The sequence below is a fragment of the Myotis daubentonii genome, chromosome 19, assembly GCF_963259705.1.
Source record: "Myotis daubentonii chromosome 19, mMyoDau2.1, whole genome shotgun sequence".
NCBI classification, from domain to species: domain Eukaryota; kingdom Metazoa; phylum Chordata; class Mammalia; order Chiroptera; family Vespertilionidae; genus Myotis; species Myotis daubentonii.
In genome coordinates, this window is record NC_081858.1 from 4,833,497 (window position 1) to 5,102,321 (window position 268,825).

At 48.5% G+C, this 268,825-nt stretch overlaps 5 protein-coding genes and 1 non-coding gene across 12 annotated transcripts; 1 reads left to right on the plus strand and 5 right to left on the minus strand.

Moving 5' to 3' along the window:
* Positions 1-13,733: 13,733 nt before the first annotated feature.
* SPPL3 (signal peptide peptidase like 3) lies at positions 13,734-122,646 on the plus strand. Of its 3 annotated transcripts, XM_059676562.1 has the most exons (12): positions 13,734-14,277; positions 84,472-84,549; positions 86,899-86,976; positions 95,200-95,288; positions 102,465-102,584; positions 103,316-103,394; positions 104,657-104,769; positions 111,459-111,565; positions 112,135-112,298; positions 113,000-113,199; positions 114,120-114,229; positions 120,946-122,646. In XM_059676562.1, exons 1-12 carry the CDS (start codon positions 14,255-14,257, stop codon positions 121,015-121,017), a joined length of 1,233 nt encoding a protein of 410 aa, XP_059532545.1. In that variant the 5' UTR covers positions 13,734-14,254; the 3' UTR covers positions 121,018-122,646. The 3 variants fall into 3 exon arrangements, with proteins under 3 accessions (XP_059532545.1, XP_059532546.1, XP_059532547.1); XM_059676563.1 differs by lacking the exon at positions 86,899-86,976 and having other exon boundaries at positions 13,737-14,277; XM_059676564.1 differs by lacking the exons at positions 13,734-14,277; positions 84,472-84,549; positions 86,899-86,976 and adding an exon at positions 91,444-91,739.
* Positions 115,214-115,319, minus strand: LOC132222322 (U6 spliceosomal RNA). Its single transcript, XR_009450191.1, has one exon. It is a non-coding gene; the product is annotated as a U6 spliceosomal RNA (small nuclear RNA).
* A 30,555-nt stretch (positions 122,647-153,201) lies between the features above and the next one.
* ACADS (acyl-CoA dehydrogenase short chain) lies at positions 153,202-160,491 on the minus strand. Its single transcript, XM_059677104.1, has 11 exons — positions 160,387-160,491; positions 159,535-159,784; positions 157,499-157,650; positions 156,321-156,470; positions 156,031-156,142; positions 155,431-155,582; positions 154,998-155,168; positions 154,742-154,879; positions 154,257-154,352; positions 154,072-154,128; positions 153,202-153,935 (listed from the first exon to the last, which is right to left on the minus strand). The coding sequence occupies exons 1-11, from the start codon at positions 160,489-160,491 to the stop codon at positions 153,783-153,785; spliced, it is 1,536 nt and encodes a 511-aa protein (XP_059533087.1). The 3' UTR covers positions 153,202-153,782.
* Positions 160,492-162,724: 2,233 nt separating this feature from the next.
* On the minus strand, positions 162,725-176,887 carry UNC119B (unc-119 lipid binding chaperone B). Its single transcript, XM_059676817.1, has 5 exons — positions 176,602-176,887; positions 171,852-171,965; positions 169,147-169,255; positions 168,852-169,024; positions 162,725-167,090 (listed from the first exon to the last, which is right to left on the minus strand). The coding sequence occupies exons 1-5, from the start codon at positions 176,843-176,845 to the stop codon at positions 166,978-166,980; spliced, it is 753 nt and encodes a 250-aa protein (XP_059532800.1). The 5' UTR covers positions 176,846-176,887; the 3' UTR covers positions 162,725-166,977.
* Positions 176,888-186,759: 9,872 nt separating this feature from the next.
* MLEC (malectin) lies at positions 186,760-201,305 on the minus strand. Of its 2 annotated transcripts, none has more exons than XM_059676620.1 (5): positions 201,171-201,305; positions 194,634-194,812; positions 193,849-194,025; positions 193,686-193,743; positions 186,760-192,236 (listed from the first exon to the last, which is right to left on the minus strand). In XM_059676620.1, exons 2-5 carry the CDS (start codon positions 194,796-194,798, stop codon positions 192,007-192,009), a joined length of 630 nt encoding a protein of 209 aa, XP_059532603.1. In that variant the 5' UTR covers positions 194,799-194,812; positions 201,171-201,305; the 3' UTR covers positions 186,760-192,006. The 2 variants fall into 2 exon arrangements, with proteins under 2 accessions (XP_059532603.1, XP_059532602.1); XM_059676619.1 differs by lacking the exon at positions 201,171-201,305 and adding an exon at positions 200,710-201,078.
* Positions 201,306-217,135: 15,830 nt separating this feature from the next.
* On the minus strand, positions 217,136-239,196 carry CABP1 (calcium binding protein 1). Of its 4 annotated transcripts, none has more exons than XM_059675885.1 (7): positions 238,411-239,196; positions 225,213-225,392; positions 222,314-222,344; positions 221,915-222,058; positions 220,824-220,933; positions 220,456-220,603; positions 217,136-217,592 (listed from the first exon to the last, which is right to left on the minus strand). In XM_059675885.1, exons 1-7 carry the CDS (start codon positions 239,059-239,061, stop codon positions 217,567-217,569), a joined length of 1,290 nt encoding a protein of 429 aa, XP_059531868.1. In that variant the 5' UTR covers positions 239,062-239,196; the 3' UTR covers positions 217,136-217,566. The 4 variants fall into 4 exon arrangements, with proteins under 4 accessions (XP_059531868.1, XP_059531866.1, XP_059531865.1 ...); XM_059675883.1 differs by lacking the exon at positions 238,411-239,196 and adding an exon at positions 230,194-230,375; XM_059675882.1 differs by lacking the exon at positions 225,213-225,392 and having other exon boundaries at positions 238,411-239,192.
* Between the last annotated feature and the right edge of the window lie 29,629 nt (positions 239,197-268,825).

The window sequence follows — 268,825 nt, forward strand, 5'->3', positions numbered from 1 at the left end:
TAGGAAGTAGCAACGAGAATAATTTTATGGTTGGGGGTCACAACATGAGGAACTGTATTTAAAGGGCCAGAAGGTTGAGAACCACTGCCCTAGCTGATTTGTTGCAGTGGATGGAGCATTGGCCTGCAGACTGAAGGGTCCAGGGTTCGATTCCGGTCAAGGGCACTTGCCTGGGTGGCAGCTTGATCCCCAGTAGGGGGCGTGCAGGAGGCAGCCAATCAATGATTCTCTTTCATCATTGATGCTTTTCTCTCTCCCTCTCCCTTCCTGTCTGAAATCAATAAAAATATATTTTTGCAAAAAAAGAGAGAAGCAGGATCGGGCAGGTCAGGGGCTGGTAAATCCAGCTGTGGCCTGACCCTCCAGGGCAGGGCAGGGGCAGGGGCCACGGTGCTCTGGAGACTAAATTGTACCATAGAATTGTCCCACTTTGAGGTGGGAGGGCCAACCTTTGGTGTCCCTGTATCAGTCATCAACCATCAACGGCAGGCTCTTGGGTAGGGGGGCAGCAGGGGGGGTCACAACCTCCTGCCCCCTGAATAAGGGCAGTTCTCCGGAGCAAGAGCAGCCAGCAGGAGCAGCCGCTGAGGAATGGATGCCTTGCTGGGGCAGGGATCCGGGCGGGGCAGCACGCAGTGGCTCACTGACTGCGTGTCCCTCTGCAGTAGCTTGCCCTCTCTGGGCCTCGGGTGGACTGGGGTGTGAGTCTGTGAGGCGTTGAGTTGCTGTCTCTGCACTTTTCAGTGCATCGTAAGCTGCGTGCATCATGACAAGCCCACATGCCTCAGCATGCAGCCTGCTCCGCGTGGCTTCAGAGTCCCCAGGGAACCTGGCCCGCTCGCCAGCCCCAGCTCTTCACAGCTCGGCCCTGTTTTGGCACAGCGTCTCCCCTCCATGACCTCACTTCAGCCCACTGCTTCTTTCTTCTTCTTTATGTTTAACTGGACTCTAAGAGCGACGTTTTGTTTTTTATTGATACGTATATATTTTTTAAAATATGTTTTTATTGATTTCATTCAGGAAGGGAGAGAGAGAGAGAAACATCAATGATGATAATTACTGATGGGCTGCCTTCTGCACACCCCCTACTGGGGATGGAGCTCCTGACCCGGGCACGTGCCCTTGACCGGAATCGAACCCAGGACTCTTCAGTCCACCGGCCGACACTCTATCCACTGAGCCAAACCAGCGAGGGCTGGCCCCACTGCTTCCTGAGCCCAACTTTGTCCCCAGTTCACTTCCAGGTTATTCCAGCTCATGTCTTTGCTAAGCTCCCATCCTGCTTCTGCTGCATCTTAGCTATGACCCGGACATGTGACGTGCTCTCTGAGTCTGTTTCCTCACCTGTGTAATGAGGATTTGTGAGGATTCAATGAGATCTTATGGCACATAAAGTGTTCAGCTAGGACTTGGCACAGCGCAACCTCCAGTAATTGTTAGGTATGTTTTTTGTGTTTTGTTTTGTTTTTTTAAAATCCTCACCTGAGGATATTTTTCCATTGATTTATAGAGAGAGTAGGAGAGAGAGGGAAAGACAGAGAGAAACATCGATATGAGAGAAACACGCTGATTGGTTGCCTCCTGCATGAGCCCCAACAAGGGCCTGGGCCAGGGAGGAGCCTACAACCAAGGTACGTGCCCTTGGCTGGAATCGAACCTGGGACCCTTCAGTCCGCAGGCCAACACTCTATCCACTGAGCCAAACCGGCTAAGACTTGTTTTTAATTTTAAAAGTGATTTTTTTTTTTTTTTGCCCTGGATGGTGTGGCTCAGTTGGTTGGGCATTGTCCATGCACCAAAAGGCTGCTGGCTCAGTCCCCAACAGTGAGCTGGTTGATGTTTGGCTCTCACATTAATGTCTCTCTCTCTCTCCCTCCCTTCTTCTCACTCTAAAAAATCAATAAAAATAGTCAAAGTCGTTTTTATGTAATATTTGATATGTACCATGTAACATATCCATTCCGAAAATATTTATTAAGGGCCTACTGGCCACCAGGCCTTGTTGTAGATGCCGCAGTTATCCACAGTCTCCACTCATCCCTGTTGTGTTACACCTGGACGGCTTCACTCACTGAAATGATCTATTTGGGTCCAGGACACACTGGAGTCTGCACCCTTGTTTCGGTGAGTAGCATGTTGCAGTTCCTGTCTGCTTCCCTGGAGCATGTGTCATTGCGGTCACACTGGGGGCAGAAGGTGGCCGGGTGGGACGAGCACAGAATTTGAAGTCATTTCCCAGCTGCATAGCCCGGGGAGGCCCTTCACCTCCTGGCCTCAGTCTCCTGAGCTCTGAAATGGAAATAGCAGTTCACAAGAACGCTGTCAAAAGGAAGGGTCAGTAAAGCACCACACGTGCCCTGGCCGGTTTGGCTCAGTGGATAGAGCATCGGCCTGCGGACTGAAGGATCCCAGGTTCGATTCCGGTCACGGGCACATGCCTGGGTTGCGGGCTCGGTCCAACGTGCAGGAGGCAGCCGATCAATGATTCCCTCTCATCATTGATGTTTCTGTCTCTCTCTTCCTCTCCCTTCCTCTCTGAAATCAATAAAAATATATCAAATAAAAAGAAAAGCACGACACAGGGTAGGTGTTCACTAAGAGTTTATGAAAGATTTGGGGCCTAAATCTTTAGTGGTTCTCAACCTTCTGGCCCTTTACATACAGTTCCTCATGCTGTGACCCAACCATGAAATTATTTTCGTTGCTACTTCATCACTGTCATGTTGCTACTGTTATGAATCGTCATGTAAATATCTGATATGCAGGATGGTCTTAGGTGACCCCTGTGAAAGGGTCGTTCGACCGCCAAAGGGGCCGCGACCCACAGTTGAGAACCGCTGAAGGCGGTTCTGAGACCTTAAATTCGGAAGGGCGCAGCGGGATGCCTGGCTCTCGCTGGGGCTTAGAGAATGTGCATCGTGCCCCCAGCTGCCTGATTGCGGGCAGAGCCCTGGGTGAGGAAGTTTTGGCTGAGCCCGGGCTGAGCACTCAGGCCAGGGGCCCGCCAGAGGGCTCATGGACAGCAGAGAGACTGGTCCTCAAATACCAGAGCGTCAGGTGCGAGGGGTGGGCATGGCGCCAGGGCGTGTGTACGGCCACACCCCCTGACTCGCATGAGAGGCGTGGGCTTCTTGGGAAAGACCTACACCCTGTCCCAGTGCCTGAACTGGGAACTGGGACAGGCTCAACCAGCCCAAACCAGCTTGGCCGGCCAGCAGACGCCGGTTAAAGGGAGCAAAGGGGCCGCAGAGCGGGCCACAGAAGGAAGACACATGGCAGGGGGCCTGACAGGGCCTGGGAGTGGCGAGAACGGCTGCGCCAGGAGCCGCCTGAGCCTGTTTGCCCTTCTTCATCCCCCACATACCCCTTGTTCGCTCTGGGGCGGAGGAGGCTGCGGTGTGAAGACAAGAAGGGGCTCACGTGGGGCCCCCACAGCTCTCCAAGGGGCCCCCCTTCTGAAAGAGCTCAGCGGGAAACACTGTGAGGGCTGGCCAGAGGGAGGGGTCAGCAAAAGGCCTCCTGGACAGGAGGGCCGGGGGGAGGTTGGCAGGGGCCAGGGCCTCAGAGAGAGCCACCGCCGGGTAGAGCCCAGCGCCCACTGACCACCTGGCGAAGGGACCCGCGTCCAGGACAGATCTGCTGGCCCAGCGGCAGGGACTGGGCACCCAGGCGCAGCACCGCGGCCCGTCGTGCTCATGGCTCACCGCACCTCCGCGGCACCTGCTCCGTGCCAAGCTCTGTGCCAGGTGCACAGCGAGGAGAGATAACACGCAGGTGATGGGAGGATCGCGGTAAACTGGGAGAGCTGCGTGTGGTGGCAGAGCCGCTGAGGGGGCGGGGCTGAGGGACAGGGTGGACTTGGTCATTCGTGTCCTGGGGCGGAGGCGGCACAGCTGTTCCTGTCCTTGGGCCCCTGTCCCACCTGGGGGTCAGGCCCACCCAGTGGGCTGCCAGGAGGGGACGTCAGCTCCACACGCCAGCTCCAGGGTCTCACCCTGGAAAGGGGCTGAGTGCGTGGGTCTGGGATGTGCCCCTACCTGCCCAGGAGGCCCAGACTCCAGGAGGCCGCGTCACCTCTGACTCAGTGACTGCGGGCTGCACTGGGAGCCGCCTGCCACACACACACACACACACACACACACACACACACACACACGCACACACACACACGTGCGCGCGTGCACACACACACACACAGCCCCACACCAGGCCTCCGGAGGGATCCAGCCAGAAATGCTCATGGGAATTGGGCTTGTGGTGACTGAGGCAGCAGCCATCCCCCGCAAACCTGCACACACACCCCTCCTTGGCTGTGGTGAAATCTCAGGTTCATTTTGCTTCTCCCTGTGGGGAGGGGCAGGGCCCTTGAGGACCGATGTCAGCATTTCTCTGGGGAGCGGCCGGGACTGTCCTGCAGCATTTGGAACACTTGCTCTAAGAGCCCGGCACCAGCCTTGTCCTGCCTCCTCCGAAGTGCCTCCTTCAAAGTCCCCTGATTCCTTCCTTTGTACCCCCCTCATTCACGCCAGCCAGACCCTCCCTTCCACTTCTGGGCGTCACATTTCCCTGGATCCAAAGCCTGGCCCCCTGGCCCTGTCTGCCCTCCGACTGTCTCTTTCCCTTCACTGCGTTTCAGGTTCCTCTTCTGTAAAATAGGAATAAAGAGTCAAGCCTCAGAGCGGTATCTGACGTTTAAATCCAGCAATTGTTGCGTGAGTTAAGAAACAGAAAGCACTCTGAGCAGTGCCTGGCGCATAATAAGCACTCCATACAGGGCAGCTATTTTACTATGGTCACGATGAAATATTTAGTAAGAGTCTTTCGTGCTAGGCATGGGGAGTCAGTGTGGAGGAGGTAAGATACAGAAAGTGCGGCACCGGGCCCACAGAGGGTCCCCAGTAGGTAGGGGTCCTCCTCCCTTCCTTCCCAGGGGCGCGTCCCAGCTCTGAGAACTGTGGTGGCCCTCCGTGTTCACTGACACCCAGAGACGGGACGTCAGCTGGAGGCTGAGTGACACGCTGGCTGGCAGAAGAGCCCAGAAGTGCCTACTCACCTTGGGGTGTGCCATGCCCCAAGGAATGCTTCCCTGGGGAGGAATCCTGAAGAGAATCTGCCAGACAGGGGGCCAAGCTTCCCACACTGCTCACCAGAATCTGGAAATGGGTTGTTAGGCCCGGCCAGTATGGCTCAGTGGTTGAGCGTCGACCCATGAACCAGGAGGTCACGGTTCGATCCCTGGTCCGGACACATGCCCGGGTTGCGGGCTCTGTCCCCAGTGTGGGGCGTGCAGTGGGCAGCCGATCCATGATTCTCATCATTAATGTTTCCATCGCTCTCTCCCCCTTCCCCTCTCTAAAAGCAATAGAAACGTTTTTAGAAAGAAAAGAAACGGGTCGTTCGGAGCTTGCCTTTCTTGGGTCCTCCTGGTCAGGCCTGGGCTTCCCGAGGCCACACAGCTCACTGGACGCAGAGCCGAGATGTGCTGCGGGGAGGGACTCCGGAGCCCGGGCTGACGCGCCGATGTCACCGCGGGCGATGCGCACTGGGAAGTGAGAATCTAGCTGCGGGATCTCCGGTGCTTCTCAACCTGACGGGGCGTTAGAATCCTCAGGAAACAGTGGATTCCGAGTCCTCACACCAGAAACACTAGTCCAGTAGCTGGGGCCTAGCATCCCTGTTTTCATCGTTTCTCAAACGGCTCTGCTGCTGTGGGCTGAATAAGGTTGGAGGGCTCTCACCTCTCCCCGGCCTTCCCTGTTTTCCAGGGGCTCCCGCTGCAGGCCAGCCACCCCCCCCCCCCCCGCAGGGGGTTAGGAATGGTTGTCAGGTAGAGCAAGGGTAGGGCCGTGTCATCCGGCTGGTTTCAAGTCCTGACAGGCCTTGCACTAGGGGTGTGACTTTGGACAAATGGCTTCACTTTTCTTTTCTTTTTAAAAAAATTAAATGTATTTTTACTGATTTCAGAGAGGAAGAGAGAGGGAGAAAGAGACAGCAATGCTGAGAATCATTGATCCATAGGCTGCCTCCCACACGCCCCCTGCTGGGGATCGAGCCCACAACCTGGGCATGTGCCCTGACTGGGAATGGAACTGTGACCTCCTGGTTCATAGGTCAACACTCAACCACTGAGCCACACCAGCCAGGCGGCTGCACTTTTCTAAGCCTCAGTTTCCTCAGCTTAAAAATAGGGGCTAATTATATGGTGACTTTAAGGGGTGCTGTAAGGAATGAAAGGATTAAAGGCCAGAAGAGGAAGTAACAGCAGAGCAGCTTGGTAAGAATAACACTCCCTCAGGTTAGAATTACACAATCTGAACAAAAAAATTGCAAACAAACAAACAAACAAACAAAACCCTTCATTTGACAGCACTGGGAGAGCATCGATTTGACGGGGCGGCAGAGCTGTGAGGGAAGCCCGCCCTGGAGACAGGATGGGGCTTACATTTTTGTCTTCCTGCCTGAGGCGCTCTCTCATCTGTGTGGGAGGTGGAGGGGTGCAGAAAACGCTGGTTTTACTGGTGTGACGTGTCAAGAGTTCGGGATTGCAAGCACACTTCTGGAACTTTAAGGTGATCCCAGAAAGAAATGAGCTGAGATGAGTTCCACATTTTGCACATAAACTATGTCCAAATCCTGGGCTGTCCACTGAATGACATGCATGCACAGGGGCCCCAGTGAAGTCAGCAGCTGGAAGTGGAAGACCTGAGTGACAATGTCAAGGGCTGCCCCTCATAAGAGAAACGAAGGTTAGCGCTTGAGTCCAGCCAAGTTAATTGCCTGCTAGAACCAGACCAACACCCTTGAGAGGGACATAATGGAATCCAGGGTGGACCCAACGTGTCACTGACAAAGTCTAGCACAGGAAGCAACAATGGAGAGAATTCAAGGGAGAAGCACAATCGTAATTAGGAATTTTAATATCTCTCTCAGTGATCGATACCAAAAGATCTGCACATTGTAAACCCTTGACTTAATTGCTGTTTATAGAACATGACAACCTAAAATAATAGGATACAAATTCTTTTCTAGTACACGTAGAATAGTCGCTGGGCGAAAACATGTTTAACAGATTTTAGAAGAATGAAATTAGAAGTCATAACAGTAAGATATCTGGGAAAGCCCCAAATTGTTGGAAATTAAACAAAATACTTCTGAAAAGCCCATGGTATACTTAAATAAGTTGAAAACTTACGTCCAGCCCAACCAGAGTGGCTCGGTTGGTTGAGCGTCATACTGTGCACCAAAAGGTTGCCAGTTTGATTCCCTGTCAGGGCACATGTGAAAGGCAACTGATCAATGTTTCTCTCTCCCATCGATGTTTCTCTATCTCTCTTCTTCTCCCTTTAAAAATAAATAAAAAATATTTTTTAAAAGAAAAGAAAACTTGTGTCCACACAAAAATCTGCACATAAATATTTATAGCCATTTTATTCATATTTGCTAAACCTTGGAAGCACCCACAGTGTCCTTCGGTAGCTGAATGGATAAACAAATCCTGGTACATTCATACAAGGGAATATTAATCAGTGATAAAAAGAAACAAGCTATCAAGCCGTGAAAAGACAATGAGAAACCTTAGAAGCATATCGCTAAGTGAAAAAAGCCAATCTGAAAAGGCTACACACGGTATAGGATTTCAACTACTGTGTGTGACATTCTGGAAAAGGCAAAACTGTGGAGACAGTGCAAAGATCAATGATTACCAGGAGCTGAGGGAGACAGGGATGAGCAGGTGGAGCCCAGGGGATGTTTAGAGCACTGACACTATTCTGTATGACACCGTAATGGTGGGTACGTGTCATTATATGTTTGTCAAAACTCACAGACCTGTATGACACAAAGTAAAATCTAATGTGCATTATGGGTTTTTTAATAATAATGTGCCATCGTTGACTCATCAGTTATAACAAATGTACCACAGGAATACAAGATGTCAGTAATAAGGTAAACTGTGTGTTGTGGGAGAGGAAGTATGTGGGAATTTGTACTTTCCCATCAATTTTCTCGGTAAACCTAAAGTTGCTCTGAAAAATAAAGTATATATATATTTTTTAATTAAATCTTTATTGTTCAGATTATTACATTTGTTCCTCTTTTTTCCCCCCCATAACTCCCCTCCTCCCAGTTCCCGCCCCACCCTCCGCCCTCACTCCCCACCCACTGTCCTCATCCATAGGTGCACGATTTTTGTCCAGTCTCTTCCCACATCTCCCACACCCCTTTCCCCCCCAAGAATAGTCAGTCCATTCCCTTTCTATGTCCCTGATTCTATTATAATCACCAGTTCATTCTGTTCATCAGATTCTTTATTCACTTGATTCTTAGATTCACTTGTTGATAGATGCATATTTGTTGTTCATAATTTGTATCTTTACCTTTTTCTTCCTCTTCCTCTTCTTAAAGGATACCTTTCAGCATTTCATATAATCCTGGTTTGGTGGTGATGAACTCCTTTAGCTTTTCCTTATCTGTGAAGCTCTTTATCTGACCTTCAATTCTGAATGATAGCTTTGCTGGATAAAGTAATCTTGGTTGTAGGTTCTTGGCATTCATCACTTTGAATATTTCTTGCCACTCCCTTCTGGCCTGCAAAGTTTCTGTTGAGAAATCAGCTGACAGTCGTATGGGTATTCCCTTGTAGGTAACTGAGTTACTTTCTCTTGCTGTTTTTAAGATTCTCTCTTTATCTTTTGCTCTTGGCATTTTAATGATGATGTGTCTTGGTGTGGTCCTCTTTGGATTCCTTTTGTTTGGGGTTCTCCGCGCTTCTTGGACCTGTAAGTCCATTTCTTTCACCAGGTGGGGGAAGTTTTCTGTCATTATTTCTTCCAATAGGTTTTCAATATCTTGCTCTCTCTCATCTTCTGGCACCCCTATAATTCTGATGTTGGTACGCTTGAAGCTGTCCCAGAGGCTCCTTACACTATCTTCGTATTTTTGGATTCTTTTTTCATTTTGCTTTTCCGGTTGGATGTTTTTTGCTTCCTCGCATTTCAAATCATTGACTTGATTCTTGCGCTCCTCTGGTCTGCTGTCGGGTGTCTGTATAATATTCGTTATTTCAGTCCGTGTGTGCTTAATTTCTAGTTGGTTCCGCAATATAAGATCGAGGGTCTTATTAGTTTTCGTGTAGATCTCATTAAGTTTATCGGCAGCTTCTAAACAGTTCTTGAGAGACCTTAAAAGTGTGGTTCTGAACTCTATTTCTTCCATTGACAATTTTGTCCTGTTTCTTTGTCTCCGCATTTTGTTATGCTTCCTTGGTGCACCCCCTAGTGGTCTTTGTTCGCAGTCTTATAGTTAAATCTTGATTGTTGTAGCTAATCCCAGGGAGGGTTTGACCTCCAGGCCAAGTGGCTATGAGAATCAGCTGTGTCAGCAGTGAGAGAACTTCTGTCCTCTAGGGAGGTGCTAATCTAGCCTTTGCCTGAGGCTATCCGGCAAATGCCTCTGTGCAGGGCTTGGGCAGGGCGGGTCGCACAGGATCAACAGGGTGGGCCGGAGAGAGCAGTTATGGCGGCTCTCAGTCCTGTCTCCAGGGGCTCTGCCTCTCTGAGTCCCAGCACCCGCTGCAAAGCTCGGAGAGAAAGCTGCACTCGCTCTGACTGAAGCCAGACAGTCCCGCTTCTCCCGTTTGAGTCTGGGTCCCTAAAGACTCGCCCGGATCTGGAGCTCAGAGTCCTCGACTCCCTCCCGATTGAAAACGCCAACCGAGCCCTCCGCCGCCAGCCCGCTCTGAGCACTCCGCACCTCAGAATTTGACTTCAGCACTGCACCTCCTCTGAGTGTCCGTGTGCGTTTCTCTTTCCTCCTAGTTGTAGGACTTCCACTCAGCCAGCGTTCCTGTGGTTCTGGGTGATGTCCCTTCCGTTTTTTGGTTTCACTTTTGAAGTAGTTGTTCAAAGCAGCAAACTCCGGCGTTAACCTATGCCGCCATCTTGGTTCTCTCTAAAATATACTTTAATATATGTCGAAAAATAAAGTATATTTTTAAAAAACCCATGATCAAAGACTATAAGTGACCTGATGAGTACTACGCTCAGCATATGTCCTGGCCCAGCAGTTCAGTTGGTTAGAGCTTCGTCCTGAAACGCCAAGGTTGCGGGTTTGATCCCCTGTCAGGGCACATTTAACAATCAACCAATGAATGCATGAGTGGAACAACAAACCCATGATTCTCTCTTTCTCTCTCTCTCTCTCTCTCTCTCTCTCTCTCTCAAATCTATACATTAAAATTAAGGACAGAAAGCTCACCATATACCTGACTTCCAATATTCTGTCTTCCCATAATGTGGAGATGTCTCTGCCCTTAAGGATTTTCTCTTTCTCAATCGGGCAGGGAGTTGCAAGGGGATGGGAGAGGAAGCTGGATATGAGATGAGGGAGGTAATCATGGGAATATCAGGCGAGACCAGTTGTTCTGGAACCTGACTGGCCTTCTCACTCACTCAAGCATTCATTCTACAATCTTTGAGCTTCTGCTCTGCACGAAGTTCTGCACTGGGCACTGAAGATGTAATTGGCAACAAGTCACATCCCTTCCCCCGAGGCATTCACAATCCAGTGGGAGGGAATGACAAGTAAACAGGTAGTGCCAGTTCATTGTGCTCAGTGTCACTGTAGAGGTAAGTGCAGGGGTCCGTGGGAGTAAGGGGAGGAGTGTCTAACCAGCCTCGGTTTGGTCAAGGGAGACTTCCTGGAGGCCAGGCCTCAAAATTATGAGCAGCAGTTAAAGGCAATGGAATGCCTCCTGGGCTTGGTCAAGGTCTGGAAGCAAAAACAAGAACATGAGCCCATTGGGAAACTGTAAGCAGTTCACCATGGAATGCGTGTGTGTGTGTGTGTGTGTGTGTGTGTGTGTGTGTGTGTGTGTGGCGGGGGGGGGGCGAGTGGAGGATAGAGGTGAGAGAAGGAGGGACAGGTGAGGACCTGTCACACCTGAGCCGTTGACCCTCAGGAGCAGTGTCTAGGCAGCTGGGCCAGATCTGGCAATGCCTGCTCCCCCAAGTCTGTGCCTAAGGCAGATGACGCGGGGAGACGCACCAAGTCTCTTGTACACACTTGGTAGAAGGCGAGATCCTATAATTATCTTGGTGATAATTAGAGGAACTTCCATGGCCTCTTTCAACAAACATTGCACAAGCTGCGGCCCTCTCACCTGTGGGGCTGGGGGAGCCAATGCCCTCATCGCCTGCCAAGCACACCTGACGCCAGGCTGAGGCCCCGCGGTGCCATGGATACGCCTGGGGACCGCTCGGCTTGGAGCCAGTGCTGCTGGCAGAGGACCTGAGAGTCACTCCCCGAGTGCCCCGGCTGGCAGCCTCCAGGCAACCCTCAGGCTTCAGATCGGTTTCAGCCCGGCCTTTGGGGGGACTTCAGAGGCCGGCAGAGACCCTGACTGGGACCTGGAGGTGCCTCTACACGTGGGCAACCTTAGCCGAGAGACGCGAGCCACCAGGCTTTGGGCGCACACTCGTCTTCCTGGGACCATGGACACAGGATTTCCATGGCTGGACACTCCCCAGCCCTGACAAAGGCTGTCGGGCTTCTTCTAGGGTCGGTACTCACATGTTTTCCCAAGAGACGCTTGGAGAGCCTATGGTTCAGATGAAGAGAAGAAACCCTTTCTTCTCATTTCTGATTCCATCCCTTCCCCCAGACCCTTCTCCCTCCTTCTTTCACCAGATGGTTTTTTCAGCGCAAAGAGTGGCTCCTCTGCTCCTGGGAGGGCCTTGACTTCCCTCGGCATCTCCCGTTCCATCACCTAATACCAGCTTCTCACTTGGTTTGCCTTCCGTGACCCACTGGGAAGTGAGGCCCAGGTGAATCGCCCAGGGGCTCAGTGTGCCTTTTGGTTCCATTAGCGCCCTGTCTGATGTTTGTTCTTAGCTCTTCAGAGACTCGATTCAGCATCTCCCAAGCCACCGGTGCCAATGGCTTATGGCTTTTCCCATGGGGTCGGAAGCCTTACTCAGGCCCCTTTGAGACTCAGAATGACTGTGTCTCATGTTCAAGGTACAGCTGGGATTCTGTAAAAGCACCTGGCAAAGTTGTAAGAACTAAGTTAACGTCAAAAATGTAGGCTCCTTGCACTGGCCGCGTAGGTCAGTTGGTTAGAGCATCATTCCAATACACCAAGGGTGCAGGTTTGATCCCTGGTCAGGGTATATAGAAGAATCAACCAATGAATACATAAATAAATGGACCAACAAATTAGTGTTTCTCTCTCTCTTGCCCTCCCTCCCTCCCTCTCTCTCTAAAATCAATTTTAAAAAGTGTTAGCATTAAGAAAAAGAATGTAAGCTCCTTGCCTTCCCGTTTCCTCACGACAGCCCCACATCCAGTGCCGTGTATGCTGGGCAGATATTTGCAGGCTGGTGTCTTCCTGTTAATGGTCAGAGGAAGGTCTCTGGTGCTTTGGCGATTTGGGGGGCCCTACTTCAACCCTCTCCGGGACCTTGATTGTATCAGCTGGTGCCTCCCAGGGCTCTCCGGTGGAGCTGCAGGAAAATGGAGAACCTGACTGGCCCTGGCACCTGGCAGTGGGGGAAGGAGGAAGGAGAGGTTGCTTCTGAAGGAAAAGTGTACTTGGCTCTCTCATCAAAGGGCTCCCCTAGGGGAACGGGCAAGCAGCAGCTGTATGGGCAATGGCCAGCTGATCCATTTGGAGATAGATTCAGGGTGTGGTGCTCCCCGGGACATGGGGCGAGCTGCAGAGGAGCGGGGCATGCTGCTTTCAGGCGTGGGGCTCCGCTCCCCCTGGAGCCTGAGGTCTAGGGGGCTAGCGTGTCTGTTGCCAAGTGTGCTTCTGAAACCTGGAGCTGCACTGATCATTTTCATTCATTCTCTTCCTAGAATGCCTTCTCTCCAGGCAAGCCTTGGCCTCAGTCATTCCTGGAGAACCACTCACTCCCCAATGCCCTGGGGTGCAATTCATCCCTCCCTCCTCTGCCCCTAGGCTCCAGATTCACCCTGCTGGTCTGTGGTCTAGCTCATTCTTCGGGTGACAGCTCAAATGTCACCTCCTCAGCGAGAGGCCTTTCTTGACCAACCGATCAAAAGTAGCCCTCACCCCGACACATCCTCTGTCCTATTACCCGTTCTTATCATCTTCATAAAACTTAGCCGCATCTGAAACGATCTTCACTAGTTTTGTTTGTCAGCTTAGACTGTCCGTGTCTCTGCCTCCAGAACGTAAGCGTTCAGAGGGCAGAGATCTAGCAGAATGAGTTGATAGTTGGCTCTCAATACATATCTGTTGATGGATTACATGAAGGCAAGCATGGGGTATTCAACTTGGCCCCTAGACGATGTGGCGCAGAACCCGGGCGCAATAAAGGTTGGTTGCTTAGAACATTTGCTAAACGCATGAGTGGGACCAAGGAACAGACGAAATACGGGATGCGGGATGCGGCGCTTTGCCTGCGGACTGACAGCTTGACTGACAGTTGAGGACCCTCCGCGCACAGGTTGTTGATTGACAGCTGACAGCTGAGTGGCAGCCGACCGACGCGCATCGGGGCTCCTGATTGGCTGGCTGCGGCAGCCCCCGGGAAGGGAAGGGAAGGGGAGGGAGGGCCGGAGGCGACCGCTCCGCGTGGAGAGGCCGCCCCACCTCCCGGAGCCGGGCGAGCCACAGTCGCCTGGAACCGAGGAACCGACGTCTCCGCGCAGGGGCCCGGCGCGAGAGGCGGGGCGCGCGCGTCACGTGAGCGTGTTTTGGGCACGTGACCCACGCGGAGCCAGGCTGGCCCCCGCCCTCCTCTCCTCTCCTCTCCTCTCCTCCGCGGTGCGAGCCGAGCGGCCTCGCCTCACCGCCTGGCGCCCCCGCCGCCGCCGCCGCCTCCGCGCCCGCCATGTCCCCCGGCCGCCGCCGCCGCCGCCCGAGCACGGCGCTCCCGCGGCCCAGCGCGCAGTGAGCGCGGGCCCACTGGTCCGCCCGCCCGGGGCCCCTTGTTCTCAGCGCCGCCGCCGCCATGTTGAGTTTAGAGCCGCAGCGGAGCCGCCGCCGCCGCCGCCGGTGAGGGAGGCCCCCCGAGAGCGGAGCCCGCCCCGCCCCGGGCCCAGGGAGCGGGCGCCTCGGAGCCCGGCCTCCGCGCCCGCCGCCTTCCCGGCCCGCCGCCCGCCGTGCGAGCGGGGAGCCAGCGCCGGGCCGCGGCCGCGCCTTCCGCTCGCGGCCCGAGCGAGCCCGTCGCCCGTTCGTCCCCCGCCGCCGGCTCGGCCGCAGCCTGCAGCGGCCCCGGGAGCCAGCGCCATGGCGGAGCAGACCTACTCGTGGTGAGTGCGGGGTCGGGGGAGGCCGGGCGCGGCCGGGGGGGGGCGGTGGGTCGGGGCGCCGGCGCGGCCGGCCGGGGGGGGGCGGGGAGAGGAGGAGGAGGAACAGGTGCGTGTTGGGGTGCACGCCCCCCTTGTTCCCACCGGAGGGGGTGGGTCGTGCCCGGGGAGGGCGGGCCGGCCGGGACCCGGAGTCCGAGAAGCGGGATGGAGGCGGCGGCGGGGGCGCGGCGGAGTCTTCTGGTCCCGGGCGGAGCAGGTGATGGAGAAGGGGCGCCTGCCCCAGGGGTGGGGAGCCTGCCCCCCGGGGTGGGGAGCCCGCGGGCGCCCAGAACTAGCTGGAGGGCAAGGCTCGGAGCAGCGGCGGGTGGAGCGGGCCGGGCCGGGCCGGAGGTGGCCCCGGGCTGGGTGAGGACAGGCGATCAGGGGCCGAACTTGGAAGTTGTGGGCGCGGAGCCGCCCCTCCTGGGGCTGCGGGTGAGGGGGTCGGGGGGCGGAGCGGCCCGGTGCGCGGCGGGGAGAACCGCGGAGGGAGCCCCTGGCAGAGCCAACTTCTGGGAAGGAAGTCGGCGACGGGGGCCTCCCCGCAGGCTGCTCTTCAGAACTCGGAGCGGCCTGCTCCCGGTCGGGGCGGAGATGGAGGCGCTGCGAGTCGTCTTTATGGGGCTTTGAAGTTCCTGAGCAGCTGGCGGGGACTGAGGCGTCGGTGGCCTCGGAGCGGAGCGACCTGCCCCGGCAGCGCGCGGAGGTCCGGGAGCGGGAGGCCCGGCTGTCCGCGGCGGTCTGTGCTCCGGGCTGGGGATGGCGGGGGGCGGATCCGAGAGGAGTGCGCGGTGCAGGTGATCGCTGGAGGCGAGGCCGCAGGAGGAGGGGTGACGAGGGCTGGGGATGGGGTTGCAGCCTGAGAGCTGGTCGGCAGGTGTGGCTCCCAAGCAGATGTGGTGTGGGACCCGCAGGCCCGCTTCCTTCGGGCAGAGCATCGTGGGTCCGAGTGCCTGGCGCGGGGACCGGGAAGACTTGGGCTGGAGGTCTGCTCACCACTCCCTTGCTGTAATTTACAACTAAAGTTCCCCGTTTCTTTTTCATTATGGATAAAATAGGGAATTCCCTTTATCATAGGCTTAAGGATTAAATGAATACCAAGCACACACAGACTGTTCAGTGCTGTATTTTATTACATTATAATTATCTTAGGGAAACAGCAGAGAAATGGGCCCTATCTGAAAACGAAGAATGGTTTGAGCCCGCCCAGCGAAGCTCCGTGGTTGAGTGTAGATCTAGGAACCAGGAGGGCACATGCCCAGGTTGTGGGCTCGATCCCCAGTAGGGGGCGTGCAGGAGGCAGCCCATCCATGATTCTCTTTCATCATGGATGTTTCTCTCTCTCTCCTTCTCCCTCTCCCTTCATCTCTGAAATTAATAAAATTATATTTAAAAAAAGAGAATGGTTTGGGGTAGAAGGTTTTCATTGAGTGGATGATTTGGGGGAGGAGGGGTTAGTGATAAGTTAAGAACTACTGTCTTCACACAGGGAAAGAGGATTGGTGATTGAAGGGAACTTCAGCAGTGTGTATACAAATTTCAAGAAGATAGCTGAGAGATTGGAAGAAAGTAATGCTAAAAGTAGAATTAAAATCTTAGTGAACAGTTGTGACTGCATATGTATTAAAAAAAAAACGTGTAAAATAAGTCCTGCTGGCATGGCTTAGTGGTTGAGCGTCGACCTATAAATCAGGAGGTCAAGGTTCGATTCCCAGTCCTGGCATATGCCTTGTTTGTGGGCTTGATGCCCGAGGCAGCCGATCCATGATTCTCTCTCATCATTGATGTTTCTGTCTCTCTCTCCCTCTCCCTTCCTCTCTGAAATCAATAAAAACATGTTTTTTAAAAGTGTAAATTAATTTGATAGTTGTGAGCAATAGTGAACTGCCTCTCAGGTGATATGGAACACAAGATTACAATTCCAGCTTTTTTTATTTTTTGAGAGTATGTTTGTTTATTAAAAAGCTGGGGACAGTGACACAAAGGAAGGGCTTAGGATAGGAGAAGCAACAGGAGAGAGCCTAGGTCAGTGATGGCGAACCTTTTGAGCTCGGCGTGTCAGCATTTTGAAAAACCCTAACTTAACTCTGGTGCCGTGTCACATATAGAAATTTTTTGATATTTGCAACCATAGTAAAACAAAGATTTATATTTTTGATATTTATTTTATATATTTAAATGCCGTTTAACAAAGAAAAATCAACCAAAAAATGAGTTCGCGTGTCACCTCTGACATGCGTGTCATAGGTTCGCCATCACTGGCCTAGGCAGTGCTGCTTTGACCCTCTAGAAATGTTATAGGAGGGAAGCGAGCCATGCGGGGCTGGGTGGACTCCCCGAGATGGAAACGTCACAGTGGCAGAGTGGGCCAAGGCAGGGCTGCTGTTGCTCACTGAAAAGTCAGAGCAAGCGAGGCCTTGGAGGCTGGTTCGGGGTGAGCCCGGGAGGAGCTGCCACTGCCCACTGCTCCCCTGGCTGCAAGTCTTGTGGGGACCCTTAGAGTTTAGGAGAAAGAGAGCAGAGATACAGGCCCAAGAAAAGGGGTCCAGGCGTGCTCCAAGGACAGGGTGCCTACAGTTGGAGCTTTCTTGTGGACAGAGAGAACTGGTAAGTCATTCTGAGCTCCTTAGCACTGGGCACGCTGACGGTGGTGTGGCTGCCCTCCTGTGTTCACTGCTGTGCAGAGGCGTGGGTGCTTGAGAGAGTAATCAAAGAAATGGGGAAAATGAGAATGTTTTACTGGGTGGGTTGGCCACAAGCTACCTCTGTGTGATGCTCGACGGCTCCAGTAGTTAGGGGGTTATTTTGTGAAGTTTGGCAGTTTACAAGAATTGTCCTACTAAAATACTTTCTTCAGTCTCAGCTCGCTTTATTTGTTTCACAAAGTTCCTTGAAACCATAATGCTTAGCCTCTCAGGTTTAGCATGTTTTGGGATAAAAGTTCTTGAATCATTTTGAGAAGGTGGTGTGAGGAAACCAGCCTGCTTTGTGGCGCTTTCTGTCATCTGGGTAATCCCCAAGGGAACTACCGTGTGGCATGTAGTACATCCCAGGTCCTCAAGTAATGTCCTTGTACTCAGTGTCGTTTTGGGATAACCATGCCACGCCATAGGAACTTAGCTCTCATTTGTATCCGTTAGCCTATGGTACAATAGGTTTGTTGTACATCATTTAGCTCAAAGGTGTAGAACCTGTGTACAATGTTACGTAAGGACTTACTGTAGACTCACTCAATTCTTACAAGTCCCTGAGGTAGGTGATCTTTTTCTGTTTTATAGATGAGGAAACTTAGGCTCAGGAGACCAAGTGATTTGTCCAAGATATTTCACCTGTGATGATTTATTTTGTTTGACATGAATTCTCCCATTTTATTTATTTTTACTGAAATATAAGTATGGAAAAGGTATTTCAAAATTACATGTAAACTGAGTTTTGGATTATCTATCATTTTGCAGTATCTTTGTTACTGTTCCCTTGGTTTTTGCAAGTAATCAAGAGTTGATTGTTTTGTTTAAAAATAGACTCTCCCACCTTATTTGTTATATGGCCTTTAGTAAAGGCAACTTTTTTTTTTTTTGGTTAATCTTCACCATTGGTTTTTTTAGAGAGTAAAAAGGAGGGAGGGAGACACACAGAGAGAAAAACATTGATATGAGAGACACATATTGATTGGTTGTCTCCCACATGCATCCCAAAACAGACCCTTCAATCTGTGGGCCAATGTTCCAACCATTGAGCACACGGGCTAGGGCAGGAAAAGCAACCTTTTTGAGAGTAGTTTGGCAGTATAGATTTATCTGAGATGGAGTCAGTGAAGAATGTAGAAGCATATGAAAATGCTTCTTTAGGATTTTTGTGTAATAAGACATGCAAATTATAAAGTAAGATTGGCCATGAGTTGATAATTATTGAAGCTCAGGATGAGTACATGTAGGTTTATGATTTTATTAGAGGCCTGGCGCCCGAAATTTGTGCGCTGGCCTGTGATCAGGGCCATCTTCCTCCATTGCCGGCAGCCAGCCCCGCCTCTTGCTGCTACCCACTCCAGGTTCCCTGTTCACCATCGGGCGATCGGAGCCTGCCGGCCCGGGGGAGGGACCAAGAGGTGGTCAGTGTGCCTCATAGCTACTGGCCGAGTGGTTGTTCTAGTCGTTCTGCTGTTCGGTAGATTTGCATATTACTCTTTGATATATATAGATTCTATACTAGAGGCCCAATGCACGAAATTTGTGCAAGAGTAGGCCTTCCTTCCCCTGGCTGCCGGCACCGGCTTCCCGCTGGCACCCGGGACCTGGGCTTCCTTCACAGCTCTGGCTTTGTCAAGAAGGATGTCTGGTCTAATTAGCATATTACCCTTTTATTATTATAATTTTACAGGTTTAAATTTTTCATTTAAAAAAAGCCTCTATACATAAATTCATGCTGTTTTTTTTATTAATTAAATCTTTATTGTTCAGATTATTACATTTGTTCTTCTTTTTCCCCCCATAACTCCCCTCCACCCAGTTCCCACCCCACCCTCTGCCCTCACTCCCCACCCACTGTCCTCATTCATAGGTGCACGATTTTTGTCCAGTCTCTTCCCGCATCCCCCTCACCCCTTTCCCCCCCAAAAATAGCCAGTCCACTCCCTTTTTATGCCCCTGATTCTATTATAATCACCAGTTCATTCTGTTCATCAGATTATTCACTTGATTTTCAGGTTCACTTGTTGATAGATGTGTATTTGTTGTTCATAATTTGTATCTTTACCTTTTTCTTCGTCTTCCTCTTCTTAAAGGATACCTTTCAGCATTTCATATAATACTGGTTTGGTGGTGATGAACTCCTTTAGCTTTTTCTAATCTGTGAAGCTCTTTATCTGACCTTCAATTCTGAATTGCGTTACTGGATAAAATAATCTTGGTTGTAGGTTCTTGACATTCATCACTTTGAATATTTCTTGCCACTTCCTTCTGGCCTGCAAAGTTTCTGTTGAGAAATCAGCTGACAATCTTATGGGTACTCCCTTGTAGGTAACTAACTGTTTTTCTCTTGCTGCTTTTAAGATTCTCTCTTTGTCTTTTGCTCTTGGCATTTTAATTATGATGTGTCTTGGTGTGGTCCTCTTTGGATTCCTTTTGTTTGGGGTTCTCTGCGCTTCCTGGACTTGTAAGTCTCTTTCTTTCACCAGGTAGGGGAGGTTTTCTGTCATTATTTCTTCCAATAGGTTTTCAGTATCTTGCTCTCTCTCTTCTTCTGGCACCGCTACAATTCGGATGTTGGTACTCTTGAAGCTGTCCCAGAGGCTCCTTACACTATCTTCGTATTTTTGGATTCTTTTTTCATTTTGCTTTTCCAGTTGGGTGTTTTTTGCTACTTCATATTTCAAATCGTTGACTTGATTCTTGCAATCCTCTAGTCTGCTGTTGGGAGTCTGCATAATATTCTTTATTTCAGTCTGTGTATGCTTAATTTCTAGTTGGTCCTTTATCACAACATCGAGGGTCTCATTAGATTTCTTGTAGATCTCATTAAGTTTATCGGCAGTTTCTAGAAAATTCTTGAAAAACCTTAAAAGTGTGGTTTCGAATTCTATATCCAGTCGTTTGCTTTCTTCCATTTCTGTCATTTGTGTCCTTTTTCTTTGTCTCCGCATTTGTTATGCTTCCCTGTGTTGATAAAGTGGTTTTCTGTGCTAAGTGTCCTCTAGGGCCCAGTGGTTCAGCCTCCCCAATTACCTGAGGAGGACACTCTTGGTGCATCCCCTTGTGGTCTTTGTGCACAGTCTTGTTGTAGTTAAGCCTTGATTGTTGTAGGTATCACTGGGAGGAAGTGACCTCCAGGCCATTTGGCTGTGAGAATCATCTGTGTCTGCAGTGGGAGACCTTCTGTGCTGGAGACACCCCTCTGGGGCAAGACTTGCTTCAATGGGGCTTTGGTGCTCACTGAGTCTGCCCCCTGAGTGTGTCCTTTATGGTTCCACGGAGCCGCAAACTGGATGGTCCCACTCTGACCTCTGGGTTTCCTGGCTCCTGAATCTCTAGGGAGGTGCTAATCTAGCCTCTGCCTTAGGCTATCCAGCAAAAGCCTCCCTGCAGGGCTGGGCGGGGCGGGTCCCACGGGATCAACAGGGCGGGGCTAGCAGTTATGGCTGCTCTCAGAGGCCCAGCTTCTCAGTGTCTCAGCAATCGCTGCAAGCCCCTCTGAGAGAAAGCTGCCCTTGAGTTCTGACCGATGCCAGACAGTCCCGCTTCTCCCGTATGAGTCTGGGTCCCCAGAGACTCGCCCGGAACTGGAGCTCAGAGCCTGAGACTCCCTCCCAATTGAAAACGACAACTGCGCCCTCAGCCTCCAGCCGGCTCCGCATGCACCTCCGCACCTTAGTATTTTACTTTCGCGCCTCCTCTGAGTCTCGGTATGCTTTTCTCTTTCCTTCTAGTTGTAGAATTTCCACTCAGCCAGCCTTCCTGTGGTTCTGGATGATGTCTGTTCGTCTTTTAGTTGTATTTTTGAAGTGGTTGTTCGAGGCAGCAAACTCAGGTGTTTACCTATGCCGCCATCTTGGTTTCTCCCTGTTTTCTTGTTTTTGTGCTTGCTTCCTTCCTAGCAAATTCTGTCAAAGTCCTGTTACCTAAGGGTCTGGCTCAAAGTCCACCTAGCTGTGAAGCATTTTCTGACCACCCAACAGAAAGTGATGTCTCTATTTTTAATCCTTGTAGTTCTGTCTGCATCACTTCTTCCTTTTCACCTGTGAGTACCTCATCTCCTCACTGGTTCGTAAACTCGTTGAGGATAAGGATGTTATCACAGTGATCTTTGTCCTCTCATAGTGCCCAGCACATTGTCTTGCCCATAGCTCCTGCTTAGTACATACTGAGTCACTGAATACGACAGGAGACTTTAGGGTGGTTCATCGTTTGTTGAATGAATAATTAAGCATAAGGAAGCTACAGGTAGATGTTTACAGCCCATATACTTATAAAAGAGAGCTTTTGGTAACTTAGTTTTCTGGTGTCCTCAGTACTGTAAGAATAAGAAATGCCCTTAATAAAGTGATACATAAAAGCTCTTAACAGAAGAAATGAAAATAATTGGTAGTAACACCACAAGCTTTATCATGATTTAACCACAATATTCTGCTTGTATTCTTTTTACTCTTAAATACTGAGGAAATGAAAGAAGGCACGTGAAAACACAAATTGAAGGTGCAAACTAGACTTTTTTTCAATATATATTTTATTGATTTTTTACAGTGAGGAAGGGAGAGAGATAGAGAGAAACATCCATGAGAGAGAAACATCGATCAGCTGCCTCCTGCACATCTCCTACTGGGGATGTGCCCGCAACCCAGGTACATGCCCTTGACTGGAATTGAACCTGGGACCTTTCAGTCCGCAGGCCGACGCTCTATCCACTGAGCCAAACCGGTTTCGGCTAGACTTTTATTAATTTGAGAAAAACACCTTGCTCAATGTAAACTTATGACCGGTTGTGTTAGTGTAATTTCTGTGAGAAACAGGAGTTTGCCTCTTGATGGAGTCAGTGTAATACTTAAGATAACTGAACTTGAACTTTGGTAAAAATTACTGATGTTAGGCTTGGTTTAGGACAGTGATGGCGAACCTATGAACTCATTTTTTTGGTTGATTTTTCTTTGTTAAATGGCATTTAAATATATAAAATAAATATCAAAAATATAAGTCTTTGTTTTACTATGGTTGCAAATATCAAAAAACTTCTATATGTGACATGGCACCAGAGTTAAGTTAGGGTTTTTCAAAATGCTGACACGCCGAGCTCAAAAGGTTTGCCATCACTGGTTTAGGAGGATAAAGGAAGTCAGGACATGTGAATTTCCTGCAAATGAATTTTGTTACCAAAGTAGAATAATAGTTTATTGTGTTTTCTGTGTGCTAAGGCTTTGCAAACATTGCTAAGTAAGGAAACTGAGGCTCAAAAAGTTTAAGTAACTTATCCAAGGATGTAAATGGTAAAAGGGTGCAGAGTCAAGACTGTTTGACAATAAAACTCTGGCATTGAATCCGTCTCCTTCCATTTCCACAATCACTACTTTGCCTTCTTTTACTTGAGTTCCCTATTAACCTCGTCATTGGGCTCCTGCCATTCTCCACACAGCGGCCATTCTCCTCTGTGGCCTCCTCACAACCTAAGTCAGATCATGTCAGTTCTCTGCTTAAAACTCTTCAGTGGCCTTTGGCTACTCTTTAGAGTAAAATCCAAAATCCTTGGTAAGGCTCTTCGTGGTCTGAGCTCTGTGTATCTGAGGGGATGACAGACAGTAAACAAACTAAAAGTTACACAAGAATAAGATTCTTTATATTTTAGAACTCTTTCCATTTCCTGGGATAGAAAAACAGATGAACGAGAATGCTTCCTCCAGGCCTACATAAGATCTAACCTAAGGATTGCGTTATATGGAGGCGATATGTTGTGATAACTGATACTGTCCTGTCAGGTATTTGCAAATAGTGCTAAACCTGAAATAAAAATAACACATATTTCTAGAACTAATGGAAGTCACTTCTACTCTCAGATTATTGTAGTATATCATTGCACTCTGTCTGTTATAATCATATCTGATTGTATGATCATTGCATCTGATCAAAGTTTTTCAGAGAAAAACTAGTGGAAAATGTGTGTCTAGTGAAAAATGCTCATTTAAAAAAACACACCATGTTTTGCCTGTAGTTAAAATGCTATGATAATGTTTTGGTGATGTGTGATCCCAACTAAAATTAGCCAAAGCTAAGAGCATGAATTTGTATTGAAGTAATTTCCCTCAATGTTTCCTATAAAGCCTTTAGGGGGAAATAGCTGGAGTGCTTGTAACCATATCAGCCTGTAATTTATTAAGTAGTACTACGAATGAAAACGCCCAGTGCTTGTACGTTTTTACATTATTTATTTGTAAACTCCTCACTTGAGGATATGTTTGTTGATTTTATGTTAATTATTTTTAATTTTTTTAATACATTTTATTGATTTCAGAGAGGAAGGGAGAGGGAGAGAGAGAGATCCTATCTAATAATAGACAAACATGGTAATAGACCGTACCTTCGCTACGCCTCCCATTGGCTAATCAGCATGATTTGCAAATTAACTGCCAACAAAGATGGCCGTTAATTTGCATACATAGGCTCCACGCGGTGAAGCAAAGCCTGACGGCTTAGGGCCAGTGGAGCAGTGAGGCCTCACGGCTCCGGGGCTGGTGGAGCAAGGAAGCCTGACGTTTCTGGGGCCGGCTCTGGCCAGAACTCTGCCAGAGCGAAGGCCTGGGCCCCGGTGCCGGAGGCAAACCGGTGCCAGCAGCCAGGGGAAAGGAAGGCCTATTGCACGAATCTCTTCGTTCAACAGGCCTCTAGTAGAAACATCAATGATGAGAGAAAATCATTGATCGGCTCGCCTCATACTGGGTATCGAGCTAGAAACCCAGACTGGGAATGGAAACATGACCTCCTGGTCCATAGGTGGACACTCAACCACTGAGCCACGCCAGTCAGGCTGGCATCTGAAACTTTATGTGATTGATATATCCCCAGCAGTAGAGCCATCAGGATAATTTGATTTTTAAGATTATGTAATTAGTGTCTGAAGAAGTTTCATGGTCTCTTCTTAGGAGTTAAAGGATAATATTGGTTTTATTTGTTGTATGTATAAATCAAGAAACTTTTGCAACTTTGAGTTGTAGCATAAATTCTAATCCTCACTTAAAGAGAGGCAAACTGCTGCTCTTCTGGACTCTTTTTTTTTTTTAAAATAAGAGAAAGTTTATTTATGGGCTCAGTTGATTGGACTGTCATCCTGGACACCAAAAAAGGTTACAGGTTGGATTCCTGGTCAGGGCGCATAACTTAGGCTGCTGGTTCTTTCAGGGGGAGCACGGGAGGCAACCGATCCATGTTTCTCTTTCAGATATTTCTCTCTCACATTGATGTCTCTGTCTCTGTCTGTCTCTCTCTCAAAAAACCAATAAACATATCCTCGGTGAGGATTTTTTAATAAAGGACCCTTGGAGCCTGGCTGGTGTAGCTCAGCAGTTGAGCATTAACCCAGGAACCGAGGCCACCAATTCGATTTCCCTGTCAGGGCACATGCCTGGGTTGCAGGCTCAATCCCCTGTGGGGGGCATGCAGGAGGCAGCCGATCAATGTTTCTCTTCTCATTGATGTCTCTCTCTATCCCTCTCCCTTCCGCTCTCTCTAAAAAAGTCAATAGAAACATTAGGGGGGGCGGCTTGAAGCTTAGGAGAGAAAGGACAAAGGTAATGACGAGGTGGGTTGGGGGAGGGGTGTGCGGGGCTCCCAGGAGCTCATTTGCTCTTTAACCTTTTAGTTGTCTAGAGGGGCTCTGGGTGACCAAATTCAATGTTATAGGGGAAATCTATACAATTAGTTCCTGTGATCCTTGCAGTGAATTGTTACCTCTCAGATTTTGTTAATAGGTCTCACTAAGGCCATAGCTTAAAAGTAACACAGACCCATTATTTGCTGTGGTAAGACTAGATTGAGTTGCTATGAAAAAGTTAGGTTTGAAAATATTTTTAAGGTATTAGACCAATGACTATGCATTAGCCTAATAAAGACCTAGTAGAAAATCCCATTTCTTGGTTTGTGGGGTTCATCCTAACCTGGTAGGAAAACCTGATACTCTCTTTCTTGGAGTTCTGGTATTGATAGTGAAGAAAAAGGTGTGCTCTGGTTGTTGTTTTTTACACATTTATGAATTCTATGGATAATAAGTGATCACTCAAAAACTATTAAATTTTTATTTGAAATTCTAAGATATGAGGCTCTAATTCTGTTCTGGTTTCTTGGGATATCTTTACTTTTAGGGTGATTGTCATCTCTGATTGTGACCTAGTCTTGTCTTAGTCCTGGTGTTGTCTTTTGTACAGTGGTTATGCCTGCCTTACGCAGCGGTTCTCAACCTGTGGGTCGCAAACAATGAAAATACATCCTGCATATCAGATATTTACATTACGATTCATAACAGTAGCAAAATTACAGTTACGAAGTAGCCACGAAAATAATGTTATGGTTGGGGTCACACAGCATGAGGCACTGTATGAAAGGGTCGCGGTGTTAGGAAGGTTGAGAACCACTGCTCCACAGGGTGGTTGTGAGGACTCAGTGGATAACGTATGGAAAATGTTCTGTAAATTGCTAAGTGCAATATAAAAGCAAGTTATTTGTTCTCTACGTTGTTATCCAGATAGGTCCTAGATAGAGTGCCTTGCTACAGAAATGATATTTCTTGTTTCACAATTTAACCAGCATTTAAACCTGACATATCCATTCTAGTGAGAATTCTATTAACATGTTCAAATAATGACATGTAAAAGAAATACGAGTATTTTTGCAAATTGTCATTGAGTTATAGTGTACTTTGTGAAATGTGTCTAAGTCATCTTTTAGTCACAAGTTTCATTGTCCATTGCTACATTCCGTAAAATGAAATATTGTGAATTAAATAAAGGCTAATTTTTTTCAGAATATACTTTTGATCTTTTGAAGGCAATTCCCCTCAAAATTTATTCAAATGAGGAAAGAGCATTGGTGTATATAATCCTGATCTTTCTCTTGGTTTTCTTTGGAATATACAGGAAATTTTCCTCCCTCAGAGGCCTGAGGAGGAGCTGTTGGCAGTTTCTTATCTGTTTTCTTACTCAACGGCCAAATCTGCCCGGCACACCCGCTTGCCTTCATCTCAGAGCTTCAGGCGTGGATTTGCACCTGGTTATCTAGACCTTTTGACCTAAGTAATTGCTTAACTTGTATTGTAGTTTCCTTGTCTTAATTTTTGCCCAGAGTTGTCTAGTTTGACCTTCTAGATTTGACTAAATCTTCAGGATTTGCCTGACAGCCTTAACTTTTAAACCTTTGATTATATGCTTTGACTTTATAAACTTCTAGAAATTTACATTCATTTCTCAAAAATGCTTGCAAAAGAGTACTGTTAGAAGTAAAAGTTAATTTTAGAGAACAAAGTCTCTTATCAAAGCCATTGATTATTACAAGCACTGATACCTTAAAATATTTCATACATAGCTTTTTCATAGGTGCTGAATCTAGTCTTATTACAGAAATGCCACGTGGGGCCACAGCTAGAGTAAGTGAAGCAGTTCAGGATTGAGATATGTCAGTTCACCAAGAGGGAGTGCATAGAGCCGAGGGAATGGAGACCAGAAGGTGAGGCGTGGGAAACTAACAATTGAGAAATGGGAGGAAGAGGAGTCAAAGGAAGCTCCGTCAGAGGCAGGATAATCAGGCAAGTGCCCTGGTGACGAGAGAAAAGCCACCGAGAACTTTAGGGACAGGAGTGTAAAAAGCTGCAGGTTCAAATAAAAGGAAGAACAGGCTATTGAACTTAAAAGGAAGCCATTATTGTGAGGGTGAAAGCCAAATTAGGAATGGGTGATGAAGAAATAAAGGCATCCTTTGGGTATTGGCCATTTGTTTGAGAAGTTAGGTAGAAAGACGAACGGAAAGGATGGTTGTTAGAGACAACAGGTCATAAGGGTCCTTTGTTTTCTTTCCCAACGAGGGAGGGAATTGTGTATTTGAAGCCAGAGAGGAGGAGACATTAATCTTGGAAAGAGATATTTTTAAACTGAAGTTTGTTTAGAGATTTCTTTTTTTAAATGATGGATTTTTCATGAGTTGTAAGGAGAACTTCATAGGGAATGAATGTTTGATATGTATACAGTATTTAGTCTGTTTCTTTTGGTCTTTACAGTGTTACTAGTTTGGATTGTATTGCATTTGGATGTTCTAGGTCAGTGATGGCAAACCTTTTGAGCTCGGCGTGTCAGCATTTTGAAAAACCCTAACTTAACTCTGGTGCCGTGTCACATATAGAAATTTTTTGATATTTGCAACCATAGTAAAACAAACATTTATATTTTTGATATTTATTTTATATATTTAAATGCCATTTAACAAAGAAAAATCAACCAAAAAAATGAGTTCGTGTGTCACCTCTGACACGCGTGTCATAGGTTCGCCATCACTGTTCTAGGCTTTTAAAAAATTGCCTACAGTATAAAATCCAACCTCTAAAATCTGACTTTTAAAACAATCTGGCATTATAATCCTATTTGCCTATATTTTCTTTCTTTTTTTTTTTTTAAACTTTATCGCTGAAAGTATTACATAGGTCCTCCTTTTCTCTCCATTAACCTCTTCCAGCCTGCCCCCTCCATATTTCCCCTTTTTTTGTTCTACAACCCCCCCATTTCCTTTAAAATTCTGTTATTTCAGCCAGACTTGGTTACTCACTGTTTCCTGTTTTATTTAAGCTGACTCATGTACCTGGTTAGCCTTTCTTCCAAGTCTCTAAATATGTTGAGTCCTACCCATCTTTCAAGGTTCAGTTGAAATTCTGACCTTTTGTAACAGAGCATTCTGATTGGCCCAAAGGATATATTCTTCTGATGTTGATAGTTCTTTATCTGATCCTGTCACATGGCAGCACTTAAGATTTTCTGACTTTGTATTGAGTTATTTTATGTGGCTGTCTTCCGACCTTGAACTTTGCAAGGATAGAATCCAAGTCATCAATTTCATGGTGCAAGGACCTACACATGGTAGATGCTCAGCTTTTTTTTTTTTTTTTTTTTTTTTTTTTAAAGAATGAATATTTTAGAGGAGAAATTTGCTGGATTTTAGAATAGATTATCTCCCTAAAAATATGCCAGGGCACATAGAAGAGAGGAGAGAATACTTACCTAACATCTCTTTGTTCTTTCAAGAAAATACGAAGTGCCCTAACTGGTTTGCCTCAGTGGATAGAGCGTTAGCCTGCGGACTGAAAGGTCCCGGGTTTGATTCCGGCCAAGGGCATGTACCTTGGTTGCGGGCACATCCCCAGGAGGAGGTGTGCAGGAGGCAGCTGATCGATGTTTCTCTCTCATCGATGTTTCTAACTCTCTATCCCTCTCTCTTCCTCTCTGTAAAAAATCAATAAAATGTAATTTTTTTAAAAAAGAAAGAAAAGAAAATACTAAGTAAAATTGTTACTGTTAAGTTGGACCAAGTGTTATGGTCCGATTTGTCTAACACAGCAAGTTATACAGAATTTAAAGAAGGAATGTGGGTCAGCCTGGCCCTGGCCGATGTGGCTCAGTTGGTTGGGCATTGTCCCGTGCATCAAAAGGTTGCCGGTTCAATTCCCGGTCAGGACACATGCCCGGGTTGGGGTCTCAATTCCTAGTCCCCAGTAAGGAGTGTGCAGGAGGCAGTTGATAGATGTTCCGCTCTCACATCAGTCTCTCTCTCTCTCAAAATCAATAAAAGTAATTTTTTTAAAAAAGAAAAGGAAGTGGTTCATCCTGTAACTGAATGCCTACAACTAGCATATCAAACTCACAACCCATAACTAATATTTTTGTGGCCCAGCCAATATAAAGGTATGTAAGAAACGTTTTGATAAAATTTTGTAACTTAATTTCTACAGTATCCTGTTATACATAATCATTAATAACAAATCCCTAATGACGGATTACTGTCATCGTGTTTTATTCATTTCCCTTACGTGCCTTACGCACAGGCGCACCATTTCCACTAATACTAGGAGCGAATATTTTAGCAGCCAATGGCCACGTCATTAGATTTGGACTGACTTGTTTGTGTGTGCAACAGGGAATATTTCGCTTTTGGAGAACAAGAAAAATAGGTTTATTTGCGTTACATTTATTAATTTGTGCCATTATTCAGTGTCTGATAAGTTAATGTTCAAGAAAAGATACTAATTTTTATTAAAATGTCCTATTATTTTATGTTAACAATGACTCATTTATTTCAGCCCTTTGTATTCAGCATGTCTCTATCGAAATAAACCTACGTTTCTATGAAAATTGAAGCTTTTGTTTTTTTGCGGCCACATACACTTACACCTTGTTTATTTGGCCCGTGTTAGCCTTTGAATTTGACATGCTTGGCCTAAGGCAGTGATGGCGAACCTTTTGAGCTCGGCGTGTCAGCATTTTGAAAAACCCTAACTAAACTCTGGTGCCGTGTCATATATAGTAATTTTTTGATATTTGCAACCATAGTAAAACAAAGACTTACATTTTTGATATTTATTTTATATATTTAAATGCCATTTAACAAAGAAAAATCAACCAAAAAAATGAGTCCGTGTGTCACCTCTGACACGCATGTCATAGGTTCGCCATCACTGGCCTAAGGAAACATTCACAAAGGCCCAGGGGCCCTTTAGAGTAGTCTTCATTTATCTGCAGGCTCCTTCTCCAACTTGACCACAGCCTGACTGCTACCAGTTTACTTACACTTTGTCTCCCAAATAGGCACATGTTAAGTATGTGAAGTATATTATTTTTCTTTAAAGTGGAGAAGCTCTGCCTTTCTTTTTCCCCGATAGCAAAACAGTTTTAGGGGAAACGTTTTATTAACATGCTCAACTGAAAATATTTTGTGGAAAACTTCCTTTGAGGCATGAGCTGTAAGCTATATGGAAACTAGTTTCTGATCAATGTAATGCTTTCTCTTGCTACTATTTCAGAAATTCATATTCTTTGTATTTAAACTTTTGTTTAAAAAGCTAAAACACTTAAAAATAATTCTTTGCCTTCATATTTTTCCTATTTCTTAAAGACTTTTTTAATTTATTTCTTTTTTTTTTAAAAAATATATTTTATTGATTTTTTACAGAGAGGAAGGGAGAGAGATAGAGAGTTAGAAACATCGATGAGAGAGAAACATCGATCAGCTGCCTCCTGCACATCCCCCACTGGGAATGTGCCTGCAACCCAGGTACATGCCCTTGACCGGAATCGAACCCGGGACCTTTCAGTCCACAGGCCGACGCTCTATCCACTGAGCCAAACCGGTTTTGGCAAATTTATTTCTTTTAAAAATAAATATTTATTGATTTCAGAGAGGAAGGAAGAGAGAGAGAGAGAGAGAGAGAGAGAGAGAGAGAGAGAGAGAGAGAAAGAGAAAGGAACATTCATGATGAGAGAGAATCATTGATGGGCTGCCTCCTCCTCTCCCCACACTGGGAATCGAGCCCACACCCCGGGCATATGCCCTGATCGGGAATCGAACCGTGACCTCCTGGTTTATAAGTTGATGCTTAACCACTGAGCCACACCACCTGGGCTTGTTCATGTCTTTATCCTCAGTGGTTTGGCACATAGTTTATTAAAAACAGGTGTTATTCATATCAATAGGTGTTATTCAAATAACCCTAAGAAAAGTGAAATTAGTAAGATGGGAGAGTATGTGATATCTTAAGTTGCTATTAACCCTCAGTGTAAGAGCTTAAAGGGACAAGTAACAAACAACTTTTGGGGCATAATCTATGTACTCCATAGATTACTCTCTTACACTGAGCATATATTACTCTACTATTCAATATGTTGGGCTTGACCTACCTTGATAATCATTGATTTATGCAGCCTCTTTAAAAAATACAGTGGGAGAATCGGTTATTGTATTGGATAGCTATTGTTAAAATACTGCATAACAAATTACTCTAAAAACTGAGTGTTTTAAAACAGTAATCAAGTATTTTCACAGATCTGCAGGTTGCCTGGGGCAGCTTTGCTTCTTTCTTTCGATCTAGAAGTCAGTGGCTGGTGGGGCCTAGGCTGAATGGGCAGCAACTGCTCAGGGTAAGCTCACCTCATGGCAGTAGCTGGGGCACAAGAGGGCAAGTGGAAACGTGTAAGACTTCTTGGGTTCAGGCTCAGACTGGCACACTACCATTCTTTCAGGTGAAGCAGATCATGGTAGAAATAAAAGATAACCACAAAATTAAACCTTTCCTCTTTAGTGGGAGGAGCTGCAAATTTCCATGGCTGAGGAGTAGACTCGGGGGTAAGGAACATGGATTGACCAGTAATGCAATCTATCACAGTTGAAGTTTCCTCTTCCCTTTCAGATGGCTAGTTTCCACTTTTTTTTACAAAAGAACTTTTTAAAAAGGTGTGTTTTTATTGATTTTAGAGAGAAAGGGAGAGGGAGAAAGAGATAGAAACATCATTGCATTAACATCGATTGGCTGCCTCCTGCATGCCTCCCACTGGGGATGGAGCCTGCAACCTGGGCAAATGCCCTGACCGAGAATTGGCGACCTCTTGGTGCATGGGCTGGCACCCAACCACTAACCCACACTGGCCAGGCTGTTTTTCACTTTTTCAGCCTATTCTAAAATGAAGTATAGTCAGGCCCCTTTCTATAGCATTCTGGTTTTCATTCTAATGTTTTATAATTTTAAATAGCTTTTTTGAGATATAATTCATATACTTTATACAATTCACCTACTTAAAGTATACAGTTCAGTGTGGTTTTTACATTCACAGAGTTGTGCAACCATCACCACATCAAGTTGAGAACATTTTTTTTTTCTATCCCAAAAGAAATTCTGTACCCATTAGTAATTATTCCCTTTCCCCCTTTTCTCCAACCCTTGGCAGCCACTGATGTACTTTTGGTTTCTTTGCCTATTTCATATAATGGAATAACAATTTGTGGTCTTCTGACTTTTCACTTGGGTTAATGTCTTCAAGCTTCCCCCTATTGGAGCATGTACTAGTGCCTCCTGGCTTTTTATTGCTGAACTAGGGGCCCAGTGCATGAATTCGTGCACCTTGAAAGGAACTCTGGGCGCAGGGGCAGGTCTCAGCCCATCCTCTGTGCCCCCGCCTAGCCCCTCCCACCGCACCCCTGGTCACCTGTCCACGGGCAGCCCTGCTCCTGCCACTGCCACTCCCATGCACTGACAGTACTGGCCCCACTCGCACCTGTTGAAGGCGCAATTGGGGCCGGCGCCAGCAGTGGGTGCAAGCAGGGCCGATGCTTTCAGCGGATGCGAGCGGCAGCTGCTGCCCTGATGACCCCTCAGGAGAAGGGGAGGTGGAGAAGCCCTCAGGAGCAATTAGGACCGGCAGTGGGTGCGAGCAGTGGCGTCAGCTGCAGGTGTGAGCAGGGTCGACGCTGGCAGTGGGTGTGAGCGGTGGCTCCGGCACTGGCAGTGGGTGCGAGCAGGGCTGTCACCGGCAGTGGGTGCAAGCAGTGGCTGCTGGCCCCAGTCTCTCCCCTCAGGAGCAGGGGGAGGTGGAGAAGCCCTGAAGGGCGATTGGGGCTGGCAACTGCCGCTCACACCTGCTGATGGCGCCGAGTGATTGGGGCCAGCACCAGGTGCTGGCAGTGGGCCTGAGTGGCGGCTCTGGCACCAGCAGCGGGTGCAAGTGCTGGGTGGGACTGCGGCGTGCCGGAGCAAAGAATTTTCAGTAACTGCCAGAGGCTCGCCCCGATGACAGTGACTGGTGCCCCGCCTTGGTCTGGAGACCCCACTCACCTGCTCCACCATCCTGCCACGGCCGACGCCCTCCATGTTCTGCACACATCCCCTAGTGGTCAGTGCACATCAGAGCAACCAGTTGTTTGGTTGTTCTGCCGTTCGGTCTATTTGCATATTAGCCTTTTATTATATAGGATAATATTCCACTGTATGGATAGAACACATTCTATTTTTCCACTCACCAAACATTGATGGATGTTTGGGTTGTTTTTATTTTTTGGCTATTATGACTAATGCTACTGTGAACATACATGTACAAGTTTTTGTGCAGATGTGTGTTTTCATTTCTCTTGGAGTGGAATTACTGGCTCATAGGATTTATCTGTGCTTAACATTTTGAAGAAGAGCCAAACTGTTTTCAAAACAGCTGTACCATTTTATCTCCCCACCAGCAATGTATGAGAGTTCTCATTTTTCCACATCCTTACCAACACTTGCCATTGTGCATTTTTTTTTTTATTAAAGCCATACTAATGTGTGTGAAGTGTTTTTTATTTGTGTAGTGTTTATACTTAAGGGTTTATAGAGAAAAAAAGCATTGGCTTAAAATGATAGATCGGTTTCTTCGTAATGGTGTCGTACCAAAGTGGAACCTCAGTTTTAGTTACCTAAAAATCTGACCTTGCCCTGGCCAGTGTGGCTCTGTCGGGTGGTGTCCATAACCAGGTTGTGGCTGGATCCCTTGCCGGGGACGTGCAGGAGGCAGCCGAGATTGATGTTTCCCTTTCACATTGATCCTTCTCTCTCCCTCTCCCTTCCTCTCTGAAAATCAGTTAACTATTCTTTAAAAAAAAAAATTTTAGCACTGACCCTGGCCAGGTAGCTTAATTGGTTAGAGCATCATCCAATACACCAAGGTTGCAGGTTTTAACCAGGGTCAGGACATATACAAGAATCAACCAATGGAAAAGGAGACATATGTAAAACTTTAGACAATAAAATAAATAAATAAATAAATAAATAAATAAAAATAACCATAAGAAATAAACAATAATACCATTATTTAAAAAAAAGAATCAACCAATGAATGCATAAATAAATGGAACAACAAATTGATGTCTCTCTAAAATCAATATAAAAATTAAAAAAATCTAACATTAAGGGGAAAGTAATCTTTTGGCTCACAGATTTTTCTTGAGGCTAATCATTTCTTTTACCTGCTAGACTTATTAGGAAGAAATTAGCCTCTGATTGTTAAACTAGTTCCTGCTCTTTGGGTAAGTGAACTTGCTGCATCATCCTGAGTCTTGGGACTGGGACTGGTGTAATGGCTGAAGTTTTTGTTTGTTATTTTGGGGCCGGGGGCAGTGGAGGAATGCCTCTATATCACTGATGTTTCTCTCTCTCTCTCTCCCTCTCCCTTCCTCTCTGAAATCAATAAAAATACATATTTTTAAAAAGAAACAAAATTAACTTTAATAATATAGTTTATTTAGCCCAGTATATAAAAAATACTTATTGCCATTGATTGCATGTAATCTATACAAAAAATTGTTAATATTTTCTTTCATTTTAAAAAATATATCTTTATTGATTTCAGAGAGGAAGGGAGAGGGAGAGAGAAACATCAATGATGAGAGAGAATCATTGATTGGCTGCCTCCTACATATCCCCTACTGGGGATCAAGCCCAAAACCCAGGCATATGCCCTGACCGGTTATTGAGCCCATGACTCACTGGTTCATAGGTTAATGCTCAACCACTGAGCAACACTGTCTGGGCTACATTATTTTACATTATTTTTTCAGTGCAAAGTCTTCTCAGAATAGCCACATTTGAAGAGCTCAGTAGTGACATGTGACTAGCTGCTGCCATATCCACCTCTGCTGCAGGCAGGCGGTAAGGAGCGAGAGGGCGCAGGCCAGGCTGAAGGACCTCCCTTTTCTCCCCCAGTGCACTAATTTCATGCACCAGGCCTCTAGTCAATAAATAAAATCCTATATAATAAAAGGATAGTATGCAAATTGTCCCCTCAACTGGGAGGTTGTCTGGGAGTTCAACCAGGGGGCGGGGCCGGCCACGGGAAGGGAGGGAGTATCTGGCCAGCAGCCACTAGGGACCCTACCAGTGCACAAATTTTGTGCACTGGGCCTCTAGTTAAAAATAAAAGAGATAAAGATTTCAGTGAGCCATTGTATAGACTATATGTCCCAATCAATCATTCAATTATTAGAGAGACTGCATTTGGTTAAAAGTGTCTTAATATTTGAGTGCCTTTACTCATAACTTACATTTTGTAATTTGTCTAAGTCCCCACCACTTTCTTTTGCTGTATAACAAATCTCTACATCACCAGTTTATATTATTTACCTAGCCCCTGAAGGCAATGGAATTGTCACCTCTTGGTGTCTAAGATCAGTTCTAGGTCATTGCCTCAAGGTTGGGTTAGGGATAAGGAGAATCCTGATCAGTACTCCAGTGACACTGGATATGGACAGCTGCATATTTATTTTTTATTTTTAAATATATTTTATTCATTTTTTACAGAGAGGAAGGGAGAGAGATAGAGAGTTAGAAACATCGATGAGAGAGAAACATCAATCAGCTGCCTCCTGCACATCTCCCACTGGAGATGTGCCCGCAACCCAGGTACATGCCCTTGACCGGAATCGAACCCGGGACCCTTCAGTCCGCAGGCCGACGCTCTATCCACCGAGCCAAACCGGTTTTGGCAGCTGCATATTTAGACACAAATACTTTCACCAGATTTGACCATTGCATTAAGCATCACTGACTATTGGATGTTTCATCAGCTATTGCTCTGGTTTTCTGAGCACTGACATGCAGTTATTATAAATGGAATTCATGTGCTGTTAGATTCGGAGGAGGGTGTTATAAATGAAATTCTCTGACCAAGAGGACAAGGGTCTCTACTTAATTTATATGACATGTCCTCCAGCATTCATCTTTGAATTCTCGGCATTTATGATAGTGTGGACCCAGGGCCCATTTGTGAGTTCAGGGATTTGAATTTGAAGGCCACGTGAAATCCTTATGTGTTATAGGTCCTCAGTACACAAATATGGAATTAAAGAATACAATGAGTAATACTATATTTTAGGTAAACAACTTGTTTGTTGGCTGTTGAGGTTTTTTTTTAAAAAATATATTTATTGATTTAAGAGAGGAAGGGAGAGGGAGGAAGAGATAGAAACATCAGTGATGAGAGAGAATCATTGATTGGCTGCCTTCTGCACGGCCTGCTACTGGAGATCAAGCCTGCAATCTGGGCATGTGCCCTTGGCCAGAATCGAACCCGGTACCTTTCAGTTCACAGGCCGACGCTCTAACCACTGAGCCAAACCAGCTAGGGCTATGTTGAGTTTTTGATATACATTATGATTTTTATAATTCCCAAATATATTATATTTTGATACTTGTTCATTAACTTCTTCAGTTTTGAAATATGCTTGAAAGCCTTAACCTTACTAAGTAAAACATTGTCTTTTAGTTGTTGAGTTTGAAATGCTTTGAATTTTTGGTATTATAAACTATTAATTTTTAAGGGCTGTTTTACCTGTTCTCGACTGAGAGCACAGTCTGCAGTGACTAAGCTCCAAGTTGGTTGGACCAGTGGGGACAGAATTGGAAGCTTTACCTCTTCTCTGGTCGTGGTGAGATCAAGCCCACAACCCGGGCATGTGCCCTTGACCAGAATCGAACCCAGGACTCTTCAGTTCCCAGGCCGATGCTCTGTCCACTGAGCCAAACCAGCTAGGGCTGTTTTTTTTTTTTTTTTTAAATATGTTTTTATTGACTTTAGAGAGAGAGAGAGGAAAGGGGAGAGAGAGAGAAACATTGATGAGAGAGAAATATCTATCAGCTGCCTCCTGCATGCTCCCTATTGGGGATCCAGCTCGCAACCTGGGCATATGCCCTGATTGGAAATCAAACCAGCAACTTTTTGGTGCATAGGATGATGTCTAACCAAATGAGCCACCCTGACCAAGGCATATAGTTTTAACTCTTACGTTTATGACTCTGATCTATTTTGAGTCAATTTTTGTATATAATAAGCATCAACTTCATTCTTTTGTGTAATCCCTTTTGAATAGAATGATAGGTCCTACTCGGTTTGGCTCACTGGAGTGTTGGCCCGTGGACTGAAGGGTCATGGGTTCTATTCCCAGTTAAGGGCACGGACTTCAGTTGCAGGTTCCTCAGCCCTAACCTTAATCCTAATCCTCTCTCCCCCCTCCCTTCCACTCTCTAGAAATCAATGGAAAAATTATCCCTGGGTGAGGATTAAAAAAAAAAAAATCATAGTTCACTATACGTACTATGATCGTATATCTTGCTTTTTGTCACTTAATGTATCTTGACCCCACTAACTTATTTTCTTTTCATTCTGTCCCAGTATTCAGTTGAAAGATGTGAGCCAGTGTGTAGGAGAGCTTTTTTCTTTTTTTTTAAAATTCTTTATTGTTTAAAGCAGTGGTTCTCAACCTTCCTAATGCTGCGACCCTTTAATACAGTTCCTCATGTTGTGGTGACCCCCAATTTCATTGTTAGAAATTGAACATAATTAAAGCATAGTGATTAATCACAAAAGCAATATGTAATTATATATGTGTTTTCCGATGGTCTTAGCTGACCCCTGTGAAAAGGTCGTTCGGCCCCCAAAGGGGTCGCGACCCACAGGTTGAGAACCGCTGGTTTAAAGTATTACATACGTCTCATTTTTTCTCCATTGGCCACCTGCCTACCCATTGTGTAGGAGAGCTTTTGACTGGCTACCTTAACTAACAGTTCAAGGACAACCAAATAGGAGTATTAATCCAAGGAATGAAAACTGAAAGGAAAAAGCAAAAAGAAGGGAAAAGAAGATGTAGTGTATAGGAATAAATATCAATTTTTGCTCTCAGGAGGACGAATTGCTATTTTGTTTAAAGTTTATCAGGCACGTAGTTAACACTTTGTTTATAATTTATCCTTCAGTCAGTCCTCTGAAATGTGAGTAATAATATTTCCCCCATATTACAGTCGAAAAACTGATTACTTATCCGAAATTATATAGTTAATGAGTGGCAGCATTAGAGTTTGAACACAGGTATTTTTGACTCCAAAACCAGGGCTCTTTGCCATTACTGGTTTTCCAAGAATAAAGGGAACCTTGAATCAAGTAAGCTTGAGAAAGGCTGCATACTAAATTCCTGTCTTGGAAATTCATAGACAGTTAGCATATTATGAACTTTGAGAAATCGGGCAGTAAAAAAGAAACTTGTGTAATTTTCTTTAAATGTTAAGACACTTGCTAAAGGGAAGAGTTTGCTTGGCATCTTAATACCTGGAACATTTCTCTCTTAACACTATTTTGGGAAATGCCACTCAAGGTTGTGTTTTTTCTTGTATCAAATTAGGAAATTAAATCCTAACTTGGTGAAGTAAAGACACAGCCTGTAGAATTACCTAACAGACTAGCCATGTAGCTTTTTGGAAAGTGAGGGTCATCTTACTGCAAGTAAATTCTAAAGGACAGGTAGGTGCTTTTCTGGAGGTGAATTGCATATACACTTTGTTCACAGAACAAGTAAATAGCTTTATTTCAGTGTGTATGATGTAAAATTATACATATAACAGAAAGATTTAAGACATTCATTTAGAGATATTTAAGAAAGAATATTTATTTTTTTATTTTTATTTTTTTTTTATTATTATTTTTTTTATTGCTTAAAGTATTACAAAGGGTATTACATATGTATCCATTTTATCCCCCCGCCCTAGACAGTCCCCTAGCCTCCCCTATCCCCCAGTGTCTTATGTCCATTGGTTATGCTTATATGCATGCATACAAGTCCTTTAGTTGATCTCTTACCCCCCTACCTCCTGCCCCCCAACCCTCCCCGGCCTTCCCGCTGCAGTTTGACAATCTGTTTGAGGAGGAAAGAATATTTAAACCGCAATACTTCTTACATACTAGAGGCCCAGTGCACGAAATTCATGTGGGGGGGTGGGGGTGGGGGAGGTGTCCCCTCAGCCCAGCCTGCACCCTCTCCAGTCCGGGACCCCTTGGGGCATGTCTGACTGCCACTTTAGGCCTGATCCCGGCAGTTGGACATCCCTCTCCCAATCTGGGACTGTTGCTCCTAACTGCTCACCTGCCTGTCTGCTGATTGCCACTAACCTCCCCCCCCACCAGCCTGATCACCCCTAACCGCCTCTGCCTGCTGGCCTAATCGCCCCCAACTGCCCCCCCCCCCCGCTGGCCTGGTCGCCCCCAACTGCCACCCCCCCTCCGCCGGCCTGGTCGCCCCTAACTGTCCCCCCTGCCGGCCTTGTTGCCCCATGCAGCCTGCTGTTTAGTCATCCATCTGGTTGTTTCGGTTGTGATGGCCCCTGGCTTTTTATATATTAGGATGAGCTTGCTGTTACAGGTTCTTAGTCATGAAGTGTTCATTTTAACTGTACCAGAGATAACATAAACTATGATTTAGGAACTGAAAGACTTTCTCTCTCTCATATGTGCCATTTAAAAACTGAACAGAGATGGTCAGCAAATGAATGAATCAGCAGCCTATTTGCTTTTATTTTGTAAGAGGAAGTCATTTATCAGTTTGAGATCCAAGCCTTTGATTAGGTATTGCTTTTAGTATTCTGCAGGGTTAATCCTATCTTTGTCTTTACAGAATGCTGATTTTTAAAACGTTTTTGCCCATTAATGATGCAAGTTCTTAAGTTGTATAAAATATTTTGTTAGTGTTTATCTGGTTAGTGTGTTTTTTAAATTTTTTAATTGATTTCAGAGAGAGGAAGGGTGAGGGAGAGAGAGAGAAATAACAATGATGAGAGAAGCATTAACCGGTTTGGCTCAGTGGATGGAGCGTCGGCCTGCAGACTGAAGGGTCCCAGGTTCGATTCCGGTCAAGGCCATGTACCTTGGTTGCAGGCATATCCCCAGTGGGGGGTGTGCAGGAGGCAGCTGGTCGGTGTGTCTCTCTCATCGATGTTTCTGACTCTCTATCCCTCTCCCTTCCTCTCTGTAAAAAATCAATAAAATATATTTAAAAAAAAAACAATGATGAGAGAAAACCAGCTGCCTCCTGCATGCCTCCTACTGGGGGTTGAGCCCACAACCTGGGATGTGCCCTGACTGGGAATCGATCCATGACCTCCTGGTTCACGGGTCCGCAGCTCAACCACTGAGCTACACCAGCTGGGCTGTGGAACACTATTTTTACGTGAAAGAGTGATTGACAGAAAACCTATGGTTATTCAGATTCGGGTATTTGGCGGACATTTTATCAAAAATGAAAGAACCGATATTATTTGTTGCCAGTTATAAAATTTGAGCTTGACAACTTCCCAGTATTTAAAGACTTCTCTGATGAGGTCAGGGGTAATATTAACAAATACGAATTCCTGATATTGAATAATGAAATATATCAACATTTTGAAGAGCCACATAAATCAGTAAACTAATATTTGCTAAGTAAAGAGCCAAAGTGCAAGATAGACGAGTGGATTTTAATGTACCAGAATACAGAAAGTTCACGAAATCACGTCGTCAAGACTATATACCCAGAGGCAGAAAAATGAACCTTCTCTTCCTGTTTTTGTTGTTGTTATAAATTAAAGGAAACCTTTTCCTACTACCTCTTTGGCCAGAATTGCATCATAAGCCTAAGCCAGTTCACTGCCAAGTGGACAGATTTCCAGGATTTGCCTAGATCTGTGCTGTCCATTAAGGTAGCCATCCGCTACATGTGGCCATTTAAATTTAAATTCATTAAAACTAGATAAAATTATAGATTTCATTTCCTTAGTTGTACTCACCACATTTCAAGTGCTACTTCATTGCACAGTGCAGATACAGAGCATCTTCATTACAGAAAGTTCTCTTGGACAGTGCTGTCTTAAAGTAATCATGATTCACCCTCTGGGCACTCTCAAAGGGAAAGAGATTCTTTTTTATAGCTGCGTAGTATTCCATGGTGTAAATGTACCACAGCTTTTTATCCACTCATCTGCTGATGGACACTTGGGCTGTTTCCAGATCTTAGCTATTGTAAATTGTGCTTTTATGAAAATAGGGGGGCATGCATTCTTTCTAATTGGTGCTTCTGGTTTCATAGGATATTCCTAGAAGTGGGATCACTGGGTCAAATGGCAGTTCCATATTTAATTTTTTGAGGGAACTCCATACTGTTTTCCATAACAGCTACACCAGTCTGCATTCCCACCAGCAGTGCACTAGGGTTTCCTTTTCTCCACATCCTCGCCAGCACTTGCCATTTGTTGATTTGTTGATGGTAGCCATTCAAACAGGTGTGAGATGGTACCTCATTGTCATTTTGATTTGCATCTCTCGGATGATTAGTGACTTTGAGCATTTTTTCATGTCTCTTGGCCATCTGTATGTCCTCTTTGGAGAAATGTCTATTTAGGTCCTTTGCCCATTTTTAAATTGGATTGTTTGTCTTCCTTTTGTTAAGTTGTATGAGTTACTTATATATTTTGGATATTAACCCTTTATCAGATGTTTTATCATTGCTAAATCTGTTCTCCCATAGAGCGGGCTCTCTTTTTGTTTTATTCATGGTTTCTTTTGATGTGCAGAAGCTTTTTATTTTGATGTAGTCCCATTTGTTTATTTTTTTCTTAGTTTCCTTTGCCTTAGGAGGGGTATCTGTAAATATATTGCTACAAGACATGTCTGAGAATTTGCTGCCTATGGATTCTTCTAAGATTTTTATGGGTTTCCATCTCACATTTAAGTTCATCCATTTTGAGTTTATTCTTGTATATGGTATAAGTTGTTGGTCTAGTTTCATTTTTTTGCCTGTATCGGTACAACTTTCCCAACACCATTTATTGAAGAAACTCTTGACTCCATTGTATGCTCTTGCCTCCTTTGTCAAATATTAATTGAGCGTAATGGCTTGGGTTGATTTCTGGGTTTTCTATTCTGTTGCATTGATCTCTGTGCCCGCTCTTGTGCCAGTATCAGGCTGTTTTGATTACGGTGGCTTTGTAGTATAACTTGAAATCTGGTATTGTGATTCCTCCAACTTTATTTTTCTTTCTCAAAATTGTTGCAGCTATTTGGGGTCTTTTTTGATTCCATATAAATTTTTGTACCAGCTCTGTGAAATATGCCATTGGTATTTTAATAGGGACTGCATTGAATCTGCAGATTGCCTTGAGTAGTATGGACATTTTAATGATGCTGATTCTACAAATCCATGAACACGGTGTATTCTTCCACTTGTTTATATTTTCTATCTCTTTTTTCAGTGCCCTGTAGTTTTCCAAGTACAGGTCTTTTGCCTCCTTGGTTAAGTTTATTCCTGAGTATATTAAATTTTTTTGTTGTAATGGTAAATGGGATTGCTGGTTTAGTTTCTCTTTCTTAGAATTCATTATTGGTGTATAAAAAAGCCATAGATTTTGGGGTATTGATTTTGTATCCTGCTACATTGCCAAATTCATTTATTAAATCTAGTAGTTTTTTGGTGGAGTCTTTAGGATTTTCTGTGTATAATATCATTGTCATCTGCAAATAATGAGAGTTTTACTTCTTCCTTTCCAATTTGGATGCCTTTTATTTCTTCTTGTCTGATTGCTGTGGCTAGGACTTCCAGCACTGTGTTGAGTAAGCGTGGTGAAAGCAGACATCCCTGTCTTGTTCCTGTTCTTTGGAGAAATGCTTTTAGTTTTTGCCCATTGAGTATAATGTTGGCTGTAGGTTTGTTATATATGGCCTTTATCATGTGGAGATATGCTCCATTTCCACTTTGCTGAGAGTTTTTATAAAAAATGGGTGTTGGATTTTGTCAAATGCTTTCTCTGCATCTATTGATATGATCATGTGATTTTTACCTTTCAATTTGTTTATGTGATGTATCATGTTTATTGATTTGTAAGTATTGTACCAGCCTTGCTTCCCAGGAATAAATTCATCAGGGATATTGGCCTGTAATTCTCTTTCTTTGTAGAATCTTTATCTGGTTTTGGAATTAGGATAATGCTGGCCTCATAAAAAGAGTTTGGAAGTGTTCCTTCCTCTTGGATTTTCTGAAATAGTTTGAGGAGTAGAGGTGTTAGTTCGTCTTTGAATGTTCGGTAAAACTCCCCTGTGAAGCTGTCTGGACCTGGGCTTTTGTTTGCTGTGAGTTTTTAAAAATTATTGCTTCTATTTCATCAGTTGTTATTGGCCTATGCAGATTTTCTGATTCCTCCTGATTCAGTTTTGGGAGATTATATTTTTCTAGGAGCTTGTCCATTTCTTCCACATTGTCCAGCTTGTTGGCATATAGTTGTTCATAGTATTTTCTTAGTCTCTGTGTTACTTATTTCTGCTCTAATCTTTATTATTTCCTTCCTTTCATTTACTCTAGGCTTTTCTTGTTGTTCTCTTTCTAGTTCTTTAAGTTGTAGGGTTAGTTTATTGCTTATCTTTCTTGTTTTTTTTTGAGGTATTCCTATAGTGCTATGACCTTCCCTCTCAGGACTGCTTTTGCTGTGTCTCAGAGATTTTTGGGTTGTTGTGTGTTCATTTTCATTTGTTTCCAGGAAGTTTTCTTATTTTTTTCTTGATCTTGTTGGTAACCCATTCATCTATAATAATAAAAGCGTAATATGCTAATTAGGCCAGACAGCCGAACAACCTTCTGGACGTCCTTCTGGACGAAGCTGGGGGTGCAAGGGTCGAGGCAAGCTGCTGCGCCTGCGAGGGTGGAGGGAGGCACACGTCCGCAGCTGTGAGGGCTGAGCCCCTTGCAAGAATTTTGTGCATCGGGTCTCTAGGTGTTTAATAACATGCTATTTAGCTTCCATGTGTATGAATCTTTTTGAATGTTTTTACTGTAGTTGATTTCTAATTTCATTCCACTGTGATTTGACAAGATGCTTGATATGATTTCAATCTTCTTGAATTTGTAGAGACTTGTTTTGTCTCCTAACATGTAGTCTATATTTGTGAATGATCCATGTACACTTGAGAAGAATGTATATTCTGCTGCTTTAGGTGTAATGCTCTATAAATGTCAATTAAATCCATCTGATCCAGTGTGTTCTTTAGAGTCACTGTTTCCTTGTTAAGTTTTTGTATTTCTTATTACAGCAGTCCCTTTACCATTTCTTGTAATGCTGGCTTGGTGGTGATGTACTCCTTTAGCCTTTTTTTTTTTTTGTCCAGGAAACTCTTTATTTGACTGTCTATTTTGAATGATAGCCTTGCTGGATAGAATAATCTTGGTTTCAGATCCTTGCTTTCCATTACCTTGAGTACTTCATACCATTCCCTTCTGGACTGTAGAGTTTCTGATGAGAAATCAGGTGTCAGCCTTATGGGAGCTCCTTTGTAGGTAACAGTTTTCTTTTCTCTTACTGCCTTTAAGATTGTCTCATTGTCTTTAATTTTTGGCACTTTAATTATGATGTATCTGGGCGCAGGCCTATTTGGGTTTTTCTTGCTTGGGGTTCTCTGCCTCCTGAACTTGTGTAACTTTTTCTTTTACCAGGTTAGGGCAATTTTCTGCCATTATTTCTTCAGACATGTTCTCTATGCCTTTCTCCCTTTCTGCCTCTTCCAGCACACCTGCTATTCAAATATTGGTACATTTCACGTTGTCCCACAGCTCCCTTAAGCTGTCCTCTTGTTTTTTAATAGTGTTTTCTTTTAGGTTCTCTGATTGAGTGATTTTTTTTCAACCCTGTCTTCTGATTCACTGATTTGATCTTCAGCTTTCCCTAATCTGCTGTGCATTCCTTCCAATGTGTTCTTTATTTGTGCTATGCCATTTTTTTTCTGTTCATCAGATTATTTATTCACTTGATTCTTAGATTCACTTGTTGATAGATGCATATTTGTTGTTCATAATTTGTATCTTTACCTTTTTCCTCCTCTTCCTCTTCTTAAAGGATACCTTTCAGCATTTCATATAATCCTGGTTTGGTGGTGATGAACTCCTTTAGCTTTTCCTTATCTGTGAAGCTCTTTATCTGACCTTCAATTCTGAATGATAGCTTTGCTGGATAAAGTAATCTTGGTTGTAGGTTCTTGGTATTCATCACTTTGAATATTTCTTGCCACTCCCTTCTGGCCTGCAAAGTTTCTGTTGAGAAATCAGCTGACAGTCATATGGGTATTCCCTTGTAGGTAACTGAGTTTCTTTCTCTTGCTGTTTTTAAGATTCTCTCTTTATCTTTTGCTCTTGGCATTTTAATTATGATGTGTCTTGGTGTGGTCCTCTTTGGATTCCTTTTGTTTGGGGTTCTCCGCGCTTCTTGGACCTGTAAGTCCATTTCTTTCACCAGGTGGGGGAAGTTTTCTGTCATTATTTCTTCAAATAGGTTTTCAATATCTTGCTCTCTCTCATCTTCTGGCACCCCTATAATTCTGATGTTGGTACGCTTGAAGCTGTCCCAGAGGCTCCTTACACTATCCTCGCATTTTTGGATTCTTTTTTCATTTTGCTTTTCCCGTTGGATGTTTTTTGCTTCCTCGCATTTCAAATCATTGACTTGATTCTTGCGCTCCTCTGGTCTGCTGTCGGGCGTCTGTATAATATTCGTTATTTCAGTCCGTGTGTGCTTAATTTCTAGTTGGTTCCGCAATATAAGATCGAGGGTCTTATTAGTTTTCGTGTAGATCTCATTAAGTTTATCGGCAGCTTCTAAACAGTTCTTGAGAGACCTTAAAAGTGTGGTTCTGAACTCTATTTCTTCCATTGACAATTTTGTCCTGTTTCTTTGTCTCCGCATTTTGTTATGCTTCCTTGGTGCACCCCCTAGTGGTCTTTGTTCGCAGTCTTATAGTTAAACCTTGATTGTTGTAGCTAATTCCAGGGAGGGTTTGACCTCCAGGCCAAGTGGCTATGAGAATCAGCTGTGTCAGCAGTGAGAGAACTTCTGTCCTCTAGGGAGGTGCTAATCTAGCCTTTGCCTGAGGCTATCCGGCAAATGCCTCTGTGCAGGGCTTGGGCGGGGCGGGTCGCACAGGATCAACAGGGTGGGCCAGAGAGAGCAGTTATGGCGGCTCTCAGTCCTGTCCCAAGGGGCTCTGCCTCTCTGAGTCCCAGCACCCGCTGCAAAGCTCGGAGAGAAAGCTGCACTCGCTCTGACCGAAGCCAGACAGTCCCGCTTCTCCCGTTTGAGTCTGGGTCCCTAAAGACTCGCCCGGATCTGGTGCTCAGAGTCTGCGACTCCCTCCCGATTGAAAACAACAACCGCGCCCTCCGCCGCCAGCCCGCTCCGCGCACTCCGCACCTCAGAATTTGACTTCAGCACTGCACCTCCTCTGAGTGTCCGTATGCGTTTCTCTTTCCTCCTAGTTGTAGGACTTCCACTCAGCCAGCGTTCCTGTGGTTCTGGGTGATGTCCCTTCCGTTTTTTGGTTTCACTTTTGAAGTAGTTGTTCAAAGCAGCAAACTCCGGCGTTAACCTATGCCGCCATCTTCTTGTTTTGTTTTTAAATATATTTTTATTAATTTCAGAGAGGAAGGAATAGGGAGAGAGAGATAGAAACATCAGTGATGAGAGAATCATTGATCAGCTGCCTCCTGCATGCCCCCTACTGGGGATCGAGCCCGCAACCCGGGCATATGCCCTTGATTGGAATTGAACCTGGGACCCTTCAGTCCACAGGCTGATGCTTTATCCACTGAGCCAAACCAGCTAGGGCTGTGCTATGTCATGCTTTATTTCTGTTTTCATAGTTACTATATCTTTTGTCACGTGTTGAACATCTTTACCATCATTATTCTGAACTCTATATCAGAAAAATTTCTTCATTTCATTTATCTCTTCTTCTGGATAATTCTCGTTCTTTCATTTGAAGGTTGTTTCTTTGTCTCCTCATTTTGGCTTCCTCTTTGGGTTTGTGACTTTGTCTCCTCATTTTGGCTTCCTGTTTGGGTTAGACAGATCTGCTACAACTCTCAATCTCTAGTGCAGGACAGTGACAAATGCCGTTTCTGACTAATTAGCTCAGGTAAAGACTCAAAGCCTCCAGAGACTGCCTCTGCCTACAGACTGATAGGATTCCATCTTGAATTGCCCTCAGGCAAGTGTCCACAGGTGTGTCAAGATTTTTTTCAACAGGGTGGGACAATTGCTTCTTTGTAGGGGCTAATTGTTATTCTTTCTTTTTTTAAACCCATTGTATGCTGTGTCTGTAGATGCAAGCAGCGGACCTTTCCCACATGCCACATGCGTCTATAAAAAAGAAAGGTTTTCCCTAAATGCAGGCCTGACCACCTTTAAAATAATTTTTCATGAGAATTTTCAGCTGAAAATATTTAAGAACACCCAAATTGTGACTAATATATTTATTTTTATAATATTCATTGCAAATTGATTTTTAAAATTAAAGTCAAAATATTGTGGTGTATGGGGATGGTTTCATTTTGGACACATGGCAGTTAACTGATATGTATATAAATGTGGCCTAATTTTTAAAAATATATTTTATTGATTTTTTACAGAGAGGAGGGAGAAGGATAGAGAGTTAGAAATATCGATGAGAGAGAAACATTGATCAGCTGCCTCCTGCACACCCCCCACTGGGGATGTGCCTGCAACCAAGGTACATGCCCTTGGCCGGAATTGAATCTGGGACCCTTCAGTCCGCAGGCCGACGCTCTATCCACTGAGCCAAACCGGCCAGGGCTGGTTTATATATTTTTTATTGATTTCAGGGACCTATGATTTACTTGGCAAAATTAGTTTATATATTTGTCAGTTTCTAGTTGGGTAGTTGAAAAATGCCAATAAACTGTGTTATTTATGTTTATTTTTTGTGCTGTCCAGATGATATTGAGGCTCTACTTTGTAAGTTATTACAACTATGAATTTGGATTGAACTATTTTAGTGCTTTTCCATCACCTAAGTATCGTTTTTATTCTGCTGTTGCTCATGGTGGCAGGAAAAGGCTATAATCATTGATAGTCTCCTTGAATTTCTAGTCATTCTTGTACTTCTGGGGTCTTGTGATCACTCCATTCAAAGAGAAGAACAGTAGCTGGAAGGATACTGATTTCCTCTCCCCTTTCCTGCATATTAAAGGTAGGGCCAGAGAAGCTCTGCATTCTTCTCTCTGTCTTGCTTCCCTTTGCTGGGAGAGGGGGCGGGGTGTCATCACCAGTTACATGCATGCACTGAAAGTCCTGACTTGGTAATTGGTCCAGATAAGTAGCATGTAGCATGAATATTGTCAGTATAAGAATGTTATTTTTATTGCACTGTTTCTCTCAATTGAGCATGTTTTGGTTATACCAAAAATATTTTTAAAAGCCTCGCTTTGGAAACATTTGACAATGGCTATTATTTAAAAGGAATAGGCAAAACAGGAAGTTGAGCTTTTCATTGTTCATAACCTTTGCAAAGTTCTGTAATTTAATGAGGCTTAGTCTTTGGGGTATTCAGGCTAACTAATATTTAGATTGACTCAGATAGCAGCCATTTTTGAGTCTTTTAGAATTTTTTTTTGGTAACAATTGTATACTTTTGTGCCTTAATAAAATGTACTGAATACAGTTTAATATTTATTAGACTGTTAAGGCTGTGGTAGGACTTCAAACTCTTGCCTGTCAGTTACTCTTACTGATTTATAGATGTAGTTGCTATAAGAGAGAGATGACCACATAGCACATCACTCCTGATTTTTCTTTTTTATTGTGCTTGCGTACTTCTATTTTATGTCAGCAGGACTAGATTTAGTTATCTAACTGTTAAGTGTGTAATTTGACATGTACTACCCAAACTTACTAGTTTATTCAGTAGTCAAAAGCTCAGTGGATGGGCCATGTTTTTTACAAAATTAATTTAATATTTTCCCACTGAATGTTGACAATTAACCTGGCACTTGATGGTGAACGCTTGGGCTTTTCCAAGCTGTAGTTTCCTCACAGGAGGCTGTTACAAATATTATCACATTTAATCCTAGCAGAGCTGTCAGTGAAGGGTAAATTGGTAACTTGCACAAACCTCAAGGAGCTCAATTTGAGTAGCTGAGTTTTCTTCTGTTTGAGGAAGAATTGAACTGTCACTGTTTTATTTTCTTTTTCTGTTTTGTTGTTGGTGGTGTTGTGTTGTTTCACATGCAAATTTATTCCCTCACCAGCTTTCATAATGCACTCTGTAGCTTTTCTGAATTGCCACGAAAAGGTGAATTTTATCTAAAAACGGTGATTTAAAAGTTTTTAAAAATTAATTTGTTGATTAATTTTATTTATTTTTTTGTCTTTATTTTTATTTTTTATTAATCCTCACTGGAGGATTTCCACTGATATTAGATAGATAGAAGAAAGATAGATCGATCTGCTATTCCTCCCAGCCATGCACCCACTGGTTGACTCCTGTATGCCCTCCGGGGATTGAACTCAAAAATCTGGTGCATTGGGACAACACTCCAGCCAACTGAACCACCCTGCTGGGGTTAAAAACAGTGGTTTTAAAAGTGAGGTTCCTGTACTATCGGCATCTGCACCACTTGAGAACTTTCCAGAAATGTAGATTCTTGGCTCTGCCACAGATCTTCTGAATCAGAAACTTTGGGGTGGACTCAGCCATCTCTATTTTAACAAACCCTTCAGGTGATTCTGCTGCACCCTTGACTTTGAGAATAACTCATCTAGATCCATGAATTTGCAGCATTTGGGACAAATTCTGAAACTGTCTCTCCACGTGCTTTGATTTGTATCATATCTTCTCTCTTTAATCACTCTTAAAACAATATAAAAAGAATCAGGCATGGCTCAGTGGTTGAGCGTCAGCCTATGAACCAGGTGGTCACGGTTCCATCCCCATTCAGGGTATGTGCCTGGGTTGCAGGCTTGATCCCCAGTGTGAGGCGTGCAGGATGTTTCTCATCATTGATGTTTCTGTCTCTCCCTTTCTCTCTGAAATCAATTAAAAAATATATAAAAAGAACCAGGATGACAATTTGTATTACAGTTTTTTATTTTGCTAAATTGTGTACATTTTTAATGTTAGTGAAAATGACTTTTTAAAAATCTTTATTGTTGAAAATACTACATATGTCCCCCCTTTTCGCCCATTGACTCCCTCCAGGCCCCCACCCCTTGTCTCCGCCCAGCCTTCAGCACCTTCTTAATCTGTGTCCATGGGTTATGCATTCAAGGTCGTTGGTTGATTACCACCCACCCACCCTCCCCCATGTTCCCTCTGAGATCCCACACTCTGTTCCATGCTTCCATGTCTCTGGGTCCATTCCGTTCATCAGTTTATTTTGTTACTTAGATTCCACATATGAGTGGGATCCTGTGATACTTGTCTTTCTCTGACTGGCTTATTTCGCTCAGCATGAGACTCTCCTGGTCCCTCCATGCTTTCTCAAAGGGTAAGAGATCCTTCTTTTTTACTGTTGCACAGTATTTCATGGTGTAAATGTACCACAGTTTTTTTTATCCACTTATCTACTGATGGGCACTTGGGCTGTTTCCAGATCTTAGCTATTGTAAATTGTGCTGCTGTGAACATAGGGGTGCATACATTCTTTCTGATTGGTGCTTCAGGTTTCTTAGGATGAAAATAACTATTTTTTTGATGTTTGGTGTCAGGTGCTTGTTTTTGTGACATTTGAATGAGTAAATTAATTCCTTTGGACAGATGAAAATGTCAATGTATTTTATTTGTCTAACACAGGAGCTCTCTGCCTTTAGGTATATTATATTCCTGGAGAGTTATAAATAGAAATCCTTATTATATACAGACATTTTCCTTCATCTGCTCGCCTTTCTCAGGAGAAAACTGGATGAACTGATGCAGTGGTGATAAAGAATATATTTTTAATAGAAAATGTCAAGTTGGTATGCAAAATACTGTATATGTGATAAACCGGAGTTCCCTCCATTGCATGTTTTAGCTCATTATCTGGAGATACAGCTGTGCACTTTGCATACCGAAATGCATAGGCCCCCAGCTCCAAACAGTGGCCCAGGCCCTGTGGGTGCCCCAGCAGACTCACATGGGCATCACATGATATTTTTAATTTTCCAAGGAAACACAGTGACATCTGTCAGACATCACAAACTGCTAGCTTACGAAAGTTCACAATTCAGCATTCAGTCACATTCCTTTTGATCTGATGTCATATTTTTGCAAAGCTGGGATTTTGGCCGTTGTCATGAATAAAGCAAGCACTTTATAAAAGTTAGTGTGAAACAGGAAGGGTGGCAGTATCAAACTTGATTCTAAGAATCAAATTGAGAAGTTGTGAAATACTCATAAGGTGCTAAATTAAGTTGTTAGGACATAAACACTCTTACGAAGTGTGGATCTAACAAAAGTGTTAGGAATTTCTCTTGGGAACTTCTGGTTTGGGCTAAATGTTTTTTGTTTGTTTGTTTTTGGTAAATTTTATTTTGGACTTATTTAGGTATGGTAAAAAGTTGTTCAAGAAAATAAGAGGAGAAAGGCCAGGGAATTATAAACAGTACAGGAGGAGAAGGAAGTATGTGGTAATGGTATGTGGACCTAGGGCCATATGCTTTGGTTTTGAGTCCTAGTTCTTTGCCTAACTATATGACTGGCTGAGGAATTAACTTTTCTAAACCTGATTTATTCATAAATATAAGAATGATAACACCTCATAAGGATTAAATGAGATATTGTAGGTAAGTGTGCTTTACAGAATTAAAAAAAAATTTTATACAGGTGTGTGATGGGCTGACTAGGAGCTGTGAGAGTTATCACATCCTAATTCCTGCTACCATGAGAATGCTAAGAGATGCTGCAGATGTGATCTAGTTAAGGATCTTGAAATGGGAAATTATCTTGGGTAATGAAGGTGGGTTCATTATAATCATAAAGGTCCTTATATAGAGATCAGAGTGAGTAGTAGGAGATTCGATGATGGGAGTAAGAGGTTGGAGTGATGTGATATAAAAAGGGAATGGGAGCCAGCATATAGACAAGCTGCCTCTGGAAGTTGAAAAAGGCAAGGGAACTAATTTTCCCCTCAGACCCCCCGAAGGAGCCAGCCCTGCCAACACGTTGGTTTTTGGTCCATAAGACTCATTGCAGATTTATGACCTCCAGAATGATGAGAGAGTAGATCGGTGTTGTTTTAAGTCCCTAAGTTTGTAGTAATTTGTTACAGTAGCAATAGAAAACTAACTTAGGATGTTATTCAAGTTGAAAGGGAGAAAGTTTCTTTAAGAAACCATTAGTCCAGCCCTGGTCAGTTGCTCAGTGGTTAGTGTCAGCCTGTGGACCAAAGGATCTTGGGTTCGATTCCCTGTCAAGGGTACATACTTCAGTTTCGGGTTCAATCCCATGCGGGAGGCAACCAGTCAATGTGTCTCTCTCATGTCAACCCCTCTCTCTCTCTCTCTCTACCTCTCTACTTCCCTCTTCTCTCCGCCCCCCCTTCTTCCTCCCTTCCACTCTGTCTGAAAATCAATGGAAAAAATATCTTCAGGTGAGGATTAAAAAAAAAAGAAAGAAAAGAAGCCATTAGTCCAGCCCTGCTGGGTGGCTCAGTTGGTTGGAGCATTGTCCTGTATACCAAAAAGATTGTGGGTTTGATTCCCAGTCAGGGCACATATATAACATATATATCTAGGTTGCAGGTTTGATTCCCTGTCTGGGTGTGTATGGGAGGAAACAGATCAATGTTTCTCATATAGATGTTTCTCTCCCTCTTTCTTTAAAAAAATGTTTTTATGGGTTTTTTTTAAATTGAGAGAGAGAGAGAGAGAGAGAAAGAGAAAGAGAAAGAAATATCAATGATGAGAGAGAATCATTGATTGGCTGCCTCCTGCAAGCCCTGTACTGTGGATCGAACCCACAACCCGGGCATGTGCCCTGACTAGGAATCAAACCATGGCCTGCTGGTTCATCTGTTGACCTGCCACTACTGAGCCACACTTGGCTGGCTCTCCCTTTTACTGTCTCCCTTCCTCTCTCTTTGAAGTCAATAAACATACCCTCGGGTGAGGATTTAAAAAAACAAGCATTAGTCCGTGTCAGAGACTCAGGGTTCTTTTTCATAGTGTGGAGTCTGGAATAGCAGTAATTGGCTTTTTAGACTTTCTACACTGTGTCATAAACTTCCATGGTGTGGATATGTTGAGAAGATTTCCTTTGACCTTAACACGCAGATGGCTCTAGAGCAGTGGTTCTCACCCTTCCTAATGCTGCAACCCTTTAGTACAATTCCTCATGTTGTGGTGACCCCCAATTTCATTGTTACAAATTGAACATAATTAAAGCATAGTGATTAATCACAAAAACAGTATGTAATTATATATGTGTTTTCTGATGGTCTTAGGCGACCCCTGTGAAAGGGTTGTTCGACCCCCAAAGGGGTTGTGACCCACAGGTTGAGAACCGCTGCTCTAGAGAATGAGTTGTGGGGAGGACTCATAAACCCCTGCATAAGATAAGAGTGTTCCAGGAACCGAGTTCCCTTGGTAGGCCCTGGAGCTGTCCTTGACTGATCATCCATCATGTTTCTAAACCTAGTGTGGTCTAGCAAGTGACTTTACAACAGTTTCTCCAAGACTTATGAATTTAAATTTGCACACCAAAGGGTAATATTTCAGAACCAATCTGAAATGTAAACTTGTGGTTTTCCGTGGCTGGGTGATTCAGCCAGAGGAAGCATCTGACCAGTTTGCCTGTATACCAGGGGTGGGCAAAATTAGGTTTACAGTGCATATCTGTTTACGTTGTTAGGAATGGTTATTTTTACGGAATCCTTGTCAACATCCTTTCAATTCTAGATTTTCAAATAAAAACATTTCATGCTTGCCTTGGCTGGTATGGCTCAGTGGTTAGAGTGCTGGAAGGGTTGTGACTTTGATTCCCAGTCAGGGGCATGTACCTGGGTTGTGGGTTTGATCCCTGGCCCCAGTTGGGGTGTGTGCAGGAGGCAACTGATCAGTGTGTCTCTCACATGGTCTCTCTCTCTCTCTCCTCCTCCTCCCTCAGTCCTTTCCACTCTCTAAAAATCAATGGAAAAAATACCCTCAGGTGAGGATTAACAACAACAAAAACCACACACACACAAAAGAACAAAAAAACATTTCATACTAGAAGCTGGAGTTATAAAGTAGCTGTCATAAAAAAGTGATAAGGCTGGAGGATATGAAAACTTTCAGGGGAAAGTATGTGTGGGAAGATTTAGAGCCTGTAACCCAGAGTTCTTTTCAAGAATCTCAGTGAAACTGGATTTTTCTAGTCCCAAATGGTATAGACCACATGTATTATTCACTGATTAGACTAGTTCAAAGCTAACTAGGATACCTGGCATGATCCAGACATTATTTTTGGACATATTCTCAGATGCCACATGCATGTATCATACAGAATACGTTGGGCTCTGTTTTTTAGGGCAATTTGGATTTTCTAAGTAAAATTCATTTTACCTCTGTTTGCTATATATTCCAAATCTAACTTCCAAATCTTTTATTTATGATGTTGTTATTGATTTCAGAGAGAGGAAGGGAGAGGGAGAGAGATAGAAACATCAATGATGTAGCCTACTGGGCATAAAGCCCATAACTGGGGCATGTGCCCTGAAACCTCCTGGAGCATGGGATGATTCTTAACCAACTGAGCCCCACTGGCTGGACCCAAATCTTTTTTTTTTTTTTAATGTTTTTATTGATTTCAGAGAGTAACAGAGAAGGAGAGAGAGAGAAACATCAATGATGAGAATCATTGATTGGCTGCCTCCTGCACGCCCCCTACTGGGGATTGAGCCTGCAACCCAGGCATGTGCCCTTGATCCTCAGGCTGATGCTCTATAATGCTGAGCCAAACCGGCTAGACTGGGCCCAAATCTTTTAAGCAGTTGCTGGGTGAACAGATCACCTATTTCAGCTGCTTAACCAATAGCTTGGGAAAGTGTTCTGCCAGTTGGCTAAATTTTGTAGAAGTGGGTAATAATTACACAGATTTTTTTTTCTGTGTACAATCACATATCTTTTATTTCTTTTTTGATTAATTAAATCTTTGTTGTTCAGATTATTACAGTTGTTCCTCTTTTTCCCCCAGTTCTCACCCCACCCTCCTCCCTCACTCCCCACCCACTGTCCTCATCCATAAGTGCATGATTTTTGTCCAGTCTCTTCCAGCATCCCCCACCCCCCCCCCCCCAAGAATAGTCAGTCCACTCCCTTTCTATGACCCTGATTCTATTATAATCACCAGTTCATTCTGTTCATCAGATTATTCACTTGATTTTCAGATTCACTTGTTGATAGATGTGTATTTGTTGTTCATAATTTGTATCTTTACCTTTTTCTTCGTCTTCCTCTTCTTAAAGGATACCTTTCAACATTTCATTTAATACTGGTTTGGTGGTGATGAACTCCTTTAGCTTTTCCTTATCTGTAAAGCTCTTTATCTGACCTTCAATTCTGAATGATAGCTTTGCTGGATAAAGTAATCTTGGTTGTAGGTTCTTGGCATTCATCACTTTGAATATTTCTTGCCACTCCTTTCTGGCCTGCATAGTTTCTGTTGAGAAATCAGCTGACAGTTGTATGGGTATTCCCTTGTAGGTAACTGACTGTTTTTCTCTTGCTGCTTGTAAGATTCTCTCTTTGTCTTTTGCTCTTGGCATTTTAATTATGATGTGTCTCGGTGTGGTCCTCTTTGGATTCCTTTTGTTTGGGGTTCTCCGCGCTTCCTGGACCTGTAAGTCTCTTTCTTTCACCAGGTAGGGGAGGTTTTCTGTCATTATTTCTTCCAATAGGTTTTCAATATCTTGCTCTCTCTCTTCTTCTGGCACCCCTATAATTCTGATGTTGGTACGCTTGAAGCTGTCCCAGAGGCTCCTTACACTATCTTCGTATTTTTGGATTCTTTTTTCATTTTGCTTTTCCAGTTGGGTGTTCTTTGCTTCTTCATATTTCAAATCGTTGACTTGATTCTTGTGATCCTCTAGTCTGCTGTTGGGATTCTGTATAATATTCTTTATTTCAGTCAGTGTATGCTTAATTTCTAGTTGGCCCTTTATCACAACCTCAAGGGTCTCATTAGATTTCTTGTAGATCTCATTAAGTTTATCGGCAGTTTCTAGAAAATTCTTGAAAAACCTTAAAAGTGTGGTTTTGAACTCTATATCCAGTTGTTTGCTTTCCTCCATTTCTGTCATTTGTGTCCTTTTTCTTTGTCTCCGCATTTTTTATGCTTCCCTGTGTTGATACAGTGGTTTTCTGTGCCAAGTGTCCTCTAGGGCCCAGTGGTTCAGCCTCCCCAATTACCTGAGGAGGACACTCTTGGTGCACCCCCTTGTGGGCTTTGTGCACAGTCTTGTTGTAGTTAAGCCTTGATTGTTATAGGTATCACTGGGAGGAAGTGACCTCCAGGCCAATTGGCTGTGAGAATCAGCTGTGTCTACAGTGGGAGGACTTCTCTGCTGGAGACACCCCTCTGGGGTAAGACTTGCTTCAATGGGGCTTTGATGCTCACTGAGTCTGCCCTCTGAGTGTGTCCTTTATGGTTCCACGGAGCTGCAATCTGGATGGTCCCACTCTGACCTCTGGGTATACTGGCTCCTGTATCTCTAGGGAGGTGCTAATCTAGCCTCTGCCTTAGGCTATCCAGCAAAAGCCTCCCTGCAGGGCTTGGGCGGGGCAGGTCCCATGGGATCAACAGGGCGGGGCTCGCAGTTATGGCTGCCCTCAGAGGCTCCACTTCTGAGTGTCTGGGCAATCGCTGCAAGACCCTCCGAGAGAAAGCTGCCCTTGAGTTCCCACCGATACCATACAGTCCCGCTTCTCCCGTATGAGTCTGGGTCCCCAGAGACTCGCCCAGAACTGGAGCTCAGAGCCTGAGACTCCCTCCCAATTGAAAACGACAACCGCGCCCTTAGCCGACAGCCCGCTCTTTGTGCGCCTCTGTACCTTAGTATTTTACTTCCGCACTGCGCCTCCTCTGAGTCTCGGTATGCTTTTCTCTTTCCTTCTAGTTGTAGAATTTCCACTCAGCCAGCCTTCCTGTGGTTCTGGATGATGTCCGTTCGTCTTTTAGGGTAAACTTCTCAGTCATTCAGACCAGACAAGAATTAGCAGTGCTCACCCACCCATCTCCCGGCCCCCCTCCTGTGTTGAGGGATTTATTTGAGTTCTTAGTTCTGTGAGTATGAGAATTATTCTGAACCCGTATGCATCCCCTGTAGTCTTTAGCTCACTCCAGGGCTCCAGGATCCAGTGGCTGTGGTTTGGCTTGTTTTCTCAGACTCTTCCCTTGAGATTTATATCCTGATCCTGGTATATTAGAAAATGGCCATTGGAAAAAAAATGAGATTAGATATGCAAGTACAATTTTGCTTACAGTGCCAACTAGCACAGCCTTGAGATTCTCTGTTAAGTCAATACTAGTGAATCTTCTTTCCCTTTAATAGATTCTAGCTGCTCAGTTCATCGGAGCTGGAGTCTAGGTCAGAATTCATTCTTTCTTGTACACATGGACCACCTTCTCATCCCACTCAGTGTTGATGAACAAAAACAGGGCTAGTTTTATTTTGTCTTGTTTGCATACTGCCCTACTTTTCCTTTTCTGTCACCAGACATTCAACTGCTTACAAAATCACTCTCTACCCAAACCAGAGATTATCCCCATTTATCTCAGCAGTTAAGACAAACACAGTTCATATTCACTGTGGCTAAAAGCAAGGGTACATACTCAAGGTGGTTATGGTATGTAAGGATAGGGGGACAAGAAGACCAGTGCTCTGCTATGGAACATTATGAATATTGGCATTGTTTTTGTTTTTTTAATTTAAATTCTTCATTTTTTAAAGTATTACATATGTCTTCTTTTTCTCCCATTGACCTCTCCCCAGCCGCTCCCACCCCCCCAGCTCATTCCCTCACCCCCCTACTGTGTCCACCATTGGTTATGCTTATATGCATGCATACAAGTCCTTTGGTTGGTCTCTTACTCTCCCCTGCCTTCCCTCTTAGATTGGATGGTCTGTTCGATGCTTCTGGCATTGTGTTTTTTCCCCCATTAGACTAAAAGCGAGTTTAAATGGCTACCTTAAAAATAAACCTAATCTGTATATTCAGCCTCTAGAGAGACTAAATTCATATTTTCCTTTTTCCTCTTTTTTTTTTATTTCTCTCTACTTAGCATTGAAATCAATGTTACATCTTTTATTATTATTTTGGTTTATTTTGTTCATTTGAATCTCCTTTTCTACTTTTTCTTTATGTTTGGTTCTATGCATAGTGAAGCTTGAGGCTATTGGTACAGATATTCACTAACATTAAACTTCATTTATTTGGTTTATAAGCCATAATCTTCTTTTACTTCTTCCTGTGCCTGAGGAGAAATCTTAGAAAAGTCCATTGAGATTCAGGTTATAAACACACTGCTTAATTACTGCACAAGGTTAACCACAGAGTCTGCTGTCACAATAGAAATACTCAGAAGAGGGCCTGAGAGAAGCCTCCATCCTTCACCCCATGAACTCTCTTGCCCTGACCAGGAATCGAACTGTGATCTGGTTCATAGGTTGACGCTTAACCACTGAGCCACACCGGCCAGGCCAGATCTCCTTATCCTTTGAGAACAATTCAAATATTACCTCTTCAGGAGAAGCTAATGTCAGTAACCTCTGCAATTGGAAGTAGTCTCTTCCTCCTCTCCTGTAGTTGTCTGTTCCTTTTATTGAATGTTAGATCTCTTTCTGGTTCATTTAGTCATTTATGTGCATTTTATCTCCCACTTAGATTCTAATCTTGAAGTCAGGAGCTGTAAGTTTTTACTATGTCCCTGCAGTGCTGATGCAGTGCCAAAGTCGTCCCTTATGCTTTGGACGGGCTCAGTAAAACATCGATTTAAAGAGTCTTCCTGGCCCTGGCTGGTTTGCTCGGTGGATAGAGCACTGCCTGTAGACTTAAGGGTCCCAGGCACGCTTCTGGTCAAGGGCACATGCCCGGGTTGCGGGCTCAATCCCCAGTGCAGGAGGCAGCTGATCAATGATTCTCTCTCATCACTGATGTTTCTCTCTCTCTCTCTCTCTCTCTCTCTCTCTCTCTCTCTCCTCCCTCCCCACTTCCTCTCGGAAATCAATAAAAAAATATTTTTTAAAAAAAGTCTTCCTGTGCAGGTCAGATCTGACATTAAATTGCGGTGCGACAGATATTTGTCATTCAAACCAGATTGTAGGTAGTTGGTGCTTCTAAGGTAGGTACACTACTTCCTGTTTTTATGAATGTTTTCTTAAATACTAACTTTATTTTTAATTTTTTGGGAAATTAGTAACTTTACATGTATAAGATAGGAGTAACAATAATAACTTTGTCTAATGGCTATTTTGGGTATTAACTGGGCTCATTTACTCAAAGCACTTAACACAGCACCCTACATGTATTAAATGGTCAATAAACTAAGCAGCTGTCATTACTTTTAAAAATTTACAATTTGAGATTTCAGATTGGTGGTGGTATGAAGGCAAGTGCTGCTGCTGCTGATTTTTATGTTTTGAACTGTGCTGAATAGTTTCCTAGGAATTAAACTAGCCCTGAAATGTTATGTCAACCGAGAATTTTGGTTTCTAGGTGACAGTATTGCAGTAGGAAACAGAACTGGCTCTCCCTTCAGAGGAAAAAGCTTCTGTGGGAATCCATAGTAGCCTTTTTGTTTTGTTACCAGATTCTTTCTTCCCAGCACTCAGATGAAAATGACAGTTCAGCCCTGGCCGGGTGGCTCAGGCTCGGTTGGAGCATCGTCCTGGTGCACCAAAAGGTTGCGAGTTTGATTCCCAGTCAGGGCACATACCTAGGTTGCGAGTTCAGTCCCCCATCAGGATGCATATGGGAGGCAGCCAATCAGTGCTTCTTTCTCACATTGTTGTGTGTGTCCCCTGTCCTCTCTCTCTAAAATCAATAAACATATCCTTGGGTGAGGATAAAAAAAAATTAGTGATAGTGTAAAGTAGAGGATAGAGAGCCTCTGCAGAAAGGCTCAGCAGAGCTTCAGGGAACTGGCTGCCTGGAGAGATGAAAAGTTTTGTTTTGTTTTTGTGTGTGAAGCACACACTTAGTAGAAACGATAAACACCACAATAGGGAGGGAAAGCTATGTCAGATATAGGTGGCTGAGACACGAATTCCCAAAGTATCTAACCTCTCCCTCACATAAACAGGCAAACAGGAGACATAATGAGTGAAACAGACGTGGTGACGTGGAGGAATTTGTTCTCAAGGGGTGTGAGTGGGACCTGATTCAAGGAGCCATCCCCAGTGGGTACATTTCCCCCTTTGTAAAAAAGGAGCAAGCTAACGTGGGGGTGAGGACTGATAGACCCATCGAGCCACAGTGAGCAGAACTGTATGAGGGCTGGGCTTTCCTCTAGGGCCGTGGTCGGCAAACTGCGGCTCGCGAGCCACATGCGGATCTTTGGCCCCTTGAGTGTGGCTCTTCCTAAGCCTTAGGAGTACCCTAATTAAGTTAATAACAGTGTACCTACCTATATAGTTTAAGTTTAAAAAATTTGGCTCCCAAAAGAAATTTCAATCGTACTGTTGATATTTGGCTCTGTTGACTAATGAGTTTGCCGACCAATGCTCAGGGCCACAACAAAGTCTGCATATAACAGGACTTGCAGCTGAAACGGAGGAGTGCAGTGATGCTTACAAAACAAAACAAAACAAACTGACATAAATATTGGCAACATCTTCATTTTATAGTAGATTGGAGCTTAGAACTGAATTCCTGACTTCCCCTTCTGTCCCCAGTACACGCACGCACACATGTTCCCCTGTATGTAGCGTCCCATCTCAGGGTGGTGGCTCCATCTTTCCAGTTGCTTGGACCAAAACCATCGTAGTCATCCTTGGCTCCTCTTTCTGTCATGGCCCATGTTCAGTCTGTCAGAAAATCCTGTCGACCTTATCTTCAAAATATAACTAGAATCAGGTCACTTCTCACCTCTAGCAGGACTTTTACCCTAGTGCCAGCCACCATCAATTGTCCTTGGCCTGGATGACTACAGTAGTCTCGGTTCTCTGCTTCTGCCTTACCCCACTACAATCTGTTCTTGATTCATCAGCAGAGAGTCACCCCTTTTCCCCCTACTTTTAAAAAAGGTATAATTTGCAAACTGTAAAATTCACTCTTTAGGCACACAGGTCTATGAATTTTGATAACACACATAGTCTTGTACCACCCACCATAATCAAGAAATAGAACATTTCCATTGCCCCAGAAAGTTACCTCATGCCCTTTGTATTCAACAAGTCCCCTCCTCCTACTCCTAGCTTCTGCAAAGGGTCTTTACCTTTTTAAAATTTATTGGGGTGACACTGGTGCCTCCCTTTAGTTTACCTTTTCAAGGATGTCATATAAATGAATTCTTTCAGTTAGCATAATTATTTAATTTCCGAGATTGGGCGCATTCAGGTTGGTAGTCCGGAGACTAGCATACTGTATTTAAGATTCATCTACACTGCATCAATCAGTAGTTTGTATCTTTTTATTGCTGAGTAAGTACTCCACTGTATAAAGGTACTGCAATTTATTCACTAGTTGACGGACTTTTGGATTATTTCCAGTTTTTAGCAGCTCTGGATACAGCTGATATAAACATTCACATTCACACTCAGGATTTTGTGTGTACATACATTTTCATTTCTCTTAGGTCTTATGGTAACTTGTTTAACTTTATATGTAACTGCCAAACTATTGCTAAAGTGATTATACCATTTTTCATTCCCGTTGACAATGTTGGAAATTTCTAGTAGCTTAGCTTCTTCATCAGCACTTGTTACAGTCACCTTTAGTTTTTTAATTTGAACATCCTAATAGGTATATAGCTGTATCTCTGTGTACGTTTTAATTTTTCATTTTCTTAAGGACTAATGATGTAAGCATCTCTGTGTATGTATTTACCATCTACACCTCTTCTTTGGTGAAGTGTCTGTTCAGATCTTTTGCTTATTTTTTAATAGTGGGTCATCTGTTTTCTCTTTCATAGTGGTTGTCTGTTTTCTTACTGAGTTGGGATAATCACGTATATTCTGGGTAACGTTCCTTTATCTGATACATATTTGCAGAATTTTCACCAGGCCCATGGCTTATCTTTTTATTTTCTTGACAATGTCTTTCAAAGAGCAGAAGTTTTTATTTTGAAGTTCAATTTACCATTTTTCTTTTATGATTTGTGTGTTTGTCTTAAATCTTTTTTTTAAAAAATATATTTTATTGATTTTTTTACAGAGAGGAAGGGAGAGAGATAGAGAGCCAGAAACACCGATCAGCTGCCTCCTGCACATCCCCCACTGGGGAAGTGCCCGCAACCCAGGTACATGCCCTTGACCGGAATCGAACCTGGGACCTTTCAGTCCGCAGGCCGACGCTCTATCCACTGAGCCAAACCGGTTTCGGCTTAAATCTTTACCTAGCCCAGTGTCACATAGATGTTTCTCCCATTTTCTCCTGGAAGCTTTATGGATTTCAGTTACAAATTGATATTTGTAATCCATTTTGAGTTAATTTTTATATACAGTATAAGGTTTTTTATGTCTTGCATAAGGACGTTGAATTGTTCAAACACCATTGTAAAAACAATTCCATTCCACGTGGCATCTGTGTCAAAAATCAACTGATCATAACTTTGTGGATTTCTGGAATCTCTATTCTTATAAGTACCGCGCGCTAACCGATTGCGCCACTGGAGCTCCTGGAATCTCTATTCTGTTTCATAGAGCAGCATGCATATTCTTCACCAATAGCACACTGTGAATAATGTAGTTGTATAGAAAGTCTAAAGTCAGTTCATGTGAATCCTCCAACTCCTGCCCGACCCCCCCACCCCCAGCCCCCGCCCCCTGGCCGCAATTGGTTTGGTTATTCCAGTTCCTTTGCTGCCATAAAAATTTTAAGACTAGCTTGGTGATTTCTACAGAAATAAATTTTATAGTTTTCTGTTTCATTGATTTCTCCTCTATATTATTTCCTTTCTTCTACTTGCTTTTAGTTTAATTTGCTCTTCTTTTTCTAGTTTCTTATAATGGAAGCTTAGATAATTGATTTTACTTCTTTTCCAGTATAATCTTTAATGCTGTATATTTTCCTCTAAACCAATGGTTCTCAACCTGTGGGTCACAACCCCTTTGGGGGTCGAACGACCCTTTCACAGGGGTCGCCTAAGATCATTGGAAAACACATATATAATTACATATTGTTTTTGTGATTAATCACTATGCTTTAATTATGTTCAATTTGTAACAATGAAAATACATCCCGCATAGCAGATATTTATTTACATTACGATTCATAACAGTAGCAACATTACAGTTATGAAGTAGCAATGAAAATAATTTTATGGTTGGGGGTCACCACAACATGAGGAACTGTATTAAAGGGTTGCGACATTAGGAAGGTTGAGAACCACTGCAGTCTAAACACTGCTTTAGCTGCATTTTACATATTTTGTTATGTTATCTTCATTCAGTTCAAGGTATTTTGAATATCTCATGTGATCTCTTATATTGTCCCAATTATTTCAGGATTACACAGATATTTGTGTATGAGTGATTTCTGATTTAATTTCATTGTAGTTGCAGCACATATTTTGTGTAATTTTTTTTGGTCTTTAATTGTTTTTATGGCCTATTTTGGAAGATGGTCCATGTGTGCTTTGTTCATTGTTAGCTGTGAGAAAGTGCGTTTTAATCCATGATATAACAAGGATCTGGGCTGAGGTTGGAGGGACAGGCAAAGTTGAGGAGGGAGAAGTATTGTGAAATGGTTTAGAGCATGATCTCCGGATCTGGAGCCAGACTGTCTGGGTTGGAATGCTAGCTCTGCCTTCTTCTTGGGCAAATTAGTTCATGTCTCTGTGCTTCAGTATCTTCATCTCTAGAATTGCTAATAATAGAGCTTTCCACAAAGGGATGTTGTGAAGATGAAATGAGTTAACTGTAAACAGTTAGTACAATGTCTAATACTGTGATTTTCAACCTTTTTTCATATCATGGCACACATAAACTAATTATTAAAATTTTGTGACACACCAAAAAATATATTTTTGCTGATGAGACCAAAAAGAAAAGAAAAGAAGAGAAAGAAAGAAAGAAAGAAAGAAAGCAAACATATAATTTTGATTCACACCAAATGGCTATTGTGTTGGCTGTTGTCATTTTTAATTTAACAATCTAAGGGAAAAGAGGTCAGTGCCTCTGACTAAACAGTAAGGTGTGGCATGTTTGAAAATTTTTATGGTTGAAAATTGCTGGTCTAATACATAAGACCAGCTAATACTTTGAGTAAGAGTGCTCACAGTATTAGCTATTACTATTATTGTTATTATTACAGCGGTTTTATGTCTTGGTCTCTTAGACCTTTTGGATAGTTCTTTGTTTGGTTGCTTGCATGTTTTTTTAAAGAATTACTGCCCCTTTAAAGGTTTTTTTGATGTGTATTATTTATGGGAGGCCAGATAACATTTGTTTGAGTGTTTGTTGAACCCACGTGTAGAGGGAAAACTGAGAATTTGGAAAATCTGTATAAGCTTTAAAACACCGTAACTTAAACTCTGGTCAAGAATTTGATTCTTTCTAAATCAAGTTTCCTCCGAAAATATTCTCACAGGTTGCAGAAATTTCCAATTATAGAATAGAATCCGGCACCCCTTATAGCAGCGGTTCTCAACCTGTGGGTCGCGAACAATGAAAATACATCCTGCATATCAGATATTTACATTACGATTCATAACAGTAGCAACATTATAGTTATGAAGTAGCCACGAAAATAATTGTATGGTTGGGGGTCACCACAGCATGAGGAGCTGTATTAAAGGGTCGTGGCATCAGGAAGGTCTAGAACCACTGCTTTGTAGCCACCAAGGAAAAATTGTCTTTTTTTAAGTGTGACTTAAGATTTTTGACATTAATCTTATGAATGTCTCACTTTTTGTCGAGATTAATTAGAAAATTTATAAGTAAAATTACTCATGCCTTCTCATTCTTGTTTCAGTTTCTGTATATTTGTATTGGGTTTTCTTTTCCCCTCCTGAAGTCCTGGATTGTAATTATTTTATCCGAATTTTTTAGAGGAGTTAAACGAAAGGCTTCAGTCATTGATTCTTTGTGTATATCTCTGGAAAAAACAACAACCACAAGGATATTAAATACTCATAATTACTAAGGACAGAAGAGTCCTCTCCAGACAGATAAGTGTCTGCTTTTGGAGATATCTAGCACAAAATGCTTCAGAGCTCTGGGCTCAAACTCTCTGGATATGATCCACTCTGTCACCTACTAGCTTTGTGACATTGAACAAGTCATTGAACACCTCTCTGCTCATCAATTTCATCATTTTAGAGATGATAAAAGGGTGGTAATGAGAATTAAATAATGGAATTAGAGTACCGTATAATGAATACTTGGCACATAATAAATGCTTAACAAATATTGTTTGCTATTATTATGGTTGTTACTATTTATATTTAGTTTCTGAATCAAGAGTTAGCGATCATGTTTTACCCAGTTTGTATTGGAAAAACGATTTAAAAATATTCCTCACCCCCCCCCCTTTTTTTTTTTTTTTAAGATTCCTTCTTTTAGAGCAAAGCTTCCTAAAGAGTGTGCTATGGGGCATAAAACCGTTAGGTGTGCTAAGAAAGAAAGGGGGAGGAGGAGGATAAGTTTTGTGGTAAAATACATTATGAGCTTTAGGAAGTTCTTTACAAAAACAAAACAAAACCCAGCAGTCAAGTTAATTTTGTTTAGCTCGGCATTTACCAAATCTATTTGTCCATCACTGCTTTTAGTCATGCAAATAAAATAAATTGCCTAAGGAATTTTTGTCCCATAGAATCTATTTTGGGAAACACTAAGAGGTGGTTTTTGTTTCTGGGTTTTTTTTGTTTGTTTGTTTGTTTTGAGTGACATTGAAGTTTGCCAATGTGTATAGAGAGTAGGTGTGCCGTTCCCTCATGTTCTTGTAGCATCTCATTCAGGTAAAGTCCATTTGAATCAGTGGGGGCAATAAAGTGGAAACAGAACATGAGCTTGGAAGCGTCCCAGTGAAGGAAGTTGGAGGATGAAGTAGCCCAATGGGAGCACATAGCCCAGCGGAAGGCACAGAAGAGTTTAACCTCAGCAGGAGTTAGCATTTCTCCTCCACCTCCCACCTCCGGCTGCAGGCAGCCCTAAGTCACTGCAGTCACTCACACAGCTTTGGGTCTCTGTGGGGAATGGGGCCCTGGGGCTGGCCGTGGTTTGTCTGCTGGAAAATGACAAATGTCTGCAGCCAGCCTCGACCACTTTCACTAATAGAGGGAAACCTTTACTTGGAAGATCCAAAGTGGCAGCTCTTGAGAGCAAACGAAGAACTTCAGAGCTTCTTATCCAGACTGTCTGGATTTAAATCCAGGCTCCGTCACTCACTAACTTGGTCAAGTTAAACAAGGTATTTCACCTCCCTATCCCTTGGTTTTCTTACATATAAATTAGGGATAATAAAAGTTAACTACTTCCTGGTAGTAATGAAGTTAAAATAACAAAATTATCAGAATAAGCCAAATCTTTAGTAAATGTTAGTTATTACCCCTATAGAGCTATTAAAATAATTTTCCTTATTCTTCTCATTTCATCGTTCCCTAGCTGAAGAATTTATAACAGTAAACTTATGTTATTAACACTCTATTTACCAGATAACTTCATTGAGAGCTTAACTCTGTGAAAAGATGGTATTATCACCCTCATTTTACAAATTGAAAACTAGAAAGGTTAAGTGACTTACACCAGGTCACAGTTGGCAAAGAGAATCAGGTGTTGAACCCAATACATCTGACTGCAGAACTTGTCTTCTTAACTGTACTATACCACCTCTCAAGGCACTCCACATGTTTCATTAACCTGGTTCTCTTTATTTTATTAGGTGTTTATCCTCCTTAAGTCAAGCTAATTTGGTGCATTTTCATCTTATTACTGAAAGGTTTGGAGTGGGCCGGGGTCACGCACCTATGGCATGAGGCCATAATGTATCAAAAGAGATTTTATTCCAGGCACCTGGGTGCAGGTGGGCTGAGACCAAGAAAGGCATCAGCGAAGAGAGCAGGGAAAGAGGTTTTTATTAACTTTTGCTGTCTGCAAGCCAGTCTGCTGACATAAGGGTCCGGTCTGTCCTTGGTTCCTCCCATGCCAGGTGTCTTCTGGTTATCTGAGCTGTGCTATGCTCAAGGCTGCAAGCTTTCTGCAAGATATCTGCTAAGCACAACAAGTCTTTCTCTGCCCCATTTTATTCTCTTTAACCCTTTCAATTACCAGTATATATGCCATCTCTTCTGCTTAAAAATCGCCCTTTCTTCAGCCAGTCTTCTGGGAAACCTTCCACAGCTCACCTCACCCAACTCTTGATACCTTTCTTTGGCATCTTGACCTGGCTGATTTCCATAGCACTTAGACACTCATTATTCTTTGAAGGGAATTCAAGTGTCCCTTTTTATATATTCACTCAATATAAAGAAACTCTAACATACATTTTATAAAAGTAGGTAATTAAGTTATCTTATGAAACCAAGCTTTGAATTTACGGAAATTTCAGCTTGAGATACTTAAAAACTCACTCTTTTCTTTGAACCTGTTGTACCTTCTTCACTTCACTGAATAGCTACCTCTGCATGCCTGCTATTTTATGGATGAGATGGAGACTTTCTAGCACGAGTACGTTTATCAAACCTCATCTCTACTTCAGCCCATTATTTTTTATCTGACCTTTCTGGGCTCAGTAGAAAAGGTGTTATTTCCCCTTCTTTCTTGTTTTCTCTAAAATTTTGCCCACCTAATCATTTCCCTCCTCTGGTTATCCTTAATCTTCTAAGAACTCCTATTTTTCTTGTATTACAAGTGGCATAGGTTTTCCCTAACTGTAAAAAATAGAAATATAGTCACCTGTTTGTTTTCCGCATTGCTGTTCAGTTTCATTTCTGTCTTCTAGTGCTAGACTTCCGTAGTCAGTGATGGGGACGCTCTACTTCCACTTTCCCTCTACTCACCATTCTCCTGAAACTGCTCTAGTAGTCACAGTAATCTCTCCTGACCAAATGGCCTGCTCTCAATCCTCGTGCTCTTCTGCTTATGTTGAGAGGTAATACGGTATAATGGTTAGAAGCATTAGAAGCATATGTACTCGGCATTTAACACTTTTTTGTTGCATCCCCAAATGACCTTTTTCCCTCAGCACTAAGCTCTCCCTGTAGTAACTCCAATTTCCAATGTTCCAGCTGTTCAGGAAAATGAAACGCAAGATTGAAAGCTGAGTGTGGAAACATTTTTTTTTTTTACTGTCAAAAGAGTAAAGTCAGTCCAGCATAGAGTCTTGGTGCTGGGAGGTGAGATTTGGAGGAAGGGGAAGTGGGATAGGGTTTTCAAAGTCAAGTCAGTAGAGCATCTCAGTTCATTTTTCGGAAGGTGCGTGCCTGGATGTGGCTGATGGCTGGTGCTCTGGGGCTTGCTGATTGGGTGAGCATCGGGCTATGTGGAGGCGGCCTGGGCCCTGAGGTTCTGCCGGGGACTGTGACTCTCAGCTGGCTCTGCTGCGTACACGAGGGACCTGAACTGGGGTTCTGTGCTCTTAGGTGCCCGCCATGTTACCAGGCTCAATGGTCAGGTCAGTATTTGTGCTACTCACAGAAGTTTGTTTTGTTTTGTTAATCCTTACCCGAACCCCGCCCCCCCAATTGTTTTATTAGAGAGTGGCAGGGAGGGAGGGGGAGAGAAAGAGAGAGAACGTGGATGTGAGAGAGAGAGAGAGAGAGAGAGAGAGAGAGAGAGAGAGAGAGAGAGAGAACGTGGATGTGTGTGTGTGTGTGAGAGAGAGAGAGAGAGAGAGAGAGAGAGAGAGAGAGAGAGAGAGAACGTGGATGTGAGAGACACATCATTTGTTTGCTCCTGACTCGGGTTGAGGATCAAACCTGCAACCCAGGTATAGGCTGACATTCTAACCACTGAGCCATGCTGGCCAGGACTAAGTCTCATTAATAATAATATATATATATATATATTTTTCATTGATTTCAGAGAGGAAGGGGGGTGAGAGAGAGAGAGAGAGAAAGAGACATCAGTGATGAGAGAGAATCATTGATTGGCTGCCTCCTGCGCGCGCGAGCTTGCACACACACACATACCCCTACCACCCCTTCCCTCCTCCCAGGTATCGAACCTGCAACCCGGGCATGTGTGACCGCCTGGTTCATAAGTCGACCCTCAACCACTGAGCATCACCAACCAGGCAATGCACGTGCTTTTGACATTGCAGTATGAGGGCTTACGTGCGAGAGTCATTCATAGGGAAGAGTTGAAGCATATTGCCATGGAAGCCTGTACTGTGGTGTTTCCTTTCTGTTTTACCAAAGCTCCTTTCTTGTCTACCCTAGGCCCGTGCGCGGCAAACCGTGGCTCGCGAGCCACATGCGGCTCTTTGGTCCCTTGAGTGTGGCTCTTCCACAAAATACCACGTGCGGGCGCGCACGTACAGTGCAATTGAAAGTTCGTGGCCCATGCACAGAAGTTGGTATTTTGTGGAAGAGCCACACTCAAGGGGCCAAAGAGCCGCATGTGGCTTGCGAGCTGCAGTTTGCCGGCCACTGCCCTAGGCAGTAACGTGTCTGAAAACAAAGTGACTCCTTATCCCCTTTGCTGCCTTGGAGACAAATACCTTCCTTTCATAGGAATTTGCTTAATCATCAGATATAGTATCTCTGATGGAAGTCCAATGTAAAATATTAACATACGGTATATCTCATATATGTTCTTTCCGTAAAGCATTTGGTGTTAATGGAGGGATATGAAGAATGAAGATTCTTCCTTTCTAATCCAAAAATATTTTGATATTGGAAATCTACTTCATCTTCATGGTGTGACTCAGAGATGCTCATGATTCATGACTATGGCTAGTCTATACACACACACAAACCCCTTTGTGCAAAATAAGAAATTGTGTCTCCCTGGCCAGGTGGGCTCAGGCTCATAAATCACCTTTGTGAAAGAAAAAGATGTCCTCCCACCAGGTGGATGCATCCACTCACTAGGATACAAACCTTTTCTGCATAGGGCCACATAGTAAATATTTTGGCCTCTGTGAGCCATATATGGTCTCTGTGACAGCTACTCACCTGCCATTGAAGCACTACAGCAGCCATAGACAGTACCTGAATGAATGAGCTTGGCTGTGTTCATTGGAATCCAGCAGGCCATAGTTTGCCCACTCCTGGTATGCAGCAACACATAACACTTCCATAGCACTTTATTTCTTTATTAAAACATTACATTCTGCCACCTTGTATGATGTTTCTTTCTTACTTAGATTGTAATCTTAAGTGACTGTCTCATTCACTTTTTGTATCTTGCACATAAAGATGAAATTTAGTTTATTGTTAAAATTTTACTTAATAACTTATTCCATTTCTAAGCTTACACATTTGTTTTTTCCCTTAAATTATGAAAGAGAAATATTGTGGACATTATATAATAGCACATATTTTAAATAAAAATTCCTATTTCAACGTATTTCATCATGAAGGGAAAATTGTAGCATTTCTTAGACCTGGAATATGTCATTTCCTGTATATTATATTTGAGGCTCAAAGTCTTGCATGGCAAAAAAGTTGTAACTACCTCTTGGTGTTTGTGATGGGATAGGACTGCATGTGAGAAAATGCTAGCCATTTGTATAGCCAGGGCTTATAGGTAAAAGTATAAAAGACAGCAGTTCTCAAAAGTGTGGCCTGTGGATTCCTGGGGGTTCCTCATATTCTTTCAGTGGGTCATGGTCAAATTATTTTCATAATGCTACTGAAGGTATTTGTCTTTTTCATTTTGACACTTTCTTCTTAAGGTGAAAAGCAGTGTTGAGTAAAACCATACTATGCTATACCCTGAATCAAGGCAGTGGCACCAGACTGTACTAGTAATCATTGTATTCTTTACCACCATCCACACACAGTTTTGTGTGTGTGTGTGTGTGTGTGTGTGTGTGTGTGTGTGTGTGTGTGTGTTTGAAGGTGGTTTCACTTAGGGCAAAGCAGTGAAAATACTAGCACTTTTATTAAATCTCAACCTTTGAGCACAATTTTTCATGATAAAATGGAAAGTTCTCTTTAAAGCTTTCTCCTGCTAAAGTACCATTGGTTTTCTTGAGAAAATCACTTGTGCAGTCATTTGAGATGCTAGTTGCACTAGCTACTTTTTTCTTGGAATACCATTTTTACTTGAAGAATAGTGGAGAAACTATAGAGTTATTCACACTTGACAGTTTATCAGAAATGAATAAAGTGAGCCCATCACTTCAATGCAAAAAAACTGTTTTTGCCAATGATAAACTTTGAGCTTTTAAGTGAAAATTAGATTTTGGGAACATTTGGATTTATTATCATAAGCATCAGAAATGATGTATTTTTTTAAATTAAATCTTTATTGTTCAGATTATTACATTTGTTCCTCTTTTTTCCCCCCATAACTCCCCTCCTCCCAGTTCCCGCCCCACCCTCCGTCCTCACTCCCCACCCACTATCCTCATCCATAGGTGCACGATTTTTGTCCAGTCTCTTCCCGCATCTCCCTTTCCCCCCCAAGAATAGTCAGTCCATTCCCTTTCTATGTTTCTGATTCTATTATGATCACCAGATTATTTATTCACTTGATTCTTAGATTCACTTGTTGATAGATGCATGTTTGTTGTTCATAATTTGTATCTTTACCTTTTTCTTCCTCTTCCTCTTCTTAAAGGATACCTTTCAGCATTTCATATAATACTGGTTTGGTGGTGATGAACTCCTTTAGCTTTTCCTTATCTGTGAAGCTCTTTATCTGACCTTCAATTCTGAATGATAGCTTTGCTGGATAAAGTAATCTTGGTTGTAGGTTCTTGGTATTCATCACTTTGAATATTTCTTGCCATTCCCTTCTGGCCTGCAAAGTTTCTGTTGAGAAATCAGCTGACAATCGTATGGGTATTCCCTTGTAGGTAACTGAGTTTCTTTCTCTTGCTGCTTTTAAGATTCTCTCTTTGTCTTTTGCTCTTGGCATTTTAATTATGATGTGTCTTGGTGTGGTCCTCTTTGGATTCCTTTTGTTTGGGGTTCTCTGCGCTTCCTGGACCTGTAAGTCTATTTCTTTCACCAGGTGGGGGAAGTTTTCTGTCATTATTTCTTCCAATAGGTTTTCAATATCTTGCTCTCTCTCTTCTTCTGGCACCCCTATAATTCTGATGTTGGTACGCTTGAAGCTGTCCCAGAGGCTCCTTACACTATCTTTGTATTTTTGGATTCTTTTTTCATTTTGCTTTTCCAGTTGGGTGTTTTTTGCTTCTTCGCATTTCGAATCTTTGACTTGATTCTTGCGCTCCTCTGCTCTGCTGTTGGGCGTCTGTATAGTATTTTTTATTTCAGTCAGTGTATGCTTAATTTCTAGTTGGTTCTTTATCACAACATCGAGGGTCTCATTAGATTTCTTGAGGATCTCACTGCATTTATCGGCGGTCTCACCAGTCTTTTCGAGGGCCTTACTAAGTTTATCGGCAGCTTCTAGACAGTTCTTGAGAGACCTTAAAAGTGTGGTTTTGAGCTCTATATCTTCCATTTCTGACATTTGCATCCTGTTTCTTTGTCTCCGCATTTTTTTATCTTTTCTTGGTGCACCCCCTCGTGGTCTTTGTGCGCACTCTTGTTGTAGTTAAGCCTTGATTGTTGTCGGCAATACCGGGGGTGATTTGACCTCCAGGCTAACTGGCTATGAGAGTCAGCTGTGTCTACAGTGGGAGAGCTTCTGTGCTGGATCTCTAGGGCGGTGCTAATCTAGCGTTTGCCTGAGGCTATCCGGCAAATGGCTCTGCGCAGGGCTTGGGCGGGGCGGGTCCCGGGGGATCTACAGGGCGGGCAAAGCGAGCAGTTATGGCTGCTCTCAGTTCCGTCCCTAGGGGCTCTGCCTCACAGAGTCCCAGCAACCGCTGCAAACCTCGGAGAGAAAGCTGCCTCCGAGTTCCGACTGAAGCCAGACAGTCCCGCTTCTCCCGTTTGAGTCTGGGTCCCTAGAGACTCGCCCAGATCTGGAGCTCAGAGTCTGAAACTCCCTCCCGATCGAAAACAACAACCGCGCCCTCCGCCTCCAGCCCGCTCCGCGTGCACTCCACACCTGAGTATTTCACTTCAGCACTGCGCCTCCTCTGAGTCTGGGTATGATATTCTCTTTCCTCCTAGTTGTAGAATTTCCACTCAGCCAGCCTTCCTGTGGTTCTGGATGATGTCCGTTCCGTCTTTTAGGTGTATTTTTGATTGGTTGTTCGAGGCAGCAATCTCCGGCGTTAACCTATGCCGCCATCTTGGTTTCTCCCGAACTTCGGTTTTCAGAAATGATATTAAGTGGGGGGTTTTCAGATATTGTATAATGAAATATGACAACATCTGGAATAGCTGCATAACTCAGTGAACCAGTATCTTCCAATTGAACAGTGTGTGAGTTCACAAAATCATCCATAGGTACCCATTCCAAGTACAGCACAGTGTATTGAATTTAAATGTAATATAGTTTTTTAAAATCACTGATATGGTTTCAGATTCCATATTATAATTAACCTTTAAAAAATTAACCACTTGTTGAATTTTAGTGGAGTATCAAAGAATATCCTCAGTTATCTGAAATGGTTACTAAAATGCCCCTCCCTTTTCCAACTGCCCATTTTTGTAAGGGTGATTCCCCACCCCTGTCCCAACCAGAGTTCAGCCAAAACAACATATGGCAACAGATTGGATGCAGAAGCAGATGTGAGAATCAGACTATCTTCTATTTAAGACAGATGTTAGAGATGTTTGCAAAAAATGTAAAGGAACACTCCTTATCTCAGAGTATTTCTGTTATTTCTTTGGAAAACAGTTACTTTAAAATTGTTTTTTATGTTCACAGGCAATGGTTTTATTACGTTCTAATGAATTTGTGAATAAATACTTTTATTTCAACCTAGAGGCCTGGTGCACGAAATTTGTGCATTGAGGGCGGCGGTGTTGGTGGTGGTGGTGGTGGTGGTGGTTCCCCCTCAGCCTGGCCTGCACCCTCTCGCAGTCCAGGAGCCCTCAGGGGATGTCCCGGAGGTGGGAGCGCTACTGCGTTTGCCAGCCCAGCTCAGGGCTTCTGGCTGAATGGCGCACCCCCTGTGGGAGCGCACTGACCCCCAGGAAGCAGCCCCTGGTGGTCAGTGCATGTCATAGCGACTGGTTGTTCTGCTGTTCAGTCGATTTGCATATTAGCCTTTTATTATATAGGACTAGAGGCCCGGTGCACAAAAATTTGTGCACTCGGGGGGAGGAGGGGGGTCCCTCAGCCCGGCCTGTGCCCTCTCACAGTCTGGGACCCCTCGGGAAATAATGACCTGCTGGCTTAGGCCTGCTCCCAGGTGGCAGAGGGCAGGCCCAATCCCTAGGTGCAGCCCCTGGTCGGGCTCAGAGCAGGGCTGATTGGGGAGTTGGGGCGCCACCCCCTGTCATGCACAGAGCAGGGCGGATCGGGAGGTTGCGATGCCACCCTCAGTCACGCTCAGTGTAGGGCCGATTGGGGCGTTGGGGCACCGCCCCCTGTCACACTCAAGGCAGGGTCGATGGGGAGGTTGCAGCGCCACCCCCTGTCACGCACAGAGCAGGGCCAATCAGGGGGTTGGGGCGCTGCCCCCTGTCACGCACAGAGCAGGGCCCATCAGGGGGTTGGGGAGCTCCCTCCTGTCACGCACAGAGTAGGGCCGATAGGGGAGTTGGGGCACCGCCCCCTGTCACACACAGAGCAGGGCGGATCAGGGGGTTGGGGCGCTACCCTCTATCACCCACAGAGCAGGGCCGATCAGGGGGTTGGGGTGCCGCCACTGTCACACTCAGGACAGGGCCAATGGGAAGGTTATGGCTCTACACCATCACACACAGAGTAGGGCCCGTGGGGTGGGGGTTGGGGCGCCGCCCTCTATCACCCACAGAGCAGGGCCAGTCAGGGGGTTGGGGCGCCGCCACTGTCACACTCAGGGCAGGGCCGATGGGGAGGTTATGGCTCTATCCCATCACACACAGAGCAGGGCCGATCAGGGGGTTGGGGCGCTGCCCCCTGTCACACACACAGCAGGGCCGATCAGGGGGTTGGGGCGCCGCACCCTGTCACACACAGAGCCGCAGGGCGATCAGGGGGTTGGGGAGCTTCCCCTATCAGGCACAGAGCAGGGCTGATCAGGGGGTTGGGGCGCCTTCCCCTGTCACAAACAGAACAGGGCGGATAGGGAGGTTGTGGTCCCGCCCCCTGTCACACACAGAGCCGCAGGGCGATCAGGGGGTTTGGGCGCTGCCCCCTGTCATTCTGATCCCGGTGCCGGGAGGCATATTACCCTTTTACTATATGGGATAGAGGCCTGGTGCATGGGTGGGTTGGCTGGTTTGCCCTGAAGCGTGTCCTGGATCAGGGTGGGGGTCCCCACTGGGGTGCCTGGCCAGCCTGGATGAGGGGCTGATGGCTATTTGCAGCTGGTCACACACCCTGCAGGGTGGGGGTCCCCACTGGGGTGCCTGGCCAGCCTGGGTGAGGGGATGATGGCTGTTTGCAGCTGGTCACACACCCTTCAGGGTGGGGGTCCCCACTGGGGTGCCTGGCCAGCCTGGGTGAGGGGATGATGGCTGTTTGCAGCTGGTCACACACCTTTCAGGGTGGGGGTCCCCACTGGGGTGCCTGGCCAGTCTGGGTGAGGGGCTGAGGGCTGTTTTCAGGCTGGTGGGTGACTGAAGCTCCCAACCGCTCCTTTTTTCCTTTTCTTTTTTTTATTCTGGGCCAGCTTTAGCTTTGAGGCTTGGCTCCAGCTCTTAGGCCTCCACTGCTGAAAGCAGGTTTCTGGCCTTTGTTTACCTTCTGTATTTGAAACAATGTTGCGATCCTGCTGGCTGAAGCCCGGCGAATAAAGCAGGTTTCTGGGGTTTTGTTTAGCTTCTATATTTGTAACATAGTTGCTTAGAGTTGCAGCTCAGAGGCCGGCAGCAGCAGGCAGGGAACGTTGGAGTCCTCCGTCACTGAAGCAAGCAAGCCTCATGTTCGCTTCCAGCTGCCTGGCTGCCGGCCGCCATCTTGGCTGGCAGTTAATTTGCATATCACCCTGATTAGCCAATGGGAAGGGTAGTGGTCGTACGCTAATTACCATGTTTCTCTTTTATTAGATAGGATAGGATGTAATAAATATCATACCTCTAACCCAAAAGAACAAAAGCTTTTAGGGGGTCTTCTATTTTAAGGGTGTAAATGGTCTCAAGACCAAACATTTTGCAAAGTGCTGATCTAGGGCAGTGTCTGTGCAGAGTTGGAATAGTAGTTGCTTGGTCTGTGGGGTGGACAAGAATGCTTTCATTGTATAGCTGGAAGGCTGACACACAGAACGTTACAGAACAGTACTCTCTCTGTTTCAGTTTGGCATGATTTTTAACAGGATATGTGTTATAAGCACTTGCTGGTACAACAGCTAGAAATACTTAGTTTTCGAGCAGTTACTAAAATCCAGCATGGTTCTAAAAGTCTTCAGGTGTAGAATATAATTTTATATATGTGAGAAATTTCTGGTAGCTCTTTGTGTCTGTTCTACTAAGGGTTGGGGGAATGTAAAGACTTAGTGGTTTTTGTAATGACCACATAAAACTTTCCAGCTGAACAGCTGACCTGTACTAATACATCACTTAGCAAAGTGTTCACGTCTGTGTTAATACATTTGGCTAACCTGATTTTGGCATGTTTAAATGCATGTCTTTAGTTTCTTCTTGCATTTTAGTAAGAATTCCTTTATTTCAGAGTGTAGTGTCGTTCCTGTTTTTGATGTGCATTGGGAGTGTCTGGAAACAAACCTCAGTAGGAGAGCCTGAGAGAAGACATATTGCTGTTGATGCTTTGTGTAGGTAGGGAGAGGCTGTGAAATAAAAAAGATCGCTGGGCTTTGATTTTCTAAAATTGGCCAGACTATCCACCCTTTTTTGTGGGAATACCTTTCCCTTCCTGCTTACCTTCTTCTAATGTTACCCTAGAGCCCAGAACTATTTCCTGTAGTAAAATGCTAGGATCTCTGTTTACTTCTGAAGTGTTGATGAATCTTCAATTTTTTGTCTGGGCAAAGAGAAGAAGAGAGAGAGGTAGAGGCAAGGACCTCTTCCTCACCATCATCATTAGCAATGAAAACCTTTAGACATTTTTTAAATAGCTGTATGCTTGTTTTTATGGGCTTGTGGAGTAGTTACAAAGTGAGCCTACTTCAGGAGACCAAGGGTATAAACAAATATAGGACAAACCAGTTTATTTGGTAAAGAAAAAAAGAGCTGATGGTTTGGACCCTAAGACTGGCCACATTTCAAAAAAAGTTACCCAAGAGAAAAATTTTCCCGGGGTTGATTAAACCAACCAGAGACTCTAACCAAATAATGGCTTAGCTTTATCTGTCTCTGCTGGTATAATGTAGGTTTTACATAAATCACCTTTAAGTCTGTAAATATTGGGTGATTAAAAGAAGAAAATTAATTAGTGTTTTCAGTAGCCTGGGAACAGTGTCGTCTTTGTCAGTGCTAATGACATGCCAGTGATCAGCCAAATGAAAGACAGTTATCTGTGAAAGGATATTTCTGGCAATATCTTTATTTTTGGAAGAAAAACACAATTCAAAAATCTAGAATCTTGAAGATAAAAGCTAGTTGGGCCTCCATGTTCTTCTAGGCCAGTGATGGCGAACCTTTTGAGCTGGGCGTGTCAGCATTTTGAAAAACCCTAACTTAACTCTGGTGCCGTGTCACATATAGAAGTTTTTTGATATTTGCAACCATAGTAAAACAAAGACTTATATTTTTGATATTTATTTTATATATTTAAATGCCATTTAACAAAGAAAAATCAACCAAAAAAATGAGTTCCCGTGTCACAGGTTCGCCATCACTGATCTAGGCCAACAGAGGATTTTCTAGAGACCAGGAAGATAGCAAGACTTGCCCCGGGAAGATCAACTGCCTAGTTATAGTATAATTAAAGATAGAACCAAAGCCCTGGCTGGTGTGGCTCAGTTGGTTGGGCATCGACTAGTGCACTGAAAGGTTGTGGGTTCAATTCCCGGTCAGGGCACAAGCCCAAGTTTTGGGCTCGTTTTCCTCTTCCTCCCTCTCGCTTCGAAGCTCTTTCTCTCTAAAAATGAATAAAAAATATTGAAAAGAAAAATAAGATAAGAATCAGAGCCTCCTGACTCAATTTGTCATCCAGTTTGGGGCAGATGATGAAGTCATTTTGGGAGACTCTGGAATTAGGCTTTCTATGTTCAGAACTGTACCTCGCTCCTCATCTCAAAAATGGTGATAATCACACAAGTCCACAAATCCCCAGACCAACAACTCTGCAAACTCAGTGTTCCTGTCGTTCATTTGGAAGCAAATGTGACATAAACTGATATGAGGCTATTTATAATCTTTATTTATCTTCCTTAGTGTGACTATTCATATGTTTCACTACAGAAATACTATTATTTGATTATAAAGTACCACTCCAGGCCACAATAGGGGTATTTTCTTTGTAAAATCCAAAAAGTTCTGAAACAGTTCTGAAACATCTATGAGCCATGCCAGCACAGCCAAGGGTGAACCTGAGGAGGGGCGGAAGATTGAAGAAAAGACAGACAAGAGAATACAGCTGGGGCTCGGTCATCTCCCGTGCCTGGATGAGGACACAGAAGACCCAGCCTGCAAGCCGATGCTTTATTTTATAGTCTGATTAAAACAAGGGTAGATGAACATGTACACAAATGTTCTTGTTTGGGCAACACTTGCTGCACCTCCCACAGCCCATGAGCTACTTGGGAAGGAATTAAGGGGGGCTACAAGTAAAAGGGCACTAGAAATGTTCCTATCTTCACTAAATCTGTTGTTGCTGCTATGAATCCTCACCCAAAGATGTTTTCCCATTGATTTTTAGAGAGAGTGGAAGGGAAGGGAAGAGACACAGAGAGAAACATTGGTGTGTGAGAGACACATAATTGGTTGCCTCCCGCATGTGCCCTGACCAGGGCCTGAGATTGAGCCTGCAACCTAGGTACGTGCCCTTGACCAGAATTGAACCTGGGACCCTTCAGTCCAAGGGCCGACACTCTATCCACTGAGCCGAATCAGGTAGGACCTAAGTCTTAAATTGACTAAAAAGAGAGGCATGAACACAGGCATCCATTTGTTTCTATTGAGTTTAGGAACCACAGTCTACCCTCCTAATTCAGAAGGGTGAGTTAGATGAAAAAGTGAGAAACATTGGAAGATAGGCTATTAATACAGACTTGAGAATTGCTAGACAATGTTGATGTGGTTAAAAGTTGTGTTCATTGAACCTAGAATATTTCTCTTTATTAAAAAGAAAAAAGAGTGCATTCTATATTAAGTTTTTCATGTTTTAATTTTATAGCAAAAGGCCAGTAACGTAAAGCAGTAGAAAAGAATAGTTCCTGATACACGTTGAGCTTAAAAAAGAGCAAGTTATAGAAGAACAGGTGTGCTTTGTTTTTGTAGTGTGCATGCATTCTGTACACACAGTTTATATGGAAGGATGCATATACCAATTGTAAACAGTGTCTACAACCGGGGAATGGGCGTACAGAGAGAGGAGGGAGGAGGCCCTTGTACCTCCGCTTTGTATATTTACTGGTATTTGAATTTTTTTTTTACAATGAACAATTATTTTTGGAATTTTTTAAAAAGGAAAATTGATAGTATTTTAAAATCAAAATTAATTTTAATTCATGTTCTGTATTTTCTAAGAAGTAACTTTTTTTATACAAAAGCTTTTTTTAAAAAAAATGTTTTATTGATTTTTTTACAGAGAGGAAGGGAGAGGGATAGAGAGTTAGAAACATCGATGAGAGAGAAACATCAATCAGCTGCCTCCTGCACATCCCCAAATGGGGATGTGCCCACAACCAAGGTACATGCCCTTGACTGGAATCGAACCTGGGACCCTTGAGTCCGCAGGCCGACGCTCTATCCACTGAGCCAAACCGGTTAGGGCTAAAAAGCTTTTTATAAAACTTCTGTAAGGGTAGTTAGAATTGAAAACATACGAAATTTCAAATAATACCATGAAATAAGTTGTAACTTCTAATTATGTGCTAGTTGGCACAGTTTACATTAGGAGTCAATTTTAACCAGATTTTCTTGTGTAGATTTATTTGAAAAAGAAAACAAAACCAAAAAACTGTTTCGTCTAGAAGAAGCCATTAAACATGAGAGTGTTTTTTGTTTTTTTTTCTGAAACCATGCGTTTAGTTCTGCAGTGGGCACCATGCTTACCGCCAGCCAGGATATAGAGACCTAACCTGGTGGCCCTTAAGCAGCCTCTTCGTAAGGTGTTTGTACATGGGCAGCCCTCACCTTGAAAAACAGACTGAAGAAAGTCAGTGACTCTAAGATGGTCTGTCATAGACTAGAACACAGCACAGGACTGTGAAGTAGAAGGAGCTGGTTTCAAAAAAATTCAGCTCAGACTTTCAGAAGTCTTAAGCGACGAGTGTCCAGGGTCTCCACTGATTTGAGAGATGTTGCATACGCAATAAACACTAGTATCAGACCTTAAGACACTGAGCTGGGAGGGTATTGACAAATGCTTCAGAATACAAAGGGTACCAAAAAGCCAAGTCATTCAAGTAAAACACCAGCAAAAGTTCCTCAGGGGGAAAAAGCTGCTTATATTTATATAGCTCTGGAGTCTGGAAAAAAATTTTAATTGCTTTTCAAAATGCCTACTAGCCCTTAATCATAAGAATAGCTGCTCAATCTTAAATTAATTTTTAATTACATCAGAAGATTAATTAATGCAAATGAAAACCATACTGAGATACCAATTTTCATCTGTCAGGTTGGTAAAAATTCAAAAGTTAGACGATGCTCACTGTTGAGAAGACAATGAAGAAAGAAAAGAAAAGAAAGAGAAAAAAGGAAAGAAAAGAAAAGAGAAAAGACTCTTATCTATTACTGGTGAGAGTGCAAAATGATTTAACTTCTCTGGAGGGCAGTTGGGTAACATCTGTCAAAGTGCATTTCCTTTTCAATCCAGATCTCAATTTTAGGAACTTTATTCTACACAGATGTGTCATTTCATTGTGTGTGCAGTGCAGGTAAATTTACAAGTCTCTATTAAAGAACTGTTTGTAAAGGAATTTTTGGATACCACAATGCCCATTTAAAAGGGATTTGTTTTAAAAGAAAAGCAATGTAGTGTATCCACGCAACGGAATATAATGGGGATGTATAAAGAAAAAGAAGAAAAAGTTCTCCACATATTGATACAGGAAGGTCTCTAGGCTATACTGTAAAAGACGGGTGGGGGAGTACAAAGCTGTGTATTTAAATATGTGTGTGTGTGTTTTTATTTTTTAGAGAGAGAGGAAAGGAGAAACATCTATCAGTTGCCTTCCATATGCACTCCAACTGGGGACTGAACCCACAACCTGAGCATGTGCCCTGACCAGGAATCGAATTTGCAACCTTTTGGTGCATGGGACAGTGCTCAACCAACTGAGCCACACCGGCCAGGACCAGAGCTGTGTATTTAATATTTTGCTATTTGTATAAGGCATGGTGAGAATGCTCTAAAGCAGCTGTGGGCAAACTACAGCGATCCGACCCGTTTGAAATGAATAAAACTAAAAAAAAAAAAAGACCGTACCCTTTTATGTAATGATGTTTACTTTGAATTTATATTAGTTCACACAAACACTCCATCCATGCTTTTGTTCCAGCCCTCCGGTCCAGTTTAAGAACCCATTGTGGCCCTCAAGTCAAAAAGTTTGCCCACCCCTGCTCTAAAGAAACAAATAAAAGTGATTATTGCCCAGCCAGTGTGGCTCAGTTGAGCATCATCCCATGAAGTAGGAGGTCATGGTTTGATTCCCAGTCAGGGCACATGCCCGGGTTTTGGGCTCAAGCCCCCAGAGGGGGCATGCAGGAGGCAGCCAATTAATGATTCTCTCTCATCATTGATGTTTCTCTCTCTCTCTCTCACTCCCTTCTTCTCTGAAATCAATAAAAACTTTTTTAAAGTGATTATCTAGAGATAATCCAGTCTGACCCTCATCACTTCACTAAGACTATTTTTGCTAAGGTCACCAGTGACATACACATTAAATAAATCCAGTGGACACTGCAGTTTTCATCTTGACCTTTCAGCAGTCTTTGTCACAGGTGACCTCCTTCCTACTACAAACAATGAATGCTGAGTATGTACAGTGTTCAGCTCTTCATATGAATTATTCATTTAATTCTTTAACAGCTCTTTAAAATAGGTTGTTGTCATTATCCCATTGTACAGATGAAGCTGGACCTTAGAGAGGTTAAGTAACTAGTTCCATCTTAATAAGGGATAGATCAAGGGTTTAAATTCAGACACCATCCAATCCTGCTGCCTCTTTGAAACTCTTTCATCATCCTGTGATCCTGGGTTTTCTTCCTCTTTCTCTGTTTCTCTTTGGATTTCTTTGCAGCTCCTTCTTGTGCCTGGTCTTTAGGTTTTGGAGGTTTCTTAGGGTTTTATCTTGGATCCTCTTCTCACTGCTGCTAGGCAGTCTTTCCACACCATGGCTTCAGTTACCCCATAGAAGGTGATGAGCTCCCAATGTATATTTTATAGCTTAGAGCAGCTTCTGGTCTGTAGACCCAATATCCAACCATCGCAACCATCTAAAACCTAATTTTTAACCTGCTCCTCCTATGCTGCCTTTTTTTGCTAAATGGTACAAGCCGTCCACCTGCGGCTCAGCAGAAACCTGGGAACCTTCCTCGTCCCGTTAACCATCACCAAGTCCTGTGTGTGTGTCTCTTTCATCTTCCCTAAGGAGAGCAGCCTCCGCAGTTCTACTCACACTTTCTCGTCGTGTCCTGCACTGTCTTCTCCCTTTCACAACATTTCCCATGATTATATTCACTTGCTTTGTGAACGTTTGGTTTTTTAATTCCTCAGCCTGAAATTTATTTTTTATTCCTTTAGAAAAGACATTCAGGGAGAAACCAAGACAATCTTATTTGTTACTATATCCCCAGTGGCTAGCAGAGTGTCTGTTTGGCACAGAGGCATCATTAAATATTTGCTTAAATGAAAAAGAAACAGAAATTTATTTAGGAAAACCCCTAACAAAACAAGAATGGGTAGTGGGAGGGTGAACTCCTAGAGACAGACTTACAAACAAGGTTTCTGAGAGTCAAGCCATGGAAGGGAGCTAAGGAATTGGCCGTAGGATTGAGAGAAGTAGGGGAGTTGGGGGTGTGGAATTGCAGGACCCAAACTGTTATTACATGTGGGAGGTAAGATCAGGGGTGGCAACAATGCAACAAATTGCCCTAACCGGTTTGGCTCAGTGGATAGAACATAGGCCTGTGGACCAAAAGGTCCTGGGTTCAAATCCAGTCTGGGGCACATAATTCAATTGTAGGCTTCTCCCTGGTCAGGGCATGTGGAGGAGGCAACCAATCAATGTGTTTCTCTCACATCGATATTTCTCTCTGTCTTTCCCTTTCTCTTCCACTCTTTCTAAAAATCAATGGAAAAATATCCTTGGGTGAGGATTAAAAAAAGAATGCAACAGATTTCTAGCTTTGACAGCTGAGGGGATCATGTTACCGTCCCTTGAGGGGACCAGGTATGAAAATAGGAAGAATGACTTTAGTTTTGGACCTGTTGACTTTGAAGAACTTCCCATGGGACTCCGAAATGGAGAGAACCAGTAGGCAGTTATAAAAATGGAAATAGACCCCGGTGAGGCTGGGACGGCCCCGGTGAGGTCGGGACGGCCCCGGTGAGGTCGGGATGGCTCCGGTGAGGTCGAGACAGCCCCGGTGAGGTTGGGATGGCTCCGGTGAGACCGAAACGGCCCTGATGAGGTCGCGACGGCCCCAGTGAGGTTGAAACAGCCCCGGTGAGGTAGCGACGGCCCCGAGGCCGCGACGGCCCTGGTGAGGTATGGCACCGGTGAGGTTGGGATGCCCCGGTGAGGTCGGGACGGCCCCGGTGAGGTCGAGATGGCCCTGGTGAGGCCAAGACGGCCCCGGTGAGGTCGGGACGGCCCCGGTGAGGTTGGGATGCCCCGGTGAGGTCGGGACGGCCCCGGTGAGGTCGGGACGGCCCCGGTGAGGTCGGGACGGCCCTGGTGAGGTCGAGATGGCCCTGGTGAGGCCAAGACGGCCCCGGTGAGGTTGGGACGGCCCTAGTGAGGTTGAAACGGATAATAAAGACCAATATAAACTGATGAACAAAAATAGATGCGGAGGCAGAGCAGCACTGAACAGACTGTCAAACTACAGTGGGAAGCCTGGGGAGGGTTTGGGGCGGGGGGTTAAGAGATCAACCGAAGGACTTATATGCATGCATATAAGAATAACCAATGGACACAAGACACTGGGGGGTAGGGGAGGCCGGGGGAATGTCAAGGGGGGAAAAAAGAAGACACATGTAATACTCTTTGTAATACTGTAAGAAATAAAAATTATTTTTAAAAAAATGGAAATAGAATTTAGGAGAGAGATACAGGCCTTACCTCATCACCAGTAAAATACTATTGGTAATTCAAGTATAAACTGATAAAAGTTTACTCACTGAGACTTCATCATTGGTACAGAATAGGTAGATATTATGGTAATTTTTAAATTGGGTGTGGATAAGATCTACTGTATGTCATACAGAAATGGAATTTTTACATTAATCTTCAATATCCTGTGAATATTAACTAATAATAGCTGTGAAAACTAGCATATCTCATTTTAATGACGTTATTTTGTTCACGCTAATTTATACCTTTTTATATTAAAGATGAAATAACAACTTAGTGAGGTTTGTAGACTGTCAGTTGTGTGAGAACTTGCTGCCATGTGATTTAATTTTTTTCCCATTTTTCTAGGGCCTATTCCCTGGTGGATTCCAGTCAAGTGTCTACATTTCTGATTTCCATTCTCCTGATAGTCTACGGTAGTTTCAGGTAAGATGCTCTCAAAGTGAGACTAATCTCAGTGGGAGGTGAGACTAGCACCAAAACTTACTGCTCTGTGAAGAGAAATATGACTGACAGGAATTGAGTTAGAACGGGATAATTCTGATACTTCTTCTTTAATTTGGCTGCTGTTAAAAGACTTCTTGGTTTTGCTTATATGATTTTGGAATTTTAATGGAAACATGAATTGCTTAAATTCTGGTTCTGAGGATAATGACTCCCATAAACACACTTATTGAGAAGGTTAAGGAGAAAATCCTTGACAGTGATTTTAGAGTCTCAGAGGGAACAAAGTTTTTCTTAATATAGGTTGACAGAGGGTGAGCCATGTGAAATTGCCTATAGTCAACTTTTTGACCTACACAAATAATTTATGGTTCAGCCTAATTATGGACATTAGTATTTACCAAGTATTTTCTCTGTTGACTTTGGGAATGCTGAGACTGGATCCTCTTGAAATTCCTATTCTAGAAGGCAGCCACAGGAATAGGAAGTTAGACATTTACTCTTCTTTATCACTATCCTTTCTTGAAAGGAACTTTAATATAACTCAAATAGTTTTGTGGTTGACACTCTTAACCTTAAAGGTCACATAAGAAATTTTAAATTGAAAACTTAAAAGGGAGTGATGGTGATAAATGAAATAGGCATAAGAATTTTGAACTATTATATCTGGATTTTAATAGAACTTAGCAAAATCACAGGCTTTATCTCAACACTGCTTAGAACAAGTACAATACTGTTGGTAATTCCAGTATCAACTGATACATGTTTTAATCATTGAGACTTCTATTGAGAATCCTACATTCATAATGAGTCTTAGGAAGCACTAGTTAAGCCAGAGTAGCTTAGGACCTTATCACATAATCTTGATATTTTTATATTGCTATCCTTTGTACAAGTTTCTTATTTTTTCTCTTTGTGTATATGTCAGTATTTTCATAGAAGGTAATTTTTAAAAAAATCTTTAGACCTACAACCCTAGTACTACAGTAAGTCTTTTTTTTTTAAAGTCTTTATTTAATGTCAGTAAGTTCTGTGACTTTAAGTGAAATGCCGTATAATGAAGCCAGTTTTACCATAAGCTGATTGATGTAAACAAGGGTTAAGTTCTTATAGCATCTTATCAACGGTATAACTAAACTAGTGGCCCGGTGCACGAAATTTGTGCATGGGGGCGGGGTGTCCCTCAGCCCAGCCTGCACCCTCTCCAATCTGGGACCCCTCAGGCCTAAACCGGCCATCAGACATCCCTCTCGCAATCTGGGACCGCTGGCTCCTAACTGCTCACCTGCCTGCCTGATTGCCCCTAACCACTCTGCCTGCCGGCCTGCTCGCCCCAACTGCCCCCCGCATCCCCCCCATGTCGGCCTTCTCACTCCATACTGCCCCCCCTTGCCGGCCTGATTGCCCTCCCACCCGCTGGCCTGCTCACCCCCAACTGCCCTCCCCTGCCAGCCTCATGGCTCCCAACTGCCCTCCCTGGCTGGCCTGATCACCCCCAACTGCCCCCCACCCCCTGCCGGCCTGGTTGCTCCTCACTGCCCTCTTCTGCCGGCCTGGTTGCCCCTCACTGCCCCTCCCTGCCAGTCTGGTCGCCCCCAACTGTCCCCCCTGCTGGCCTGGTTGCCTCCAACTGTCCCCCCTGCTGGCATGGTCACCCCCAACTCCCCCCCGCCCCGCTGCTGGGTTGGTCGCCCCTCACAACCCCCCCTGCCGGCCTGGTCACCCCCATCTGCCCTCCCCCCGCTGGCCTGGTCGCCCCTCACTGCCCCCCCTGCTGGCCTGGTCTCCCCACACAGCCTGCTGTTCAGTCGTTTGGTCATTCCTCACTAATCCCCCTGCTGGCCTTGTTGCCCCACTCAGCCTGTTCGGTCATCCATTCGGTTGTTTCGGATGTGACGGTCTCTTAGGCTTTTAGTATATAGGTGGCATTATTTGTTCTTTCATTAGTATATGTGACCTTTTGTTTGGCCTATTTTATATACTGGGTACATTTTTATAGTTTAAATCATTTATATTCCGATTATTTTCACCTAACAAAAATATTTTCCACAATCATCTTCATACTAATTTTTAGTACTAGTAATTTGGTATTTCTTTGTGGTACTGTCTTATTCCACTCTTGTTTGACATGTGGGTTGTTAAGGTAACCATCTTTTTATGTTCTTTTGCTTTGGTTGAATTATACAAGTTAAATATTCAAAACTTGAAATACTTCGGCAGAGAATATAAACTGGCTTTTAGTATATAGTGCTGTATTGTTTTACAGGCAGGTTATACCAATTAGGATCATGCATGTTTTAAACAAAATTTATGCTTATAAATGCACCACAGAATTATATCAATGGAAAAGATTTCTCTGGTGAACTTCTTTGTCTTACAAATGAGGAAACTGAAGCTCAACAAGATGAGGTAACTTGATAAAGATTACACAGCTCATTTGGTGACAGAGTCTGGTTTGGGACCCAGTTGTTAGGGTGTTGGTCCCACTACATTATGTCTTTTATACTTCAGTAATATATTTCTGCAAAAAAGTAAATTGTGATGCCTTTAATTATACATTTAAATTGCCCTCATTGAATAAGTTTAGAAGTGTTTTCTGAAAAAAATTATATAAACTTGTATTTCTTCTTTAAATATATGATAGAACTCACCAGTGAAGCCATCTAAAGTCTGGCTTTTTGTGGAAAAATTCTTCATTGTTTTTTTCATGCTTTGTTCACTTTTTAAGTACTGGCAAGGAGCCCTAGCCAGTTTGGCTCAGTGGATAGAGTGTCGGCCTGTGTACTGAAGGGTCCTGGGTTCAGTTCCCGTCATGGGCACGTACCTCAGTTGCAGGCTCCTCTCTGGGTTGCCGGCTCGATCCCCAGTAGGGGTGTGCAGGAGGCAGCCCATCGATGATTCTTTCTCATCATTGATGTTTCTCTCTCTCCTCTCTCTCTCTCTCTCTCTCTCTCTCTCTCTCTCTCGTTCTCCCTTCCTCTCTGAAATCAATAAAAATATATTTTTTAAAAGTACTGGTAAGGATGTTTTTCTTTTTGTGGTAAAATAAACATAAGATGAAATTTACCATTTTATTCGTTTTTAAGAATAAAGTTCAGTAGCAGGTACAAGGTTTTAAAAACACGTTATTGTCTCTCTCTTTATTATAACCATTCTGATACTAGGGTGTGGAATGATTTCTCTGTGGCTTCGATTGCATTTCTCTAATAACTGGGATTAGGATGCTGAAAAGCTATTAAGCATCTTTTCATGTGCTTATTGGCCATGTGATTTTTCCAGTTTGTTTCACCTTTTATCCCCCCTCCCCCAAAGTATTGATAAGGTATGTTTTTTAAAAAACAACAGCAGCACAGGTTTATAGAGGTATAATGTGTCTACCATTAAGTTCTTCCATATAAAGTGTACAATTCAGTGGTTTCACAATATTACTAAATTGTGTAAACATCACCATAATCCAATTTTAGGACATTTTCATCATCCCAAAAGAAATCTTGTACCCATTAGTAGTCATTCCCCTCCCCTCTACCCCTACTCTAGGTAACCATTAATCTTTAGCTTTGTCTCTCAAGATTTGCCTGTCTTCTTTTTTAACATAGGTGTTTAAAGCAGCAAATTTCCCCCTAAGCACTGCTTTAACCGCATCCTCTAAATGTTATATTTTAATTTCATTCAAGTCAAGATGTTTTCTAACTTTCCTGGTGATTTTTTTTCTTTTAACCTATGGTTTTTTAAATTACTTTCCAAATATTTAAGGATATTTCAGAATTCTCTCTGCTGTTGAAAGGAATTTCAACCACCTAATTCAATTTCGTTGTGGTAGGAGACATACTTTTAATGATTTCAATCCTTTTAAATTTGTTGAGGCTTGTTTTAGCATACAGTCCATCCAGGAGGCTGTTCATGTGCAGTTGGAAAAATCAGCCTTCGACAGAGTTGAATGCAGTGGATGACATCGTCCGGTTTGTGTTTTAGAAAGGTTGTTCTGGGTTGTGTATGGGAAATAGATTGTTGTGTCACAGGAAACCTGGGAGAGACTGTTGCCCTAGTACAGGCGACAAATGACGATGGCTTTAACTAGGATAATAGTGGCGGGATGAGGTGTCAGTAGGTTAAGGATGAGATTGCTGAGGGGATGGATATAGTTGGTATGAGAGAGAAGTCAGGAATGACTCCCAAGGTTTATGGCCTAAACACCTGGATCCAAAGATGGTGCCATTTTTGAGCTGGAAAACTCCATAAGAAAAGCAGATAATAAAGTATTGGATAGCCGAAACCAGTTTGGATCAGTGGATGGAGCGTCGGCCTGCGGACTGAAGGGTCCCGGGTTCGATTCCGGTCAGGGGCATGTACCTGGGTTGCAGGCACATCCCCAGTGGGAGATGTGCAGGAGGCAGCTGATCGATGTTTCTCTCTCATCGATGTTTCTGACTCTCTATCTCTCTCCCTTCCTCTCTCTAGAGAATCAATGAAATATATTTTAAAAAAATAAAAATAAAAATAAAAATAAAATAAAATATTGGATAAAACATTTGTGAAGTGGACTGCTATGTCCCACCAGGCTTTCACATCTCTGAGTACAGAGGGGAAATGATACCAAGTAACACTAGATTCTAAAAGCCAAAGCACATCCTTGATTTAGGAGTCCTTATGTTTACCATCCCTTTACTGACCTTTGCTAGATTTCCTATTTTACTTAAAGCTGACACCCATCTCTCTTTAACCTTCCAGCTGTTCAGAAACAAAATAGCATAATTACTCATTTTATTAGTAAGTTCCCAAAGAGTTTGACAGACCTACAGGAGAGCATTGCGAGAGGGAGAGGGAGAGGAAAATAACTGGATATATCCCGGTGACTATAGTTGATAATAATGTGTTATATACTTGAAATCTGCTAAGGAAGTAGATCTTACGGATAAGTGTTCTGACCGCAAACAAAAGGCAACTAAGGGAGGTAGTGGATATGTTAATTCATTTGATTGTGGTAATTATTTCACATTGTATACATATATAAAGACATTATGTTGTGTACCTTAAATATACAGATACTCCTTGACTTACGATGGGGTTACATCCTTACAAACCCATCGTGAGTTGAAAATACCGTATATCAAAAATGAATTGAATACACCTAACCTACTGAACATCATAGCTTACCTAGCCTACCTTCAATGTGCTCAGAACACTTAAACATTAGCCTGCAGTTAGGCAAAATCATCTCACACGAAGCCTGTTTTGTAATAAAGCGTTAAATATCTCATGTAATTAAATACTGTACTGAAAGTGAAAACAGAGCGGTTGGATGGGTATCTGCCATTAATACACATAGTTGGAAATGCGCTGGGCCAGGATGGCTGACGCGCTGCTGGGTGATGGGGGGTGACAGCACCAGGGTCATCCCTGTCTTTCTCTTCCGATGAGGCTGGAGAAGAGCTGGTTTCTACCGAATGTGTTTCACTTTTGCACATTGTGAAGTAAAAATTGTCATGTTGAACCACCATAAAGTTGGAAACCATCTGTACACAATTTTTTGTCAAAAATAATCTTTAAACAAAAATTAAAGATAGTTTCCAGGTTGTGGTACAGGGAGAAAGATTCCCTAGGTGAGGAGGCGGAGCTGAGGCAGCTAGAGCTAGTAAGTCAGAATACAAAAAAGAAGAAAGCTTACAAAGAGAGAAACTCCGAGATCTGCAGAGGGACCCTTTGAGCATTGATCAGTGTGGATTGGTGCTACATGCAAGGAAATGAGCTAAGACTGAGGAAAGAACAATGTGAAAGAACTAAAAGGAAAAGTACCTGTTCCCTCCAGCAAGATTGGAAAAATCTTAGGATTGATGTGGCATCGGGTAGGAATTCAGAAAGGTCCTGCTTCAGTGGTAGGAGATAATTACCCTAGACTGAGCACTGCTTCAGACCTGCCTAATAAATCATAAAGCAGGACCTGAACAGATTAAACTATTTCCAGGTAACTAACAGCATCCCAGAACAAAGCTTAAGAAGATTTATAGGACGATAAAAATATCAGGCAGCCAATAGGAATGTAAAAATATTGAGATGAGGTAAAATTCACCAAGTCTGGCATACAAGCAAAGACTGCCAGGTAGCAAAGAGAAAGGAAAACATAACCAATAATGAGAGTAATCAATCAAACCCAACCCAGAGCTGGCACAGATGTTAGAATTAACAGAGAAGTACATCAGAACAGGTAGTATAATTATTACATATGTATAAAAAGTTAGATACTCTAAACTACCCAAATCAAACTTCTGGAAATGAAAATAATCTCAGATAAATACATTGGATGGGATTAACATCAATTAGTCATTACAGAAGAAAAGAATCATGACGTTGAAGATACAACAAAAACTACAAAATGAAATAGAGAAAAAGTGAAAAAAATTGTTAATGAAAAGAACATCCAACAGCAACCTCCAGCAGCCTAATGTATGAGTTCCTGGAGTCTCTGAGAGGAAGGGAAGGGAGGGACAGGAACGAGCTTGGAGGAGGAGTGGCCACGCCCTGGCTGCAGGCTCAGTCGGTTGGAGTATGGAACCATTTGGTTGTGGGTTTGGTTTCTGGTCAGGCACATGCCTGGGTTGCGGGTTTCGTCCCTGGTCAGGATGAGTCAGAAGGCATCCAGTTGATGTTTTGCTCTCACATGAATGGTTCTCTTTCCCTCTCCCTTCCTCTCTCTCTAAGATCAATTTTAAAAAAGAAAGAATGGCTAAAATTTTTTCACACTTGAAGAAAACTATAACCCACAGATCTAAGAAGCCCTACTCCAGGCATAAGAAACAGGAAGAAATTGCTCAAAACCAGTGATAAAATTGAAAACCAAAAAGCAGCCAGCACGGCCGGGGGCAGATATGTTCTGTACATAGGAATAAAAATAAGAATGGACATCCAATTTCTCATTGAATTCAAGTACAAGTGAGAAGACAGTGGAACAACACCTTTAAAGTACAGAAAGAAAAATTGTCAACATAGAATCCTATAGCAAAAGTATCTTCTAAAAATGAAGACAAGGTAAGATATTTTCAGGTATACAAAACCTGGAAGAATTCATTACCAACTTTCACTACAGGAAATGTTAAATGATGGACTTCAAGTAGATTAAAAATGGTATCAGTTGGAAATCTGGAGCTACACACACAAAAAATGAAGATCAAGAAATGGTAATTACATTGATAAACATAAAAGGGTTTTTGTTTTTTTTTTTTTTACCTAAAATTGTTTAAAAGATAATTGTATAAACAAAAATATATCATGGAGTTTATAGCTTAACATGTAAAATGCCTGGCAATAATAGTAAAAAGGTTGGAAAGGGGAAAAATAAATGTAACCACTGTAAGATTTTATACTGTCCATGAAGTAGTATACTATAACTGTGGGTTAGAAATGTATACTATAAACTTTAGCAACCACTAAAATAAAAGAACAAAGAGTTATAGCTAATAAGACAACAAAGAAGATAAAACAGAATCATAAAAAAATATACTGTATTAATCCAAAAGAAGGAAGGTAAAAAAGGGAACCAAAAAAAAAAAGGACAAATAGAAAACAAATAACAACATGATAATATAATCATAGCAATAATTACATTAAATGAAACTGGCCTAAACACCCCCCAATTAAAAGGTAGGAATTATCAGATTGAATTAAAAAGATCCAATCACTGCTAAAGATATAAAGCCAGAAAAAATACTTAGAGTGAAAGATTGAGAAAAGATAACCTTGCTTATACTCATCAAAAGGAAGCTGGAGTGCCTATATTAATATCAGACAAAGCAACTTCCACAGCAAGACATATTACTACAAAGAAGGTTGTTTAATGATAAAGGGATCAATTATGCACCAAGATGCAATAATCCTAAATGTTTATACATCTATTAAAATACCTTACATACATGAAGCAAAAGCTAATAGAACCGCAAAGAGAAATAAATCCATAAATGTAGCTGAAGATTTCAACACCCCCACCCCACCAATAATGAATAGAACAAATGGTCAGAAAATCAGCGATGCTATAATGGCTTGAATAAATCCAAGGTCACAAAGATTTACCCCCATGTTTTTGTCTAAGAGTTTTATAGTTTTAGCTCTCAAATTCTTTAAATTTAGTTAAAATTAAATAACATGTAGAATTCAGTACCTCAGTGCACTCCCACATTTCAGGTGCTCATGTGGCTAATGTTACCACATTGGTCAGTATAGATGCAGAATATTTCCACCAACACAGGAAGTTCTTTTGGACACACAAACACCCTCAAATCCCTTTAAAAGCACATAGAAAATGAACTAAGCACTTGAACAGGTAGTTCACAAAGAAATAAGTGGGCAAGCTCATATACATAAAATTGTTCAGAGTTAAAGAAGTCTGAATTGAAACAGAGGTGGTCCGAATAGCTGCAGCGATCCTGAGAAAGAACAAAGTAGGTGGGATCTCAATACCAGATATCAAGCTGTATTACAAAGCCACTGTTCTCAAAACTGCCTGGTACTGGCACAAGAACAGACATATAGATCAATGGAATAGAATAGAGAGCACAGAAATCGGCCCGAACCAATATGCTCAATTAATATTTGACGAAGCAAGAACATACAATGGAGTCAAGACAGTCTCTTCAATAAATGGTGTTGGGAAAATTGGACAGATACATGCAAAAAAAATGAAACTAGACCACCAACTTACACCATACACAAAAATAAACTCAAAATGGATAAAGGACTTAAATATACGATGGGAAACCATAAAAATACTAGAAGAATCTAAAGGCAACAAAACCTCAGACGTATGCCAAAGCAATTTCTTCACTGATACAGCTCCTAGGGCATTGGAAACTAAAGAGAAAATAAACAAATGGGACTACATCAAAATAAAAAGCTTCTGCACAGCAAAAGAAACCATCAACAAAACAACAAGAAAGCCCACTGCATTGGAGAACATATTTGCCAATGTTATCACCGATAAGGGTTTAATCTCCAACATTTATAGGGAACTCATACAACTTAACAAAAAGAAGATAAACAATCCAATAAAAAAAATGGGCAAAAGACCTAAATAGACACCTTTCAAAAGAGGACATTCAGAAAGCCAAGAGACATATGAAAACATGCTCAAAGTCACTAATCATCTGAGAGATGCAAATCAAAACAACAGTGAGGTACCATCTCACACCTGTCAGACTGGCTATCATCAACAAATCAAACGACAAGTGCTGGAGAGGATGCAGAGAAAAAGGAACACTTGTGCACTGCTGGTGGGAATGCAGACTGGTGCAGCCACTATGGAAGACAGTATGGAGTTTCCTCAAAAAACTACAAATGGAACTCCCATTTGACCCTGTGATCCCACTTCTAGGAATATATCCCAAGAAAGCAGAAACACCAGTCAGAAAGGATATATGCACCCCTATGTTCATAGCAGCACAATTCACCATAGCTAAGATCTGGAAACAGCCTACGTGCCCATCAGTAGATGAATGGATTAGAAAAGGGTGGTACATCTACACGATGGAATACTATGCTGCTGTAAAAAAGAACGAACTCTTAGCATTTGCACAGCATGGATGGAACTGGAGAGCATTATGCTAAGTGAAATAAGCCAGTCAATGAAGGAAAAATACCACATGATCTCACTCATTTATGGATAATAAAGACCATTATAAACTTATGAACAAAAATAGATACAGAGGCAGAGCTGCCTCAAACAAACTGTCAAACTACAGTGGGAAGGCTGGGGAGGGTTGGGGGGCAGGAAGGGGGGTAAAGAGAGATCAACCGAAGGACTTGTATGCATGCATATAAGCATAACCAATGGAAATAAGACACTGGGGGGCAGGGGAGGTCAGGGGATTGTCAAGGGCAGGGAAAAAAAGGAGACATATGTAACACTCTTTATAATACTTTAAGCAATAAAACAATTAAAAAAAAAAAGAAACAGAGGTGGCATTTTTAGTCCCCCATACTGACATACTTCCTTAAGGTCTTGACTCAGCAGTCACACCAATGAAGCCTTCCCTGCCCGCCCTATTAAAACTTCAAGCCTAATCTCCATTTCCTGCCCTTTTTCCTTAGCTCTTCCCATCAATAGGCCATGTGCTTAACATACTTTTCTTGTTTATTGTCATCCCTCCCTTTTCCCACGTAAAGCCTGTTTTACTCACTATTTATTGTCCTTCCAGTGTCTGGAACAGTCCCAGATACAATAGAAACTGATATTTGTTGTTGAGAAAGTTGACAAGGTATAGAGAAACAAGTACTTTCATAGCCTGCTACCGAGTAAATGGTCCATTCTGGAAGTAGTTGTGTAGTATGTAAAAGTCTCAAAATTGTGCTTGCCCTTTGACCCGACATTTCTCCCTCTAGGTATTTATCACATACGGAAGTAATTAAGGGTGTGCTAGAAGATTCAGCCACAATGGAACGCTTTTAAAACTCTTGAACTCTGACATATTGGAAGGAATGTAGATTGTTTTTGAAATGTGGCAAGAACTATTTTGCAGAATTGGTCAAAAGAGACCTTCCTTTCTCTCCTGTTACCTTAGCTTTTAAAAATACTGTTTTGTTACTGACTTTTTAAACCTACTTCTTCCTAAAGCAAAACTAAAATTGACCTATTCAATTTTTCCACAGGTCCCTTAATATGGACTTTGAAAATCAAGATAAAGAGAAAGACAGTAACAGTTCTTCGGGGTCTTTCGGTGGCAACAGCAGCAATAATAGTAAGGCGCCTTATGTCAGTTAACTTTCATGCCTGTCGTCGCTTCTTGATTATTTCTGTAACCCAGTTCATCCACTGAGTTCAAGATGTACGTTTGCTGTAACAAGATCTAATCTGTATGGTATAATTTGTTAAGTTATTATGTTTTGAATCTGAGCTGATTTCCTGTGTGCTGCTTCTAACTCATGCCCAAAAGCTGGCTGCTGGGGTTCTTTATCCTCCCAAAGATAAGCAAGGTAGATGACTATCTGCCCAATTATGACTTCATTTCAGTATTTTGTTGAGGCTGATAATTTTGTTAGTAAATCATAAATTCATTCCGTGACTCTTAAGGATAGCTACTTGAAGTACTTGTAAAAACTAAGTACTGTATCTCTTCTGAATTTAAAGTCCTATAAGAATACTTGTTTAAAAAAATACACAGAAGGTGTGGTATATGGCAAATGCTCAGCAGCATTATTCATAATAGCCAAAAAGTAGAAACAACTCAAAGATCCATAAGATAGTGAATGGATTAACAAAATATGGCCTATTTATGTATAATATACATGAAATGCTGTTCAGCATTGAAAAGATTAAAGTACATGCTGTACTATGGATGGAACTCAAAACACTGTTAAGTAAAAGAAGCCAGACAGAAAAGAATACATACTGTATGAGTCATTTATATGAAATTTCCAAAAAGGCAAATACATAGAGACAGAAGGTAGATTAGTGGTTGCCTGGGCCTAGGGATGGGAATAATTAACTAACCTGGCATGAGGAAATCTTCTTGAGTTGATGAAAGTGTTCTAAAATTATTTTATGGGGATGGTTTCACACTTTGGTAAACTTACCACAAAAAATGAATTATACACTTAAACGAGTGAATTTTATAAATTGTACCTCAATATAGTGATAGAAAATTGGTAATCCTATCTAATAAAGATGTAATATGCAAATTGACCATCACTCCAACAAACAAGAAGGCCAGCAGGAGAGAGCAGTTGGGAGGGACCAGGCCTGCAGGGGAGGGCAGTTGGGGGGGGACCAGGCCAGCAGGGGAGGGCAGTTGGGAGGGACCAGGCCTGCAAGGGAGGGCAGGCAGTTGGGGGGGACCGGGCCGGCAAGGGAGGGCAGTTGGGGGGACCACAGTTAGGGGCTATCGGGCTGGCAGGGGAGTAGTTAGGCGTTGATCAGGCTGGCAGGGGAGTGGTTAGGGGGTGAGGGTGATCAGGCCGGCAGGGGAGTGGTTAGGGGGTGAGGGTGATCAGGCCGGCAGGGGAGTGGTTAGGGGGTGAGGGTGATCAGGCCGGCAGGGGAGTGGTTAGGGGGTGAGGGTGATCAGGCTGGCAGGGGAGTGGTTAGGGGGTGAGGGTGATCAGGCTGGCAGGCAGAAGCGGTTAGGGGCAATCAGGCAGGCAGGCAGGTGAGCAGTTGGGAGCCAGCAGTGCTTCCTCGAGGGGTCCCAGATTGGAGAGGGTGCAGGCTGGGCTGAAGGACACCCCTCTCCCCCCGTGCAATAATTTCGTGTACTGGGCCTCTAGTGTTTATTATAAAAAGAAAATGAATTAGCAATAAGGAGATTTGGTTTGATAATATTAAGAGATTGGTATTGGATCTCTTCTATGCATTCAGCATTCTCTGAAGTATATTGAAAGATGCAAAAGTGTAAGAGCTGGTTCCCAAGCTGTCCCAGGGGCAGTGTGGGCAAAATCATTTCCAAAGGGTGATAAATGCTAAGACAGACATAGCAAACACCGCTTCCCATCTGATACCCACAGTAGATACTTCTGACCCTTAACATAGCCTCAGAATCCTTCTGAACAAGTACTTACCAGCAACAGATCAGAGGAAATACTAGAGGTGAAGTCATTTTGACATATATATACAAAGAGAGTAAAGAGAGCCCAGCTGGTATTGCTCAGTGGTGTGAGTGTAGACCCATGAACCAAGAGGTCCCAGTTCTATTCCCATGGGTTGTGGGCTCAGTCCCCGGTGTGGGGCATGCTGGGGGCAGCCAGTCGATGATTCTCTCTCATCATTGAGGTTTCTGTCTCTCCTCCTTCCTCTCTGAAATCAATAAGAATATATTTTTTAAAGAAAGAGTAAAGAGAAAGGCAAGTCAGGGTGAGCAACAGTGAATCAGATTAGTGAGGGACTCGTTTTCCTAGAAAAGGTGAGTTTGACTTGAAACAGTGAACTTGGATTGGTGGAGAAGTCGTTCCAGGTGGGAAGGACATAACAGCAGGCACAGAGAGAGCGAGTATGACCTACAGGTTAACATCACCATTGAGTAAGGAGGAAATGCTAGGGATTGAATATAAAGTTAGATAGAAAATATCATGGAGGATCTTAGAGGTTACATTGGAGACCACTTAATAGCTACTTCAGTTTCTCTAGTTATTGTCATATCCCACCAATGAAATTATACTTGCCCAGTTTTCACCCAGGTAAATGTTGTCCCCAGTAGTATAAAGTGTGCATGATCAATGCAGTGAGTAGAATCATTTAAGTATGAGTCTTTTCTTAAACTTATAACATAGATCCTTGTAGGAGATAGAATGCCATACCAGTAAATTACCAGGAGCCAGGTAAAACCCAGTGTCAAGATCTGATTTTCAGGTTAAATTATTAGCAGCTTGCTATCTATCAGCATTGTAAGCCAAATCACTTTATACTAGTACTCTTTTTAAAAAAATATATATTTTATTGATTTTTTTACAGAGAGGAAGGGAGAGGGATAGAGAGTTAGAAACATCGATGAGAGAGAAACACCAATCAGCTGTCTCCTGCACACTCCCCACTGGGGATGTGCCCGCAACCAAGGTACATGCCCTTGACCGGAATCGAACCTGGGACCCTTGAGTCCACAGGCCGACGCTCTATCCACTGAGCCAAACCGGTTAGGGCTATACTAGTACTCTTGAAACTCTTTTAAAAATCCTGTATTATATAGCATATATGCAAATGATGTACTTACACCAGATTATAAATCTGTTCTACATTGCATCACAGAAATCTAAGAGAAATAAAATTAAGTACAATTTTATCCTCAAATAAATAAGTGGTTAAGTTAGTCCATACAGTGGAAAGAAGATATGCAACATCAGTTTTTAATTTCTCATTAATCAGCATGTAAAAAACAGGAAATGGTTGTTTAAATGGTCATTTTCTGAAGTCTACCTCCTATGTTATGCTGAATTATCCTCAACAAATGTGTTTCTTCAGTGCCTAATCTGGGCGATGGATACCAAAACGATAAGCACAGATTAAGCTAGAATGCAGTCCACACTCCACATAGTGAAAGAAATGACCATTGTAGAGAAGGCCAGTACTTGATTATGGAGCATGACACCATTCCAGACTGAAGGGATGGCATGCATTTATCAAAAATCAAAGAAATGATAGCCTGAAAGATGAACAGAGAAATAGAAGAGATTGGGTAGGTGCTAAACAGATTGAAGTCACAAATGAGCAGCAGTGTAGAATTGGGGGAAGCTTATAAGAAAAGGATTTATTGTTGAAATTTTGGCCAGAGCCCTGGCCAGTGCCCCTCAGTTGGTGGGACATTGTCCCATGCAATGAAAGATTGCTAGTTTGATTCCCGGTCAGGGCACATGCCCTGGTTTAGGGCTCCATCTCCAATAGGGGGCGTGCAGGAGGCAGTCAAGATCAATGTTTCGCTCTCCCTTCCTCTCTAAAAATCAATTTAAAAATCTTTAGAAAAAGAAAGATTTTGGCAAGAATGTTCTGAACCGTTTGAAGGAGAAAGTGAATGGTAGAAAGAGGTTTCTTAAAGGTTGTAGTTGCCTACTCCCAAAATAAATAAGAATCAAGACATCAAAATGAGTGAACGACAGCTAGGCATAACAGCATGGATATTTCTCACAATGTTGAGTGGAAGAAGCCAGACACAAAAAAATACATGTTACGTAATTCCATGTATACAATAAGTTTAAAAAGGCAAAATAAATATATAGTAGTATTTTAAGGTGCATGCTTGGGTAGAAAACATATAAAGTAAAGCAAAGAAGAAAGACTCATGAAAGGCAGCTAACCCTTTGGAGGCAAGAGAGAGAGATTAGTGACGAGGAGGGCACAAGAAAGACTTCTGAGGTTGGCAAGGTTCTATTTCTTGGCCTGGAAGAAATTAGCTACCTGATGATTCACTGTGCTCCTCACATTTGTTTCATACTCTTCTCTGTACGTGTGCTGTGTTTTACAATAAAAAGAGTGAGAAAGGAGAGGGAGCGGTCCCTCAGGGTCCTCTCTGATTTTCCCTCCTCTTGCTCTTTCTCATCACTACGCCTGCCCCAAAAGGGTCTATATAAAGATTTTTACCCCTGGCACATCAGTCCTTCACTTAATTAGTATTAAGTGGGGGTTTTTTAAGTGCCCCTCCCTTCCCATTATCTAATAAATTGAAGTCCTTTCCTAGGTTTTTCATGTAATTTATTTTAACTACGAGGATTGATGGAAACATACAGTTGGAATTCTCTTCTTTAAGAAGGACATACATCTTTATCTCCCCATCTACACTCTAAACTTTGTAAGATCTGGAAATGACTTTTTAAAATTCCTCATGTTGCCTACTAGATAATAGGTGTTCAGTAAATACTTGGTTAAAAGCATGCTTCTCTCATGGAGGTACAAAATCAATAACTTTCTTACCAATTACCAGCAACACACTGGTGTATTGCTTGATGTCTGCTAATTATATGACCAGACATATAATTAGCCTATAGCCATGTTCACTGAATGCTAAACATGTCTCTGTACATAATTTGTAATTCTAACACCAGGCATTTTTCTTTTGTTGATGTTGGCTTTAAATATAATGCAGCTGCACTTAAGTCCTCCCAATTATGGCTGCTCTGTTTGCTTTGCTGTTTTGTTTTGATGTCCCTGGATTTTGGCTAAAATTGTTAATTACTAGCTCCTTTCCCTTCAGGACCATTTTCTACAGCCCTTTAGAAAGTGCGGTATTGAAGTTGTGTACACTGTATTAGGCAGCATATGGTTGGCAACTAAAGGGGCTTAACTTGTCGTGTGACACTGCTGTTTGGTAAGCTCTTTTGGGCACCCTTCCTTAACACTGACGGTGGGAGCAGTGTCTGACACCCCAGTTAAAAATCTCTTTCAAAAAAGAAAAAACTGCATTCAGTCTAATTCAAGAAAGGTTCTTTGTATTCAGTTTTGCGTTTTAATTGCAGAATGAATTTCTAAAATTTAGATTTATTATAAACAAATACTTCTCATGCCTGACTTACTAAACAGTGTTTGTTCTAGCCAGCCATTCAATTTTTCTGTTCATATTTTAAATGAATACAATTAATCTGTAGACTATATGATGCTTCATTTTACAGAAAAGGGGGTGTATTTTAAGATTTATAGATTTTTTAAAAGACTTGTTTTTACCTTATAATAAAAATTATTCATTTGAGAAACCATTATTTTCTGTTGTGAAAGGCACCTGAAATTTGTAGTTTCCTCTAGTTCTTTGAACTATTGTAGAACACTAAAAAAACCCCCACAAAGCTAAGTGAAATATAGTTAGAGATTTCATAGAGTTTTGTCTTATAAATGTCCATAAGCTACCCCCTCCCCCAACCCCACCAAATGATCCATGGGCTATAGTGAGATACAGCATCCACCTCTTCTCCAGATCATTTCTGTTTGTCTTTTTTTTTTTTAATTTTTTAATTGATTTCAGAGAGGAAGGGAAAGAGAGATAGAAACATCAATGATGAGAAAGAATCATTGATGGGCTGCCTCTGTACTCTACTTACTGGGGATTGAGCCCACAACCTGGACATGTGCCCTAACTGGGAATTGAACCCAGGACCCTTCAGTTCACAGGCCGACTCTCTACCCACTGAGCCAAACTGGCTGGGGATAATTATTTATTTATTTATATTATTGATTTCAGAGAGGAAGGAAGAGGGAGAGAGAGATAGAAACATCAGTGATGAGAGAGAATCATTGATTGGCTGCCTCTTGCACACCCCCTACTGGGGATGGAGCCCGCAACCCTGGCATGTGCCCTTGACTGGAATCGAACCCAGGACCTTCAGTCTGAGCTCAATCCACTAAGCCAAACCGGCTAGGGCTTCTGTTTGTCTTGACATATAGATCACTCTTCCTAAATTACTCTATTCCTAAGTGAATTATTTGACTCACCTACCCAGCTAATAAGCAGTTTTGTTTTGTAGAAATATTTAATATTTTATTTCACCAAAATCCCTAAATAATGTTCTTAGGGATGGGTAAGTTTACTGAAGAACAATTTTTTAAAAAATATATATTTTAGTGATTTTTTTCAGAGAGGAAGGGAGAGAGATAGAGAGTTAGAAACATCAACAAGAGAGAAACATCGATCAGCTGCCTCCTGCACATCTCCTACTGGGGATGTGCCCGCAACCCAGGTACATGCCCTTGACCGGAATCGAACCTGGGACCTTTCAGTCCGCAGGCCGGCGCTCTATCCACTGAGCCAAACCGGTTTCGGCCCAAAGAACCATTTTTAAATGTTGGTTGCTAATTGCAGCCCTTTGTGTCTAGTTATGTTCATCCTGGGTGTGGGCCTGGGCGTTGTAATTTTTTCTAAACTCCCCAAGGTGATTCTGGTGATCAGCCAAGAACAGAGAACCACTGTGCTAAATACTATTTGTTCCTTCAAATGTTCCCACAAGATAATTTTTCTGATCTGCTGTTTTCAGATGTTTTGTTCTCTCCCTTTCCCCACCCCCAAAGTCAGTCCTCAACTATTAGCAACAGTGAGGGAGAGTTATTAACATCAGCACATTAAACCCACGGGTGATGAGAAATAATTAGTCAGTGGGTTTAAACTACCTTTTGCCAAGCCTATACACAAAACCCCAAATGCACTCAAATTGACAACTCTGAATGTTTACTACCTTCGAATGTTCTTGATTTCGTTTCTGTTTTTGTTCTTGGCACCCTGTCACCCAGATGGTTAGCACCTTAGTTCAAGTATTTTTTGAGCAGCTACTATAATGATGGCATTCTGAGGAGAGCAGGTAGTTATAGTCTCATCGGGCAAGAAAGATTTAGGAGGCCTACAGAATCTGTATCTTATATACTAGTCCCTAGAACTGTCTGCATTCTAGTAAGTTAATGTATCTAAAGTACATGGCATGCTGTACATTAATATGTTCCCTTTTCTCTCTTTTAGGTATCCAAACTATTGACTCTACCCAGGCCCTGTTCCTTCCAATTGGAGCATCTGTCTCTCTCCTAGTTATGTTCTTCTTCTTTGACTCAGTTCAAGTAGTTTTTACAATATGTACAGCAGGTAAATTAATTTCTGTCTATTCTTAACATTAACCTAAAAGGAAATGTGTTCACCATTTTTTATCATCATTCAAAAGCTAAGATTTATACACTATGCCATTCATCAAGTTTTTCTTCATAAGTCTGGCTTTTCCTCCTCTCACCCCTCCTTGAGCCACTTGAGACACGTATTTCAAACCTGCCAACATATCTGAACAAAAGGCCAGGGGTTGAAACCTCGTGAGCTTTATGACACCAGAGCAGATCGCTTTGGCTGTGGCTCCTTGTCTGGTAGCTTACTCGAAGCCATTTCGGCTGAGTGGTCATTGGCAACCCTGACTGATGGTTCCACAGATAGAAAAGCAAGGCAATTCGACTGTCAGCTCTCTGATCAGTTTTTAAGCTAAGCAGCGATGGAAATGTATAATATATGAACAGAATGCTAGATTTGTTAGGAATTAGCCCCCTCGCCCGATATTTATCTTTTCTTGTTGAGATAGAAGAGAATGAGAAAATCTACCTGTGCTTCCCCTACTTTGTTCAAATCAGGCACTTAAAAAAAAAAAAAAAAAAAAGAGCTCATCTGTGTGATGCTAAAGGGAAATACTTTTCTTCTCTGGTTAATTTGATTGTATCTATGTGCCAAGAAAAGTATTCTGGGAAATGATTAAGTTTCCATAAGTCATGCCATTTTTTATAATGGAAAAATAGATCATACACAACAAAATTTAACTATACGTTTTCTCTCTGTAGTTCTTGCAACGATAGCTTTTGCTTTTCTTCTTCTCCCGATGTGCCAGTATTTAACAAGACCCTGTTCACCTCAGAACAAGTAAGTTGGGAATTTCCCCTAAGTTATAAACTTGTGTGTGTGTTTTTCACACTTGCTAGCATTATTAGGAGCCTAAATTTTTTTTTTAATTTTATTGATTGATGAGAGAGAGAGAGATTTGTTCCACTTATTTGTTCATTCATTGGTTGCTTCTTGTATGTGCCCTGACCGTGGTTGGAACCCACAACCTTTGCATATTGGACAATACTGACTGAGCTACCTGGCCAGGACCAGGTCTAAATTTCTTGGTCTTGTATTGACTGGAGCTCACACATGCTAGAAAACTGGGAAGTGAGATGTTTGATTTTTAAAATTGGAAGATAGTAGCACTTCCTTTTACACCTTCTTATAGCAGAGGAAATATAAACAAATCCTAGGAAGTCAGAGTCATCATAATATGCTTCCTGCTTAGCTTATTGAAAGATGAGAATTTTCCTTTTAAAGCATCACTTTCATTCTTTTACTAGTGAGTGAGTGGGATCTGAAAATAGTGGTTGACTGTGACATTCTTTGCCGTTTATCTTTGGTGACCTAGAATCACTTAGGTTAATCCCATTGTTCACACCTTAACCCCTACAGCTGCTCCATGGAAACAGAAGTCTCTTGTTGACGGAGATGCTGTATGCACTTGGGAAACTATCACTTGAGGCAGCTGATATTCCCAGGAATTAGTGATAATCAGATAGCTTTATTATCTTATAGTATTAATTCATCTTTGCTAAATGAATTGAATTAGTAACGTTCCTAAATATTTCCCTCATCCAATAGAATTTCCCCTGTACTTAGAATCTTCAAAGGTTGATGTTGTCACTTTAACTTTCTAAAAACCCATGTTGATAATTTGGGATAAAAAGTACATTATCAGCCCTGGCCAGTTTGTCTCAGTGGATAGAGTGAGTGTTGGCCTGCCGACTGAAGGGTCCCGGGTTTGATTCCGGTTAAGGGCACACGTCTGGGCTGCAGGCTCAGTCCCCCGTAGGGGGCACGCAGGAGGCAGCCCATCAATGATTCTCTCTCATCGATGTTTCTCTCTCCCTCTCCCTTCCTCTCTGAAATCAATAAAAATATATATTTTTAAAAGTACATTATCAGATGGGTTCAGACTCTGGTTTACTCCAAAGAGGTTTGGGTATTTTTATATCAGGGATCTCGTTACTTGCCTCCTACTCTAATATGGCCCTAATGAACCCTGATCATGAAGAGAGCTTGGTTAGTGAATAACATTTATTGCCCATTAGTCCAGTAAATGTCATGTGTTCCAGGATTTCCTTTGGCTGCTGTGGACGTTTCACTGCTGCTGAGCTGCTATCATTCTCTCTGTCTGTCATGCTTGTCCTCATCTGGGTTCTCACTGGCCACTGGCTTCTCATGGATGGTGAGTAACTAACATGTGAGAAATTAAAATTCCAACTTAGTTTATAGGTAGTTACACTGGGTCCCCCCTTCCTCTGCTGTCTGTATATTAGTCATACTACTTTTGATTACCATGGATATTGGGTATCCAAAGGTAGTGTTACCGAGTTTTTTTTACTATTTTTACCCACATTTTAAAGATTTTTTAAGAAGAGCTTTTTTGAGGTATAATTCACATATATACTACATATAACTTACCTATTTAAAGCGTATGATTCAGTGGTTTTTAGTATAATCACAGAGTTGTACAACCATCACTACAGTCGATTTTAGTGCATTTTTATCACCCACCCTCTAAAACAGCGGTCGCCAGCTGGTGGTCCGTGCGGTCTGGAAATTGGCGACTGCTGCTCTAAACACACCCCCAGCAGCAGTTACTTTCCCTGCCCCCACCCAGGCCCAGTCACCCACTGTCTACCTTGTATCTCTGAATTTGCCTCTTCTGGACAGTTCAGAACCAAGGATGTCCTTCTGCTTATGGTCAAACTGGATAGAAGTTAACAAAAAGGATTTTAAACTCTGTTTTCCCCCCTGTAGTCCAGAATCAATAACACAGTCTTAATAGAGAAGAAATTTTAAACCTAAGGGAAACTAAAATCTTACTCTTCTATTTTAAGAGATTTTTTTCTCTCATAACTTACTTTAACCAGTGGAAGGATTTGAAATTTATATGTACCAAATTAGTGAAAAAACTCTAAGAAGCTGCATATTAACAGGGAAGAAACTATAGAGTGGATTGTAAGCTCTGTAAAATTATATTTGAATGGCATATGTTATTTTAATCAAAGGTGATAATTACAGAAAAAGTACTTTTTTAAAAAACATACAAAATATATGATATACTTTACTTATTTTTAAATATGTTTTTTGCTTAAGAAGATAAAATTATAGTGATGGAGAATAGATAAGTGATTATGTGGAGAGAAGAGTTTGAATATAAAGAAATAGCACAGGGATTTTATTGGGGTGGTACAGCTGTTCCAAACACTGAGTGTGGTGGTAGTTCTATAAATCTGTTAGAATTCACAGAATCATACATCTAAAGAACAACTCTCAATTTTACTGTTTGATAATGTTAAAAATTTTAAACATATATATTTCTAACTATATAAATACATCATTTGTTTGTATATATTTGTTGTCATAGTTATTAAAAAAAAATTTTTTTTTTTGAGTGCCTACCATATACCAAATATTCAGTCAAAAGTGGTTCCCTGAGGTTACAGGTCATATTAACCTTTAGACTTACATCCAGTCTTTAATGACGCAGAATGGGAAGACCGGGTCAAAATCACCAGTGCCTTCTCCCTGCTGTGATTCACCTTGGCTGATTTCTGACAACTTTGGTCTTATTTTAGCAGCAGACATTGCCATATAAAAAATATTCACTGTGATCATTTGCTTCAGAACTTCAGTGCCCATTGTGCATATAAGCGTTCTGAAGCACAGTGTTTCAGATGTTCAAGTGGTTGTCAGAACTGCTACATTTTCCAAATGGAGTATCACTGCTGTCGGTATTCTTAGCAATTGGTGTTTGGTACTTCTGGAGGTTGATAAAGAGTAAGTTGAGAAACAGACATTACATCCAGGACTCACACTAGCTGCTCGCCCAGCTTGTGGGAGGAGGGTGATGCCTGTTTATATACGAGTATACTAGGTGTTGAGAGTGACGCCGTGGCTGGTGTGTTTGACTTTTCCTGAGATTAACTCTTGATTTCTGTAGCAGAATGGGTGAACTAATAGCACAGGTATAAACTGAGCACTTATTTTACTCCACTTACACAAACGTTATGTGAAATGAGACAGTGAAGCTCCAGGTGCCACTTTTTCAACTAGAGTAAACATAAAGCAGTAATCACCCCCCAGGACGAATGGGAGATTTTGACATCATTTTCTGTCGTTATTTCTATTTCCCAATACTTGTCCAAAAATGTCTTCTTCTATCAGGTTGCATTGGTTAAACTACCCTTGTGAACAAGTATAGAGTTTTCCCTCAAAAAAAAAAAAAAAAAAAAAAAGCGGTAGGGGGGAGCCTTTGAGCTTTTTAATTGTTTTTCAGATTAATGATTAGTGTGTGTTTTCTCCTATTATAGGAAATGTAGCTTTCTAGCCATGGTCTTTAACGTTCTCAAATATGTTTTTCTCTGATGGAGAAATTATCTATCCAGACTTCTCTGCAGCATCAGAAATCATCTGGTAGGCAGTGATTTGATGATAGTTTTTTTAAATGAGTGTTTCTTAATTAAAGCCTGTTCTTTGAGGTTAATTTAGAGTGAAAACAGAATGGTAAATGTGGTTGTTTTAGGGCTAGGCATGATGTATATTTTCAGGGTTATACTAAGAAGCATTAATATTAAGAAGAAACTTCACAGATTTCTTGAACTAAATCTAGAGCTTTTTTTAATCTACTCTGTTTCATCTGGTAAATGAACCTTTTAAATTTGGGGAAGCTTGAAGGGTTGGCCAGTAGGCGGTGTGGTGTGTTAGCGAAAAGCTGATGAATCTGTGCCCACATACCTAGTGTTCAAGGACCGCTTGACCAGGGTCACAGTCTGCATCCCCTGACCAGTCCAGAGACTGGAACAGTCTTCACAGATGTCTAGCCAGCCCTTCACTCTACAGCACTTGCCTCTAAGCTGTGATTGGAAAATGTTTAGTGTCAGAAATCTAGAAATTAGTTGTTTTGTTTTAAGATACTAGACTCTAAGTGCCAGAGTCTCAGAGTCTAGTATCTAGAGATCTTAGAAGCAAGACTGCTTAAGACCTTACAAGTCACATGATCCTTTTTAAGAACAGTTAAGCTCAGTTTGGTGTCATTGTCTTTGTCCTTCACCTGCTGGTTGTGGAAGGCAAGGTAATAGCAGAGATGATATCAATAATAAATTGAAAGTAATTATAGCGAAGTAGCTAAGATTAATAATTTACTTCCTAACACTGCTGCTTCATTTACATTTAACCAGAAGATAAGTTTGTTGGTGAAGCCATCAGGGAGTCTTGGAGCTTCTCAAGTAGCATGGAGCAAGGGGAGGCAGCATCTCTCTTCATTTGGGCTGGGAAAAGCCCTTAGGACAGCGGTTCTCAACCTCTGGGTCGCCTAAGACCATCCTCCATATCAGATATTTACATTACGATTCATAACAGTAGCAACATGACAGTTATGAAGTAGCAACGAAAATAATTTTATGAAAAAAAAATAATGATTTTTATGGTTGGGTCACAACATGAGGAACTGTATTTAAAGAGCCAGAAGGTTGAGAACCACTGCCTTAGGAGAAAGGAAGATTGTTCAGAGTTACATGAATGAAAGAATGAAGAAAAAGAGAGGCAGACTAGATGAATAGTTCTTTCAGTGGTAAGACATAGCTGGTAGCAATATTCATTTGGGTGTAGGAGTGATACTCATTCAAAAGACTTATATTAAGAACCTTCTCTGAAGTGCTCAAAAGGAATGGTTTCTGCCTCTTCAAACATGGAACTTCAAGGACAGTGGGGAGACTTGGTTGGCACGGAAAGAGGTTATTGCTCACTGGAGGGGAGGGGAGGTTGAAGAATAGGAATATCCCTGCTGGTGTGGCTCTGGTTGAGCATCAACCCATGAACCAGGAAGTCACGGTTCGATTCCTGGTCAGGGCACAGGCCCGGGTTGTGAGCTCGATCCCCCGTAGGTGCCATGCAGGAGGCAGCCAATCAGTGATTCTCTCTCACCATTGATGTTTCTGTTTCTCCCTCTCCTTCCCTTCTCTCAAATCAATTTTTAAAAAAAAGGAAAGAAAGAAAAGAATAGAGATACAGGGAGATGGACCTTGTGGCCAAGCCTGTGTGCACAGCACTCTTCTGTGTGAGCTGTGCCTGAGGGTGCATGGCTGTGTCATAGACTGATCCCCTCAGAGGAGGGAGCCTGGGGGCCTTCGGGCAGGACATGATGTGAACTGATTTTTACAATGGCCGTGAAGAGGAAGTGGGAGAGGAAGTGTGGGGAAGCGCGACCAAGGTTTGCAGTAACAATAAGGACTCACACCACACAATGGCTCCCAAGTGAGGTACATAAATGAAGACGTGATAAACTGAAAACGAACTCAGAGTTTCTTGTTTGGAAGCTTAGAGATAGAATGACATTGTCTAGAGCAGCGATTTTTGCGAGAATTTTTAAAACACGCAATACCTGATTGTTAGTCAGGGGCACGGACCTCTTTTCCCTTAGATTGTCAAATTAAAAAATGGCAACAGCCAACACAACAATAGCCGTCCAGTGTGAAGTAATCAAAATTATACCTATTTTTCTTGTCAGATTGGCAAAAAAATATATTTTTTGGTGTGCTGCAGAATTTTAGTAATTAGTTTATGGGTGCCATGAGATGAAATGTTGGAAAATCGCTGGTCTAGAGTCATGGAAAATTCTGTCACTGAGCAGTTGTCTTGTCAATGCTTGGTTTGACCTAGGTAAGTAGGTTTAGCATAAGATGAATGATTAGGCATTGAGTGATGCTTAGAGACCTGTCAAGGTTCCTGCTGGTTTAGGATTAAGTGATTGAATGGTCAATTGAATAGGAAAGTTCTGAATGGACCAGTCACCTGCGTGTGTTAGAGGCAGATACATTGAACCTTGGGAGCCTGCCCTTTTGCTTGTCTGCCCAGTGGGTTCCCGTACCCTCTGTCAGTTATCAGCAGACGGTCCTCTGACCCTCACTGCCCACCGCAGGTCTTCATTTCTTCCTTTGTTCCCTTGATGCTTTCCACTCCATGTACTCACTTGTAAGTTCCTGAAAAGATCGACATCACTGCAGCCAGCATTCCTAGTTTGGTCTGGTCTCTGGTCATTAGTTCCCAGCCTCTGTCCCAGGGGCTCCCTTCCCCACTGACCACTCCTGCGCCTTGGGCCAGCAGGGCTTATGCTGCCAGATCATTTATTGACAGCATAGCCAAATCTCGTTATTAAAAAATTCGTGGGGGTTGGTTGTAAGGGGCTCTTAAGTACATTTCTTCACGCCTTAAACATATTTCAGCTTGCAACTTGAAAAGTTTCAATCTTTGCAAAGCCTAATTGACTAGTGCAGTCCGTTATATTCCTTTGAAATGGCATGAATTGGCATATATTTTACCAGTTTGGTTCTGAAGGAGACCCTACTAAAATGGCATCTAGATTATTATAAAGTCAGGCATTAGGTCTTCATTACATCTCTCCAAAATACACACTGGAGCCCAGTGAATGCCTGATAATAAAAATGACAAGACTAGAGATGGTTTTTCTTCCTAATTTTACTGTTTTTCCAACCCTTCTCTGTTGTCGGGATGGGAATTACTTTTCTGTTTATGCAGCACCATGCCTGAAGTAGGAACTCACTAAATCCTGGGTATGCCCAACTGTTATACATGATGCCTCATTTTATTACGTTTCACTTTATTGGGTTCACAGATACTGCATTTTTCACAAAGTGAAGGTGGACCCTCCGCTAGCAAAAAGAATATGACCCTTTATTGTGATACTCACTTTATTGTGGTAGTCTAGTCTGCGACCACACCCATAATGCCTCTCAGCTGTGCCTGTATCTGCTCACTTTGTTACATACATTGACAATTTACCGAATTTTTAAAATGATACACACCTGTAATATGGCTTTACTCACTTTTCTTAGACTAATTTGGAATTTGAAGCTGATAGAACATAATTTTTCATTTATTCAGCAAATACTTGTCGAATGTCTACTCTGTCAGTTGCTGGCGATCCACAGGAACAGATAAGCCACGGTTTCTGTTTACTAGGAGCACACAGCTTAGGGAATAAATAACGATACTATTGTAAATGGACGCAAAGAAAACAGCAACTTCATCTGGCCGGGTCAGGAGGCTTTTTTCTGTCCTGGCCTCTTAAGAACGAGGATGAATTTTCTAGGGAAGAAGCCCCGGTCAGGGCCCTGTGGGCAGAGCCTGAAGGAACATGGTGTGAGTTGAACAGTGCAGCACATTCGAGTGGCCTCGGAGCAGCAGGAAGTGCACGGGCTGCTCAGTGGAGAGTGCCCTCCTGTTCCTTCCGGCAGGGCCTGGCCGCGCAGCTCTCCTGGCATCCGGTTCAGGGAGAACCCACAGGAGTCTGTAGGGATCAGGCCTGGGTTCTCAGAAGACCGGAGGGAGAGAACTGGAGGCAGGGAGAGACCATTCATCTGCCAGGCCGCCCTAGACTCCGGGGATAGGATGGGAGCCTTGCCCTGGAGGACCTTACATTTTAGTTGTGAGGAGAGAGAATTTTAAAAAGATACATCAGGTACCAGATTTTGAGAGGTGCAAGGATAGAGGCCTGAACTGCTGGAACAGTGTCCCTGAGTAAATGAAAGGGGATGCCCTAGAGGGTGAGTTAACTTGAAAGCAAGGAGCAAGGAGGATGAATCTGCAGCGATGGGGGAGGCAGAGGCCAGAAGGCCCAGGCTGAGCCTGTCTTGGCGCTTCAGCAAAACAGAACCTCCTGGTCCTACGGTGCGAGAGAGGGTTTCCCCGAGTGCCAGCAGGCCGCAGCGGGCTGGCGTGGGCACTTCCGCACTGCAGGGCGCACACTCTTAGGCCAGAGCTGAGGGGCTTACAACTTGGTTGGGTTTACAAGCGAATAGCGTGTGGGAGGGGCTGGGCCGTGCTGCACCCTGACTGCTGTCTCCTCCCCAGCCCTGGCCATGGGTCTCTGTGTCGCCATGATCGCCTTCGTCCGCCTGCCCAGCCTCAAGGTCTCCTGCCTGCTTCTCTCAGGGCTCCTAATCTATGATGTCTTCTGGGTAAGTGTCTGTTGAAGCCACTGCTCTCCTTTTTGTTTAATTGGGGTCAAGCATCTAAAGTCTGGCTGGCCGGGGTACCTGTCTATAGCCACTCCCTCCAGTCCTGAGCTGTCTGTGTTGCAAGGTGAGCCGGCAGCTGATTGACATGTGTTACCGAAGACAATACATGGTAGTCATGGTGGAAGAAAGAGCAGGCAGAGTTCTCTGCCTCAGAGCACGCAGCCACAAAGACTTGATGGCCCTCGCCGATTCGGCTCAGTGGATGGAGCATCAGCCCGAGAAGTGGAAAGTCCCGGTTCGATTCCGGTCAAGGGCAGGCACCTTGGTGGCAGGCTCCATCGCCAGCCCTGATGTTGGGGATGTGCAGGAGGCAACCAATCAATGTCTCTCTCACATCATTGTTTCTCTCTCTCTCTGTCTCTTCCTAAAAATCATTGGAAAAATATCCCCGGGTGAGGATTAACAAAAACAAAGGCTTGCGGTCACAGTTTTGTGCGGCTCTGCTCTTACGAACAAAAAGGACAGGTTGCTCTAGCTCCCTCTCTTAAAGGAGACTCTCTCCTTGCCAGGTGTTTTTCTCCGCCTACATCTTCAATAGCAACGTCATGGTGAAGGTGGCCACCCAGCCGGCTGACAATCCCCTCGATGTGCTTTCCCGGAAGCTGCACTTGGGGCCCAATGTTGGGCGCGACGTTCCTCGCCTGTCTCTGCCTGGAAAACTGGTTTTCCCGAGGTAGGACTGACACGCCAGGCTCATGACAGCCAGCGCACGGCCTTCCGGTGCCTTGATTAGTCGGTCTTTGTCATCCACAGTCTAATCCTAGACTAGAAAGGGTGAGTCAGCATCTCCATTTTACAAAAGGAAGAGAATGTTGACTTGCAAAGGTTTATCACTAAGGGATAGAGGTGCTGCTTTTTATTGATTAATGTTGTCAAGTAACCATAGGTTACTACTATTAATTCTCTCCAGCCAACTTCAAAATATATTAAGAGGAGATTCTGGATCTTTTTACTTCTAAGACATTTGTAAAAATATGGCCTAATGCTTAAATTACACAGTTCCTGGTAATAGAATCCTGAAAAAATTAATGTGTTGCTTTAATCTCCTGTGTCTGGTAGTAGTTGGGTGCTATTTGATGTCTCAGCAGTGAAGGTGTGACAAAGAGTGAATTGCTTGGCATTTCTAGAGATGGCAGAGCTTATGCCATCATCTACAAGGTGCTCTCCGACGCACTGAGGGGCGGGGGGAAGACTTCTATTGCTAGTGCTCTTGTGGCTTTTAATCTCTAAACTCTTAAAACCTCGCATGCAACCGGTAGAGATTCCCATCTGCCATCAGATAAGTTCTCTGACTTCTTAAAAAGCTGGCACTGCCCGAGGAGGAGCGTGGGGTTTTACAGCGTGGCATCCCTGACCTGTGACTCTGCCTTCCAGCTCCACTGGCAGCCACTTCTCCATGTTGGGCATTGGAGACATTGTGATGCCCGGACTCCTGTTGTGCTTTGTCCTTCGTTATGACAACTACAAAAAACAAGCCAACGGTGACTCCTGCGGCGCCTCTGGACCCGCCAACATCTCTGGACGCATGCAGAAGGTCTCCTACTTTCACTGCACCCTCATCGGATACTTTGTAGGTAAGAGAGAATCAGACACTGCCATTTGGATCCCCTCTCTGGCTGTCCTCCCCCCGTAATTAAACCAGGTCTTCTAGCTGCAGACCCGGGATAGAAGGAGAGCAGCAACTGCTTGCTGTTAATAGCTAACCACCCAGGAAAATACCCCTCAAGCCCATGAGATGATAGGTGCTGACTACTGGCCAGCCCAGTTCGCTGTCTGAAGAACATCGTAGTAAGAGTACGGTTTGGCCTCAAAGCCAAGAACACCTACCACACAATGATCATGGGTCAGTCTACATGGTTCATTAAAAACCTCAAGCTTATTGAAGTCGTGTATATTTCCCTTCATTTGTTCTGTCACGTCAGACTCTCCCTAGGCTAGCTTTTCTCCAGCAGCTCACCTACCGGCAGGTAGGAATAGTGGTAACCCGTCTGCCACTGCAATACCTCCTACAGCAGGACTTCACTAATTCCATTGCACTTTCATATACATGGTTCATTTCCGTCTCAAACTCTAACGGGGACAGAGCAGAGGGGTTACCCCATCAGACAAATGGGGGGAGGCTCCATGAGGTGAAAGGTCTTAACCAAGGTTACAAAGGTTTGGAAGTAGCAGAGTTGAAACTTGAACTCTGCTCCTTCCAAGTCTTTTGCCTCCAAATCTAACATCACATACCACAGTGGACAGAGGGAGGCCAGGCACACTGAGGGCTGCAGTGGGAGTTGGTCACAGGTCCTTGGAATTGAAGGATTTCTTAAACTGTGCTGTCCATGTTTCTTTAAACTGCTCGAACTAGACATTTTATAACCTACCCATTGGATGGATATGCCTGTTACCTGGATGTGTCTTGGCACTAGAGGTTGTATATATCTAATGTGAGTCTTCTCTCGGGGCTGGCCCCTTGCCCTTACTCTCGAATGCTTCTCTCTCCTCATAGGTCTGCTCACTGCCACCGTGGCATCTCGCATTCACCGAGCAGCGCAGCCTGCCCTCCTCTATTTGGTGCCATTTACCTTATTGCCACTCCTCACAATGGCCTACTTAAAGGTGAGAAGCAGTTAGAAACCTGTGAGAGCAATAGCTTGGCATTGGTCCTGGATTTGGGTATGTATGCTCCTTGCTGGAGGTGGTTCTACCTAAGCCCCTGATCTTGACAGTGGGGTCTTGTTCTTTCATTTTATTAACCTGATATTAGCATTTTCCAGATTCTGGCAGCACTGAGTCAGACCACTGTGCCCCTGCTCCTGGGTTATTAACGGGCATCCTACAGCTTCAGAGACTTCTCTTAAAAGCAGCGCCCTGTTGCCACCAGCAGCTCTTTTAATGCTCTGCATTCAGGGTTGAAGTAGGAGCAAGCAGCAGGGCCAACACACCCACCTGGCCCTTCTCCAGCGAGCTGCTCTGCAGGCAGGCCTAATGCCCCAAGTGCTGTAGTGCCTGCTTGGCTACACGTGGCTTTCCAAAACTACCAGGCACTTAACGCCTGCACAGAGGTCTCTCCTACAGGGGACCACTCAGTACAGCAAACCAGATAAAGAGTAGGGAGCCGAGGAGTTCCCTGGGGTCAGAGGGCCGGTGAGCACCATCATTGACGTTTCCTCTCTCACCTCCGTACGGTGGGTAGGGCTCTGTCCTGCCTGCAAGGTCTCTGCACTGTGTTCCTGGACACATGGCTGGAGCTATTTCTGCCTGAACAAAGGAGCAGGCAGGATCAACAGGCCATTATTGCACGCACCTGGCCTCCCCCTCTGGCGGTGCTCCAGCTCAGCAGGCCACTGCCCCAGACCTTAAGCAGCCACTCAGCTCCTGCCGACCTGCTGAAACCACCCTGCAGGCACAGTCCACACACAGCACACTGCTGCACAGAGCCCTTCCCGAAGGCTGCAGGAGGTGGCAGTTTTCTCTAACATAGAAGCCAACAAAGGAGATAATCAACTAAACAAGGATAGTTTAAGGAACCTCTGAAAACATCAGGTGCTCAAGTGTTTGCATTATAGGGATTCTAGAGAGAGAAAGGAACAGAAACTTTATTTTAATATGGAACGTGTCACAGATTTGCGTGTCATCCTTGCACAGGGGCCATGCTAATCTTCTCTGTATCGTTCCAAATTTTAAAAAGCAATGGCTGAAAACTTTTCTAACCTGGGAAAGGAAACGGATATCCAGGCTTAGGAAGCACAGAGAGTTCCAAACAAGATGAGCCCAAAAGACGCATACAATTAATTAAGCCCAGCCTGCACCCTCTCACAATCTGGGACTCCTTAGGGGATGTCAAAGAGCCAGTTTCGGCCCAATCCCCACAGGCCAGGCCGAGGGACCCCACCGGTACATGAATCTGTGCACCGGGCCTCTAGTATAAAAATAAAATATCCTATCTGATAAAGAGGGAATATGCTAATTGATTGCCACACCCTCACAAGATGGCAGCACCCAGTCCCCTCAGCCCTGCCTCATCCAGCCTCATTCCTACCTCACCCAGTCCCCCGCAGCATCCAGCCTGTCCCCCAGTCCCCTCAGCCCCACAGGGGAAGTCAGTTGGGGATAGTTGGGGATGATCATGCTGGCAGGGGAGCAGATGTCAATCAGGTGAGTAGGCAGAGTGGTTAGGGGTAATCAGGCAGGCAGGCAAGTGGTTAGAAGCCAGGAGTCGCTGCAGGATCAGGCCTATACTGGCAGTCGGACATCCCCTGAGAGGTCCCAGATTGGAGAGGGTGCAGGCTGGGCTGAGGGACACCCTCTCCCCCTCCCATGCATGAATTTTGTGCACCAGGCCTCTATTTTAAGACATAATAATACAAGAATAAACTCTTTCACATACCCACAATTGTAAACCTACTTTTGCCTCACCCTCTGTACTTTAACACCTATTAGTTTAAAATAGACTGCTATACATAATGTCATGGTTAACGAAAACCTACAAAAGATACATACAAAAAGAAACCTAGCCCTAACCGGTTTGGCTCAGTGGATAGAGCGTCGGCCTGCGGACTCAAGGGTCCCGGGTTCGATTCCGGTCAAGGGCATGTACCTTGGTTGCAGGCACATCTCCAGTAGGGGGCGTGCAAGAGGCAGCTGATCGATGTTTCTCTCTCATCGATGTTTCCAACTCTCTATCCCTCTCCCCTCCTCTCTGTAAAAAAATCAATAAAATAAATTTTAAAAAAAAGAAACCTAAACTAAACAAACCAGTAAAGCACAAGGGAAGAGATCAAGAGAAGAAAGGAATAGAGGACAAGTACAAAACTGGACAAAATGGCCAAAGTACATGCTTATCAGTAGTTATTTTAAACTAGAGGCCCGATGCACAAAATTCGTGCAAGGGGCTCGGCCCTGGCGGCCTCTCAGCCCCACAGCCCTGCCCACTGGTCATTCCAAAAGGTCGTTCCGCCATCCGGTCTAATTAGCATATTAGCTCTTTATTATATAGGATGTAAATGGACTAAATGCTCCAATAAAAAGACATAGGGTGGCTGAATGCTACTTACTTCAATTTCAAAGACATAGACTGAATGTAAAGGGATGGAAAAAGATATCCCATGCAAACAAAAATGAAAAGAAAGCTGAAGTAACAATATTTATGTCAGATTAAATAGATTAAAAAAAGAGAAAGAAGGACATTACATAATTGTAAAGGAGTAATCCAAGAAGAGGATATAATAATTGTAAATATCTGTGCATCTAAAGAATATAGGGTGTCCCAAAATTCACGCAAGAAGTAATTTTGATAGAAAACAGGTTTATAATTAAAAATTGTAAATTTTTTATTGATTCATAAAGTATACAGTAGAGGGTTATGTATGGAATAGCACATCGGGTAAATGGCCTCCACAGCTTTGTTGGCACATACGCAAAGCCATGGTCTTCATTGGTCTTCATTGTCCCTGCTCCTGGGCCATAATTGGTACTTGGTAATGCTTATCAAATTGAAGGGATTTAAATCAAAGGGCAACAGATATTAGAATCTGATTCAATAAACCAAGTAAAATTAGGCTTTTATTTTTTGTTGTTGTTAATGTTCATGCAGAATTCAAATCTTGCATGAATTTTGAGACACCCTGTATAAAGCAATTATTAATGGACATAAAGGGAGAAATTAATACAACAATAGTAGGGATTTTGATACCCCATTCACATCAATGGATAATTATCCAGACAGAAAATAAATGAAATAATGACCTTCAATGTCATTATTAGATGAGATTGATTTTTTTTTTAAATATATTTTATTGATTTTTTACAGAGAGGAAGGGAGAGGGATAGAGAGTTAGAAACATCGATGAGAGAGAAACATCGACCAGCTGCCTCCTGCACACTCCCCACTGGGGATGTGCCCACAACCAAGGTACATGCCCTTGACCAGAATCGAACCTGGGACCCCTCAGTCCGCAGGCCGACGCTCTATCCACCGAGCCAAACCGGTTTCGGCAGATGAGATTGATTTAATAGAATATTTTATCACAACTTTTCAAAATTTGTGGTATGCACCGAAAGTAGTTCCAGGAGGGAAGTTCATAGCTGTACAGGCCTCCCTCAAGGAACAAGAGAACTCTCAAACCATCTAAACTCTACACCTAAAGGAACCAGAAAAAGAAACAAAACCCCAAGTAAGTAGGAGGAAGGAAATAGTTAAGATGAGAGTGAAAGGAAACAAAAACAGTAGAAAAGATCAATACAGCAAAGAGCCAGGATGTGGGTTCTCAGCAGAACTTGACTCTCCTGTCACCCTAGGCCTCAGACTTCCAGCCTCCAGAACTCACAGAACTAAGTTTCTGCTTATCAGCCAGAAGAGCCCACATGAATGAAGAAAATTATAACTGATACCACAGAAATACAAAGAATCGTCAAAGAATACTAGGAACAACGATATGCCAGCAAATACGATAATCTAAAGGAAATGGGTCAATTTCCAGAAGCATGTAATTTTCTAAGACTGAACCAGGAAGAAAAATACAAAATGTAAACAAGCTGTGAAGTACTAGCAATGAAATTGAAGCAATAATAAAACTCCCAACAAATAAAAGTTCCGGAGCAGGTGAATTCTACCAAGTGTTCAAAGAAGAAAATTAATACTTATCCTTGTTAAACTATTTCAAAAAAATTGAAGAGTTAGGGATGCTTACAAACTCATTTTACAGGCCAGATTACTCTGATACCAAAACCAGATAAAGACATTACAAAAAAAGAAAATGGCAGGTCAGTACTCTCTATAAACCTAGAAAAATTGTCAAGCCAGATTTAGCAGTACATTAAAAGGATTATACATCATGACCAAGTGGGATTCATCCCAAGGATGGTTGACCATCCATAAACCAATCAATGCATCGCATCACATTAACAAAATAAATGATAAAAACCCTCAACAAAGTGGGTAGAGAAGGTGTATCTCTCTCTCAATACATTGAAGGCCATAGAACCTGCAGGCAATATACTCAGTGGTGAGAAACAGAAAGCCTTTCCTCTAAGATCCGGACCAGGCAGGGGTGCCCATTGTTCCTTCTGTTCAGCGTGGCAGTGTGAGCCCTCGCCACAGCAGTCAGACCAAAAACAAAAGGCACCCAAATGAGAAAGGCGGAAACAGAACTCTCAGTTTGCAGATGACATGATACTATTATAGAAAACCCTCAAGACCTCACCAGTGAACTACTTGAACTAACAAGTGACTTCATGGAGTTGCAGGATGGACTCACTGTACAGAAATAGTTGCAGTTCTATACATCAGTAATGAACAGTCGGAAGAAATGAAGACAGAAATTGTAAAATTGCAAATTTACAATTGCATCAAAAAGTGTAAAACACCTAGGAATAAATTTAACCGAAGAGGTGAAAGACCTGAAGACTCTGAAAACTGTAAGACACTGAAGAAAAAATTGAACAGAATACAAATAAATGGAAGGATATACCTTGCTCATAGATTAGAAGAATTAATAGTGTTAAAATGTAGCATACAGATTCAGTGCAATCACTATTAAAATACCAAAGACATTCTTCTCAGAATTAGAACAACTAATCCTAAAATGTATATGGAACCACAAAAGACCCCAAATAGCCAAAAAAATATTGAGAAGAACACATCCTGATATCAAATTATATCACAAAGGTACAATAATCAAAGCAGTGTAGTACTGGCATTTAAAAAACAGATCAATGGAATAGAATAAAGATCCCAGAAATCCCCACTTACATGGCCAATTAATCTGCGACAAAGGAGGCAAGGATACATAACGCGGTAAAGACAGTCTCCAGTATGTGGCGAACTGGGCAGATAAATGCAACGAAATGAAATTGGACCACTTTCTTAGACCATACATAAAAATAAATCCAAAGTGGATTAAAGACTTAAATGTTAGATCTGAAACCATGAAACACCTAGAAGAAACATAGGCAGTGAACCCTTTGACGTTAGTCTTAATATCTTTTTTGATACAGCTCCTTGAACAAGGGGCAACAAAAAACAAATGGGACTACATCAAACTAAAATGTTTTTGATGAAACCAACAAATCACAAGAACAACCTACTGAATAGGAGAAGATATTCAATGATATACTCAATTATGGGGTTAATATCCAAAGTATATAAAGAACTCAGACAACTTAACACCAAAAAACAATTCGATTTTAAAAATGGACAGAGGACTTGAATGCACATTTCTTCCAAAAGAACATACAGATAGATGGTCAGCAGGTACTGAAAAGATGCTCAGTATCACTAATCATCAGGGAAACACAAAACCGCAATGCAAGCCCCTCACACTTGTCAGAATGGCTGTCACCAGTCAGTACCAAGTGCTGGCGAGGATATAGAAAAGGAGCCTTGACACTGTCGGTAGGATGTGAGTTAGCGCAGCCACTGTGCAAAACAGTCTGCAGATTTCTCAAAAAATCAAACAGACCTGCCATACGGTCTAACAATTCCACTTCTACACATTTATCTGCAAACAAAACCCTCATTCAGAAAGATATGTGCGCTGCTTTGTTAATTGTAACCAAAATGGGGGAGCAACCTACAGGTCCAGCAATAGATGAATGATAAAGAAATGTATATCAGTATTCATAAATCTGCATAGTGATGGAATATTGCTAAGCAGTAATAATGAAATCTTGCCAATTGCCACAACATAGATAAACCTAGAGGGTGTTAAGTGAAATAAAACAAATACCATATAATCTCACTTTTATGTGGAATCTAAAACTGAATGACATTTAGAAATAGAAAACGGCAACTAAGAGCATTATCTTATTCCCAGGATTTCTGTTTTTCACTCTTGTACAGATGAGGAAACAGGCAGAGGTAAATGAACTTGTTCAGGTCATCTGACTCGTAAGTGATAGAATTTGTACCAGGATTGAGTTGGTAAGAGCCCCTCCCTGCCCCAGGGGCCTAAGCTCTTCCAGTGAGTTTTGTTTTTTTTTAAATATATTTTATTGATTTTTTATAGAGAGGAAGGGAGAGGGATAGCGAGTTAGAAACATCAATGAGAGAGAAACATCGATTCAGCTGCCTCTTGCACGCCTCCTATTGGGGATGTGCCTGCAGCCCAGGTACATGCCCTTGACCAGAATCGAACCTGGGACCCTTGAGTCTGCAGGCCAACACTCTATCCGCTGAGCCAAACCAGCTAGGGCTTCCAGTGAGTTCTTCAAAGAATGTTGGGTTACTGTTCCGTGAGTCTCCAGGGAAGCAGCCTGAGACAGAATCAGAAAAGACTTGTAGATATGTGTGCCTCCCGTGTAAACCTATAACTTAGTCAAGTTCCTTTTTCCAGGGTGACCTGCGGCGGATGTGGTCTGAGCCCTTCCACTCCAAGGCCAGCAGCTCCCGATTCCTGGAAGTATGATGGATCGCAGTGACCAGATGGCCATCCTCGTCTTTTCTGTCGACGCGTTTCCTCTTGGAGTTGGCCTGGTCCTCGGAGACGTACCTGTTTAAGGACCTGACGTGGGCTGGATTTTGCGTTTGCGGGGAGCTTGTCTGCAGGAGCGAGGTGCTGGGGCGCTGCCGGATCCTCTTCCCGCCGGTGGAGGTGGAGTCCCTTCGGCAGTGACAGCCTCCCCAGCGCTCCTCCTCCCGGTTTCACGGACCTGCATAGACTCAGCGTGGGAGATGGAGGTGGGACTGTAAAACTGACGGCGGCATGGAGTCGCTCTGTACCTTTGGAACACTAAAAGGATGAACACATGAGCAGAGTGAAGTTCCTCAGTGAACCCTCAAGAACGTTGGGATCAGCTTCCAATGGGGACTCAGTTTCAGAGAACTGAGACAGAGCTCTTCTGTCCTTATATTCTTTCCTTTTTTGGATTTATTAAATATTTTCTGTGGTGTGAAATGACTTATTAAATCCACAGACATTGAGTGACTTCTTGCAACATACACATATGGATTGTTGTAAAGCGTTCATGTCCACCCAGATGTGTTGGCAGTGAATGGGGGCACGGTTTTTATACATACACACGCACATAGATATGTATGAATAAACAAAACCTAAAACCTGCTAAGATCATGCTGTGTAGCAGACAGGGGCTCGCTGTGATTGTTAGCATGTAGAGCCGTTTTCTCTGGCTTTCTTGTACATGGATAAGCTGCTGTCTTTCCCTCCACGACTGAGCGTGCAGTTAAAAACCAGTATAGTATTTGTACTGATATACTCATGGGCGTTAGGGGTCTCATTTGGTTGTGGTCAGTATAGCAAATTAGGGATGAAAAGATAAACCTTTTTGGCCCTTTTCGTTTTTGCAGGCTCCTCCCTTGCAGGGTTTTAGTCCTTCCTTCCTGGACTGATGCATGTATTGTAGCAGCAGGCGTCTTTGTGCTTTCTGGTCATAGTAATGGACGACTTGTAAATACATTTTTCTATTTTCTATTTTTTTGTATTTTTTTTTTTGCATTTTGTTTCATTGGTGTGCTGTATTTTCCATGCCCTCACTCCTTTAAGGAAAAAAAAAAAAACGGAAAAAAAACAACACAATCCTCTCCTTGCTGTTGTGATTATAGTCTTGGTTTACCTGTGGTGACAACTGGGTATTGGGGACAAATGTCACGTGCCCCCCTCCCCCCACATTCCAGGAATTGTGGTCCGAGCCAGCGGCCCCGTTTGCCGGAGAGCAGCGTTCCCATGGTAACTAGTGTGAGTGACGTACGCCCGCCTTCGTCTAGCAGCCCTGCCTGAGAAGGAAGTGCCCAGTGCCCAGAGGCAGAGAGAAGCCTGGAATTGGCCTGCGTTTCTGACAGCGGAGGCTGGAGTCCTGGCCTCCCGCGAGCAGGACCCTCCTGGCCCGCCCTGACCTGCGTGATGAGCCGTGCGCTGTGGGTCCTGTGCCTGGAGGCCCAGTGGACAGCGCGGTGGGCCTGTGGCCTTGGGAATGGGAAGCCATCAGGGCGGTGCGTCCCTCTGTGTCTTCAAATCCTGCTGAGGGCGCCTTGTGTTCTGTTTTGTTTGTTTTTTAAAAATAAATGACTCCTTTCTAGACTTTTCCACCTCATCTTCACTTTGGTTGTTGGTACCAGACTCCCTCGCCTCCCTGCTCTGTCGGCACCGGAATATGAATGGGAGGCCCTCTCCAGGCGGCCCCGCAGCTCTGGCCCCGCGCAGACTGAGAAGGCAGCCCCTTGCCCACGGAGCTGCCAGCCGGGCGAGGTGCCCGCGCTCCTCTCCCGACTCCAGGAGGCTGGGGCCCAGCAGCGGCGGGCGGGGTGGCTTCCGGAATGGCTCCAGGTGAAGGCAAGGCCAGTAGTTAGAAATGTCATCCTGGCAGCCGGTCATTTTACTTCCAACTTCTCATACAAAAACTAAATTCCAGACAAGGAATGGACCGTGATTTCTCGTTATTCTCAAGACAGTCTGTGCAGGTTCAGGGCGGGAATGCGCGGCCCCTGAATGTAATTTGGATTCCATGTGCTAGTTCCAAGTCCTTACACTGCCACACCTCCAAACAGAAACCATCCCCACCCCGCGATACTTTGAATTTAAAAAATCAACTTGCAATGAATATTATAAAAATAAATATATTACTCGCAATTCGGGTGTTCTTGAATATTTTCAGCTGAAAATTCTCACGAAAAATGATTTTAAAAAATGATTTTAAAGTTGGTCAGTCAGGGCTGCCTCTTAGGGAAACTTTTTTTATAGACGCGCGTGGCGTGTGGGGAAGGTCCCAGGCGCTCGTGGCGAACAAGGGCTTAAAACGGCCGAGGAACTGCAGGGCCCCTGCGGTTTCACAGGGACCACAGCGGACACTGGAGTTCCCCGGGGGAGGGGGAACCACGTGCTTTCATCTCCGTGCATCGCGCCCCCCTCCCCCGCCTGAGCTGCTGTGGCCTCGTCTCCTGCTTCTCAATGCTCTGGGTCTGGGTGATCTAGGAAGTCTTGCGTGAGGCAAGGCGTGTGCACAAGGTTCCAGCGCCACCCACCCCTTCCTCCCTCGCTGCTCCGAGTTCTCCCACGTGCCTGCCGGTGGGAACTCCGCTAAGAAGATGAGACAGCAAACTTGATCCAAAGCCACGTGTCCATCGCCGGCACCCAGCTCGGGCCTCTTCTGGAGAAGACAGTCCTCAGCGCCTGTGGGAGCCGCGCCCACGCAGAGGGGCCGCCGGTCAGACAGGTGAGGACCTGGGCCACACAAAACAAAGACCAGCTCCGTAAGGGTGGAGGGAAGAGTCTGTTTTCACAAAAAAGTGTTAAAAATACAATCTGCCGTGTCTGCGTAGCAGCTCTCCCTGACTGCCCGCCAGGCCCAGTGCGGTGTGTAGACGTGTTTTGTGGAGTCTAACGGCGTCGGGGCCTCGGGCGGAGCGGTTTGTGTGTCCACGGCGGCACCGGGCAGCGTGTGCAAGGGCAGCCGCGCAGCGGAGGGAGCAGCCCGGGCCTCCCGGCGGTTCCCTGGCGGTGTCCGCAGTGACTCGCTTCCCGAGCGAGGGCCGAGCGAGGCCTCTGCCCTGAAGCGCTGCCCGTCTAGGCCCTCATCCGGGGGGCCACGCCTCCTAAGAGCTTCTCAATCTAACATGATTTTTATTTCTGCGTAACTCATAGGCTGTTTTCTATTTGCAAGACTCTAAATTTTTTTATATTGATTTCAGAGAGGGAGAAAGAAACACCAATGATGAAGTCATGGATCGGCTGCCCCCTCCATGCCCCCCACTGTGAATCGAACCTGCAACCCAGGCATGTGCCCCGACCGGGAATCGAACCGTGACCTCCTGGTTCATAGGTTGACGCTTGACCACTGAGCCACACCAGCGGGCAAGACTCTAATCTCTGGACTGCTCACGGGCGGGGGCCTCTCCCGCTCTTTTACCGCCATAACGTGTCTCCTCGCACCTTTCCCTGGAGCTCAAAGCCCTTCCCACCCACGTGAGGCCAGCCCCTGCTGTTCCAGCTGAGCTGTGTGGGCGCCGCGTGCTCGTCCACGGAACCACCCATCCTGAGCCACGCGGGGCTGTAGGGCTGGACGTGCGGGGAGAGGTGGCAGCTTCCCCACACACCGGGTCGCCGGGCGACGCAACACAGATCTACCCAGAGCTTCGATCGCACGTCGGGCCCCGGGCACAGAGCGGAGCCGAGAACAGAAGCGGGAGAGCTCCTTGTCCTTGTCCGGGGCCACCGGGCAGGAGGAGCCGGCCCTGAAGGACGCCGCCAGCAGGTGACCCGGCACACTGCTCCCACGTAACACGGGCCCGGTCTCACCACGCGGAGGAGCCCAGGCGCTGTGCAGGGGCCGGGGACGCCGGGCGCCCGCCCGCAGACTCAGCCTGAGCGCAGGGACCCTGTAACGTGGGTCTCCTGTCCGTTCTCAGGTTCCAATGAGCCTGTTCCCGTCGGGGAACCTGAGCCTGGCCTGTGTGCAGGGGACAGAGGCCTGACACGGAGGAGCGGAGAGCGGGTCCGGCCCCAGGTCCTGGCCCGGCCCGAGGCGAAGGAGGGAGTCAGGCAGAGGGAACTGGACGGAGCCTGGGGGTCGGAAAGGGCCGCGTGGGCCTGCGCTTCGCCTGGAGAGGAATGCAGGCAGGAGGTGGGTGTCCGGAGGACAAAGACGGAGAGCGGGCAGCACGGTGGCCACTTGCCAGCATTCCAGCCTCGGGATGGGTGCCAGCTCCGCTGCCTGCCTCGCGGGCAGGTCCTGGCCCTGCAGGGGGAGGTGCTGCCCTCCCGCGGTGGCGAACAGGGCTGGGGGGGGGGGGCGGCTCTGGATGGAGAAACACCCTCACCCCGCTCCCCTGCTCCCTCACCACCCCCCCGCCCTGCCGCTCACACACACTCACTCACACCCTCCTGCTGCCACCTCAACTGTTTACCCAGCAGGCCCCACCTCGCCAACACCTGCAGGTGAGGGGCCTGGGCCAGGAGGTGAGAGGGGGGGCCAGGAGGTGAGAGGGGCCAGGAGGTGAGGGGGGGGGCCAGGAGGTGAGAGAGGACCCTGCAGGTGAGAGGAGGCCAGGAGGTGAGAAGGGGGGGGGGGCAGGAGGTGAGAGGGACCCTGCAGGTGAGAGGAGGCCAGGAGGTGAGAGGAGGCCAGGAGGTGAGAGGGGGCCAGGAGGTGAGAGGAGGCCAGGAGGTGAGAGGGGACCCTGCAGGTGAGAGGAGGCCAGGAGGTGAGAGGGGGCCAGGAGGTGAGAGGAGGCCAGGAGGTGAGAGGGGGCCAGGAGGTGAGAGGAGGCCAGGAGGTGAGAGGGGACCCTGCAGGTGAGAGGAGGCCAGGAGGTGAGACGAGGCCAGGAGGTAAGAGGGGGCCAGGAGGTGAGAGGAGGCCAGGAGTTGAGAGGGGGCCAGGAGGTGAGAGGGGCCCTGCAGGTGAGAGGAGGCCAGGAGGTGAGAGGGGGCCAGGAGGTGAGAGGAGGCCAGGAGGTGAGAGGGGGCCAGGAGGTGAGAGGAGGCCAGGAGGTGAGAGGGACCCTGCAGGTGAGAGGAGGCCAGGAGGTGAGAGGGGCCCTGCAGGTGAGAGGAGGCCAGGAGGTGAGAGGGGCCCTGCAGGTGAGAGGAGGCCAGGAGGTGAGAGGGGGCCAGGAGGTGAGAGGAGGCCAGGAGGTGAGAGGGGCCCTGCAGGTGAGAGGGGGCCAGGAGGTGAGAGGGGGCCAGGAGGTGAGAGGGGCCAGGAGGTGAGAGGCCTGGGCCAGGAGGTGAGAGGGGCCCTGCAGGTGAGAGGAGGCCAGGAGGTGAGAGGGGCCCTGCAGGTGAGAGGAGGCCAGGAGGTGAGAGGGGGCCAGGAGGTGAGAGGGGCCAGGAGGTGAGAGGCCTGGGCCAGGAGGTGAGAGGGGCCCTGCAGGTGAGAGGAGGCCAGGAGGTGAGAGGGGCCCTGCAGGTGAGAGGAGGCCAGGAGGTGAGAGGGGCCCTGCAGGTGAGAGGAGGCCAGGAGGTGAGAGGAGGCCAGGAGGTGAGAGGGGCCCTGCAGGTGAGAGGGGGCCAGGAGGTGAGAGGGGCCCTGCAGGTGAGAGGGGCCCTGCAGGTGAGAGGAGGCCAGGAGGTGAGAGGGGGCCAGGAGGTAAGAGAGAGGGGCCCTGCAGGTGAGAGGCCTGGGCCAGGAGGTGAGGGTGACAGGACCTGGTCCCCGGAGGCAGAGGGTGGGGATGAAGACGGCACCAGGGTTTAACCGGAACCATGAGTCGCCCAAACAGATAAAGGCTGAGAAGGGCTGTGTGAGCCAGCAGAGCAGCTAAAACTAAAAACACAGCACAGCACGGAGGCCTCAGCCGGGACTGGCACGAGGCCTTGGGGGCCAGTGGGACTCAGGACAGCCGTCCCTCATGCGGCCGCTCAGCCTCGGCGAGTGGCAGCCCCGCGGAGCCCCGTCACAGGAGGGGGATGAGGTGCCTCTTTTCAAGTCTTCACCGAACGGGAGGGCTGCTGGCTGCGTATCGGGCACTGCTATCCGCGCTCCACACACCGCTCACCAGCTTCGTGGCGGCGGCAGTGACACAGCCAGCCTGCCGCAGTCCCGCCCTGCCAGACCCAGGCCTCGCTGCGGACACGGCCCTCCCCACGGCTTGGGGTGAGGGGGGCCGGCCCCTGCACCCCCGTCCAGGCTTGCAAACAAGTGGATCTAAAGAGACAGCAGGAGCTTTACCATGAGCTGGGCCGGTCCAGGGGGCGAGAGAGCCAGACCCAGCCGGGGTCTCACCTTTTCCTAACCACTGAGGCCCTGGGTGCCAAGCGGCCGATGCCAGTCTGTGGAGGTTTCCCACATCCGTGGGTCCTAGGACGTCTGGGAGCCCCGGCCCTCAGGGAGGACCCAGCCAGGGCCTCACGGGATGGGTTGGGGGAGCCACCTCCCAGAGCCCCAGGGCCTTCCTTGAGCCACTGTTACAGGTCGGCCAGGCCAGGAAGGCTGTTGTGTTACAGGTCCACGGGGCCAGGGAGGCTGTTGTGTTACAGGTCCACGGGGCCAGGGAGGCCGTTGTGTTACAGGTCCACGGGGCAAGGGAGGCCGTTGTGTTACAGGTCCACGGGGCAAGGGAGGCCGTTGTGTTACAGGTCCACGGGGCCAGGGAGGCCGTTGTGTTACAGGTCCACGGGGCCAGGAAGGCTGTTGTGTTACAGGTCCACGGGGCCAGGAAGGCTGTTGTGTTACAGGTCCACGGGGCCAGGAAGGCTGTTGTGTTACAGGTCCACGGGGCCAGGAAGGCTGTTGTGTTACAGGTCCACGGGGCCAGGAAGGCTGTTGTGTTACAGGTCCACGGGGCCAGGGAGGCTGTTGTGTTACAGGTCCACGGGGCCAGGGAGGCTGTTGTGTTACAGGTCCACGGGGCCAGGGAGGCTGTTGTGTTACAGGTCCACGGGGCCAGGGAGGCTGTTGTGATACAGGTCCACGGGGCCCAGGAAGGCTGTTGTGTTACAGGTCCACGGGGCCAGGGAGGCTGTTGTGTTACAGGTCCACGGGGCCAGGAAGGCTGTTGTGTTACAGGTCCACGGGGCCAGGAAGGCTGTTGTGTTACAGGTCCACGGGGCCAGGAAGGCTGTTGTGTTACAGGTCGGACAGGCCAGGAAGGCTGTTGTGTTACAGGTCCACGGGGCCAAGGGAGGCTGTTGTGTTACAGGTCCACGGGGCCAGGAAGGCTGTTGTGTTACAGGTCCACGGGGCCAGGAAGGCTGTTGTGTTACAGGTCCACGGGGCCAAGGGAGGCTGTTGTGTTACAGGTCCACGCGGCCAAGGAAGGCTGTTTTGCAACGCGGACTCCTGGGCATGAGTGAGCAGGAGTCCTTGGTGCAGAGGCCTTGCCGCCCTTGTCCTGACCCACTTGGCAGAGGTTTGCTAATGGGTCCTTAGCAGTTTGGTTGCTTCACACCAATATCACCTCTAACCTGATTCTATAAGCGATGGCATTCTGTACGCCTGGGTTTTCCATGATAAGCGCCACCTCTGCCCCTTTCCCTCCGGTCCTTCCGGGGCCGCTGCCTGTCTGGGGGAAAGGTGATGCTACCCTGGAGCTGCCGGCTTCTCCGGCACCTTTGGATCAGAGGACTCGTGGGCCAGCCTCCCAGCCTATTTTATTTTATTTTATTGTTTAAACTATGATTTTTATTAACTTCAGAGAGGAAAGGTGAGAAAGAGAGAGAAACATCAATGATGAGAGAGAATCATTGACTCCTGCCTCCTGCATGCCCCCCACTGGGGATGGAGCCCACACCCTGGGCCTGTGCCCCGACCGGGAATCAAACTGTGACCTCCTGGTTCATAGGTCAACACTCAACCAGGGAGCCACGCCGGCCGGGCCTTAAAGAGCAGTGTCCTTCCCAGCCTGTTGGCTCAGGTCAGTCCACAAGACGGGGAGGGCAAGAGCGGCTGGAGCCTCCGGGGTTCTCTGAGCCTGGGCCAGCGGGAACAGCACCCGGACCCTGCGGAAGTAGGTTCCTAACTGCTGGGGTGGCCCCTCACCCCGATGAGCAGAGGAAGGGCCCGAAGGTAACTGGGAAGCTTGTCCGCGGCCTCCGTCGGCAGCCCAGCCCTGCCGAACCTTCTCTTGATAATCTGGCTGTGGACATGACCGCCAGCTTGGCAAATGTGAGGAGAATGTGAAGCCAGGAGCAGGCACGCAGCCAGGACCCTCACAGACCAGCCCAGGGGGTCAACTCAAACGGGGACAGGGAAGGGGAGCCCCAGCCAGTGAGGCAGACATGAGAACGCCTCGCGGAGGTGCTGCAACAGTCAGTTCTACAGACTCCCCAGGCGCCACATCAACTGGGAGGCGGCAGAATGGACTCTAAACGCTGGCCTGTGACCTTCCCACTGCACCCCCTCCTCCTCACAGTCACCCACAGACCTTCCCACTGCACCCCGCTCACAGTCACCCACAGACCTTCCCACTGCACCCCCTCCTCCTCACAGTCACCCACAGACCTTCCCACTGCACCCCCTCCTCCTCACAGTCACCCACAGACCTTCCCACTGCACCCTGCTCACAGTCACCCACAGACCTTCCCACTGCACCCCCTCCTCCTCACAGTCACCCACAGACCTTCCCACTGCACCCCCTCCTCCTCACAGTCACCCACAGACCTTCCCACTGCACCCCCTCCTCCTCACAGATACCCACAGACCTTCCCACTGCACCCCCTCCTCCTCACAGTCACCCACTGACCTTCCCACTGCACCCCCTCCTCCTCAGTCACCCACAGACCTTCCCACTGCACCCCCTCCTCCTCACAGTCACCCACAGACCTTCCCACTGCACCCCCTCCTCCTCACAGATACCCACAGACCTTCCCACTGCACCCCCTCCTCCTCACAGTCACCCACTGACCTTCCCACTGCACCCCCTCCTCCTCACAGTCACCCACAGACCTTCCCACTGCACCCCCTCCTCCTCACAGTCACCCACAGACCTTCCCACTGCACCCCCTCCTCCTCACAGTCACCCACAGACCTTCCCACTGCACCCCCTCCTCTGCACAGTCACCCACAGACCTCCCCCTGGGAACACAGACAAGTCACTGCTCACTGCAGGATGGCTTACTGGCCTATTGGCTCCAAAACATTTTGAAGGCAACCTCTGCCCATAGCAAACAGCAACGGTTGCAACAGCCTCTGCCTGGTCCTCCCACATCCAGCGTATATTCCCCGTGTGGGCCAAACGTCAGTCCTCTCAGATTCTTAGCAAAACCTCCTGATCTGCCGTAGGCGGGGCAGGTCTTATTACCCATTTCATAGGCCGGAGGACAGTCTCCTGGTTGCCGTTTGTCCCCCCACCCCACCCCCCACCTCCCGCTACTTCCCCCTCCCCCCCTCCTCGTCTTCCTGCCTCCAGCGGAGCTTGCAGCCAGGCTGTCAGTAGCTGGTCGCACCCAGGTTTGAAAACACACCTTGTTTGGCTTAAACTAAAGGGAGGGATTTTCTGTGAACAGGGCAGGACTGTGCAAACGACCTCCCCTGGAGTGGGGTCCCCAGCCAGGAGTGGGGTCCCCAGCCCTGTCGGGGGCCGAGCTGGTGGTCCTGGGCCCTGTGCTGAGTCAGCTGTACAGGGCGGCACGCAGAGACCTCGTCCTGGGGACTGTTCATACAGGCGGTCCTGCCTCCCACAGAGTAGGCGAGAGGGGCCAGGACGCAGGCCGCGGAGCAAGCCAGGACCTAGCAAATAGGACCTCTTTGAGGCACTCGAAGCAACGAGATTTCAGTGTTAAAATCGTGAATCCCCCCCTACTATCATAAGACCACGGACTATGAAAACAACTGCTGCCCGGCCAGTGTGGCTCAGTGGGTGAGCATTGTCCTGTGCACCAGGAAGTCACCTGTTCGATTCCCGGTCAGGCCACATGCCCGAGTTTCGGGCTCCATCCCAAGTAGGGCACATGCAGGAGGCAGCAGATCAATGTTTTTCTCATCATTAAGGTTTCCATTTCTCTATTCCTCTCCCTTCCTCTCTCTAAAAATCAATAAAAATATATTTAAAAAACAAACGAACAACAGCTGCTGTTCTGATCTCCCGTAATGGTGGGCTGTAAGCCAGACCAGTCCTCCTGCTAAAGATAATTTTGTAGGTAAAATATCTTTTCAAAACCATGGAGCGGCTCTGCTTCTGCTGATGGTAGAGGCACCAACCCTCCCACAAACGACAACTACAAATTCTCAACAAAAGATATAAGACAACGGGTGAAAGTAGGGAAGAGCCACCAGATTCCCGAGACACTCGGGAGCTGAAGGCGGAAGGGAGCGGCGCTGCTGAGTTCCAGGGGAAAACTCAAATAGAAACCTCAACCTCACTGGCTTCAATAACCAAAGGAAGGGGTTCGGAGTGACCCCAGGGAATAAATCCAGAAAGGAGGGAGGGAACCCACCTTCTGTGATGAGCTCTGCCCGAATCTGTGATCCCTAAATACACACCTCAGACTCCAGTCAGCTGAAAGAGCTCAACAGGCATTTCAGCTGCCACCCACCACGGGGAATCAGTTTTAAGTCTGAGTTCAGCCAAATTAACTGCTCGCAAGAAACTGTGATCCACACTCAAAAGAAAAGGCAATTAATGGAAACTGACTGAAGTGACCCAGATGTTAGAATTAAAACTCGAGATTTTTAAAGCAACTATTATATTATGCCTAAGAATGTAAAGGAAAAAATGCTTATAATGAATGAACAAATAGGAATTGTCAACAGAGAAATGGTAACAAAAAGAACCAAATAACAATTCTAGAAATGAAAAATACAATACCGGAAGTAAATTCAACAGATGGGATTAATAGCACATTGAAGCTGACATATTAAAGAATGATTAAGCTTGAAAAAGTGGGGGTTATAAACCTTGTCTGTAAAGAATCAGATAGTGCCTGGCTGGCATGGCTCAGTGTTTGAGCATCGACCTAAGAACCTAGAGGTCACAGTTCCATTCAGGGTCAGGGCACATGCCTGGGTTGTTGGCTGATCCCCTGTGTGGGTTGTGCAGGAGCTGGCCAATCAATGATTTTCTCTCATCATTGGTCTTTCTTTCTCTCTCTCTCTCTCTCTCTCTCTCTCCTCTCTCTCTCTTTCTTTCTCTCTCTCCCTTCCTCTCTGAAATCAATAAAAATATTTTTAAAATAATAATAATAGAAGAATCAGATAGTCAAGACTTTTCACTTTATGGGTCAAAGGTGTCCAATGCAACTCTTCATCACTGCCATTGCAGCGTGAAAGCAGCCACAGTAAATGCATGGGTGGCCTGGGGCTGACCATCGCTTCTCCAGCCCTGAGGTGGAGCAGTAGACATCTGATGTGAGGATGGAGAGAAGGACGGTGGGGAAGATTTTAGAGCCTCGTGGACTGGGGCACTAATATCAAACAGCCTAACACACAGACCTGTAGTCCTAGCGTGAAAGGGGACAACGGATTAGGCAGGAAATATTTTTTGGAAAAAGTAATGGCCACATTGTTCCAAATTTGGGAAAAGTACAAGAATCACAGCAAACCCCAAGCAGAAGAAATACAAAGAAAACTGCACCCAGAAACTTCAGAGTCAAACTCCTGGAAACTAAAAATAGAAAATCTTGAAAGTAGCAAGATAAAATGACATGTTACATAGGAGAATGACAACACAATTGTGTGAAATAGTGCAGACTTCTTATCAGAAGCAAAGAGACTAGAAGACGATGTAATGACACCTTTAAAGCTATGAAAGTAAAACATGTCAACCCAGAATTCTACATCCAGTGGAAACATTCTTCAAAAGTGGTGCAATATTGCCATTTTCACATAACCTATAATTAAGAAGATTTAGGAGGAAGAACCAAGATGATGGCATAGGTAAACACCTATACTTGCTGACTCTCACAACCATACCAAAATTACAACTAAAAGTCAGAACAACTACCACGCAGAACTGCGGGAAAGCTGGCTGAGTGGAAGTTCCGGAAAGAGGTGTGGAGGTGCGGGGAGTGCTGGCACCTGGATGTGCTGCTCTTTTAATCGGGAGGGAGATACAAGCTCCCACTTGCTCTGAACTCCAGTTCCGGGCGAGACTCTGGGGGACCCAGACACATACGGGGAGAAACTGGACTATCTGGCATCAGGAAAGGAACGCGAGGGCGGCTTTCTCTCAGAGGTGCTCACAATCATTGCTCCTGCAGGGGGAGTGTGGGGCGCGGGACACGAGACGCAGAAACCTCTCTGGTGCAGGGCTGACTGGCAGCCATTGCTGTTTGCTCCACCCTGGTGGCCCCGTCTCAGAGACCCCGCCCCACCCAATTAACAACCCCATCTAAGCTGTGTGCGTTGGCTTTTGCATATGAATGTCCCATCCTTTCTCCACCTAAAAGCTGTCAAACTGCAGCTGGGTCAGAGAGCCCCAGGGGTTCCAAAAGAGGCCCAAGGCCCAGCAGCAGCAGCCTGCCTTGCTTCACAGCTGGGCCTCGTCTGGGCACTTCCAAACCCCAAACAAAGAGGAGGAATCTGCAGATCTCTCTGTAGCTCCTGCTGGGCGGCCCCAAACAGGACTGACCTTGCACCTCCTTGGAGATCCAAGAGCCAGTGTACCCAGAGTCAGAGTGAGACCATACTGGATTACAACTGTTCACATCCATAGAGACACACTCAAGGGGCAGACTCAGTGAGCACCAAAGCCCCACTGAAGCAAGTCCTGCCCCATAAGGGTGTCTCCTGCACAACAGATCTTCCAGTGTAGACACAGCTGGTCATCACAGCCAATTGGCCTGGAGGTCAATTCCTCCCAGTGATACCCACAGCAATCAAGGCTCAACTACAAGACTGTGCACACAGCCCACAAAGGGGTGTATAGGACACCTACCACACAAGGCCACTCTATCAACTCAAGGAGACTTAGCAGCTACCAAGTACATAGAAACAAACACAGGGAAGCAGCCAAAATGCAGAGAAAAAGAAACAAGTCACAAATGAAAGAAATGGATGAAAGCAAAATACTGGATATAGAGTTCAAAACCATGGTTATAAGGTTACTCGAGAATCTTCTAGAAACCTCCGAGAAATTTAGTGAGACCCTCAAGGATATGAAAAAGGACCAATCATAAATTAAGCATATACTGACTGAAATAAAGAATAATATGCAGAGATTCAACAGCAGATTAGAGGACCCCAAGAATCAAGTCAAAGATTTTAAATATGAAGAAGCAAAAAACACCCATCTGGAAAAGAAAAAAGAAAAAAGAATCCAAAAATACAAAGATAGTGTAAGGAGCCTCTGGGACAACTTCAAGTGTACCAACATCTGAATTATGGGGGTGCCAGAAGAGGAGAGAGAGCAAGATATTGAAAACCTATTTGAAGAAATAATGACAGAAAACTTCCCCTACCTGGTGAAAGAAATAGACTTACAAGTCCAGGAAGCGCAGAGAACCCCAAACAAGAGGAATCCAAAGAGGACCACACCAAGACACATCATAATTAAAATGCCAAGAGCAAAAGACAAAGAGAGAATCTTAAAAGCAGCAAGAGAAAAACAGTTAATTACCTACAAGGGAGTACCCATACGACTGTCAGCTGATTTCTCAACAGAAACTATGCAGGCCAGAAGGGAGTGGCAAGAAATATTCAAAGTGATGAATACCAAGAACCTACAACCAAGATTACTTTATCCAGCAAAGCTATCATTCAGAATTGAAGGTCAGATAAAGAGCTTCACAGATAAGGAAAAGCTAAAGGAGTTCATCACCACCAAACCAGTATTATATGAAATGCTGAAAGGTATTCTTTAAGAAGAGGAAGAAGAAGAAAAAGGTAAAGAGAAAAATTATGAACAACAAATACACATCTATCAACAAGTGAACCGAAAAATCAAATGAATAAAAAACCTGATGAACAGAACAGATTGGTGAATGTAATAGAATTAGGGGCATGGAAAGGGAGCAGACTGACAATTCTCGGGGGGGAAGGGGGTGAGGGGGTTGTGGGAAGAGATTGGACAAAGAGCTTACACCTATGGACGAGGTCAGAGTGGGGGAAGGCCTGGAGTGGGGTGGGAACCGGGTGGAGGGGAGCTATGGGGCGGGGGGAGGAACATCTGTAATAATCTGAACAATAAAGATTTTTAAAAATAATAAAAAATTAATTAAAAAAGATTTACCACCCACAGATCCAAGTGACAAGAATTACCTGAAGTTCTTCCTGCTCAAGGGAAATGGCACTGGGTGGGAATTCTGATTTACGGGAAGTGACAAGACAACCTGTGTAGTCATTTCAAAGTGGTTCCCAGCAATCCTTCCTGACATGTATTATGTTCTGTATATGGTCCCTCCCACATTGTATCAGGATTGGTCTGTGTGACCACTAGGATATGAAGTGATAGTGTGTCATTTCCAAGGCTAGGTGTGAAATCTTTATAACTTTGACTTATGCAAAAGTTTCTTAGATATAACACCTAAGGCACATACAACCAAAGAAAATAATCGATAACTAGACTTCAACAAAATTGAAAACTTTTGTGACTTACAGGACACAATCAAGACAGTAAAAAGATAGTCCAAAGAATGGGAGAAATTATTTGTAAATCACATAAGGATTTTATATCCAGAATATATAAAGAACTCTTACAAATCAACAATAATTCACTTATTTAAGTAGGCAAAAGATTTTAATATCTTTCCAAAGAAGATATGTAAATGGTCAGTAAGTACATGAGAAGATGCTCAACACCATTAGTCCTCAGGGTATTAGACCACAATGGGTGTGAGATAGCACCTCACACCCATTTGATGACTACAATTAAAAGACAGTAATTAGGGCCCTGGCTGGTTTGGCTCAGTGGATAGAGCATTGGCCTGCGAACTGAAGGGTCCCGAGTTTGATTCTGGTCAAGGGCACATGCCCGGTTGCAGGCTTGATCCCCAGTAGAGGGCGTGCAGGAGGCAGCCTATCAATGATTCTCTCATCATTGATGTTTCTCTCTCTCTCTCCCCTTCCTCTCTGAAATCAATAACAATATATTTTTTAAAAAGACAATATGTAGGGTGAGTAGGGTGAGGAGAAACTGGACTCCCATGTGTTGCTAGTGGGTTACAACGCGGTGCAGCCCTGGAACGGTGTGGCAGCGCCACAGAAAGCAGAGCAGAGGCATGTGCGGCTCAGGCACCCCGCATGGCTACGCACGCGAGAAAACAAAGCACATGTCCACACAGGCTCCTGTGCGCTGTTCAGGGCTGCACCACTCATAACAGCCCCAGGTGGACACAACCCCGTGCCAGCAACTGACAGACGTTTAACAAAATGTCCATCAATGTGATACTGCTCAGCCATGTAAAGGGGCACACTACTGACACAGAGACACCACGGCGAGCCTTGAAGACGTTATGCCAAGGAAAAGATGCCACGCACCGCAGGCCAGGCGCCATGAGTTCACTTATATGTAAATGTCAGAAGTCGGCAGAGCAGAGACAGACAGGAGGGTGGCTGTCAGAGGCCATGGGAAGGGTGAACGGGGCGGACAGCCAACAGGGACACAGTTCCTCCGGGAATGATGGAAGTGTTCTAGAATTAGATGAGTCCACAACTTTGTGAATATATTTTTAAAAACCATGGCACTGTATACTTTCAAAGGGTGAGTATGTGAATGGTATGTGAATTACATCTCAATTAAAAAAAAAAAAGACATTCCCGTCTTAACTTCTTGGGTCGCTCACGCCAAGAAGTGGGGGAGTCAAAGGCCAGGTCACGAAGACACACAAGCTGCGTGTGGAGCGCCCACATGGCGAGAAACGGTCTCCAGCCAACCGACAGCCAGGACCCGCGGCGGCCGGCGAGAGCGTGGAAGCAGACCCCCAAGTCAGCCTTCACGTGACCACAGCCCTGGCCAGCACCTGACTGCAACTCCTAGGAAACCACCAGCCAGGACCACCCAGCTAAGCCCAGGCCGACTCCCGGGTCACAGAGGCTGTGGAATGTTTTTTTAAGTCACTGAATTATGGGGTAATGTGTTATGCCGCAACAGATAACTAATATGGCTGACAAGAATAAATACACAGATTAAATATAAAAGATTTTTCTCTTCATTTCATTTTTTAAGATATCTTTATTGATTTCAGAGAGGAAGGGAGAGGGAAAGATAGAAATATCAATGATGAGAGAGAATCATTGGTTGGCTGCCTCCTGCACACCCCCTACTGGGGATTAAGCCCGCAACCCAGGCATGTGCCCTTGACCGGAATCGAACCCAGGACCCTTCAATCACCCGCTGATGCTCTATCCACTGAGCCAAACCAGTCAGGGCCTCATTTCTTTAATATACATATAACCGAGCAAGAATTTTACATTGTATAGTGGGGCTTGTATCTCTAACAAATATTGCACAAAATAAAATATGGGCTGGGGGTAAATGGACTTAAACAGTTGCAATGTTTTTATGGTTTTGTGATGCAGTAAAATATTAACTCTAGGTAGGCTATAAAAAGCTAAGGGTGTACATTGTAATCTCTTAAGGAAAATACTTTTAAAAATATAAAATGCAAAATATATAGTTAAGAAAAGCCAATAGAGGAATTTAAATGGAATATTAAAAAATATTCGAGCCTGGCTGGCATGGCTCAGTGGTTGAGAGTTGACCTATGAACCAGGAGGTAATGGTTCGATTCCCAGTCAGAGCACATGTCTGGGTTGCAGGCTTGATCCCCAGTGGGGGGTGTGCAGGAGGCAGCCAATCAATGATTCTCTCTCATCATTGGTGTTTCTATCTCTCTCTCCCTCTCCTTCCTCTCTGAAATATATATATATATATATATATATATATATAAATTTGAGCCCTGCCTGGGTAGCTCAGTCGGTTAGAGCAACATCCCAATATGACAAGGTAGTGGTTCAATCTCTGGTCAGGGCACACTCGAGAATCAAGCAATGAATACATAATAAGTGGAACAACAAATCAATGTTTCCCTCTCTCTCCCTCTAAAAATTAACTTTAAAAATATTTAATTAACTTAAAGAAGGCAGGAAAATAAATGGAGAAAACACAGATGGACAAATAGGAAACAAATAGCAAAATGACCAACATAAATCAAAATTAAACAATATGTCAAAAGGGTGATACACCATGATGAAGTGGGATTTATTCGAGATACAAATCAATGTGCCATGCGACATTAACAACACCAGAGAGAGAAGATCTTATAGTCATCTCAATAGATACAGAAAAAGCATTTGACAAAATTCAACATCCATTTGTGACAGAAACTCTCAACGAAGCTGGTATAGAGGGAATGTGTCTCCACATAACAGAGCCAAGTGTGCAAGCCCACAGCTGCATCTTGTGCTCAATGGTAACAAGTTGAAAGCTTTTCCTCAAAGATCGGGAACGAGGCAGGGATGCCCACACTTGCCACGTTTATCGACACCGTGTTAAAAGTGAGAGCAGAAATGGAAAAGCCAATCCTCACATTCAAAGGAATTGCACAGGGAGGGGCCCAAATAGCCAAAATAATCTTGAAAAGAATAAAGTTGAAAGACTCACACATCCCAAATTAAAAATTCACTACAAAGTGACAGTAACTAAGACAATCTACACTAATAAAAGACAAACATGCAAATTGACCGTACCTTTGCTATGCCTTAAGCCACACCCACCAGCCAATCAGAGTGACTATATGTAAATTAACCCAACCAAGATGGCGGCCAGCAGCCACGGAGTTGGAGCAAGCAGGAGGCTTGGTTGCTCCAGTGATGGAGGAAGCCAAGCTTCCCACCTGCCATGGCTGGCTCTGAGCTCCACTCAAGGCAATAAAGTTTCAATTATAGAAAGTAAATAAATCCCAGAATAAAAAAAAAAAAGAAAAAAAGGAGAGGCTGAGAGCTTCCATCGCCGGCGGGCTTGGCCAGCCTGAAAATAGCCGTCAGCCCCTCACCCAGACCGGCCAGGCACCACAGTGGGGACCCCCCACCCTAAAGGGGGTGTGGCCAGCCTGAAAACAGCTATCAGCACCTCACCCAGGCTGGCCAAACCTCCATGGGGTGAGGGTCCCCACTGGGGGGGGGGGGGGTTTGACCAGCCTGCAAACAGCCATCAGCCCCTCACCCAGGCTGGCCAGGCACCCCAGTGGGGACCCCCACCCTGAAGGGGGTGTGAGCAGACTGAAAACACCCATCAGCCCCTCACCCAGGCTGGCCAGGCACCCCAGTGGGACCCCCACCCTGATCCAGGACACCCTTCAGGGTAAACCAGCCAGCCCCTACCCATGCATCAGGCCTCTATCCTATATAATAAAAGGGTAATATGCAAATTGACCCTAACAGCAGAACTACTGGGAATGACTGGTCACTATGACATAAATTACATATCTAGTAAGAGATTAATACCCAGAATATATAAATAATTCCTCCAGCTCGATAAAAACAACAACAAACAAATAAACAAAAAAACCCAAGCAACCAAATTCATGACTAAGTAAAGGACTTGAATAGACATTTCTCCAAAGAAGATACACAAATAACCAGTAGGCACAAGAGAAGATGCTCAGCACCCTTAGTCATTGAGGAAATGCAAATCCAAACCTTAATGATAAACAACTCACATAAACAAAGGAAATCATTCTGACACATGCAACAACCTGGATGAACCATGAGGACATTATGCTACATGAAACATGCCAATCACAAAAGGAAAAACACTATGATTCACTCACATAAGGTTCCTCGAGGAGACAAACTCAGAGAGACAAAGCCGAGTGGTGGCGGCCGGTGCCTGGGAGAGGGAGGAAGGGAGTTAGTGGTAAACGAGTACAGAGTTTCATTTGAAGAGAAAGTTCTGGAGATGGATACGTAGTGTGGTTGTCCAACAGGCCAATGTACTTAACTGTCATTGAACTGTACACAGAAAAATGATTAAAATGATAAATTTTATAACATGCATATCTGAGCACATTTTATTTTAAAAAAAGGAATATGTGCAGACAGTCTGGCCCCAAAACAATCCCTCTTCTCTCTAGTGCTGGGGACCATGAGGGCAGGGGAGAAGGGAGCTTTCTGCTGAAGAGGTACAGTCCGGAACAGACGGAAACTGAGGTACAGTCCCCAGGGAACAGGCGGACACGGAGGTACAGCCCCGGGGGGACAGGCGGACACTGAGGTACAGTCCCCAGGGAACAGGCGGACACGGAGGTACAGCCCCGGGGGGACAGGCGGACACTGAGGTACAGTCCCCGGGGGAACAGGCGGACACGGAGGTACAGCCCCGGGGGGACAGGCGGACACTGAGGTACAGTCCCCGGGGGGAATGGCGGACACTGAGGTACAGCCCCTGGGGGAATGGCGGACACTTGAGGTACAGCTCCTGGGGGACAGACGGACACGGAGGTACAGCACCCGGGGGGACAGGCGGACACGGAGGTACAGCCCCCGGGGGGCAGGCGGACACTGAGATACAGCCCCCGGGGGGACAGGCAGACACTGAGGTACAGTCCCCGGGGGACAGGCGGACACGGAGGTACAGCCCCTGGGGGACAGACGGACACTGAGGTACAGCCCCCGGGGGGACAGGCAGACACTGAGGTACAGTCCCCGGGGGACAGGCGGACACTGAGGTACAGGCCCCGGGGGGACAGGCGGACACTGAGGTACAGCCCCCGGGGGGACAGGCGGACACTGAGGTACAGCCCCCGGGGGGCAGGCGGACACTGAGGTACAGTCCCCGGGGGACAGGCGGACACTGAGGTACAGGCCCCGGGGGACAGGCGGACACTGAGGTACAGGCCCCGGGGGGACAGGCGGACACTGAGGTACAGCCCCCGGGGGACAGGCGGACACTGAGGTACAGTCCCCGGGGGACAGGCGGACACTGAGGTACAGGCCCCGGGGGGACAGGCGGACACTGAGGTACAGCCCCCTGGGGGACAGGCGGACACGGAGGTACAGCCCCCGGGGGGCAGGCGGACACTGAGGTACAGTCCCCGGGGGACAGGCGGACACTGAGGTACAGTCCCCGGGGGACAGGCGGACACTGAGGTACAGTCCCCGGGGGGCAGGCGGACACTGAGGTACAGTCCCCGGGGGAATGGCGGACACTGAGGTACAGTCCCCGGGGGGCAGGCGGACACTGAGGTACAGTCCCCGGGGGGCAGGCGGACACTGAGGTACAGTCCCCGGGGGACAGGCGGACACTGAGGTACAGTCCCCGGGGGACAGGCGGACACTGAGGTACAGCCCCCGGGGGAATGGCGGACACTGAGGTACAGCCCCCGGGGGAATGGCGGACACTGAGGTACAGTCCCCGGGGGACAGGCGGACACTGAGGTACAGCCCCCGGGGGACAGGCGGACACTGAGGTACAGCCCCCGGGGGACAGGCGGACACTGAGGTACAGCCCCTGGGGGACAGGCGGACACTGAGGTACAGTCCCCGGGGGACAGGCGGACACTGAGGTACAGTCCCCGGGGGACAGGCGGACACGGAGGTACAGTCCCCGGGGGACAGGCGGACACTGAGGTACAGTCCCCGGGGGACAGGCGGACACGGAGGTACAGTCCCCGGGGGACAGGCGGACACTGAGGTACAGCCCCTGGGGGGCAGGCGGACACTGAGATACAGCCCCCGGGGGGACAGGCAGACACTGAGGTACAGTCCCCGGGGGACAGGCGGACACGGAGGTACAGCCCCTGGGGGACAGACGGACACTGAGGTACAGCCCCCGGGGGGACAGGCAGACACTGAGGTACAGTCCCCGGGGGACAGGCGGACACTGAGGTACAGGCCCCGGGGGGACAGGCGGACACTGAGGTACAGCCCCCGGGGGGACAGGCGGACACTGAGGTACAGCCCCCGGGGGGCAGGCGGACACTGAGGTACAGTCCCCGGGGGACAGGCGGACACTGAGGTACAGGCCCCGGGGGGACAGGCGGACACTGAGGTACAGCCCCCTGGGGGACAGGCGGACACGGAGGTACAGCCCCCGGGGGGCAGGCGGACACTGAGGTACAGTCCCCGGGGGACAGGCGGACACTGAGGTACAGTCCCCGGGGGACAGGCGGACACTGAGGTACAGTCCCCGGGGGGCAGGCGGACACTGAGGTACAGTCCCCGGGGGAATGGCGGACACTGAGGTACAGTCCCCGGGGGGCAGGCGGACACTGAGGTACAGTCCCCGGGGGGCAGGCGGACACTGAGGTACAGTCCCCGGGGGACAGGCGGACACTGAGGTACAGTCCCCGGGGGACAGGCGGACACTGAGGTACAGCCCCCGGGGGAATGGCGGACACTGAGGTACAGCCCCCGGGGGAATGGCGGACACTGAGGTACAGTCCCCGGGGGACAGGCGGACACTGAGGTACAGTCCCCGGGGGACAGGCGGACACGGAGGTACAGTCCCCGGGGGACAGGCGGACACTGAGGTACAGTCCCCGGGGGACAGGCGGACACGGAGGTACAGTCCCCGGGGGACAGGCGGACACTGAGGTACAGTCCCCGGGGGACAGGCGGACACGGAGGTACAGTCCCCGGGGGACAGGCGGACACTGAGGTACAGCCCCTGGGGGACAGGCGGACACTGAGGTACAGCCCCTGGGGGACAGGCGGACACGGAGGTACAGTCCCCGGGGGGACAGGCGGACACTGAGGTACAGCCCCTGGGGGACAGGCGGACACTGAGGTACAGCCCCTGGGGGACAGGCGGACACTGAGGTACAGCCCCTGGGGGACAGGCGGACACTGAGGTACAGCCCCTGGGGGACAGGCGGACACTGAGGTACAGTCCCCGGGGGGACAGGCGGACACTGAGGTACAGCCCCTGGGGGACAGGCGGACACTGAGGTACAGCCCCTGGGGGACAGGCGGACACGGAGGTACAGTCCCCGGGGGGACAGGCGGACACTGAGGTACAGCCCCTGGGGGACAGGCGGACACTGAGGTACAGCCCCTGGGGGACAGGCGGACACTGGGGTACAGCCCCTGGGGGACAGGCGGACACGGAGGTACAGTCCCCGGGGGGCAGGCGGACACTGAGGTACAGCCCCTGGGGGACAGGCGGACACGGAGGTACAGCCCCTGGGGGACAGGCGGACACGGAGGTACAGCCCCTGGGGGGCAGGCGGACACTGAGGTACAGTCCCCGGGGGGCAGGCGGACACGGAGGTACAGCCCCTGGGGGGCAGGCGGACACTGAGGTACAGTCCCCGGGGGACAGGCGGACACGGAGGTACAGCCCCTGGGGGGACAGGCGGACACTGAGGTACAGTCCCCGGGGGACAGGCGGACACGGAGGTACAGCCCCTGGGGGACAGGCGGACACGGAGGTACAGCCCCTGGGGGGACAGGCGGACACTGAGGTACAGTCCCCGGGGGACAGGCGGACACGGAGGTACAGCCCCCGGGGGACAGGCGGACACGGAGGTACAGCCCCTGGGGGACAGGCGGACACGGAGGTACAGCCCCTGGGGGGACAGGCGGACACTGAGGTACAGTCCCCGGGGGACAGGCGGACACGGAGGTACAGCCCCTGGGGGGACAGGCGGACACTGAGGTACAGTCCCCGGGGGACAGGCGGACACGGAGGTACAGCCCCTGGGGGGACAGGCGGACACTGAGGTACAGTCCCCGGGGGACAGGCGGACACGGAGGTACAGCCCCTGGGGGGACAGGCGGACACTGAGGTACAGCCCCTGGGGGACAGGCGGACACTGAGGTACAGCCCCTGGGGGACAGGCGGACACGGAGGTACAGCCCCTGGGGGGACAGGCGGACACTGAGGTACAGCCCCTGGGGGGACAGGCGGACACTGAGGTACAGCCCCCGGGGGACAGGCGGACACGGAGGTACAGCCCCTGGGGGACAGGCGGACACGGAGGTACAGCCCCTGGGGGGACAGGCGGACACTGAGGTACAGCCCCTGGGGGACAGGCGGACACTGAGGTACAGCCCCTGGGGGACAGGCGGACACGGAGGTACAGCCCCTGGGGGGACAGGCGGACACTGAGGTACAGCCCCTGGGGGGACAGGCGGACACTGAGGTACAGCCCCTGGGGGACAGGCGGACACTGAGGTACAGCCCCTGGGGGACAGGCGGACACGGAGGTACAGCCCCTGGGGGGACAGGCGGACACTGAGGTACAGCCCCTGGGGGGACAGGCGGACACTGAGGTACAGCCCCCGGGGGACAGGCGGACACGGAGGTACAGCCCCTGGGGGGACAGGCGGACACTGAGGTACAGTCCCCGGGGGACAGGCGGACACGGAGGTACAGCCCCTGGGGGGCAGGCGGACACTGAGGTACAGCCCCTGGGGGGCAGGCGGACACTGAGGTACAGCCCCCGGGGGACAGGCGGACACTGAGGTACAGCCCCTGGGGGACAGGCGGACACGGAGGTACAGCCCCTGGGGGGACAGGCGGACACTGAGGTACAGCCCCTGGGGGGACAGGCGGACACTGAGGTACAGCCCCCGGGGGACAGGCGGACACGGAGGTACAGCCCCTGGGGGGACAGGCGGACACTGAGGTACAGTCCCCGGGGGACAGGCGGACACGGAGGTACAGCCCCTGGGGGGACAGGCGGACACTGAGGTACAGTCCCCGGGGGACAGGCGGACACGGAGGTACAGCCCCTGGGGGGACAGGCGGACACTGAGGTACAGTCCCCGGGGGACAGGCGGACACGGAGGTACAGCCCCTGGGGGGACAGGCGGACACTGAGGTACAGTCCCCGGGGGACAGGCGGACACGGAGGTACAGCCCCTGGGGGGCAGGCGGACACGGAGGTACAGCCCCCGGGGGACAGGCGGACACGGAGGTACAGCCCCTGGGGGGCAGGCGGACACGGAGGTACAGCCCCTGGGGGGCAGGCGGACACGGAGGTACAGCCCCTGGGGGGACAGGCGGACACTGAGGTACAGTCCCCGGGGGACAGGCGGACACGGAGGTACAGCCCCTGGGGGGCAGGCGGACACGGAGGTACAGCCCCCGGGGGACAGGCGGACACGGAGGTACAGCCCCTGGGGGACAGACGGACACTGAGGTACAGCCCCTGGGGGACAGACGGACACTGAGGTACAGCCCCTGGGGGACAGACGGACACTGAGGTACAGCCCCTGGGGGGCAGGCGGACACTGAGGTACAGCCCCTGGGGGGCAGGCGGACACTGAGGTACAGCCCCTGGGGGGCAGGCGGACACTGAGGTACAGCCCCTGGGGGGCAGGCGGACACGGAGGTACAGCCCCTGGGGGGCAGGCGGACACTGAGGTACAGCCCCTGGGGGGCAGGCGGACACGGAGGTACAGCCCCTGGGGGGACAGGCGGACACTGAGGTACAGCCCCTGGGGGACAGGCGGACACTGGGGTACAGCCCCTGGGGGACAGGCGGACACTGGGTCGAGCTCTGTCTCAGCCTGCTCGGGCCAAGGCTCCTCAAACGGTGGCAGTGCCTCTGAGCGCATCTTCCTCCTTGCAGCCAAACTCTCCCCCCGTTTAAACCCAGCAGGAGCAATGGACACTCGGTGAGAATCGCTGATGCCCTCTGGGGAAGATGGGTTCAAAGGCCAAATAACCAGACCTGTGAGCATGACCCCTGAGAGAGACAAGCTGAACCAACTATGCAAATGACCCAGAATTAATGAACCAGATCGAGAACTCAAAATACACACCACAAATGTCCACGAAGAGAGGACGGACGGACAGTGGTCACATGATGCAGGCACAGGCCGTCCTGGTCAAGAACTAAGTGGAAATGCTGACTAAGGAAAGATACAGAACAGAACCTGGCTGAAGAACTAGAGACAGAACTTGGCTAGAGAACCTAGACAGAACATGGCAGGAAAACCTGGCGACAGAACATGGCTACGGAACCTGGCTGAAGAACCTAGAGACTGAACCTGGCTGGAGAACACAGTGAGAGGACATGGCTACAGAACTTGGCTAGAGAACCTAGACAGAACATGGCAGGAGAACCTGGATAGAACCTGGCTGGAGAACCTGGCGACAGAACATGGCTACGGAACCTGGCTGAAGAACCTAGAGACTGAACCTGGCTGGAGAACACAGTGAGAGGACATGGCTACAGAACCTGGCTGGAGAACACAGTGAGAGGACATGGCTACGGAACCTGGCTGGAGAACCTAGAGACTGAACCTGGCTGGAGAACACAGTGAGAGGACATGGCTACAGAACCTGGCTGGAGAACCTAGAGACTGAACCTGGCTGGAGAACACAGTGAGAGGACATGGCTACGGAACCTGGCTGGAGAACACAGTGAGAGGACATGGCTACAGAACCTGGCTGGAGAACCTAGAGACTGAACCTGGCTGGAGAACACAGCGAGAGGACATGGCTACGGAACCTGGCTGAGATCCTGGATAGCACCAGGCGAGAGAACCCAACCATGCTGATCAACTGAACGCTGCCTCCGTGTCATTCCTTCTTCGCCGACTCCGCCCACACCTTGGGGACCCCTGGACCTGCGGGGGCTGGACCCCAACAACTTATTAGCCATCAATTTCTTGTATGGACGATTGACGCTAATAATTATAAGACTAACAGAAGCCGTGTAATTTGCATTGAAGATGCCCTAGCTGGTTTTGCTCAGTGGATAGAGTGCAGACCTGTGGAATAAAGGGTCCCAGGTTCAATTCTAGCCAAGGGCACATGCCCGGGTTGCAGGCTCAATCCACCCCCAGTAGGGGATGTGCAGAAGTCAGCCAAGCAATGATTCTCCCTCCTCTCTGAAATATAAATATATTTTATATCTTATAATATATATAAAGATATATATAATATATATACATATATATAAAGATAATAGAATGCTATGAGTTTACAATACAAAAAAGCTTCCTTATGTATCAAAATTGTCATCAAGTTTCCTTTTGTCTGGCTTGAAAATTTCTACATGTTTGTATGCAACATCATATTTTTACATTTCTTTTAAAAACTATCATTAGGAAAGAAAAGTGTAACAATTCCTATGTATGTATAAACATATATAGCTACATACACTTATAATTAATTACAGTAGAAATACAACTGAAATGTTTTATTGATAAATATTTGACTCGTTATACAAATTACCAATATTTGACTGATTCATACAACTTGTCAAAATGTTAGGAAAATGCCATTATTGCCCTAACTGATTTGCCTCAGTGGATAGAGCGTCAGCCTGCGGACTAAAAGGTCGCAGGTTCGATTCCGGTCAAGGGCATGTACCTTGGTTTCAAGCACATCTGACTGATGTTTCTCTCCCATCGATGTTTCTAACTTTCTATCCCTCTCCCTTCCTCTCTGTAAAAAATCAATAAAATATATATTTTTAAAATGCCAAAAAAAGAGAAAGAAAGATACAACAGTTGAAATAACACAACAGATGGAATAAATAGTGTCACTGACCAAGTGGAGGGGAAACAGTCAAATAGAAGGTTCGGCTGAGAGGCCCTCCAGGAGGCACCGGAAGACAGACAGAAGATGTAGAAGAAAAAGGTAGGACACGTGGGAGCCGGAAACTGAATGTCAACATCACAATAGTGTGTAGAAGGAAAAAATACACAAATGGAAAGACAAACGTTTCGATAAACACCCAAGATGTTGCGGAATTAAAGCAAGAGAAAGACAAAGTTTTGAGGAGCGATAAACAGGCTCAGTGATGAGAACTGCGGCTCTGGACACGTTATGGTCAAACTTGAGAACATCGAGAGTGAAGAGAAAACCAATGGAAAGCTTTTTAGAGATAAAGAGCAGCTTACCTGCCGTGGAAAAGGAAAAGACAGCGTCAATGCCAGGCTCCTCGACAGTGAGCCAGAGGCAAGACAACAAAGATATTCTGAGCTCTCAGAGCATTTACTCTGCAAACGACCTCAGTGAAGCATCTGGGACAGAGTAAGGACAGCAGTAAATGCAGGAGAATGGGGAGGTGGGTGGGGAGTGGGATGAGAAGTACCTGGCAGTTCACTGTGACTGAGGGGGAGGGAAGGAGAGGGCGGGGAGGAAACACCTGCAACAACCCGGAACCAAACCCTGGGTTTGAACATGGGTATGGAGCTTCCTGTTTGGGTGACGGAAATGCTCAGGAACTGGACAGTGGTGACGATTGCACAGCGCTGCAATACTGAATGCCACTGAACCGCACTCTTTCTTCTTCAAGAAAAATGGTTGACATGGCAATTTTTATGTTATATGCATTTTACCACAATTTTAAAAACTCAGTAACAAAAAATACCAAGTAAATCCCATGTTCGTAAACAAATACTAAATAACTGGCGTCAGAGGAGAAGAGCACAGTGGAATTCAGAAAACTGAGAATGAAACGTACAATATATCAAAATCTACCGAACGAAGCTGGCCATGCTTGCAGGGAAACCCATCACTTTAAATTCATTTACGAGAGAAAACAAAGACTGAAAAATCAGTGAACACTCATCCCAGGAAGTTGGAAAAAGAACAGCAAATTGAATTTTAAAATAGAAGGAAACAGAAGTTATAAATCATATTTTAAAAACACAGCACTGGGCTGTAATGTATAGCATGGTAACTATAATAATACTGCATTGCACATTTCAAAATTGCTACAAGAATAGATCTTAAAAGTTATCGCAAGACAAAAAAAAAATGTGTAGCTATGTATGGTGATAAATGTTAACCAGACTTATTGTGGCGACTGTTTCACAATGCTCTCCCAAAAAAGCGAGGTATAATCTTTTGCTAATGGAGGGTCTTGCCTTCAATTTTTAAAAAACGCAACACCTGTGTTGAGGCTCAATGACGCTAGCGCAATAAACCTGGGTATGCCTGTGTCATGTACTAGCAAGTCACTGTTATACACCTGAAGCCAGCATAATGCATGTCAATTATACTTCAACTTAAAAGATACAAAAACACAATACCGAATGTCAATAAAGTCAAACGTTGTTCTTTAGAAAGACAAAAGTAATTGACAAAACTTGGATTGACTGAGAAAAAGATCAAATACTAACAACTGAAGTCAGGAATAAAATAGGGATTTCACGCCCGCCGGCGTGGCTCACCTCGGAACCAGGTCAAGGTTTGATTCCTGGTCCGGGCACATGCCCGGGTTGTGAGCGCGATCCCCAGGAGGGGGTGTGCAGGAGGCCGCCAATCAATGACTCTCTCTCATTGATGTTCCTATCTCTCTCCCTCTCTCCCTTCTTCTCTGAAATCAATAACATATTTTTAAAAATAAGGATTTTACAACACTATCGCTGCCCAAAATGCACTGCATGGACCTAATCATGAGGAACCCTGGGACAATCTAAAAACAACGGGCTGGATGCCTCCAGATCCCACGGTCCTGGCAGAGCAGGTCGGTCTGGCTCAGGGCCCGTCCTTGCGTGGAGGAGGAGCGACTCTCAGCCGAGCACACGGGAGCCTGGGCCGCGAAAAGGTCGGCGATGGCGGCCCCGAGACAAAGCGGCCAGCGAGGCCCCCGTGGAGCTTCCCACGCGAAAGCTCCGGCTTTGCCAAGTGTCCTGCTGAGTGAGTGACTGTCCTGTCCTTTTCCTTTTTAAATTAATATGCTATTTCCATTTACACAAGAGAAAACAATACATTAACTTCATTAATGAAATATAACACAGAGAAGGAAAAAACACACAGATTTGAGAACAGTAAACTCTGGATTTTTCCCTTGGGTAAGAAACAGCCAATCAAGATATTCACGAAGAAACACCTTCACCAATTTACGGATTCTCTCAAAAACAGGACGCGTTTGCAGCGAAGCGCACGCGACCAGCTGTCCCTCTGTCACGGCTGTGACCCGGGTCGGGCACGCCCACCTCAGGCCCTCCTCACAGCATTCCTCCTGGAGAATTTCTCAGCGCTCCCCCACCTCCCCGTTTGATCCAGCTCAGCTCCCAAGCCTCGCTGGCGAGCAGGGTGTCAGTTCCCTCTCACACAACCTCACAAAGTGAAAACGGCCTAGGTGCCCGGCCGGTGTGGCACAACGGTCGAGTGTCGACCTATGAACCAGGTCACAGTTTGATTCCCAGTCAGGGCAAAGCCCGGGTTGTGGGCTTGATCCCCGGGTGCGGCGTGCAGGAGGCAGCTGATCGATGATTCTCTCTCATCATTGATGTTTCTCTCTCTCTCCCCCTCTCCCTTCCTCTCTGAAATCGATAAAAAAAAAAACTTAAAAGCTTAGGAACAATGGTGTTGTGTTAGCATTTCAGTGTGCGAACACTCCAGGCAAGCTGGACAAAAAGCTTAAAGACCCCCCTCTCGTGTCACTTCGATGCGGCCCCACTCGCCTTGGGGCACCTCTTGCATCCGACCCAGCCTGGCATTGGACATCCTCGTATTTTTCCTGCCCGGACCTGTTCTCAGCTATTTCTTTTTTTTAAATATAATTTTATTGATTTCAAGGAGGAAGAGGGAGAAACAGAAACATCAGTGATGAGAGAGAATCATTGATCGGCTGCCTCCTGCAGGCCTCACACTGGGGATCGAGCCTGCAACCCGGGCCTGTGCCCTGCTCGGGAATCGAACCCTGACCTCCTGGTTCATAGGTCAACGCTCAACCACTGAGCCACGCCGGCCGGGCTCAGCTGTTTCCTTAGGGACCCCGAGGCTCATTGCTATAGGGAATTATTCTTCCAGGCCTTCCCACTGTATAGTGCGTGGTCGGCAAAGCACGGCTCGCGAGCCGCATGCGGCTCTTTGGCCCCTTGAGTGTGGCTCTTCCACAAAATACCACGTGTGGGCGCACACGGACAGTGCGATTGAAACTTCGTGGCCCACGCGCAGAAGTCGGTATTTTGTGGAAGAGCCACACTGAAGGGGCCAAAGAGCCGCATGCGGCTCGCGAGCCGCGGTTTGCGTGATAAAACACACCCGCCCTGCCAAGTCGCGCTCCACCCCGGGCCAGGGCGGATTGGCCGTGGGACTGAGGAGCTCCTTCGGAGGGGCTCTGCCTCGTTCTGTGCTTTTCTCATGTTCCTTAGCGAGACCCTCCAAGGAAGTGTGAGCTTCACGCCTCAGAAAACGGCACCTGTCCCGGGCCCGACCCGGACCCAGGCGCCCTCGTGCTCCGAGGGGCCCTCTTTTCTATCCGCCTTCTCCCCAGGGAAACTGACTCCCGGGCAGAAACGCTCAAGGAGCAGAGGAATCAAGCAAAAGCTCACAAGCCCCTTTTCTCTTCTTCCTGGGACCCTTCTACCCAGTGGACCTGGGTCGTGGTCCCCAAGATCTAAAGCCAATGTGCCCACTTGCTGTGAATTCGTTCACTTCAATACAGCACCTCTGTTCGCACTGAATGCGTCGAGGTGACTGGTTAATAAACTGTGTGGGTCTCAGGTGAGCCGCGCCGCCGTCACCTGTACTGCGCTGTGCTCACCGCCCCAGTCGTCTCCCTCGGCGGCTGTCCTTGCTCTTCGCAGGAACAACGGGGCACAAGGGGACATCACGTCTGCCACCGACTCAGACGTTCACGTTCAAACGGACTCGGGGCAGAGTTCTAAGCTGGGGGGCCTGTAACTGACCGGCCTGCTCCCCGTTAAAGCCGAGGGTCTGGGCCTCGCCTCTCCTCCCGGGAAGACCTCCGACCCGCGAGAGCTCCTTGAGGCCCGAGTGCTCGGGGCCTTGGCTCAGAGCCGGGCCCCTTCAGCTGCTAACGGAGGACAATGGCCCTGGGGCTGTGGGCGCTTCCCAGAGAGCAGGGAGCAAGGCCCCGCTGGGCCGACTGGTCCTGGGCTGGGCAGCCTCCTCTGCGGCCGGCCCTGGGGACAGGGTGGCCCCGCCGGCTGCCTTGGCCCTTTGAGGCCCGGGTGCTTTCCGGCAGGTAGGACCCCGGCGGGCGGAGGCCTCTGGGCCGGAATGCCCAGCTGGGAGAGGCCAGGGCCCCGCAGGAGAGCTGGGCTCCAGCGGCCGCCCGCCTGGGACTGAGCTCAGTTCCCCGTTCCCCTGAGCCCTGACATGACTCACGCCTCCACTTAAAACCAGTAAAACCAACCTAACCCTGCACTGTGTCCTCAATGCTGGCTCTTCAGAAAGACGACTCTCAGTCCGAGCCCCTGGCACTGCTGAGAGTAGCCCAAAGACGCCCACCGCCCTGTCCCTCGCCTCCCGCTGGGCCAGGGGTGGAGGCACCTGACACCCTCCCGCCAATTGTGGGGGTCAGGGACTCCAGGGGTCAGGCCTCCACCTGCTCCCAGGTGAGGTGGTCACACCTGCGCTCCTGGGAGGAGCTCTGAACCCACCCGGCTCCCGGCACCAAGCCAGGGCCCAGGAGCCTGAGGGTGTTGGCGGGGCGCTTACCTGGAGCAGGAGCCCCACCAGCCGGCCCTGCCCTGGCGCTGCCTGGCCTCGGAGCTGGCGGCAGCGGATCTGACCACGGGCGTCATTATCAGGAGGGTCTCACCTGAGCGCCCGCAGCCTCACCTGAGCGCCACCACCCGCGCCGCCTCCCGCGCCCTTGCTTGCCCCCAGGTGGTGGAAATCAGGACCTGATTCCCCGCGGGGAGCTCCTCTCCGCCCCCCACGCCCGCCCGCCCGCCCGCCCGCCCGGCTCCAGGACACCAAGGCCAGGTGCTGGCGCAGCCAGTGGGCTGAGGGAGCCTGTGCTTAGGGCCAGGGCACTGCCCGCCGGTCTCTATCTGGCCAAGGTCAAGGCCAGCCTTGCCACGCGTGGGCGAGTGGGAGGCTGGAGCTGCCGTCTCGGTGGGGGTGGGGGCGCAGCAGCCTGCCTGGCACAGAAGCCCACGCGTGGCGATGGCCGGTGTGTCCGGCGCCCCTTTGGCGGTCGCTCCAAGTGGGTCATTTCCCCACTGTCCTCCCTCCAGACCTCACAGCAGCGCCTGGTGTTTGCTTTCCTTGTCGTTCTCTCTCCACTCGCTTCACAGGGCCACAGCGATTGAGCCTGGGCTCCAGCCCCAGGCACCTTGGCCCAAAGCCTGGTCCCCGACCAGGACCCCCTGGCAGGCTCAGTGCTGCCCCTCCCCCTCCAGCCCCCCCCCCAGCACTCACACGGGGCCTCTACAGCTCTGCTCCTCCCCCTGCCCCCTCCCCCTCCAGCCCCCCCCCCAGCACTCACACGGGGCCTCTACAGCTCTGCTCCTCCCCCAGCCCCCTCGGGCCCATCTGGCGCCTCCTTTCCTCGGTGGAGAGCAGGGGCCACTTTCCTGACACCTGACACCCAGGAGGCCCCGGAGAGGCTCCTCCCGGCCTGGCCTGTGTCACCGGCCTCTCACTGGAGCTCTCCGGGCGGCCAGGCCCTCCTGCGACAGGCGGACGCGCTGGTCAGAAAGCCGTGGGAAGGAGCATCTGCCTCCGGCAGTTCACAGGCAACCTCACAGGCAAGGACACGGCTCGGACAGGTCCGCTTTATTGCTCTCAGTTCCCACCCTGTCCCACCCACCTGACTCCTCTGTCGGCTCCTGCTGCTCTGAAGTGACTCCAGCCCCACCCACTCCTCCGGACCCCTGACCTGGGGGTGGGGGGGAGCTGCCGCTGCAGTCCCAGGCCCTCCTGGCCTCCTGCTGAGCACCTGGGCCCGCGGCAACCAGGGCGCCCCCAGTGGCCACAGTCCTTCCCGCGGCCCTGCCTTCAGGAGGCCGTCCCCCCATGAAGAATAAGGCACGTGGTGAGGGGGAGCGACAGGACAGAGCCTGGGGCGGAGTCCTCACGCAGGGCACAGCCCCTCGCCTCGCCTTCCCCAGGGCTGCCAGCAGGTGGGTCTGGGGCCACACCATGAGGGCTGGGCGGTGGCCTGGCCCCTGTGGAGTCCTTCCCACAGTCAGGTCCGCAGCCACGGGCTGGGCGTGGCCGGCCCTGGGCTCAGCTCCGGTAGCTCTTGAGCAGGTGGCCCGCGATGACCAGCCTCTGGATCTCACTGGTGCCCTCGTAGATCTCGGTGATGCGGGCGTCACGGTAGTGCCGCTCGGCCGGCATCTCTGTCACGTAGCCCATGCCACCCAGGATCTGAATGGCCTACGGTGACAGGCAGGGCTCAGGGGGAGAAGACGCCTCCAGGCGGACAGACAGGGGCAGGATCAGCCACACAAGGACAGCTGGGAGGGGCGGCCGGCTCGACTGCTCAACCGGCCTCGCCGCCCGGGACACTCACCTGGTGGCTGATGGCAGTCGCGGCCTCCGATGCAGCCAGCTTGGCCATCGCTGCCTCCTAACCACAGGGACGGGGGTCAGAAACGGCACCACGTGCCCCGCACCTGCCTCAGAGGGCAGGCCTGGGAGAGCCCCCTGGAGCAGCAGGAATGGGACCCCCACCCCGGCTTCTCCCTTCCCAGGCACCTTGGTGAAAGGCTTCTTGTTGTCCTTCAGCATGGCAGCGCGCCAGGTCAGCAGCCGGGCACTCTCCAGGGCCAGGGCCATGTCCGCCAACTTGAACTGCAACGACCAGGCACCGGCCGCCAGTCAGCACCTGCCCTCCCCGCCTCCCTCCTGCAGAGGACAGCAGGGAGCAGGACAGCAGGGAGCAGGACAGCAGGCAGCAGGACAGCAGGGAGCAGGAGGACAGCAGGGAGCAGGAGGACAGCAGGGAGCAGGAGGACAGCAGGGAGCAGGACAGCAGGGAGCAGGACATCAGGGAGCAGGAGGACAGCAGGGAGCAGGACAGCAGGGAGCAGGACATCAGGGAGCAGGAGGACAGCAGGGAGCAGGAGGACAGCAGAGAGCAGGACAGCAGGGAGCAGGAGGACAGCAGGGAGCAGGACGCTCCTCGTCGCCCGGTTCCCTCCCAGGCTCCAGGCCAGGCTCCTGGAGTCTCCACCTGGTACCTGGATGCCCTGGAGCTTGGTGATGGGCGCCCCAAAGGCCTTGCGATTCTCGGCATAGTTCACAGCACAGTCCAGGGCGGCCTGGGCGATGCCCAGTGCCTGGGAGGCGATGCCAATGCGGCCCATGTCCAGGGTTTGCTGTGGGGACCGCCCCAGTCAGCAGCTGGCCAGCTGGATGCCAGGGCCTCAACCCAGGGCCCCTCCCCCCGCCCTGCTCACCCCCCCCCCCCCGCCCGCTCACCCCCCGCCCGCTCACCATGGCTATCTTGAAGCCCATCCCCAGCTCCCCCAGCAGGTTCTCCCTGGGGATGCGACAGTCCTCAAAGATGAGGTTGGCGGTGGACGAGGCCCGGATGCCCAGCTTGTCTTCCTTCTTCCCCAGCGAGAGCCCGGGCGTTGGCATGGGAACCAGGAAGGCACTGATGCCCTGGAAGAGCGGAAAGCCCCGTCCGTGCGTCCCAGAGGCGGCCCGGCCACGCCCCTCTACCAGCCACCTGCCGGGTCCCTTCCCTCCCTTCCCTCAGGACCTCGGGCCGTGACGCCCTCTGCTGGCCGCTCTGGGGAAGGTGCAGTCCCCGGCCAGTGGCAGGCAGGGGCGGGGGAAAGCTCCCCGGGACCCAGAGCACGAGGCTCTGAGCTTCGTCAGAGACTGAAATGACGGCCGGGCCTCCGTGGTCTCCCGTCCCCACCTTGTGGTGCAGGGACCTGTCGGTGCTGGCAAAGACCACAGTGGCCGAGGCGTCCCAGCAGTTGGTGATCCAGGCTTTGGTGCCATTCAGGACCCAGGAGTCACCCTCTGCCCGGGCGGAGGTGGCTGCGGCTCCCGCGTCGCTGCCATTGCCTGCGGGCACACAGACTCGTCCAGGCCACCTCCACCCCCGCCACCCACCGGCACCGCTGCCAACTGGGCCAGAGCCCAACCTCAACCCCCAGGCCCCTGAGAGGAAGCTCCAAGGCCACGCCAGCTCCACAGCGTTCAGTGCAGGGAGAGGGGGAGGAGGAGGGGAGGGGAGGGGAGGGGGAGGCGGGAGGGGGAGGGGGAGGGGAGGGGAGGGGGAGGAGCAGGGGACGGGAGGGACGTGTAGCAGCTTCAGGCAGGGGACCCCAGCACGAGCATCTCTGCCAGCGGGAGGTGACCTCCCAGTCAGCACAGGCCCCAGCTCCCGCCTCCCCCTCCCCGGGGGCAGCGGCTCCAGTCTGTCACCCGCTGCTGAGACACGGAGGCGAGGGGAGGGGACGGAGGGGACAGGGGACAGAGGGGAGGGGACGGAGGCGGCCCCACTGTGTACCTGGCTCGCTGAGGGCAAAGCAGCCAATCTTGTCGCCGCTGGTGAATGGCGTGACCCACTTCTGCTTCTGCTCCTTGGAGCCAAACTTCATGATGGGCCCCAAGTAGAGGGACTGTGGGGGCAGAGGGCACGGTCGGAGGCCTCAAGCCCAGGCACCTGCCCGCCCAGGACCCACCGCAAGGCCTGTTCTCTCCAGAGCCCGAAGGACCAAGGAGCCGGACACGTGGTGAGTGCCTGCCCAGGGGAGCCCCCCGCCACCCGGGCCCCCGAGGTCCGGGACGGGGACTCACATTGTTGACACTCATGATGACGCCGGTGGAGGCACAGCCCCGGCTGATCTCCTCCATGGCGATGGCATAGGCCAGGTAATCGAGGCCGGCGCCACCCAGCTCCTCCGGCACGTCCATGGCCAGGAGCCCGAGCCCGCCCATCTTCTTCACCTGGTCTCCGGGAAGGAGTCACCCTCAGCACACCTCCCTCAAGCTGCCCTGGCCCACACTCCGCACGGCTCACCTCTGCAGCCACAACCACTGAGCAGCAGAAGGCACAGAGGCGCCAAGGTGAGAAGCATGGCAGCAAAGAACCACGGTGACCTTCTCTCAGTCCCTTAAGCATACCACACACACCCCTCCCCACCACAGGACCTTTGCACATGCTGCTCCCGGTCAGACATGACCTTTATCCACTAGGTATTATCTCCTCCTCCCCTTCGGTTCTCAGCTCAAGCCACCACTTCTTGGGGCTGTCACCCCAGTCTCGCCACACCTGTGCCTCTCCCCCGAGTGCTTATGCAGCGGGAATGTCACCTGTTGCTGTGCTCGTTTTGATTAAGGTCTTTCTCCCTGACCACGAGGGCAGACGGTGTGCCTGCTCACTGCTCCATTCCCAGTGACAGCGAGAGAATGAGCGAGTGGGGAGAGCCGGGGAGTTGCATTTGGAGTAACGTGCTCGTGGTGAATTACCGAGTGCTGGCCTAGAAACGTGCCCACTCTGCTGAAGTGCTGTGTGTGCGTTCTCGCAGTGCAGTCTCTCTCCGAGACCGACGCTGAGTCAGCCTCATGTCGCAGGCGAGGGAGACGGGCACGTTTTTAACTCTCTCACCAACTTGCGTTTCATCAACGTATGTGACAACAGCACACAGGACTGTTGTGAGGACAGAGCTCACACTTCCCAAGCAGGGAACAGAGCCCAGCACGTGGCAAGGGCGCGCTTTGAGTGTTATTAACACCATGCCTGCTACCCGGTAAGCGTGGCCACCAGCCACCACTATTACTGTTATTCCAAAACTTAAATCCCGGCCACGGGCCTCATGCTGAACCCGGGGAACTTCCAGAGCATTTTCTGGGTCCCAAGACCTGCCTTGGGGTTCCTGACTAGAGTCTCCGTGTCATTGGCTGTCACCATCACCACTCACCCGGAGCCCAGCCGAGGGCACGCTCCACCCTGGGCTGCTGAGGGCGGCGCCTACCTGAGCCGCTGGGAAGCGGTGTTCCTTGTCTATCTCGGCCGCGATGGGAAACAGCTCCTTCTCAGCAAAGTCCCGGCAGGTCTGGCGCAGCATCTGGTGTGTCTCGGGCAGGTCCACGGACTGGTAGACAGTGTGTAACTGCCGGCGGAGAGCTGCCAGCAGGAGCGGTAGCGGGAGGGGGTGCGAGAGGCCTTGGTTAATGACAACAGGGACCCACTCTCTCGGCGTCTCCACCAGGGATGGTGCTGCCCCCGAGGGACATGGGAATTGTCCGCAGACACTTGGGTGTCCTAACTGAATGGGGAAATGGTATCCGTATGGAGTGAGGAGACCAGGGAGGCTGCTAAACATCCCACAATGCCAGTCCCCACCACAAAGAATTATCCGCCCAAATGTCAAAGTGCTGCTACTGAGAACCCCCAAGATAACTGCTTATAATGCTTTTTTTTAAAGTATATTTTTATTGATTTCAGAGAGGGAGGGAGAGGGAGAGAGAAACATCAATGATGAGAGAGAATCATTGACTGGCTGCTTCCTGTACGCCCCACTCTGGGAGCTGAACTGTGACCTCAATGCTTTCTAAACACTCTGCATACACGATCCCACCCCATCCTCAGTAAAATGCCAATGATGATGATGATGATGATGATGATGATGATGTCCACAAGCGCTAGCGCTGTGCCCTTAAAGGGTCTTAACCTCACTGATCCTCAGCTAATACTCAGTGTGGAGGATGACATTATTGAGGATCTGGGGAGAGGAGGATTAAGAGGATACTGCCCCGCTGGTGTGGCTCAGTGGTTGAGCACTGACCTATGAACCAGGAGGTCACGGTTTGACTCCCAGTCAGGGCACATGCCTGGGTTGCAGGCTCGATCCCCAGTGTGGGGTGTGCAGGAGGCAACAGGTTGATGATTCTCTCTCATCATTGATGTTTCTCTCTCTCCCTCTCCCTCTGTGACATCAATAAAAACATATGTTTATGTGTGTGTGTGTGCATATATATATATATATAGAGAGAGAGAGAGAGAGAGAGAGAGAGAGAGAGAGAGGGAGATTTAAGGAGATACTAACTGGCCCTAGCCGGTTTGGCTCAGTGGACAGTGTTGGCCCTCAGACTGAAAGGTCCCAGGTTTGATTCTGGATTGGGGTTGGGGTGAGAGTGGGAGGCAAGCCATCCATGTGTCTCTCTCACATCGATGTTTCTCTCTCTCTCTCCCTTCCACTCTCTAAAAATCAATGGAAAAATATCCTTGGGTGAGGATTAACAAAAAATGAAAACAAAATAAAGAGATAATATAGTTGGAAACATTTAGGGCAGCGGTTCTCAACCTGTGGGTCGCGGCCCCTTTGGGGGTCTAACGACCCTTTCACAGGGGTCGCCTAAGACCATCGGAAAACACATATGTAATTACATACTGTTTTTGAGACTAATCACTGTGCTTTAATGATGTTCAATCTGTAACAATGAAAATACATCCTGCATATCAGATACTTACATGACGATTCATAACAGTAGCAACATTACAGTGATGAAGTAGCCACGAAAATGATTTTATGGTTGGGGGTCACACAACATGAGGAGCTGTATTAAAGGGTCACGGCGTTAGGAAGGTTGAGAACCACTGATTTAGGAGAAAAGGAAGGAACTGACTGTAGCTAAGGCCTGGCAGGGCCCTCGCGGGCATTCCCTCTGCTGTTACCGGGGCGATGGGTCCGGCCGGGCCCTGGGTGTCCCTGGGTGTCCCTGGGTGTCGCTGCACGCGAGGGGAAGAGGGGAGGGTGCAGCCCTGAGCTCGCTCCGCTCCAGGCCGGCGCTGGGCCGCTGGGTCGGTCCCCACAACCGAGGACAGCACCCCCTGCGGCCATGACTCAGGGGCCAACTGAGGCAGCGGCCGCCAAGGTCACGGCGCAGGGGGCGGGAGCCGGGGGTCGGCGGAGCGCGGGCCGCGCAGGCGCCGGCCTGAACTGGGGCAAAGGTCACGGCCGCCCCGCCGGGGACCCGCCCGCCCGGGGCCGCGGGGCCGGAGACTCACCCCCGCGGACGGGCCCGCAGATCCGGGCGAGCATCGCGGCGGCGGCCGTGAGGACGGACAGGGGACGAACGGGCCGCTCCTCCAGCCTCCGCGGCCCGGTTCCGGCTGCGGGTCGGCGCCGCGGTCCGTTCCCGCCCCCGAGGCGGGGCCTCCGCGCCCGCCCGCCCCGCCCCGCCCTCCTGGCGGGGACCCGCCCGCCTCTGTGACGTCCGGGGGCTCCTCCCCGAAGCCTCGGCCGCCGTCCCGGCCCCTGTGCCCGGCCGCGGGCAGCGACCCCCCCGCCAGCTCTGGCCTCGGCACCGGCTCCCGCGGGGAGTGCGCCTTCCTGCGGGCTCAGGGCTCGCCCCGGGCCGCCTGGTGCCCCCCGCAGGCCTCACCCCCGCCCCCGCCCGCGAGCCCCGGGGACGGGCTGCCGGACGGAGTCCTTCCCCCGCGGCTGTGCCGGTGCGGAGGTGGGCGCCGCTGCCACCTGCCTGGGTCCCGGGGCCGGGGGACCGCCCTGCGGCCGTGTGCGGGGCCCTCAGCGCCCTCCTGGGGGCAGCTGGGCACAGGGACAGCCGCGCTCCCCCTCCAGGCTCCCGCCGCCTCAGGGGCCCTTCCACCAAGGGCGCAGCACCTTGACCTTGGCCTTCCCAGCCTCCACCTGGGAAGCAAACTTCTGTCCTTTATTATTAGCCAGAGGCCCAGCGTGAAAATTCATGCACTGGATGGGGGGTCCCTCAGCCTGCCTGCCCCCCTCACAGTCCGGGAGCCCTCGGGCTGGAGGCCACTGGCGATCAGGGGAAGGCGAGGCCCCATCACACCTCTGCTGCTGCCACTGCCGGCAGCGCCAGCCTCAGCTGACCTGGTTACCTGTGCCTCGGGCAGCCGTGGGCAGCCAGGCAGCCGCCATCCGAGGCTGGCCTGTGCCTCTGGCGCCTGCCGCCCCGCAGGGCTGAGGGGACTGGGCGCTGCCATCTTTGAGGGTGGGGCAATTATCATATTCCCTCCTCGTTGACTGTGGGCACCACCATCTTTGCGACAGCGTGAGGGTCAATTTAGCATATTCCCTCTTTATTAGACAGGATTACTAGAGGCCTGGTGCACGAATTTGTGCAAAGGTGGGGTCAGGCTGGTCCGCCCTGATGGGGGCCCACGGGGCAGTGGCTGGGGGAGAGCTCCAGGGCGTGTCCAGCGGGTCTCACTCAGTCCTGATCAGCCGGACCCCAGCAGCAAGCTAACCTACCGGTCCCAGCGCCTGCCCCCTGGTGTTCAGTGCACATCATGGTGAGTGGTCGACCATCTGCTCCCTGGTGGTCAGTGCACATCATGGTGAGTGGTTGAGCTGCCTTAGCATATTTGGCTTTGATTGGTTGAACAGACAACCAGACACTTAGCATATTAGGCTTTTATTATATAGGATTATTATTTTAAATCCTCACCTGAGGATATGTTTTTATTGCTTTGAGAGAGAAACATCAGTGTGAGAGAATCAGTTGCCTTCTCTTCGTAACCTGACTGGAGATTGAACCCACAACCTGGTATGTGCCCTGATTAGGAAGTGAATCTGCAACCGTTTGGTGTTGCTCCAACCAACTGAGCCACCTGGCCAGAGCCTCTATTGTTTATTTTTTAAATTTTTTTGTCTTCTGCCAAGACCTTGTTCTACTTCCTGGAGATCAATCAAAAGATACAGCAAAGTCCTTAATATGTTACCTTTCATTTGAAAGAAATGCTTCAATTTAAAGGAAAGCCCCTAGCCCACAGCCTTTCCCTCCAACTTCTTCTCCTGAAGCAGTTACCTTTGCCTTTCTCTCCCCTAAGCTCCAAGGGTCAAATGCAGGACTGCCTTTGGCAAATGTTCTGAGGTCTTCCTCACCTTTCCATTACCCCCCACCCGGTTGGCCACTAGCTCTGTGTAGAGCAGTTCTCAACCTTCCTAATGCCCCGATCCTTTAATACAGTTCCTCATGTTGTGGTGACCCCCAACCATAAAATTATTTCCGTTGCTACCTCATAACTGTAATTTTGCTACTGTTATGAATCGTCATGTAAATTATCTGGTATGTAGGATGTATTTTCATTGTTACAAATTGAACATAAAGCATAGTGATTAATCGCAAAAACAGTATGTAATTATATATGTGTTTTCCGATGGTCTTAGGCGACCCCTGTGAAAGGGTGGTTAGACCCCCAAAGGGGTCGTGACCCACAGGTTGAGAACCGCTGGTGTAGAGGCAAAGAGGGAACGCAGAGGAGGAATAAGTGAGTGGTATTTGTGGCCAGTAATTGCTTCAGGTGTCCCAGACCATCTAAACCAGACTTTAAAAAAAATTTTTTTTTATTGATTTCAGAGAGGAAGGGAGAGGGAGAGAGAAACATCAATGATGAGAGAGAATTATTGATTGGCTGCCTCCTGCACACTCCACACTGGGGGACTGGGCCTGCAACCTGGGCACATGCCCTGACCGGGAATCGAACTATGACCTCCTGGTTCATATGTCGATGCTCAACCACTGAGCCACACTGGCCAGGCTAAACCAGACTTATTTTTTTTTTAAATATACATATTTATTTTTTACAGAGAGGAAGAGAGAGGGATAGAGAGTCAGAAACATCGATGAGAGCAAAACATCGATCAGCTGCCTCCTGCACACCTCCCACTGGGAATGTGCCCACAACCAAGGTACATGCACCTGACCGGAATTGAACCTGGGACCTTTCAGTCCGCAGGCTGCCGCTCTTTCCACTGAGCCAAACCAGTTAAAGCCAGACTTATTTTAAAATTGACTCATTTGTGACCTTAAACATGAATATACATTTTACATTAAAGGTCTACAGTTTTTCCAATAGAGACAGAAATCGGACAATGGTTGCAAGGGGCTGGAGTGGAAGGAGAGAGCTGACCAGGAACTTGAGGGAATTTTTTGGGGTGATGGGAATGCCCTGTATCATGATTGTATAAAACTGTACTCTTAAATGAGGTGAATTTATTATAGTTAAAGCATACCTTAACTTTTAAATATGTTTATAAATTTTTACTTCTCAAAGGCCCCCAACAAAATAAAGCAAAAACATTCAACCTAAAGCCCAATACTGTTCCCCAATCACTCTGGAAACCAGCTATGCTCCAACTGTTTACAGAAAGGCCACCCCACCCCATACCTGCTCCCTCTAGCAACACAAGAAGCGCAGTCAGGAGACAAGAGGGTACATATACTGTGAAAATCTTTATTTCTGTCTCTTGTGGCAAAATAACATTTTATACAAATTAGTCACCTAGTTTACTTTGGACACAAAGACAATAAAAACTGGAAGGGGGGAGATGCACCAGCCCCTCCCCCAGGAGGCCATTGCCACTGGCCAAGCCCTGCTCCACGGTAATCATGTGTGACAGGAAGGCGGTGATCAAACCCGCCCGTGTGGAGGAGACCCCGCGGGACTCCTGGAATGTGCTGGAACACACTGCGGCCATAGTGCGGGGAGCTGAGGCTTGTTCTCCCTCTCAGGAGCACGCAGTGCCTTTCCCGTCCCCCTTCTCCCCTCCAAGAGCCCTTCTGCCTCTGTAACTTGTTTCCTGAGCCCACAGTCCAGCTGGCTCACTTCTACTTTCTCTCGTAATTTGAGGAAAAAAAAATTGACAAGATGTGTGGCCCCACCTGGCACTGCATCGTGGGGAGGAACTTCGGTAGTTACGTGACACATGAAACCAAACACTTCATCTCCTTCTACCTGGACCAGGTGGCCATTCTTCTGTTCAAATCTGGTTAAAAGCAGGGACTGTCCCACACACCATGATCCATCCAAAAATAAGGATTGCAGCCTAAATTCCAAATACCAGAGACTGCAATCTTCAGCCTTGCCTAAGGAACACCTTGATCTTGAACCTTTATTGTGATGTTTCAAACAGGGCATTCTCTGTACTCATTTGTTGTGGTTATAAAACAATTAGCAAAATAGAAAAGAATAAAAACTGGACCGAGGGTCTCAGGTGAAGGTAAGAGGAGGACAGCTCAGGTCACTGATGTTGCTTCTATTCTGTGAAAAACAGACTTACAGGGAAAGTCACGCCCAGCTTCAGTGACTGTACGTGACCCTGTAAACGGTAAGCCCACCTCCGCCAGACCCGTGGCGAAGACGGCCTATTGCATGGAATGTAACGTGACGGCTCCGACCAGGCTCCGCGGGTTCAGCAGCGCCTGTGTCAGGATCCTGGCGCACTGGCATGGCGTCTGATTTCTAGCACAGACGTCCCCAGCCCCCAGCCCTTGAGAGGGGAACCAGAAGAAGGTTCCTTCACAGAGGAAAGAAAGGCCCTGGGAGCCCCCAGCTGGCAGGACACACTACGGCAGGACTCGCCTTGTTTGTACATTAGACACAGCCGCATATGTCCTCTCACACAGAGAATCCGGGACCCTCAACTGAAAAAAACAGGTTGAAGATTCCCCAGTCACTGCCATTCCAAGAATCGCCAGCCTATGGTTAGGCCCAACGTCCCAAAGTCCTGCCTCACTTGGGAATCAGATGCCCAAAGATGACGGGTGTCTTCAGGAAGTCCTACCGGCCCCTGGAAACGGCCGCCTCTGTGAGATAACTGAGCAACACCCGAGGGGAGGGCAGCCAGCACTAATTATTGCCTAGTTACTCGTTAGCACACAGACAAAACAAAGCAGGGTCTTCTTTGGAGAAGCTAGAAGCCCATCTGAGCCCGAAGGCCTCACCGGAGAAGGGAGGCTCTCCCAGGAGACTCCAAGGCAGAGGGGCAAGAGCAAGGCAGGAGGCAGCAGGCCCGGGCAGCAGGCGGGCGGCCAGCCCTGGGGAGGTGCTCCCTCCAGGAGCTGTCCCTCTCCACGAAGAGAGAGCAGGCAGGGCCTTTCTGTTGTTGTTGTTAATTCCTCTCCGAAGGATATTCACCCACATTGATTTTCAGAGAATGTGGAAGGGAGGGGGAGAGACACAGAGAGAGAACTACTGATGTGAGAGATGCATCCATTGGTTGCCTCTGCACACACCCTGAGACCAGGGCTGGGCTGGGGATCAAGCCTGCCACCGAGGTACATGCCTTGGACTGGAATTGAGTCTGGGACCCTTCGGTCCTCAGGCCGAGGCTCTGCCCATTGAGCCACACCAGCCAGGGCTGCAGGGCTTTTTTTTCCTCCCATCGTATCACCCACAGTCCAGGTTCCTCACTAGCGTTGGCCTCCAGCCCTGATTCAACTTCTGATTGGTTCAGATACTTTCAGAGGAAGTATGACTTCTACTTCTCTGCCCAATTCAGGAACAAAAACGTGAACTTCAGACTCACCCTGGTTAACACCCAGAGTGGTGATGCTTCTCAAGCTTCCCTGAGCAGCAGGACCCAAGAGTCCAGAGTCTCAGGCACAGAGCACAGGCCTGCAGTCGCACAGGATACCAACCCTGTCCTACTGGGCAGTGGGAGCACTTGGCCTCAACACATGGTCTCCAGGGAGACTAAGGCAAGCTAGTGGGGAAGAGGACGCAGCGCTATTCAAGCCAGACCCAGGCTGCCCTGGGACACATTTCCAAGACGCCCTCTACTAAGCAGAGCTCTGGGCAGCTCCAGAAGCCACATCCTGACGCAAATTAAACATCAAATGGTAGGAACCCTCCTGATGGGGCTCTGGGCTCGTCACAGATGGGGCTTCTGAAGCTCGACAGGCATGAGGTGCTAGCGGAACCACGGTGAGGGCAAGAGGCAGGGCTGCTGTCCGGGGGAGCGAGGGCGCGGCAGCCTCCCCAGCAGCGTGGGGCAGAGCCCACGTAAGGCACCTGGGTTTGTATCCGCTCCAGTGCTGAGACTTCCCGGTCTGCAGTGCCGGACCTCCCTCCCCTCATTGGTCGGACCCGGTGCTGGCACACAGGGCTAACCAGGGGCTTTCTCGGTGAGAAAGCGTCAGCATCTGGCACTGCCCGGACTCTGGCCTGGCACACAGCACCACGCCGAGGCTCAAGACCACTCATACTCTGAACCCAAACGGGAGCAGCATTGGTCCCGGAACGCACAGGGCACCCGTGGCCCAGCGCTGGCCCTTCCTGCCCTGGCCCCTCTCGTCCTTCCTCCCACGCGCTTTGGGAAACAGCTTCCTGCCAGTCACTGTGTCGGTGCCAGTCACTATCCCCACATCCCTGGGACCTCCCGAGTGGCCTTCCTATCAGCGCCGAAGCCTGGCCACCGCAGCGACCTTCAAGCCCCTGAGGTCACCGCCCGGTCAGACCACGGGGCGCGGAGGAGGGGAGAGTCTCCGGCAAGGCCTGCGACAAAGGAGCCGGATGTGCAAGGAAGCTTTTCTGAGAACTCGTCCTCGGAACAGGTGAAACAGGCTGAGAGGCCTCGCACCCAAAAAGATTCCAACTGGCAGTATGAAGGACTGATATGCATTACTTAGATCTGACCTGCCAGGATGGTTCCAGAAACAACTTCAGTAGAAAGGCAGACAGAGAGACCCTAAGTAAGAAGTCCACAGAGTTTTAGAGGCAAATCCCCATTAAAAGCCAGTCCTCCAGGCCATGCTGAGCAGGAAATCCAACGCGGCCTTGAAGCGGCTGCTGGTCAGTGACTATACCAGCCCCAACGTGAGCCAGGGCAGCCCCAAGAGCCTGAACTGCGCTACCAGAAGTCTAACTGCACGGCACATACGCCAGGACCGCCACTGACATTTCACACAACCTCCCAAAAAGCAGCCTGGAAAAAACAGCACACAGCGGGGCCTGCTCGGCCTCGAGAGATGACGTTCTGTTTCAGAAGGTACGTGAGTCCGGAGCCCGAAGCAGGCAAGCTCCTCTCCCCTCAGAACGAAGTCGGAAGGTGCCAGCTGACACCTTGTGGGCCCCGGGAGGGCTGCCTGGGACCATGCCGGTCAGACAGGTGAGCAGCCGCTCCATACAGTGGGCCCTGCAGTGCGGCAGCCTTACCAGCCTCGTGCCTCACCTCTTGGCGCCATTCCTCCCTCACCCCCTTTCAAGTTTCTTTCCATTTGGTTTCTAACTATGCACAGGCTGAGGTCAGACGGTGCCGATGGCAACCCCAGGAATAAGAGACGGAGCCGAAGAGGCTGCTCTCGCAGCTCACGGGCCCGGGAACCTACAGAAGGCCCGTGCCCCCTCGCCTGGCACAGCCCTGCAGACACACCGGCTGGCCAGGACAACCACTAGGCAGCTATGACTACATGAAAATAGTCTTTCTTTTTCAATCTGGATTTGAGGGACCTTATCCTAATCTTTACTATATAGGACCTCTGACCTAAAGGGCAGGGCAAAGAGGAAAGAGAAAATACTGGGGAAGGAAACAGCGCTGCGTGGCACCTTCTCGGGGCACCGGAAACTGCCCCCCAGCTGTGGCGTCCTGGGGCCAGGTCCCCGGTGCGTGACATACAGCAGCTTTAACCACTTCCAGGCGCCAGGACCATGGGCGGCAGCAAAGCACTCCCCTGTCCAGCCCCGCAGTCACTGGCCTCCGTTATAGGCGTAGTCGGCCTTGTTGTGCATTATCAGCTTGTTGTCAACAAAGTAGAAGCTGTCAGAACGGGTCTCGTAGGGGTTTTCAATCATCAGACGAACTGCAAGTTAGGGAAAGCAAACAAGCAAGACTTAATGTGTGAGTCTGCCCATGAGCTAGGTGACAAAACACTTAGCATCCCCGCTACCATGCATACTAGTAAGCTGGTCCTTCTGGGAACTATGAGTGCACTTTCCCAGAATAATGAGGGCAGAACAGGGGAGCCAGCCCTTGAGAGGGGAACTGGGACCACAGAGGCCTCAAAACGGAACCTGAGACCCACTGCACATATGATGCACTCAACTCGCCGACAGGCCCTGCCTGTCACCCAGCCTGATTCTGAGTCGGCGCCCAGGGAATGCGCCTACCTTTCTGCCAACATAGACCACAGCCACTTGTTTACTCAGTGTCTCTCTGATCCCCTATTTTCTGGTCCAAATACAAAAAGCTGTGCCTCCTGTGGCCACTGCCCACAAGCACCCCTGGCAACCAGAGAAACCCTCGGTGAGGTGCAGGGGACGAGGGGCAAGGAGCCTTCTCCAGACATGGCTCGCTGTTAACCTGGAAATGATGCAGCGAAAGGTCTGTCTGTCTTGGGATCCAGATCTCAATCTTGTTTGCTCAGGCAGCTGCCCAGACCTCTGTACCAGATGGTGGTAAGCTGATCACACAGTCACTCCTCGGCCAGCCTGGAGGTAATGACTGTGGCTATTCTGAGTCTTCTGGGGGAAATGTCCTCAACAGGTAACACTGACTGCGTGAGTTTCTTTGAACCCTAACCTGACCGGTTCCTTGGCTTATATGCAGAATGCTGGCCTCCTGCTACACATAATCTCTTCTTACAAGTAGCTATGGATTCCAGTCCATCTGAAGGAGCGGGGTTCAAACTAGGATCAGAGGTTTCCTCGACCCCCGCCCACATCCCGCAGTTCTCATTCTACCCGGGAACAGCACTGCCACACGAGTAAAGAGTACCTGGCTGTCAGAATATGATAACTGTAAGCACCTTCGGATTCTGAGAAAACTAGTCAGTATAAGTAGATCCTTCCCCACAGGCCAACTAAACTCCTCTATTCACAGGATCCCACACACACCCTCATTGTTCCAGCGCATTTTCTATTTTCTAACAGAGGATGTGAACCTGAGAGGGACCAAAGTCACAGAAACGGGAAAAGCCTGTTCTTCCCCTCGGAGGCCCACCTCTTCCCTTGCCTTGGCCCCTCTCTCTGGGGCCTGCCCCAGTTCCTCCTCCAAACAACCTCAGGGTTTCTCTTCCGAAGACTCTGCTTCTGCCCCGTCTCTCCTGCTCCAAAACCTGAAACCTGTACAGCTCCCTGCCTCCTATGGATCTATTCTAACAGTCTATCGAATCAAACTTCCACTTGCAGAGACTGAGCAAGAGGAGGTCCTGAGACGTATGATTCTATTTAGCCAGTTCCTTTCTAGCTGTGATTAAGGGAAAAGTGAAGAGTGCTGAGCAGATGAGCAGAACAGTGGGAACCCTGACTAACAGGGGATAGGAGAGGCGCTTCATCTAATCAGAGTCCATCAGAGTCCCGGGGATTGCCATGGCCTCCACTTATCTCCCTCGGCCGCTCCCTTTCCCACAGCAGGGGTGGGGAAGGGGCGGCCTGTTATCAAACCTCCCGTGCTCCCAGGCGGGCAGTGTCCGCGTTTGAAGCGTTAGATAGGAGCAGCAGGAAACGAGAAGCCTGCGGCCAAACGAGTAGAGGTGGCTGCATCCTGTCACTACTTCCCTCCTCTGCAGGATGCGGGCACTGGCCCCAAAACCTAGAATGCTGTACAAGTCAGGGATACGTACTGACATCCTCAGAAAGCTGGGGAAACTCGTAGATATGTTCACAAGTGTTCCTGCTGCTGGGGATGCAGAAGCCGAAATCAAAGTCAAAGTTTTTCAGCAAGCACTCCCGGAAATAGTGCCGTTCGATCATCCGGAAGTTTGACACAGGTTTGTCTCCCACGGTGAACTCCACCCTGCAAAATCAATCTCTGTGAGCCCTCGTCTGTCCCCTCCCTCCTCTAAAGCCAACCCAGCTGAGACCACTCTTCTCTGTCAACAAACAGAACACCCTCCCTCCGGGAATGCTGGTACTCACGTAGCCCCGACTGTCCGGAGGCGGAGAAATGCTGGTGTGAACTGATAGCGGACGAAGCGTCCTGCACTGGTATCCACATCCCCACCTGCCTCCTCCTCCTCCTCTTGGTCTGAAAGCGGACACAGAATCTTGAGCGCATCATCTCAGCAACACAGTCCAAACAGCACAATCAACAGTACTAACGCCAGCAGCAGGATGGCCGATCTTTACTGCGCACCTGTCACGTGCCAGTCCTGGGCTGAAGGCTGCTGAGAGTCCTCACACAGTCCTGTGAGGCGTTACTATTACCATCAGGAAGCTCAGGCTCAGAGAGGTTAGTAACATGTCCAAAGCCCCACCAAACAGTAAATGAGGGAGCAGGGATTTGAATCCAGGTCCATCTGACTGAAGGCCTGTTGACCAAGTTGATGTGCCAGCCACTAACCAAAAGAATGAGGTTGCAAAAGTTGAGACTAGTCAAAAGGCTCCTTCAGAGAACACACATATTTCTGACAGGCAGCAAAGACAAACTCCCAGAAGGATTCTGCTGATTAAGTGGAAGCCACTGGCCCACAGCCTTGGAGCACAGTACTTATTGGGTCTGATCCTATCCAGGCCTAACACGGGCAGCCTGGGAAAGGGAGAAGCAGAGGGCAGTGAGCCAATGTGTGGGACCTGAGTGAGGTAATGATCTCTCTGGTCTCATCCATTCCTGAACCCAGGAAATGAAAGATTTGTAAAATGAATCAGAAAGCCATCCTAATGTGAACAAAGAGACAGTTCCCTCTAGTAGCCACCAGTGTCCAGCAAGGATATTTTCTCTAGGTCTAGGCTGAACATGGGTGCATTAGAGAAGTCTTTTAGCATCAAACATCTCTGGCTGTGACAAGCCCAAGAGCAACTGGGCAACCAGCCTGAATAGAGTTCGTACCCAAGACTCTAAAGCCCTGGCTTTCACCATATGATTCAAAGAAAGTCAGACCAGCCTTGACCAGCATTGCTCAGTGGTTAGAGCGATGGCTGCACACTAAGAGTCTCCGGTTCAATTCCCGGTCCAGGGCACGTACCTGGGTTGCAGGTTCCCTGCCTCAGTCAGGCAGGTGTGGGCAGCAACCAATTGATGTGGCTCTCTCACATCAATGTTTCTCTCTCTCCTCTACTCACTCACTCTCTCTCTTTCTCTCTCTCTCGCTCTCCCCCTCCTACCCTCCCTTCCACTCTCTAGAATCAATGGGAAAAATATCCTTGGGTGAAGATTAACAGAAAAACAAAAAAACAGAGAGCCAGACCAAATTTTCTCAGGGATTCCAACTCGTCCGAATAAGTGCTGCTGGAGGGGACTGCCTCAGGGTGAGCCTGGTCTAAGTCAACCAAGATCCGTAAAGGCAGAGACTGGAGAGGCTGCAAAGCAAAGTGTATCTGCGGCATCTGCCGCTGACAGTCTTGAGACGGCTCAGTTTTGCACTGAAATGACTGCTCTGCGCCCATTCTAGTTCACACCCGCACACATGAAGGAGTCCTAGGGTCCCTGAACCATCCTACGTATAAGGCACGTGGCTAAGGGATGTGAACTCCCCAGCCAGGAACTAGCTGGCCCTGACCCTCCCAAACAAGCTTAGCACCCACAAGCTTGAGCCTTCGGTGCCTTGATCAGTACCAGACTACGGCAGCATAAAAAATACTGGTGGGTGCTGGGGGCTGGGAGTGCCAGGGAGAGGTCAATGGGGGAAAAGGGAGGCATGGTAATACTTTAAACAATAAAGAATTAAAAGAAAAAAAATGAAAAGAGCCAACACACACACACACACACACACACACACACACAAATACTGGGTGGGGTGAAACCAGGGCTCTAACCTTGACTATGCTACTAACCGGAGACGGACTTTCTCAGGAAAATCTCTGGACTTACCAAATTCACAGGCCCTTTCTGCGGAGCACGTCAGAGGAGAAAAGCTTTGCAGAAAGACTAGACAGACCACCTGATCCTTTGAAGGGTTATCTGTGCTGGTGTTCTAACACCCACCTCCAGGGGGTGCTAAACCTCCAGTGCTGTGCTCCAAAGACAGTGTGGTCCCCCAGCCAGAAATGAATCCCCCTGAAGCTGTATCCCAGCACAGGAAGCTCTAGTCAAGGCTCATTTAAAGAACCCCAAGGAGGTGAGTTCATAGGCCTGGGCTTTCTGTTCATCCAGAAAATGGTGGAGATTGAAATCCAAACTAGGACTTACTGGGAAATATGAGACACTGTTTAAAGAGAGAGAGTGAGAAGCCAGGTGAACTGCCTCACGATCTGGACTGGAATCCTCAGTATCACCCTTCTAGAGTGTCCCCAGACTCAAGGCTCAGGTGCGCTTTTCTCACCAGAGCTCAATTTCAAGGGTTCCTTTCCTAAGGGGAGGCAACGTGCTAAGATGAAAGAGCATAAGACTTTAGGAAAGTCACCTGGAAGTTCTGGGCCTCAGTTTCCTTATTTGTAAAATGGGAACAATAACTCCTCCCAGAGGTGTGAGGACTGCATGAGCTGGTGTACGCAGAACGCAGAACGCAGCAACCAGCCCCAACACCGGCTCTCCATCCAGCTTCCCCCAGCACAGCATGCCCGGCAGCCAGGCTGCGGGAGGAGGTCGTGGAAGTGGGACACACTGGAGTCCAAGACACAGGATGCAAAGGCCACAACAACTCCAACTCCAACTATCAGGTGACCATGGCCGCACCGAGGCCTACCTGAGACGCAGGGCTTGGCGATCTCAAACAGCACTGTCCCTGTCTCCAAGTCGCGGATTTTGAAGCGGGTGAAATCAATACTGTAGATGTTGTCTTCGGGTTTACACAAATAATCTGAAAATGAGAGAGGCCATGTCGTTAAATAATTCTCCAAAACCACCATGAATTTCTCAAGTTTGGAGGCAAACTTGGGTTTTTTCCTCACACGGGTCACTTAAAATATACACAAAAACTTACGTTATCAGCAAAAGCTGTGGGTGGAGAGAACTGGGGAACCTAGGGGGGAAAGACCATGGACTTGGTGTGGGTGAAAGATTACCGTAACATTTTTAGAAACAGGAATAAAAGGAGATTTCTTTGTAAATACCTCAAAAATGGCCTCCAAACCCTTCATGACCAACTTAGATGCCACAAAAGGGAAGAATTTTGTTTTGTTTTTTCCATTGATTTTTTTTTTTTTTTTTTAAAGAGAGAGTGGAAGGGAGGGAAAGGGAGAGAGAAACACCGATGTGAAAGAGACACATCAATTGGTTGCCTCCCGCATACTCCCCGACCCGGGCCCTGATCGAACCTGCAACCCAGGTACACCATGCTCTTGACTGGGATTCGAACCTGTGACCCTTTGCTGTACGGGGTGACACCAACTATTGAGAACACTGGTCAGGGTGGCCAGAATTTATTTAAACTTCATTTTAAAACACTTATGGCTAACATAGTGCTTATTTACCAAAGTATCACAAAGCAGAGACCAGCACATTTTTCCTTAAAGGGCCAGATCACAAATGATTTAGGCTTTGCAGCCAGCTGCTCAGTCTGTTACAACTACTCAGCTCTCACTGCAGCACAAAAGCAGCAGCAGACACGAAAACGGACGCGCCTGGCTGTGTTCTAAGAAAACTATTTATGGGCAGATACATGAATTTGATAGAACCATGTGTTGCAAGATAGTATTTCTCCCACCCCCAACTATTTCACAATGGAAGAACCATTCTTAGCTTGTGGCTGTACAAAACCAGGTGGCGGGCCACACCTGCACAGGAGCAGGACAGACTTGGTGGTGAGGGGTTTAGGCCAAAGTGAAGAAGAGCCCACAACAACTGAGCAGCTAATCAAAATAGCATCTATTGATCATAGAAAACTTCACTGATTTCTTTCTTCGATAACTCCGCACAGCGTCTTCTCCACAACTCCTTCTGTCACTTTATTTTATCTCCCCTGCGTGTGTTACTTGTTTCATGTTTTACCAGCTGTCTCTCTGATAAGATGGCAAACTTGAGAGCTACTGATTATTCTGTAACTCCTAAGAAGGCCGAGATTAGTTCTGCACTTTTAGCAGGTACTCATAACAGGGCTGCTGCTGAACGGAACAGACTTTAAGAGTAACAAGCCCTGGCTGGGGCGGCTCAGTTGGCTGGAGCACTGTCGTCCCATGCACTCAAAGGGTCGAGGGTTCAATTCCCAGTCAGGGCACATGAGGTGAGTTTGGTCCCCAGTCAAGGTGTGTACAGGAGGCAACGGATCAATGTTCTCCCTCACATCAATATTTTTCTCTCTTTCTTCTTTCCCTCTCTCTAAAATCAATGAAAATATATCCTTGGGCCCTAGCCAGTTTGGCTCAGTGATAGAGCGTCGGCCTGCAGACCGAAGGGTCCCAGGTTTGATTCCAGTCAAGGGCATGTACTTTTGTTGCAGACTCCTCCCCGGCGCCGGCCCTGGCTGGGGCTCGTGTAGGAGACAATCGGTCACATCGATATTTCTCTCTGTCTTTCCCTTTCTCTTCCATTCTGTCTAAAAATCAATGGAAAAATATCCTTGGGTGATTATATACATACTAGGGGCCCGGTGCACGAAATTCGTGCACTGGGTGTGTGTGTGGGGGGGGGGTGTGTCCCTCAGCCCAGCCTGCCCCCTCTCACATACTGGGAGCCCTCAGGCGTTGACCCCCATCACCCTCCAATCGCAGGATCGGCCCCTTGCCCAGGCCTGACGCCTCTGGCTGAGGCGTCCGGCCCGGGCAGCGGGGACCCGCAGCTGCAGCGGCCCCACGATCGTGGGCTTCGCTTTAGGCCCAGGCAAGGGACCCCTAGCTCCTGGGACTGCCAGCTTCGACCGTGCCCAGCTCCCATCGCTGGCTCCACCCCTACTTCCTGCTATCACTGGCCAGGGCGGAAAAGGCACCTGATTCTCCGATCATGGCTGGGGGGCAGGGCAAAGGCGGCCCCAGGGGCCGCCTTTGCCCTGCCCCCCAGCTCTTAGTTCCCCCCTGGGTTTCCAATCACTGTCAGTGGCAGGGGGCTTCTTCCTGCTTTCCCTTTCGCCTCCCTGCATTGTGCCTACATATGCAAATTAACCGCCATCTTGTTGGCAGTTAACTGCCAATCTTAGTTGGCAGTTAACTGCCAATCTTAGTTGGCGGTTAATTTGCATATAGCCCTGATTAGCCAATGAAAAGGGTATCACCGTACGCCAATTACCATTTTTCTCTTTTATTAGTGTTGATATACATATACATATATACATACATATATACACATATACACACACACACACACACACACACACACACACACATATATATATATATATATATATATATATATATATATATCCAGGTGAGGATTAAAAAAAACACACAACAGGCCCCAGCTGGTTTGGCTCAGTAGATAGAGCATCGGCCTTTGGACTGAAGGGTCCCGTGCTTGATTCCAGTCAAGGGCACATGCCTGGGTTGCGGGCTCCATCCCCATTAGGGGCCATGCAGAAGGCAGCTGATCAATGATTCTCTCTCATCATTGATGTTTCTATCTCTCTCCCTTCCTCTCTGAAATCAATAAAAATATAGTATAAACAAACAAATAAATAAATAACATAAAAAACACACAACAGTAACCAATCCCGAGGTCACCGAGCTCTGACCCCTGGCGTTCTCCAGAAGCTGCAGAGCACCAATCCCAAGCTCCTACACAGGACCTGGGCGCCCCAAGAATGTGGCTTTGGGCCAGGTATCAGAATGGCCTATTTCACCCTGGATATCAGGATACAGCATGAGGTTAGAAAGACCAGGTGATGAGCACTTCTGTACCTTCAGATCCCAAATAAAACTGGGTCAGAACAGAGCAGCTTTCTCACAATGTTTCAAAGAAAGTGAACAGACCTCTAAGACACTCAGGTACACAAAGGACAGTCCCAATTCGGTGATGAAGAATGGGGACATCAACTATCCCGAATCACACGGAAACTCTTTTAGGAAATGGGAATTCCCTTCTGGACCAAGCCCCCCGCCCTCCCCCCCCCACCCAACCATCCCCAAATCACTGGCGCGGCTGCCTGCTCCCTGAGGTGCGAGGTGCGCCTGAGCAGCCCTGGGCTGACAAGTAGAGTAATTCAGCCTGAGCCCCGTCAGGGAGAGGGGAGAGGAGAGCTGGGGTTGCAGGGGGAGGGGCCGGGCAAGTAGGGCCTAACCAGGTGACTGTAAATTAAATTCTTTGGGGGGGAGGAGGGGAGACAGCAAGAGAAAGGATGTCAAGTCAGAGCTTGGCTTGGAAGAAACGGAGGCGATCCAGGTTTGGGTTTGGCAATATATTTCTCCCACCTGCCCCTTCATCAATGAAAAGGTGAGGATGGCTGCACGGTGCCAGGAAGGCAGTTCTGAAACCCTGCCATACTTCTCAAGTCACTCGAACAAGTGTCACCTTTCAGATTTTGCACATAAACGGAAACTTTATTTTTTTTAATGTGGCACTATTTAAAATTTGCGTGAAATGCCACGGCCACGCGTCGGAAGAAGGCAGAGCCACCTGCACACAAAGGGGCGACGGGACAGAACTTGGCTGGAGAACCTAGCGAGAGAACATGGCAAGAGAATCTAGACCGAACCTGGCTGGAGAACCTAGCGAGAGAACCTATCGAGGGAACATGGCAACAGAACCTGGCAACAGAACTTGGCTGGAGATCCTGGAGAGAGGAACCTGGCTATGATGACCACCTGAACGCTGTCTCCATGTCATTCCTCCTTCACTGACTCCATCCACACCTTGGGGAACCCCTGGACCTGCTGGGGCTGGACCCCAACAGGGGTAGTCAATCTGTTAGGTGTTTCATACCATATATTTATAACTACCTGGGTCTTTTGGAGAAATTTATTTTTTCTCCTTTATTATTTTTGCTTGGCCTCAAAGGGGTGTAATTAGGGTTGGAAAGCTGCTAGAATCCAAAGAAGATTTTGCTCCCTCATCAGATCCAGATCCAATATATTTCTTGTAAATATTTTTTAAAAAACAACAAAAAAAGCAAAGGGGCGACGCTTGGGACCAGAGGGGGCAGGGGCCAGGGCGGCTGGACAGGGTGGAGGGAAACGCCAGGAAACAGGAGGGGTCAGGGTGCAGGGGGGCGACGGACGGACGGACGGACGGACGGGTGGGGCTGGCTGAGCAGGAACATCACTGATGGCTGGGGGCTTCCAGGGTGAGGGCCAGCGGCCCACGCACCAGGTGGGAGGGTCCGGTGAAACGAAGGGGACCCCAGCCAGCCAAGCCCGCTGAGGAGGGGAGGGAACGGCCCGGCCGAGGGCCAGCGGGCACGGGCACCCGGTGGGGCCGGACCCGGGGGAGGCAGTTAAGCACCGGGGTCCCCTTCCAGCCACTCCCGGGGGCTGATGGCCCGCAGGCCCGGCCGGAGAGGGAGGGCGAGCGGGCTCCGCGGCAGGGCCCGCGTGTCGGCGCGAGGGGAGGGCGCGGCCGCCCGCACTCACTCTCGGTGACCCGGCCGAGGCGCAGGACGTGCTCGGGCCGGATGGTGTCCAGGGCCAGCAGCTCCTGCTCCGTGACCGCGGCCCCGAGGCCGTCGTCGGCCGCGTGGTGGGGCGCCTGCCGCCGCGCCTTGAGCCGGTTCAGGACGCCGGCGCCCGCCTTCTTCTTCTCCTCCTTGCCAGCCACCAGCCCCCGGGGCCCGGCGGTCGAGCCCGCGCCCGGCGCTTTCGGGTTCGACCCGCTCATCGCTCCGGCGCCAAGATGGCCGCCGCCTCCGCAGCGCCGTAACTATGGAGAGGGGGGCGTGGCCGCTGCGCCTGGGGGCGGGGCCGGAGGGCGGGGGCGGGGCCGGAGGGCCCGCCCTTCCCCAGTCCTGTTCCTGCCAGGTGGTGGGCCCTGGGCGTGTCTGGGAATTGACCCCAAAGGCACCCCAAATGTTTTTTAAAACACCTCGTACGGTCAAATGACTGTCATATAAACTGTGGACCAGGCGGAAATATGGAGAAAAGGGTTTTAATCTGTGCCACGCAAGGTAAAAGTGCTTGCTGTGCTAAAGCAGCTTTCCAATTACACTCATGGCTAAACCCTTTGTGCTGGACAGGGGGCTGGGCTCCAGGAAATATAAAATGAATGAGGCTAGGGCTTTGCGTCGGCCTCACTCACCACTATTCTGGGTAGTCTGGCCACAGACCCACACACTCTAGGTCCCCTGCTCGTGATGAGTGGTTGGATGCGTGAGTGACTGAGGGGAGGGAAGCCTGGACGGTGCCCTGCTCTGGAGGAGCTCCTGGTTTGTTGGGAAGACTGTGAAGTACGTCATTCATTATGTGGCCCTTCCTCTTGCCCAGCCCAACTAGTGTGAATGAGCCAGAGGACACCCAGAGTGCTGGCTGCTGGAGGGGCACATACAGCAACGGTGCTACCCGAGGACACAGGCGTGGTCTGGGGGTCAGGGAGAGCTCACGGGTGACTTCTGCAGGAACCTTGATTAACCGTGATTCCACCAATTGGAGCAGATGGGTAGGGATGAGGGGAAGGCTGCCTTTCTATACCCCAAGTGGCTCCTCATCTAGAGATGCTGGATTGACTCTTCTGTGTTGGAGGCCTGGGCCTGACTGATGCAGCGTGTCAGCTAGGTCCGATTTCACCTCTCAGACAGGCCAGGGTGAAACTCTCCCCATGGTCAGCCTCAAGACTTGCCCAGTCCCTCTCACCTGATGGGAGGGGCACGGGAGGGTTTGACAGGCCTAGCCTGGTTCTTGGACAAAATCCAAACCTGACTCCACCCTGGTTGCCCAGCCTGGTGGGATAGTATGTGGCCAAGTTCCTATCTAAATGCTGTCCTGTCTTTGGGAGATTACCACCGGGTGGCACTTACCAAACCATCAGGGAAATTTTAATAGATGTATACAAAGAATTAAAGTCTTTCCCTTTGCAAACAACTCTTTTTAAACCACCCAGCAGTGAGTGGTTACTGAAGACTTTCCAGAACTTTTAATATGCTATTTGATTGTGAATCACCAAGAGGGGGTTTCACAGACAGCCACATCCCACTCACGTGCTCACTGGATTTTTGTTCTCAGGGTACCAGGACTAGAGTTACCTGGACCCCAGCTTTTCTCTTTCTAGGGATAACAAATGTATTAACCCCTTTACTTGCCATTCCACATCCAGGAACTTAGCCTACACGTAAGCACTACGATTTTTTTTACTGCAGGACCATTTGTAACATTTTTAAAAATTACGAAGGCTCTGGCTGGTGTTGCTCAGTGGCTAGAGTGTCATCCTGCAAACCAGAGGGTCCCGGGTTTGATTCCTGGTCAAGGGCACATACCTCAATTGCAGGTTCGGTCCTGGTCCGGTTGCGGCGTGTCTGGGAGTTAACCAATCAATGTGTCTCTCTCACATCAATGCTTCTCTCTCTCTCTTTCCCTCCTTCCCTTCAGCTCTCTCTAAAAATCAATGGAAAAAATATCCTCGCCTCAGATGAGGATTAACAAAAATAAAATAAGAAATTACCATAAATTACAGTTGCATTCATGTTATGCAGCTATTAAAAAGAATGAGATACAACTATATGGACTAGCATGGAGAGATCTCAAAGATATATTAAGACCAGCAGGAAAATAGAATCCCATTTGTTTAAAATAAAAGGTATATAAATATAGATGTGTATTTGTAACTGCAATGGAAGGGGTTTAGATATAAAGGGTTAACCACGGTTCCCTTGGGAAGGGACTAAAGGGGGATTTATTCACCTATGTCACTATTTAGAGCTACTTCTGTACTATTTTATCACAACAAGCGTATGATCAAGGGCTGCTTGTGTATTTATATAAAAAGAATCTCAGGATCTATTTCTGGAAGGCTGAGGCTAACCAAAGTAGCCTTATTTTCTCTTAAAATTAAAAGCAACCTCAATCTAAATCACTTTTTTTTTCTGTTAAAAAATTTTTAAATAAATACTGCCATACAAGGGACTTGGGGCCTGTACTCTCTCTAGTCACTTACCTATGAATTGTGGCCCTCCTATGTCTTTAGGAAAGCAGAAAACACAAAAAAGAAAAATATACATTTATATATCCTATTTTTAAAAAGGAGTAGGAAAAACTAGGATCGTAGCTTCTAATCTCCCTAAGGTATATAAAAAGCCTCTTTTTAAATAAGGTTTTATTATGTGGCACTTAATCATTTGATAAAATTGTTGACAGAGATAATCTGGAAGACAAATTATGTTTCAAATTTGTAAATCAAGAAATAAAGATTTTTTAAAAGAAATAAAGATTTTTAAATAATGCAAAAAAAAATAAAAATAAAAATGTTTTTTAAAAAGTACATAAACTGCCCAGCCAGCCTGGCTCAGTGCTTGAGCATTGACCTATGATCCAGGAGGTTGGGTTTGATTCCCAGTCAGGGCACAAGCCCAGGCTGTAGGCTCGATCCCCAGTAAGGCATGCAGGAGGCAGCCGATCAATGATTCTCATTATTGGTGTTTCTCTCTCTCCCCCCTTTCTCTAAAATCAATAAAAATATATTTAAAAAGAAAAAAAAGTACATATACTAATACCCCATTTGAAGGAAAATTGAGATTTACCATCCTATCTAATAAAAGAGAAACATGGTAATTAGCCATACCTCTGCTACCCTTTCCATTGGCTAATCAGGGCGATATGCAAATTAACTGCCAGCCAAGATGGCGGCCGGCAGCCAGGCAGCTTGAAGCGAACAGGAGGCTTGCTTGCTCCAGTGATGGAGGAAGCCAACGTTCCTCGCCTGCCTTGCTGGCCTCTGAGCTTGCAGTTTGAAACATTGTTATAAATATAGAAGCTAAACAAAACCCCAGAAACCTGCTTTCAGCCAGCCAGGATCTCAGAGCTGGAGTTGAAACAGTGTTTTGATTATAGAACCCAAACAAACCAGATACCTGCTTTCAGCAGCCGAGGCCTCAGAGCTGGAGCCAAGGCTCAGAGCTAAAGCTGGCCCAGAATTTTAAAAAAAAGAAAAAAAGGACAGGTTGGGAGCTTCAGTCACCTGCCAGCCTGAAAACGGCCCTCAGCCCCTCACCCAGACTGGCCAGGCACCCCAGTGGGGACCCCCACCCTGAAGGGGGTGTGACCAGTTGCAAACAGCCATCATCCCCTCATCCAGGCTGGCCAGGCACCCCAGTGGGGACCCCCACCCTGATCCAGGACACCCTTCAGGGCAAACCAGCCGGCCCCCACCTGTGCACCAGGCCTCTATCCTATATAGTAAAAGGGTAATATGCCTCCCAGCACCGGGATCAGTGGAGCAGCATAACAGGGGCAGCGCCCAAACCCCCTGATTGCCCTGAGACTCTGTGTGTGACAGGGGGTGGGGCCACAACCTCCCTATTGGCCCTGCTCTGTTCATGACAGGGGAAGGCGCCCCAACCCCCTGATCAGCCCTGCTCTGTGCCTGATAGGGGGGAGCTCCCCAACGCCCTGATCGCCCTGCGGCTCTGTGTGTGACAGGGTGCGGCGCCCCAACCCCCTGATCGGCCCTGCTCTGTGTGTGACAGGGTGCGGTGCCCCAACCCCACCCCCTCCACGGGCCCTGCTGTGTGTGTGACGGGGTAGAGCCATAACCTCCCCATCGGCCCTGCCCTGAGTGTGACAGTGGCGGCGCCCCAATCCCATGATCCGCCCTGCTTTGTGTGTGACAGAGGACAGTGCCACAACTCCCCTATCGGCCCTACTCTGTGAGTGACGGGGGGAGCTCCCCAACCCCCTGATGGGCCCTGCTCTGTGCGTGACAGGGTACGGAGCCCCAACCCCCCTGATGGGCCCTGCTCTGTGAGTGACAGGGGGCAGCGCCCCAACCCCCTGATTGGCCCTGCTCTGTGAGTGACAGGGGGTGGCGCTGCAACCTCCCCATCGACCCTGCCTTGAGTGTGACAGGGGGCGATGCCCAAACGCCCCAATCGGCCCTACCCTGAGTGTGACTGAGGGTGGCATCGCAACCTCCCCATCCGCCCTGCTCTGTGCATGACAGGGGGCAGCTCCTCAACTCCCCGATCAGCCCTGCTCTGAGCCCGACCAGGGGCTGCACCTAGGTATTGGGCCTGCCCTCTGCCACCCGGGAGCAGGCCTAAGCCAGCAAGTTGTTATCTCCCAAGGGGTCCCAGACTGTGAGAGAGCACATGCAGGGCTGAGGGACCCCCCCGTCCCTCCGAGTGCACAAATTTTTGTGCACTGGGCCTCCAGTCTATATATAAAAGCCTAAGCGACCAAACGACTGCAACAACCGGTCGCTATGATGCACACTGACCACCAGGGGGCAGATGCTCAACGCAGGAGCTGCCCCCTGGTGGTCAGTGCGCACCCACAGGGGGAGCACCACTCAGCCAGAAGCAGGGCTCACGGCCAGTGAGCACAGCTGCGGCGGCGGGAGCCTCTCCCGCCTTCATGGCCTCGTTACTGGGCAGTGGTGGGGGGCTGCAGTAGGCACAGTGGGGGCCGGGATGAGCTGCAGTGGAGCTGTGCCCACCCCAGCTGGGGCTCCTCCCTGGCCACCTGCCGCTTCAGCACTGCTATATCCCTGGGGGAGATATCAGACTGCCAGGTTTCGGCCAATCCCTAGCCTGCAGGGATCCGACATCCTCTGAGGGGTCCCAGATTACAACAGACTGGGCTGAGGGACCCCACCCGTGCACAAATCCGTGCACAGGGCCTCTAGTATTAAATAATAGCCCCAAGGTTTCCCTGGGCTGAGCCTGGGAGGATGGGAGTAGAAGGCTGGCTTCCCTCCACCCCCCTGGGTGCTCTGCGAGTCCCACTTCTTCACTGCGTGTTTTCTCACTGGGAGGTGTGACAGTGCCTGTGTTCCAGGGCAGTCAGGCAGTCTGCCTCAAATCAGGCCAGGCAGGTGGGGCCCTGAGCTGTGCAGCCAAGGTAAGCAAGATATCAGAGGGCTTTTTTTCTGCAGAGGCTGGGAAGTTCAGTCCTCCTTCCTACCGCCTCCCTAAAGGTGGCATGCATCGCATCAGTGAGTCCCAGCTGGGACTGCAGGCATGCCTTGTAGTCTGGGACTCAGAGCTAATAATTTCCTTAGTACCCATGTCACTTCCTTCTCTGGCTGAGGGCTATTTTGTAAAAGCACGAATTTATTATTTATATCCCATCTGTTTCCAAAAGGGTTTCTGGCATATTCCAAAGTCATAATGCACAAGATTGGTGAGTGAAAATTCATGTAGCCTTGTCAAAGGCAGTACTTTCAAAATTTCTAAAGCATATACTGTTTGATCCAGTAATTCCTTAATGGAATTCTAAAGAAATTTGCACATGTGCACAATAAATATGTTTAAATATATAAACATGTGTATATGTACATAGATATAAAAATACATATAAAACAAAAGATACACACCAAACTGTCACCTGTATTATCCTCTAGGGCAGTGGTTCTCAACCTTCCTAATGCCGCGACCCTTTAATACAGTTCCTCATGTGGTGGTGATCCCCAATTTCATTGTTACAAATTGAACATAATTAAAGCATAGTGATTAATCACAAAAACAGTATGTAATTATATATGTGTTTTCCGATGGTCTTAGGGGACCCCTGTGAAAGGGTCGTTCGACCCCCAAAGGCGTCGCAACCCACAGGTTGAGAACCGCTACTCTAGGGACTAGAGCAGTAGGAACGAGAAAGATGAGTTTTTACATTTTGCATACCATATAATTTTTTTAATGCATTATGTATTCTATTTATTATTTTTAAAAGTGTTTTTATTGATTTCAGAGAGGAAGGGAGAGAGAGGGAGAGAGAGAAACATCAGTGATGAGAGAGAATCATTGATTGGCTGCCTCCTGCACACCCCCTACTGGGGATTCAACGCACAACCTGGACATGTGCCCTAACAGGGAATCGAACCATGACCTCCTGGTTCATGGGTCAACACTCAACCAACCACTGAGCCATACCAGCTGGGCTATTTATACATTTTATACCACTAAGTCTTTTTTTAAATTAATATTTTTATTTTAAATCTTTATTGAGAGTATTATAGATACTCCTCTTTTTCCCCCCATTATCCCCTTGCACTTGGTTCCTGCCTCACCTCAGGCCTTCACCACCCTATTGTCTGTGTCCGTAGGTAAAACATATCTTATATAATAAAAGGGTAATATGCAAATTAACGAAGGGCAAACCGACCAGTCACTATGACATGCACTGACCACCAGGGGGCAGACGCTCAACGCAGGAGCTACCCCCAGCCCGCAGGTCCTGATCTCGGGTGATCAGGGCCTGCCAGCCAACCTCTTGGTCCCGCCCCCACACCGGTAGGTTCCAATTGCCCGATGGTGAATGGGGAACTGGGGGTGGGTGGCGGCAGGGAGTGGGGCCGGCTGCCGGTAGCCAGGGAATATGGATCTGATTGAGGCCTGGCCTAGGGACCATACCCATGCACGAATTTTGTGCGCCAGGCCTCTAGTATACATATAAGATCTCCGGTTAATCTATTCTCACCCCCGCTACCCCCCTTCCGGGATTCGTCAGTCTGTTCCATGCCTCTGATTCTATTTTATTCATCAATTTATTAGATATCCCTCCTGATTAAAGAAACGCCACACATGGGTGTCAGACCAGCCCGTTCCACGCCTTTGCCCCTTGTACCATTCTCAGTATGCTTTCTTCTTTACTTCTCTAGTTGTAGCATTTCTATTTAGCCAGCTTTCAGGTGTTTCTCAATGATGGTTGTTCTGTATTTTAGTTGTAATTTTGATGTGATTGTAGGAGGTGTTTACCTACACTGCTATCTTGGTACTCTCATATCACTAAGTCTTAAAAGGTCACTTTCTTTTTCAGAGAAAGAATAACATAATAGCCCAGCTGGTGTGGCTCAGTAGGTTGAGCACTGTCTTGTGCACCAAAAGGTTGCCGGTTAGATTCCCATTCTGGGTACATATGGAAGGCAGCCAATCCATGCTTCTCTCTCACATGGTTTCTCTCTCTAAAAAAAAGGATGTTGCCGAAACCGGTTTGGCTCGGTGGATAGAGCGTCAGCCTGCGGACTGAAAGGTCCCAGGTTCGATTCCGGTCAAGGGCATGTACCTGGGTTGTGGGCACATCCCCAGTGGGGGATGTGCAGGAGGCAGCTGATGGATGTTTCTCTCTCATCGATGTTTCTAACTCTATCTCTCTCCCTTCCTCTCTGTAAAAAATCAATAAAATATATTTAAAAAAGAAAAAAAAATTCAAAAAAAAAAGGATGTTAAGAGCACAGACTTTGTAGCCTGTCCTCCCGGTGCCACTTACCAGCTCTGTGACTCTGGGAGCCTTTGTCTCCTCATTTATAAGTCAGGCTAGTCACACATCTTCCCTAAGCGTGTGAAGGGGAGATGAAAAACAGCAACAGAAAGGACTAGGCCAGTGGTCGGCAAACTCATTAGTCCACAGAGCCAAATATCAACAGTACAACGATTGAAATTTCTTTTGAGAGCCAAATTTTTTAAACTTATAAACTATATAGGAAGGTACATTGTTATTAACTTAATTAGGGTACTCCTAAGGCTTAGGAAGAGCCACACTCAAGGGGCCAAAGAGCCGCATGTGGCTCACGAGCCGCAGTTTGCCGACCACGGGACTAGGCTGGTGCTGGGACAGTGTGGAGGAGTCTCCTGAATGGTTGCTCAGCCATTTATTTCAGTGGCCTCTTTCCCCAGGACCCCTCTCTCTGCTGAGGGCAGGCACACTGGGCAGGGAGCAGCCATGGAGCTGGGTTGGAAAGTGGAGCCACTGAAAAGAGCACTCAAGTCAGAGCAGAGGAAAGGAACTGGGGACACAGCCTGGAGAAAGCAACAGCTGGCTTCAAGTGGAAGCAGTGAGGAAACCCAGGGAGCAAGTCCTAGTATACTGCCTAAGCCAAAAAGCAAGTGGGGTTACTTTTACTAATACAAGTGGCTAGCAACAAACTCAACTCAGCCAGCCCGGGCCAGGAGACTGCGGCGGGGTGCCTTCCATCTCAGGTTGCTGGAGAACAGAGGCAAGCCCGCTCCAGAACCTCCCTGCTCCACCTCCTTTCTGCCTTGACCCCTCACCACTGCTGTAGCAACAACTTTCCAGTAAATGTTGGAAAAACTCATCTCTCTTCCTCCATGGGGGATGGAGGGGGGTGGGGTACGAAGTATGAAGAAAGGTCCGACACACCGGCTCCAGCCAACCCGGAGCCTGATTTCCTCAGCAAGATTAAGATCTGGACCAAGCAGTGGTTTAACCCAGCCCAGCACTTGGCCCGAGATCTTGTCAGACAATTTCCCTCCCTGCAGCTCCCTAGAGCAGGGCTTCTTCACGTCTCTTCCCCATTTGGCAGCCCATGCAAAGCTACTGGAAATAGTAACAGCTAAATCCGAATTAGTAAAGAACTCCAGTTATGGGTGGGCTTGAGCTAAGAAAGAAGCTCTGTGGGCCGCCTGGCTTGTTTGGGCCCTGAGAACAGACTCCATCAACACTGGCCTCATTCTTAGAGCCGAGCACTGAATTCCGCCCTTCAGGGGATAACTGAGGGACGTGGCCAAACTATCCCTCCCTCGCCCAAAACCAGCAGCCTCCGTTCCTGCTTGGTGGAATACAGCAGGTAGGCTCTGGAGCCATGCCAGAGCATCATGGGGAAATGGGAGGCAGTAGAGAGTAATGACTATGAGAACAGCACTCGTGTAAAATCCCAGCTCTGCCTGCTAGTTGTGTGGCTCTGGGCAAGTAACTTCACCTCAAAGGCTAATACCAACTGGTTTGTTGAAGATTAAACAGAGATAACATCTGTAAAAGTGCTTGGCACTGTCTGCTTACCCATTTCAAGGGCTCAGGAAACGATACCTACAATCATTATTCTTACAGCCTTGGGAAGAACACAGGCTGGCGGGCAGGTAGACTGGCTGTGAGTCCTGGCTTGCCCATTTGGGATAAATTATCAAAGCTTTTTGGGTTTCTGTTCCTCGGCTGTAAATGTGGCAATAAATTACAGGAGGGAAATCCTTCCTGCTCTTTCTGCCCCTCCCAATGTATACTCAACACTGATAACCGGAAAAGGAGAAAGCAGAAAAAACTGCCCCATGGCTTAGTGTGCCACAGGCTATGGTGGAAGCTGAGGGAAAGAGAGGAGAGGCTGAGACGGGCTCACTGTGCCTTGGGAGTGAGACAGTCATGGTCTGGTGTTCCAGTGAAAGTGGAAACAAAAGGTTTATTTTTCCCTGAGTTTGCTGTTGGTTGACCTGGCCAGGCATGGTTTTACAGAACTTCAGTTCCTTAACCAAACATCCCAGCAAAAAGAAAAGCAAGAGACATGTGTCCAGCCAGTGTGGCTCAGTGGTTGAGCATCATCCCATGAACCTTTAATTCCCGATCAGGGCACATGCCTGGGTTTCAGGCTCGATCCCCAATAGGGGGTGTGCAGGAATCAGTCAATCAATATTTCTCTCTCATTGATGTTTCTATCTCTCTCTCTCTCACTCTCCCTTCCTCTCTCTGAAATCAATAAAAAAATTTATTTCTTAAAAAGCAAGAGATGTAGCTAAATGGACAAAAGCTCCTAGACTCTTCATAGAACCTGTGCAGCCAAATGAACCCCAGGGTCTCTCCCTTTTCCCACCTCATCACCTCACCTCTTTGCAATCAAGTTCAAACTCAATCCCAACACAAGAGTGTCACTGCAAATTGTTTATTAAAACACAAAGCAATGGACAGTGAAAAACATCCTGAATTTTTTTCTTTTTGGTGGGAATAGGGTGGGGCATGGAAGGGGTAGGGACAGGTGGAGACAGCCCAGAAGGAAAGAGAGCTCTATCCACCCCTACTGCTTTCCCGGGCCAGCCAGGTTCAAAGCCCCTCTATCACACCTCACTGTGCCGCTGTAAATGAGCGTTGTGGCTGCAGACGGAGTTGGTTTCGCCTCGGCAGGAAGAGGATGGGAATCGAGAGTAGAAACTACAGAGGGCTACTAAGAACTTGACACTATTCTCCAGAACTTGGTACAGAACAGAGCAGCCAGGACCAATCTGGAGGGGCGGGATTGGCTTCCTGACAAGCCAGGTTAATGGTTGAGTGGCTGCCCTCAGCTCAGAATGGGCAGCTGGTCCTAGTGTGGGAGAACTTGGTGGAAGAAAAACACAAGGAGGAAACTGACCCAGGGTCCAATACCTTTTCCTTCCCTGGATCACAACACACCAGAGCAGAGGAGTCGGGAATGTCTCGTGCCTAGATTTACCGTCTCTCCCTGCCAGTGCTCCCTCCCACCTGGCAACTCGGCTCCTTTCCCGACAGTTGTCCTTTGACAGGCGGAAAGCGCACGCCAGTTTGTTGTTGTTTTTCTCATACTGAAGTGCAGCACTGAAGCTCAAAATAGAGGTGAGAATGGAGTTCTTCTTTGCCTGGTGCTACATGCCCCATCTTACAAGACTGCCTGGATGCAAGAGGTGCCAAGGCCTTCTCTGCCAACTCTAACAGGCACTACTGTCTCCCTGGCTGCCAGCACAGTCCTGGCTCCTTGTTTTTATACTCCTGGGAGGAACCCATCCCGAGAGATCTATCCTGCTCTTTTCCTGCCAACCCAGCCTGTCCCCAAATCATCTGCTCTTATCAAAACGATTTGGCGACCTAAAGTAGGCTAGCCAAAAGGCAGCTGGGGAAGAACTAACCAGATCGGCCGCAAGCCACCCATGTACAAAGAAAAAACCCGCCCTCGCTGGGCAGCTGACCTATTGCTGCCAACCTCGTAACAAAATGAGGAAGTCTAGCCTTCTTGCTCCAGTAGAGGTCTCAGTACAGAAAAGAGTCCTCGCTTGGACTGAAAGGGAAAAATCGCTCTGAGCTCTCTGAAGCTTGAACACTAAGGCTTCTTTGCAATTTTCTTAGAGCTCCTTGATCCCTAATTTTATCTTTCCATCGAAGAGAAGCAGATTTCGCTAAGATTTCTGAACAGATCCTAGGTGGTACCGGTTCTGCTTCTGCACTATCACTAGCCTTATCCCAGGCTTCTCCCCCTGAAGCCACAGCAGAAGGGGATCCAAAGCACAGCCCCCTCTTTTTTAAACAGAAGCATCTGTTAGTCTCTCACTTTGGAAAGTTCACCTGCTCTCCTCGGTCATTTTGGAAAGGCATGGAGGACAGTGTTACATGTTGCCACTTGATGACATTAAGGCTCCTCAAGGCAAGACACTTGAATTAGGTCAGAGCCAGCCAGCAAAGGGGAGGGGGAAGAAGGGATGGGGAAGCAGCCCCATGGCAAGGACTGAAAGACCCCTGCCCAGACCTGAATCTAGAGGGAATGCCCACCCTGGCTCAGAGCAGGAGAGGAAAAGGCACGTGCTGACCAGGGTGGGTCTGTCCCCAATCCCCAGGGAGGGTAGAGAACCTGCTGATTCTTTCCCTGGGCTTCCCAAGGTGAGTCCATTTCCAGGGAAAGGTATATAAGTGCTAGGAAAAGGAATATACCGCTGCTGTTTTCTGACTTTCAACTGAGATTCCAAAAGCCACAGGCAGCCTTCCCAGGAGAGGGCACAAGCAGGACAAGAAGGAAGTGAAATTCCTTAAAATGAAAGCTTCTCCAAAAAGATAAAGAAGTCAAATCTCAACTCCGAAACAGGATTAAACAATCCCAGACACAGAAAGAGGAAGGTGAACTTACTCAAACTTCGCGCCATCCCTTTAAAGCCTAAGTGACCTCCCCTGTGATCCCCAATTTCAGGCCAGTATTTCTTAGGCAAACAGTGGGAATAGAGAGTAAGATCACATGCTCACACCAATAGCTGACCTGCAGGCCCGGGTCCTCCTGGAGCCTAACCCTACTCACACCTAAAGATGACTATCTTGTAAGTCACTGGAACTCAATGTATCCACTGAGCAGCTTCTCCTTATCGTGGAGATTTTCTGAAAAAAGTGGATGTGGTTTAGGGGACATGAGTCCCACAGACTGTTTCCTGGAACAATGTTTCAGCATGAGTGAAGCTCAAAAAAGTCCCCTTGGAGGCCAGCTGGCCCCTGACCCAATTCAGAGCTACACTGCAGACTCTCAGCCCATCTTCAGCAGACCCCTTTGCGTGGTCCACTCAGAACTGAAGCCACACTTCTGGCAAAAGGAGTTCCACCTTGGCCGTCCGCTCTTAGCTTCGGCGAGCTGGGCTCAGGGGGATCTAAAAACCTAGGCAGAACATGGATGCAGTAGAAGAGCCCAGGTTTCTCCTCCCTACCCCTCACTGGCATCACTCATCACCCCCAACCCCAGTCAGAACCCCCGCAGTGCAGGCTCTCAGTCCTAGCACTAGCTCAAAATACAGGCGCGGGAACAAACAGTGCAAAAAGCAAAAAATGAACTACAGAGTAATTCCTGACCCAAACAATACAAAAATAAAAATAAAGAGTGCCCCATCCCACCCTTTTAACCTAAACTTCATGTACCTCTATCATCTTGGAGGAGTAAAAAAAAAAAAAAAAAAAAAAAACTTTCAAGTTCAGCATCATGAGCCAGCTGTGTCAGCCGTTGGCTCCAGGGGACTCGACCCCAGCCCCCACCATCTCTTCCTGTTTCCTCATTTCCCCTTTAGTTTTTGTCAGCCATAGAAAGATGTTCCTTCCTTTCAGACACAACCAAAGAGGAAAGTGCCCATCCCTATCCCTGAGCTCAGGGGAAAAGGGTGGGCTTGGAAACAGAGGCAGAAGCAAAGCTGCTTGGCTTACAGTACCGTTAGGAAATGGCCCCAAGAGCCAGGGTTTCCTTCTGAGACTCTGAGTCACTGAAGGGATGGGTTGAGGTGAGCGGCAGGGACCCTTCCTTCCTCAGAGAGACCCAGGCAAACTAACAAGGCAGAACAGAGGCAGCAAGTCTTCCTCTCTCGTCTTGTCAACTGTACTGGCAGTGGCCTCGGACTTTGGGGAGTTGTGACAGAATGGGAATCAAAGCCACTGTCAGAGCCGTTAATAGTCAGGATGTCCACTGCCCCAGGCAGGTGGTCCCAGGATCAAGGCCACAGGACATCCTTTAAAGCAGGGAGCTTGTGAAGCACTCCAAAAAGTGTTCCTCTGATTGCAGCCCAGGCCGCAGCCGTCCAGCTGCCTGACTCGCTACTCTAGCACTGAGGCCTATGTCACAGCTAAAATAAAGAACTACAACAATCAAAGAACAAAATGCTGGCCTGGAGGAACTCAGTAAAAGCCAAAACCCAGGATATGAGCCCAAGAGCTACTTAGTTTGTCACTAACAAAGATGGAGCCTCTTTAAAAACATACCTCAAAGGAGAAACTCAAAATTAAACATATTCTTTAAAAAAATCGATCTGGCCTGATATTCTTTGCTGCTCTAGCTCAAGCAGAAACTAATCTTGCTGCCTTCCCTTTACAAAACTCCTTGTAGCTGGGAGAAAGGTGACAATGACCAGAAAAGAGGGATTCAGGGAAGCTTCATTTTCTGCAGAAAAATTTCCAGGGAATTCAAAACAGACACTTAGATGCTAAGGTTGACTTCAGAACCGCCAGGACTATGGCTGACTGGAAATCTTTCAGCCTTGTCACACCAAGAATCTGACTGCTACTTGGATAGGAAAATGAATGGACAGAGGGGCATACTATTAAGATCAGTGAGCAGTGTCACTGGGTCGGATATAGACAACCAGTCTATTTCCTTGGGGCAGCTCCAGGCATAGCCCAGAACTGGTTGAATTGTGACATAGAAGGACATAGGAGTAAATGAACATCAGATTCTAGACACTCTAAACAGTGGTCAGTCACTTAGTAGGACTCAAGTCTCTGAGGGTGCTCTTAAATTATGCTAACATAAGCCTTTTCTAATCCCAAGACCAGAAGAGACTCTTAAGGTCAAGTGTTCTGTTCCTGCAGGCTGGAAAGCGTCTCTGTCTCCTGGCAGCAAGGCCCCACAAAGGGGCCAGTAACAGAACTGCGGGGTCAGGTCTCCCTGGCTGCTGGCTGCTGGCTCAGAGACCCAGGGAGGGAGGTACCATCAAGGTGAAGTGGTAGATGATAAGACATTCAAGCAGACAGAATCCCAAGTCCTCACATCTCCTTCCCTTCTTGGCAATAATTTAGTGAGATGGTTAAGAGAGACAAGAGATTTCAAATGAGCCAGATTAAGGAAATAAAACAAAAAAACAAAAAAAAAAGAGAGAGAGAAAGAGAGAAGAAATCAAGTCCCCAACAGGCACTGAAATAAAAATGATGCATTGTGGTAACAAGTCAGAGGCAACTTGAGGACCTGACATAAACTAATCGTCTTGGATACCAGACAGTCCTCTGACCGGCACATGTTAGGGAGACAAGCAATGATAAAGCTCAGACACTGAAGGTGGAACCATCATAGGGCTAAAACCAGAAAGGCTTCCAAGTAAGAAAGTATCTACTTTTCTTTCCTTTTAAAAACCCCATTCTGTTTTCATCTTTATCATACACATTATACATCTTCACACACACACACACACACACACACACACCCCCCACATACTCTCAATCCCAGGGCATATGGAAATGTACCTGGACATAACTTCAGAACATGCCCAACTCCCAGCACTGATCCTCTCGGGTAAGGAGCTGTTAAATTCTAACCGAAAAAGAGGTGTCTGCTCCAAGTTCAGAGTCCTTTCCACTAGGTATACAGACGAGGATCCTTGAACAGGTAGGACCCAGTTTACCCTAAGTACCCTAGAGAAGAAAGAAATGGCTGGGGGCCAGCCACAAAGAGAGGACTAGGTCTGAAGCAGGTCTGGGACCAGGTGGTGAACGAGGGCTGCTATCTACTCAATCTGCCTCTTTTTATCTCCTTTAATTTTTTTGTGTTTTTTTAGTTTGTTTGTTTTTGTTAATCACTATGAAAAATACAGAAACCAAACCGACATGTTTGGTTTCTTTCCCACACCCTTCCACCCTGTTCAGGATGGCAATTTGTTCTCACAACCGGCAGAGGCAGAAGAGAGTTGGAATGAAGACTCCGAAGGCCACCAGGATGGGAAACATGAGGCTGCTGTTGTCCGAGGCATAGGGGTTGGGCGTGCGGGGGCCTGACTGCACCCGGTTCTTATTGGTCTGTCTTTTGAGATTAGATCCTTCATCGTATTCTTCTTCTTCCTCTTCCTCTTCTTTCTTCTCCAATCCTGGATGAGGCTGCAGCTTTGGTACATCTGACATAAAAGAGGATACCTTTTAAGTAACACCTACAGCATTTAAGTGAGACCCTTAAGAGCAGTAAATGAGTCACAATAACGAAAAGCTATGACCTAACCAGGGTCCAAAGGAGCAGAAGGAGCAGAAATAGCTTCTGGGCTGGAGAACAGCAGATTCCTAAAAACATTAGCCTTCCTTAGATGTTTGATTTTATTTTTATTTTTTAGCCTTCTTTAGATTTAACTAAAAAGTAGTAAAAGCCCTGCACACCGGAAGGGTCAGTATCTCTGCTTCCAGTCTTAGTTCTCCAAATCCCCAAAAGGACAGCCTGGACAGGGACCACACAACACCCAAACTTAACCTTTCCAAATCCCTCCTCGTCCCTCCCATAATCCATCCCTTTTGATTCACAAAGCAGCTGAGGAAGAGCTGATCCAGAGTTCTGGGTTCCCACACATACTCCCCCTCTGCTCTGTCTCCTCCTGAGGGACCGAGCTACAAATCTGTTGGTAGCAAGACAACCTCCTAGATGTCATCCTATCAGCATGTGGGGGACATCAAGACAACAGGATGAGCCCTGGCCAGGTGGCTCTGTTGGTTGGAGTGTCATCCTGTGCACCAAAATGTTGTGGGTTCAATTCCCGGTCAGAACACATACCTAAGCTGGGGTTTGATCCCCGGCTGGGGCTCGTATGAGAGGCAGAAGGTCGATATTTGTCTCTCACATAGATGTTTCTCTCTCTCTCCCTCTTTTTTTTTTTCCCTTTCTCTCTCTTTAATCAATAAACATATCCTTAGGTGAGAATATAAAAATTAAACAAAGACAACAGGATGAGATCCTTAGTGCATTCAGGATGAGTTGGGAAAAGGTGCAGAGGTGGAATGGGGAGAAAAGTCACTAAAATACAAGCTTTCTCTGCAAAAATCAGCCTGGGAAGCTGGAGGCCAACATAGTCTCAACCTTGAGAAAGAACTATCCCCTGAGGCTGGATCACAAGGATAAGGAGACATTAATACATGAACTTCTGTCCAGTGCAGTCTGGCAGTGCTGGAACCTCCAAGAGAACACAGAAACCATCAAGAACTCCTTTGTCCCCCCCGCTGCCCCCGAAGAAATAGACATCAAAGAAACAGAATAAAGAAAAGTTTTAGGCAATTCCAAATGACTATAAGGGTCAGGGTACACCAATAGGTACCATTATTAATCACAATTTACAATGAAGTTAAAGGAACTTGTCCAAAACCAAACAGCTGATTAAATGGCAGGAATAAAATTTAAACACAGATCATGCTCTAAAGCTTATGGCCAGCACCACGCTACACTCCATCCCAGCAATCTGATGCTGGCGTCTCCACAAGTGGCTTTAAGTAATAGTTTCCAAGTAGTGAGCAGCTCCATTATTCCCCAAGGGTTTTCTCAGCCACATCCTCCAGCCCAAGTCAAAACGCGGATAAAAACAACTTACCATCCACCGTCCCAGCCATGATGTAGAGCGCGCAGACTTTGGGATTGTCATAGTACCCCTAGGAAGTGGAAACAGTGGTCAGCCCCACACAACAGCAAGCGTTTCCCCTGCGCCCATTCCTGTGCGCTCTTCCTCAGCGGGGAGGGCAGAATAGGAGCATTACCTTGACAAACTCGATGTAGAGTTTTCCTGTGAAGGTGGATACCTCCCCCTGGACGCTCAGCTTCCCTTTTCGGATGCTCATAGGGATGATTTCATCATGAGCTGTGCTGTGCCCAACACGGTCAAAGATATCCAAGTCCTTCACCACGACATGGCCATTCAACCGCACATCAAATACCTTCCAAGATAAAAAAGGAGACAGTGTCAAAACCATCCGTTTCACACCCTTTCAGCAGCTGGATAACAGGCACCTGCTTGGGCTTCAAGTTCAAAAATAACTTAAAAACAGGGCTAGATATACTCTAGGGTGACTGGAGTCCTTTACCTCATCCAAATCAAGTCCATGTCCCGTCTCTGTCAGGGAGGCCTCATACTGGCCTTAGGAAACAAAGAATACAAGCACCAAGTTCAACATGGAGAGGAGGAGATTCACAGGAGGGGACAGGAAAAGAACAAGGCTGAAACCAAGACGGTGCTGACAACAAAGAAGGAGCGATCAGCTGGAGGGAGGGCCTTAACGGGATCAGTCTGTAGCCAAGAGCTAGGATTCTGGTATTGCTTTCTGTCACCACCCCCATGACAAGTGCAGCCTTGTGAGCAATGGGACACCAGCTTTTGGGGGCAAAAGGAACCCAGCTTTTCCTTCAAAGCTCATCTGTTCTTCCCTTCGGGGGGGCCCACAGCAGAAGACTATCCAAAAGTGGCAATGCCCACAGCAGAAGACTATCCAAACGTGGCAATGCCTCACGGGGAGAGGGTGGGGGCAGGGGGCTGACCAGGCCTCACCTTCTGCTGGGACTGTGCAAAGTAGACCTCAGCGAATTTCAACACCAGCACATAGTCCCCTTCCTCCTTGATGGGCACTTCGTAACCGAAGGTCTCCTCATTGTACCGCTCTGTTTGATACAGGATCTGGTCCTCGGGGTTGGAACGGAGGATTGGCAGTTTCATGCCATAGTCAGAGGCTGGGGACAAAAGACAAAGAGAAACCACATCAGAGGCAAAACATAAAAGAAAAGCAGAGACCCCAGAGTGGCCAGAGGCATTTCCAGGGCGATGCTAATAACCCCCCAGTGGAAGCGCCAACCGCTCTGCACCTGGCCCCAAAGGCAGGAGAAGCAGTATTAAGCCGGAGTCAAATGAAAGAAACCACACACTAATCACCCCAACAGACCCCTTCACCCTCAGAGCAGGACTTTATAAAAGTTCTTCTTTCAGAAATGACTTTTTCTCAACTGTGTAGGGAAGAGAACAAGTCCACCTCATTACTAGAACAAAGCACCAGGCTCCAGCTGCCTGGTTCCCGGCGAGGGAGCGCTTCAGAGAAGCCTCATAAAACAAGGGGGTGGCCAGGAACTCCACAAGAAGATTAAGTTCAATGAATGGTTTTTTTTCCCCATTTAGAAAAGCTCAGAGACTATAAAACAGGGTATCTGTTAGGAAAGTTGTTCTTCATTGTCTTTACCACAAGTAAGATACCAGCTTTAGTTGCTTCATATGATTTTTCATTCAAAAAGTTCGAAGGCTGGAAAGGAGAAACATGCTTATAAAAAGGAGGGTGTGATGCTCTCTGATTTCCTTTAGGTCCGAGCACCATACTTCCCAGACTCACAAAATTCAGCCTCACCCACTCTCTTGAGCATTCCCCCAGTTAAAGGAAAAGAAGAAACTTTCTCCTGTGTCACCAGCACCTAACAGGGTCCCTGGCACATAAGTAGGCACTTGCTATGATTTGCTGAGCGAACCAATGGCAACAAAGGAGGTGCTTGCTAGGCAGTGAAGCCATGCTCCTCCCCCACAGGGCTGGAGCCATCCCAGCAGGGAAAGAACACCTGCTAAGGTCCTATGGCACCTCTGGCTTAAGATGACCAAGTGCTGGGGAGTTACCTTTCCCACATCTCAGACTGACAAGGAATAAGACAGGGTACAAGTCAAAAGACACTTACTGTGGGTCGGTATCGAACCGCCCCCAGCCCTCCCCTGAACTTGGTAGGAGATGATACAGCATATGTGTACCTTCCCCCCACTTAGCAAACAGGGTCTTTCCTCAAATGTAAGGTACTACCTCCAGCTCCAGAGCGGAACAGTCAGGCTTCCCCCTTCGGAGAGGAGGCTCTCTGACTCCTTTATCCTGTACACAGCGAGGCTTTCCAGTGCTCCAAAAGTCTGCTTTCCAAACTAGTGGCTGAACAGTGACCTCGGTCCACAGGCCTGGCCTCTCCTCCAGCTGGAATTAAGACTTCAGGCCACCTTCCCATCTCGCACAGTGACTGAAGACACTTGGCACCTAGATCCTCTGGGAGATGTCTAGGGGAGGCCATCCCTGGGCATGTCTTCTGAATCACCAAAACTCCAAGGGAGAGAATATTTTAAAAGAATCACTGAGATCCAATGACTGAGGTCAAGCCCTCAAAAATAATAATAATAATAATAATAAACAACTGTTAACCGTGCCTGTAAGTGAACAGGAGCCTGCCATCGATGGACTGAGGAAACAATGCACCAGGAAGCTCACCGCACTTTTGTCTTCTGACTCTTCTTCTTCCTATTTCTCCTCAAGAAACCAAAGAGTAGCTGAGTAACACTACAAAGGATGTCCTGCTAACGTGCCCAGCGCTTTCCCAGGCTCACACGACATTACACCGGGCATAAACCTATAAAGATTAAGACTGCTATTTTTTCTTTCAACTGAGTTCTAAGAATTTCCTTCTTCCATGAGGACCAAGATCCTCATAAATTTGGAACATTAACTAGATTTGCTTTTTAGATACACAGAAAATTTTGTGCATGTGTGGGAAACCTTTTATTTTATTCTTGCAGAGTGGAAAAAATGAGAAATTAACAATAATGTAATCTCTGGCAGTTTCAGTCCAACAACTAAGAAAACTCAGCCATGTGAACAAAAACTACTTAACAACCTTGGAATTACCTTTAAATATTTGCCCTTTAAAGTGCAAGTGGCATTCCCAGGAGATCTGCTACATGCAAAATTGAATTTGCCCAAGTCCCAAGAGATACAGCTGCGAAAGGGACTTTTTCTTCCGTCCTTTGCCTTTATGTATTCACAGCTAAACAGATTTCTCTAAAAACAGTGAAGTGCACACAGTACACTGCTGAAGTTGGCACAGTACAGCTCAGACAGCCAGAAAGGAAGGGGCCGCTGTTTCTTAGACAATGAGTAGCCAGCCCAGGTTTTAGAGAAAGACAGAGGTAGGTTTGAATCCCGGCTTTGCCACCTACTATGTGATTCAGAACAAGTTATTTTCTCTGGGTGTTTTCTCACTTGTAACATGGGGATTTCACCTACCTAAATTCTCTTGTGAATTCTGCTACTTAGAAGGGCTGCAAATGAAGCCTGCATCTTAGGTGACAGTATTAGGGACAGAATTCTAAACAAATCCTGGGGCCTTAAGCAAACCAGAGGCATCCTATCTTTCAAGCTCTTATCTCACCGAGGCCAAAGTCTGCCCCAGCTAAAAGAAGGCTGCCCAGAAAAGGGTCTTCCTTAGTCATCTGATGGGCTTAGGCCCCTAGCCAGTTTTTTCCCCCTCTGCAGCTATGTTCTACCCTACCTTTTTTTTTTTTAATGTTCTTACTAGAGGCCCGGTGCATGAAATTTATGCACGGGGAGGGGGGGGGGGGGGCGGGGGCACGCACAGTCCCTCAGCCCAGCCTGTGCCCTCTCACAGTTCAGGAGCCCTTGGGGGATGTCTGACTGAGGCCCACTCCCCAAGCACTAAGGATGTCCAACTAAACCATCAGTTGGACATCCTTAGCGCTGCCGGGGCAGCGGGAAAGACTCCCGCCACCGCCACTGAGCTCGCCAGCCGTGAGCCCGGCTTCTGGCTGAGCAGTGCTCCTGCATTGAGGTTCTGCATCCTGGTGGTCAGTGCACATCATAGCGACCGGTTGTCCGCAGTTTGGTCAATCTGCATATCAGCCTTTTATTATATAGGAGGATTGCTTTCTTTAGACAGAGAGGAAGGGAGAGGGATAGAGAAATAGAAACATTGATGAGAGAGAAATATCATTGATCATTTGCTTCCTGCATGTCCCCCACAGGGAATCGGGCCTGCAACCTGGGCATGTGCCCTGACCAGAATTGAATCAGTGACCTTTTGGTTCCTGGGTCAGTGCTCAACCTCTGAGATACACTGGCCAGGCTACCCTACTTTTAATTCCATATTAAAGGTCATCAAGCAAAGAAAAAGATAAAGACACTTTAACCTACTCTGGACAGGAGAGTTTTCAGATTCAGATCACTGATTTCTAAAGCATGATGCTTTATTAGAAGGAAAATAAGGCTCAGAGGTAAAGTAAGTTTTTCAAGGTAATACAAATGCTTAGCAGCTCCCTTTCTATGATGAGGAAATAGCCTCTCCTCAAACCACGCCAAGCGCTATGCCCTCCGGTCAAATAACTAGGTTTTTTCTTCCTTAGAATCCAGAGGAACCCAGAATACGCACGTTACAAAGCACCCGGGGCATGCAGCCTGCCAATCCCCATGGAGGGCTCCTGAGAATCATGCTCCTCCGCAGGCACTTTCATCTATGGAATCACACAAGTTGAAAAAGCCTTTGCCAAGCTGTCCATACCTCCTAGAACACTGACTATCCTCAAGGCAGAAACGAAGTTCCATAAACATTATGAAGGGCCTTTGAAAGCAAAAGCCACTGGGTGCCCTGGGCCACTCACAGTTACATGAATGCTGAACTACAAAGACACTATAGAGAAACAGCAAGTTCAAAAGCAGGCCAAACCCTTATCGGGATTAACTTGGCAACAAATACCTGAATTCATTCAAGGTAAAATGAACTTTCTTTAGCGTGCTGGAAACAGTCTCTCAGGCCTGGGGAAAGAGGGAAGCCATGCAGCTCTTACTGCAATCAGTGTGAGCAGCTACATGAGGCAGAGGTCTCCAAGAAGCTGGCACACCCTTCTCCAAACAGTGCCAGCCAAGGAAAGCAGCGCGAACAGCTGCACTTCCCTGGGTGGTGCCACTCCTTAGCACAGAAGAAACTAGAGAGCCGCCTCCTGGGAGTGGAAGCTTAATCACATCTCAGCCCAGACCTAATGCCAGCAAAACGCTACTCTCAGGCACCCAGAGGTGCAGCCCTTAACAGGCTGGTCCAGGCTGCAGCGGGAAAGCAGGTTCCACTCTCCAGCCTTAATGCTGCTACAGTTCTGACCCAAATGACAGGCCGGAGCAGGGAACTCCACTGACAGAGTGCCTCGAGGCCAGGGTCTGGTTCGGACTCCAGGACACATGAGCTTTGTAGGTCTCCTGCAATTCTAGTTGCCACAATAAACGCCAAAGAACTGCCACCATGAGCCAATAACCCAAGGCCAGGGAGCCTGGTGACTGGTAATCAAGCCAAAAGCCAGAAACAACACCTGTTCCGGCAAATTAAAACCGGGATTTCTGAATAAGAGTAGTAGCAGGGGACTACACCTGTGTGGCCCTAACTTCCTCCTCCGCCGGATGGGGGATCAGGTAACCCATGGAAAGTCTGGTGTCTGTTTGTGAAAGGAGCCATCACCACAGCTGTCTCCAGAGGCAAAGTCCACCAACGTCTCTAGTTTCCTCAGGGCGCACCCCCAGGAGGAAGAGGAAGGGTCCTGATGGAGACGGCCTGACCTCATGCTGCGAAGTCTGGCTTTGGTGGCCGGTACAGCTGCTGGAGACTGGGCCCCGGACTCCGCTGAACCCAGTTCCTGAGACTACAGGCCAGGGCTAAATCAATTCCAAATCAAACACAGAACCTCAAGCGCCCGCACATGTATGTAAGCCATAAGCTCCCTAATGTAACCACCTCCGGGATGCTGCAACCAACGTGGAATAACTAGGTTCAAGGCTTCAGTCCGCGGTGGAAAGGAGCGCCGAAAGCCGGCCTCCTGGTTGTCTGGAGATGCACGTGGCCAGGGTGGCAGCTCTGAACCCAGCACACAGCGCGTGAAGCAGGGAACTCCTTCTCAAGCCGGCTCCCAACCCCCTTCCAGAAGGAACAGACAGGGCACATTTCCCCAGAGGGCGGTCCGGGGGACGACCGCAGAAGCCCTGGTGCAGGAACCCGGTTTCATTTCTTAGGTCTGGGGTTTGCATTTTAACCAGCTCCCCTGGCAATTCTCCCACCGCCTGGAGGCCTGTGCGGCTCTGTAAGGACTGCTGCCGCTCCATCTGTGAAGTGAAAGCCATTCCCCCCCAAGCTGGAGCAGCCACCTCCCTGGACACCTAGGGTGGGTCCTACACACTCGGAACATTCGGATCTTCGCCGGCGCCCCCGCTGACACCCCGCGGCCCGGGCAGGACGCTGCACATCACCACCCTCCGGGGGGCCTGCAGCGGCCACCTTTAAGCTCACACCGTCCTCGCGCCAAGGGGGGCGGGAGGAGGCAGTGCCCAAACTTCCCTGTCCACTCTCTCCCAGGCTCCCTGCCGTCTGGCCGAGCACGCATCCCGCTCCTGCAGGGGGAGGTCGGCAGGGATCACCAGGACCGGCTCGATCGGAGAGAACCCCCGGGCCGGGGACACCGACAACCTACACCCGCGCGGCCTCGAGGTGCCAGCAGGCCGCCCTCGCCCGTACTTTTCTCTCAGCTCGGGTGGAGGCGAGGGGTTAAGAAAATGCAGGCGGCGAGGTCCGACTGTAACTTTTCGCCAACTCTGCCTCAGTGGCTCTTGGTGGCGTCTCGAGCCAGGGCCGGGCTGTGAGCTGTGACCGGGTCCCTGAGGAAACTGCGGAGAAACTTCGCTCCAGGACGCGGCCCCAGGGTCGAGGCAGGGGCGCAGGGCCCGCAGCCCTCAGCCAGCTGCCCCCGCACCACAGGCCCGGGACCCCGCGGCTCCGCGAGGGGCTCTCACCTCGGCCCACCCGGCCTTCCAAAGGGTCCTTGCGAAAGTGGATCCCGTGCACGTCCACATGCGCCTCGCCGCCCGCGTTGACGGCCCAAATCACGCTCTCGGGCAGCCCGGCTCCCGCCGAGCCGACCACGCCGAGCCGTGGCCCGCTGAGCGCCGGCAGCAGCAGCAGCAGCAGTCGCAGGAGCGCCACGGCGGCTCCCTCCACCGCCCGGGGCCCCAGCATGGCGGCCACCACCGCGGGGGCAGCCTCCGCCAACCCTCGTCCTCAGCCGGCCTCCAGGCCGCCCTGGACTCAGAGGAACAGCGCCACGAGCTGCTCTGCCTCAACCGCCGGGGACATGTCGTTCTCAGGCCTACTTCCCAGCCACCGCGGCCGCCTCCCACCTCAGGAACAACCTACCCCGGCGCCCAGCCCCCGGCCACGATCTGCAGCCAATCAGTGCCCGGCGCTCATTAATTACCCAACACCCCGCGGGAAGACGTCCGCTCATTGGCTGCCAGGAGCGGGGGAGGGCGTGGCTAGTCCCAGGCGCCGGCCCAACCATCAGGCACCAGAGGGAGCGCGCGCAGAGGTTCGGAGTTCGGTTGAAACGGTGGTTCAATACGGAAGTGGCGGGGTGCAGCGCCCAGGCGGCCCCGGAATCCCGCAGCTGACTAGGAAAGGTGGCCTAGGGAGGAACATTTAGGACAGAGCGCACCGACACGTCGCCAGAACTTCCGGTGCTCCGGATCCTGGGACCGAATAGCTCTGGAGGGGGCGTGGCCGACTGTCCCTCACCCTCTTTCTTGGGGAGAGGCATGAACGTAAGCGCTAGAAGAAGCAATGGACACTCTTCCGACCTGAGAGTCTTTTTCCCCGCGTGACTCAGGAAATCCATCCTCCCACAGAGAAGCCACATGCACGGACCTTCAGGACAGTCCCACGAGGAGAAGACCCCGCCCCCGCCCCTTAGCGGGCTCGGGGCTGGTGGTAGCGTCCAGACGGCCATCCAATCGGAATGCTCCAACACAGCGGAAACGCGTGGCTTTGTGGGGGAGGGGCTCCCGGCTACCCTGGTCGCCAAGGCGATGGCCTCGGGACGGCCCCGGCGTCGGAGGGGCGGGGTCGGGGTTTCCCCAGCCCGGGAGGGAAGAGTTGCGGGCGGAGCCGGGTCCTGAGGTCCCGCCCCGGCGGGACCGGAGTTCCCAGGAGGCTCTCCGGACAGGTCAGTCAGTTCTCTCGTAACCGGCGATCCTTGCGCTGCGATCGCTGCCCGAACTCCCACTTCACAGACACAGACACAGACACAGGGCCCGAGTGCTGCCCAGAGGGTCACGCAGCGAGCTGAGAGCACAGCCAAGGCAAGCACCCATTTACCTACTTGTTCCACAGACATTTATAGAGACCCCACGTCTACGGTTGTCAGATTTAGCGGATCAAATACAGGAAGCCCAGTTAAATTTGGCGAACAGAAACACACCGGGTATCCGGCATGAGAATCACAGTCCCACGATTCCATTAATTATTTAGTTAGAACAATGGTGAGGGCGATGAAGGAACAAAATGGGGCGCCGAAATGGAGAGTATCGATAGGGCTGGATTTTTTTTTAGCCCTTCCCGCCCTCCATAGGGGGTTTAAATGCATCAGAATTCCTTCCCCTCCCCCTCCTCCCACCTGTTTTGCAAGGATCTGGACTTGCTTCCTCCCGCAGTCACGGTTCCCCTCCCAGCGTTCCCTGGGGCCCTGCACTTGGGTTTCTAATCCCACTCTCTTCTCTCTGAAAACTGTCATCTTTGGAGGAACCTGACAAGTTAGAGCTTAAATAACCCCCAGAGCGGAGGTGATGGGGCTGCGTACCCACCCACCCCAGGCAGTTAACCAGATACTGCACTGCGTCCAGGAGCTCACGTCTACTTTGTCCTCAAGGCAGCCTAATTCGGGAGAAAACTCACAAAAACGGATTAAACCTTCCTCAAAAGGCCTTAACTGTAAGCCTTCTCTCAGCCTCCATGCCCTTGGTCACTGGGTGAGGTGAACAAGATTCGTGGCTGACCCCACTGGGCCCTTCAGGCTCTGTACCTGCCTCTGTAATGAAGGGCTGGGGCCCATTTTTGAGATTCAGCTGCTGAGGCTGCCTTTCGAGTAAAATGAAATTTCTGAGACCCTGGAGGCAGGGTGAGCGTGGGATCTGAGTTCGCCGGCCTGGATGCCAAGCCCTCTCCCACCACGGACTGTGTGGCCTTGGCAAGGAAGATGCCTCTCTGAGTTTCAGTTTTCTCAGCTATGAAAGACATAATAGTTCCCACTTCAAAGGATGGATGTGGGATAAGATAAGGTAATGCAACCATCCATTTCATTCCATTTCTCCCAAGAGAAATGAAGTCATATGTTCACACAAAAGCATATACACCAATGTTCATAGCAGCATTTTTATAACAGTCAGAAAGTGGAAGCAGCCTGGCTGTCACGTACAGCATAGGAAATACGGGGACTGTATCAGGGGGAACACTTTGTAAAGTATATGAATATCTAACCACTATGTTGTACACCGGAAACTAATACAAAATGATATTGAATGTAAACTGTAATTGAAAAAAATTTTAATTACTAAAAACAGTGCAAGAATGGTCATTAAAACAGTCCCTGGCACAGGCCCGCGCTCACCTGATAGTTCTCCTGGAATTAAAGGGGCCCCTGAGTTTTTGCTTTCTGCAACTTGCACCCAGAGCTATGTTTTTTTAGGAATAGCCGGAGCCCATGATAAGTAAAGTCACTGAAGGTGTGGCCTCCTCAAACTTCTTCCTATGGAAGGACCCTGCACCCCTTGAGAGTGGCAATGTCTTCAGCACCCTGTACCCTATCGCCCAGGGGCTAGGGAAATGGGTGGTACCAGTTGAGGACTTTGCTAACAGGAAGCATTGGGCCCTCAATTCCCCAAGCTCTTTCTCTTGCCTTATCTCTTGAGATTATCACACCACAGAAAGCCCCATAACTTACTCTCCCCATTTATAGCTGAGAAAACTGAAGCCCAGAGGACAGAGGCCAGCAGTTTTCAGATGGCAGGCGTTGCTCCCAAAGCAGAAGGTGTTGCCTCCAGAGTGACTTCTCATCTGAGAGTCTGGCTCAGGGATAGCCCCCTCGGGGGGAGAGGGTGGTTGGGGGGGTGGGGGCATCAAGTTTCTCTCAAAGCTGAAGGGCGCCCTGACCGGTGTGGCTCAGTGGATAGAGCGTCGGCCTGCGGACTGAAGGGTCCCAGGTTTGATTCTGGTCAAGGGCATGTACCTTGGTTGCGGGCACATCCCCAGGAGGGGGTGTGCAGGAGGCAGCTGATTGTTTCATCGATGTTTCTAACTCTCTATCCCTCTCCCTTCCTCTCTGTAAAAAATTAATAAAATATATTTAAAAAAAATAAAATAAAACAGTAGAAATCTTAAAAAAAAAAAAAAAAGCTGAAGGGATTTAAGAGCAGGACTCAGGGCTGGGATGGAGGTGGGGGCAGGAGACAAAGGGGTTAGGGTTGCAGCTGCCAAATCGGACTAGAGGGTCTGACCCCAAGGCAGAATTATAGCCAAAGATGCTGACCTACCGGAGTCCCCAAATAGCCCAGGCCTGCTCTCCGGGCTGGCTCTCCACAAGGCAGTGAGTCTGAGCTCTGGGAAAGCTGAGAAGGTGGTCAGTCCCCAAGTGGCCCCGGGCCCAGGTCGTTTCTCTACAGTCAATGGGCTCCAGCCTCCAATCCCTCCTGCCCGCTGGGAAGGTCATCCCCACGTGAGCGCCAAGGACACTGCCAGTGGCTGCATTTCCACCTCCTTCAGCTGGGGCTGGCCGTACATAACAATTACTTCAAATCTGTGCAGCAGCAGGAACTCTCATTCATCGCCGGTGGGACTGTATAGCCACTTCGGAAGACAGTTTGGCAGCTGCTTACAAAACTAAACATACTCTCTTGGCCGGCATGGCTCAGTGGTTGAGCATTGACCTATGAACCAGGAGATCAAGGTTCGATTCCCGGTCAGGACACATGCTCAGGCTGAAGGCTCAATCCCCAGAGTGGGGCATGTAGAAGGCAGCCAGTCAGTGATTCTCTCTCAGAATTGATGTTTCTATTTCTCTCTCCTTCTCCCTTCTTCTCTAAAAGCAATAAAAATATATTTAAAACAAAAAAACATCTGGTCAGGGTGGCTCAGTGGTTGAACGTCAACCTCTGAACAGGAGGTCATGGTTCAATTCCTGGTCAGGGCACATGCTGGTCGGGGCCCATGCCTGGGTTACTTGCTCCACCCCCAATGGGGGGCGTGCAGGAGGCAGTGGATCAATGATTCTCATCATTGATGTTTCTCTCTCTTTCTCTCTCTCTCCCCCTCCCTCTCTCTTTCTCTCTCTCTCCATCTCAGAAATCAAATTTAAAACATATTTTTGAAATGTTTTAAAAAACCCACAAAACTAAACATACTCTTACCATGAGATCCAGCAATTGAGCTCCTTGGTACTTATCAAAAGCAGTTGAACACTTACATCCACACAAAAACCTGCCCATGGTCTTTTCACAGCAGCTTCATTCATATTTGTCAAAACTTGGAAGCAACAAAGATGTCCTTCAGTAGGTGATGAATAAATAATTCTATATAATAAAAGGCTAATATGCAAATTGTTCCCATCCACTGGGAGTTCGACCAGGAGTTCAACCAGGGGGCGGGGCTGGCTGGCCAGCCTCCTGTGTCCCCTCCCCTGAGCTGGCCAGACCCCAGTGGAACTGATCAGGGTGAGCTGGCCAGACCCCATCTGTGCACAAATTGGTGCACCAGGCCTCTAGTCTATAATAACTTCCCAGACTGGAGGGTGAAATATTACTCAGTGCTAAAAAAAAAAAAAAAAAAAAAGAACTGGGGGGTAGGAGCAGCCAGGAGAGGTCAATGGGGGGGGGGGGGAAGGAGACGTATACAATACTTTAAACAATACATACATTTTTTTAAAAATATTTTTTTATTTATTTCAGAGACGAAGGGAGAGGGAGAGAGAGATAGAGACATCAATGATGAGAGAGAATCATTGATAAACCCAAAACCTGGGCATGTGCTCTTGACCGGAATCAAACCTTCAGTCCTCAAGCTGACGCTCTATCCACTGAGCCAAACTGGCTAGGGCTGAACAATAAAGAATTTAAATTTTTTTTTTTAAAAGAAATGAGCTATCAAGCCATGAACACACATGGAAGAACCTTAAATGCATGTTACTAAGTGAAAGAAGCCCATCTGAAAAGGCTACATACTTAGGATTCTGACTGTATGACAGGTTCCATGGGGGCGGGAGGGAGAGGCAGGCAGGCACAGGATCCTTAGGGCAGGAAACTGTTCTGTGTGATACTGTGATGTGGGTATGTGTCCAAGTCCATTTGTCCAATTCACAGGATGGACAACACCAAGAGTGAACCCTACGTCAACTGACTTTGGGAGACAATGATGTGTCAGTGTGGGTTCATCAGTTGTCAACGTGTCCCACTCTGGTGGGGGGCATAGAGAGTGGGGGCAGTGGATGGTGGGGTAATGTGGGAACACTATGTACCTGCTGTGAACTTAAAACTGACCTAAAAAATAAAGTCTACTTAAAATTTTTTTTTTAAATATATTTTATTGATTTTTTACAGTGAGGAAGGGAGAGAGATAGAGAGTTAGAAACATCGATGAGAGAGAGACATCGATCAGCCGCCTCCTGCACATCTCCTACTGGGGATGTGCCCGCAACCCAGGTACATGCCCTTGACCGGAATCGAACCTAGGACCTTTCAGTCCGCAGGCCGATGCTCTAGCCACTGAGCCAAACCGGTTTCGGCAAGTCTACTTAAAAATTAGCTTCAATCCCTTCAGCATCCCCTCAGAATGGAGGATTTGTCCTTCGTGGAATGACAAGGACAGACATACAGAACTGGGTTCAGGTCCTTTCTCAGTGGCTTCCCAGCTATGTCACTCCTTTTCTCTCTAATCACTTCTCTCCTAAAATGCAAATACTAAGATCATCCACCTCACCTTGGACACCAGAAACAAACTGATGGCTGCCAGAGGGGAGAAGGTGGGGCTGAACAGAAAGGGACGGGGATTATGAACTACAAACTTCCAGTTATAACCTAAGTCAAGGTGACAGAGGTCACTAGACTTATTGTGGTGATCACTTGCTAAGGTATATAAATGTCGAATCACCATGTTGTACACTTGGAACTAATATAATAGTGTCTGTTAACTATAATTAAAAATAATTAAAAATTAAAAAAAATTTAAAGATTCACCTCACAGTTGTAAAGATTAAATGAGATAGTTTCAAAATGAATATAAATTATTTTCTGTTTATGAAAGAAAGATAAGCATTTTGTGGAAAACTCAGAAAAGAATTTTAAGAAGATAAAATTCACCAGGCCCTGATAAATGCAGGCCCTGATGGAGCAGGCTCTCCATAGCACTGGTCCCAGACACTTGATCCTCCAGCCACTCCCAGGAGCTGGGGACACAGTATCTCCACTTCGCAGATGCAAAGCTACAGTCCAGAAGGGTTAAGTGATTTGCCCACACATTTGAGGAGCCAAAATCTGGAGGGTGTTTTTTTTGTTTTGTTTTGTTGTTGTTGTTGTTGTTGTTGCTGTTGTGTGTGTGTGTGTGTGTGTGTGTGTGTGTGTGTTTTGTTTGTTTGGGTTTTTTTTGGGGGGGGGGGGGCTCTTAATTTACTACTTTTCCTCTGAGCCAGGCTACCTATCAGGCACAGCTTGATGAAAATCACAGCTCCACCATTATCCACTGTGTGACTTTGGGTAAATGTATTCGCCTCTCTGAGCCGCAGTTTCCTCATCTGTGAAATGGAGAGAATAACTGTATGTACCTCATAGGATTGTGAGAAATAAAAGACATTCTACATAAGGAAAATAAAGAGGGCATGTTTTAAAAGCACATGGGATTCTTGAGCCCATAGCTAAGTGGTCAATAAATATTAGTTGTGGGTGCTCGGAGACATAGAGACCCGGGTCCACAGCCTAGCTCCACTTTCTAGATTAGGAATAATTATAGCGTGTCATGTTGGCAAAGGCCTTGGCGAAGGGCTCAGGCTAAGGATTTGGGAAAAACCCTTCCACTCGGGAGGGAGAAGCCAAAGGGAACCGGAGTTCAAACGTGGAAAAGGAACAGCTGCTGGTGAGCCCCCAGAGGCAGTTTCACCTTGACCCACAAAACCGAAAAGGGGTGGGTCTTCCTGTGCAGATAAGGATCAGGAGAACAAAGCACGCTATTAATTAAGTCTGGCCTATTTTAAGGTTATGGAATATTTTCCCCCTTAAAGATAAGCTCACAATAAAAGTTCAAAAGGTAAACACAAAGCGGGTGGAGGCCAGCCTTGCCTTCTGCTAAGCCAGCCCTGCCCGCCCTGGGACTCGAAAGTGGGTGGTCTGGTCCCAAAGCCAAGTGTCCCAGCCCAGGGCCTCTAGTGCGGGGACAGCAGGGGGACTGGCGCCACCAGAGAGGCGGGGAGCCACGGTGTTGCCTGGCCCTGGCCAGTGGGCAACTTGGACCAAGAGAGACCTGGCTGGGTCTCGAACTTCCCAGGAGCGAGAATGGACTTGGCTTTTCTTTACTTCCCCCAGGAGGATATGAGTCACAGGGAAGACGCCAGCCAGGCCAGAGCTGCCCAGAATAAGGACAGAAACTCCCAGCGCTTCCCATCTGGACGGCCTTGGGCCAGTCACTCCCCCTCTGCACTGTGGTTTCTCACCTGCAAACGAGGTGATGAGGATTGTCCGTCTCCTGGGGTGAGGGTGCAGATCATATAGAGCCACCTTCAGGAGAGTGCCCACTGACCATTGCAAGCACGTGTGTTGGCTGTTCTCATCATCTCCCAGACTCTGAATTGTGGTGAGGACACAATTTATGAGACCAGGAACACCAAGGGCAGTTTTTCTTATCTACTACAGGTGTACTCTCTGACCTCAGCCTCCTCTTCTGTAAAATAGGGTGAGATGATGAATGAAGAGGACTTCACACAAAGCCAGCCATCACCCACAAATAAATAAAGCAGCTGCTTTTTTTCCGTGCTCTCCCCTAGAACTGGGCGAATTAGGGAAGCAACAAGAAGAAATAGAATAACCAGAGGTTGCCTATTGGATTGTAAATGGCCAGTTTGTCAGCTGTCTCTTTAAATTTTTTAAAAATTGATTTGAGAGAGAGAGAGAGAGAGAGAGAGAGGCGCAAACATCAACATGTTGTTTTACTTAGTTACACATTCGTTGGTTGCTTTCTTGTATGTGCCCTGACCGGTGATCAAACCCCCAACCTTGGCGTATCCGGACAACACTCCAACCAGCCAGGGTCTGTCAGCTGTGCCTTTAGACCAGAACTTGCTACCATGATGGGAACACACCACATCTGAACCATCCGGTAAAGTAACCACCAACCACATGTGGTTATCAAACATGAAATGTGGCTGGGCCCTAGCCAGCTTGGCTCAGTGGATAGAGCATCAGCCTGCAGACTGAAGGGTCCCAGGTTCAATTCCGGCCAAGGGCATGTATATGCCTGGGTTGCAGGCTTGATCCCCAGTAGGGGGCGTGCAGGAGGCAGCCGATCAATGATTCTCTCTCATCATTGTTGTTTCTCTCTCTCTCTCTCTCTCTCCCCCTTCCTCTCTGAAATTAATAAATATGTATTTTTTAAAAATACAAAAATAAAAGAAATGTGGCTGGTATGTCTAGGGAACTACATTAACTAATTTAAACAGGCCCACATGGCCGGTGGCCACTGGACAGTGCAGCTTAGACTGTAAGCTCCCGGAGACCAGTCATCAAGTCTGTCTTTCTGTCCCTAACACCCGGAAGAGGACCTGGCTTATAGTCTGTGCTCAGTGAATATTTGTTGAATCAAAGAACTGACAGAGGCAGGAACTGAAAAGAGAACATTTCAAGAACTATTTTTCCTGCCCTTTTCCATGTAATTTTCAAGACTTACCTGTAAAATGGGCACAATAGTAGTTCCTATCTCATCGAGTTATAATGAGAATTAACAAGTTAATATTTGGGAAGGGCTTAATGGAATGCCAGCAACATAGCAGGTGTTATGTGTTTATCAATTAAAAATAAAACATCACGCCTGTGTGAACTCTTCCTTTCTGGAGTACATGAGTCATATTTAAATCTGGTTGCAGGAAAAATTCAAAGTAATAATGGCTGTAATGACACACGTTTTCTCTCTCCCTTCTAAAGGCGTCTGGACTGAGGCACTCCAAGGCGTGGGGGTGGCTTCCTGATGGGGCCAGGGGCCCGGCCCCTCCTACAGGTTATTCCACATCCTCAGCACCGACTCCTTCCTCGTGGTCCCGAATGGCTGCTCCAGCCCGGGCCTCCGGTCACTTCCAGCGGGCAACCAGGAGGAAGAAAGGCAAGGGCAAGGGCGGCCAGGCCTCTCCTCCTAAGGACCCGTCATCAGGAATTGCCCATACCTGCTGCTACTCACTAGCCAGAACTTGGGCACAGACAAGGCTACAGCTACAAGAAGCAAGGGAGGCTGGGAAGTGTAGTCTTGATTCAAAACGCCATAGAAATTGGGAGTTTTATTCCTGAGGAGGATGGGGAGAGTGAATGGTGGCAGAAGTGCAGCCGTCTCTCCCGGAACGCCCGTTTCGCCCCCAGATTTGGTTCTCGGTGGCTGTTTCGAACACTGCAGCTGCTCACACTGGTGCCAACGCTCACATCGGGCTTCCGTGTCTGTTACCTGATGTGATCACTAAAACTCTTCCAGGCTGATATGTTGTTGTCCTTCGAACAGGAGAGAAAGCCGAAGCTCCATCAACTGGCTCAAGGCCCCAGAGGCTGTAAGTGATCGAAGACTGGAATCAGGCCTGTCCAGCTCGCAGTCCTTCCTTTCCCGCTCCAGGGCCCGGCCTGCAGCTTGAAGCCCCCGCAGCTCGAGGAAATGATCCCCGAGGCCCGGACGGCCATGGAGCAGAGGGGGCCGGAGGCCAGGGAGCCGCCGGGACAGGCCTGTGGCCGAGGGCGCAGTCACCACGCTGCCGTCCTCCGCACCCGGCTCCGGCCGAGCCCATTCCCGGCAGTGTTTCTCTTCCATGGATGTTTCTCTCTCTCTCTCTCTCTCTCTCTCTCTCTCTCTCTCTCCTCTTCTCTCCTCTCTCTCCTCTCTCTCTCTTTCTCTCTCTCTCTCTCTCTCTCTCCTCTCAAATCAATAAAAAAAAATGTTTAAGCCAATCATTTATATATTTGTGGATTTTGTTCATTTATTCAATAAATACTTGCCGAGTGCATTCTAGACACTGGAGTTAAGCTGCCGTGAACGACGTAAAGATGGTCTCTGCCAACAGCGAGCCTACACTCTCCTGAGGGACAGGGTCACCCAACAGCAAGCAGACAAATAGAAATATATTGCAATATAATCAGGTCATAACTTTCTCTTTTTTTTTTTTTTAACAAATGTTGATGTTTGTGTTATTTGCCACAAATGTTTTTTTTTAAATATATTTTTATTGATTTCAGAGAGGAAGGGAGAGGGATAGAGAAACATCAATGATGAGAGGGAATCATTGATCGGCTGCCACCTGCATGCCCCCTACTGGGGATGGAGCCCACAATCTGGGCATGTGCCCTTGGCCGGAATCGAACCCGAGACCCTTCAGCCCGCAGACTGACGCTCTATCCACTGAGCCAAACCGGCTAGGGCCATAACTTTCATATATGCTTTAAAAAATACAAATGAGATGTGGCAGTGGCTTCCTTCCTTCAATAGGAGTCAAGGAGACATTTAATCTGAGCCCCAAGAATAGAGAAGGATCCAGCTTATGCACAGAACGCAGGGAAAAGCACTCACGACCAGAGAACAGTGTGTGAAGGCCTTGGTCAGGCCTCTACTAAGCATCACACATGGATTATTTCATCACAACCCCACCCCCCAGGGAGGTGCAATTATTATCATTAAGGGATAATGAGGCTCAAAGAGGAAGAGGGACTCTCAGCACATGCATCCCTTAACTCCCTTCTGCGGCAGAGCTGGGATTAGAACCAAGGTTCGCGTTACCGCCAAAGCTCAGGCCTCACTCATGATACTCTGTCCCTTTGTCCTCGCTCTGGGAAAGACAGGCATCAGCAGAGAAGGGGAGCAGGTGGCAGGCCCCTCCAGAGGAGTGAAGGGATATTCTATTCCTGCAACCTGAGCCTCAGGCACAGTCCACAGGACCAGGGCCACCTTGTAGGACCATTCTGTGGGGACAGTCACGCCCTGGCCATAGAGCCAGATCCCAGATTTAAGCTGGGACTATCTTGTCACCTTCCATAGCCATTAAGGAATGCCATGGCTGCTCTCCCTTCCCTTTCCTTGAGAGGGGAATCACAGAAGCTTGAGGACACACAGAGAGAGGAGAGGGGTAGGGAAATAGGGAATAACAATGCAATAATAACTGCAAAAATGTTTTCAATGCTTACTGTGTGCCAGGCACTGACTTGTTTAATCTTCAAAACAACCTATAACATCATCCCCATTTTACAGATGAAGAAACTGAGGTCCCGAGGGATTTAAAATGTAGCCAAGATGATACAGCTAGTAAGTGGCAGAGCCGGGATTTGAATCCAGGTGGCTGGCTCCTGCGCTCACTTTAAAAAACAAAACAAAAAACCCCTGCCCAGCTGGGGTGACTCAGTGGTTGAGTGTCGATCTATGAACCAGGGGGTCACAGTTTGATTCCTGGTCAGGGCACATGCCCAGGTTGTGGGTTCGATTCACAGTGTGGGGCGTGCAGGAGGCAGCCAATAAACGATACTCTCTCATCATTGATGTTTCTCTCTCTCTCCCTCTCCCTTCTTCTCTGAAATCAATAAAAATATTTTTTAAAAGTAAAAATAAATAAAAACAAAGCCCTTTATTGTAAAATACGACAAAAAGAAAAACATACAAAACAAATGTACAACTCAGTTAATTATTATAAGGCAAATACTCTTATATTTCTTTTTATTTATTTATTTTTAATACTGACCTAAGGCAATTTTCCCATTGATTTTTAGAGAGAGGAAGGACAGAGAGAAATATGGATGTGAGAGAAACACATCGATTGGTTACCTCCTACCTGCGCCTGACCAGGGCCCAGGCCAGGCCCCGGGAAGGGCCTGCAACCGAGGTACATGCCCTTGACCGAATCAAACAGGGACCTTTCGGTCTGCAGGCCAATGCTCTATCCAGTGAGCCAAGTCAACTAAGGCCCCTTATATTTCTTAACACCAGGGTTAAGAAATAGAACTTCGCCTGACACCCCCTTCTCTGTGTCCTCTCCCAATGATGGCCCTTCCCTCCACTCTGCAAGCAACTGCTATTTGAACTTTTACAGGAATAATTTCCTTGTGTTTTTTTCACCCTAGACCAGTGATGGCGAACCTATGACACGCGTGTCAGAGGTGACACGTGAACTCATTTTTTTGGTTGATTTTTCTTTGTTAAATGGCATTTAAATATATAAAATAAACTAGGGGCCCGGTGCACGAAATTCGTGCACTGGGTGTGTGTGTGGGGGGGGGGCGGGGGGGAGTGTCCCTCAGCCCAGCCTGCCCCCTCTCACATACTGGGAAGCCCTCAGGCATTGACCCCCATCACCCTCCAATCGCAGGATCGGCCCCTTGCCCAGGCCTGACGCCTCTGGCCTAGGCGTCCGGCCCGGGCAGCGGGGACCCGCAGCTGCAGCGGCCCCGCGATCGTGGGCTTCGCTTTAGGCCCAGGCAAGGGACCCCTAGCTCCTGGGACTGCCAGCTTCGACCGTGCCCAGCTCCCATCGCTGGCTCCACCCCTACTTCCTGCTATCACTGGCCAGGGCGGCAAAGGCACCTGATTCTCTGATCATGGCTGGGGGGCAGGGCAAAGGCCGCCCCAGGGCCGCCTTTGCCCTGCCCCCCAGCTCTTAGCTCCCCCCTGGGTTTCTGATCACTGTCAGTGGCAGGGGGCTTCTTCCTGCTTTCCCTTTCGCCTCCCTGCATTGTGCCTACATATGCAAATTAACCGCCATCTTGTTGGCAGTTAACTGCCAATCTTAGTTGGCAGTTAATTTGCATATAGCTCTGATTAGCCAATGAAAAGGGTATCGTCGTACGCCAATTACCATTTTTCTCTTTTATTAGTATAGATATCAAAAATATAAGTCTTTGTTTTACTATGGTTGCAAATATCAAAAAATTTCTATATGTGACACGGCACCAGAGTTAAGCTAGGGTGTTTCAAAATGCTGACACGCCGAGCTCAAAAGGTTCGCCATCAGTGGCCTAGACACTGGTTAGTTAGGCCCATTTTTTTCTAACCTGATACCTCAAGTCTCTTTAACCTACAAGTCCTCCTGCCATCTCTTGGTTTTTCTTGTCATTTATCTGTTGAAGAATTGAAGCCATTTGCCCGGTGGAGTTTCCCAGTCTGATTTTGCCCATGAAATGCTCGCAGTACCACTCCTCGTCCCGCTGGTCTCTGAGTGTCCTGCCAATTGCCCGCTGGCTCCAGGGCGCGATCAGGCTCAAGTTGGACCCTTCTGGGCGGTGTCCTTCTGTCAGGGGCACAGAGTGTCTGTTTCTCTGGCCTTTGGTCACAGCCATGCTCTCAGCCACGTTGCTGCCCTCAGCCGCCCTGTGGATGGCTCCGCCCCCTGCCCCTCTCTGGCCCAAGGCAAGCCTGTTGGGGGCACCCAGGTTTCTCCTGCCTTGGGCCTGGCTCACACAGGAGCAGCCCCACAGGGGTCCCACCTGCGTCTCCCCAACTCCAAGACCTGTGGTGGGATCAGGCCCTGCCTCTCTGATGAGCGTCACCTCTCTGCGCCTCTCCCTCCCGCCCAGTGCACCCGGCAGATGGAATTCTGCTTCATTTCCCAAAGGGGCCATGCTCCTCCTGACCTCTGGGCCTTTGCTCATGCTGTTCCCTCAACCAGAAACACTCTTCCCTTTCCTCCCTTCAGCACAGCTGATCCTCAGGTCCTAGCAAACCTGTCCCTTCCATACCACCCCCACCAGCCAGAGGGGACTGGGCGCCTTTACGTGCCTTACTTCTCCGAGACTAACCTTGGGTGTAACTCAGTGCCAGTACATGATACTTGTCTGTTTTCTTATGTTTTCCCTTCTAGAGTCTGAGCTCCTTGAGGACAAGGACCCTGGCACAGGACCTGGCACATAACAGGTGCCCAATAAATATCAATTGAACGCATGTAGGAATGAATGGGACTTCACAGTTTCAGACAATGAGAGCTCTTCTAAGATGACATGCACTGAGCTTCCCACCAGAGGAGGTATTCAAGCTGTTGTGCGGTGCCGGTTGCAGAATAAATTCCTGTTGCAGGTTTCATTCCTTCAGGGCACACACCTAACACACCTAGGTTTGGGGTTCAATCCCCAGTCAGTCTGCATATGGGAGGCAACCGATTTCTCTCTCACCTCTCTCTCTCTCTCTCTCTCTCTCTCTCTCTCTCTCTCTCTCACACACACACACACACACACACACACCCTTGGGTGAGGATTAAAAAAAAATTCCTTCTAGGACACTGAGTCCCAGTCTCCGAAAGCAGCAGAGCCCTTTCGGTCAGCAATCTTGCCGTTCCCCCCCACCCCCCCAAATATAAGACACGCTCGAGGCAAGGAGTTCTAGATTCAGCACTGGAGGAGGCAGAGGCCGCCCCCTCTGGGCCCCCTTGTCCTGAGCAGGAGGGTCCCTCTCAACAGTGGCCTGGCTGCATTGCCGAGTCATTAGGTCAAAGGCACCACGCCCATTTCTTTTTCCCAAGAGGCCATACCAGGGACAGGAGGGTCAGACCCTACGCCCTAGCTCTACTCCTCCTACGGTGCCCGCAGGGGCTCATCCGTCAGCTACAGAGACGCCTACAGAAGCCCTCGAAAAACACAGCATTTCTGACACCGTAGATCTGGGTCTCTGGGCAGAGGGAAGTGGGCAGGGAGCAGGCAGTGCTGCAGGCTGCTGCAGAGCACGGAGCCGAGGCTGTCTCAGGACTGGATTAGCAGTGAATGTGGAGCTCCCAGCCCTGCTGCCCACAGGGACATGGGGATTACCCAGGCCTCTGGCAGGGGCCCACATTCCCTGCCAGGTCTCAGAACAAGGATCGTGCCTGAGCCGCAACTATGGGCCCGGGATTGTCCACCGCCTCCCACTTCCAGCCTTTAGCCCTCAGCACCCCCTCCCCCGCCCCGCCCCCAGCTGCCTGGGAAGGCACCTGCCTCCGCGAGCCTGGGATTTGTACGTTATTTAAATTGTGGTCCGCAGCCTGGGCAGCACCCGCATCCCCCGGGAGCTTGTTAGAGATGCGCCTTCATGGACCCCAATCCTCACACTGAGTCACACGCATCAGAGGAGGCCAGATCCGTGGCTTAACAAACCCTCCAGGTGACGCTTCACACACTGAAGTTTGAGAACCACTGGCTTGGGTGCCTGAGTCCATCCATACCCCGCTCTGTCTGATTATGCCCCACACCTAAGACTCCAGGCAACTTCTACCCTCAGACTTCCCCTTCGGGCTCCTTCAACCCTTCACTTACCCGCATTAATTACAACGGTGCTAACGGATTAACATTGTTAGGTGGCACAATTCCACTGCAGTATGTCAACAGCGGCCCCTGGAGGTGGGCAGTGCTATGCGCTGAGAGCCCTTAGTGTGGACTGCATTACCCTTTATTATCCCCATGTTACATCTCAGTGATCTGAGGTTCGGAGAGGGGACAGGACTGGCCCAAAGTCACACAGCAAATAAACCCAGAGCCGAACTCCTCTGCTCTTCTGCTTCCTGCTCCGTGGAGAGGTGGCAGCTGTTTCTAGACCTGTCCCCTCACACACACACTGGGATTTCCTCCAGGGCAAAATCCTTGTCATCACTTCCTGTGGAAAGCCTCCCTGACCTCCCCAGGCCTCCTGACTAGACCTGACTGACGGTCTCTGCCTTTTTCCTTAATGGCAGCACCACAATCTGTAATCGCGTCCCAATACGATTACTTATGTCTGTTCCCTAACCAGTGGGAAAGCTCCAATAAGACAGGAAGTGGGCAGACCCCTCTAGACGCTTACCCAATATCCATTCTTTTTCTTACACAGCAGGTCCCTGATGAGATGCTCGGGAACTTAACTCCTGCTTAGATCCACTAGCCTGTGGTAAAACTGGTATCATGTGTCGTTTCACTAAAGTAGCGGAACCTATTGACACCATTAAGCAGGGACTTGCTGTAGAGCCTGATACTGCGGCAGCTGCGCACCCAGCTAAATCACTGCACCCCGTCTCCCTGCAGCCAGAGGTGCCGGGCTCTGGCTTCCGGTCAGTGAGGAAGTGGCTGGGCACCTAGCGGCACCCAATAAAGGCCTGCTGACTGCAGGGGTGCTCCGCCCGTTCTGGGCGTGCAGCTGGACTCAGGAAACACGTCACTGACCAGGCCCAAGACAGAAAGACCCCACGCGGCCTTGCTCCGGGAATGTTTTTATTGGTTCTGAGATAACAAGGCTGAGGCGAGCTGGGATGGGCGCAGCGCTGAGGAGGGCAACAGAGGCTGTGCCCTGGGGCAGACATGCTATGTGGGATCTGCTGGCGGGCTCCCTGGCCCGTCCAGCCGGCAGCGGCTGGGTACATGGCACTTGGCGCCTTGCATAACCTCTGTGGCTTGGCACTGTGGCCTCCTTGTCGGGGGGCGCCCCACTTTCCAGTTGCAGGAGTTGTGAGTCTTTCACAGTGCGGAGGGTGGGGGTCCGGGGCGGGCACCTCCCCGGGGTGCAAGCAGGCCCCCTCCACCAGTCCGTCCTGGGCTCTCGGCAGCGACAGCAGCGGAGCGAGAAGAGCTCCGCCCCTCTTCTCCCGCCGGTGGGAGCTTGGCAGTCCTGGAGGGGCCCTCACGGCCTCAGCGGGACATCATCCGGACGAACTCTGGGGGGCACAGGGGGGGGGGGAAGCAGCCGTCAGGGCCCAGCTCAGGACCCTGCCTCCGAATCGCCCTCAACCTGTGCCCTCGCCATCGCCCTGCTCCTGAATCCAGGCTGGTCCCCACCCCCAGGCGGCCTCCTCCAGTCCATCTTCTACTCGGCAGCGGCTAGGGCTTTCTAAGCTGCATATCTGACCCGTTCTTAAACCTCTCAGGGACCCCACGGACAATGTCCCATATATTGGCATGACCGCAGGCCCTCCCAGTGCTGGCCCCAGCTGACCTCTCCGGCCTCATCTCCCCCCTCACCCCCATCTCATGCCCCAGCTACACAGCTCTCCCTTCCAGCACCTTAGGTGCCGCTGGCTCCCTCTCCCTCCTCACTTTCCAGCTCTCCTGCTACTTGTCCCCTCTCCCTTCTCTTTTTCAAACTAGATTTTCTCTTTTAGAGCAGTTTTAGGTTCACAGCAAAATTAAGCAGAAAGCATAGAGTTCCCAGATACCCCCGACCTCCACACAGGCACACCCTCCCCCATCATCAACAGCCCCACCGGAGTGGCACAATTGTTAAAATTGATGAACCGCCATTGACACATCAGTACCACCCCAAGCCCAGGTCACAGGAGGGTCCACTCTTGGTGGTGCCCATTCGATGGGCTTTGACAAGTGTATAATGACACGTCTCCACCATTATAGTCTGTACACCATCGTTTCCCTGCCCTAAGAATCCTCTGTGCTCGGCCTACTCATCCCCCCTCCCAGCACAGCCCCCGGCGACCACTGGTCCTTTTACTGTCTCCAGTTTTGCCTTTTCCAGAATGTGATAGTTGGAATCACACAGCATGCAGCCTTTTCAGGTTGACTTCTTCCACTTAGCAGTACGGATTTAAGTTTTCTTCTCTCTGATACCGTTCCATTGTCTGGTGGACCACAGTCCACTCATCTACTAAAGCACTTCTTGGTTACTCCCAGGTTTGGGCAGTTATGAATGAAGCTGCTATACACACCCATGTGCCGGCTTCATTTGGATAAACAGTTCTTCCTTCTTTTCCCCTGGTAGCTCCTGCTCATTCCTTAGGCTCTGCTTATTCACAGCCTCCTCCCGGAAGCCTTCCTGAATCCCCCTTCAGCTTGGCACAGGGCCCCCTCTGTCCCCACAGCCTGCTATACACTCCCTCAGAACAGCAGGAACTATACTGTTGGCTTCTGTTTTCCTCGCTGGTCTTAGGGCGGGGGTCCGGTCTAGGCCGCAGAGATGTACAATACGTGCTGGTAGAATAAATGGGAGGCCTGGGCTTTCAGGGAAGGGCAGGCGTCTGTGAGGGCCACTTACCTGGACACAGGACGTCCGGAGATGTTCGGATCTTGTGGTGGCAAAGCCTTCTCTCCATCTAGTCACATTCTACCCAACTGTGAGGGACAACTACTCTCCATAAAAGGCCTCCCCCTTTGTGCTCTGGACACACTTACAGGCTGGCACATACTCATCCTGCCTTTCTTAGAACTCAGGTATCTGGAGTACAGAGTCAACATCTTACTGTCTTTTCCCTGTATCTCAGTGTTCCAAATGGTGTCATGCACCGTGTTATGTGTGGCTGAGATTCCAGGCCTGGGTTTGTGACACAGCTCTGCCTCTTAGCTAGGTAATCCCAAGCAAGTTATATTACTTCTCTTAGCCTCAGTTTCCTCTCTCATGCGGTACTAATAGTGCAATCCATAGAGTCACTGTGAGAATTAAATGAGATAAAATATGTAAAGCTAATCAGTACAGTGACTCATACATATACTTACAATAAATGATAATTATTGTAATTGCTACTGATTCCTTAGAAAAAGTGCTCATGTAGCATTAGCCAGGCACTGAGTTATGTGGAAAATGCAGTGATAAAGAAAGGAGGTTCCTCTTCTGGAAAAGTTCAGAGTCAAGTGGAGAGACCATAGTAGCCCTCGGAGGACAGTGTGAAGGACAAGGATGGCCCTGAGGTGCTGTGAGGCCCAAAGGTTCAATCTGGAGAGTCAGGGACGAAGGGCTGAACAAAGTGTCCCACTGCTGGGTCTTGAAGGATGAATAGAATTGAGCCCAAGTGAACAATAGAACAAAAGGCATCTTGATAAAAAGAACCGTGCGTTAAACAGGAACCTAGCAGTTCATGGACCACGAGTACTTTGGTGCAGCTGTAAGGTGCGGTGGGAGCGAAGGAATGGTAGGAGCTGTGGTCAGATCTTAGGGGCCTGAGTGTCATCCTGAGGAAGGTGGCATTCAGAAAACACTTTCCATGGATGGAGGATGTGGACAGACAGATGGACAGAGATGGGTGGGGGAAGATGGACACAGTAACGGATGTGTGGGTGAGTAGATGGCTACTGATAGGGAAATGACTAGACAGACAATTAGATCAATGGAAGTATGGGTAGAAGTATAGGCAGGTGGTTAAAGATATATAAATATATGAACGAATGTAGAGAAGTACAGATGCATGCAGAGATATACATGGGTTGATGGGTGCAGGGATGAATGAATGGGTGAATTATGGAAGAATTAGGCATGGGTGGATAGATAAGTGCATGGATAAATGGTTCTATGGGTACTTGTTTAGAGATGGATGAGTGGATAAATAGGACAGATGAAGAGATGGATAAGTGAATAGATGGGATGGATGAATGGATAGATGGATGGATGGATGGATGGATGGATGGATGGATGGATGGATGGATATAGAGATGGGAGGCAGACTGAAGTGGTGCATGGATGGCAGGATGGAAGAGTAGGGGATGGAAAGTGGGAATGAAATGATGGTTGCATGATGGATATACAGTTGGAAGGCTCCATGAATGGTCCCTTTCTCTCCCACTTTCAAGCCCACCTACCTTCAAAGTCCACGTGGCCATCCCCATTGAGGTCCACATCTCGGATAATTTCCTCTATGTCTCGGTGTCCCACCTGATGACCCAGGAGTTTCCTCATGGCCTCTCGCAACTCACTGGTGCTTATCTCCCCATCACCATTGGTGTCAAACTAGACAGGGCAGGAGGAGGGAGAGGTAGCTATAACATGGAGACCATCAAGAGCAGATCCCAAAGTTGAGCTCCTACTCCAGAGTCACTGTCCTCTTTCCCCCAGAGACTGTTCTCTGTCCAAGCTCCTTCCCTGGCCTGGGACCCAGGGTTCAGGGTTCTTTTCAGGTTGCCATGCTGGGGTTGGGCTTCTAACAGCCTGTCCACTGCCCATGACTCACCTCTCGGAAAGCATCTCGCAGTTCCTTTACACCAATCATATCTGCCGTCTCCGCCAGTAGTTTAGGTCCCATTAGCTCCACAAAGTCATCAAAATCCACTTGGCCACCCACTGGGGACAAAGGAAAGAGCTAGGTCATCCATCTAACCATTCCCCTCCTACGCAATGGAAGGTACTACCAACCCCACTCTGACTTGCACAGGGCCAGGTCCAAGGTTTAACCAAAGGCCAAATGATGACAGAGAGGTGACTACGTACAGGTAGTTTGTCAAGGAATGGCTCAGGGAAGTGGCCAGGGGTTGACAAAGGGAACAAATCAGGAAGTGGGTGGAGACAGATATGGATGAGAGAAAGAAACATTAGGTCACAGAGACAGGCAAAGAATTTCAGAGACAGAGACACATGCAGTAAGGCAGAGAGGGAAGCAGAGATTCTGGGTCCCTGGCCCACATGCTCCAAGCCTTACCCTTGTGCAAATGGAAGCTCAACTTCCAACAGGCTCTCTCAGGAGGTACAAGTGACTCCGGGCCCCTAGCAGCTGCTAACAGGCCTGCTCAGCAACAGCTTTCACCAGTGACTGGCAGGAGTTTGGGGGTAAGTGCCCCCGGTGAGGGCTACGGGCTAGCCCTGAGGGGAGCTGCTACACTGACTCCCCAAGTTCCCCAACAGAATTAGACTCGGGTCAGTGGCTTGAGAATACACCCTTTGCTGGCTCCTCCTCTTCCCTGTCTCACTTCCCTATTCATCACCTACTAAATAAATGACCTGTGCTTTCAAGTTCTTGTCTCAGGCTTGCTTCTGAGAGAACCCAGACAAGAGGAAAACAGTGATAACAGCATCCCTCTGTTCAGCTCACTGCGGGCCAGGTATTGGGCTGCTTTAAATATAGTCCCTTGGTGACGCCCTGAGCTTCTCTCCCCCTGCCACACCCCTCATTTTCCAGGTGAGGAAACGGGTACGTGGTTTTCCCCAGGCCACAGAGCTGCGGAGAGGTGGGCCCAGAATTTGAACCCAGGCCTGAGTGACTGCAGAGGGCTGCAGAGGTGAGGACGGGAGGGAAGGAGGTGCCCAGTGCCCGGTGGAGGGACTCACGGTTCATGTTGATCTGCTGGGACAGCTCGATAAGCTCCATCTCGGTGGGCATGTAGCCCATGGTGCGCATGCAGTTGCCCAGGTCTCGGCAGTTGATGTAGCCGTCCTTGTCCTTGTCAAATTCCCTGAAGGCCTCTCGGAGCTCTGGGGAAGGGAAGAAAGGTGGACATGGCTGGGGCTGGGAGCTGCAGAGCCTCTGGAGCCAAAGGCAGACATAGGGCCCACGAGCGTGGACAGCCAGAGCCGGAGCTGCCGGCTGTACACTCCTCTGACCCCGGCTCCCTACCAGGCCCTGTCCCTGGAGGCCAGGGGGGTCTCTGCCTCTCTTCCCACCGGTCTCCCTTCCCTCAGCTTCCTGGATGGCTGAGGCACCCTTTCCCCTAAGGCGCCGGGTCTCACCTTCAATCTCCTCTGGCCGCAGTGATCTATCCTGAAACAGAAGAACGTGTCCTGTTAGCAGCTGCCAGGGGCCCGGAGTCACAAAGTCCAACCTGAGGGCCATGCAAGTGGCAGCAGGAGCTGGTGGAGCTGGCGGGGCTGCAGCCGAGCATGCCTGGGCCGTGTCCTTGAGGGGGAAATGAGCACCCCCACATCTCCCACAGCATGGCCGATGCCCAGGGCCCCAGGGCCCCATGCAGCCGGGGCACAGGCCCTCTACACCCAGCCCCTTGTTTCGGACACGAGAATGTGTCAGAGGACAGAGCTGGTCCGAGGCAAAAACCTGTAAATGAAACAGCGTCAGCGGGAGGTCACCGCAGAGAGGAGGCCTGCAAGGTAATGGGAGCGGAGAGGGCTGAGGAGAGAAAGCAGGGACCAGGCAGGCAGCCCGAGGGAGACGGAGGGGAGGACCCGAGGTGTGGAGGCAGGGTCAGGGCTGCGCCCTGCTTCCCGGGCACTGCTCCACCTTCTCCAATTTGACCCCCATGCTACACCCTGCCCTGCCACGGGCACAGCATAGGAGCCTGGGGGCTGCCAGTGCCTCCGGCTGCCGCCAGGCCCCAAAACACACATCCAAAGCGTCAATCAGGGCCCAGCTCTCCTTGGGGAGCCAAGGAGACCCTGGGTCTCGGCATCACAGCAGATGGCAGAGGAGTCTCGAAAGAGCGGGCCCAGAGGACGCAGGGGGCAGCTCCAGCTGGTGAGGGGCCCGTTGCCCTGGGCCTGCCCAGGAGGGTCACAGACTGGCACGAAATGGATGGCTGCCCAGCTGGACCTGCTTAGTAAGCTCCCAAACTGGTCCACGGGGCTCCTCCTCCCCAGATGGCACAGTTCCCTGCCTCTGGGCAGGGAGCACATGGGGCAGGTGTGCCCGCCCTGAGGAAGCACAGGCCAGGTAGAGGCACACCTGTCATGAACACAGACACACTGTGTGCCACCGTGAGCGGGAGGCATCTCAGCTGTGCACAAAGGCTGTTCTAGCCAATAGGACCAGGGTGCCCACCCACTCCAAACTGGCCCCAGGGCAAGGGACCCTGACTCTGGAAAATCTGAGAATCTTCTAGAAAGCGGCTCCTGAGCAACAGCTAGTGGAACAAGCAGGCGCACAGGCCGGTGCTTAGGAGTGGCTGTAGGTGGCCGACAGTGTGGAGCATGTCCATGTGCTTGGGCCGGCAGCTGCGAGCTCCGGGTCCTGCAGGTGCGGGTCGTGCGGGTCGTTACGCGTTCGCATACCTAATCCGGCCTCTGTCACCCACTAGCTGCTCCAACTCAGACTTGGGGCTTGGGTTTTTGCGGTACCCACACCCCCAGTAAGTGCAAGCGAGCGAGCAAGCGAGGACGTGCCCGCGCACGCACACACGGAGGGCTCTCCCTAGGACAAGTTACTCAGATATAGCAAGTCCTTTCCACCGGTCAGGCTCCAGCAGCCCCCACTTCTCCAGGACCCAGCTCGGAGGCACTGGAGAGAAGTGAGGTGCCGCTGCTCCCACTGCACCTCCTCATACATCTTGCATAGACAGGGTCAGGGAGCGGAAAGCCAGGTGCCCCGCTGCGGGGGGCCTGGGGGCTGGCTGAGTCCTGGTGGCTGGTGCTTGGGTCGCCCCCACCCCGGGTGCAGAGTGGGGAGTTGTGTACTGTGCTTGGAGTAGAGCCAGAGATGCCCTCCCGGGTGGCAGGAAGACCATGAGCAATTGAGGGGGGGGGCAGGTGGAATGGAGCATACACATACTCCTTTCACTCCAACGTAATGGCCGGGGGGAAGAGCTTGGCCTCTAGAGTCACACAGACCCAGGTGCAAAGCTCAGATCTGCTGCTTCCTAGCCATGGGCCTGGAGCAGGTACTTCTGTGGCCTAGCCAGGCTCCGCACCTGTAAATAGGTCAGTGCCAGGCCCCTGCCAGGGCCTCAGTGAGCATACCGTGAGGCGCTTAGCACGTGGCATTCAGGAAATGGAACCTACAAACATTTCCACCTGTGACACCATCCTTGTTCCCCCCTCCCTGTGGCTGTCCAATGCCTGCAGGAGGCTGTCCAGGAGAGTAGCCACACGTGGCTATTTAATCCGAATGGGAATGAAACAGAATTAACATCCAGTTCCTCAGCTGCACTAGTCCCATGTCCAGTGCTCCACGGCCACACGTGGCCAGTGCCGCCACAGTGGACAGTGCAGATCTCAGGAGGCTTCCACCCTGGCAGCAAGTCCTCCGGACAGTGCTGTGTGCTCAGCACTGTTGCTCAGAGCACAGGAGGCCTAGTCAGACGCCCGAGTCTGAGTCCTACCTCCCTCGCCCACAAGCCGTTACCTTCAGCAGGTTACTTCTCCAACTCAGCTTCCTCATCCGTAAAATGGGGTGATAGTACCTGCCTCTTAGAGTGGCTCTGAGTCTTAAGCGAGGCAATGGGCCAAAGCTCTTAGCACAGTGCCGGGCACACAGTAAGTGTTCAAAAAGTCTCCCCAAACATGCCCTGGCTGGTGTGGCTCGGTTGGTTGAGCGTATCCCATGCACCAAAAGGTCGCAGGTTCGACTCCCAGTCAGGATGTGGTGCATAGAGGAGACAGCTGACTGATGTTCCTCTCTCTCTCCCTCTGCCTTCTCTCTCTAAAATCAATAAAAACACGTGTATTATTTAAAATCCCCACAATGTTGGCTGCTGTCATCATTCCTTGCTGGTGGAGGTGGGCTCCGCAGTGCGCTGCAGCCATGAGCGGGAAACTTCAGGGGTCAGATTTGCAAACTGAGGGTTTGAGGTGTGTCTGCGGGGGGAGGCGCTTCTGTGTACAGAGCCCCTCCTCTCCCCAGCACCTCCTCACACCCGTGAAGCCCAGTCGAGCGCAGCTCCACGGGGGCCAACTTACGTACAGGCTGCCTGCTCTCAGCAAAGCCCTTGCGCAGGAAGACGCAGGCCGGGCCCAGCAGGTTGTGCATGACGGCGCAGTTCTGCGCCAGCATCAGGAGCGGTCCCGGGAGCTCGCCGCTGGCCGCCAGCCCCTCCTCGCTGGTCTGCACCACTCTGTAGCTCGCAGTCTCCTCCTGGCGCATCTTCAGCCAGCACCACGCAAATGCAAAAGAGAGGCAGGCATCACCTCCCTGCCCAGCCGGGCCTCCTAGAAGGGGCTCGTCAAGAGCAGACCCTGGGAGTCCAACAGCAGGTTCAGAGAGCCCTCAGAGGCACGGGGGCCGCCTCCAATTGGTCCAACAGATGGAGTCTCCAATCCTTGACTGAAGCAGATGCTCCAGGGAGAGCTGGGTGTGGCACCCACCAGGTGGCTCATGTGCACGCGCGCACGCATACACACACACACACACACACACACACACACACGACACATACGTGTGCCTAGAATCACACTCACATGTATGCAAAGGCTCAGAGAGAAAAGCAGGCAGCAGGAGGCTTCTGTTCCCACCAATGGGAAGTTTTCGTTAAGAGATGAATGGAATACATCCTTTTCCAACATTGCCCCAATGTCCCAGCACAAACCCTGGGGCTAAGTTCCCAAACTGACTCCTGACCCTGCCCCCACTGGACCCCACTGGACCCCACTGGACCCCACTGGACCCCACTGGACCCCACTGGACCCCACTGGACCCCACTAGACCCCACTGGACCCCACTGGAAGACAGTGAGGACAATCAGAGCAGCAACGTGGAGAGCAGGCTCGGCTAGACTGGAGGTTGCAAACACAGGGGCCATAGCTAACAAATGAAGCGCAGGTGTAAGAGGCGGGAGACCGGGACTAAATGATGCTGCGAGTCCGTCTTAAGGAGCAGCACTATGGAACTCCAGCCCAGAGACCTTCCGGTGGGCGTGGGCGACACAAAGCACGCCTGTGGGTCGGATCCCACCATTTGCAACCTCGACACTAGACACTCTCACCAGCAAGTCTCCTCCCCGTCCCGCCTTCCCTGGCTCCCTGCCGGGCCCAGCCTGCCTGCGACCTCTGAGGCTGAGACAGGGGCCGCTGCTTACCGAATATAGCTGTGCCCCAGGCCCGGCCAATCCAGTCTCCTCCCTGATGGTTCCCATGCAGCTATAAAAAGTCAGCGCTGCCCACAGACTGCCCCCACCCCACCCCCACCCCCAGGGCAGCATCAGCATCAGACACAACTTTCTATCCCACCCCGGCTCCCCAAGACGCCCAGGGCCCCACACCCACCCTTTCATCTCGCCACACTCTCCTTCCTGCCACGTTCCTCTAGCTCAGCGGTTCTCAACCTGTGGGTCGCGACCCCTTTGGGGGCCGAACGACCCTTTCACAGGGGTCGCCTAAGACCATCGGAAAACACATATATAATTACATATTGTTTTTGTGATTCATCACTATGCGTTCATTATGTTCAATTTGTAACAATGAAATCGGGGGTCACCACCATGAGGAACTGTATTAAAGGGTCGCGGCGTTAGGAAGGTTGAGAACCACTGCTCTAGCTCCATGAAGGCCACACCCAGAGGGGCGGCCTGTCCTCCCGGGCCGAGAAGCGGAACAGCCTGCCCGTCTCGCCTTGTCCTCTCATGTGCCTTCTCCCCAGCGCCCCACACTGTGGGCTGCTCACTGGACTCCCTTCCCCTTCCAGGCCTGGAGGGAGACCGTGTTCTGGTTCTGCTCAGATTCGCGGTGAAGCACCTCAGCCCAAGGCCCAAGTTCAGTGAGTGCCATAGGGCCGGGCTCAGGGCGTCTCAGAGCGTAAGGGGTGTCAGGTGGACCAACGGCCGTTCGGATTTATGCCAAGTGAGGTCAAAACCTCGGCCACTCTCACACAGGCCTCGGGACGCAGCTGGAGTGAGGGCAGAGCCAGAGGGGCCTCCTGCTGAGGCCGGCCCCAGGAAGCCTGGGGTTCCCGTGGCTTAGCCCCGACGCAGTCTCCGGAGGTGCCCGTGGAGAGGCAGCCTTTGGTCCTAGTGACCCGCACACTTGGCTCAGAGTGACACAGCCCAGGAGGTGACACGCAGCAGGGCAGAACTGATAGGCGCTTTGTACACTGACTCTGGGCTCCCCATTCCGGCTCTGCCACCCGCTTGCTTTGTGACCTGGGCAGGTCACGTCACCTGTCTGTGCTCTATTTCCTTCTCTGTGCCATGGGCATGGGCATGGGCATGGTGACGCACAGGATTCCTGCGAGAAGTCCATGAGCTATTGCACAGTGCCTACAGCATGATGAGCGTGGGATAGATGGAGCTGCCACGGTGATGATGGTGACAGTGATGCAATTTAGAGAGATGCTGGTGCAGAAGGCAGTCACTCTGGCCTCAGAGGAAGTGGGAGAATATTTGCCAGTCAGAAAGAAGTGAGAAGGATGGAGAATTTGCTCCCACAGAGAACTCTGGCCTCAGAGGAAGTGGGAGAATATTTGCCAGTCAGAAAGAAGTGAGAAGGATGGAGAATTTGCTCCCACAGAGAACGCGCCAGTGGTGGCCGAGGAATTTCCACCGCATCTCTTGATGGTAATCCTGCCTGGCACCACGCTGCCCCGGGAAGCGGCTGTTCTTCCCGGCCAGTGATGGCACCTGACAGCCTGGTCTGCCTGCTCAGAGCCTGGAGCGGCCGCCTCTCACCATTACCAGTTCCCCGAGTACCACTCAGGAAGCCAAGTGGGCAGCGGCCCACAGGCTGACCGTGTCTCCTGGCACCGAGGGGCCCTCTCCTGAGTGTGGCTTAACAACAGGAGGGCCCAGCATGCCTCAGGACCTAACAGCTTTCTAACAACAGAGCTGGCCAAGAGTCTGCAGGTCAGAGCTCCCCACACTGAGGGATTCAGGAGAAGTTGAGTGAGTAAGCACTTGGTGAGGTAGGAGAGGCGACTGCTGTAGCCGGTGGGAATTTGGACCAGATGACGTGTAAGGGCAGACTCAGAGATCTAAGAATAACGTTTTTGACAGCAGGAAGAAGAGAAAGGCAAAAATAAAAAATAAAAATACCAGCTCTGGACTCACACAGACCAGGGTTTAAATCCCAACTCAGACTCCAGTTGGCTGTGTGGCCTCAGCCAAAAGAACTATTTGGTGGAAAAGAGAAAGTAAGATAACAAGTTGGATACATTGTGAATATTCAGGGAAAAGCAATTATTATTTTTATAAAAAACATGACATTTCCCTGGCTGGGTAGCTCAGTTGGTTAGAGCATTGTCCTGATATGCCAAGGTTTCGAGTTTGATCCCTGGTCAGGGCACATGCAAGAAGCAACCAATTAATGCATAAATAAGTGAAATAACAAATCGATGTTTCTCTCTCTCTCTCTCTCTCTCAAATGAATTTTAAAATGTTTTAAATTTAAAAACATGAAATTAAATGCAGTAAGTTGCATGATCTTTAACCGTACTCCATGGACTCAAAACCTCTCCTATATTCTTTTTCCTCCATCCCCCTTTTCAGAAAACCCAGAGAGGAAAAATTATGATTACAACAATGTGACTAGCTAATATTTGCTGAGCACTATATTCCAGGCAGTGAATATAGTGCACAACACTTTTAGTTCTCACAATCACCTTGCAAGGTGGGTACTAGTATTTATACTTGATGGACAAAAGAAAGAACTGAGGCCCAGAGAAGTCAAGTAACTTGCCCAAAGTCACACAGCTGGAAAGCGGAGACCTGAGAAGCCTGATTCTTAAGCCCTCTGCTATGTAAGGAAGATGGGTGGGGTGGAACCAAAGGCCAATTCTTATTCTTAAACTCATCTCTTCAAGCTCTGGACAGAGCCAGGGGAGGGGCTTTCACCCTGTGGTCCTTTAAACTAATTCTGATCAGTTTCTGTTCCTCTGCAACAGCGTGGAGGCCACTTCTGGTACAAAGACTCCACTAAGAAGATAGCAGGTGATGGGGGGAGGGTGCACAGAAGAAAGTCACCCCTCAGAAGGATGTGAGGAGCAGCAAAGATGAAAAGGGATTTGGTGTGAGCAGCTTAGCCACGTGAGGAAGCCGATGCGCAGCAGAGAAGCCTGAGGTGCCCTAAATGGAGAGGCTGCCAACGGACGGAGGAGTGAGGATGGGTTGGGGCAGAGGTGCCGTCGGCTCACCTGAGACCGTGGTAAGTGTCACTTAACCTCAGTGGCAATTAAGCTCCCTGTCTGGGAAATGGAAGCCCTGCAGGAGAACGTCCCTATCATGCCTCTTCCTTGAGACGCTATCGAGGAGTGTCTTGCACGGCCTGGCCACAGAGGGCCGGACACACGGGCGGAGTGCACTTGAAGCAAAGCCCTACCGATGCCAGCCCAGTGCTTACTTGCTTCCAAAAGGAATTCTTGCAAAAAGACAGCGTGCTGGTGTGGGAGCAATAGATCTGCTACAGGAAGGGACACGCGGACCCTTTGACTCAACATCCTCTTTCTCAGTGGAGACGGTTCTGGTCCCTGAACCAGCCTGGTCCTCATTGAGATTCTCTGACCTGGTTCCTTTCAGTGGCAACAGGATCTACTTCACAACCCGCAGCCCTGAAGGTGTAGAGCCCACCAGGGAGGGTCAGAGGCCCTCCTGCTGAGAAGGAGGCTTAGCCGCAGCAAGGTCAAAGCGCAACCCCCTTCAGGCCTGCCAGTGCCACGGGGTCTGTCCGCTCTGGCATCCTAAGGACCAGGCTTTTCACTCACATCCTAGCAGCCATGCGGCTCTTTCCTAAATCTTGTACCGATTCCCAAACACAGTCCCCATGCAGCTCCAAGTCCCAACTTCCTGGGACATGGAAACTGTGACAGGAGGTAACCCGGAGCTCAGAACAGGGCGGCAGCTCTAGGCAGAGCCATGGGAAGGTGACAAGCCTCAGATGCCCACCCCTCCATGCCCAACCGCTGGGGCCGATGGGAAGACGCCCCAGTCCCCCAGCCCAGGCTTGGAAGTCCAGGGACATACCTTCCTGGAGAGATTTCTCAGTGGAGACTTGACACAGTTGCCCATCCTAAGCTGAGGCAGCGCCTCTCAGGATCCCGGGGTCCATGGAGGAGGCTCTTGGGCTAAGAGACCTCAGTCCCGGTCCTGCCAAGCCCAGCCTCCCTCTGCCTGCGCCGCTCTTCCTCCAGGACCGAGCCCTCTCTCCTGCGTGCGTGCTCTCTCACTCGTCCGCCGGCTCCTGCTGATTCTTTTTTTTTTTTTTTGGTGGATTGTGTGTGTGTGTGTGTGTGTGTGTGTGTGTGTTTGTGTGTGTGTGGGGGGGGTAACTTTCTGGGCACTTTCTTAAGGAGATGAAGGCAGGAGGGGAGCGTGCAGGGCACAGAGAAAATCACCGAGAGAGCTGCTGGCAGAGGGCGGCGGAGCTGGCGAAGGCGGCCAGGTCAGCCCCACCAGATTAGCGCTCAGTCCCCTTCCCGCAGCCCCTCCTCTCCGGCTGCCAGAGCTGCGGAGAGACTGCATGGGGAGGGGGCCCCCAAGGGCAGCTGCAGCTGGGAATTAGGCCAGCAGACCCAGGAGGGGAATCAGGCTAGTTTGGGTCCCCAAAGCCAGGGTGCCTCCCAGCTGTGTGCTTGCATTCACACACACACACACACACACACACACACACACACACACACACACGAAAGCACACAGGGACAAACACAGGCCTGCCTCCTGACAAGTGCAGCTGGACTGAGCAGGCAGCTCCAGCTGAGGGCTCGGGGAGTTGTGACGTCTCCATCACGCTCGTTTTCCACACCTGCCTCGGCACTGGAATGGGATGAGGCTCGGGGACTGGAAGCTCAGCTGAGCCAAAGCAGTTAGTCCCAGGGCGCAGTCTTGGAGGGCGTGAGTGAGGGCCACTGACCTCGTAGTCGTCCGCCTAATCCGCGCCAGGATCTCTCACCAGCTTCCTTGGGGCGTGGAGCAGAGGCCGCCCTGGCCAAGCAGCCTTCGAGGTCCCACGATGGACTTTGAGGGGACTGGCTCTGCCTCCGCTCCAGGCTCCGGCTGTGATGTCAGTCATCTCAAGCCTCATGTCCCAGTGGAGATCTACAGCCCCAGCCTGCCGACCTGAGAGCAGTCCCATCCCCGGCACCCAGCTTTCCCCAGCAGGGGGCGCCAGAGGCAGGTCCGCCCCAGATGGAACACCCTTCCACGCAGGCCTGAGCGTTCAGTCCAGAGGGGCTCCTCTCCCAGGGGCTTTCTGCCCAGTTTCGAGTGGCTGGTCAGACCTCCCCTTAGGGACGATGAGCGGGAGGCCTTGCCCAGAAGGTGCCACAGGCTTGGTCCCAGGAAGCCGGGGAAGGAGGTCCCTGGATAGCTCTTGTCGACAGAGCTGCCGCTGACGATGTCATTGACATGCGGAGGGTTTAATCAGGCTACTCAGCGGCCCGTGTTTGGGCCAAACCTCCGGAGAGGGAATGGGAGGAGGGGGGTACCCCCTGAGGACCGATGGAGGAGGCTGGGGAGTTGTTTTCGCCCAGCGTGTAGAAAGGAGTCAAGACACTGGGGAGTTGGAGTTGAAAGAGCAAGCAGCCAACTTAAGTGCCTTCTTCAAAGCCGTGTTCCTTGGAAATAGCTTAAAGCAGCATCTGGGGTCAGGGGTCAGGGTCATTCATGAAGAAGAGCAATGGAGATGAATGAGAGGATCAGCAGGCCTGGGGTTGAGTGCTGGCTCTGCTGGCTTCTGACTTCTCACATTCCAGAGCTTCAGTTTCCGTGCCTGGAAAATGGGGTTTCCTCTCTCTTACTTAAAATGCCTACATGGCAAAGTGCACGGCACATACGGGGACTCTATAAGTAATGATTAAAAGGGAGAAAGAAGGGTCATTTGTCCAGTATTTATGTGCCAGGCACTGTGCCTGGCCCTGATCGCCTGGGGAACAAGAGAAACACAGTCCCTGCTTTCAAGGAGCTTCCATTCTAGCAGGTGGGCAAGAGCTATTACACGGCTAGGAACACACTGACTTCATTACATGTTAGTTACATGCTATGAAGGGGAAGCACAAAAACTCTGGGGATGCGCCTTAATTCAGGAAGATCAGAAAAGACATGCAGGCCAAAGCCAGGAAACTGGCCACCTGCAGATTCTGTTGAAAAGCGAGGGCTCACAAATGAGGTATTATAGAATTAGCCCTGAGACCTATATAATTTAATTAACCGATGTCACCCCAATAAATTCAATAAAAAATTAAAATTGAAAATTTTAAGTAAAAAAAAAAAAAAGAAAAAGAAAGAAAGAAAAGTAAAGCTAGAACTCACCAGGGACCCCATAGGGAAAGGCGTCAAGCTTCATACAGGAACCCAGTTCATACGAACTACATGAGCAGATACACGAGCAGGCAGCACAGTGTGAAGCAGCTTCCCTGCCCTGGCCGCCGATGAGACCCACTGGGAGCTTCCCCGGAGATGCTCACTCACCAGGCACAGGCGGGCTCCGGACAGTGCCAATAAGCGTACTCCAGGTAACTCTAACCTGCAGCCAGTGTGGAGAACTACTGACACAGCCTACTGGTAAGAGCTTGGAGCGCAGAGTCAGACCTGGGTTCCAATCTTGCCCTGCTGCCTAGCAACTACTGGCTGATCTTGAGGACAATCTTTCTGAGCCTCAGTTTCTTTATTGATCAAATGGGTACTCTAATAACCCTTCCCTCAAGGGCTCTTCCGAGGAGTTAACGAGACAATGCATGCAAAGGGCTTGGCACAGTGCCACAAGCATTGGTCTTATATGGCCAGGGCACCCACTCCTGCCCCCTGCAGGCCATCCCAGAGCACAGCACCCACTTGTCAACCTTGAGATGTGCCTGTCCTTGGAAACGGCACACAGGACAGATGTCTCCTGCAGGAAAGGCACGCACTTCGCCCTGGCACACTCTTCAAAATGCTGCTCACTTTGGGTGTAGATATTTGGATATGGGTCAGAGGTTTTGTTTGTAATGGACTGTGTGGACAGTTAAATAAGATGATAAATCATATCCCTCAACATGAAGCCGGGCACACAGTAGACACTCAGTAAATGCTGGATGATATTAAAGAATGTAGAATGTGGAGTCCCAACGGCTGGATTTGAGGCCCAGTTTACCATTTCCTAACCACAGGGCCTGTATAAATGATTCAATTTCTCTGGATCCCAGTTTCCTTAATTATAACATGGAAATAAGACCTGACCTTTCAATTTTGGAGGATTATGGTGAAGACCATGAGCTACAGATATAAAAATACTGTTAAGTAAAGGCTTTGCAACATAAGGTATTATTTCTGCCCTCCTTTGTCACCCGGGAAAAAAAAGATTAAAATAATAAATTCCTGATCTTAACTTGTTAAATGAAAAGTCAGGTACTTTGAAGAAACCCATCATTCTTTAGGGACGAGGATGCAGTATTAACTTGAGTCTTCAGGGCAGGGATTCAGGGATTCAAACCTAGAGCTTGCTTAAGCTGTGTTTGGCTCCGCAGGAGGGGTGCTGGTGATTGGAAGGGGCAGATGGCTTGACCTTCAGCAGAAAAATTTTTTTAATATATATTTATTAATTTCAGAGAGGAAGGGAGAAGTAGAGAGAGAGAGAGAAACATCAATGATGAGAATCATTGATCAGCTGCCTCCTGCAAGCCCCATACTGGGGATCAAGCCCACAACTCAGGCATGTGCCCTTGGCTGGAATTGAACCTGGGACCCTTCAGTCCGCAGGCTGATGCTCTATCCACTGAGCCAAGCCGGCTAGGGCAGCAGAAAATTTTTAAAGGGCTGAACCGTGGGAGGTTCTAGAAGGAGCAAAGGCATCACACAGCCCCATCCCACCCCCATTCCTGTTCACTGAGGCATCAGGCCCCGGGCCTGTGGAAGCCACACTGTGAGATTCCGGCTCATGAATGGAATAATAGGATCAGAGGGATGAGAAGGATAAAGCCGTTGCTGATTATTCCTGATTAGGAGGGAGACTGGTCTTCAGTGGCCCTGATCAGTTCTATCGCTGCACTTGACCTTGGATGGCAGCCCAGTGCTAAGACGCTCAGGGAAAGCTGGGTCGTTACCTGAGAGGTACTTTGTGGCTGCTTCTGACAAATAGGAAACACACTGAGGTGACTTGCCACCAAACCAGCATGGCGTGGCACAGGCAGGCTGTTCAGAGAGGCAGACCACAGCACAGTCCTGCGGGACCTTTGGACAAGCCATTTCCCCTCTGAGTCTCTCTTCTCATCTCTAAAATGGAGGATGATAATGCTAACCTTCACAGGTTGCTGTGAAGTTAAGATAATGAGAAGATACTTTTTGTCAATTGTTTAGTGGGCTCTAGACTAAGGTCTCAAGTACGCTTGTTGCTTCCCCAGAACAGTTAGAGGCGAATGCAGACACCTGGGGGACTCCTCTGATTTATGTTTATCACAACTGAGATTAACATAAATACGAACTACATGAGCAGATACATGAGCCCAGAGAAAAGGCCATTAGGGCTACCGGCCTCCTCAGAGCGCAGAGGGAGAAAGGTGGCCGGGCAGGAGTGAGTACTATACTCAGTCCCCATCCTAAAAACATAGGCCTAGCCCTAGTAGGACTAAATCTGTTAGGACCCAAGCCATCATAGCCTCTCTCCCCAGCTAAGAACCCTCTGCAGTCCGTGGCTGGAGATGTCAGCCATTCATTTGCTGATTCACTCATTAGGATACAGGATCACAGTGATCCTACTATGTGCAAAGCAGTTTGGGAATTGGAATAGCATACCCAACTCAAAAGAGGTGTCTCTGCAGCTAGAAAAAGAAGGGTGGGACAGAGCTGTGGGTTTTATTTGCATTTGCCTCCTCTACAAGGGGTGTTACTTCCCAAATTTAAGGTAAGGAGCAGAAATACTGTTCCAAGACCCAGTGCCAAGCACTGCCCTAAGTCATGTCTATTCTGAGTTAATTTCTGGTACCACGTCTTCTCTCCGGGTGACATGTCCGCAGCTAGCCACTAAGCGGGTACTAGGAAAGGTCCTTTGCCATTCAGCTCCTTCCTTTAACATCCTTCCTCACCTGGCTCAGAGACAGCTTTTAAAGTACAGGCCCTCATTGGGACACTTACTCTATAAATAACAACAATAACACTAATGAAGGCTGCCCTTTTCCCAGCACCCGCTCTGAGTCAGGCCATTTGACATGCTGAGTCTTGTATACTTCACACAACTGTGCAAGGTAGTTTTTGTCAACCTCATTTCTGGATGAACCCAGACTGAAAGAGAAATTACGAGGCCCAAGGTCACAGCAATAGGCAATGACGGCTCTGGGATTGGAACCTGCGGCTCTACTGTCTCCCCAGCCACCATCCCATGCTTCAGTCTCCCTGCAGGCAGTGAGGATGCCCTGTGAGGTCACTAGAAGAATCCTAATTGCTGTTCCCCCTAATTTAGGAGTCTATCTTGGTACCTTCACTTTGAACCCTATTCTATTACAAAATAAGGAAAACGGCCTGACACAGACCTTGGTGGTTAATCAACAGCAGCTGCAATAATAATAACATTGACAGAGCCTTTGGTCTGAACCACACACTGGTCCAAGCTCTGTACATATCACCTTATATAATCTCCCCTAAACCTGGTGAGGTACTATGAATTATCCCTATTTTGCAGATAAAGAAACAGGCTTAATGAGGATGAGTCCCTTAAGGTGAAGAAATATGAACTTGGGCCCTAGCTGGTTTGGCTCAGTGGATAGAGCGTTGACCTGTGGGCTGAAGGGTCCCAGGTTCGATTCCGGTCAACAGCATGTACCTGGGTCACGGGCACATCCCCAGTAGGGGGCGTGCAAGAGGCAGCTGAATCGATGTTTCTCTCTCATCGATGTTTCTAATTCCCCATCCCGCTCCCTCTCCCTCTCTGTAAAAAAAATCAATAAAATATATTTTTTAAAAAAAAGAAATATGAACTTGGGAGACATGACAAATATACTTCCCCAGGGTGATATTTTGCCTAAGCAGACCCGACCTGAAAGTGTCTGTACTCAGAAGCCCATTTCCCTTCCCTTGGTCCTGACCCTGACCCTGTCTCCCTGGGCAGAAATCTAAATGCAGAAAGAAGGGCAAGGAAGGGTGGCAGCGGCAACGTGGTGGCCGGTGCGGGTGCTTGGAGAAAAAAAAGAAGAAGAAGGGAAAGGAAGCCTTATTCCCCCTCGCAGGAGGCTGACACCAGTCCCAGGCCAGGCTTTGCTGCTGCTGCTGTTGTGCAGAAGATGCCTGAGAGCTGTCAGCAGGAAACCCAGACTGAATGTGCCCCAGCTTTAAAGAAAACGTCTGCAGCTCCAAGGGCAAGAGCTTCCAGAGGAGGGAGTAAATATTTGATGGGCCTCCCAGCTCTTCCTGGCTCAGATGACTCCGGTGACATTTCAGAACATGGGGCTGGAGAATTTAATGATTGAGAAAGTAGAAGTGGGGAGAAAAGCAGGCAGCTGAGAATGAAGTATGAAGCCAGATCACCAGCAAACTAACCAGAAAAGGAGCGATTCTGGGCCAATAACCTACCCTTCCAAACTGCTAAACTGTAAGCTTCAAGGGCATCAGCTAGCAGACTGAAGGGTCCCAGGTTGGATTCCAGTTAAGGGCACATACCTTGAGGCTCAATCCCTGGTCCTGGTCAGGGCGAGTGTGGGAGGCAATCAATCATTATGTCTCTCTCACATCAGTGTTTCTCTCTGTGTGTCTCTCCCCCTCCCTTCCACTCTCTAAAAATCAATGCGGGACAATATCCTCGGGTGAGGATGAGCAACAACAACAATACACATAAAATACCCAGAACGCCAGCTACCTTGTTCACTGTTGTCTCCCTGAAGCCAGGCCAACGCCTGAGCAATGCCCTAAAGCCCTACACCTGCTCACTAATACATACGCCACTGCAGCGAACTTCTCCCTCATCACGGTGGCACACTAACTCTCCCAGCTCTGCATCCACATCTCCACGACGGAGAACTGTTTCCAGCGAACTCGGAGGACTCCCCGCAGGAACAAAGCCACACGCTGGAGCCCTGTTACCCCACCACAGCAGCCCCGTGCAACCCAAATCCATGCGCAGCTGCCTTCATGTCAGACCTCCTCCGGCATCAGCCGCTGCGCCGTAGTACTTTGAAAAGGAATGCGCGGATCTGAAGCCACACACACGGCCTCCTTGGAATCCTGATCCAGCCTGGCAAGCCGGGAGCTTCAAACGGCTGCTTTACGCTACTTCCTAGCACAGTCAGGCTCTGCCGCCTTCCCCACACACCGTGCAAACAGCCTGGTCAGACCTCTGCATCCCCACCACCACCCCCGCTGCCGCAGAACTGTCTCAAGGCTGTGCAGTGAGTTTGATTTAATTATGGGCTCAGAACCAAGGCTATCCTGGCTTTGCTCAGGAGTTCACAGGTTCCTTTCCGCCGAGCCTCTCTCCCCAGCAGCACACCGTCAAACTGGATTATGACTGAGGGATTGTTTTTAAAGGGCAGCTGCCCAGCTGCCCGGGACCCTTGAGAGAAAGGCCTAGGAAACCAAAGGAGCCACTGCTGACTCCGTAGTGACCTTTCTGACCCGAGAATGCACACCACCTCAAGCTAGGCGGCCGTGGGTACTGCTCCGCATCCTCTGACTCACAACTGCCCAACTGCCATCCTAATGGCAGCCCTGAAGCAACAACCTCCGTCAAACACCCCAAAGTTCCAGTTTGAGCAGTAGCTGTACAGCCCTCCATGCCTCCAGACACTTCTCTTCCCATATTTTAGCTCTCCTAACTTTCCCCAGGTCTTTGTGGCCACCACAGGCAATGGTTAGGGTCCTTCACCCCCAAGCAAGGCTGTGTGCCCCAAGGTCCCCCACTCTTGACCCCAAGACTCCAAACCCTTTGCTCTCTTGAGTTGCTCACTGGTGGTCTTGGCCAGAGTCCAGGGTTTCGCGCCCCGTTCTCAGAGCGCCCCTCTGTGACCCCTTCAAATCTCCAGGTGGCGTGTGGAGGTCGATCCCTCCCAGGACGGGCCCATTCTGGCAGGTGGAAGGCGGCTTTGCAGGGTGCCTCGCGCCAGTAGAGGCCGGAGCGTGGACAGCGCCCAGGGTGCTGAAGCAGGCACCGGGGGAGGCAAGCGCAGGCAGGGGCGCGTGGCTGGGGGCCCGGGCAGCAGGAGGACGGCTGTGGGGGCGCAGCCCGCGGCAGGGTCCCGAGCGCCTCTCCAGCGAGCACGGACAGACGGGAGGTGCGGCCCTTACCTGGCCGAAGGCGGAGCTGAGCATGGGGCGCAGCCGGTGGAGGAACGGGTCTGCCTCGGACGCGGCAGCTGGAGCGGAGACCCCGCGACTCGGGGCTCGCTGCGCGCACCGGAGGCCGAGAGCCGGGGACAGCCCCCGTTCCTCCCCATCCCGCCCGCGGGCCGGCGGCAGCGGCGACTGGGGAGAAGGTCGGGACGCCGCGGCCGCCCGCAGCGCCTCCCGGGGCCTGCAGTGCGCCTGGGGGAGCCCGCAGCGGCTTCCCCGCACGCCCTCCTCTCGCGGCGCCGGCCGGCACAGGGGCCTCCGCAAACTGGGGTCCCCGGACGGCGGTGGCGTGCCGGGGCAGGTGCTGGGCAGCCGGCGGCTAGGCAGCCCTGGCTCCCGGGCAGGGCCCTGGCGGGGAAGCCGGCTGCCCCCGCTCGTCGCAGCCGCCTTCAGCAGCGACGTCTTGGACTCGCTTTTGGCGATGTGCGAGCTCATCGCAGCGGGGCCGGCGCTCGCATGGCCGGGCAGCGGAGGCGCGGTGCGGCACCGAGCGGGGCCCCCGGTGGGCAGAGAGCAGGGCGTCCGGCGGGAGCCAAACCCGAGGACGCGCTGGAGGCGGGCGCCGTACCCGGGCCGCTTAAATGCGGCCCCGTCTCCGCCACCCATGTGATAGCGCAGCCTCTACACCCGGAGTCCCGAGCTCCCCGGTGGCTGGCGGTCCAGATCTGTGGGGGTGCCCGCCGGCTGTCCCCTGAGAGCCCACCCCCAGCTCCGGGCGGCGCAGGTACTGCCTCGCCCCGCCCCTTTCCCCGCCCAGCGCTCGAGGAGCCTCGCTTCCGGGCGGCCCCTGGCGGCTTAGGGGGCGCTGCGGCACGGAGCAGGGAGCACAAGGGAAGGGGTTTGGCCAAGGGCCCCAAAGATGTCCAGTCTTTGGTATCGCCGGAACTGGCCCTTAACACGCCTGGAGGCCCCCACGGGAAGCCAGGACCCCCGGAACCTCCAGAAATGCAGGCGGGATGCACTCCCCAGAGGATACAACTTTGGAACGGAGGATGAGAGCGGTGCAGTGCCCTAAAGAGCCACGGACGATGAAGCACTCTGACATCACCGCTTACAAGCATCCAGAATGACGTGGAAGGACAGGCTCCGCTCTGTGGGTACGTCATCAAGGCCCAGGGTCACGGAGTGGGGCTGGATGACCCTGGTAAATCAGCCACAGAGCTCCCCGTTCTCAGAACAGAAGAGCGGCCAGGTGGCATGTCTAACTGGGTTTGCAGGGCCTGGTGATGCTCAAGTCTCAGGTAGGACCCTGTGTTGCCCCTCTGCTCTCATGTCCCCTCTCCTTCATGTCCTTCTAGATGAGGGAGACAGTTTTGCTCTTGGTACTTGGCAGGCAGCCAGGGAGTCACAGAGGCCTGGTTTTAATGTCAACTCCCAGCTCTGCCACTTACCATCTGGATGACTTGGCCAGTGTCATCCACCTCTCCGAACCTCGTGTGCCTCTTCTGTTAAATGCAGATGATAACCCTAAGTGCTTGGCCACACCGATGACACCATGCACACAGGCCTAGCCCAGTGCTTAGAACAGGGCACCCATGCGTGAAGCTAGTTCCTTTCCCTCTTTTGAGGACCCGGCGACCACTCCTATTTAGTAATAGGAGACTTGAGAGTTAAAGGGGATAGGGGTGAACTTCCCAGGCTCTCCCTGTTCTGGTCTCTGGCCCTGATGCCACCCATGCATGAGAATAGGGCAAGTCTGGTCAGCCTCAATAGGAGGACAGGTGTGCTGACTGCCAATATGCTCCACATCACCCATGCCAAGTGCTCACCCTTCTCTCCACTGCCCTCTTCTGGTACATACCCAGATGCAGGGAATTAAGAAAAACAGGATGAGCCCTAACCGGTTTGGCTCAGTGGATAGAGCGTCGGCCTGTGGACTGAAGGGTCCCAGGTTCGATTCCAGTCAAGGTCATGTACCTTGGTTGTGGGCACATCCCCAGTGGGTGGTGTGCAGGAGGCAGCTGGTCGATGTTTCTCTCTCATCGATGTTTCTAGCTCTCTATCCCTCTCCCTTCCTCTCTGTAGAAGATCAATAAAATATATTAAAAAACAAAAAAAAAAACGAGGATAGGCCTGGCCAGTATGGCTCAGTGGATAGAGCATCAGCCTGCAGATTGAAGGGTCCCGGGTTCGATTCTGTCAGGACACATGCCTGGGTTGTGGGCTTGTTCCCCAGTGGGGGTCATGCAGGAGGCAGCTGATCAATGATTCTCATCATTGATGTTTCTATCTCTCTCTCTCTTCCTCTCTGAAATCAATAAAAACATATTTTTAAAAAAGAAAAACAGGATGGGCAGGGAAAGCAACTGCCCATAGGCCAAAGTGAACGAGAGAAGTATAGCAAACTGTTCCCTGGGTCACCTACTATAAGGGACTGAATTGCCATATCCAAGCTACGCAGGTGCCTATAGCACAAATACTGAGGCAGGCTGGGGTGCCACTGCCCGAAGCCTCACTGCAATGTCCGCTCGGATGTGAAGGGTGTAAAGGTGCCCCCCCCCTCAGAGTCTGGGGTCAATCAGTGTCTTACCTGTTCCGGCCGCAGAGTAATCAGTGTCGGGCAGGATTAACAGCAAATGTACATTTCGTGTAAATCCCAGGAGATAAAGTCCTTATCAGAATCCCTCAGGAGCTGATGAGATGCAATGGGCTGAAGGGTATTGTTAATCCCTGCTGTGCCACTAGAGCAGCAGTTCTCAACCCTTTCACAGGGGTCGCCTAAGACCATCAGAAAACACATATAAAATTACATATTGTTTTTGTGATTAATCACTATGCTTTAATGATGTTCAATTTGTAACAATGAAAATACATCCTGCATATCAGATATTTACATTACGATTCATAACAGTAGCAACATTACAGTTATGAAGTAGCAACGAAAATAATTTTATGGTTGGGGGTCACCACAACATGAGGAACTGTATGAAAGGGTCGTGGCATTAGGAAGGTTGAGAACCACTGCACTAGAGGTTATCTTTCTGAAATTCCCTAAATAGTCAGGGCAAGACCTCTGTCAGTAACTGATTCCTGAAAAAGTGAAAAACCTGCTTACATCACCTATGAAATTAGAGAAAATAAACCAAGATTATGTTCATGGAGCGAATGAATGAGGCATATGCACACAGATCCTGGATAATCCTGGATATGTGCCAAGATTCCATTGCATTTATAAAATGTGTTAATTTGGTCATTCACTTAACAAACATTTCTAGAACTAGGCACTGTGTTAGATACGGAGGAACAAAGATTTATCCAGTCATTCAATAAATACTTGAGTGACTGGTATTTGTCAGGCACCGTCCTCGGTACCATGGGCATACTAGTACATGGTGATGAACAAAACAGTCTCCATCCTCAGCAACAAATAAACTCTATGAACGCATGGAAAATGAATGGTGACAAACTGGCATGTCGTGCTGAGAAATAAAGCAGGCAGGAGAGGAGGGCTTCCTGGAGAGCGCTACTGTAGACAGTGATTAGGGAGGGCCTCTCTGAGAGGGGACATTTGAGCAGAGGCCACAATGAAAGAAGGGAGCAAGCCATGCATATATCGGGGGAAGAGCTTTCCTGGCAGAGAGGAGACAGTTCAGAGGAGGGAAGCTCTCGGCATATTCGAGGAGAAGCAGAGACAATGAGGCTGGACTGAGCAAGGGGGGAGGGGTGGGAGAGATGAAACTGGAGAGGAAAGCAAGGGCCAGAGCGCCAAGGGCTCTGTCCCCCCCCCCACGCCCCCACCCCCCGAGTCTGAAGGGAAGCCACTAGCAGGTGTGTGGCAGAGGAGTGGCATATGGTTGTTTACATTGTTAAAGGATCATTGGCTGCTTCACAGCCAGTCCGCTGCTGGATAGCAGGGTGGCAATACGGAGCCAGTCAGGTGCTGTCACATGGAACAGGTGAGAGTGACAGCCTGGACTAGAATGGTCGTGAGGGGGGTGGGAAGAACTGACCAGATTCAGGAGCTATGTAAAGAATTACAGTAAGACTTAGTCCCTGCTCTCAAGGAATTTGCAACAGCAACAACAAATAACAAAACCCACCATAATATAATGGGAATGACATGCTAGGCCACATGGAATCACCAGTGCAGACCCTTTAGGGAAGTTGGAGAAGGCTTAGAGAAGGTGGCATTTGAGCTGCATTTTGAAGAAGAGAAAGTCCGCCAGACGAATAGGGAAGGTAAGAGGAAGGTCACTTCAGGCAGAGGGAACAGCTTCGGTGGAGGCTTGGGCGTGTGGCACTGCATAATGTGCTTGCGAATCGTTTAGTGGCCTGGGGAGGAGGGGAATAAGGGCTGAAAGTCCAGCCTAGAAAGATGGTTGGAACCAGACTGTGAAGGATCCTGAAGGTGATATTCAGGCGTTTATCCTTTTTTCTATAAACAATAGAGAGTCCTTGAAGGCTTTATGCGTGTATACAGGACGTTAGCAGAACTGTGTTGTTGAAGATAATGCTGACTCATTGTGGAGTAGACTAGAAGGACGCTAAAGACAAAACCAATTAGGAAATTAGGTTCATTCATTTAACAAAACTGACTGAATACCCACCATGTGGTAGGCATTGGGAACAGGGCAGTCAATAAGTAAACACAGTGCCTTTCTTTATGGATTTTAAGTCTGGTGCAGAGGTAAGGACAATGTAGAGGCTGGCTCAGACTCAGGAAATAGTTCAGAAATACCATCATTACGACATAGAAAGTCTTGGGTATGGAAATGCAAACGGCTTGCCTCTCTGTGAGATATAATGGGAATATAGTAACTGCAAAGTGTCCTGCCACGTAGAAACAATTTTTAAATAATGTTTTTGGGTTGTATATACCTTTATAGCTTTAAAAGCATTTTCACATAAAGCCTCTCACTTGCTCTAACTGGTTTGGCTCAGTGGATAGAGCGTCGGCCTGCAGACTGAAGGGTCCCAGGTTCGATTCCGATCAAGGGCATGTACCTTGGTTGTGGGCACATCCCCAGGAGGGGGTGTGCAGGAGGCAGCTGATCAGTGTTTCTCTCTCATCGAGGTTTCTAACTCTCTATCCATCTCCCTTCCTCTCTGTAAAAAATCAATAAAATATATATTTATATACACACACACACATATATAAAAGCCTCTCGCTTGCCTTTAAGTGTTATACAAATTGTAATTATTAAATAATTGTCATTATTTGACTGTATAACCTTGGGTGAAAGAAGCGCTATTTTGCAGATGCTGGAAAGACATCCCATAGACAAGGGCAATAAAAGAGAGAAGATGGGCCTGGGACCAGAACATCAGTCTAGAGCAGTGGTTCTCAACCGTCTGGCCCTTTAAATACAGTTCCTCATGTTGTGACCCAACCATAAAATTATTTCCGTTGCTACTTCATAACTGTAATGTTGCTACTGTTATGAATCGTTATGTAAATATCTGATATGCAGGATGGTCTTAGGCAACCCCTGTGAAAGGGTCGTTCTACCGCCAACGGGTTTGGGACCCACAGGTTGAGAACCGCTGGTCTAGAGAGATCAGTGTGTTTAGCTGTCTTCATGTCTCATTTCTAAGAGAATCCATTCAGAAGGAGGAAGACAGGGTTAAGGACAAAATTCCTAAAATGTACAGGGGTCTCTCATTGAACAGGTCGCAGTTTAATAATGTCACAGCCCTGTAGCAAACTCCTTTAAAAACCGATCTTTCCTGACCAGGACTGTCTTACTCCTTCTGAATGGAAGGAGTTTAGTCTTGAAAAAGGTTGTGGAGCATTTGCACGGTGGTGCTTGAATTAATTCTCTGTGACGTTTCTGGTCTAGCTGGTTCCTTTCTGCTGTTGTCAGAACCAAATTCTGCACTAATCTTTCCCTTGTTTTCAGATGACAAAATCTCTGTTAGGTTTCAGAAAGCTGGGATTACAAAATGTTCTGATGGCTTTAAGTCCTCTGTGGTGATTGGGGAACTCAGGAAAAGATTGGATAAAAATAATTTTTTTTTGGGGGGGGGGGAGGACAGTCAGTGGACTGAATAGGGGATTCCTTTCCAGAAATCTGCCTTTGGGCCCAAATGTTTACCTTAAATGGATTCCAAGATTTTTTAAAATAAAATGCAAAGGGATGTGGATTACAAGAATATATGCCTGTGTCAAAACTGAACTCTAGCCCAGCCAGTGTTGCTCAGTGGTTGAGTGTTGACCTATGAACCAGGAGGTCACGGTTTGATTCCCAGTCAGGGCACATGCCCAGGTTGCAGGCTCGATCCCCAGTGCGGGGTGTCGGAAGGCAGCTGATCAATGATTCTCTCTCATCATTGATGTTTCTCTTTCTCTATCCCTCTCCCTTCCTCTCTGAAATCAATAAAAATATTTTTAAAAAAAACTGAACTCTACACTGAAGACTGTACATCTCAGTGTGTATAATTATAATTCAATAAAAGGAAAAATCAAGCAAGCAGGACAAATAGAGCAAAAATAATTAATACTGACAAGTAGAGCCAACTACTCTGGACTGTCTTAGAGATATGAATTGTAATTTTCAAAACAGGGTGGCTGAACTCCATGGGTAAGAAACTCTGACAGTGAGGCCAGGGTTGTCAGCAGCTGATTTCCTAGGTAAGCCGTTAGCTATCCATGGTTTTGTGGGTACAGTTCATACCCCTCATCTGAGCTAGCAAGTTGTGTATTTGTTTCCCGGTTTCAAGGACAAAGGAGAGAAAAGGCATAAATGAAGGAAATTCTACCTCCTACAGATAACTGATTGGTCAGAATTTACCATCTTTCAGAACAGCATATCTGGTCTCCAAATATTAGAATATATAGTCGCCATGGTTCTCATTCAGAATATTTCTCCCTTTCTTTCCCTAATCCAGAGCAATCTCAGCCTCTCTGAGATCTTGACTGGAGGTAGGAAGTGATCACCCCCCCCCCCCCCGTTCCATTACTCCTTTAATACAGATGCCACACCCCTGAACTCTAACAATGTAGACACATAGGATTAGCATACTACCCACCGGAAGTCACCATTACACCCATGCAGTTTCCATTAGTTGAAATGCAACCCATGTTCAGTGACCTAAACACTCTAACCACAGCAGCCTCCTTTATTATCTGTCACCCCCACTGGACTGTACGTTCCATGAAAGCAGAGACAGGGTCTGTTTTATTCACTCCTGGATATCCAACACCTAACACGGTGACTGACGCATAACAGCATAGTAGGTGCTCAACTAATATTTATGACTGAGTAACAAATTAAAAGGAGCAAAAAGTTATTGTTTTTATGAGATTAGTCCCCTCTGCTGAGACTCAGTGGGGGGAAATGAAATTGAAAGAAGGTTCTACCTGGTTTAGTTTGTTTTTCTCCTTCAGACAGATCGTTTCTGTTGTACGATCCGGGTGCTGAGTGACCAGCAGCATAAAGGCACAGGTGACCTTTAAGGACCAGGCTTGTTTTTGCCACGGCAGGAAGGTTCTATGTTTTAATTGCCTGGGGGTTCCATCAAAAACCGGAGTCAGCCAACAGTGCAGTCTGTGAGCAGGGCCGTTACATCTGTGGCACTTGGCATCGTGCCTGGCCCTACACCAAGCAGACCTCCTGGTACCACATGGTTGGAGACAAAATGGGTTCAGCAAAGGAAGCTCATGTTGCTGCCCGGAAAGGTACAACTATATGAATGAAATTACCTAAAATAAGACCCTCTCAACAGACAAGTATTAGCAGAGGGATGGGAGGCACTTGGGAGCTCAAAGAAATAACTATTTTCCCCACTGATGTGAAAGTATTTCAATATTTTAACAACTGAAAGGCAACACTGGAACATGTCAGCTGATTTCTGGTCCAAAGTATCAGTAGGAATATATCCACTACAGAATGTCCATGAAGCTTCGGCTTCCTTGGAAGTTGCCATTTCTGGGTTTTTACTTTTTTATTTTTAAAAATATGTTTTTATTGATTTCAGAGAGGAAGAGAGAGACAGAAACATCAATGATGAGAGAGAACCATCGATTGGCTGCCTCCTGCATGCCCTGTACTAGGGATTGAGCCCACAACCCGGGCATGTGCCCAGACTGGGAATGGAACCGTGACCTCCTGGTTCATAGACTGATGCCCAACCACTGAGCAACACCAGCCGGGCCATTTCTGGGTTTTTTGTTTTTTTTTTCATTTCTGGGTTTTTAGATGAGACATACAAGCAATGTCTTTGCCTGGACATCCAAACATTATGGTTTTGGCTGACGGCTCCTCACCGTACAGAGTTCTGAGATAACTTTCCTTTAGCAAGGGTGACATCGCTGGCCTGAAGGTGGATTCTAGACAACTGCCCTGTCTGGGGACAATCAGGTACACGTACGCAGGTATGGGACGCACTGTGGGGGAGCGGAGTTCAGAGCCCTGATCAAGCGGATCTCCAGTCTTCCAGCTCTGTCCCTGGACTGCGTGTAACCCGGCAACAGGATGCACAGGAAGGACCAGGCAGGGTGAGGAAGTCGGAGGTCTGGAGCTAAAATCTCAGAGACGCCCAGCTTTGCACGGAGGAAAAGATCTGGCTTTTAGGAAAGATCTGGCAAATTCTCTGCCCTTTCAACTTCACTGTCTGTTCTCTTTTTATCTGCGTTCAGTATTTCCAATTAATTCCGATTGAGAGCCCAAGGCAAGAAGCCAGTGGTGCCTGAGGAATGCTAAAGAGCAAACGGATCCCGAGAAACAAATGCCAGCAAGGGACCCCACAGCAAAGAGACAGACACTGTGAGCAACTCCCCTGCTGCCATGAGGCTTGCGAGGCGTGTGCGCGGGTCTCCGCATTGGCACCATCTGCCGATTCCTCGGGAGGACGGAACAAACTAGCGAGGCATGAAGATTAGATTATGTAACGCTCGAGGATTGCTGTTTTCAAAGAGGAAACAAATGGAACGAATTGATTTGCTTGTCAGAGTCATGTCACTAAAGGCGACTCGTTCCCCCCTCTTCCGAGAGGACCTCATTAAAAAGAATGGTCTCACAGATTCAGAATACGGGAGACCACCGACTCCATTCGTAAGAAAGTGAGTCCAATTTCCAGAACTGCACTGATAAATCCTATTTTGATCCTCTTGCCTGAAAAATGACTATTTAACTACTACCTACAAGGTACCAACATGGCAAGGAACATAACTGTCAGTTGTCAGCCATAAACAAGACTCAGAACCTGGGTGTTTTACCTGAACTGAACTCTCCTGCTTTTGGGGAAAAAGCACCTGATTTTGAGACCAGTGGGATCATATTTACTAAAGGGGAGCTTTGATAGAGTGAGGATATGTTCTTTAAAAATACATCCATCAGGAAAGAGATTCATTGCATTTCTGGGAACCTTTTCTCAAAATGCCCAGCACAATACTTTTTATAGTATGTTCATTAGATCTGAAGAGTGAACCAGTGATGACCCTGAACCTGCTGCCATAACGCCATTCCTGAAGGTTTCATTGTCTCACTAAGATAAGAAGATTTAAATGTCAAGTCTTCATTCAACATGGAAATGAAGCCTACTGTACCAGACTTTCCCCACTTGCTCCTCCAGACCCAGTGTCCACCCATCCTGCTCTCTACCCTGGGGTGCTAACCCGTCTGGACTACACCGGCCACTCCTTTGCCCTCTAGCTTCCCACTGGGCACAGCCAAGAATTGGAGGGCAGAAGGAGAATGTGGTGGAAGGATTTGTTCTTCCCCAGTTCTCTCCCTGCCAGATCGCCTCAGGTTGGTTGTGTCTTTTAATAAAAGGTCACAGCTCCTTCTCAAGGAAGCCCTCTCCACACACAGCTCTCTTTCTGGGTTCTGTTATTTCTTAACCTTCAACGTTCAGATCTAGGAGTAGTGAAGACTCTGGCTGTTACCAGCCCCCGGGTCCTGTACTATCCTTATGGTTCCCCTACACCCTACCCGAATCTTTATAAACCTTTCTCTGTGATCCAACTTGAGCATGCCATCTGTTTCCTTATGCAAACCCTGACTGATACACCTACCACATGTGTCAGTCTGTTCTCAGCCCTGCACTGCAGTTTAAAAAAAAGTAGCGAAATTAATAATACAATATGCTACTACTTTATAGTTATCCTTAATGTTCACCTTTTCCCAAGGCTATAACAACTTAAAGATAAAACCTAATCCTCTGTACAACATAATTGTGCGGTAGAGTTTGTATGAGCTAAATATAATTCGGAGAACAAGCTTTTCCATGCCATCAAAATTCATGTTAACTATAAAGAGAGAACTACAGAACTGATGCCCCTAGCTTAAGATTTTGCAGAAAACATATTCCATTATTTAAATCAATCCCACAAATATTCAGAAGCCTCCTCTGTGGCCAAAAAGAGATGATCTTACAATGAGGGTTAACATAGAAATAGGCTTGTGGGCAAAGGACCTAAATAGACACCTTTCAAAAGAGGACATTCAGAAAGCCAAGAGACATATGAAAACACGCTCAAAGTCACTAATCATCCGAGAGATGCAAATCAAAACAACAATGAGGTACCATCTCACACCTGTCAGAATGGCTATCATCAACAAATCAACAAATGACAAGCGCTGGAGAGGATGTGGAGAAAAAGGAACACTTGTGCACTGCTGGTGGGAATGCAGACTGGGGCAGCCACTATGGAAGACAGTATGGAGTTTCCTTAAAAAGTTAAAAATGGAACTGCCATTTGACCCAGTGATCCCACTTCTAGGAATATATCCCAAGAAAACAGAAACACCAATCGGAAAGGATATATGCACCCCTATGTTCATAGCAGCACATTTTACCATAACTAAGATTTGGAAACAGCCTAAGTGCCCATCAACAGATGAATGGATTAGAAAACTGTGGTACATCTACACAATGGAATACTACACTGCTATAAAAAAGAAGGGATTCTTCCATTTGCCACAGCATGGATGGAACTGGAGAGCATTATGCTAAGTGAAATAAGCCAGTCAATGAAAGAAAAATACCACATGATCTCATTCATATATGGATAATAAAGACCATTATAAACTGATGAGCAAAAATAGATACAAAGGCAGAGCTGCCTCAAACAAACTGTCAAACTACAGCGGGAAGGCCAGGGAGGGCTAGGGGGGATGATAAGAGATCAACCGAAGGACTTGTATGCATGCATATAAGCATAACCAATGGACACATGACACTGGGGGGCAGGGGAGGCCAGGGGAAGATCAAGGGGGGGAAAAAAGGAGACATATGTACTACTCTTTGTAATACTTTAAGCAATAAAACAAATTTTTTTTAAAAAAAAGACAAAAAATGGGCTTGTACTTTGTGAACCTTGGTCTTGTTTTATGCAATAAATGTGCTCTTTAACAGTTGAATACAGCCCTAGTGTCGGCCCTCAGACTGGAGGGTCTCGGGTTCGTTTCTGGTCAAAGACACATACCCCAGTTGCAGGTTCGATCCCTGACCACGGTCAGGATGCATGTGGGAAGCAACCAAACGATGTGTCTCTCTCACATCGATGTTTCTCTCTATCTCTACCCCTCCCTTCCACTTTCTCTAAAAATCAATGAGAAAAATATCCTCAGGTGAGGATTAACAACAACAAAAAAGATGACTACAAATTGTATGTCTATATATCAAATATGTTGTATAATCGTGGGGAGCTCACTACTGGAATAATAATTATGTAAAATAATCACCATCTGATCTTTGAACCAATCCAGTTTTCATCCATCCAGTGCACTTCACATGAAATGCATCTTCAGTCTGTAGGGAAGATTGGTCTCCTCCGTTGCTCCTGGAATAGCAGAAATTACGGAATTCAGAGGAAAGATAAGGGAATTGCTATTTATAGGCCCCATACAGAAGCCTAGGCAATTTGCATTGCTAGCACATTTCATCCTGGAGTAACTACATATTCTACCATTCCCTTAGTTTCTACTTATGAAAAAATTCAACAATAAAAATTAGTGAGGCAGGTGTGGAATTCAAATCCTTTTTTTTTTTTTTTTTTTTTTTACGAGCAAGCCAAGCAAAAATATTCCGTACAGGACTGTAAGGATCACATTAGCCCGGCTTGGCTCAGTGGCTGAAGGTTGACCTATGAATCAGGGGCTTGGGGTTCGATCCCAGGTACCGGGTTGGGTTGTGGGCTCGGTCCCCAGTGGGGGGCGTGCAGAAGGCGGCCGAGCAATGATTCTCTCTCATCATTGATGTTTCTCTCTCTCCACCTCTCCCTTCCTCTCTGAAATCAATAAAAATGTATTTATATATATACCACATTATTCCCAGCTTCAACGGCTTCCCACTGCTCTTCGGCTCAAGTCCAAGAGGCTTCCCCGGCCGGTTCCGCCCGAGCGCCCTCCACATCCAGGCCTCCTCCCACCTGTGCCCTGTTCCCAGGTCCCCGCGCTTCCTCCCCTCGTCCCCAGAGCTCAGCTCAGCCTCGGTTCTCCTCGCTTGCACTCCCTCCCGGGAAAGGCCCGGTGTCCCCGCCCCAACACCTCCTGAACCAATGGGAAGGGCGGCCCAGGAGGCTGTCCTGCCGGATGGCGGCCATGTTTACCGATTCCTTGGTCGGGGTTCCTTCGCTTCCCGGCCCAGCCAAGCCTCCCGGCAGCGGAAAGGCGGGAGGAACCTGGGTGGGGATTCCAGAAGGTATAGCATTCTCGCTCCACCTCAGGCGCATATGCAGGCGCCCCAGAGCCGGAGCTCCCGTCTCATCTGGGGGACGGGCCCAAGGGTCACAGAGCGAGCGGACGGTCCTCCCGCCTCGCACTTGCCGGCTGTGTGGCACCGGCCATGTGACTTGCAGAGGCTGCGCATGCGCAGAGGGTCACTTATCACGTGATCTCCCCACTGTAGCCTGGCTCTTGCGGCTGCTTGAGGACAGGAGGTGGTGTGGGGGTAGGAGCAGGATTCCGGAGGCCACGGGCTGGCCTGGGATATATTGAGCACCGCCTAGAGCCGGTCATTGGAATGAATTATCTCCAGAACACTCTCAACGGCTTAGTGTAGTAGGGATTGATGTGCCCATCTTACCGATAAGAAAACTGAGGCTCCTGTGGTTTTTAGGACTTGTCCAAAGGTACAGCCCCCCCTCCCCCAGATGGCTCAGTGGTTGAGCGTAGATCTAGGTTAAGGTTCGATTCCAGGTCAGGTCACATGTCCAGGTTGTGAGCTTGACCCCCAGTGTGGGGCGTGCAGGAGGCAGCCAATCAATGATTCTCTCTTATCATTGATCTTTCTCTCTCTCTCTTTCCCACTCCCTTCCTCTCTGAAATCAATAAAAAAAAAAAATATATATATATATATATATTTTTTAATATATTTTATTGATTTTTTACAGAGAGGAAGGGAGAGAGATAGAGAGTTAGAAACATCGATCAGCTGCCTCCTGCACATCCCCCACTGGGGAAGTGCCTGCAACCCAGGTACATGCCCTTGACCGGAATCGAACCTGGGACCTTTCAGTCCGCAGGCCGACGCTCTATCCGCTGAGCCAAACCGGCTTTGGCGATAAAAATATATTTTAAAAAATAACAACAAACAACAAAAATACACAAAGATACAGGTACTGATAGCCCTGGGATTGAACCCAAGTTTCTCTGGCTCCCAAATGCCCAAGCTCTATTAGGGCCACACTCATCTTTCAAAAGTCTGTTTCCCCAAATGTGGCTGCCACTGGGAGGAGGTTCCCTCTCTCCTTCCCCAGTAGTTCCCAGCCATCTGCCTGCCCAGGTTCATGTCCTCGCTGTTTAAGTCATGTCCCCACTGAGTCTCAATTTCATCTTCTATAGAATGACAGTATTGCCTGCTGCCCATTTCTTATGAAAATTAACTCTCCTAACAAAATGTAGTGATGCCTACCAGATGCCAGGAGTAAGCTAGGTAAGCCGGGATATGCCAAAACAGAAGAGATCATGTAATTAAATTGGATAGTGTGTGAACATGATAAAAATTCCAAAAACCCAGTAATAACATATGTAATATGTTAGATAGTGGTAAGAGTCATAGAGAAAATTAAGCAGGGGAAGGAAATAAGGAGTGTATTGTATGGGTGTAAGTTTAAGTAGAATGGCCAGGGAATGCCTCACTGAGAAGTTTGCATTTGAGCCCGGCTGGCGTGGCTCAGTGGGTGTTGACCTATGAACCAGGAGGTCACGGTTTGATTCCCAGTCAGGGTACATGCCTGGGTTTCGGGCTCGATCCCCAGTGTGGGGTGGGCAGGAGGCAGCCCATCAATGATTCTCTCTCATCAGTGATGTTTCTACGTCTCTCTACTTCTCCCTTCCTCTCTGAAATCAATAAAAAATATACATATTTTTTAAAAGAAGTTTGCATTTGAGCAAAGACCTGAAGGAAGTGCTAGAGGAAGGCATGCCAGGGATTGCTATAAAACCTGGACAAGTTTGGACCAACTTCCCACTAAGAACAGATGAGATCTAAAAATGGCCCTGGCATCCCCACGGAAGCCTGCAGGTCTCCTGTGGGCTTCCCTCCTTGAAAGGTAGGCAGCTCCGCTGCGGCTTTCTCACAGCTGGCTCCTGCGGAGTGGAAACAGCCTGTTACAGGTGTGAGGACTCACAGCCAACAGGATCTCCCTGGCCTCTCCAGAGCAGTGGGTGTTCCCATCAGTTAGAGGAGGGTCTGCCCTGCCCTTGGAAATGTCTGCTTCCTGCTCCATTGCAAACGAAAAGAAGCAGGAGGACAGAAATAGAACCAGGGCTAACGTTTTGCTGAAAGTCCCATCTCAGCCAGGTTCCCACACACATGTAGAGGCTCGTTCACACAAATGCATCTGCTCACAGCCCCTGACATAGATGCAAGAGTGGTGGAATCGCTGCTCACAGCCCCTGACATAGATGCAAGAGTGGTGGAATCGCTGCTCACAGCCCCTGACATAGATGCAAGAGTGGTGGAATAGCTGCTCACAGGCTGGAACACTCACAGAGAAGCTGAATCTGGCAGAACCATCCCAAGCCAGGCCTTGGCCAGCTCTCCCATTAGCAAATGTGGAAAAAATCCTAAAAGTTAGGCTGAAGGGAGAGAGCCCTAGGGCTCTCTGCACAGGGAGGTGGCTGAGTCTCATAGACTAGGGTCCGGGGAGGTGAAGTGAGCTGTCCAAGGTTCCGCAGCAGGTCCGTGACAATCCCAGTGAGTTCATGCAGCCCCGGTGTGTTCACTGAGCACGGTCTGTGTGCCAGGCACTGTTCTAGGCACCGGGAACACGGCAGAGACCAAACCAGACAAAATGTTCTGTCTTCCCGGAGCTGGCATTCTAATAGGAGCAGACAGACATTACCGTAGTCTCCCTTTATCCACGGTTTGCTTTCCACGGTTTCAGTTACCTGTGGTCCACTGGGATCTGAGAATATTAAGTGGAAAATTCCAGAAAAAACTCATATGTTTTAAATATATTTCTTTATTGATTTCAGAGAGGGAGAGAGAGATAGGAACATCAATGATGAGAATCATTGATTGGCTGCCTCCTGCACGCCCCCCACTGGGGATGGAGCCTGCAACCGGGGCATGTGCCCTTGGCCGGAATTGAACCTGGGACCCTTCAGTCTGCAATGCTCTATCCACTGAGCCAAGCCGACTAGGGCCATATGTTTTAAATTGTTCACTGTTCTGAGTAGTGTGATGATCTCGCTGCCCCGCTCTGCCCCCCCCCCCCCCCAGGACGGGAATCATCCCTTTGTCCAGCATGTCCATGCTCTAGCTGTTCCCCACCCATTAGTCCCGTAGTAGCCATCGCAGTGATCGGGTAGACTGTTGTGGTCCGCGATGCTTGTGTTCAGTAACCCTTATCTTACTTCACAATGGCCCCAAAGCACGAGAGTGGTGATGCTGACAATTCAGATATGCCGAAGAGAAGCTGTGAGCTTTCTCATAGTTCGGTGTGTGTGGGAAAAGCACAGCGTAGAGGGTTTGGTGCTATTTGTGGTTATCGGCATCCACAGGGGGCTCTTGGGATGTATCCCCTCTAGATGAAGGGGACTACTGTTATATGTACTATGTTAGATGATGGCAAGTGCCATGGAGAAAAATTAAGACGGGAAAGGGTATAAGGAGTATAATGCATGAGTATAACTAGAATGGCCGGGGAAGGCCTCCTGGCAAGTTGGCATTTAAGCAAAGACTGGAAGGAGGTGAGGGAGGAAGACATACCAGTATCCGGGTGGAAAGAGTCTCCTGGAGGTGGGAACGGCCCTAAGGCAGGAACATACCCTGTATGTTCCCAGAAGCAACAAGAGGCCACCGAGGTGAACAAGGAGGGGAGGGCAGAAGGGCCTGTGCGAGCTTTGTAACCACCGTAGGGACCTTCCCTTTGACTTGCAATGGGATGGGGGATCACTGGAGAGTTTGAGGCAGAGATATGACATGATCTGGCCTAATTAAAAAGCCTGAAGCTACTGCCATTCATTCATTCACTCACTCATTCACGCCTCGCAGGTGCAAGGCACTGCTGACAAGCTGGACCCCTCCACAGTGAGCTACAGGGCAGTGAATTTGGTGCTGATCGGAGAGTCCAGAGCAAGGTGAAAGGGGGCTCAGGCACGGCCTTCCCCACCGCCTACCTTCCCCTCGGCGCCCAGGGAGAAGGGCCCAGGTGTCTGCGGCTTCTCGCTCAGAGGCTGCAGGAACCTGCAGGTTATAAATAGCATCCCCTGTGGCTGCTGCGTCTGAATGAGTCAGAGGCTCAGAGCCGCAGGCCCCCACCCCGCGGCTTCACTCCCCCACACACCACTCTACCCCGGACTCCCTTAATGATCTCTTTTTATTTTTTTAAATATATTTTTATTGACTTCAGAGAGGCAGGGAGAGGGAGAGATAGAAACATCAATGGTGAGAGAGAATCATTGCTCAGCTGCCTCCTGCACGCCCCCTACTGGAGATCCAGCCCGCAGTCCGGGCATGTGACCTCTGGGTTCGTAGGTCAACTCTCAACCACTGAGCCACACTGGCCGGGCTCTTGCTGACTTCCTGATGGAGGCTGGGCCCCTGCTTCTCACCAGGACCCTCGCTGGCCCTGTCACTTTCTCCTTATCCCAGGTCTACCTCCTAGAGCACAGCAAGCCCTCGGCTCATTCGTTCAGAGAGGCAGGATTGTGAATATTTAAAAGCCCACGATCTGCACCTGGGCCCACCTGGACTTCGGTCCGGCTTTGTTACTTTCTGGTTGGGGGGCCTCGGACAAGTCACTGCACTCCTGGGAGCCCCATTTTCCTCATTCAGAATCATGGGGATGATGGTAATAACAGCACCTACTTCGTGCAGCATTCATACGGGGAGTCAACGAGGTACCCCACACAGAGTGCTGGGCCCAGAGCCTGGCATACAGTAACTGTTCAGTTAACAGAGTGACAGTCCCTGTGCTCAATTTGATTACAGTCAGAGAAGTGTAATATAAATACAAAAATGACAGTGCTCACGTATTCTACTGAGTATCTACCATGTGCTTGAAGTATGGGTTCCTGACATATAACGCAGTACCTCTAATCTTCAGAGACCAGCAAATTTCACTGTCTCCTTTCATTTTTTCATATTTTTATTGATTTCGGAGGGGAAGGGAGAGGGAGAGAGAGATAGAAACATCAGTGATGAGAATCATGGATCAGCTGCCTCCTGCACGCCCCCTACTGGGGATCGAGCCCGCAACCTGGTCATGTGCCCGTGACCAGCATCAAACCCGGGACCCTTCCACCCGGAGGCTGACGCTCTATTCACTGAGCCAGACCAGCCAGGGCTGTCTCCGTCTTATGCAGGAAGAAACGGCGGAGACTTGAAGAGACCAGGCGACGTGTGCAAGGCCACACACTGCCCCGGGAGGCAGGACCTCATGGCAGCAGAGAGGATCACCCCATCCCCTGAGCCCTGGGGCAGGCACAGCCACTGCTCCTCGCTCACTCCATGCCCAACATGCCGCTGTGAGTGGACGCGAAAAACTAGAGATGGAATTGGGGAGGAGGAAATAGGGGGGCCAGGCAGGCGGGGGCACAAGGTTCCTAGAGCCCCCCCCTCCAGCTCCTAAAGTGACCCCTTTGTCACCTCCCCTAAGCCTCCTTGGGTGACACTGAGTAGCACTCCCACTACCGAGTGGCTCCCCCAGAGAGGCTGTGCAATAAGTTTTATCCAGCCCACACGTTGTTTAAGGATGAAGGTGATGGGGACAGGTTGGCTTCCTTGACCCCCTTTGGTCCTCGGGGTTGTGTCTGGTCACCCCCCCCGGAGCCCCCAGGTTCCGGAGAGACCCCCTTAGTCCCCTCCTCCACCGGCTGGGCTGCCTCCTGGCTCCTTACCAGCTGTGTGGCCTCGGGCAAGTCACCGCAGTTCTCTGAGTCCCACTCGCTTCTCCATTTGTTTTGAGTGGCGGTCGCCAACCTTTCGGACCTCCCGGACCACCAGCGGTCCGTGGACCACCGGCTGGCGACTGCCGGATTGGGGAGTGCATATTCGGCAATGCCTGCCCTGTGCCGGCTCTGAGGCAGCCCCTGGTGCTATTGCAGTGGGGAGAGGAGAGGCGTTCCAGGCAAGCAAATCATCTCAGAAGTGGTATGTCCATGAGAAGATGAAGCCAGGTGGGTGGTCATCGCTAGGGCGGGGTGGGGTGGGGTGGAGTGAGTTCTTTTAGAAGCGGTGGTTGGGGAGAAAGGGACGGTGACTCTGAGACCTGAATGATAAGCCTGCATATAGGCCTTGGGGAGAGAATGCGTTTGCTGGTTTGGCTCCGTGGATAGAGCCTTGGCCTGGGGACCGAAGGGTCCGGAGTTCGATTCCAGTCAAGGGCACGTACCTCGGTTGCAGGCTCCTCCCTGGTCCGGGCCCTGGTCAGGGCTCGTGCAGGAGGCAACCAATGGATGTGTTTCTCTCACATCGATGTTTTTCTCTGTCTTTCCCTCTCTCTTCCACTCTCTAAAAATCAATGGAAAAATATCCTCGGGTGAGGATTTAAAAAAAGAAAGAGAGAATGAGTTGGGAGTAGAGTTGGCGTGGTGGGAGTGGAGCGAGCAGAGGGAGGGAAGGAGGGGATGAGGTGAGAGAGGGAGGCAGGGGCTACCACAGAGCACCCAGTGACTGGAATCCCAATCTCATACGCTGTGGGCATTTGGTGAGATGAGGCATAAATCTAGCACTGGGCCTGGCATATAGAAAGTGCTCAATGCTCAGAAACTGTATGACGCTGATGAGCCTTCCTGCGCCCCCCAGGCACCCCCATGCCCTGCCTGCCTCTTCGCCCCTCTCTGCCCACCGCTCTCTCTGGTCCCAGGAAGAAGACAGGACACCCGCAGTGTCACAGCAGGCGGAGGAGGCACCCTCCTCCCTCCCCTCCCTCCTCCACACCCTCCACCACAGCCCATGGTTTTCCTGCCTTTAACAGGCGATTTTATTAAACATCTCGAGAAAATATTCTCACTCCCTCTCTCTTTATTTATAAAAATCAACTTAACACCCTGCTCCTTTGTTCTATTTGGAAACTGGAACAGCCTGGTTTATATTTAGCTGAAATCCTGCTCCTTTCCCCGCGGATCCCGGCACAGCCCAAGGCCCGGAGGGCCAGGGGGCTGGAGGAGGGAAGGGTGTTCTGAAGGTGCTACCTCTGGAGGCCCAGGTCTCCGCTAAGCTGGAAGGACCCAGAAGGGTAAGAGCTGAAGAGTCCTTCTCAACACTCAGTGTGTCCCGAGCCAGGGCCTGGCCCATCCTTCTGTCCCTCTCTCGTCCTGTTCAGATGTTCCCAGAAGAGGGAAGACAGAATACGGAGAAGACAGAGCCCACTGGAACTAGACTTGGAAAGGCAGTGGACGGCCATCGTGACGGTGTGGGTCTGCATTCCAATCCACACCCCCGCTGCCTCTCACTACTGGCTGCCCTGGGGAACGCAGTGTGCTCATTGCAGTGTACGGCACATAGTAGGTGCTTAATGGCTGTTGCTATTAGTCACTGTGGGCTGAAGGAAACCATGCAACTTCTCAAATCCTAAGTCTCTACTCAAAAGCTGCTCCTAGGAAGACTTCTCAGGCTAAAGCTCATCTAGTCAGCTGAGAGCACTGGGCTAGACGCTGGCGCAATGGACACAAATTAGCAGGATACACAGGGCCCCTGGGTCAGAACTGGACAAACATAGCTGCCACAGAAGCTCCTGAGTTCAGAGGAGACTAAAGCTCCACTTGGGCAAGGGCACTTCTCCTTTGTTCCCTGCTGTACCTGTAGAGCTAAAGAGCACCCGGTACATGGGGAGGTGGCATAGAATAGTGGTTATGAAGATACCTGCTTAAAAATGTGGTAGGTCCACACAATGGAATATTATACAGCCATTAAAAGGAATGAAGGATTGACACGGGCTACAATGTGATCAACCTCAAAAACGTGATGCTAAGTGAAAGAAGCCAGATAGAAAAGGTCACATATTGTATGATTCTATTTCTATGAAGTGTGCAGAATAGGCAAATCCATAGAAACAACACAAACGGAGGGTTGCCGGGGACTATGAAGAGGGGGAATGGACGTAACTGTTTTATGGATGAAGAGTTTCCTTTTGGGGGTGATGCAGATGTTCTGGGACAGGATAGAGGTGGTAGTTGTACAATACCACTGACTTGTTCACTTTAAAATGAGTTAACTGTATGTTATGTGAATCTCACCTCAATTTTTTTTAAATAATATATCTGGGTTCACTTCATAGTCATGTCATGTCAATTGATGTGGAAAAAAAATTTAATAAAATTAACACCTATTCATAATTTTTTAAAAAAAATTTGTTGTTACCTATTCATGGTTTTAAAAGAAAAACCAACTCGAGCAGTGTGAAAACAGAAGGGAACGTCCTCAACATAAAATGTCATTCCCCTGGCCCTGACCGGTGTGGCTCAGTGGATAGAGCATCGGCCTGCAGACTGGAGGGTCCCAGGTTCGATTCCGGTCAAGGGCATGTACCTTGGTTGTGGGCACATCCCCAGTAGGGGGTGTACAAGAGGCAGCTGATCGATGTTTCTCTCCCATCGATGTTTCTAACTCTCTATCCCTCTCCCTTCCTCTCTGTAAAAAATCAATAAAATATATATATATATTTTAAAATGTCATTCCCCCCCTCCCCCCGCCATGATCTATAGATTCAACATTATCCTGATGAAAATTTCAGGAGGTTTTTATTTTCTTTTGTAGAAATGATCGGATAGATTCTAAAATGTATATGGAAATACAGTTTTTAAAAAAACAACTAGAACAGCGAAAGCAATTTTGAAAAATAGGAACAAAGTTACAGCACTAAATCCTATTTGATTTCAAGAATTACTATAAATCTGTAGGAACCAAAACAGTGTGGTATTAGCATCAGGATAGACACGTAGGTCAATGAAACAGAATCAAGTCCAAAAATAGATCACATACATACAATCAATTTTTCTTGCCAAGGTGCCAATATGCTTCAATGAAGAAAGGAAGCTGGCACTGGAACATATCTGTATAGACAAAAAAATGAACTGTGATCCCTATCTCACACCATACACAAAAACTAACTCTGAAACTTCTAGAAAACAAGAGAACATCTTTGTGGCCCAGGGATAGGCAAAGATTTCTTAGGATACCAAAAAAAAAAGCATGTGTATTAAAAACAATTTATAAATACAATTTCATCAAATGTTTAAACTTCTGTTCTTCAAAAGACACTGTTAAAAAATGAAACTGCAAGCCACAGACTGTCAAGTAAGACTCCCTCCACGTTCTGCGTGGAGTAGGGTTCAGTATCTGAAAGAGGAGCCACACAACAAATGAGAGAAAAAGACACGAGATAATTTTGCAATATTGGGGGACCAGGCGGCAAGTCCCAAAGGACTTCCTCCGTGCTCAGGCCTCACCAAGCTTTTATTGATCTGGGATGCACCCATAGCATAGCCCTAGGCAGGTGACCCCCTGCAACAGGCAGACTAGCCCATCAGCAAGGATTTACATAATAATAAATGGGGGAGTAGTTTCAGCTACCACTGTCTGGACAAACAGAGGTGGCGCCTAGCTCCGACCTTTGATAGGGCTTCAAAGGCACCCAGCCTTGGGGGGGGGCGGGGTCTCTGTCTACGCTTATCCGATAGTGAAGGCAATAAACAGTTTCCCACAACAGACTGAGAGAAAACATTCATTTTATGGGTGTATGTATGACACAGGACTTGTATTCAGAATATGTAAAGAACTCTTACAAGTGCATGGGAAGATAATAAAAACATTTTTAAAAAATAGACAAAATAATTGAACAAATACTTCCCAAAAGAAGACAGGTAAATGCTCAATATGCGTACGAAAAGATTTTTAGTTGACAGGGAGGTGCACATGGAAACCACCACGAGCTCCCCCTGCACACAGGTCAGAGTGGCTGAAACAACAAAATGTCAGTGAGGATGTGGAGCAACTGGAACTCGCATCCTCTCCTCAGGGGACTGTCAAAGGTACAATTACGCTGAAAAAGTTTGGCAGTTTCTTATTAAGTTAAATATACACTTACTGTATGATTTAGAAATTCCACTCCTCGCTATTTACCTGAAGTAAATGAAAACATATAACCATACAACGACTTGTACATGAGGCTCGTAGCAGCTTTACTCATAACAGCCCCAACTGGAAACAACCAAATGTCACGCAACGGAGAATGACATCACGGAATTGTGCTATGTCTACGCAGTAGAAGACGACTAAGCAATAAAAATGAAAGAAGAGTTGCCAATCCATTAAACAATATAGATGAACCTTGCAAACATTTTTGTTCAGCAAAAGCAGCCAGTCACAAATGCAGCATGCCGTGTGGTTTCATTTCTATGAAGGTCTAGAACAGACAAAACAATCCTGGCAGGAAGCAGTTCAGGAATTCCCCGGAGAGGCCTGATGGCAGAGGGGCCCGAGGGGAACGGGGGAGGGATAAATAATGTCCTATATCTCCACTGGAGTGGGGTTTTTCCATCTTTGTTGTTGAAAGTATTACAAATGTCCCCCCCCTCCGCCCCCAATGACCTCTTCTCGCTCGCCTCCACCCCCTGCCCCAGGCCTTCGCCATGGAGCGGGTTTTTTTTTATTGTATGTATATTGTAGCCCAATAAAATTGATTTTTAAAAAAAGACCACCTGGGTTCAAAGTCTGGCTTTGCCCCTTACTAACTGTAATATTGGGTAAGTTAGTTCACTTTTCTGCACCCATATTTCCTCACAGAAAAGTGAGAACAATAATAATACTTCCTTTAAAATTTTAAAAATAAATAAATACACAACTGTGGGGAAAATAATAACAATAATTAATAATGCTTGCCTCATTGTTTTGGTATTTTTGTTTGTTGCTGTTTTTAGATAATCTCGTAGGATTTTTTAAAGGATCAAATGAGCAAATGTATTATTACAAACCGCGGTAGCCAGCCTCCAAGGCCTCCTGCCTCGGGGTGTCCTGCCCGTGTGGCCCCTGCACGTGGAAGAGGCGCTCCTGGGTGCCTAGTCTATGGTCGAAGTGACGGTCTGTGGCTTGAGACTAGGCCAGGAAGCACATGGAGCCTGCGCCTCTTAAATCTCTCTTTCTCGGGAAGCCAGCACCACATGACGAGGACTCGCAGCAGCTGTAGGGAGAGGTCTGGGTGGCAGGGCACCGAGGCCTCTTGCCAGCAGCCAGCGCCAGCCGCCAGCCCTGGGTGAGCCAGGGAGGTCCTTCCTTCAGCCAGGCCTTTAGACGACAGAGTGACAGCCGGACTGTCGGCGCTGCTGGAGACGCGAGCCAGAACCACCTGCTCAGCTGTTCCCAGTTCTTGACCCACAGAAACTGTGAGGTGATAAACGTTCACGTGGGCAGCCGCTAAGTGGTGGGGCAATTTGTTACGCAGCAGAAAGTGACGAATACGAGCGGTGAGAGCAGCAACACTCCGTGAGCGCACTTCCTCCTGTGGCCCGTGAGGGCTGGTGGAGGGCGAAAAGTGGGATAGCTAACCCACTCACCCCCTTTCTAACCTGCTCCGTGCCCTGGAGACCGACCTGTGAGCCTCACAGTCTTCCCTGTTTCCAGGCCCCCAGGAGGGGATGGAGGGACAGGAAGAGACAGGAAGAGGGGGGGTCCGGATATTTACTCCTCTCTCCCTCCCGGCAGGGCACCTCTGGCAGCCTGTGTCCCTCCACAGGGCACAGCTGGCTCTGGGGCCCAACTCCTTCCGGCTGTGAAACTGCTCTGTCAGTCCCCTGTGATAGCCCGGCTGCACCCTGTGATTCCCTCCCACCCCCACCCCCAGCCTCCGCCCTGCCCGTACCTCAGTAAGTCCCTTTTTCGCCCTTTCTCAAGTTACCCAGTTCGAGCAGCCATCTGTCTCCTTCGGGACTGACTGGCCACCCTAATTAACTCCTCTACTTTCCAGAAGGGCATGGAAACGCAGAGACGCAGAGGTGACTCAGGAGCTAATGGGAAAGCAGCAGAGGCCGCCCAGAGGTGTCTGCAGGCAAAGGGCACCAGCAGATGCTCGTTGGATGAATCGACGAATGAATGAATAATGAACCGGCTAGGGAATGGCTTCGCGGCCACGAACCTTCGCCCTGCTTCCCTGAAGGTGGTGGGTGCAGGGAGAGGCTGTCAGCGTCTGAGCTGCTGCAGCCAGGTCAGCGAGGACCAGCCCCGGCCAGCGAGCACCAGCCCCGCCAGCGAGGACCAGCCCCGGCCAGCGAGGACCAGCCCCGGCCAGCGAGCACCAGCCCCGCCAGCGAGGACCAGCCCCAGCCAGCGAGCACCAGCCCCGCCAGTGAGCACCAGCCCCGCCAGCGAGGACCAGCCCCGGCCAGCGAGGACCAGCCCTGGCCAGCGAGCACCAGCCCCGCCAGTGAGCACCAGCCCCTGCCAGCGAGGACCAGCCCCGGCCAGGGAGGACCAGCCCCGGCCAGCGAGGACCAGCCCCAGCCAGGGAGGATTAGCACACAGGCCGGGACACCAGGAAGCAGCCCCCACCAACGTGAGAGATTCAAGAGTTATTTTTGAAAAGCAAGCAAGGCCCGCGGGCGGCCCTGGCAGAGCGCAGCGCCGGGAGGGAGAGGAACAGGCAGCTATAGCAGAACGCACGCCCCGTCCTGTGGCGTGGGCCCCACACACTGTGATATAACAGCGAGGCAGAGGAGGAGGCATCCTGCGTCCCTCAAGGACTTTGACTGTGGCAAATACGTGTACCACGAAATGTCCTCGGGGATATTTGAGCTGCTCCCAGCCCAGGCCGGATGGCACTGGGGACGAGTCCCACAGGAACAGGGGCTGGGAACACCGGCCAAAAGTATTTGTGTCTAAATGGTGCGTGAGATTCTGCTCAAGTCAGGAAAAATCCTGGAACTGGCAGGAGGTCACTGCTGTGAGGCACAGCGGGGGGTCAAGGGTTAGGAAGCAGTCGCCATCCCCCACTCTTGCAGAATAGGGGGAAGGCAGGAGTGGCCTTGGGGCAGGGAGGAGGGGAGCGAAAGCTGGGGTCAGGCCGGGGTCTGAGCTGAGGGCTGCAGGCACAGAAGTGAGCAGTCGGGCCAGCTGGTGTGGCTCAGTGGTTGAGCATCAACCTCTGAACCAGGAGGTCACGGTTGGATCCAGGTCAGGGCACATGTCGGGGTTGCAGGCTTGATCCCCAGTGTGGGGTGTGCAGGAGGCAGCCGATCCATGATTCTCTTTCATTTTTGATGTTTCTATTTCTCTCTCCCTCTCTCTTCCTCTCTGAAATCAATAAAATATATATATTTTAAAAAGAGCAGTTGGGAGGCATCTGATGAACCCTGCGGTTGACTAGACAGGTGCTTGCACCTGGTGGGAGGGTCAGAGGCAGCCAGAGGGAGCCATCAAATCCCCCAAATAACTCCTGCTCCTGCGGGAAGACGCTGGAACCAGTCACGGTGGGGATCATCTGAAAGTTATTTATTATTCCATCAGGCTGGAAGCTGAGAGCCTGGTGTCTCCAAGCAGGGACCGGAGGGAAGGGAAACGAACAAAAGCTGTGGTGTGCAGTGAGGGGCTGCTGTCCTAGAAGCCGGGGCCGCCATAAAGGTGAAGTCTGCCTAGGGCTTCCGTCGGGGGGCAGCAGGCGCTACCATCTGTTGAGTGCCTACTGTGTGCCCAGCCCTGGAGCATAATACGGCTAAGAATGTGAGCTCTGAAGTCAGCCTGCCTGGATTTAAGTCCCTGCTCTAGTCCTTGCTGGCTGTGTGATCTTGGACAAGTCGCTTTTCTCCCACTCTGGGCCTCAGTTTCCTTATCTGGAAAATGGCGATAAAATGCCTACCTGCCCCAGAGGGGAGTTGAAAATAAGTGTTCAGTGCATGAGAACTTTTCATAGGAATGTTCTCAGCAACCCTGAGTGAGGGAAACATGGGTAGGTTTCCATCTCCCCATCTTCCAGGGGTGTAAACTGAGGCTCAGAAAGTCCAAGACCGCATGGTTAATACATGGAAATGTCAGGAACCCGACTCAAGTCAGTCTATGTTGGAAGCATGTGCATTCACTAGGTCTGGTGCCCTGGCTCCTCCTCAGTTGAGCAGAATGAAGGGCAGGAGCCCACAGGCAGGGCCCTGCCCCTCACCCACCGCCTCTCTCCAGGCCCCAATAGGGAGGCAGATCCAGGTGGACACTGGAAACAGCCTTCAGGTGAGACTGTGGGGCCCAGTGGAGAGAACGTTGCCTGTGGCTCGCTGTGTGACCCTGGCCGAGTCCTTTCCCCTCCCTGTGCCTCCGTTTCCCCAGCTGCAGAACAGCGGGGTGGTCACAGTTGGCAGTAGTCCTGGAAAGTCTAAATTCTCGCTCACTGTTCCTTTGTGGGCGCCTGGGCAGGGGCGTGAGGACTGGCAGCTGCAAGGCAACCTTACCTTCATTATTCCCCTTCCGTCCTCTGGGGACCGGGTCCGGGCAAAGGGAACAGCACACACAGCGGTCAGAAGTGAGCGAGCGCGGCATGTTTGGGGAGCTGAAAACAGGATAATCTAATAGCCTGGTTTATTCATCCCTTTGATCCGTTTTTTTCTTTTTTAAAACATATTTCTATTGATTTCAGAGAGGAAGGGAGAGGGAGAGAGAGAAACATCAATAATGAGAGAATCATGGACACACCGCCTACTGGGGATCAAGCTCATAACCCAGGAATCAAGCCGTCGACCTGGTTCATAGGACGATGCTCAACCACCAAGCCACACCAGCCTGGCTATTTGACTACTTAACCGATGTTTTATACTGTGGGCCAGGCACTGTGCTGGGACAGGGGACACAGCAGTGAACAACAGAGACAAAAACACCATCTTCAGGGGGCTCACATTCTAACTGGGGAGATGGAAAAACCAAGCAAACAAACCAGCAACCTGGGCAGTTTCAGAATGGGAGGCGCGCTATGTGAATAATAGGAAATAGCTACAGAGCATCTACTGTGGGCCAAGCGGCGTTAACAGATGTTCAATAATTTCATCCTTACTCCAGCCCCGTGACGGGTGATTAGCATCACCCCCATTTCACAGCTGAGGAGCCTGGCACAGAGGGTTAAAGAACTTGCCCGGTGCTACCCAGTTAGGAAGCAGCAGAGCTGAGGCCCAGACCAGGCCACCTGGCTCACGGTGCTGCTTGTGGGAAGAGCAGTAAGTAGGGCAGTTTGTTCGGGGAAGAGCACGCTCCAGAAGGTGACATTTGAACTGAGACACACAAGATGTCAGCCCGCCATGGGGAGTTCAGGAAGCAAAAGGTTCCAGGTGGAGGGAGCACTGAGTGCAAAGGCCCTGGGGCAGGTAGGAGCTTGAGATGTTGGGAGAAAAGCCAGGAGGCCAGTTCTACCCGGAGCAGAGGGACAGAAGAGGTCAGATGCTGGAGAGCAGGCGTGGAGGCCGAGAGGAGGCTCAGGAAATGCTTCCAGGACCCTCCCAGGGACTCCCCAGGAGCCCAGTCCTAGTCCCGTGAGGAATTGGGATGTTCTTCAACCTGGTCTAACCCTATAGGCCAGAGTTAGAGTCCAGATTCCAGCCCTGGCCGGCTTGGCTCAGTGGACAGAGCGTTGGCCTGCAGACTGAAGGGTCCGGGTTTGATTCTGGTCAAGGGCACATACCTCGGTTGCAGGCTCAATCCCGGCCCTGGTCGGGGCATGTGTGGGAGGCAACCAGTCGATGTGACATCGCTGTTTCTCTCTCTCTGCTTCTCCCCTCCCTTCCATTCTCTCTAAAAAGTCAATGGAAAAATATTCTCAGGTGAGGATTAACAAAAACAACAACGTTGTTTTAAGCCACAAAGTTTGGAGTTATTTATTATTCAACAACACGTAACCCATTCTGCCTCTACACAAAGCTGTCGCTTCTCTCCAGTACTCTCAGCAGAGTCTTCTCCTTCCGGGCAACAGCCTACTCACGTCACTCTAACCGCCTGAGGTTTAGCCTCCCCGGAACCTTCTAGCCCTGCCCTCATTCTCTCCGCCTTCCAGACAGTACCAAACCCTTGGTGTGGGCATCAGGACCCTGCATGGCCCAGCAGATGTGTTCCGTGGTTAAGCATTGACCTATAATCCAGGTCAGGACACAAGCCGGGATTGTGGGCTCAGTCCCCATAAGGGGGCGTGCAGAGGCAGCTGATCAACGGGTCTCATCATTGACGTTTCTCTCTCTCTCCTTCCCCCTTCCTCTCTAAAATCATCAATAAAAAAATATGTATATATATATATTTTTTTAATATATTTTATTGATTTTTTACAGAGAGGAAGGGAGAGAGATAGAGAGTCAGAAACATCGATGAGAGAGAAACATCGATCAGCCGCCTCCTGCACATCCCCCACTGGGGATGTGCCCGCAACCCAGGTACATGCCCTTGACCGGAATCGAACCTGGGACCTTTCAGTCCGCAGGCCGCCGCTCTATCCACTGAGCCAAACCGGTTTCGGCAATATGTATATATTTTTAAAGGCCCTGAGTGGCCTGTCCCTGCCTATCTCTGCAGCCCCAGCACTCCTCACCCACACCTCTAGCCCCACCTACTCACAGCTCCTGGAACTCAGCACTTCCTCTCAGCACGAGCTATCCCCCCATCGGCAACATGCTTTCCTGCCACTTCTCTCTCCTGGAAGCCTCAACAGCCATCACCACCTCCAGGAAGCCTTCCCTGACCTGCCGAGCTGAGTTAGATCCTTCCTCCAGGAACCCCCGTGCCCCCATTTTCCCCGCATCACAGCAGCTGCCCCTAAATTGCTCTGACCACTTTAGAAACCTGTCTCTCCCAACACACTGTGAGCAATTTCAGGGCAGGGATGAAGTCTTCTCTGAGTTCTCAGAGCTTAGCACAAGCCTGGCACATAGTAGGTACTCAAGGAAACCCAGAGGAATGGCGGTGGGAATTTAGTAGTATGGGCTAGGGACCACCTCACATCTGACATGGGACTGTGTGGGGTGCTGGGGTGATAAATGTCAAGGCTGGGACCGTGGAGCCCTCCTCCCTGTGCCCAGCACTCCCACCCAACCCCAAGACGGCAGCAAGTGAGCGACTTGTACATCTCCCCAGAAAAATGGGTGTCGTGCGTTGGTTACTTGCATGGGCTGTGCGGCAGGGCAGCCAGGGTTTCAAATCCTGGCTCTGCTACCCCAAGGCTGTGTGACCCTCTGAGCCGCACTCCCCTCATCTGTAAAATAGGCACAAAAATGGCTCCCCAGAGGCCGTCATACGGAATAAGCGAGATATGCAGATAAACACGCTTAGCACAGTAGCTGGCACAGGGCAGGTTCCCTGCCATGTCTCTGCTTGCCACGCTGTGAGCGACCCTGACCCAGGCCCAGCTCTGTGCCTGGCACATGGCAGGTGTCCAGCCAATGCCTTGGGAATGAATGAGTGAGGAGTCCGATAAGAAAAGAATAGTAATCATAACAGCACTCAGGTATTAACCCATTCACTCTCATGACTAACTACAGGAGGTGGGTGCTGCTATTGTGCCCATTTTACAGGAGTGAAATTGAGGCCTGGGAGCAGGCAGATCATAAGCAGTGGAGCCTGGATTCGAGCCCAGACAGCCCGAGTCCTATAACCCGTTACCCACCTCCCTATCCTGGCTCTCAAAGCCCCGAGGCCTGCCCTCCCTGGAAGTGTGGCTTCTAGCGGCTTTGTGATCTCAGGCACATGCGCCTCTCTCTGGGCCTCAGTTTCCTCACCTGCCAAGAGAGGATTGTAGGAGCCAGTGTTGGAAGGCACTTCCAATGGATGTACGAACCCAGACCCTGGCTGGCATCTGGCCAGAGCCAGTGACCTGCTGGCCAGTAGCCCCAGCTGGGCCAACACTTTCCAGGGGCTGGACCATCAAGGGTAAGTCCCTGTATACTGATGGCTGCACTATCCCCCCTCCAACACACTGGGGGGAGTCTGGCTGCTAGCTATTCCCAGCGCCCCCCCAGAGCCCTGAAGGAAGCTGAGGCGGCCACCCCCAGATGCCTATTCCTGTGCTTGGCCTAGCGCCGTGCTGGGGAAG

Excerpts from the sequence above, each read along its gene's own strand:
- SPPL3 (XM_059676562.1), top strand. The coding sequence starts at position 14,255 with ATGGCGGAGCAGACCTACTCGTG. Across the intron at positions 86,977-95,199 it reads CTGAAGCTCAACAAGATGAG|GTCCCTTAATATGGACTTTG; the intron begins GTAACTTGATAA and ends ATTTTTCCACAG. Across the intron at positions 114,230-120,945 it reads TCACAATGGCCTACTTAAAG|GGTGACCTGCGGCGGATGTG; the intron begins GTGAGAAGCAGT and ends TCCTTTTTCCAG.
- ACADS (XM_059677104.1), bottom strand. The coding sequence starts at position 160,491 with ATGGCAGCGCCCAGTCCCCTCAGCCCTGCGGGGCGGCAGGCGCCAGAG. Across the intron at positions 156,143-156,320 it reads TCATCATGAGTGTCAACAAT|TCCCTCTACTTGGGGCCCAT; the intron begins GTGAGTCCCCGT and ends CTGCCCCCACAG. Across the intron at positions 155,583-156,030 it reads CTTTGCCCTCAGCGAGCCAG|GCAATGGCAGCGACGCGGGA; the intron begins GTACACAGTGGG and ends GTGTGCCCGCAG.
- UNC119B (XM_059676817.1), bottom strand. The coding sequence starts at position 176,845 with ATGAGCGGGTCGAACCCGAAAGCGCCGGGCGCGGGCTCGACCGCCGGG. Across the intron at positions 171,966-176,601 it reads CCTCGGCCGGGTCACCGAGA|ATTATTTGTGTAAACCCGAA; the intron begins GTGAGTGCGGGC and ends TCTCATTTTCAG. Across the intron at positions 169,025-169,146 it reads CTCCGGACAGTCGGGGCTAC|GGTGGAGTTCACCGTGGGAG; the intron begins GTGAGTACCAGC and ends TTGATTTTGCAG.
- MLEC (XM_059676619.1), bottom strand. The coding sequence starts at position 200,932 with ATGCTGGGGCCCCGGGCGGTGGAGGGAGCCGCCGTGGCGCTCCTGCGA. Across the intron at positions 193,744-193,848 it reads TCTACATCGAGTTTGTCAAG|GGGTACTATGACAATCCCAA; the intron begins GTAATGCTCCTA and ends TCCACTTCCTAG. Across the intron at positions 192,237-193,685 it reads CATGGCTGGGACGGTGGATG|ATGTACCAAAGCTGCAGCCT; the intron begins GTAAGTTGTTTT and ends CTTTTATGTCAG.
- CABP1 (XM_059675885.1), bottom strand. The coding sequence starts at position 239,061 with ATGGGTGGCGGAGACGGGGCCGCATTTAAGCGGCCCGGGTACGGCGCC. Across the intron at positions 222,059-222,313 it reads GCGGCCAGAGGAGATTGAAG|AGCTCCGAGAGGCCTTCAGG; the intron begins GTGAGACCCGGC and ends TCCCTTCCCCAG. Across the intron at positions 220,934-221,914 it reads CCAGCAGATCAACATGAACC|TGGGTGGCCAAGTGGATTTT; the intron begins GTGAGTCCCTCC and ends CTTTGTCCCCAG.